This window comes from Typopeltis vanoorti, chromosome 22, assembly GCF_054136105.1.
Source record: "Typopeltis vanoorti isolate ZY-2024b chromosome 22, IOZ_Tvanoo_1.0, whole genome shotgun sequence".
Taxonomy (NCBI): domain Eukaryota; kingdom Metazoa; phylum Arthropoda; class Arachnida; order Uropygi; family Thelyphonidae; genus Typopeltis; species Typopeltis vanoorti.
The window spans coordinates 19,980,000-20,268,357 of NC_143570.1; the positions used below are offsets into that span (position 1 = coordinate 19,980,000).

General features: G+C 34.9%; 1 protein-coding gene across 2 annotated transcripts; it reads left to right on the forward strand.

Moving 5' to 3' along the window:
- The first annotated feature begins 11,431 nt into the window (after nt 1-11,431).
- On the forward strand, nt 11,432-226,706 carry LOC150094195 (dnaJ homolog subfamily C member 8). Of its 2 annotated transcripts, none has more exons than XM_090412443.1 (9): nt 11,432-11,525; nt 38,941-39,042; nt 50,054-50,110; nt 101,574-101,640; nt 158,492-158,586; nt 194,034-194,105; nt 197,838-197,929; nt 208,101-208,176; nt 226,430-226,706. In XM_090412443.1, the coding sequence occupies exons 1-9, from the start codon at nt 11,436-11,438 to the stop codon at nt 226,472-226,474; spliced, it is 696 nt and encodes a 231-aa protein (XP_090268569.1). In that variant the 5' UTR covers nt 11,432-11,435; the 3' UTR covers nt 226,475-226,706. The 2 variants fall into 2 exon arrangements, with proteins under 2 accessions (XP_090268569.1, XP_090268568.1); XM_090412442.1 differs by lacking the exon at nt 226,430-226,706 and adding an exon at nt 219,989-222,998.
- Nucleotides 226,707-288,358: the final 61,652 nt, after the last annotated feature.

Consider the following 288,358-nt stretch of genomic DNA (forward strand, 5'->3'; position numbering starts at 1 on the left):
TCAGAAAGATGAGACTGTAGAACATCAGATCAGTGCCTGCAGCAAAATAGCTCAAACTGACTATAAATACCGCCATGATCAAGTGGCCAAAATAGTTCAGTGGCATGTTTGCAAAAAATAAGGCTTTCCTACTTCTGATAACTGGTGGCAGCATAAAATAGAGACTGTATTGGAAACCGAAAATTCTCTGGGATTTTAGAATACAAACTGATCGTCATTTGGAACACAATAGACCTGACATTACAATTATCGAACATCGACAGGTTTGGATTATCGATATTGCAGCACCCAGTGATAACAACATCAACAACAAAGAACTGGAAAAAATTACTAAATGTCGAGATCTGGCAATCGAAGTTGGCCGACTGTGGCTTAAACACACCAAAGTCATTCCAATAGTTATCTGTGTATCAATTATGTGAATAAAATGATAATAATAATAATAATAAACAAGTCCTATCACACGAGCAAACAATAATCCTTTCATCAGAATAACCTCCATGATTAAGCATATTTCTCATAATGAAAAATGTATTGATAATTATCATCTTTTTATCAGACTACAATTCGATGTGAAAAGAATTTCTAATCAAATCAACCAACCCCTATTATTCCCATATAGGCATTAAGTGAGGACATTTAAGCCCTCGCGTTTTGGACTGAGGGGGGAGAGTTCAAACTCTACGTGTAGCCAATTAGAGATAGCTAGCACAAGACTATCACTAATTATACATGGATCAGTTTCTTAGGGCGATCTAGATATGTCACTTCCACTAAGCTACACTTGCGCTGCGTTATGATCTACTTTCTCTAACTCTCCATATTTTATCTCAACCTAATAAATAATTTCTATAGATGTTACTCTTGCGATACATTGCGAACAGACCTTGGGTTTTCCTAATCAGAAGGCAACGTTACTACGAAGGGCCTTGCACAAATAATTTCTTGTAAAATAAAGCATATAAATAAATAAATGAAATAAAAAAATAAAATCCTTTCAGAAAGTTTTATAAATTCAAGCTGAAAGAAGATATATTTAAATGAAGTTTGTGAAGCAGTTATAAAATATGTTTTGACCATTTTACTGACGTCCAAATTCTTTATTTTATTTTTTTATCTCCCCCCCCCTCGATTAGGGAACATGTCAGATTTCGACTCATTTTTATTTTGCTATTATATGTATTTATTTTACTGGCCACAGTTCTGCTACGAAAGCAGTCTAGTTTTTTCACTTCAAATCTCGAAAATAGTTTGTCTACTTGTTTAGTAGAAATTGTTTAAATTTTTACTGCTGATAATCATCTTTCCCCTAGAAACACTCGTAGGTTTCACAGTAATACAGGGTTATGTGCAACGTATGTATATCTATTCTTACCTTCTTCATGAGATGGATTTTAGGCAAGGTGGCCTGTTCCTGTCTCATGCCATCTCTTTCTTGGTATTCCGATTCTTCTTTTCCCACCTATTTTATATATGTATAATATTTTCGGTAGTCCGTTGTTGTCCATTCCATTTAAATGTTTTATCCATTGTTGTTTATGTTGTCTTATGTAGTAATTAATTGGTTTTATATTCAGAGATTGTAAAATGTTTTAATTTGTTCATGTTCCCACTTGGTATATTTAGATGTTTTTCCGAGAAAATGTTTGAATTCGTTTCACCTTTTCTTTTTATGGTCCATGTTTCGCTTCCGTATAGTAGAGTTGATTTTGACAAGACATTACATAATCTGATTCTAGTGTGCTTTTGTACTAGGGATGGCTTAAATATATTATTTATTATGCCATTTACTTTGACAAAGTTTGATATTTTAGTGTCTATGCCTTTTTCTTCTTTGTATGGTAAATCACATTATCTATCGCTGTTTCACTTGTTGGGTTTCTCCTTTAAATGCCATTATTTTTGGTTTTTTTTTTCTTTCTTTAGATATTGTCATATTATATTGTCTTGAGGTATCATTTAATGACCTTTGTAAATCATCTTCTGATGTAGCTAATACTATTTGATCATCTACATGGTATACAAATAACCAAATGGATTATACTGTTTCCAGATTGTTATAATTTTATTTATATATATATTGAAAAGCAGAGGTGAGAGGGTACATCCTTGAACCCTCTCGCCTCTTGCGTACTCCTCTTGTCGTACGCCCCTTGATATATCTTTCCATTCTGAGATGTGTTCTAGTTTAACTGCTATTTTATTTCTTGTATATATTTCTATAGCCGCCGTTGCGCAATTGGAAGAACAGAGGAACATTGCGCCCTTTTCTTTGAAAAGCCCTGAGTTCGATTCTCGTCGTGACGAGGGGAATACTTATATGGGCTTTTTCAGTTGAAGGTGAGTTAGCTGATCTCATATGGTGGTAGCAGGTTTTTTTCCTCCCAGAAAGCCGGGTTTTTCATCCCGCGTACAGACAAATCGACCTTCAGAATACACGCAATTTACAGAAAAAAATGCTGTTGTTGGTGATGATGGGCGATGATGGCGTTGATGGTAGTAGTGTCGTAGTTGGAGAAATAAGTAGTAGTGGATAGTATGAGATGTATTTGGCGAAGTAGAGTAGTGCGCCCGCCCAAGATGAGTCCCTGGACTCCCTGGAGGTGTCATGTAATAATAATGATAATAATAATATATTTCTTGAATAAATATTGTGTTAGGGTTAGGGACCACGAGATGGTGGCACTTGCTAGCCGCCTTCTTCACGGCGAACCGATCAATTAGTAATTAGTGATATTAATTACTTAGTGACAGCCTTGGGCCAGTCTCTGATTGGCTACCAGTGGAGATTGAACTGCCCACTCAGTCTCCAAAATTAGCTAGGACTAAAACGGTCTCGCCTACTCGCTATACGGATACAAAAAGGAGTTAGCTGATTTTTTTTTTTTTTTTTATTTCTTGAATGGATTGTAAAAGTTGGTTTGGTATATTTAAATCGGTTCATATTTTAAACAATTTTTGTCTACTAATTTTGTCAAAGGCTTTTCGGAAACTGTTTTGTTCTTCCTATGGTTTGTCCTCTACAATACTGTTTAGCTTCTCTTTTAATATTCCTGCATATACAGGTAACCCTAGTATAACGCGGTACTTATACAACGCGGTTTCGATATAAGACGATCTACAAATTGTAGTAATCCTTTATCTATATTTTTCAACGCGCTACTTAAAAATCAAATTTTATCTTAGTTAAATTTGCGCCTGTCCAATCGCGCATGTAGTTATAAGTAGCGAATTTATATTAGGGGAAATAGACTTTAGCACACATGTACGTCAATTGTTTGCCGTATAAAATATTTATTGTTGAAAATTGTCTTCGCTTTCTGCTAGGAAAGCGCATTAAAAATCATGAGTGTGTTAATCTCAAGCTGAGCACTTTATTTTTTGGTGAGTTACATACAATATGTAATGCTTTTTTTATGTAAAAAAAAATTATTATTATAGTAATGGCCACTTAGAGCGCTTTCGCGATATGATTGAAAACGAAATTAGTGAATTAATTGATAAAGAAATAGATTTAAATGAGGAGGAACTGGTACAATTAATATATGACGTCGAACCAAATGCAGGGACGGTTCTGCCAAAGATTCTGATTGCGATGAATCCGTTAAAGAATTCAGTTTAAAGAAATTAGCAGAAGGATTGAACTTGGCAAGAAATTTATTTTATGGATAATGATCTTTCAATGGAGCACTCCGGAAAATTCAGTGACAATTGGATATTTGTTTAGCACCGTATTATGAACTTAATAAAAATAAAAAGTGCCGCGTAGTGGTAAGAAAGGTCTTATTACTGACTTCTTGATAACTAAAGCAACCGAAGTATGCAATGAGAATTATACAAATGATGTCCAATAGATATCAAGTGATGACGACGTCCGGCCACTCGTAATATAAATTATATAAATCGCGTTATGTGAGACTCAGATCACATAAAAAAAGTAGGGTTAGGTTCCGAAATCCTTTTTTTTTTTAAGATTATATAAACAGTGACATATCCAACAAAAATATACATAATGTTAATTTTGAAGAGAGTGACGACTCTTAAAATATACACTTTATTTTATTTTGCCTAAAACATTTATGCATTCTGTGCAATGAAGTTTAGGTACAATTTATTATTTTTTATTTTATACTATGTATTTTGTTTCATAATTTATGTTTTCTTAATTTACATGAATTACTCGAAATTAAATAAAAATATTTTTTTGTTTGATATGTCACTGTTTATATAATCTTAAAAAAAAAAAAGCGATTTCGGAACCTAACCCTACTTTTTCTATGTGATCTGAGTCTCGCATAACGCGATTTCTATAATGCGCCATTTCTATGGAACCTAACATCCGTGTTATACGAGGGTTACCTGTATTTTATATCCTGTATTTAGAAGACTAATTTCCCCCATAGTTATTGCAATCGTTTTTATTTCCCTTTTTATAGATTGGGATAACCAGTGGTTTTTTTCAAGAGTTAGGAGTTTTTCCAGACATCCAAACCATGTTAAAAATTTTAGAAGTTTTTCATGAAATTTTTCACCTCCATTTTTGTATTGTTCTATATTTATATTGTCTTCTATTGGTGTTCTCGTATTTTTCATCTTCTTTATTGTATTTTTAAGTTCTAACATTGTGATATTTTCTCTTAGGTCATTCTCTGTTTCATAAAATTTTATTTCATTGTTCTCATCTATCTGTCCAGAGATTTTGGAAATAGCTAACCCATTTTTCTAAATTTATTGTTTGTATTTTTATGTTTTATTTTATTTCTTTATTCATGTAATTTATTACTTGATAGGTTTTGGATTGTGGCTTAAATATATCCTTTTCTAGTTCTGTTACGAAATTGTTCCATCTCTCTCTCTCTCTCTCTCTCTCTCTCTCTCTCTCTCTCTCGCTCGCTCGCTCGCTCGCTGTCTATGTTTTTTCCTTGCTTCGCATTTTGCAATTGCCCTGTTTTTATAATTTAGCCATTTCTGGTAACTGTCGTTTTTCTGTTTTTATTATATTTTCTATTTTTTTGTTCCAGTCTCGTAGTTCCTCTTTTTCTACCCCATTTGCGCTTTATTCCTAAGCTTTCTGTTGCTGCTTTTGTGAGCATTTGTTTCAAATTTTCCCATTCTTCTTCTATGTGATTTGATTCCTGTGTGGTTTCTGTTTTTAAGTTTGCGTATTTTTGATATTGTTGTCTAACCTCGGGATACTGTAATGAAGAAATTGTGTAACTCGGTTGATAAGAATTTTCAATTTTATGTATTTTAGCCACTTTGGTTTAAATCGAATTTTTGCTGATACTATATAACAATCAGAGTTTAATTCAAATCCTCGATATGCTCTTACGTGTAAAATTAACTCCACTATTTTAAAATTTGCGATAATGTAGTCAATTCCTGATTTGCATCCTCTGCTGACCAAGTATATTTATGCATTTCCTTGTGTTTAAACACTGAATTCATTATTCTGATATTATAAATGAAATCTCACAGTCTGTGACCGTTTTGATTATATGTATCTTCGCCAAATTTACCTATGTTTGTTTTGTATTTTTTTTGTTTCCTATTCTGGCATTTAAATCTCCTGCTAGTAGTCTTCCTACAGTCCGTTTTACATGAGTTGAGCAGTATTTTTCTTTTAATGTAACATAACTTTACTAACCATGGAATTCTGTATTATGAATTTAAGTTACCAGTCACATTTCTATTTCCATAAATCATGGTATATTATAACTATTTCAATGAAAGACTAATAGAAATTAGATTCAAGACATTGAGGCCACATATGATATACTGTGTATATATATATATATATATATATATATATATATATATATATATATATATATATATATATATATATATATATATATATATATATATATATATATAATTTCTATTAGTCTTTCATTGAAATAGTTATAATATACCAGTTATAATTTCAATGAAAGACTAATAGAAATTAGATTCAAGACATTGAGGCCACATATGATATACTGTGTATATATATATATATATATATATATATATATAATTTCTATTAGTCGTTCATTGAAATAGTTATAATATACCAGTGGCGCACCCAGAGGAGGGTCAAGGGGCCCTGGATCCACCAAAGAAAAAGGAGAAAAAAAAACGTAGAAAATTTTCCAAAAATCTTTTCCTAATTAAAATTTATTATTTTTTATTTATGTTGTGTCATGTCTTCTATTATTATACTACTTATGAATTAGCGATCATTGCAGATGCTCATAGACGTATGCTATGGAAACTGTGACCCTGAGCAAAAATAACATCAGCAGGATGGAGGTAGCAGAGATGAGAATGCGTAGGTGGATTGTGGTGTGACTAGAAAGGATCGTCTGAGAAATGACTCTGTGAGGGAAACAGTGAAAGTTACGAACTTAGGAGCGAAGATACAGGAGACAAGGTTGAGATGGTTTGGTCATATGATTAGGAGGGAGGACGAATATGTGGGAAGAAAGGTCATTCAGATGGATTTGCAAGGAAGGAGGAAGCGTTGGCGGCCAAAGAAGAGAGGGAGGGAGATGGTAGAAGAGGACTTGAGGATGAAGAACTTGGATGTGGTGACAGCTGAAGACAGGAGGAGATTCATCATTAACATATTTTATTAACACTAAAGCATCTATGTACAATCAAAATAAATATATATACAACTATTTACAATATATACATTTGTACATAGAATGCTTATTCTAATTGGCATTTTGATTTATATTTCTTGATATCTTAATAATATATATTATGTACAATTTATTTTTCCTTATTTTTAACATCATAATCTGCTTAGTGCCTGCTTCTTCCTACAGTCCGTTTTACGAGTTGAGCAGTATTTTTCTTTTAATGTAACATAACTTTACTATCCATGGAATTCTGTATTATGAATTTAAGTTACCAGTCACATTTCTATTTCCATAAATCATATTTACTTTTTATAACGAAATTCCTATATTTTTGTGGTATATTTCCAATTACATATGGGATTCGATCTACGTTATTATCTCTTGTGAGGTTTGTTTTAAAATATACAATAATGGATTTAATATTGTTAACTAATCTGACAATATTCATATATAAATATACATATTTATACATGTATGTACATTCACACACACACACACACACACACACACACACACACACACACACACACACACACACACACACACACACACACACACATATATATATATATATATATATATATATATATATATATATATATATATATATATATATATATATATATATATATATATATATATATATACATATATATACCTATTACTACTTTACATATAATACGTCTTCAATGCATATGACTATTTTACTTATAATACATATAATTATTCTTTCGGAGGCACTTCTTTATAGACCTTTGTTATGTTTGACTTGACAATTTTACATTTGGACTGTAAACATTTTGGATTGTACATTATACATTTACAGTGTAATGTACATTTTGGATTGTACATTATACATATACAGTTTGGATTATACAGATATAGTTTGGATTATACATTATTGACTTATCATGAAGTGTTAAGCGCTATTTACATATACCATATTTATACATACACATGTAGTTACTTTACATATCATAAATATTCTTAACATATAATTACTAAAACTTGTTTTTGCATATCATTACATGGTTTATTGCTTCATTATTATCACTTTCAGATTGCAACTGTCTATATACATATGTAGTGTTTGTTCTAACATAGAAGGAGAGGGTTACATTTTGGCAGAGATTTGAGTTACCCACCGGATCAGTAAAATGTCATCAAGTTCTTCCACTATATAAACTGTCATTGACATTTTTGATACATAAAATTAAACTACAGCCTCTATGGTTGACAAATATTATGCACAGAACTGCAACTAATTATAGCATAAAGCAATTAATGTACAAGTAATTATACAGCTTAATGAAAAAGTTTACAATATGCTTTTCTTTCGCTTATGTATATTTATTTTATCGTGTATATGTGTGTTTTATGGGTTTTTTTTTTTTTTTTTTAATTTATGGTGGGTCCTTTATTTCTATGATTTGCTGTTGGTTCTTCGAATTCTGAGATGAGACCTATTTGCCGCATTGGTGTTTTGTTATTTTGTTTCTGTTTATGGTATCTGTAATTGTTTCTTTTAACATGTTGTTTATTTTCTTGAGTATGACTGGTCCTGTTTCCCTTCCGTAAATTTTGTCGCATCTGTATGTCCAAATCGAGTACATGGTTGTTATAATAATGATTGCTTTAGTTGTGTTAATGTTACCTTCGTTTAACCAGTATAATGTGTGTTCTGTAAAGGGTTGTTTGTGTTTTATGAATGTTTGAACTGTGTTCCATATTCGGGAGGTGTGAGGACAGTACATCATTAAGTGGTAAAGTGTTTCTGGTTGGGGGAAAAAATGACATCTGGCGGGGCCTTGAAGAGGGATCCTTTCGCTGTGCACCATATTTTGGTGGGCAAACAAGCGTGGTGTACTTTGTAGTAGAATGTTTTTAATTTTGAGTTTATGGGCAGATTGAAAGCTTTTTTTAAGTGCATTTGATAGTCTTAATGTCCCTCTTTCAATCTCCCGGTGTTGTGGTGGTGGTATAACTGTGCGCGTGAGTTTGATGTGTGCTGCTTTAGGTCTCATCTTCAAGAATTCGTTTATTCCCATGTATTTGTTAATAAAGTTCTAACCTTCCGCAATCTCGTGGAACATTCTTGGTGTTTTGCCACTCGAATGCGAAAGGGAACATATTACTTTGTCGGGCATTATCTTCTGCATATAATATATTATATATGCGCTCCACGCTTTTTCCTCTGTGTAAGCTCTCTCTATGAGTTTTGCTCTCGCACGAACCCATCAGAAGATCCACAATATTCCATGACATTGAGGCGGGAGGTGTACGTTTATTAAGCCGAGTTCTCCCGCCTCAATGTCATGGAATATTGTGGATCTTCTGATGGGTTCGTATTTAGAACCCCAGATGAATTTTGCACACTCTCTATGTATTCTGTCTACTTCTTGTCCGTTGTAGTTGGTATTGTTCATGAGATACCATATCTTAGACAGTAAGTATTGATAGCATGTTTTAACTTTACTTGTTAGTGATAGTTGTCTGTGTCTCATCTGTGTAATTTTCTTGGTTATTTTTATATGTGCAAGCTCCCATTGTGTGTTGTGTTGGATTTGTTCCCCTATGACGATCCCCACAAGTGGAAGGTGTTTGTTTATTTTTATGTCGTTCGGCATAGTAGGCCTTTTTACCCACCTGCCAACGAATATCGCACGGCACTTGTGAAGGTTTACTTTGAATGCTGACGCTTTTTCGAATTTTTTGAGTATGCTGTATGAAGGACACGGCTGTAGTTACGGTTAGTGTTACATCATCGGCATAGGCGAGCACTTTTGTTTTTCTTTCGTCTCCTATGTGAGTGCCCGCTATGCCGGGATGCTTCGATATTTCTCGTATCACCGGCTCTAAGGCGAGACCAAAGAGGATCATAGAGAGACTGTCTCCCTGTCTGACTGAGCATTTAATTTTGACTGGTGCAGACAGTTTCTTGTTTATGATTAGGCGAGACTCTGCTGTGATGTAAATATTTGAAATCAGATTCTGAAATTTTTTCCCAAAACCTGCAGCTTTCATGACTTCATGTAGATAATGATGACTCACCGAGTCAAAGGCCTTTTCAATGTCGAGACCTACCAGTAGACATGGTTGTTGTGTTGCCTGGTAGTGCTCGTATATACATCGAATTTGAAGGATATTGTCCTCTATTTTTCGGCCTTTTATTCCGCAGGTTTGGGATTTGTATATGATCTGGTTTATGTGTCTCTGCACTCTTTCAGAAATAATTTTAGTTAAAATTTTTTGGTCTGTATTGAGGAGTGTAATTCCTCTCCATTGTGTCCTTTCGTTGTTTGCTGTGTCTTTCTTTCTTTTTCTTTCGAAATGTTCTGGGATGCTCTCCGAATTGTGTATTTCGGATAGCATTATCCCAAATAGTGTCTCAAACAGGGGGTAGTACGCTTTGTAAAACTCCGCAGTGAGGCCGTCTGGTCCTGGGGATTTGTGTAATGATAGGGATTTTATGATTTTCTTGCATTCTGTTGGCGTGATTGGTGAGTCTAGGTGTTCTGCTTCCTTGTCTGTGAGTCTTGGTAGTTGTGTCAAGAAGTTTTGTGTTTCTGTTTCGTCATTTTCTTTTTCAGAGAATGTATTCGTGTATTGTGAGTGGAAGAATCGGAGGAGATTTGCATCTCCCTCGATTTCTAACCCCTCGTGTTTTATTTTATTAAATTGCGCTTTCTGCTTTTTTTGCTCTTCAAAGAGCCACGCAGCTTTGGTCCTTCCTTCATCTTGTTCCATTGTTTTTATTTTAGCGCGAACCCAGGCCCCTTCAGCCTCTTTTATTTCAATTTGTTTTAGTTTTGCTTTGAGTGCATTTAATGGGTATTTTATTTTCTGGGAGTGTTCTGTTTATGTTGTACTTCTGCATTAGTTCTTTAATTATGTTTAGTTTTTCTTTGTTTGTGTTGTATTTTTTTTTTTGTTTCTCTATCTTTATGGCGGCTTTTTTTACTTGTATTTTAAATTTGTTCCATGTCTCCGTTACATTTGTTATTTTTTTAACATTGTCTAGTATTTGTTTAATTTTCGATGTAAATTGATCTGTGTTAATAATGCTGTTATTTAGTTTCCATAGCGGGTAGTTTCTGTTAGTATATGTGTTGCTGTCTAAGGTCTCAAGGGACAGTTTAGCCTTGACCAAGTGGTGGTCACTAAAAGTTAGTGGTGCATGGTAAACTTCCTTAACAGTGGACTTTAGATGCTGGCTTATGTATATTCTGTCTAGCCGTGAGGCATTGGTGGGGGAAAAATGTGTATACTCCCTCCGTGTAGGATATAGTATGCGGAGATTCATCATTAACAGCTACCCCACTAAGTGGGACAAGCTGCAGAAGAAGTGTGTATTCTCAAATCGTCTACTCAACTACTGTAATATGCAATATTGTTCTTTAGAGATTTATGTACCATGATCATTATACCTGCTTTTGCTTTTTCTTCTTTTTTTACCCCACTGTAGATTTGTATATAGTTGTTTGTTTCTTTTGTACCTTTTTGTTTTTTCTTTGTTTCTGTTACTACGAATATATACATGTTAGCTTGGTTTAATTGTTTATCAAGTTCCTCTTCTTTGTATGCGATGCTTCCCACATTCCATGTCGCAATCTTCATTATGTGTTCCTTTTTCCAATTTCGTTTACCTTTTCCTGAATTGTGATCTTTTAATCCGTCCGGCTTTTCTTTGGATGAGACTTGAACGTTCCCAAATCTAATAAAAGCAACTTAGCGTCTGCCCGATGTTTGAGATACTGGTGCCCTCTATGTGATATCTGGTTCCCTAAAATGCAAACAGAATTCAACATGGATCCTTTAAATATTCCGTTACCTAGCGGTTCGTGTAATAATACTGGCGATTCATCAGATTCCCTTTTTCAGAATTTTTATGTGGAGGTAACAAATTTATGTGTATATATAATTAAGCATGTTGCACACACTGAAATTATAAGTAGATCATTTGTTTGTGGACTATTAAAATTTTTTGTCATGTTCTTCCATGGCTTTGTGTCAACATTTTAGAACTGTAAGCTTGGTCAAAAATTGCAAAGTGAATTTCTTGTTATTCGGAAAAATTTTTATATTTTTTTTGTACTACCCAAAGCACATATAAATGCATGTAGTTTGTTACGCCAGCCAATTTTTAATATTCTAATGGATATTAAGACCAAAATTTCTTTATATATGAGATTACATACCTAACCACACAGTCATCATTGTTATATGCAGCGGATATCTATCCAACGGCTAGCTAGCCGTTGGATAGATATCAGAGAGTTGAGTATGGAAAAGTAATGTCAGTGGTCAGGAAAGTTTTCATACAGTTCAGGCTCTCAGGCAAATGTATTCCAGTCTTTCACCACTCAATGCAAAAAATCTTCTTCTCACTCCTTTGCTCACACTCTTTTTATACTGCTTCCAGGGATGATCTCTTGCTTCACCATTCTGTTAAAACCCTCGTCAGTGTTAATCAGATAAGAACTCTGTAAATTGTATCTTCTCAACCTCTCATCATTGCAGAGACCAGAAACTACCTTAGTCAATTGCCCATCCAACACCTCTTCATCCTTTTGAAAAACCAGATGACTAAATCTCTGTACAGTAGTCCATGTGACTTAATCAAGGCCTTGTACAATTTAACCAGTATCTCTTTACTTCTGCAACTCAATGTCTTCTATGTCATTGGCATAATTCATTATACTGTCCTCTAAATTTTAGATCCCCATCCACCATCACCTTCGAATCTCTTATTTCCTCCACCTCCTCCAAAATGTCTCCATCAAGTGTATACTCTACATCCCATCTTTGTTTTCTGACTTTTGAAGTTTTATGGTTTGCAACATTGACTAGCTGCCTCGGTGCTATCTTCAGATCCTCTTGTAAAGCCACATCTGCAGTAGTCTTCATAGTTTTTCCTGACTTTGTATTATCTACAATAAACAGAATATCCCCATTCCAACCTTCCCCAGTATCATTAACATACAGGTTCAACAGAAAAAGCCCTAAAATATATCCCTGTGACACACCATTAGTGGGATATTGTCTCCCCCCCCTCCTTTACCCCCATACACAACTTGCTGATACCTATCAGATAGCCAATTTCTTATCCAGTGGACTAATCTAATATCTAGCCCAATCTATTTCAGTTAACTATCAACTGATCATGTAGCAATCAATCAAAAACTTTTTAAATGTAGGTATACTACTTTTTATCAATCTGCTTTGTCAATTGTACCTGTCACCTTATTGTAATAAATAAGCAGATTTCTAAAACTAGGAAATCTGCCCTGTCCATCAAAGATAATACCATTGTTGTTAACTGAATTGTGGATCCTGGTTCTCATTAACCTCTCCAACACTTGAACCTCAATTCCTGACATACTGATGTTTTCTGTTTGATGTTAATTTTAAATTTTGCTCATGTATCCCAATCCCAGCCAGCACATGTCTGCGTCTTAGCTTCTTTCCACTCCTCTGGAACTTGATCCAATGTAAGATTCATTAAACAGATATGCCAAGGCAAATGTCAGCTCCTTAGCACATGCTTTCAAAACACATGGTGATATATCAAGTCACACAGCCTTATTAACATCGTTTACTCAGTCTTCCCCCATATATCTCTTATTCACTCAGCCAGTCTCTTCTCTTCTTCCATTGCTTGCAAACATCCTCAAGATGAATTTTCACAAGGATGAAATAACTATCAGCTGCTCATGCAGTATCTCAGTCTCTGTTATTCTTCCATAATCATTTATTTATTTATTTATTTTTTAATGCCTACATAAAGAAATTCCTAGGTTTTTTTTTCATCAGCTGACTGCTGTTTATACTGCACTTTTGCTACCCTTATTAAATGAGTCACCATCCTTGCCTCTTTGCACTCCTCATTTAACTGATTATTACCACTCAGCTTATGTTGCCTCTATAATGCTTCTTCCTCTGTATTGCATGGCTTAATCTCTTCATTCTTCCATTTCACACCTACGTTATCTAACTTGGCAAGCCTGGTTGGCCGAATGATTAGTGTGCTCGCTCTCCAACCAATAGGTTACGAGTTCTAATGCTGCCATGGTTATGGATGTTTGTGATTGTTCTGCTAATTGTGACTGTTCTAGATATCATCGTCTTGCTTATCGGAGGCTGGAAGTGGCTCGAAAAAATTCCATTTGGTCTCTAGAACAGGGGTTCTGGATTGTGTAAAAATATATAAAATTTATTTAAAAAAATGACAAAAAATCCTTAGCCCACCTATCGTATTATTATAAACCTATTATAATAGGTTTATAATAATCTTGTGGGTGTGAACCATACTTTAAAAAAAAAAAAAAAAAAAAAAAAAAACTTTTGCAGGGCTGCTGCTGATAGCCCATGTGTTCCTTTTTGTGCTAATTAGAAAAAGGAGCTCCGAGTATGATTTTTAAATATACCACTCATTCCTTAATAATAAGAATTTAACAACCATAAAGTCATTCTGTATATATACAGTATAGTCTATATATTATAAAGTACTTCATTTTTGTTAATAAACAAACACAATCATCGAAAACATGGTTTTATTTTCATCTTCATTTCACCCCCTTCTGGGGGGGGATAGTGGATACGGATCTGAAATTTAGGGGATACATTGCCAAAATTGTGAAGACAACACAAAGGCTTCTAGGAATGATGCAGAGCACACTGACTTATAGAAGTAGGGAAATTCTTATTCCACTGTATAAGGCTTTGATTAGGCCACACATGGACTATTGTACCCAGATTTTTTATACAGAGTCCATTATCTTGGAATTTTTTTTTTTTTTCCCACTTGGTTAGACTATAATAAATAGTTTAATCCTTTATCCAAGTAAGCAAACAAAGTTTGCACCTGAAGTATCTTTGGGACTGAGGCAACTTGTGGTAAATGGACCAAGCTCTCATCACTCCTTGTCTCAGTATCTCCCATAATGCAAAGCAGATCTCCTTGCAGACATGTATAATGCTACGAGTTGCCTCGGTCCTGAAGATACTTCAGGCGCAAACTTTGTTTGCTTACACTTGGATAAAGGATTAAACTAAATTTATTATAGTTCATTATCTCTACTGACCTCTTTGGAGGCACCACAATTCCAGATTTGTTATTCAATGGTTGGATGGATTTGTGATTTGTATAAAGTTAGGAGCCGTTTGGAGTTAAAGTAATGCTTTGATTGAGCAAGAAAACTTAATCTTTTGGAGGCAGAGCAGGCAATATTTGTCATATGCTTGTGCCAAGAGGAATTTGAGGTTAGTGTTATCCCAAGAAGATAAATTGCATCATGCATGAAGATTTGGATTTTGTCAGAAGTAAGGCTAGAAGAGAAGGGCTCTTTTTTCTGTGTGATATAAGACAGGATTGTGTTTTGCTTGCATTGAAATTGACAAAATTATCCAAATCCCACTGGTGAATGTTTTGGAGATCTGTATCTAAAGTGGTAGTGGTTAGGGCTCTAGAGATTGTGGTGATTTGTGCATTTCTGGGTTTGTCAAATAAAAGAAAGGATTCTGGTGTGTTGTCATCAGCAAAACTATGTATTGGATTGGTAGTCTGCTGGAATAGTCATTGATATATAGAAGTAATAGGGTTGGGTGAGAGAACACTCTTTTTAAACTCCTGCATTGGTTGTATACTCAGAAAATAAGTAACCATCCACCATCATCCAAAGTGAACGTCCAGTCAGAAAGCTGGCAGCCCAAGTGCAGAGGTGAGCAGGTAGACCAAATGATGGGAGTTTGCTTAACTCCCATAAATCATTAATGACTTCCAGCTTTTCCTCTAACATAATTACTTTTCTTCTCCTTTTATTACTGCTGCTTTCTTTATCAGTCTTCCTCTTTTCCATATCATGGGTTGAATATAATAAAGCCTTATGGGTATCTAAATTAAAGCAAAAGAACAGAGTTTGCACATGGGATGATAGCTTTGAGTCAAGTGCCGAGTGTCACCAGCCACCGCCTACTCTTGCTGCAGATTGATGACAAAAAATTTTGTGTAATGTAAAATTTTGCATAACAAAAAAAATGCATTAACTGATTAATCACTTGCTTAAAGCAGGAATTAGTATCATTTCACTCAATCACACATATTGAATTTGCATTATGCTAGGTTTTCCTGTATTATTTCCTGTTACTTCATTTTCTGAAAATAGTATTGACTATTTAAGAACTCTATTATAAGCAATATAATAAAGGAGTTTGTGGCATGCAGTACTTGCAGTATGTGTGCGTCTCGAGAATTGGATATCTGACTTGTGAGAGGTGGGGGGGGGTACGTGTGTGCATAAAGTGTAGGCAGTGGGAGGAAATAAATGCAGTAGATATCTCAATAACCGACCTTGTTGCTCCAGGAACGGGAAATGAATACCGGAAGATGAGTAGTGTGATAGGAGAGAATGAAGAAAAAAAAAAAATGAATGAGAAAATAATAGTTGATAGTGTAGAAGGCATGAGTGACTGAAAGTTTAGGAGATGGTTTTGTTTGGGAGAGTGAATTTTGATTAAGAGTGACTGACCTGCACAGGGAGATTGAGGAGATGGAATATCTTGGGAGAAGTATGAAAGATGAGATTAGGAAAATGGAAGGGATAAATGCAAGGCAAATCAGAGTGGGGGTGGGTGGGAGAGAGTTTTGGGAATGAGAGGAGAGAATGGAATTGGATGTGGAAATGGAGAGAATGGTAACAGTAGGAGAGAGAGATGGGAGTGCTAGAAGAGGAGAGAATGGAAACAGTAGGAAAGAGAGAGAGCGGTATGAGAGTGCTAGAAGAGGAGAGAATGGAAACAGTAGAAGAGAGAGGTATGGGAATGCTAGAAGAGGAGAGAATGGAAACAATAGGAGAGATGGAATGAGAGAGGGGTGTGGGAGTGCTAGAAGAGGAAAGAATGGAAACAGTAGGAGAGACGGAATGAGAGGGGGGTGGGTATGGGAGTGCTAGAAGAGGAGAAAATGGAAACGGTAGGAGAGAGGGAATGAGAGAGAGGTCTGGGAATGAAAGAAGAGGAGAAAATGGAAACAATAGGAGAGAGGGAATGGTAAGAGGTATAATGTATGGGGACTCAATGATCCATGGTATTCAAGATAGGATGCGAGGAGTGTTTGCCAGGAGGAATGACAGAAAGTGTGGCTTTGGCAGTTAAGAGAGGTGAAAGGGTGGATGAGATGATTGTGATGGTGGGAACAAATGACTTGAGTGGTGGTGTAAATAGGGCAGCGAGAGATATGAGATTCTTGCTTGAGGTGGTACAAAAGAAGACACAGAGAGGAAAGATGGTATGTGTGTGTTGCCTAGGTATGATAATGACGAGCTGAGCAGAAGAGTGGTAATATTGAATGACATAATAGCTAGAATGTGTGACGAGAGGACTGGAATATGTGGATACTTGGAGTGCGTTTGAGGACAGAGAAGAATTGTATGTGAGAGACTGTTTACATTTGAATGAGGAAGGATGTAGGCATCTGGAGAAATTGCTGTTCTGAAAAAGTCAGTGTGTCCCAGGGAGGATAGTAATAGGGGTGGCCTCTTGTGGGAATGGGTACTTGGGAGAAGGGGAACGACATCAGCTAACACTGAGCCCAGTGGAGTCTTGAGGGGATAATGCTTGGCATAGAAACAACGGCATTTATATGCTTTATACTAATGCCAGGAGTATCCGGAATAAAGGAGAGGAATTGGTGGTGCAGATAGCATCAGCCTGGCCAAAAATTATTGGGATCACTGAGACGTGGTTGACAGAAGAGGATATAATGACAGGAATAGAAGTCGCTGGGTACAGCATTTTTCGGCAGGATAGGAAGGGAAAGCGTGGTGGTGGAGTACTGCGTATGATAAGTGACGACCTATGTCCTCTAAGAGTGGAATGCAGTGGCACTAATTATTTTGAAAGCATATGGTGTGAGGTAGAGGTGGGCAAGACAGGATATGTAGTGGGGTGTTGCTATAGACCCAGGAGCACAGAGGGTGGGGATCAGGAAATGTTTAGACAGTTGAGTTTGGCAAGTGCAAGAAGAATGATTGTTATGGGAGATTTTAACTACAGTAGTATAAACTGGGGAGAGGAAGATGCATGTAGCAATAAGGGAATGGAATTTCTAGAAGTCTTGAGGGACAAATGTCTTAGGCAACATGTAATAGAGGGAATAAGAGTTTTGAATTTGGTTATAGTATCAGAAGAGTTGATAATAACTGATAATAGTTGATAATCTCTCCCACCAGTTGGAGAGAGTGACCATATGGTTTTGACTTGGAAAATGAATATACATGCAGGAGTATCAAAGGGAAGGGAACGTATGTGGAATTATAAGACAGGTGATTATAATAGTCTAAGACGTCAACTTCAGGAAGTTTCATGGAGGGAGGAATTGGAAGGCCTGGATATCATTAGTGCATGGGAAATTATGAAAGAATATTTGTTAGCAGCAATGGTAAGTTGTATACCACGAGTGAAGAAGAGGACACAATTTGGAGTAAAGTGGATGACAAACAATATTAAACAGGAATTGCATGCGAAAAAGAGGCTATGAAAGAGATATAAGGAGACAGGTGATGAGAAGATGCATGAAGAGTATAAGACACAGACCAGAACAATGACTAGTATGGTAAGGAAGACGAAACTGGAATATGAGAGGAGATTGGCCCTAAGATCCAAAGAAAATCCTAGGGAATTTTTTAGATATGTGGCCAGTAGGAGGAGAAATGACTGTGGAAGAATGATATTGTGGGATAAAAATGGGAATAGAGTGACTGATGCAGAGGACATAGTGGAATTGTTCAATGAACACTTTACTGGATTATTTCATCCTTTGACCTGGCTTTTCAATGAAAGTCTGACTACGGGAAAGGTGCCCATGGAATGGAAGGAAGGTAAGATAGTGCCATATGGCGGTAGCAGACTGGAAGTGTCTAATTATAGGCCAGTTTGTGTGTCATCGGTAGTTAGTAAGATCTTGGAGAAAGTAGTGAAGGACCGTATACAGCATTGGGCAGATGAGAGTAATGTTATCTGTTAGAGTCAACATGGATTTGTGAAGGGGCACTCTTGTTTTAGCAGTATGCTAGTCTTTTATAATCAAGTTACAAGAGCATTAGATGAGGGACAGGCATATACTGCCATTTTCTTACACTTAGCGAAGGCATTTGACAGGGTGCCACATGATAAGCTGATATTCGAGTTGCAGAACATGGGTCTGGATGTCAGATTGGTCAACTGGATTCAGGATTGGCTGTCCGATAGGTATCAGAGAGTTGTGTATGGTGGGGCAATTTCAAGGAAGCAGAGGGTTAGAAATGGGGTCCCACAGGGCTCAGTACTGGGATCTATATTGTTTAACCTTTATATCAATGATATTGTCAGTGGATTGCAAAGGGATGTTCAGTTGTTTGCGGATGATGCGAAGCTGGGAAGGATTTTTAGTAATAGTGCAGATGTGATGTGGCAGCCCTGCAAGAGGATTTGAATAAGCTAGATAGATGAGCAAATGAATGGGGGGTGTCGGTTTAATGCAGCAAAATTTAAGGTCTTGAGGTTTGGGAAACATCGATGGAACACTGCATACTTTATGGGAGGAGTTATACTGGAGGAAGTAGGGGAGACAAGAGATCTGGGGTTGATGATTGATAGAAACCTGAAATTTACAGGACATATTGCAAAGGTGGTGAAGGTAACACAGAGGATTGCTGCAATAATGAGAAGGATGCTGACCTGCAGAGAGACCACATTTAGAAGACTATTGTTCTCAGATTTGGTCCCCAGGATTTGAAGGGGATAAATTAACTGTGGAAAGGGTACAAAGGCAAATAACAAAGATGGTTTCAGGACTGTACAATGATAGTTATGAGGATCAGCTGAGGGAATGTGGACTGCAGAGTTTGGCGGATAGGAGGAGGAGAGGTGATATGATTGAGACTTTTAAACTGTTGAGAGGTGGTTACAGGGTTGATACTGGGGAGTTCTTTTGCTTGGTTGAACAGCAGGAAGGAGTGATGACAAGAGGCCATCCCTGGAAGTTACAAAAAGAATCTGTGAGCAAGAGGGTGAGGAGTAGTTTCTTTGCATGGAGGGTGGTTGAACCATGGAATGCATTGCTGATGGAGTGGTGAGAGAGAGAGAACGGTCAATGAGTTTAAGGAGTGGTATGATAGACTTTGTGTTTCTTAGGGGGAACTTCCCCTCGATGAGTCTTTTGACTCCATGGCATTTGCTTTTGTCAATCTTTGCATTATATCCCTGTCAGTTAACATCTACATTTGCTCCCAAGTATTTAAAATTCTTAATTTCTTCTACTCCATGTTGATTGGATTTTAATTTTAGTTACTATTTTAAGACCAACCATTTTAGCTGTTTCATAGAAATCTTCTGATTTTACTTGTATATAATTGATATCAAGGCTATGTCATTTGCATAGGTTAAATATAAAGGAAGTAAAATTTTTACATTACATATTACATCAGCCATATACCAGTCCTTATCTTAAACCATTCAGATGTTTGCTGCAAAATAACTTTACTTCCTTTATACATTTCTTTGATAATTCTCACATATTTGTCAGGAATCCCATAGCTTCTAATAATTAACCATAATTTTTCTCTATCAATACTGTCAGAATGTTCTGGCAAAATCTATAAAATTGAGGTATAATGAGCTTTTAAGTTCTATGCTTTATTCAATGATCTTCCTTTAGGTAAAAATGTGATACACTATACTCCCACCTCTTCTAAAACCAACTTGTTAATGCCTTAATATTTTTATTTCACTTTTAATCCCATTTATCAAATGTGGAGTAAAGTGACCATGAAATGTATAAGGAAATTAGCAAGCAAATTAGAAACAGACGATTTTAATTATGGAAATATAGATTGAGATTTCTAGATAACAACTGGAAGTAAAGAAAATTAATTTCTCTAGATTTTGAAGGACAACTACCTTAGTTAAATGATAACATATGAAAGGATCAAGTGTGTTGGATTTGATCATCTCAGAGGATGTTATTATAAATGAGGAATCAAACTCTTCTCCAGCTAGTGAGAGTGATTACCTGGGTTGTTGCCAGCTATGTGATGACTTCTGTGAGCAGTGCTGTGCCGTGGGTAGGAGGCACCCTTGTGCAAAGCTTTTTTCAGCATCTCCATAAAATAAGTTTACATGAAAAATTTTTGCGAAAAATTTTACTTTGTTAAAAGTAAAAAAACAGTTTATATGCATACATAAAAATAAATTTTATTTAACAATAGTAGAACATTGTAATCAATGTTCCCTCTAAGCTGTGTGATGTGTGCGCACACATTTTACAACTAGCGCACAAAGCAAAAAATACGCGAGCACTAGATTTTCAAGATGAAATTAAAATTGATTAATTAAAGAAGTTCCACCTAAACATTAACCTATAAAATCAGATCAATATTAAAAATACATATAAAATATTTATGTTAGCTCTGTGATTGATGTCACACAACTTACTTGGTGATGGTAATAATACACACACTTAGAATCCTATCTAGTATAGTCGGTGTCGTGTTGGCCTCGTATGCACAAAGTCCCTGGATCGAGTCCTGCCCAAGGTTTGTGAATCATGATTTCCGAGTGTTTACTGGGGAGGCTACTGCCGTGTGTGGGAACATGGTGGGGAGTTGGGGTGACCTGGCTGACGTCCCATTAACACCAGAAGGTAAAGAGTGAACTAAAATCTTTTAACGTTTTTGCTTAAATGATCAGTATGGTGACTCGTATGGGTGCGCACACACTTTTCAAAAGAATGCAAATTTTGCACACGCAGATTTCTGCACACACTCACAGCAAAAAAATTAGTGGGAACATCGATTGTAATCACTGAAATTCATTAATAAGGAATTTTTAATAATAAAAATTTTCAAAAATGTTTATTCGTTAATATATAAATACAACAGAATATATATATAAACAAAAATTACTTTTATTTTAATATAAAAAGAAATATTACATAAAGATAATTTAAAGATATGCTTTTAACTATATAACAATTAGGATAAATGTAGATTTATTTTACACATTTATCCGTCTTGTTTTAGTCACCACAAAATTTTTAATAATATCTTTAATGTCTAATGAATCCATAATATTATTTTCAGTTGATATAATTGATAAATCTATTAGACGCTCTCCAGACATTGTTGACCGCATATGATTTTTTTATTAGTTTCAGTTTTGAAAAACTTCTTTCCCCTGATGCTACGGATATTGGTAATGTTAAATAAATACGCCTTACAATCGCAGTACAGTGGAACCTCGGATGTCGAACATAATTTGTTCTTAAAGGCTGTTCGGAAACCGATTTGTTTGAAAACTGAAATAATTTTTCCATAAGAATTAATGTAAAATGGAATAATCTGTTCCCGAACCTAAGATGATTGTTTATTTAAACCTTTACAACAGTACTTCATGCATAAAATCGTATACAAAAATAATGAAAATGCATAAAATCTTACAGAAAAAGAATAAACACAATAAATTGATAAAATATAGATGAAAAAGGGTGATCTCTTTCCACAAAACTTTGCACCTCACCCCATTTCACACACATTTCTTTGATGTGTGTGAAATGGGGTGAGGTGCAAACACTAGGAATCCTACCTTCCTTCCTCTGAATCAGAAAACATTTCTTCAACCACCATCTCTTGCTGCTCCTTCTGAAGGTGTTCCAGATCTTCCATGGTGAGCTCATTCCTGTGGTCCTGCACATCAGCATTGCCAACTTCCAAGCCCATGCTTTTGCCCAGAGACAGCATCATCGACAACAGCAACATACCCAGCCTCAAAGCCCTCAATGTCTATGTGTGTGCTACACAGTCTGGCCACAATTTCCTCCAGGCCAAGTTTATGGTCCTGTAAGTCACTTGCACCCAGGTTTCTCGTTTATCCAAATCAGCAACAATTTTTTCACTTCTTCAATCGTCTGAGATCTTTGTTTAGTAAGACCTTTCACTCCTTTTACAACATCAGCTCCCTTGATCGTCTCTTTATTTTTGAGTATTGTACAGATCATTGATATCGCCGTACCGACTGCATAGCAAGAACCGAGACATGAACGTCATTTTCATGTTTGGATGAGATTTCTTTTTTCATCCCTAGCGTGGTTCTAACAACATTTCTTTTTGCTTTGCTGCTATCACTATCCTTCTTTGGTCCCATGGTGACTTATTTAATAATAATTTATAAAAAAAAAAAAAAAAAAACGGCAAAACACAAAGAAAATCAAGAAAAGACACTGCAAATTTGAGCAGGTGTCTGGATTGGGAGGTGGCTCTGGCATAAGTGACGCTCTCCCGCTGTGCATCTCAGCCCGAGGAGCACGTAGTTGCCGGTTTGCCTGATCGGGAACCGAGATTCTGTTTGGAAACTGATACGTTTTTGGTTCAGAAAATATGTTCGGGAACCGATTTGTTCAAAATGAAAGCCGTTCGACAACCGAGGTTCCACTGTATTCGGAAACGTGTCGGTTAATTTATTTTCGTATATATAATTTAAAACATCCTGAGGAGCCGACTCTTTTTTAATAAAACATTGTAAAGTTTTTAATTCCTCAAATAAAGTCATACCATCAATATCGCGATTGTCGGATTCTTGATTGTCACTCAGTTTTAAGTACAAATCTTTACAATGTTTCATTAAATCTTCATCGCTCCAATCTTTTAATTTGCTAATGTCTCTTATAACTTTAAAGTCCTTGCGATGTTTTTTTAAGAGTATGAATCTTTCCGTGACTGAAGTTATTGTCCTGTCTAAAATCACGAAGAAAAAATTTATTTTAAAATTTTGTTTAGGATCATGCATTGTCTCATCTGATGCTTCGTAACCAAACATATTTTTTTTTGTTCTTTTGCGAATGTCTGGAAAAATAGGATCAATATTAAGATCATTTGCTATTTCTTTTGCAGCTCTAATAATATTTTCAAAATATAGGTCTGTTCGGCAAGTATTTATTCTTGTATAACATAATCAAGATTTTCTGTAATTTTTCCTATATCAAATGTCGAATTCTGCATTATTTTGCTTGTAACATTTATGAGACTTAAGATTTCGTACCAAACACGAACAGAGCAAATAAATTTAAACGAATAGATCTTTGAAATTAAGTTGTCTGCCTGAACTCTAGAATTGATAACTTTAGTTTCATCTTCCGTAATATCAAAAAGAGCCTGGTAAATTTCTTGATATTATTTTTAATCTTGGCTTTATTGCTTCTACTCTACTTTCCCACCTAGTAGCAGAAAGTGGTTTCAAATTTAAAACACATGAATATGTTTTTTAATATAGCCCAACGCTTCACTGATATTGAAAAATAATTATTTAATTCCTGTATTACCCCAAAAAAATTTAGTTTCATAGGATATCTTAGCTGCATCATTAACTACCAAATTTAATGAATGAGCAGCACTCGGAATAAAAGCCCTTGAATTTATTTCAAGGAATTTTTTCTGCAGTCCATTATGTTTGCCTCACATATTTGAACTGTTATCATAAGCTTGGCCACGTAAATATTAATATTCATTAATTTTAAATAATTTTTTTATAAATTGAAACAGTCCTTGCCCAGCAGTATCTTCTACAGATTGAAAACCCCAAAAATGTTCATCAATTTCTGCTATATTTGTATCTTTATTTTGATTAACAAATCTAATAACAATAGATAATTGTTCTGTGTGACTTATATCTGGAGTAGTGTCAAGAATTAATGAATAATATTTCACCTCTTTAACCATTTCTAAAATTTTTTGTTTTATAGCTTCAGAAATTATACGGATGACTTCATTTTGTATTTTATCATCTAATGGATGCGGTGCAAGTGTTCTGCCATTATCGAATCAAATTTAGCGACGGTTTCTACTGGCTTTAAAAAATTGACGTTATCATTTTCAAAAAGTTTTGGGAAGAACCTCTAAAAGCTATACACTGTCTTGATAGTGTTATTATTGTATTATGTAGATTAACCATTCTATAACAAATTGCCAATATTTTTTCTCAGTTTCCTATAATCTTTGTTGTGTGCAATCAATAATGCATTTCTTAATCAACGACATTTTCAGTTCGCTGTATTTTGACCAGTTTTTAATGTGCATGGAACTTGTCTCGTGTATTTTTAGTATATGACTCAGATGTTGCCAGTTGTTACAATATTCGTTAGTAAGTTGGGAATTTTGACTACCAAATATTTTTCAATAATAACGAAAAACCAAATTTCGCGATTATGAATAAACTAAATAACTTCGTAAAAGTTTTTCTCCATTTGCTAAAGTTCGATAATAGTATGAATCGGAAAACTTGCGGCAAGATTCAGCTTTGAAAAATTCTTTATTAACTACTTGATGTGGGCAATGCTCAACTAAACAATCTCTAACTTTGGTAGTTTTGGCCAAGTACCTGGATCATTAACATTAAAATTTAAAGTAAAATTTGAATTTTCGTGTTTCGCTGAATCGGAATCCAATATTTCTTCTGCTGCAACTTCTGTGGACAGTCCAGTCAGGCCCGTTTCATTTTCGCATGTAACATTTGTTTCTTCATAGTTATCATGTGTCTTCTCATTTTCTATAGTAGAGCTACACGGAGTACTTGCTTTGTCAGAACTTTCTGTTCTTCGATTTTTATGTGGTCCTGAAGTTAAAAATTTATTCAGTGATCCAGCCAATTTATGTTCCAGTTGTACTCGTTGCAATTGTCTTTTCCTGTTTTGTGCTCCAGATAACTTCTTTGGCTTTTTTCCCAACATCTAGGGGTTAACACTTGGTTAGACTTTAAAATAAGATGAGCGTTAAAAGTTGTCCACCAAAATAAATAATAATTTCTGAAATTTTCCCTTAAACTTATTTTTAACCCCTTAACCGACTATTATTTTTATGGTGAATGGCCCAAAACTGACTATTTTTTTTTTTGTACTACAGAATTTGATTTTTCAGATGTTTTGAATAATAAATATGCTTACATTTTAGGTATTGTTTTGAAAATTAACATGTAGAGATATTAGCCACTGATTGATTTCTCAGTGATATTTATTTATTATTTTTTATATTCTAGTAATTGTTTAATAATTAAGAAATTTCTAGAATATCATAATTATTTATTAAAGAAATTAGTAAAAGGACCCCAACTCTAATATCTTCCAACCAGAACAAGAACAAATATATAAATAAATTTCTTATTGAAAATTATTTATTTTCTAGACGTCTACCTAACATAAGATAAAAATCTGTTGTTTTCAAAATAAGATAATTAACTAAAATGAAACAATTTAACTGATTTTCAAACTTAGCAAAAATATAATAGACGTACTTACTTAACGTGAATAATAATCCAAATTCACAAAAAATTTACTAAACAACAATAAATATATTTTATAAAGCAAAAGGCACACAGTAACACTGTAATGCACAAAATGAAATGATGCAAAAATTCACCAAAAAAGTATCAAGAAAGGGCCAATTGCAGTATGTGTAAACAAACCTAGATCATCTAAAGAGTTTTATAGCTCATAAATAACCTATGTTCATTAATTTAAGTCTACCTGCATCAGCCTGATGTGTCTATAGTCTACCCCGCATATATACCGTATTTTTAGCTGTGGTCCCTCAGCTGATTAATATGTTTATAATTTATAGACTATTATCTTTAAAATTTTATTTGTCTTATCAAAAATCCAAAAATAAGTACACAATTAAAATCAAAGTCAAAAATTGTCCAAAGTCACTTAAACACAGAATACACAATACACTCAATATGTTTCACATTCAAAATTGAAATGATGCTGGAAAAAAAGTAATTAGTGCATATCATGCTATTTCGTCTATCCAAATTCGAAGCGTAATTTAAGAAAACAAACAGCGTAATATACACCTATGTTTCTGACTAAATATTTGGATAGATCAGTGTTTCTGAAACTTCGTATATCTGTGTACCCGCTCTTTAATTTTCATTATTACCAAGTACCTTATCAAAATAATAATAAATAAAAATATATTTCATTGTAAATGTCTGTTTTATTTGAATTTAGATGTAGATTTAAACAAAAAAAATGATTTATTTTTAATAGAACAAAATTTATAAGGATACTATACATTTTTACTTAATATAAATAATTTATCATCAATGAGAGAAGTGAAATTGCTTATTTCTAAGAATTTGAAAGCTAAAAAATTTATCGTATTTACTCAAATATAACTCACACTTTTTTCCTAAAATTAAAGCTAAAAAATCGATATGAGGAAACCAAAGTTTTCAGGGAAAAAAACTGAAAATTAGTGTGATTTACCAAGAAGCTTCTATTCTCCATCACTTCTTCTGTCCTTGAGAGCAACTTCCTTGGCAACGTCAAAGTTATCTATCCAAAAAGAGTCATTTTCTTTCCTATTATATCAAACAAAAATTACCAGTAATTTAAGATTTGAGATACGTAATGAACAATCCTTGACAAATTACTAATGAGATGTGAAAGATATGCACAATTGTAGGCCAGTAGAGAAAGAGCAGCTATTAAGAAGTACATATGTTGTGCGACCCAAACAAAAAGCAAGCTGACAGTTGGATGGAAATGCTAATTCTCTTAAGCCTATTTCCATAATATCTGAAATACATTCACTATATATTTCTTAGTTTTAACACGTTCATGACGGGATAGTGTTAAGCAAAACCATATGTTGCACCGGCTACATGTGGTTTTGCTCGAGTCTATACAGCAGTTTCTGTTGGAGGAGAGATGCGATTCATTAGTTAGTGTTTATATTCCCAGTTGTCTCTAATTGCACTATTTGTTGAGAAATATATTACACAGTCTGCAAATGTCTGTGAACCTTATTCAGTGACATGATAAAACTAATTTTTTTTCGTGTTTCTGTAGTATATATAGTTGCTGTTGTGGAGGACGTATTGTTTACTGCAGAGAGCGAGTTATCACTCCAATGTGAAAGTCGGGGCGATAGTGACTCGCAATTTGAGTAGGAGGATTCATGCATAATATAATTTAATATTTATGTATGTATAGACTATAAAAGTTTATGAAATTCACATTGTATGATACTTTATGGGTTGTTTCCTTAACACGTTCGCTGCCACGCTACTTCGGCATAGTCGGTTCCCGTATGCCGAGCAATTTCACTTCTTCAAGGTCAGTACGGTAATCTCGTTGCCGGCGGTAAGCGTCATACGAGTATACTCGTAGTTGGCTTGTGCAGAGCATATACCATCTATGAGAATACACAGTTTGAATGCTAGCTCCACAAGCCAAGCATTTTCACTTCTTCAAGATCAGTACAGTAATCTCGTTGCTGGCAGTAAGCGTCATATGAGTATACTCGTAGCTGGCTTGTATGGCTGGTTTACCAACTACGAGTATACTCGTAGTTGGCAGCAAACGTGTTAAGTATCTAATAAGTGGGTTCTAAAATGTTTAGTTTTAGCATGTATGACTATATTTTTTATTAATAAAATATAATAAGCACAAATTTAACTGTCAATGGGAAATGGTGCTTTTTTTTATTTAGTAAACTAAATGCTGTATTTTTGTAAAATATCTTGTTGTCGTAATATGGCTGAATGGGCGCCCTTATTAAGCAGCACCATGAGGTAGGCTGCCTCTATGCTACACCCTGTTGACAGTACTGGCAAAGCACAGGCGTAAGAATTCACGGTCTGTCTTAAACTAACAATTTCCACTAAAAATATAAACAATTGAGAATATTTATACAATTTTCGCTGAGTCGATGCTTGCTCTGTGAAATAAAATCTGTGGTAATATTGCTAACGTTTCACTTCAAACAAATTATAAAAAAACTGGTGATGTATTAAGTTAAAAATGTTGTTAGATTATTAAGAATTCATAATAATTTGACTGATTTAAAATTTCATTTTTATTGCATTAACTATAATTTGTAATTGTGTAATTTATATCATCATCATCATCACAAACCATGGGCTCACTGCCCATTGATGTCTGATGCCTGCTTCACTATCTTCTTCCACCTTTCTTTGTCCAGTGCACAGTGTTGCAGTTTTTGTATACCCATTCCACACCAGTCTTATATTGTCTATCCATTCTCTGTATGGTCTACCTCTTCTGTTTAAACCATCCAAAATACCAAACATAAATGTCTTTATCTTCCGGTCCTCACTCATTCTACAAATGTGTCCAAATAATTGCAGCTTCCATTTTATAATCTTCTGCATTAGATTCTGTTTTGGTTGTATCTTCTGATAGAGCTCTTCATTGGTAATTTTCTGTACCCATCCTATTCTTAGAATCTTCCTGTTACAAGTTTTTTCAAATGCCAAAATTCTTTTTCTTGTTACCTTATTTATTACCCACGTTTCATACAGTACACTGCTGAAGATGCATGTTTCCAGTACTCTTAGTTTTGTTTGCAAAGATTGCAAGATTGCAAAGGGAAGAACAAATCTGAAGGCCACGGATAACATCTGGAAAACAGATTTGTTCTTCCCTTTGCAATCTTGATCTTTATTTCTTTTTTACAGTCAGCATATGTCAGTTTACTTCCCAAATATGTGAATTATTCTACATTTTCTATATCAGTTCCATCCACTTGTATCTTTTGTTTCATGTTCTTCTCACCAAATACCATTGTCTTTGTTTTTTCCAAGTTCATAACAAGCCCAAATCTCTTCCCTTCCTCATTTAACAGTTTGTGTTTTTTGTAGTTCTCTTTCGTCTTCTTCAATAATAACAATGTCATCTGCAAATCTCAGATTGTTAATTCTCATTCCGTGTACAGATATTTCTTTGGCATCTTCCTTCAGTTTGTCCATTGCTCTTTCTAAATGTGCGATGAAAATGCTTAGTGATATTGGGTCTCCCTGTCTAGTACCTCTGCTTGTTTTAAACCATTTTCCCAAATCATCACTTATTCTAACTGCTGTAACTGCATTCTGATAAACATCTTTTAATATAGCTATTAGTTTTTTATCAATTCCATAGGATTCCAGAACTGTTAATGTCACTTTCTGGTCAATACTGTCAAATGCTTTCTGAAAATCAACAAAGCAAGTATATATGTTTTTGTTTTTTTTCTCCTAGCTTTCTCTGCTATTAACCTCATTGTCAAAATCTGTTGAATTATAGAACAGTTGCCTTGATAAGTCACCTATTCTATAATTTTTACATTCTAGCTTATATCCTTTCTTGTATAATGTTACTAATATTGATTTCACCCACTCCTCTGGCATTTTCCCTTCTTTCCATATCATATTACATAGTTGGTGCATTTCTGTAATTTATATAGTATGATATAATTCAAGAATAAGAAAATTTATATATATATATATATATATATATATATATATATATATATATGTATATTTTTATTTTTTTTATTTTTATTTTTTTTTGTTATTTCCTGTGGTGAAATGGTGCCCCTCACTTCAAGCGCTCTTGTGCAGGGCACAATTTGCACAACTGCATGGCGCAGCCCTGTCTGTGAGGAAAAGATGTGTGGAATGTCAAGGCCAGAGCAATTATGAGAAGCAAACAGTCTCTGGCTATAAGATGATGCGAGTGGAAAGGAGGTCAATGCTGCTTAGGTACTATTCAACAAGTTTAGTAAAAACAATGTCTAAATGTATTCCAAGGATCAGAGCCACTTACTGGTGTTCAGGTTGTGCACAGAACAAAAAAACACCACATCCAAGGTGCCATTCATACTGTAGATATTTTTATAATTTTGAAATATTTACTTATTATTATTATTTTTCACCTCCAGGGAGTCCAAAGACTCATCGAGGGAGGGCATCTACTCTACAGTTCTGCTTTCACCACTCACAATCCATCAGTTGACTGCAACTACACCAACGCCATCTACTGCTGACCACCAACACTAGTATTTCCACAGACAATCACAAACATCCATGCCCACGGTGGGGTTCAAATCTGCAGCCTCTTGACTGGAGAGCTGACACGCTAACCACTCGGCCAGCCAGGCTGGGCAACTTTGTTGGCTCCAATTATGCGCAATTTGCAAATTTATTACGATTTTCCGAATGATGGGCATAAAGTATCCTGTTCTATCAGGGTTGATATATACCACTTCACTTCTACTTACAAAGAAGGAACAAATTCAATAATCGTACTGTAATTTTCTGACTGTGTACTGAATAGTATCTTAAAAGGAAAAAAGGGGAAAAAAATCCCTTACTGGTATTATTGCACTGATTAAATTTGACATATCATACGTGTCATGAGAATTTCATCAGTACAAAAATTAACTGATGTTAAATTTTAGCCATTGTTACATATCATTAAAAATATGAAATATAAGATAACACACTCTAAAATATATTATTTCTTCCCCAATGTCAGAAAGAAAATAAAAAAACATGAAATAATAATCATGATCAGAAAGCAAAAAAAGCCATTAGAGAAAGAAAGAATTATTTGGATCCTTGAATAAATTTTTGGAGTACAGATACGGTTACAGAGCGCTGATGCAAATACAGGTATCCCTTGCTTAACGCGATTTTGCTTAACGTGGGATTTGATTAACGCGGTGAAATTAATTGCGTCAATCCCTTGATATACGGCGAGAGTTTTGATTTACGTGCCTTTAACCCTGTGGAGTTCTCAGCTGATCTGACAGATACATGCAAAATGTTTATTATAAATATTCTTACACAGTTCAGCGTATAGCTTGGAGGTCATGCGTAGCTGTGCATTCATATGTTAAGATGGATATTCCAAACTGTTTTTTGCTGTCAGTTTGGTTTAACACATGTTATGTAAAGGTTTGTGATATTTGACAGTAAATTGTATCTGAGAGATACCACGACTTCCAATGTCAGTATAGTATGGCTTAGTTGTTGTTGTTATTATTTTTTTATATCAATAATTTCTAGATTTTAACTGAAAATAAATAAACCATCATGTATTACTCTAGGAGATATGCTTTACATTATGGAAAATACTAAGGAAAGTGTCTGGAGCTTACTCCACCTTTACTACGAGTTGCCCATAAGGTGGCTTATGCACTGAAACTTTTAGTTTCTATATATTTGGCACAAAACTCTTGTAGTTTCTATATATTCAGCACGAAACTCTTGTAGTTTCTATATTCGGCTATGAAATAATGTTGGATTCAATATCCACTTAATTTGTACCATCATGTATTATATTTGCAGTGTTTTTCCTTTGTTTTCTTTATTTCTTTATTTTTTTTTCTCAAAAAATCATGTTTATTTGTAAACTTCCTATAATAGTACAATATGTTGAACAATCATATGTGTAACCTAAGAGCAACAGCTCATCCAGGTTACGATATGTATAAAGTTACAAAAATTTATGTAATGCATTTTCATTATATACACATGCACATTCATATAATGTACATATTACATATTGTTATAATATAATGTACACGCGGTTAGCCTAGTGGCTTTGCACTTCGCAACCATATGCCTTGGGGAAGGAGTGTCCTGGGTTCGATTCCCGTCGACAACGTGAGGAGCTTAAGGATCTTCCTCAGCCATAGCTAAGTTAGCCGGTCTTGGGTGTGGACAGCAAGGTTTTCCCCCCAGTTTATCTGGGGTTTTTCATCCCGCAAGGCAAACCGGCCCCGTGAACACACACGGATCTACAGCCATAAATACTTAACCCCCCCATGAGGAGGCTCAACTCGCCCCCAATAGGGACGGGGAAGAAAAGAGAGGAAACTCCATATGAATAAATAATATAATTACATAATATAATCACAAATAAAATAAAATTTCATCATACAGAGAAAGTTGCATAACAATTATTAGGAACAAAATAAAACAAAGCAGTTAAATTAGCATTTACATTTTATACATAAGACTGGATCTTTGAATACAAATATGCTAAAAACCAATAATTTATACATTATTTTGAACAGAGCTTCCTCATTTCTGTGGGAAAATAAATACTCTTCGATTAGAGTTTTGTATTTGTTTGGTTTAGTTTCATTTCTTATTGTTAAAGGTAGTGTGTTGAATACTTTTGGCGCTAAATAAGTATAATGTTTGTGTATTGCTTCTTTATTTGCTTTTGAAATTAAATATTTTAGGCCCTTATGTCTACTAAGGAAAGTATCTTGTTTGATATTTATGTATTCGTTGTCGTTTTTTATGAATAATATTGCTTGTTGGCTGCGGTCTGGAGAGTCATTGTGCTTGTTATTGTAGAATTTATGTCGATAAGAAAAAAACTAAAACTGTTCAAACACTTCTTGGTAACTTATTTTGATAAAAAAATTTGGCAGTAAATAATGAAGTATTTATTAAACATTTATTTTTTTATCTTTCCTAAAAGAGTACCATATAAAACAAATGATTAATACAGTAATCGATCATGGACGAATTGTAATTTTTACCATTGATTATTAGATTTGAATAACGCGATTTTGATATACGTGGTAACATTGAGGGATTAATTAACCTTGTTAATTGAGATACCTGTATATCTTTTATCTCCATGTTAACCGTAACTAGCAAATTTCAAGAAAGACTAGAAGATAACCTGTAGAATCCATTAATCTGATTGTACTTAAAAGTGTGCATATGATGATGAAGAAGAAGATAAGGAGTGTGAACAAGAAGAAAATGTTATAACTAAGAAGCCAACTGCAAAAGAACTTAGCTAGTTTTCAATCACATTGAGTATGCTAAGGAAATTTTGTTTGATACTCATCCTGATATGGAACAAAGCTTCAAAGTCCACCAAAATCTTTATAAAGCAATCGCCAGCTATTTCAAATTGCATGACAAGATGAAAAAGTTGAGCACTATTCAAACATCTTTACTTAATTTTTTTTGCACAAAAAGTAGCCCAATCTAATATTTAGACATTAAATAAAAATTGATGCAATTGATTTTTATTAACTTTGATAATTTTATCCTCTAATATAACTTACATTTTTTTTCTTTTCTTTTTTTTTTTAAATTTATGCTAACTGATAGATGAATTATAATTATTCCTATTGTTTATTGTATTCGCTTAATACAATTTTGCTTAGTATGCATTAATTGATGGATTAATTAATCACGTTAATCCTAGTTTTCCTGTATATGGAAATCATCCACATATCATAATAAAACCAAAATAAAGTTCTTTACTGAAAAGTAACGGTTGAGAAGGATTATGGTAGAAGCTTGGTGAAGAACAAGGATTCAGGCCAAATAGAGGCTGGTAGGATCAGATTTTTGCTTTACGACAAATAGTTGAGAAATCATGGGAGTATAACAAAGATCTGTATTTAAGTTTTGTAAATCTGGAAAAGGCATATGACAAGATGCCAAGAGAAGCTATTCAAAATGCTACAGTTGTATGGCATCAGTCGGGTATTATATCAAGCAATATCTTGTCTTTATTTGAGTTTGTAAGTCAGCAGGTAGAATTGAACGAAGTACAAGAAGATGGTTTAATGTTAAATCTAGTGTGAGACAAGAATGTACATTATCCTCTCTGCTATTCATTATCTATATGGATCACATTATGAAGGAAAGTGGTATTAAATCTGATATCAAATTGAATGGGGGGACCTCACCCCTACCAAGCACGTCCCTCAAGTGGCGGATGAGAGAAGCCCAAGCTTCTCTTATCTGCAACTATGAATAACGAATAAGGAGCCATGGACCAAAGCCGCACTTCAGAACCGTAGTCAGGAGAAGTGCCGTAGACACTGTAAAGATGCCAGCAAGTAGAAGAAAAAGGCCCCCAGTCCAGCGTGACTCAGGACTTAGAGGAGAAATGTGGCTTAATGGGATTAAAGGTATATTGGTAAAAAGTGAAGTCAGGTTAAAGTTTACCATAATGTCAGAATCAGTCAGGATTAGATTTTTTATTAATATTTTAAAGTGAAGAGAATTCTTAACATGTGAGGAAGAGTTTTCCTGCATTGAGAGAAAGTGATATGGAAAAATGTTTAGTTGCTTTGTAGGTTGTGCTTTCTATGCTGTCAACTATTGGATGAAGGGGGGGGGGTATTAGGTTTGTGAATTTTGGGGATCCCATATATTTTGTGTGTTTTAACGACATAAAGTCTTAAGCTTTTGATGATTTCTTTGGGCAAAGATGTAACTTTTTTGAAATAATTAATTTATACCCTTTTTTTCCCTTTTTGAGATTTGATAGAATCCCACTGTAATCTGATATGTAGAAGAGTCCTTTAAAAGATTACTTATTTTCTGTTATCTGTTTTATCCATATTAATGATAATTGCATTTCCTTTGTCTGCTTTGAGTATAATTTAGCACTAATATTTCCTTAAGTGGAATGTTACTTTTGGAAGGTTTGGGTTTTGTCAGAATACTAACCACATCTAAACAATTGTTAGTCACTGTGGATGATAAATCACAAAAACCTGTTTCACTCTGATTTGTTATTTCCAAAACCAGTACTTTTTTTTTGAAAGTGATGACAAAATGATAATCCTGACTGAGTACATTGATTGAGTTGTCTGAGAGTGGTTACAGTGAGATTCAGTACTATGCATTCTTACAATTGTGGTCAGGAAGCACTTCACTGTTGAAGCTTTGTTTTTTTTTTTTTTTTTTTTTTTTTTTTTCCCCAAATGGGGTTCTTCACTTTTGCAAATTCTTTACTCACAGTATTTACAGAGATGGTATAGAAAATAGACCATATTTTTTGGATTTAGGAGTTCCAAAAGCTCTTCCTGTAATGCAGTGATGGCAGTGTTGTTTTTAGCCCATTTGATGCAAATGCTGTCAGTCTGTTCTTAGATTAATGCTCAGCTCACCAATGTGTAAACATATTTGGAATTTTGCTAAATGGAACTCCTGTCTGAATCTTAGTTAGAAATAATGTTAGGTATATCTCTTTAGGAAGACAATTTTAAGTTATCATGAAAATTTGCCAGAGATCTGGAAGTTGGTCATTCAGAAACCAAATAACCTGCCTTCTCCAAATGAACTTTATGGTTATGACCTTTTTTAGATCAGTGTATTTTTCTTCTTCAGTCATTCTGAAAAAATAGATAGGCTCCTGAGGGGGAGAGGGAGGAAATAGCTCTTGAAATTTTGCAATTTGTTTACCCTTATTTGTATTAAAGGCATTTAGGAAGTTCAGCTTTGTCATCTGGTGTGTCGCATTCAATATAAGTCTTAAAGCTTCAGCATTGTATCTGTCTGGTCTAGTCTGTTGCTGAAGCCTCCTGTCACATAATAAGGTTGACCTGAGTAGTGTAAGCTATGCTTTTTGCAAACTATTCCAAAAATAACATTTTTAGAATAGTTTGAAAATGGGCACAAGGTAAATATTTTCCTGTTACTAGGTCTTGGATTTGTCTATCCCTGCCCATTGTAACCTAATGACATTATTCATTTCAAATGGTAAAAGAAATGGGAAAGAAAACAGTTACTTTTCTTCTGAAGTTAAAACATGGTTTTGGCCAAGAAATGAAATTCATCTATCATTAATTGGTGCTTGTCATGTACATAAGCTCACACCTAAAACTGTTTCCTGAAGTGTGAAGTCTGCTGGGTTTGCAACAACCATCTTCAGCATACAGTTTTATGTTTTTGTGTTATATCCCTTAGCAAACGTATCAGATTGTTATTCTGAAGGTACAGAGACATACTTAGGGCTACCAATTGACCTAATATAAGGGCGTATGCAGAAGATTCAGTAACAAAACCTGACTGCACTTAACTGAAATTTAGCATGCATCCAGCTTGAGGTGACCTGAATAGCAGGTTTAATAGCATTTTAAACTTCCTAAGATTTAGCCCATTAGGTGCTGCAAGTTTTATATTCTGCTATAAAATTTGCTCATTGGATTGGGGGGGGGAGGATTTCCTTCAGCAGATTAGCTGGTAAAAGAGAAGCTAAACTTGTAAAGAATATTTACTCTGTAATTATTATGGCTAATTAGTAGATCGATGCAAATTTGGGAAGAGCAAAAAATTTTCCCATTTGCTCATCGCATACATTTTGAAGTATAAAACCTTCATGATGGTGTGGAATTTTGTAAGTTGAGCCTTTTTCTGCTGTTGTTGACATCTCTCTCAATAACATATTAATTATACACTATTATGGAAATTGTACTTTTATTGCATATTAACCCTCATAAATCTTAAAGCTGAAGATCATCTTAAGTGTGTTTTTCATTTCTCCAAAAATACAGTAAGGTTTCTCAATGAGGCAATTTGTTTTCTAGAAATTATCCATCATTCTTAAAATTTTGCATATCAACATACCTCCATAAATAGGTTAACGCCATATGAAGTAATGTAAAAGGTAAATGTTATTGCACTTTACAAAAACTTTTTGATTTGTCTTTGTTGTACATGCCAGATCAAATCATCTTTTTCTACACCCTTCATATCCAATTGTTTTATATTCCACCCTTTGATTGGAAAAGGCCTAAGTTTGATTCTCGTCGTGACAGGAATGTATGGAATTTTTCAATTGAAGGTGAGTTAGCAGATCTCATATGGAGGTAGCAGGATTTTTCTCCCTGAAACTTGGGTTTTTCATCCCACATACAGACAAATTGGACTTTAGGACACCTGTAATTTACAGACAAAAAATACTGGTGGTGAGCAGTAGATGATGGAGACGGAGAGCTGTAGAGTAGGTACCCTTCCTCGATGAGTCTTTGAATTCCTTGGAGGTGTTACAAACTAATAATCATAAAATAAAATAATAATGTTCAGCTCATGCTTAATGATGCTTTTCATCCATTTAATTCTTTACACAATTTTTCATCCTGACCTTGTATGCAGTCTGCTTCCTACTTGGCCATTACTAGCATTCTTTCTTTGCAGGTTTTTATGCCCTTGCATTGCTCCAGGCAACCTTCTAAGTTTGTCATAATCACCAGCTCTGCCATTCTACATTTATCCATTCTTAACCGAAAATTCCATGTTTAGCAATATCTCATGTTAAGGTTGCATGATTACTCTGGTAGAGTAATCATGCAACCTTAACATGATATTGTGGAGATATTGTGGCTAGTTTAGTTATGGATACATGTGGGATGCTGTTACCGAATTCACTACTTTTGAACCCCTATCTCTGTCATATTTACACTGTTTCAAATATTTATCTCTTATTAGTAGCTGTATGAATTCCATTTGTTCTTTCTAGTCAATAACCATATAAAATAGCCTATAAATTGTTCTTTCTAGTCAGTAACCATGTGTTCTTTCTAGTCAATAACCACATTACACTATCAACAAGTTAAAATTATGCATACTATATTACCTTCCATTCCTACATAATCTCCATAAGTTTCATTTACAAATGCTTTTTGTTTTAGCTGTGAATGGTTTGAAATCTAGTACATGAGCACTGTGGGTGGGCTAAGATATCTTTTGTAATTTTATTCATTTATTTTATATTTTTGTATATCTTTACATAATCCAGAAATCCTGCTCTAAAGATCAACTCTGGAGCTTCTTCAAGCCAATTCATGCCTCTAGTAATTGGAGAAACTAGTCTTCTGCTGAGAAATGAAATTCACCTTGCATCTGAGGACATTCAAAGCATGATTACTCATAGCAGATTCCAACAAGCATTCTTTTGGTTGGAAAAAAGTAACTACTCAGCAACTAGACTGGCATAGGCTGACATTGTCATAAAATTTTATTTCAACATACTGCTTATGTAGACAGAAATTATGTAAGCAGAATATCAGCTTTTTTGATATTATAAATGATTGGAATAAGTCATTAGTTAGATATTAGTTTGCTAGCCTGGTTGGCTGAGTGGTAAGTGTATCTGCTCTATAACCAACAGGCTGCAGGTTCAAATCCCACAGTGGGCATGGATGTTTGTGATTGTCTTTAGGTGGAAGATGAATTTCGTTGCTCAGTGAGAGACCATTACCCTGATGTTCTTGCTATTCCTAAAGTATGGGAAATTGTCATAAAAATTGTGTAAAATAATCTCTTTATATATGTTATTTTATTTTATTTTTTTCCAGTTATATTTTAATTTAATTCTATAACATGCTACTGCACACATCTTGTGTGCATGCATGATACTTGGGATGAAATATTTACGTATTAAAACTTATCATCATGGTTTGTATACATGTTTTTTAGTGATGAATTCACCACAGGTTTCATTGTATAAAAAAAAAAAATCGCCCTACTTATCCGATGCCTAAAGTGGCTTTAAATGTTCCATGTTTGGTCTCTAGAGCAGGATTTCTGGATTTTTTAAAAAGTAAATAAAAATATTAAAAAAAAGTGCATTAAAAATGTAATTAAGACTGAGTTTTTAAAATATTTTTGATCCTATTTTCACTACCACTTTGAGAATGCCACTAATTAAGATCTTTTTATTTTATAGGTTAAAGAAATTGAGAAAAGAGATTCTGTTTTGACCCCTAAGCAACAGATAGATAGATTACTTCGTCCAGGATCAACATATTTCAATTTAAATCCTTTTGAGGTATGATAAACAGTTATTTGCCTTGAAATATATTAAAATGCATGTGTAGCTTATGTTAAATATGTATATATTAAATTTGTATTTATTTAGATGCTCTGTGCTTTCCTAATGAAATATTAGAATATATTCAAATTTCACTTTACACTTTCTGACATGAGATGCAAATCTACTCAGGTTTTATCTGTTCATATATATATACATACATATATAAAGACAAGAATAATTAAAATTTGAATATTCTACATATGGAAACACGTTCAGTTTTATGCAGCAGTAAGAATTAGTTGTTTCAGCATACATTATTCCCAGATTTTAAATGGGAGACAGATCATCAATCTTGAAGTGCATTATTATCAGCTTTCTATCAACAATTTGAAAGAAAATTCATCCATTATTTGTCAGGACTTCAATATTTGCTACATTTAAGTTGTTGATCTTCTATGACAGTAACATGCATTTATTCATGTAGATCTTGGTTATTACTCCGGATATCATTAGAGTGGTTCACCAGACATAACAGTGACTTCCATGTATTGAATTCACTGGAGTTCAATCCCATAGAACATTTTTGAGATTACATGGAAAGAGCTGCAGCATTTGAATCCTCAACTATGAATGTTTTTCGATCTATGGGGAAGCAATCCTGACAGTTTAGTACAGCATACCTCCAACATTTAAAGGTCTATCTAGTAGCAATTCTGGAAATATTAGGATGATGGTCATAATACTTTAACTAGTGTGTATTGCATTATCCCACCAGCCATGCATTTGTGAGCAGAAATTTTGAAATAACCCTTTTATTTGATCTCATCATTATTAAAGAATATACTCCTTCCATTTTTAAAAGGGATTATTAGCTGTACCAAGCTTAACAATTCGACTTTTAATTTTTTTGACATAAATCAGCATTCCGTATTAGTAGATTAGCCTAATAATATAGGATTAAACAAATTCCTTAGACTTGTCTGTTATTTGTCAGGACTTCAGCACTGTAATCTTAAATTTTCACTCTAAGACAACTTAGATCACATCATTCTGACTAGATCTTGGTCTAGTTCAATTTCCTGGAAACATCAAACACAAGATAAAATTGGTTTGAACACTTGTTTAGTGTTATGACTGATTGCCCTTTCTCTCTCTCTCTCTCTCTTATACTTTATTCAACTGACTCGCATCAACTTTGTGCTTTGTGCTGGAGTATATGTTGCATGTCATATACTCCAGCTGCATTTTCTACTTTTCAGGTTTTATAAATTTTTCTTCGTGAAATATTGATATGTACTCCTAATTACATCATTCTTGAACATTTCTCCCACTTTCCTCGTTTCATTTAAAGTCTTAAAGTAATTGTTCTCAGACATACAGAATATTTTTAGTTTTGATGTCACTTTTTTCATCTGATTCTATTTATATTACTACTCTTTCCTCCATTTCTAAGCTTTTTCATTAACCTCCAAAACATTTTGTCACCCTTCCTAGTTTCATTATTTTTAGCAGTCTTCTCATGATTTGTGTTTAGCTACTTTCACACATGATCCAAGTTTCTTATATTTTTCTCTATATTCTTTCAAAGCACATGTGGAACTTACTAAAAACTTTTGATATGCTTTCTTCTTTTCCAGGATACCCCTTTAACTTCATTAGTCCACTATGAAGTTCAGATTTTTCTGTCCTCATAAGTCATCTCACCACACATCTTCCTGGCTGAATCTTTTTTTTTTCCCTTCCCTACACTCTGTCACTTAGTCTCCAAAGTTTGGTGTTTGCTTTCAAACTCATTTTTGTGTTGAATAATGTTGTATGTTTGAGTCTGTTTTACCTTTGAAAGCTGCTAGACTTTTTCTTCTCTATATGATATTCAGTTTCATCCTACTCAAAACTAAATGATGATCATTTTCTTTTTTATGTCCACTAATATTGTTGTGTTCCAAACAAACAATAAGATATTAGTTAACAATAATGTAGTCAGTGAAACATATCTTGTTGTCTTCTCTCCTTTTGTGGAAACATGTTATTTGTAATGACAACTCCATGTCCTCGATAAAAATTCAGCATGTACTTTCGATTATTATTCGGTTGTTCTTTTCTTCAAATTTTCCCAGAACATTTCCAATTTATCTGATATTCATTTCTTGCTTTGCTTTTTAGATCTACAGTAAGGACCAGTGAGTGTTTTTGTCTGCTCCCTTATCTATTGTTTTGAAAACTTCACATCTTCATTAGAAGAACCTTCTGTGAGACTACATGCATAATTAAGTGTCATTGATCAATTGCTCTCTCTGATCTTTATTCTTATTGCTGTGTTTGAAATTAGCAGCTATTCAAGAAGAGTGTTTTTGAATACTATTCCTTCTATTCCTTCCTTTCCCTGATCACTATTGCCTTAATGTAACATCTAATTAATATTTATAGTAAAGAATTTATGGAGACAGAAACGCACGTTGGAGTAATTATGTATAATTAAGAAAATAACGCTCGACGTTTCAACCTCTGTATTGAGGTCATCATCAGGAAAACACATATGCCAGGACACAAGCTACATGACACACACAAGTAAGATAAATATAAATGCTTTGTTAATCATTTACCATAGCCTTACCTCTGGTGGAAAAAAAAAAATTATAATAATACTAAATAAAATATATACAAAAATAAATTAATTAGCAAAATAAAACAGATATTTTATAGATAACAGTATTGTAATATACAGGTGAAAAAAAAACCCCTCTAAATAAATAGTTTTACAGTGGAACTGCATTAAACAATTTCTATAGTTTATATTAAGGTTTTCTTGTGTTGGGGTTGTTCTGGATACTATATGGGTTGAAGATGATTCCTCCAGATTCTTGGAATTATTAATCCATCATTCTTGTTTAGATTCAGATGATGTTTCAGCATCTCAGAGGCTTTGAACTTTCTTTCAAACCAGGTTTTGACACAGTGTGGAGACTTGGTGCCTTTCCAATTGATTCTGTGACATGTTTGAAGTGAACAGTCCTATACTCTGCATCCCATCTTGGATTCCCAAATTTTAAAACCTTCCACTTTGTAACATTAAACTGACATCCCCCACAGACTCACCCATTCAGATAGTCTATTTATGTCCTCTTGCAAAGCTACAACATCTGCTCTACTTCTCATAACTCTCCCCTAACTTTGCATCATCTACAAACAACTGTATATCATCATTTAAATATTTTCCAATGCTGTTTACATACGTTGCTGCTTACTTTCTTGCAGTATACCTTGTAAGTATATTAGTAAGTATACTGCAAGCTATTACAAAAGAATCACTGGTAATAGCAATGATAATAAAAATGAAAGATAAAAATATGATGGTTGTATTGGGATGGTAGCCTAGGTAAACCAGATACAAAAATATCCAGTAATACACTCGTTTATGGGTATCATCATTAAGCAAAAATATGAAATACTGAATGCAGTTTGGAGTAGATGGTATTCAAAAGACGTTAAATATGGGATACTAAAAATTTTTACTGTCTCACTCATGAAAGGTTATTTGACACCATCCTGTGTTAGTACTATGAGTGGGTCATGGGTTAAGTAATCTGGAAATGGCTTGCTCTACATGCAAAGCATGGAACTATTTTAAGATGCTTCAGGCCTCTAGTAATCAGAACAGCAGTCTCATGTAGTCAGTGAAAATCGTTTCTCCTAAATACATTTACAGATATCCATTGCAATTTAAACTGGCAGTATTGGTTGAAGAGAAGCACTTGATCAGTCAAGCAATTAATAGTTGGCAGTTGTTGATTGATGATAATCCACAGACATATTTGGTTTCACTTTCCTTATTCATTATGGTTCAGTTAGTTCAGCGACTGAATAGTATTTCACTGATGCTGACCACGGGAAGCATTATGTTTCCCATGGTCAGTATCATTATATTTTTTGCCATTAATGAAAATTGTGAGAAATTTTGATAAGAGGCATTTCAGATAGCTTGTGTCTGTTATCAGAGGATCATGCCTGTTTTGACTTTTAGTAAACCATACATTCTAAATAAGAGGATGGCAAGATTTAAGTTGTTTCTTTAAACTGTCAGATTAGCTAAGCACGTTGTTGATAGATCATTTGTCTTACTGCGAATGGACCAAATAAGATTGCTGTTTGTTTCTGGGTATAGAGGGACCTTACAAAAGAGCAGCAGTTTTGGCCTTATTCAGTCCTATTGGTGACCTTTCCTTTTTTCTTTAAATTCTGTTAGTTATTTTTAAGTATCCTGGTATCTTATTCTTTAAGAAAAATATTTCTTGTCTCCCCATTTGATTTTATTCAGGTCTTTTTATGTTAGAATTTGGTGTTAGTGATAAATAGTCTATCCTGAAAATAATTTATTTCAAGTCTCCTCTAATGGCTCAAATAATTCTTCCCTACTGGTGCTCTCAATGGGGCCATAGATGCAAGTAAGTTATTTTCTAATTTCCCATTTCAAAATATGTTCATATCATTCTACTAAATTACTTTCAACTCAAGTTTATGTTCAGTTAAATACTATAGCTGCTCCTTTACTGAATCACTACTACCTGAATAAAGATAATTGTTTGGAAATATTTTATTCATTTTTTTTTCTTCTTTGTTCGTAGTACCAGTTATGTTAAACATTTCTGTAATTATTTGGCTTGTCTACCATGTTTCCATTATGCTAATTATGTTAAACCACTTAACAAATTTGCCCAAATATATTCAGGTATGCTCATAAGACCAAAACATAATTTTCTCAAGTTGTGTCTTGTATTTTCTCCTAATTATAAAAATTTAAATGAAATACTCATGGCTGTTTCCATTTATTTTGTGTTTTGGATGTGGCTTAAGATTGAATTTAGATTCTTATCAGTAGGATGGTGTGTGGTTGGCATGATGTGTAGCAGATGCATGGTGGGGTCATAGGTGTGAGGCTATTCAGTATTTCTTTTGTCATGTAGTGGCTATAGTTCCATGACCGGTACCAGCTCACCAGTGGAGTACCACAGTTGGCTGATACATTGCAGTCATCTGTTCAATCTCGGATCTGATCAGTTTAATAAATTTTGTTAATGCTATGGGTCTTACCTGTATAACAACCAGTGTTGCAATTTCTTAAATTTTGGGTAAGTGATAAATTCCATTGCCTGATGTAAGACCACTCTCCTGATTATTGGGGGCCTGAAGTGGTTTGAAAAAATATTCCATGTTTGGTAGCTTTTATAGGTTTCCAGATTATATAAAAAATAAGATTAAAAAAAAAAACTTGGCTCATCCACATTACAGACTGTAAATGTAACATTAACTATTTGATCAATATTAATAACAACTATTAATAATAAATAATAATAAATATTCATGCCATTTTCACACATTTTCATTTCTAACACAACATGCCTTGAATCACTCTTTCATGAAAAATCAATTTTTTTGTTTGCCACTCCCAACAAATTTCAGATCCAAACATTTAAAATCATTATAAAAATTTCATAAAACATAACCATTAGGGCTATACATGCATTAGTAGGTTTTTTTGGATTTAGAATGATTCCAAAATATTGACTGATGCAGTGGCAACTGAGAAAATAATTGAAAAATATCTTAGTTATATTTTTCGAAACATTTTAAAATTATATTTTCATTCTATTTCATTTCATACTACATTACATGCTGGCTGGGGCATCACCCGGTTAAACAATATCCCCGTTGTTTTCACCAGGCAACTAGGGCAAACAGTGAAAAGTCAGCTACTGGAACAAATACTGAAACACATCCTTCATATAATGGGGCATTATATGAAGCAGTACTTAGAGTTTATTGGAGTTGTAAGTCAGTAGTTAGAATTGAAGGAAGTATAGGAAGATGGTTTGATGTTAAATCTGGTGTGAGACAAGGATGTACGTTATCCCCTCTGTTATTCATTATCTATATGGATCACATTATGATGGAAAGTGGTATTAAACCTGATATCCGAATCGAAGATGTAAATCTCAGCTCTTTACTTTATGCAGATGATATGATACAAAGACAATGATAATAGGCAGAAGCATTGAAAATATTAATTGCATTATGAATGGAAAACCTATAGAACAAGTAAAACATTTCAGCTACTTAGGCACAATTTTTAGTGAAGATGGTAAATTAAATATGGAATTAGACAACAGATTCAACAAAGCCAGTATGGTAGGTAGTCAACTGAATAAATTTATATGGAATAAGAGAGAAATTAGTTAAAACACTAAATTAGCTGTATACAATATGGTGTTCAAACAAATTTTAACTAATGGATCTGAGAACTGGGTTAGAAATAAAACACTTGACCAAAGATTAGAGTTTAGAGAATAAAATTAAAAGATTATAGACCACAGATATGAGAGTCCTGAAAAAAATTAGTGGCATGAACACATGGCATCAATGGCAATATCATATTTAAAATGAGGATATTTGGAAAGAACATGACATTGTTAGCATCCAGAAATGTGTTATCAGATCTAATCTCAGGTGGTATGGTCACTTAAACAGATTGGGAGCAAAATAAGTGTTTTCTGCCAGGTTGGCAGGAATAAGACCCAGAGGAAGACCAAGATATAGGTTGATTGATACAGTAAAAAGTGCCTTAGAAGACAGAAATATAAGATCTGATAATGTTGATGGATAGCAGAATGATTTGGTGAAAAGTTGTTGATAGGAAGTTAGTAATGATATAAGTTTTTTATGTGGTACTATCATAATATTCTGTGCACCCCTTGAGGGTACATGTTAGGAATTTGATGATGATATAAAATTATGTACTTTGCAAAAATAAAAACGGTGTCATAATTCTTTCTCAACTTTCTGAGCGTTTGAAATTTCTTCATATTCTGTCATTGGGTATGGAAGTAAGCTAATTGCAACGTCTGCAATTAGTACATGTATTTCAGTTATTATGGTTAAGTTATTCACGGTAGTTGAGTTCTCTCTAAAGATGAAATGATGCTTTTATAATCTATCCTCTTATCAGTCATATTCCATTATATCAAAATTAGCGATAATGAATAAATTTAAATTAGTAAGTAAGGTGTGTGTGTGTGTGTGTGTGTGCGTGAATAATTGTTTACAATATAAAACGACATAGAATCAGTATTTCATAAATAAAGCTGATGATTATACTGAATTTTTTTTTTTTTTTTTTTTTTTTTTTTTTTTTATCAACCTAAAATCTTCACTCATCACAGAGAAGCACCTTTTTAAGGCTTGTCTATGGTTAGTTATATGGTTATTTCCTTGTGATTTGATTTGAAAAGATAAATGCATTGTGATTACTTTCAACAGTTCGTTCATCTCAAATGAAAGCATGTCAACAATAGGACAGTGCTGTTCATTCCTTCTCCCCCACCCTACCCTCCTTCAATGGACACACATTGTAGATGATTATTGCAAGAAAATATTTCTCCATCTTTTGGAGGTAGCTGTACATAATTTGTACATTCTCTACAGAAAATCAGGCCAGACCAATAAAAGAAGCCTTTTGATTTCAGAATAGAACTTATTTGAGGGGTACCTGAAAAGTTCTGATATAACCACAAAACATATCTGATGTTTTAAGACAGAACATATCTTAAAACCCTTTAACTTCCATGTTTCATCAGATTGTAATAATTTGTTATTTTACTTTTAGGAATATCCTAAAAGTAAAATATTGAACACATAAAATTAATTAATTTTTGTTCTAGGTGTTTATCAGAAATTTCAAGTCCCCACCTTGCAGACCTTGTTGGAAAATGCAAATAATTTTTGAATACTTGTGGTTGTCCTGGAACCAATCTAACTCTTTTTAGGCTTACTGCCAGTCATTTTTAAGATTCTATTCCTCCTACAAAAAAGAAAACCAATCTAACAAGAATATGTACTGCATATGCATAGAAAAGATATAAAAGGGAAAACAAATGTCTCAACTTGCCATGAACTTCACTTCTAAAATAAAAAGAAAATTGGATTTTATTTCTGTACTCTCAAGATAACTTAAGCAAATTTATTATAGAAATAGTATTCATTTATAAATATATTTAAAAAATAATAAAATCAACTAACAGCGAAATGTTTTTGTAAACAATCATCATTTAGGCATAATAAAAATTTTTATAGGTAAATTTGGCGAAGATACATGTAATCAAAATGGTCGCAGGTTGCGCGATTTTGTCATTTATAATAATATGAGAATAATGAATTCAATGTTTAAACACAAGGAAATACATAAATATACTTGGTCAGCCAGAGGATACAAATCAGTAATTGACTACGTTATCACAAATTTTAAATTAGCGGAGTTAATTTTAGACGTAAGAGCATATCGAGGCTTTGAATTAAACTCTGATCATTATATGGTATCAGCAAAAATTCGTTTTAAACCAAAGTGGCTAAAAACACATAGAATTGAAAATTCTTACCAGCCAAGCTACAAAATTTCTTCATTACAGGATCCTCAAGTTAGACTACAATATCAAAAATGCACAAACTTAAAAACAGAAACCATACATGAATCAAGTGACATAGAAGATGAATGGGAAAATATGAAACAAATTCTCACAAAAGCAGCAACAGAAACCTTAGGAATAAAGCACAAATGGATTAAAAAAAGAGGACTACGAGACTGGAACAAAGAAATAGAAAATATAATAAAAACCAAAAAGGACAGTTATCAGAAATGGCTAAATTCCAAAACAATAGAAGCAGAAATAGAGTATAAAAGAAATAGTGCAATTGCAAAACGAGAAGTAAGGAAAAAACATAGAGAAAGATGGAACAATTTCGTAACAGAACTAGAAAAGGATTTATTTAAGCCAACCCAAAACCTATAATAAAATACATGAATAAAGAAATAAAAGAAAAGATAAAAATACAAACAATAGATTTAGAAAAATGGGTGACCTATTTCCAAAATCTCTGGACAGATGAGACCAATGAATTAAAATTTTATAAGACAAAGAATGACCTAATAGAAAATATCACAATGTTAGAACTGAAAAATATAATAAAGAAGATGAAAAATAGGAAAACGCCAGGAGAAGACAATATAAATATAGAACTATACAAAAATGCAGGTGAAAAATTTAATGAAAGACTTTTGAAATTTTTTAATATGGTTTGGATGTCCGGAAAAACCCCTAACTCTTGGAAAAAAGCACTGGTCATCCCAATCTATAAAAAAGGAAATAAAGACAATTGCAATAATTATAGGGGAATTAGCCTGCTGAATACAGGATATAAAATATATGCAGGAATATTAAAAGAGAAACTAAGCAGCATTGTAGAAAACAAATTACTAGAAGAACAAAATGGCTTCCGAAAAGGCCGATCCTGCATAGATCCAATTTTTACTTTAAAATTATTAATAGAAAAGAGAAGAGAATTTCAAAAAGAAACACATGTGGCGTTTATTGATTATGAAAAAGCTTTTGACAAAATTAGTAGACAAAAATTGTTTAAAATATTAACCAATTTAAACATACCAAACCAACTTTTACAATCTATTCAAGAAATATATACAGGAAATAAAATAGCAGTTAAATTAGAACACACCTCAGAATGGAAAGATATATCAAGAGGAGTACGACAAGGATGTACCCTCTCACCTCTGCTTTTCAATATATATATAAATGAAATATTAACAATCTGGAAACAGCATAACTCATTTGGTATACAAATGACCCTGCAAATGAAGATAGATACACTACTATTTGCAGATGATCAAATAGTATTAGCTACATCAGAAGATGACTTACAAAGATCATTAAAATCATTAAATGATATCTCAAAGCAATATAATATGACAATATCCAAAGAAAAAACAAAAATAATGGCATTCAAAGGAGAAAACCCAATAAGAAGTAAAATAGTAATAGATAATAAAATACTAGAACAAGTAAACACTTTCAGATACTTGGGATGTGATCTATCATACGAAGAAGAAAAAGATATAGACACTAAAATATCAAACTTTGTCAAAGTAAATGGCATAATAAATAATATATTTAAGCCATCCCTGGTACAAAAACACACTAAAATCAGACTATATAATGTCTTGTCAAAACCAACTCTACTATATGGAAGCGAAACATGGACCATGAAAAGGAAAGATGAAAAACGAATTCAAACAGCAGAAATGAAGTTCCTCAGAAAAACAGCTGGATATACCAAGTGAGACCACAAAACAAATGAAGAAATCTTACAATCCCTAAAAATAAAACCAATTAATTACTACATAAGACAGTATAAACAAAAATTTCTAGAACATTTAAATCGAATGGGCAACAACAGACTACCAAAAATATTATACAGATACAAAATAAGTGGAAAAAGAAGAATCGGAAGACCAAGAAAGAGATGGCATGAGACTGGAACAGGCCACATGGCCTATATTCCATGTTAGGAAGAAGAAGAAAAATTTTTTTAAAAAATTAGGAAGTTTTTGTTTAACTTTCACTCATAAAATTAGTTGAGGTTTAATGGTGGCTATTTTCAGTTCTGTTGAGTTTGAGGCAATTCCATTAGCTGAACAACCTGTATTATCCATAGTACTTTCGTAAAAAATGGCAGATGCCTTGGTTAACTGGCTGTTGGTTTGAATCCCACTGTGGGCTTGAGCATTTGTCTTTAGGTTGGAGATGAATTTCATCACTCACTGTGACTCCACCCATCTATTTGGAGTCTTGAAATGGCTTGGAAAAATATCATGTATGGTGTTTAGAACAGGGTTTTCAGAATATGTAAAAAAAAAAAAAAAAAAATATATATATATATATATATATAAAATTAGAAAAGAAAAAAAAACTCACCCATGGTACTAATTTATTATAGGTTTACAATCTTTTGTGAATGGAAGCAACATAAAGGAAAAACAAACTGGGTAGTGCCCTTATTGCAATTGCACTTAATCATGTCGTATTAAATTTTTTGTTTTGTATGCTACTTTTTTGCATTTAAAAATTAGTACTTTCTTAATTAAAAACCTGTATTCTGATACATAATACTGTAATGTATTTTTTAGGTCTTGCAGATTGAACCTGAAACACCGATGGATGATGTTAAAAAGCAATACAGAAAGGTGTGTTTCTAAATATTTTTAAATTTTTATAGATCAACCATAGAAACTGAGAAAGAGGTATCTTACGATAAATGACTCCAGCTTTTTGTGTTTTGGAGAAGATAAAAGTAGTCTGATTTGGTTGTACTTGGAAAAACACAACAACAACTAGATGTCTTCCTACAGACAATTAGTGACATGCATCACAGAATCAATTAACCTAGAAAAAATCTAATGAAATCTAAAAGTTCTTGCTGAACAAGAGTCAGATAACTATATAACCATTTCTTTATCATCAAATCATGGCTACTATGGAGAATCCATATTGTCTAACCTTTAGAAACATCTCTTCAGCAAGAAATCTCTGTTTTTAACAAAACCTCCTCCTCAACTATTACAATTCAAAAGTCACAGACAAAATAATCTAAGTATTTCTACTAATTCTATGAGAAGAGATTTCTCCAATAGAATATGAATTCCATATATTAAAAGCACATCTAAAAGTATTTCTCAAGTCCTTAAAAAAATTTCAACTTGCAGTCATGTACAAACCTATCAACCAAATCAGACTACTTTCATCTTCTCCAAATGTGACTTGAATCTAGATTTTGGATTATTTTAATTCCTAAAAAATTTAAAAAGTATATAAATTTTAAAACAATGTGAAAGCAAAGTCAGATATTGAGAAAGAAATATGCTGATGGTGCAATTCAGAATCCAAGCTATTTGAATTGTATTATTTCTGTTAGACAAAATAGTGGAGTTGTTGCTGTTAGCCGAGTGGCTATGCACTTTGCAACCATATGCCTGGGAAAGGAGTCTCCTGGGTTCCATTCCCTTCGATGACATGAGGAACTTAGGATCTTTCTTCAGACATAGCCAAGTTAGCTGGTCTTGGGCATGAACTGCAGGATTTTTCTCCCTAGTTTATCTGGAGTTTTTCATCCTGCAAGCAGACAAACCGGCCTTGAGAACTCAACGCTTCTACAGACATAGGACACACCGGGAGGCATAGGGCTAACCACCTTATCCTTGTGTACAGTTGTGGTTAATTAACTAGAAAGCCCTGGACACCTTTTTCCTTCTTTTACGAGACAAGGTAAAAGAAGGAAAAAGGAAATGTTGTTGCTCCTGTTATTATGTTGCTGGAATTTCACAGGGAAATTTACATTGTCGGAAAATAACACTGTGGCTAGCTTCATACTCTCTCGGTATTTCTCATTTTAGGTTCATTTTACAAAATGTCATATGAGTTGTTCGGTCAGTATCTGCCCAAACAGTGCAACTTATTCTGGAATTTTGACTGAACTGATTTGGTATTTACAATCTTTCAGAATTTTGTTGAGCCATTCTTATTCATTTTGACCATTTGCAGGATAATAGAGATAAAACATCCTGTTTCTATATGTATTTAGATAGTACAGAAAAGATGTCCATGTAATTCAGTTTTGGTTGCAGTTTTATTATTTAATGGCAAAACTTGGTGGAAGGATTAAAGCTGATAATCAAATTTCATGAGAGTGCTTAAGGGTCAAAGCTGTATAACTGAGAGGAGACCTCCACGTAGCCATTAAAGGAATGCGGAGAACCAACTAGGGCTAATGACTTAATGTTCACTCCTCACCTTCTCGTGGCGCACCCTGTTGGGTATCTACCTGGATATTGAATGAACATGGATGGGCTGGCAATTTGGGATTTAGCCGACCAAGTTGTATTCTTATTGGCATAAACCAAAATACAAAATGATGATACAACATGACAAAATTTCATGCCAGCTGGGCCGTCGCCCTGTTAAACAAGGGCCCCCTATTGTTTCTGCCAGGGAACCAGGGCGAACAGCAAAAAGTCAGCTACTGCAACTAATCTGAAAACACACCCCAACTCAACATCACCAGATTTAAAGATTGGTACCATCAACATAAGAAACCTGAATGGCAAAGAAATGGAGCTAGCTGAGGAATTAGATAAGTATCAGATTGACATAATAGGGGTGACTGAAACAAAAAAGACCAAAACTGGTGAGATCTTTCTGAGCAATAAATACAAAATGTTATATTCAGGCAATGACAATCAAGGAAAAGAAGGAGTAGCCATAGTATTCAACACAAAATATAAGGCTAATCTTGAATAGCAGGCAGTCTTAAGTAGAGTAATGTGGGCTATGAGAATGGGGAACTGGACAATGATACTTATTTGTGCCTATGGTCCCACGGAAGGTTCTACTAAGGTAGAAGTGGAGGAATTTTTTGAGGCTTTAGAGAAAGCAACTGACACAATGAAAAAGGAAAGTTGGTCCTTGTTTGGAATCTAAATAGCAGAGTAGGAAATGATTGTGAGACCTACAAAAATATATTGGGAAAATTTGGAGAAAAGAGCAAAGCTAATAATAATGGCAAATACCTGTTGGATTTCTGCTCAGGACATGGACTGGTTATTACTAACACCATGTTCCAACATAAAAATGTGCAGAAATTCACATGGAGAGAAGAGGCAAGGAATAAGAAAAGTCTCCTTGACTATGTTATTGTTGATAGTGATGTTATCTTGGTGGGGCATGACACCAGAGTGTATACAGGATTTGAAATTGGAAGTGATCACCATAGGATAAAATTGAATTTCAGACTGAAAATAAGAACATATAAGAAAGTTTTAAAGCAAATAAAAGTTGAGCAGCTCTCAAATGTGAATTGTAGACAAAAATACACAAACATTATTCTAGAAAAAAATGAAAGCGTTTGAGAACAGGTACCAAACCTTGGAGGTTCAGTGGCAAATCCTGAAGTAAACTGATTGATTCAGCCAGAGAGGTATGTGGTGCAGTTGTCTGCAAGGATAGAAAAATTAAAACTCCATGATGGATACAGGAAGTTAAAGAGGCAGTGAAGGAAAAGAAGAAAGCATATCAAAAGTTCCTGGCAAATAAGCCAGCTTGTGCTCTTAGAGAATACAGAGACAAATGAAAAAAAGCTAAACACTGTGTAAAACTAGTTAAACAAAAGTCATGGAAAGACTACAGTAACAACATAGAACATAAATATCAGGAAAGTGACAAAATATTCTGTAGAAAAAGCTCAGAAATGAAGGAAAGAGTGCTGTAAAAGGAATTAGAGATGACGAAGGTGACATGAAAACTGGAGAAAAAGACATCCTCGAAGTATGGAGTAATTACTTTGAAAAACTGCTAAACGAAACAAGCAGTGATGACAGCACAGTGATAAAAAACACTCAACAGGCATACAATCAGGAATACATATCCATACTTGAAGTAGAAAAAGCCATCAAAGGGTTGAAATGTGGAAAGGCAGCAGGAGTAGATGATATTCGACCAGAAATGCTGAAATTTGGTATAAAAGTCTTACAGTGGCTGCACAGCATAGTTCAGAAAGCCTGGACAGAGGGACGAATTCCCGATGATTGGAGTAGAGCTCTAATAGTACCCATATATAAAAAAAGGGAAATGAAACTGAATGTGAGAATTAAAGAGGTATTTCCCTACTGGGTGTTCCTTGCAAGATCTATGCAAGCATACTTGAGAAATGGTTGAGAAGAATTGTGGAAGAAAAGCTTGGTGAAGAACAAGCTGGATTCAGGCCAAATAGAGGCTATCAGGATCAGATCTTCACTTTACAACAAATACTTGAGAAAGCATGGGAATATAACAAAGATCTGTATTTAAGTTTTGTCGATCTGGAAAAGGCATATGACAAGGTCCCAAGAGAGAAGCTATTCAATACGCTGCAGTTATATGGTGTCAATTGGGCATTATATCAAGCAATACTTAGTCTGTATTTGAGTTATAAGTCAGCAGTTAAAATTGAAGGAAGTACAGGAAGATGGTTTAATGTTAAATCTGGTGTGAGACAAGGATGTACATTATCCCCTCTGTTATTCATTAACTATATTAATCACATTATGAAGGAAAGTGGTATTAAACATGATATCAGAATTGGAGATGTTAATGTCAGCTCTTTGCTTTATGCGGACGATGTTATACTTCTGAATAAATCCGGTACAAGTTTGCAAGATTCCCTGACTAAATTGAATAACTGTTGTAATAGATATGGTATGAAGGTCAGTAATAAAAAGACAAAGACAATGAAAATAGGCAGAATCATTGAAAATGTCAACTGTGTTGTGAATGGAGAACCTGTGAAACAAGTAAAACATTTCAGCTACTTAGGCGTGATTTTTACTGAAGATGGTAAATTAAATATGGAAATAGACAACAGAATCAACAAAGCTGGTATGGTAGGAAGTCAATGGAATAAATTCATATGGAATAAGAGAGAAATTAGTTGGAATACTAAATTAGCTGTATACAAGACAGTGTTCAAACCAATTTTAACTTATGGATCTGAGAGCTGGGTCAGAAGTAAAACACTTGACCAAAAACTAGAGACTGCAGATATGAAAGTCCTGAGAAAGATTATAGGCGTGAACAGATGGCATCAATGGCAAAATCATATTAAAAACGAGGATATTAGGAAAGAACTTGACATTGTTGGCATCCAGGAATGCATTAGCAGAGCAAATCTCAGGTGGTATGGTCACTTAAACAGAATGGGCGAGGAAAGATTAGCAAACCAAGTGTTCTCTGCAAGGTTGGCAGGAAAAAGACCCAGAAGAAGACCAAGATATAGGTGGATTGATACAGTACAATGTGCCTTAGACGATAGAAATATAAGATCTGATAATGATAATAGTGGAGTCTTGACAAGTAATAGACTGATTTGGAGGAAATTTGTAGATAGGAAGTTAGTAATGATGTAAATTTTTCATGTAGTATCATATCCTGTACACCGCTAGGGTACATGTCAGGATTTTGATGATGATGACATAAACAATATTTAAAAATATTCAGAATTTTAAATTATGATTATTTTTATAATACCCATATATAAAAAGGGAAATAAAACTGAATGTGAGAATTACTGAGGTATTTACCTACTGAATGTTCCTGGTAAGATTTATGCAAGTATAGTTGAGAAGAATTGCGGAAGAAAAGCTTGGTGAAGAACAAGCTGGATTCAAGCCAAATAGAGGCTGTCAGGATCAGATCTTCACTTTACAACAAATGGTTGAGAAATCATGGGAATATAACAAATATCTGTATTTAAGTTTTGTTGATCTGGAAAAGGCATATGACAAGGTGCCAAGAGAAAAGCTATTCAATACGCTACAGTTATATGGTGTCAATGGGGCATTATATCAAGTAATACTTAATCTTTATTTGAATTGTAAATCAGCAGTTAGAATTGAAGGAAGTACAGGAAGATGGTTTAATCTTAAATCTGGTGTGAGACAGAATGTACATTATCCCCTCTGTTATTCATTATCTATATGGATCATATTATGAAGGAAAGTGGTATTAAACATGATATTAAAATTGGAGATGTTAATGTCAGCTCTTAGCTTTATGCAGACGATGTTATACTTCTAAATAAATCCGCTATAAGTCTGCAAGATTACCTGACTAAAAAATAGGCAGAATCGTTGAAAATGTCAACTGCGTTGTGAACGGAGAATCTGTGGTACAAGTAAAACATTTCAGCTACTTAGGCACGATTTTTATTGAAGATGGCAAATTGAATATGGAAATAGATAACAGAATCAACAAAGCTGGTATGATAGGAAGTCAATTGAATAAATTAATATGTAATAAGATCGAAATTAGTCGGAACACTAAATTAGCTGTATACAAGACAGTGTTCAAACCAGTTTTAACTTATGGATCTGAGAGCTGGATCAGAAGTAAAACACTTGACCAAAGACTAGAGACCACCGATATGAGAGAGTCCTGAGAAAGATTAGAGGCATGAACAGATGGGATCAATGACAATATCATATTAAAAACGAGGATATTAGGAAAGAACTTGACATTGTCAGCATCCAGGAATGCGTTAGCAGAGCTAATCTCAGGTTGTATGGATTCTTAAACAGAATTGGCGAGGAAAGATTAGCAAAACAAGTGTTCTCTGCCAGGTTGGCAGGAAAACGACCCTGAGGAAGGCCAAGATATATATGGATTGATACAGTACAAAGTGCCTTAGACCTGTGTTTCTCAAAGTGTGGTATGTGTACCTGCGGGGGGTACACGAAAGATCTTCAGGGGGTACGTGGCAATTTTCGGCAATGCATCATTAACGCATGGAATCATTATTATTATTAATAAGAAAAATATCATTATTCTCGTAGAAAGGCTTATACTTTGGTTATACATGATTATTATTTAACTTCAGGAATTCACAACGTACACTAGAATATAAATTAAATTAAACTTTAATATATATATTTCCAATATTTTGGCAACGTCACGTAGCCATCGTCAAAGTAACTTAAAATAAAGTCATGTGCATGCAGGCTCTACACACAGTAAATGAGGATGAAGCAAGGAAGTTATTGTTTCTACTAAAAGTGCTAATGGTTCCCCCTAGTGGGCTCTGTAGGTATTCTTGGCTGAAGGGCTCCTGATGTCCGTCTCCCAAATTTGGGGAAATCTCATGCAACCGAATTTGTTGAGGTTTTGCATGTTTCTTAGTGATGAGGCTGATTCCATGAAAAGTCTTTCAAATTTGAACTTGCTACGGTGTATTATTGTGGCTTTCTTCCACTGTATTCTGTGGCGTGTATCCAGAGCATGGTCTGCAAGACCAGAGTGGCTTTACTGGTGAAAACGGATGTAGTCCTTGTGTTCTGAAATTCTGATATTCGCCGTCCTGCCTGTTTGGCCAAAGTAGGACAGCTTACAGCTGCAAGCGACCTGGTATACACCAGGTAGGTCTAGGGAAGTGGTTGGTCTTGAGTGAAGCCGATAAGGGTTGCCAATTTTCGATATGGTCTGTAACAAGAGGTCAAGTCATGTTTTTTTAAGAGTTTGGTAATTTTTTCCGAGTTATCTCGGATGTAGGGAATATGGATTTAGAGTAATCCTTGTTGTGAAGGGGGGGGGAGGTTGTGGTTTACTGGTTTCAATATTTTTTGGATTTTTTTGAGTGGGGGGGAGCCATTGGCTGAGAAAGTGTTGAGGATGTGATTTAGTTCAGTGGGTGTACAGGATATGATAGTAATAGATGAAAAATGTACATCATTACTAACTTCCTATCTACAATTTTCCTCCAAATCAGTCTGTCACTTCAACAGATTGATTTGGAGGAAAATTTCAACATTATCAAGACTCCAACATTATCAGATCTTATATTTCTATCGTCTAAGGCAGTGTTTCTCAAACTTCAGATAGCTGCGTACCCTTCTTAAATTTTCATTATTACCAAGTACCCCCTTATTAAAATAATCAATAAATAAAGTATATTTCATTGCAAATGTCTATTTTATTTCAATTTATTTGTTCAAGTAAACAAAAAATATGATTTATTTTTAATAGAACAAAATTTGGAACAGGTTCCTCTTCATTATCTGTCCTTGAAAATCCGTATTTCAAGTAATTCATATCATACTTATGAAGATTTTTCATCTTCTTAGTTGAAGTCAGACAACACACCCTCATCAATTTCATTTTATCCGGATACAATATCAATGTTTTCTTGTTGCTACTGATATCTGCTATATTGTTCTCTTTTGTGCATTTTATATATCCAGTCTTTAACTTAAGATCCATACTTAAGAATTTGAAAGCTAAAAAAATTACCTTATTTACTCGAATATAACTCTCACTTTTTTTCCCAAAATTAAAGCTAAAAAAATCGTGGTGCAAGATATATGTGGGGATTTTCGGAAACTAAATTTTCAGAAAAAAACTGAAAACGGTGCGACTTACCAAGAAGCTCCTATTCGCTAGCTGATGATCTACTTTTGGCATCGAGAACAGTTTCCTTGTGTACTCGTCAAAGTCATCTACCAAAATAGCTTCATCTTCTTTCCCATTATTTCAAGCAATAATTACCAGTAATTAACAAGACTTGAGGTACGTAATGAACAATCCTTCACAAATGACTAATGAGAAGTAAAAGCAGAGCGCAAAACAGACAGCAATGGTATAAAGCTATAAAGAAGTGCATATGATTGGTGCAGTATTAACAAAAGATCGCACGAATCAAAGACAAAGGCACGCCAACAGTTGTAATTAAGATGTTCATGATGGGGTGGTGTCAAGCAAAACCACATGTTGCACCGGCAACATGTGGTTTTGCTCGAGTCTGTATAGCAGTTTCTGTTGGAGGGGAGATGTGATTCATTAGTTAGTGTCGTTTTTATCCCAGTTGTCTCTAATTGCACTATTTGTGGAGAAATATATTATACAGACTGCAAATGTCTCTGTACCTTATTCAGTGATACAATAAAACTACTTGTTTTTTTTTGCGTCTTCGGTATAGTTATGCTGTTGGGGAAGGCGTGTTGTTTACAGCAGAGAGTGAGTTACTATCGCCAGGACGTGAACATTGTGGCAATAGTAACTCGCAATTTGAGTAGGAGAATTCATACATAATATATAATTTATTGAGAAATATATACATTTAAAATAATTCTTTATTTCTTAATAATGATATTTGATTATCAATTAGCTTAAGGAATTCACAACGTACACTACAATATGAATTAAATTAAACTTTAATATATATTTCCAATATTTCACAACATCATGTTGCCATCTTCAAAGGAACTTAAAATAAAGACGTGCATGCAGTTTAAAATAAAGAGGGTACATGGCAGGAATTTGATGATGATCAAATTGCATACCAGTTGAGTGTAATTTGATGAAATTTGTTATTTATGACATGAAGGGGTTCCAGATAACCTGTTCAAAATTCTCCATTTAATAGCTGGTCAGAATAGGAGAGAATAGCATTGCTGTTCCCTCTACCACAGGGATTCTCAACCTATGGTACGCATACCACTGGTGGTACGTGAGCCACTGCCTTACTGGTACATCTAATATCTTCAATTGAATATAGTTGTACGCCACTGGAAAAGGTTGAGGACCCCTGTTCTACTGTATTTGTAAAGTATTCTGATAAGACATTAGTAGTGAAATAAAAATTTTCTATGATCAGAAGGAAAATCTTTCTGTAATACTTTCGGTGTATCTCTTAGCAGAGTGTAATGAAAAGGGAAACTACTTGCACACTGATTACAGGGTCAGTGGTTGATTAAAAAAGAAAATAAAAAATGTAGATCTCGTTTTTGAAGTATTCAATTATCATCACTTTCCTGATGTCCTCCCATGTGTGTTCAGGTTACTATGACAGCACTACATGATTCAGTTTACATTATTATTAATCTCTTATCAACAGTTTTCCTACAAATCAGTCTACTACTTGCGAGAACTCCAATATTGTCATATATAACATTTCGTGCATATAAGGTACTTCTGAGTCAGTCTAGACCTTGGTCTTCATCAGGGTTTCTTTCCTGCCATCTTGGCATCAAACACCTGTTTTGCTAACCTTTCCTCACCCATTCTATTTAAGTGACCATACCACCTTAGATTAGCTCTGCTGACACATTCTTGAATGCCAATAATGTCAAGTTCCTTTCTAATATGTTAATTTTTAATGTGATTTTGCCATTGATGCCTGATTTATTCATCTAATCTTTCTCGGAATCATCTTATCTGTGGTCTCTAGGCTCTGATCACTTGCTTTATTTCTAATTCAACTCTGAGATCTATAACTTAAAACTGTGTAAACGTATTGTCTGTTGCACCGTTGTAATATTACGCTATTATTTACTTTTTATGTAATATTACGCTATTATGTTCTCTTTACTCTATTATTACGCTTTTACTCTTTGCCTTAGATTACTACAGGTTATCTAATTTCTAATACCTTGAGAACCTTGGAAAATTTATTTAATGTTATGACTGCACCACCAAGATTCCTCTTGATGGATATTAAATATAATTAAGATTACCTGCAGAATCACTCCAGATCTATCTCAAGCTTTATTGACAGTCGTGGCTACTTTTACCTTCACTCACAGGTTCGTATTTATTTAGAAACAATGCATTCAGTGAATACACATTCTTTAACATAACAAACATTTATTAAACTATGATGTAATTATACAGTATCTTAAATGAATTGGCTCTTTCTTAAAATTAAAAGCTAAGAATTTTAATATCTCAATAATTGTACATACATTAAAACATGCAGCAATACTATCATTCAAAAATCTATGATCTAATCCCAGTACTAATTTGTTCATGCAATATATATATATATACTTCAATTAACAAGTTTCTCATATCTAAATTATACAAATCAATCTTTAGCTTCTTAGTCTGGAACAAACAATCACAATTAAACTTAATAAGTGTCCTGTGGACTATCAGTCTATTGTCCTGTGGACTATCCGTAATGTTAAACCAAAACAATAAAATGTTACTCACAGTTCTTCTCTGGCACATGTATCTTAACTAGGCCTCAGCATTCGTGCAGGCATCTTTCCTTTAGCGCCATTGCATCGTGGAGGACACCCAGGCATATTACACCGATGCTTTCTAAGTCAGCCGACTGCTTTTGGCATCCGATGCACATGACAGATAATCTTACTGGCAAGGCATGCTGGTACTACGTCTCTTTTCCTTCAATATCTCCTGGTGCCCACAGCTTCTTTCCAGACTTCTAAAGGACCCGCGTCCTCGATGCTGGGTTGAGACACTACAAGAGGAGACTGCCCTTTTTGCATTTCTGCATACCTGCACTCACTGGAGTTTTTCCTGATCCTTTCTTATACTTCTCCTCAGGTCCCTGGATTAAGGGTTGAGAACCCCTAATATTCCCGTGCAAAAGGGGATATAACCTTCAGAGTTGCCGATTACTTCTGTTTCCCACAGAACAAACAAAAATAATCTTATTTACCAAACGTGGGACATCGTTAGATGTTCGCCGCCTTTTGTTGCACTGTCCTTGAGACTTGCATTTGGTTAAGCTCGAACACAAAAACACTTGAAAGCACTTTACATTGTATAAACAAAGCTTCTAAGCTATTTCTTTTAAATTGAAACCACATTGGAATGCCGGGCCACTTTCTAAGGCATTGCCCTTGAAATATACAGTTTAACATTCATACAGTTTCAACATATACTTGAATGGTTTTTCATAAATCACAAAATTATTACAACTACAGAGTTAACATATACCTTATATACAAAATTCGTAACAAAAATTTACAGTCAGTGTTAAAATACAATATCCTTCTTTATACAATATTCGTGACCTCTGTAAAAGTCGATGCAAAATTAAGAAAAAAAATTTCTACTGCATCGAATTTTACAATTGGTTTGAACACTGCCAAATGTTCAAAGTATGCAAGCAGTATGAACAATTAGCCAAACTAGTTTGCATACTGCTAGTTTGGCTAATTTCTCTCTTATTCCATATCAATTTATTCAGCTGGCTACCCACTATAACAGCTTTGTTTTTTTTCTGTAGTCTGTTTCTTTATTTAATCTGTCATATTCAGTAAGAACTGTGCCTAAATAACTGAAATATTTTACCTATTTGATAGGATCTCCATTCAGAATGCAGCTGTGTTTGTGTGTTTCTGCCTATTTTCATAGTTTTGATCTTTTTATTACTGATTTTCATGCCAAATTTGTTACAGCTGTTTGTTATTCAATTTAGTTAGAGAATCCTGGAAGCTTGCACTGGATGTGTTTAGGAGTACATCATCATCATCATCTGCAGAGAGCTAAGTTTGACATGTCCATTTCTAATATCAGGCCTAATGCCACTTTCTTTCATAATGTGATCTATGTCGATGATGAATAAGAGTGGAGATAATGTACATCTTTGTCTTACCCCTGAGTTTACATCAAACCATCTTCCTGTATTTCCTTCAATTCTAACTGTCGACTGACATCTTAATTGTCTGGACACTTTTTAGCAATTTACAATTGATACCAGCTGACGAACCCTAATATCAACCATGTCTACCTTTTGGCTTTGATCACCTCCTGCATCCTTCGAGGGAGGATCTCCACCAATGTGTGGCAGACATCAGGTGGAATTTATCTCCATTCCACCATTAAAGCAATACTGAGTTCAGCAACAGATTGAGAATGTGCTGCTCTGGTCCTGAATCGCCGCTCCAATTCATCCCACGGGTATTCAATGGGGGTCGAGGTCAGGACTCTGTGTATGCCAGGGCAGTCATTTAACACTCATCTCTTAATACCATTCCATAACAGCTGCTACTTTGTGGCATGGGGCATTGTCATCTTTATAGTAACATAGGTCCATTCCATAAAAACTCCACAGTGTAGGCAGCACCTGATTATTCAAAATATCAAGGTACTGAGATGCCGTCATGGAACCACAGAAAACAACCAGTGGTCCCATTCTAAATCAGTTGAATTCACCCCACACTGTTACTTCTCCACCATCAAACTTTACTGTGGGTACAACACACGTAGACACATAGTAACAGGAGTTCGCTAGGCTGCCTTCATGCTCACACCCTGCCATCAGACTGGAAACAGGCGAACCTTGATTTATTGTTCCAGAGTACCATTTTCCATTGGTCAATTGTCCACTTCGCATGCTCTTTGCACCAGGCCAGATGAACTGACTTGTTCATTGTTGTGATGTTCTGCTTGTGTGTGACTGCTCTTCCTTGGAAACCCAGTAAATGGAGTTCTTATCTTACAGTATTAGTGCTCACCATGTCACTGGCACTCTGGAACTTGTCACAATTGCCACATACCATCTGTGACGAGTTCCAGAATGCCAGGAAAACACCCAGACAGCTGCCCTATGTATTTTCCTGCATTAGTGGTGCAGAACATTGCTGTTTGTTGATCACATTACCAACCGTTGATTTTGGATGCTCCAGTTGAGTGGCAGTGACACATATGGACATGATACCAATATGAAAACCCACAATGACTTCTCTCAAAGTCACTGAGTTCACATTGTGTTGCCATACCACCATACCACCTACGATGAAATACTTCTTCCTACTATCTGTACACCAGTTTTTACATTATTAATAAACCTGGAATGTTCCATAACTTGGTAGATAGTGTAGACCAGGGTTTCCCAAACTGTGTTCCGCGGAAGGTGAATAAGTGTTCCCCTGAGAAGTTCTGGAATTTGTCATTTTAGTTTTCTAAGCATTTTTCATGAATAAATATTTTATAGTGGAAATACACAAAAAACAATTCTATCATCAATCTATCGCCCCACAACCTCACACTCAACAAACTCATCATCCTGAACAAAGGACTAAACTTTGGCATATCCCCAAAATACATACAAAACAGAGACATCATTACCGAAATTAGAGTATGACCCTAACAAAGTAACAATATTCCACAAAATTAACATCATAAACAGTAAAATAATAATAAAACCAAACATTGCCCCCAACTTACAAAAAGCCCTATTATCCCTAAAAAGGAACCCGAACATTATTATCAACAAAGGGAGATACTGTAGTCATCACAAACCTAACCGATTACCACAACAAAATAACAGCCATCTTAACCGACCAACACACCTACCAAAAAATCCAAACTGACCCCACCCCCGACCTCATTAAACAAATTAACGGTATCCTACACACCCTAAGAAATGAAGACAAAATATGCAAGTATACTTGAGAAACGGTTGAGAAGAATTGTGGAAGAAAAGCTTGGTGAAGAACAAGCTAGATTCAGGCCAAATAGAGGCTGTCAGGATCAGATCTTCACTTTACGACAAATAGTCGAGAAAGCATGGGAATATAACAAAGATCTGTATTTAAGTTTTGTCGATTTGGAAAAGGCATATGACAAGGTGCCAAGAGAGAAGCTATTCAATACGCTGCAGTTATATGGTGTCAATGGGGCATTATATCAAGCAATACTTAGTCTTTATTTGAGTTGTGAGTCAGCAGTTAGAATTGAAGGAAGTACAGGAAGATGGTTTAATGTTAAATCTGGTGTGAGACAAGGATGTACATTATCCCCTCTGTTATTCATTATCTATATGGATCACATTATGAAGGAATGTGGTATTAAACCTGATATCAAAATTGGAGATGTTAATGTCAGCTCTTTGCTTTATGTGGATGATGTTATACTTCTAAATAAATCCGCTACAAGTCTGCAAGATTCTCTGACTAAATTGAATAGCTGTTGTAATAGATATGGTATGAAGGTCAGCAATAAAAAGACAAAGACAATGAAAATAGGCAGAATCATTGAAAATGTCAACTGTGTTGTGAATGGAGAACCTGTGGAACAAGTAAAACATTTCAGCTACTTAGGCACAATTTTTACTGAAGATGGTAAACTAAATATAGAAATAGACAACAGAATCAGCAAAGCTGGTATCGTGGGAAGTCAATTGAATAAATTCATATGGAATAAGAAAGAAATTAGTCGGAACACTAAATTAGCTGTATACAAGACTGGGTTCAAACCAATTTTAACTTATGGATCTGAGAGCTGGGTCAGAAGTAAAACACTTGACCAAAGACTAGAGACCGCAGATATGAGAGTCCTGAGAAAGATTAGAGGCGTGAACAGATGGCATCAGTGGCAATATCATATTAAAAATGAGGATATTAGGAAAGAACTTGACATTGTCAGCATCCAGGAATGCGTTAGCAGAGCTAATCTCAGATGGTATGGTCACTTAAATAGAATGGGAGAGGAAAGATTAGCAAAACAAGTGTTCTCTGCCAGATTGGCAGGAAAACGACCCAGAGGAAGACCAAGATATAGGTGGATTGATACGGTACAAAGTGCCTTAGACGATAGAAATATAAGATCTGATAATGTTGGAGTCTTGACAAGTAACAGACTGATTTGGAGGAAAATTGTAGATAGGAAGTTAGTAATGATGTAATTTTTTCATGTAGTACTGTCATATCCTGTACACCCCTTGAGGGTACATGGCAGGAATTTGATGATGATGATGATGATGAATAGACAAAACCACAATGAAAAACACAACCCCCAAAATACATACAAAACAGAGACATCATTACCAAAATCCAAGCGAAATTAGAGTATGACCCTAACAAAGAAACAATATTCCACAAAATTAACATCATATAAACAGTAAAATAATAATAAAACCAAACATTGCCCCCAACTTACAAAAAGCCCTATTATCCCTAAAAAGGAACCCGAACATTATTATCAACAAAGGGAGATACTGTAGTCATCACAAACCTAACCGATTACCACAACAAAATAACAGCCATCTTAACCGACCAACACACCTACCAAAAAATCCAAACTGACCCCACCCCTGACCTCATTAAACAAATTAACGGTATCCTACACACCCTAAGAAATGAAGACAAAATAGACAAAACCACAATGAAAAACACAACCCCGCACCACACGCACCCCTCGTATGTTCGGACAAATAAAAACCCACAAAGAGGGGACCTGATGAGGCCAATTGTCTCCTACAAAAACACCACTACAGCTCCTTTATTGAAATTCATAGCAAAACTTCTCAAACCATTAATTACAGCATCTAACTTCATGATAAAAAACTCGGATGACCTTTTCATGAAAATAAAAAACCTATCCCAAGATGACATCCTCACTTCGTTGGATGCGGCCTCTTTATACACTAACGTGGACGTCCCCAGAACTTTAGACATCGTACACACACTACTCACAGAAGACCACACCCTACACTCTCATACTAAACTAACGCCCATTGACATTATTAACTTAATAAAACTAATAATCTCGGCAAACTTCTTCAAGTTCAACAACAACATGTACATTCAAATCTTCGGACTCCTCATGGGCCAAAACATCAGTGGACAACTAGCGGAATTATTCCTAGCACATATAGAATCACTCCTACTCCACCCTTCCCCCACCCCCGGCATCACCTTTTATGGCAGATACGTGGACGATATTCTGTGCATTGGAAATCCTACACACATCACCACCTTAAAAGCGTCCCCAAACAGTTACAGCAACAGACTAAAATTCACCATAGAAACTGAACAGAACAAATCCATCAATTTCTTAAACTTGACACTAACCAGAACACACAACAAAATAGGCATGAAAATATGCCACAAGCCCTCACATATCGGAAACTACCTCCATTTCCACTCATACCATCTATATTCCATTAAAAAATCTGTCATCTTATCACAATTCATAAATGCATACAAATTTTCAACCAATCAGAGTTATCTAAACGCAGAAATAAAAAAACTAACACAGATCTTCGAAAATCGCAACTATCCTACACAACTAATAAATTACGCAAACAAGACTGCCAAAAACCGCCAAAACAACCTAAGTATCAAAATAAACTTACCTACACAAAAAATTATCAAACTACCATACACCCAAAAACATACAAAGCCTACAAATACATCTTCAAACATACTGACTACAAACTGGTATTCACTACAAACCAAAAATTGGCAAATCTCCTAAAACCCACTAAATCTCAGACACAAAAAGAAATATTTGATCACCACAACGTAGTCTATGAATTTCCATGCCAAAAAGACTGTTATATCACCTACACAGGTTCCACCATCAGGTCTTTATGGGCAAGACTACAAGAACACGTCTGCGATTGTAACATCCCTATCCCAGAACATTTAAATACTAAAAAAACGCAACATCAAAAAGAAAAATCGAATACAAAGCACAGGAAAAACAGAAATAGCTGTCCACGCCCTTGAACAAAAAATACCCCGCAGATCGACAAGGCGATCATAATAGACAGACAAGACAATGAAACAATGCTTAGAATATCGGAAACAATAGCCATAAAGTGTGACGCGAACTCTATCAACGTACGCAGGCCCTACATAATCTCCGAGGTTTGGATGCTACACAATATAAAATTGAGGTCACAACCCCGACCAATAGGCAATAACACAAACACTTCAAAAGCAGATGCACCTACCTCACCTGACATAGCATCCACTTCCTCCATGTGTTCAGACAACGACCACGAATAGTCGAAACGGACTGCACCCTGTCAACCCCCCCCCCCTCCAAAAATCAGTTGCTGTTTTCAACCCCTTTCACCCTTTCCCACTTCATATAAATATATAAAAAACGCTCCGCCCATCCCTTATAATATATATTTATATATATGTAATTCTTCAAAAAAACCCGGGTTCTTTCCATTTATTTCAATTCTCCCCCTCCCCCCCACACACACAGTAGTTTGGACAATGCAAAAGAAGAAGAGCCACAACACCCAGTAAAAGGTATGTGCAAATTTCTTGTCCTCTATGCAACATATATTTATTGATAAATATACATCTACAATGTCCTAAGAATCTGTGAGAAAAGAGCCAATGGCATTTAAACTGGGGCACTCCTAAACAGAAGCAGGCAAATAGCCATAAATATAATAGTGGAAATATTCTGAGGAGAATAATATTCGTGAATATGTCGAAAAGCTCCTACCCAGAACGCCTAATAACATCTGTGTAGCAAATGTCAGTGACCAAGTGGTATATTTTTAAACATGGAAATATTCATGAATTATTATTAATTTTCACACGTCGAAATCTTTCAACAATCGGGAAAGAGAATACCACTGTTTATGACCGATCATAAAAATTGCCTGCAAGCCGATTACAACAATGGGCGGCGTATCCTCTGTTCTCAAAACTGAAAGAAATAACATCTGTGTTGCAAATGTTAGTGACCAATCAGCAAGGAAGTATAAAGAAAATTTTTCTGCTAAAATTGAAGATCAAGGTAGTCTGTATCCGGTTCTGAAATCTAGTAATGCTGAATACTTTCTTCGCAAGTTCGTATTGTAGGGTGAAAGTTTCGAAACTGTAGTGCCATGGTTTTTTAAAAGTAACAGGCCTGCAGATTTAAATTTTAATATGAATAACAGACAAGGGACTTTGTTTAATTTTGGTATTAAGAAATCTCTTATTGAAGGTGTTTTGTGATGCAACAAATAGTGAGTCATCCACCACCAGCCTACAAAGTGATCTCCAGGATGGACGAAAGGAGGAGAAAACTATCAGCACACAGAAGAAAAAGTCTGCATTCACTCGTAAGTGCTTATAATAATATTATAAATTTTAGTGATCAGAATGGGATATGTCAATGAAAATCAGCACAAATTAATTTAATGATGTTTATGTTTAATTAATTATTAATTAATAAATAACTATCAGTTATTAATTAATAAATAACAATTAGTTATTAATTAATAATAAAAATCAGCTAAATTAACAAGTAATTAATAATTAACACATTACAAAATAACCAAGGTGTTCCATGAAAATTTCCGGATTTGTGAAGTGTTCCATCCTAAGAAAAGTTTGGGAAACGCTGGTGTAGACTATGTATTGCTCTGTATAATCTTCCATTCACTCCATATAATTGAAATGTTTTGCAAAACTTTTCTCTGGGCACCTTGTCTTATCATTTTTCCAGATTCTTAAAAGTTAAGTACAAACCCTTGTCATATTCCCACAAATTCTCAACTATTTGTCTTAAAGTGAAAATCTGATCGTGACAACCTCTGTTTGGTCTGAACCCAGCTTGTTATTCTCCAAGTTTCTCTTCCACAATCCTCAACCTCTTTTCAAGCACACTTGCATAAATCTTACCTGGAACACTCAGCAGAGAAATTCCTCTCTAATTTTCATATTCAGCTATTTTTTTTAATAGATGGGCAGTATGAGAGCTAGAGCTCTTCTCCAATCATTGAGAATTCAACCTTCTGACCAGATCCTCTGAGTTATGCAGTGTAGCCACTACAAACTTTTATACCTCCATATTTGAGCATTTCTGGTTGAATATAAACTATTCCATCTGCCTTTCCACGTTTCAAGTTTTTCACAGCTTTTTCTTCCTAAGTATTGATATGTACTTCTGTCTGCATTCCACTTAAAAATTTTATGCTAGGGTTCTGTCACTGCCTGTTTCATTTAAGTCTTTCAAAATAATTACTCCAGACATCCAGGATATTCATGTCGTCAGTTTTCATGTCACCTTTATCATCTCTGATTCCTTTAACAGTACTCATTTCTCTATTTCTAAGCTTTTTCAGTAGTCTTCAAAACATTTGCCACCTTCCTGATATATTTATTTTCCATACTCTTACCAAGTCTTCCCATGACTTTTGTTTAGCTACTTCTACACATAGCTTAGCTCTCTTACATTTTTCTCTGTATTCTTTCAGGCATTTGTCGACTTATAAGCATACCAAAAGTTACTCTAGGAACTTTTGGTATGCTTCTTTTCCAGGACTCCTTGTTTAACTTATGTCCACTATGATGTTCTCATTTTTCTATCCTTGCAGACGACTTCACCACATACCTCTCTTACTAAATTAGTTAATGTCTTCTTCAGAGTTTGCCACTGAAACTCCAAGGATTGGTTCTTGTTTTCAGTTTGTTTCAATGTACATTATTGTAGACTCATACTTACTACTGTAAGTACTACTCCTACTTATTCGTACTGATTATTGTACAATGTAGACTCGACTATACAATAATGTTTGTATAGTCGCATCTACAATTTACCTGTAAAAGATGCTCAACTTTAATTATTTTTAAAACTAACTTACTGTTCTTTTCATTGTGATACCCATTTTTATCCTACATAGTACTAAGTAATGGTAATTTCCAATTTCAAATCATTTGTACACTCTGGTATCCTGAACCAGCATGTTGATATCAACAATGACGTAGTCGATGAGGCTTTCTTATTTCTGGTGTCTTCTCTCTTTTTGAAATTATTCACATCTTCGTGTTGAAAGATGGTGTTAGTAATAACTATTCTGTGTCCTGAGCAGAGGTTCAGCAAATACTTACCATTATTATTTGCTTTGCCCTTTTCTCCCAATTTTCCCAAAATGTTCCTATATGTCTGGTGGGATTAATTTTGTACCATGCTGTTCAGATATCCAACAAGGATCAGTTTTTCCATTTTCTTTGTCAGCTGCCTGTTCTAATGACTCAAAAAAAAATTCCTCCACTTCTTCCTTAGAAGAACCTTCTGTGGGACCGTAGACACAAATAAGTTTCATTGTCCATCTCCCAATTTTGAAGTCTGTCCATACAACTCTACTTGAAACTGCTTTCCACTCAAGAAATTTATCTTCATGTTTGGTTTTGAAAGCTATCAGTACTCTTTCCTTTCTTTGATCATAATTGCCTGAAAATAACATCCTATATTTATTATTTAGTAAGATCTCACCTGTTTTTGTGTTCTTCCTTTTTTCCCCCTCTTTTACCTTGTGGTGTCGAGGGTTTTCTATTTATTTAACCGCAACTAAACACACAGATAAGGTGGTTAGCCCTATGCCTCCCGGTGTATCCAATGTCTGTAGAGGCGTTGAGTTCTCAAGGCCGGTTTGCCTGCTCGTGGGATGAAAAACCCCAGATAAACTGGGGAGAAAAACCCTACAGTTCACGCCCAAGATGGCTTACTATGTCTGAGAAAGATCCTAAGCTCCTCATGTCATCGATGGGAATGGAACTCAGGACCCTTTCCCAGGCATATGGTTGCGAAGCACATAGCCACTCGACTAACCGCACCTACCTTCTTTGTCTCAGTAATGCCAGTTATGTCAATGTGGTACTTTTCCATTTCTTCTGCAAATTTGATTTCCTTTCCATTAATACTCCGTATATTGATGGTTCCTATCTTCATTTCTTCTTCTGATGTTGGGTTTATTCTTCTTATTCTAGATGTTTAGTTGGAGCTTGTTTTTCAGTAACTGACTTTTCACTGTTTGTCTTGGTTCTCTGATGAAAACAGCGGTGGCTATGTTTGACTGGACAACACCCCAGCCATCATGAAATCTCATCATGTTGTACCATCATATGCTTTTGTGATTTAATCCAATAGAGTACAGTTTGATCAGCTAAGTCCCAAATTGCAACTCATCCTCATTCGTTCAATACTCAGTAGATACCTACTACAACACTGTTAGCACACTGTTAGCAAATACCTACTAATGGGGGGTCTCGGTTTGCTTCTAAGCACATAACAACATGAGCAGTTGCTAGTGTCAACATTGATGCATGTTCAGCTTCCAGCTTATCAAGTCAGCTTCATCTTCTTTCATTCTGACTACTTAGGATATTTGGAGCTGCCTTCATCAAATAGTTTCCCCCATAGACTACAGGTATCATCTCTTCACAAAGCACAGCAGCAGGTTTTTTCTCCTTAATGACTTGACCACACATATGTGGCTTGTGTGTGTAAAATTAATGAAACAATACTATCATTTTTGTAATGTTCAAAATTTAATCTTGTCCACCACAGTGAAGTGTAAAAGCTGGAAAAAAAAAAGTAATCATTAAAGGTCTATTCTCTTTATTTTGGAATAGAATGTTTTGCTGTGTCAAGTTTGTTGCATAAAGAATAAAACAATCATTAAAATTTATCATTATCATCAATTTCCTGTTTTTCTGTATCAATTTTAATAATAGTTTCCTTTCTTATGTACCCTCAAGTAGTATACAGGATACTGTGACAGTACTATGTGATTATCATCTTCACAAAATTCCTGACATGTATCTCAAGGGGGTGTACAGAATATTATGATAGTACTACATGAAAAACTTGCATCATTACTAACTTCCTATCAACAATTTTGCTCCAAATCAATGTTATATGTCAAAACTCCAACATTATCAGATCTTATATTTCTTTCTTCTAAGACATTTTTAACTGTATCAATCCACCTATATCTCGGTCCTCCTCTGGGTCTTTTTTTTTTTGCCAACCTGGCAGACAACCTGCATTTTGCTAATCTTTCATCTCCCATTCTGTTTAAATGATCATACCACCTAAGATTAGTTCTGCTACACGTTACTGGATGTTAACAATATCAAGTTCTTTCTTGATATCCTCATTTTTAATACGATATTGGCATTGATGCCATCTGTTCACATCCCTAATCTTTCTCAGGACTCTCATATTTGTGGTCTCTACTCTTTGATCAAGTGTTTTATTTCTAACGCAGCTATCAGATCCATAAGTTAAAAGTAGTGTGAGCATGGTCTTGTTTAAAACTAATTTAGTGTTTTGACTAATTTTCCTCTTATTCCATTAAAATTTATTCATTTTACTTCCTGCTGTACTGGCTTTGTTCATTCTGTTGTCTATTTCCATATTTAATTTACCATCTTTACTAAAAATTGTGCATAGGTAGCTGAAATGGTTTACTTGTTCTATAGGTTCTCCATTCACAATGCAATTAATATTTTCAATGCTCCTGCCTATTATCTTTCTCTTGTTATTGCTGATCTTCATACCATATATGTTATAACAGTTATTCAATTTAGCCAGGGAATCTTGCAGACTTGTACTGGATTTATTTAAAAGTATAACATCATCTTCATAAAATAAAGCGCTACCTCCACCACCACATAGATAATGAATAACAGAGGGGATAATGTACATCGTTGTCTCACACCAAATTTAACATCAAACCATCTTCCTATATTTCCTTCAATTCTAACTGCTGACTTACAACTTAAAGACTAAGTTATTGCTCGATATAATGCCCCATTGACACCATGTAAGTGCAGCATTTTGAATAGCTTCTCTTGGCACCTTGTTGCATGCCTTTGCAGGTCTACAAAAGTAAAGTACAGATTATTTTAATGGCTAATATAGTCTACTTTCATTTCGGAGTGCCCCTTTCTTTAAAATGTCATTGGCTCTTCACCCAAAATTCTAGAGCATTATTACTGAAGTATTATAAAACTAATATTATTATTATTTGACACCTCCAGGGAGTCCAATGACTCATCGAAGGAGGTCACCTACTCTACAACTCTCCGTCTCCACCACTCAAACTCATCCCTCCGTCATCCACCAACTGCATCATCTATACCAGCATTTCTCAACCTTTCTAAGCCAAGGACCAGTAAAATGCCTAAAACAATTCTACGGACCACTAAGTTTTTTTTTTTTCAATAATTTTTACTTATTCAATTTTAATTTGTTTTCTTTGGATAATTAAAAAATATATATTTATTTAGTTAATTTAAGTCTGACTGCAGACCACCTGTCCCATCGTCGCGGACCACTGGTTGAGAAACACTGATCTACACCATTGCCATCTATTATCCCCCACCACCACTAGTATTTTCACAGACAATCACAAACATCTGTGCCCACAGTAGAATTCGAACTTGCAGCCTTTTGGCTGGAGAGCGGATATGCTAACCACTTGGCCAACCAGGCCAGCATATACGAACAATTTTTCTTCTTCATATATTAGTTTTATAACACTTCAGTAATGCCCTAAAGAGCCAATGGCATTTTGTGTAAAGAGCCAATGACATTGTAAGAAAAGGGGCACTCCTAAATGAAAGTAGGCTATATTAGCCATTAAAATAATAGTTTATTTTAGAGGAGTAACCTATGAATTTTCCCAGAAATAATACCCATAAAGTACAATTATTTGTTATATTCCCACAATTTCTCAACTATTTGTTGTAATAATGAAAATGTTGTAAAATGTTGAAAATCTGATCCTGACAGCCTCTCTTTGGCCAAAATTCGTCCTTCTGTCCAGGCTTTCTGAACTATGCAGTGCAGCCACTGTAAGACTTTTATACCACCATAATTCATTATTTTTCTGGTCGAATATCATCTACTCCTGCTGCCTTTCCACATTTCAACCCTTTGATGGCTTTTTCTACTTCAAGTATGGATATATATTCCTGATTGTATGCTTGTTGAGTGTTTTTTATCACTGTGCTGTCATCACTGCTCATTTCATTTAGCAGTTTTTCAAAGTAATTACTCCATACTTCAAGGATGTCTTTTTCTCCAGTTTTCATGTCACCTTCGTCATCTTTAATTCCTTTTACAGCACTCTTTCCTTCATTTCTGAGCTTTTTCTACAGAATATTTTGTCACCTTCCTGATATTTATGTTCTATGTTGTTACTGTAGTCTTTCCATGACTTTTGTTTAACTAGTTTTACATAGTTTTTAGCTTATTTTCATTTGTCTCTGTATTCTCTAAGAGCACAAGCTGGCTTATTTGCTAGGAACTTTTGGTATGCTTTCTTCTTTTCCTTCACTGCCTCTTTAACTTCCTGTATTCACCATGAAGTTTTGATTTTTCTATCCTTGCAGACAACTGCACCACATGCCACTCTGGCTGAATCAATCAGTTTTCTTCAGGATTTGCCACTGAACCTCCAAGGTTTTGTACTTGTTCTCAAACTCTTTCATTTTTGTTTCAATAATCTTTGTGTATTTTAGTCTACAGTTCACATCTGAGAGCTGCTCAACTTTTATTCGCTTTAAAACTTTCTTACATGTTCTTCTTTTTCAGTCTGAAATTCAATTTTATCTTGTTCAGGACTAAATAGTGATCACTTCCAATTTCAAATCCTTTGTACACTCCAGTATTCTGCACCAGTGAGAAAACATCCCTATCAATAACATAGTCATTGAGACTTTTCTTATTTCTTGCCTCTTCTCACCATGTGAATTTGTTCACATTTTAATGTCAGAACATTGTGTTAGTAACAACCAGTCTGTCCTGAGCAGAAATCCAACAGGTATTTGCCATTATTATTAGCTTTGCTCTTTTCTCCAAATTTTCCCAAAATATTTCTGTATATCTGACAATAATTTCCTGCTGTGCTATTTAGATCTCCAACAAGGGCCAACTTTTCCCTTTTCATTGTGTCAGTTGCTTTCTCTAAATCCTCAAAAAATTCCTTCACTTCTTCCTTAGGAGAACTTTCTGTGAGACCATAGGGACAAATTGTCCAGTTTGTCCTACTGTACCATAGTGTCCTATGCCACTGTACCATACAATGGTATGGTACAGTGGCATAGCTAGAGCTTTTGCCGGTCGGCGCAGTCCTTGAGTTTGCCACCCTTCTCAAGACACACCGCAAATACTACAAAAAAGTCAAAAAGACATAGCATTTCGGACAATCTGCGGCTTAGTCACCATCACCGCTGGTAATAAGACTGACTGCCGTTTTCACTGTAAACTCCCAAACGTGCAGCAGTATGATACATTTGTTTAAATCTAGACTCTAGACCAGGGGTGGGCAACTTGTGCATTTCTCACGTACCAACCGAAATTTAGGAGAACATATTATTATTTGGTGTCTTAAGTATTGAGAAGACCCTTTCAAATAATCAAAAATTACCCTAGAATGGTAAAATCAAAGAATATTTTAAGGGTGATTATTGTAAAGATTGAATGAATGTAAAATTTCGTGACAGAATTTTTACTTAAAAGTCCTATCCTGTTGATAGCATGAATATTTTTTTATATGCACTTAAGAGTAATTCTAGCTGCTTGTAAAGCCACACAATTTAAAGACACAATTTTTAACATCAGCAAAAGAGTCAACAGTAATTCTGATTTTTTTTTTTATTTTTTTTATTTTTTTTTATATATATATATATATAGAGAGAGAGAGAGAGAGACTTAAGTTTTTTCAAGTTTTTCCAGTATATTGCAGTGCACAATCTCATAATCGTTTTACTTGACTAAAGCACAATAAAAGAAAATAAAATTAAAGATATAATTGTATTACTTCTTAATCCCTTACAAGTAATACATAAAAATTACAAACAAAATATATTGTTATTTTACCTACATAACATATTAAACGGAAGTTAGTCTTTACCATTTTTAGAAGAAAACATCAAATCAAAACTAGAGAAAGAAAAATAGTGGACATTTTATTTATTTAGCATCAATGAAACTTCTGCTGCATCACTAATGACAATTAATTTATATCAGGTTTATATTTTGTAGCCTTTAGAAATATGCATGCACTACTAGTTTCATATGTAAGGCTACTCCTCTTACAAGACTTAACAAAGTTCATCACTGAGAACATTGATTCACAAGAATATGTAAATGCAAAAATTGATATTAATGCTGTTGCAAGGATGTTTAAACATGCAAAAGTTTCGGGAATAGCATTCCAAGTTCTTAGTATCCCTTTTCCCGCACTTCTCTCTCTGTTACTCCCGTCTCTAATCGATCCTTTTCAATATTTTCCTAGTCAACTTTGAAAACAAATTTCTGCCTCCAAATTGAGCTACTTTGAAAATCAATCAACTACATTTCAAAATCTTCCATATTTATCCACGAAAACATCTGCAAGTTTATTTGAAGATGATTTCGTGTCCTGTAGTTTGAGGTTCAAGTCATTTATATGTTCGCAAAAATCTGTAATAAACATCAGTTCACAAACCCACATGATGTCATACATTTCTTTATAAGACATTTGTTGATCAGTCAAAAATAGATTTATCTCATCCAGGCACTCAACAAATCGTTTCTGAACAAGACCTTGACTAAGCCAACAGACATTATTGTACATTATTAGTCCATTGTACACCGAATCCACTTTGTTCGATAGATTCTGAAATTGTCTTTTATTCAAAGCAAGTGCAGAAATGTAATTAACAACCTTGGTTACTGTTTGTGTCACTTCTTGAAGTTCCTTTAAGCTAGCGTTTGCACATAAATTCTCCTCATGTAGGATGCAACCTATTAGTGGATGATCAACATGTTTTGCAAACAGATTTACAAATTCTACTTCCCTACCAATCATGCTCAGTGCACCATCAAGGATACCACTTGAAATATCAATTTGCTGAATAGATAATTCGTTCCTAACTGCTTTACATATTTCAACCCCACATACACTCAGGTAGTGTTACAAGGTTAATCGTCTCTTTGCATAATTCATCATCTCTGCAAAATCGAGCAAAGATTGCCAGCCTAGCTGTCTTTGCTCTCATCATCTCATCAACATCCACAGAAAAGAACTTACATGAAGCCAAATCTTTTGTTAATTACTCTGCTGTATTCCTTTCCAACTTACGTGTTCTATCCTTAATTGTTTTTCTACTCAAACAATTCTTTAATGCGCTGAATAATTTTTACCTTTTTCTGAAAGATTGTCAAAAAGGAATGGAGCACATTCTAACCATGCTTCCCTAATATACTCCCCATCACTGAGTGGTTTTCCACGTTGGGCAGTAACTTTTGAAACCTCAAAACTAGCAGCAACTAAATTGGAAATAGGCCTACCTGAAATAAATTTCATCAAAATATCGGACTTTTGATGAAATTTCTCTTTGTTCTTGATTATTTGATTAACTCTCTTTGTTCTTGGCTCACTTTTGTTACTTAATTTCTTATGAACAGTTTCAAAATGTCTCTTTACAGAAGAAGTATTACAAACAACTGATTTGAAACATAAAAAGCATAATGCTTTATTATCTTTCTTAATCATGCCACATTTTTTTCAGTCCAGTATTCTTTAAATTGTCTAATATCCTTTTCATTTGAATGTCTACATTTCTTTGCTGGTCGTTGTGACATTCTGCTCAATCTGTAAAGAGCAGGAAGCAAATAAATAAATATAAGGAAGCAATTAAATAATTGCTTTATTTATACAGCTTTTAACTTTAATGAAAATCGATTATGGGGTGTAAAAATGTGTACAGAGACATATAGACACTGACAAAAATTATCATTTGGACTCGATCTCATCATAATCACTCTCTGCATATACCAACTAAGTTTAAACAAACCAAAAATTAGTACAATTATAAGCGACTTACACACACACACACACACACACACACACACACATGCAAATGACAGAGAAGGGTACGCATGCAATCTAATCATGTGCAGACAGCACTTCATAATCCTGAATATTGATAATACATTTCACATAGCTTTAAAAATAACTTACCGTATTTACTGGAATATAACTGGCCCTCGCATATAACTCGCACTCCTGATTTTACTTTGCGAAAAAAGAAATTGAAAAGTTTCGCGTATACCTCGCACAGAAAAAAAAAAGTTTAATCATGTTCACGTCAGGGCGATAGTGACTACTTCCCGTGGCAAACCATGCGTCCTCCCTACTAGCCAATATGTCTGCAGATGCAAGTAAAAGCAAGTCATTTTATTGCATCACTGAATAAAGTACAAACATTTGCAGTCCGTGTAATATATTTCTCAACAAATAGTGCAATTAGAAACAGCTGGGATAAAAATGGCACTAACTAATGAATTACATGTCCCCTACTCACAGAAACTATGCTACTTAGCCTCAAGCAAAACCATATGCTGCACTGGCAAACACTAAAAACTAGATGTGTGGGAGTCTGTCTCCCCAGCTTAAATGCAGAGCAACAATAAAAATCAACATAAGTGTTACAATTCATAAACGTGTTAAAGCTAAGAAATATATAGTGAATATTGTTATGGTACTTTCAGATATTGAATTTGGTTGAAGAGAATTAGCATTTCAATTCAAAAATTGTCTGCTGACTTTTATCTTTGACTCGCACGATCTTTTGTTAATACCGCACCAATCATATGCACATATCTTTACTTGCCTAGTACCATAGCTGTCTGTTCATTAGTCATTCGTGAAGGATTGTCCATTAAGTATCTCAAGGCTTGTAAATTACTGCTAATTTTTGCTTGAAATAATGGGAAAGCAGATGGTGCTATTTGGGTAGGATGCACACAAGGAAACTGCTCTCTAGGCAGGAAATAGCAATTGCAATATATGCAGGGGTTTTACGAAAAAAATAGAAAACTTTAGTTTCCGAAAATCCCCACATATATCTCGCACCACGATTTTTAGCTTTAATTTTTGGGAAAAAAAGTGTGAATTATATTCGAGTAAATATGGTATGTTTATGTCAATATAAAGGAAATTTGTTTTATATTTAATAAGTTAAACATATTAATTCACAATAAATACTTCCAATCCATATTTTAATGACTTATGATTTAATAAAATCCAAATCCAAATACACTTTAGAAAACGCATACGTTCTTTATGAAACATGAAAAGATATATCAAATGATGGTTAAGGAGTCACGGCACGTCTGGATGCCTGACGAATAACGCAACAACTGAACTGGACAAAACTTGTACATCAGTATATCGCGGAGATATAGATGGCTTGGAAATAAGATGTTTGTTTCTAATTTTCTTAATACTTATTATTACTGAAGCAGTTGGTAGGGTTTAATTATTTGTTGCATTTTTATTTAATATCGCTGTACTTAATAAAATTGTATTATATTAAGTTAAAATATGTGTCAGCGAAGATGTTTGAGATGTATTTTTTTATTTAATTATTTTTTAAGATGAGCCCTTGGTTGCATGCCAGAAAAAAAGTCGTCGGCGTGCCACTTTGGCAGGCATGTTAAGGGTTAGCCACCCCTGCTCTGAACTAACCATACATAAAGAATATAATAAATATTTTTTCAATGGTTTTGATAACGATCCAAATGATATAAATGTGCAACAGATTAGAAAAAACTAATGATAAATCAGGCATTTTAGCATTTTTAGGGTAAAAACAAAATCATGTTTGTTAATTTTTATACACTGCATAAACACATCAAAAAGGTTAAGCAAAAACCCTGATATAACAGAGAAACACAGAGATATTATTATTACCAGGGGGGCCCTAAAATCCTGTCGATGGGCTTAGTTATAAGCAAAATTAGAAGAAGGAAAAAAATAAAAAATACGTTTCAGCAAATGTGTACCGAATGTGCTGTGCCTGCTGCTGAGAAGCAGCCACCACAGTTTTGGCAATAAAGCAATTGCCTTGCCATGCATTTTATTTTTAAGAATTTGAATTATAGTATGATAGGGAAATGTAACAGTTTTGTTATATTTATATTTTATATATTTTAGTAGTAGTTAAAAACTAATTATTAATTAAGTAATAAAAATTGCTAAGTTAACATAAATAAAAGAATCGTTGACAAATAAAATTGTGTCTCAGGTGAGACCCAAAAAAGTGCCACCCTGGGCGGACCCCCCCCTCTTGCTACGCCACTGGTATATTAGGAAGTCAATTGAATAAATTCATATGGAATAAGAGAGAAATTAGTCAGAACACTAAATTAGTGTATACAAGACAGTGTTCAAACCAGTTTTAACTTATGGATCTGAGAGCTGGGTCAGAAGTAAAACACTTGACCAAAGACTAGAGACCGCAGATATGAGAGTCCTGAGAAAGATTAGGGGCGTGAACAGATGGCATCAATGGCAGTATCATATTAAAAACGATATTAGGAAAGAACTTGACATTGTCAGCATCTAGGAATGCGTTAGCAGAGCTAATCTCAGGTGGTATGGTCACTTAAACAGACTGGGCGAGGAAAGATTAGCAAAATAAGTGTTCTCTGCCAGGTTGGCAGGAAAACGACCCAGAGGAAGACCAAGATATAAGTGGATTGTAATATAATAAATTTAGTTTAATCCTTTATCCAAGTGTGAGCAAACAAAGTTTGCGCCTGTACCACCTTACCCCAGTCCTGAAAGTATCTTCAGGACTGGGGTAAGGTGGTACAACACCAGGGCGACTCCTTGCAAAGGTGGAGCAAGCTACCAACATTCCTATCTCAGTATCTCCCATAATGCAAAACACATCTCCTTGCGGATATGTCTAATGTTATGCATTAAGGGAAGGGCCACTACCCAGACTAGTTTCGACCTTTATTGAGGTCTCTTCGGTGGGAGCCAGGCCCAAGTGGAGATACCAGTCAGAAGCATTAGCAAGGTCATCTCCACCTATAGTAGTTGCCAATTGGTGTGCCACCTTTTATTATTATTTTTATTATTATTATACACCTCCAGGGAGTCCAAAGACTCATCGAGGGAGAGTGTGCCAACAGCATCGAACGATTGGTCCCCTTCTAACTACTAACCGCGCTCAAACTTACTTAACTGAGCCATTAGTAGCAGAGGCTCTACCAATCGACCAACCTTTGCCGGCTTTTTTTAATAAATTACTCTGGATTTGGAGGAAGATGTTGAAAGTTTATTTTTCACTTGGTTAGAATATAATAAATTTAGTTTAATCCTTTATCCAAGTGCGAGCAAACAAAGTTTGCGCCTGAAAGTGTATTCAAGACTGCGGTAAGGTGGTGCAACACCAGGGCGACTCCTTGCAAAGGTGGAGCAAGCAACCAACACTCGTATCTCAGTATCTCCCATAATGCAAAACACATCTCCTTGCGGATATATCTAATGTTATGCATTAAGTGAAGGGCCACTACCCAGACTAGTTTCGACCTTTATTGAGGTCTCTTCAGTGGGAGCCAGGCCCAAGTGGAGATACCAGTCAGAAGCATTAGCAAGGTCATCTCCACCTATAGGAGTTGCCAATTGGTGTGCCACCTTTTTTAATAAATTACTCTGGATTTAGAGGAAGATGTTGAAAATTTATTTTTCACTTGGTTAGAATATAATAAATTTAGTTTAATCCTTTATCCAAGTGTGAGCAAACAAAGTTTGCACCTGAAAGTATCTTCATGACTGGGGTAAGGTGGTACAACACCAGGGCGACTCCTTGCCCTGGTGTTGTACGTCATAGGTGGATTGATACAGTACAAAGTGCCTTAGATGATAGAAATATAAGATCTGATAATGTTGGAGTTTTGACAAGTAACAGGTTGATTTGGAGGAAAATTGTAGGTAGGAAGTTAGTAATAATGTAAATTTTTCATGTAGTACTATTATATCCTGTACACCCCCTTGAGAGTACATGGCAGGAATTTGATGATGATGATGATAGAACAAAGAAAACATTTCGGTTACTTATGCATGATTTTTTTTTAGTGAAGATGCAAATTAAATATGGAAGTAGACAACAAAATCAGCAAAGCTAGTATGATAGGAATTCAACCGAATAAATTTATATGGAATAAGAGAGGAAATTAGTCAAAACACTAAATTAGCTGTATACAAGACAGTTTTAATTTATGGATCTGAGAATTGGGTGAGAGATAAAACACTTGAACAAATACTAGAGAGCACAGATATGAGAGTTGAGAAAGATCAGGGGTGGGAACAGATGGCATCAATGGCAGTAACATATTAAAAATGAGGATATTAGAAAAAAACTTGATATTGTTAGCATCCTGGAATGTGTTAGCAGAGCTAATCTCAGGTGGTATGGTCACTTAAACAGAATGGGGAAGGTAAGCTTAGCAGAACAATTGTTCTGTGCCAGGTTGGCAGGAAAAAGACCAGAGGAAGACCAAGATGTAGGTGGATTGATATGGTAAAAAAGTGCCTTAGAAGACAAAAATAATATCTGATAATGTTAGTCTTAACAGGTAATAGATTGATTTGGAACAAAATTGTAGATGGGAAGTTACTGGTGATGCAAGTTTTTCGTGTAGTACTATCATATCCTGTACACCCATTTACATGTCAGGAATATGATAAATAATCAATTTATTCATTATATGATTGCATTTTGTTTAAATCAAAACTCTTGAAACATTTGTGCATATGATTCACATGAACAGATTTTATTATGGCACAGGAACTTCCACAGCGTCGGAACACTTCTTGTAGAAGACCACACATTATCCATACTTCTAAAAATACCTTGACAAAAAAACTGAAAACAGCCTCTGGCAACTCATGCCACTCATTCATTCTGCAAGCAAAAAATCTGGCATCACACTCTTACTAACTACAGTCTTATTATCCAGAGTTTCACCCCTTTCTTTGTTCTCCCAAGCAAAGTGCTAAAATATTTTCTCTGCATCAATTCTATAAAACCCTGTTGGCAACTTAAATGTTTCTGTCATATCTCCTGTTGACTCCCTATCAACCAATTTTTTGAAACTCACAAATCTTCAGTCATCATAATGAATATTTTGCACACCACCTGCCGTCTTGGTTACTCACCATATCCTCTTCACCACTTCCTTATCTCCAAGAATCCTAGGCCTGATCTGAGTATAGTAATCCAGATGGGGCTGTATCAGACTCTCTTATAAAAGGAATATGAAAGTTGTTTGAAAAGTTTGGTAAATTTCAAATAGAAGGGGACACAATTCATTCATTCATACCAGTATCAGCACATATCTTTTTCATGACCCCTGGCAAAAGTTTAGCCACATGCAACACGTAGTTCTAGTTTGGCAAACATTTAAAATGACCGTGTTCATATTTTTCATAAAAATAGAGAAAAAAGAGTTTCGTGCAAGAGTTTTGATACACTTTGACCATTTCTCATGTCATCCCTCTCTTTCAGATTCCTAAGCCATGGCAATGTTTCAAGCTGCATGTTATACTTATCATGATCACCTGTCCTGTAGTTCTAGACATATTACCTTTTAAATAGAAATTCCACCATTTGGCTGACTTTCTGCCTCCCAAGTCAAGACCACGTGGTCACTCTCCCCAATCAAAAGCAATGTGGTATTGGTTATGGACAAATTTTCTGATCCTATGACCTGATCTAGCACTCTCAGACTCTTAAGTCCCTTCCATCATGTGCCGTTTCAACTAATTATCACTTAGTAGTGAATATATTCCATTTCCTTCCTGCTATGTGATCTTTCCTACTTGCAGTCTGTCTTTCCAAAGTTAAAGTATCCCATGTAATTACTCAGCCTACACTCACTCATTGTTCTGATTTGTTGATGCATATCTTTAACAACATCCTTGAATCTCCTCTATAGTATCAGCCAATTGTACATTTTGTCCTTTTAGCCTGTGTCTCACATCAGATTGTCTCAAATGAACTGCCATCTGCACTGCCATTCATCAAATGAACTATCATCAGCAATACCCTTCTCCCTCATCCTATTTATTCTGTCCTCCCTGAGAGTACTATACCCCCTCCTTCCACATTCTATCCCTGTAATCTCATCATCTGCTGTCATTTAAGTCTCACTAATGTAACTTTTTTGTGAGGTCACCAACCAATGCCAAAACTTCCCTCTTATTTCTGATATGTTTAACATTAATATATATGAATTGTAACATTCCCTTAGGCCTCTAAGGGAATGATGAAAGTGATAAGGATACTAAGGCAATTGATGTGAAATCATTAGCTTCTATCTACAATAGCCCAGTTGTGAAGATACTTCACATGCAAACTTTGTTTGCCTATACTTGGATAAAGGATGAAACCAAGCATACAATTTCTTGACATCTTTAACTTATAGTATAACCGAGTGAAAAAAGTAAACTTTCAACATCTGCCCTTTAGACCTCCAGTGACCTTTACACCTAGTATAGACTATTCCCATTCAATTGAGAGATTAGGTTCATTCTGCTTTTTTTTATTTTTTTTATCATTCTTGTGCTTGCAAGCATCTGCACACATTCGCTCTCACACACACTCTCACTTTTGTTTTGAACAAAAAAATGCACATGAGTATTTTTTAACATGTTAAAAATACCCCAGAGTTTATTTCACACATTCACACTGGGCTATTTTGCTTGTGACACATCTGGCAGTGACTTGCCTGACTTTGTAACGTGTCCCTTCTGGCAAGCAGGCACATCAGTCACTTATTTTTTGCTAAACATACAAACTGTTCTCCCCCTGAATCAAAGTCTCATAAATTCTCAAATGAGTAGCTAGAGTTTATAGGATGATAAATAATTTGTTGTCCACTAGAGTGGACAACAAATTATAACTCTTTGCTTCATCGACAATACCACAACTATAAATTATTAAGTATGACTAACAAATCTATTTACATTATGGACTATTCTTTCCCTCAGATTGAATGTGATTATATTTGATTTCTCAATTTAGAAATTTAAAAAACAAACAATTATAGAATTGTAATTATTTGTGGATTATATAACTTTGGTTTCTCTAAAGAGTTCATAATAATAATACCCTACATGCTCAAGAAATGGCAAAGCAAATGTGCAATGATTTGTCACATTATGCCAATGGTCAAGTGCTGAATGATACATTTGTACAGTTCCCAGCATGAATGTGTTAAAATATTGAAAAAGATTAAAAAAAAAAATGTGTGATGATACCTCACCTAACAACCACATCAACATGCAAAAATAAAATTTCTCTCCTTTTTCTCTCTTTCGCTGAATGTATTCAAGGCCTCCAGTAAATGTTAGTGGTACAAATGCTAGTAGTCATCTTCCAGGTATGTACAAAATTTGCATAAAAAAATTAGCTGACAAACTTATGCATCAGGAAATGTGTTTATTATCATCATCATCAAATTCCTGACATTTACCCTCAAGGAGTGTACAGGATATGATAGTACTACATGAAAAATTTACATCATTACTAACTTCCTATCTACAATTTTCCTCGAAATCAATCTATTACCTGTCAGGGCTTCACCATTGTTCAGATCTTATGTTTCTATCTTCTAAGACACTTTTTACCATATTAATCCACCTATATCTTGGTCTTCCTCAGGGTCTTCTTTCCTGCCAACCTGGCAGAGAACACTTGTTTTGCTGCTCTTTCCTCTCCCATTCTGTTTAAGTTACCATACCACCTTAGATTTGCTCTGCTAACACATTTCTAGATGCTAACAATGTCAAGTTCATTCCTAATATCCTCATTTCTAATATAATATTGCCATTGATGCCATCTGTTCACGCCCCTAATCTTTCTCAGGACTCTCATATCTGTGGTCTCTAGTCTTTGGTCAAGTGTTTTACTTCTAACCCAGCTCTCAGATCCATAAGTTAAAACTGGTTTGAACATTGTCTTGTATACAGCTAATTTAGTGTTTTGAATAATTTCCTCTATTATTCCATATAAATTTATTCAGTTGAATTTCTGTCATACCAGCCTTGTTGATTCTGTTGTCTACTTCCATATTTAATTTGCTATCTTCACTAAAAATTGTGCCTAAGTAGCTGAAATGTTTTACTTGTTCTATAGGTTCTCCATTCACAATGCACTTGATATTTTCAGTGCTTCTGCCTGTTTTCATTGTCTTTGTCTTGTTATTGCTGACCTTCATACCATATCTATTACAACAGTTATTCAGTTTAGTCAGGGAATATTGCAAACTTGTAGCAGATTTATTTAGCAGTATAACATCCACATAAAGCAAAGAGCTGACATTAACAGCTCCAATTTTGATATCAGATTTAATATCACTTTCCTTCATAATGTGATCCATATAGATAATGTACATCCTTGTCTGACACCAGATTTAACATTAAACCATCTTCTTGTACTTCTTTCAATTCTAACTGCTGACTTACAACTCAAATAAAGACTGAGTATTGCTTCATATAATCCCACTGACACCATATAACGTAGCGTATTGAATAGCTTTTCTCTTGGCACCTTGTCATATACCTTTTGCAGATTAACAAAACTTAAATACAGATCTTTGTTATATTCCCATGATTTCTCAACTATTTGTCATAAAGTGAAAATGTGATCCTGACACCCTCTAGTTGGCCTGAATCCAGCTTGTTCTTCACTAAGCTTTCTTCCACAATCCCTCTGAACCATTTCTCAAGTATACTGGCATAAATCTTATCAGGAACATTGATGCCATCTGTTCATAGGTATTTCTCACATTCAGTTTTATTTCCCTTTTTATATATAGGTACCATGAGAGCTGTACTCTAGTAGTCTGGAATTCGTTCCTCTATCCAGGCCCTCTGAACTATTGAGCATTTCTGGTCGAATATCATCTGCTCCAGTTGCCTTTCCCCATTTCAGACTTTTGATGGCTTTTTCTACTTCAAGTATGGATATGTATTCCTGATTGCATGCCTGTTGAGTGTTTTTTATCACTGTGCTGTCATCACTGCTAATTTTATTTAGCAATTTTTCAAAGTAATTACTCCATACTTCAAAGGATATCTTTTTCTCCCATTTTCATGTCATCTTTATCATCTCTAATAGCACTCTTTCCTCCATTTCTAAGCTTCTTCAACAACCTCCAGAATATTTTGCCACCTTCTTGATATTTATTTTCTATGTTCTTGCCAAAGTCCTCCCATGACTTTTGTTTAGCTAGTTTTACAAAGTGTTTAGTTTTCTTACATTTGTCTCTGTATTCTCTAAGAGCACAAGCTGACTTATTTGTCAGGAACTTTTTGATATGCTTTCTTCTTTTCCTTCACTGCCTGTTTAACTTCCTGTGTCCACCAAGAGTTCTGATTTTTCTATCCTTGCTTCAGAGCTTGCCAATGAATCTCCAAGGTTTGATTCCTGTTCTCAAACTCTTTCATTTTTTCTTGAATAATGTTTGTATATTTCAGTCTACAGTTCACATCTGAGAGCTGCTCAACTTTTTTTAGCTTTAAAACTTTCTTACATGTTTTTCTTTTCAGTATGACATTCAATTTTATTCTGCTCAAGACCAAATGGTGATCACTTGCAATTTCAAATCCTCAGTATACTGTAGTGTCCTGCACCAGATAGAGAAAACATCACTATCAACAATAACATAGTCAATGAGACTTTTCTTATTCCTTGTGTCTTCTCTCCATGTGAATTTGTGTATTTGTGTGCATTACTAACACTATATTGGATCATGGTGTTAGTAATAACCAGTCCATGTCCTAAGCAGAAATCCAACAAGCACCTGCCACCATTATTAACCTTGTTCTTTTTTCCAAATTTTCCCAAAATATTGTATCTTTGTATGTCTGACAATCATTAATTCCTACTCTGCTATCCAGATCCCCAACGAGGACCAACTTTTCATTTTTCATTGTGTCAGTTGTTTTCTCTAACTTCTTAATTTTTGAATTCTGAAATTCAAAAGTAATTTTTTGGTGCCACTTTGAGTTGAATTTCTTTTATGATCAAAAAAAAAAACTTTGTTATTAGAGTACAGAGGCTTAAAAGGCTTCACTGTGGCAAGTTAAATTATAAATCTGACTGATACTATGAATCCATTACTGTTATACGCAGATAGAACAAACTAATCTTTCTTGTGTATTAATTTGTTTGGTAAAGTATGCAGTACGAGATACACCACCTATTTTTTCATCAAGTATACCATATGCAATTGTGAAAATAATGTTCCTGCAAGTGAAAATGTTCCATCTAATTACCAGAGTTTGCTTTCTTTTAAAGAACACATTTCAAAAAATTTGTGTTTTTCTGTGGTCCTCACCTCATCAATTTCCTTATAAGTATCCTGAATATCTCTTGAGAGTGATTATTTACGTTATTACTAATTTGTCATCCAGTGGTCGACACTTTAAACCCAGGATTTAAACCCAGGATTTAATTTTTTGGGGGGGGGGGGCCAAGTTGAACAGATAAAAATATTTTTAATACAATGAATTTAAATTAAAAATATTTTTATCCATTCAACTAAAATTTGTTAAATTTCATTCATTCAATAAAATTTATTAGGTGATTATAAAAATTTATTTAACAGTTTATTTTATTTTTACAAAGCTCTTGAATTATTTCAGTCATGGTTACATTAATCTGTGTGTATATATATAGCAAAGCCAGTCCGTTCAATTGTGATTGTGTCATGGTAGATCTTAAATAGGTTTTTAAAAGGCGTAAGTTAGAAAATGACCTTTCACTGACGCATGTTGTTATAAGAGTTGCAAATATTTTTAATTAGTTATAGATGTTAGGATATATCATTTTGTCACACTTTGAAACTGCACCAACGGCATTTTTGCATGGAGCTATTGCAAACGGTTTTTCAAATTTCTTATACCACAACTTGAATTCGGCATTCAAAATTGCTGGATTTGTATAAGGCAAATCACCTGCATAAAATTCACATAATTGATGAAAATCTTCCATTGCACTTGCTGTTGGAACATCTTTTCCATTTGGTAGAAGAGAAAAAAAATATATTTCAAAATGTTGCGGTGCTGAGTGAAATGTTCATGAAGTTGAGTCAATATTTGGTCAATAAATGGAATGAAATAGTTCTCCTGAAATACACTTCTACAGAATCGGCTGGAACATTGGACCTTAATGTTTGTTTTGATGAAGTGACTGAAGTCCTTGGCTTTTTAATGTCAATATTAAAATTATTGGCTTTTATAAATGCTTCATCGTAAATATCTTTAAATGAAGAATCTGGCGTTTCATGAACGGTATTTAATTGAGCCACAACATCATCAACAAAATTTATGGCAATTAAGAGGTCACTGTCAGATTTTTGCATTATTTTAGACAATGGTAAGGTGTACGCAAATATTTTTTGCAAGCTAAATGAAGATATTATAAATCTTAAAAGATAAAAAAATCAGCTAACGCCTTTTTATTCCCGTATACGGGGAGTAGGCGAGGCCATTTAGCCCTATCTAACTTTTGGAGACTGAGTGGGCAGTTCAATCTCCACTGGTACCAATCAGAGATAGATGGCCCAAGGCTATCACTAATTAAGTGGTACTCAGTGGAGAGAGACGGCTCAAATGTGCCGCCATCTCGTGGTCCCTAACCCTAACACAATATATTTAATGTCTGAAATAATGTGGGTTCTATGGTCGATTTTCTTGAGTTTACAGGACGAAAAACCTGAGTTTCCGGGAGGAAAAACCTGCTTGCCCGTGCCAGAGATCGACTAACTCGGGAACCGGTCGGAAAAAGGCTTAGAAAAATTTCCTCTAGTCACCGACTAGACTCGAAACCAAGTCTTCCTTCGTGCGGCCAAGCGCCGCACGAAGGAAGACTTGGTAAGATAATATTAATATCTTAAAAGATATTAATATTATAATATTATAAACAACAAGGACATCCTGTCTTTTAGGGTATTAAAGAAATTGTGTACCTTTTCAATTATGCCAATGCAATTTCTTATTTGTCACAGATATAGCATTTCCAAGTGCCAAATTCAAACTATGTGATGCACAATGAACATATAAAACTTGTCGGTATCATTATTACATAATACCTCCAGGTAGTCCAAAGACATATCGAGAAAGGGTACCTACTCTACAACTCTTCCTTCTTCACCAACCGTAACTACAATCATCATCATCATCTACACCAACGCTGTCTACCTCCAACCACTACCACTAGTATTTTCACAGACAATCACAAACATCGATGCCCACTGTGGGATTAGAACTCGCAACCTTTTGGCTGGAGAGTCGGCCAACCAGGCCGAATATATAGATAAAAAATTAAATTTTGTGGATAAAAATTAAAACAAAGTTTTAATTTTTATTAAACAAATAAATAATATGATATAATTATGTCACTGTTTACTTTTAATGAGATGGTTCAGCTTTTCGGCCTCTGCAGAGTTGCTGGATATCTGGCTCAATATTGGTCAACTTCAGTCGAAGATCAGCACACACACACTAAGATGAATTCTGTATTTTGTTTTTATTTGAAGGAGTGGGGGGGGGGACCTTGGCTCCCTCCCTGGATGCGCCACTGCTGTCATCCAATTTTCCTCCAAATTTTCTATCACTTGTCAGAACTCCAGTTGTCATATTTTATCTCTAAGACTCTGACTAAATACACCTATAACTTTGTCTTCCTTTTGGGTCTTTTTCTTTACACCTTGTTATCAAAAATTGCTAACCTTTCCTCTTCCATTCTCTTTAACTGACTGTACCTTAGATTAGCTATGCTCATGCATTCTTTAACGCTCAGTGTCAAGTTCTTTCCTAATATCTTCGGTTTTAATGATCCCGGTATTGATGCCGTCTGTTCAGTCTCCTAATTTTTCTCAGAATTCATATCTATGATCCGTTTTTATTCTTTTGTTCAGCTGCTTTATTTCTGACCCAGATCTCAGATCCATAAATTTAAGTCCATGACTGGAAGGGAAAGAGCGGTGGCAGACATGATGAGGAAGAGGAAGTTGGACATTTTATGTGTACAGGAGACAAGGTGGAAGGGGGGAAAGGCAAAGGAACCGGGAGAAGGATATAAATTGTTCTACTCTGGAGTGAATAACGAGGAAAGAAATGGTGTAGGAATTGTGGTGTGTGGCAGAATGAAGGGCGAAGTACTGGAAGTGGGTAGAAGGAATGACAGGATCATGCGAATGAAATTGGGTCTTGGAGAAGAGCGGGTGGTTGTATTATGTGTATATGTCCCACAAGTTAGCTGTACAGCAGAGGAGAAAGATGAGTTCTGGAACGTGTTAGATGAAGAAATGAGGGAACTGGAAGAAAACGAGATGGTGATTGTCGGAGGAGACTTGAACGGACACATACATAGGGAAACAGAATAGAGACCGTCAAAGAGTGCATGGTGGCCATGGAGTGGAAATGATGAACCAGGAAGGAGAGAGGGTTGTGGACTTTGCAGTAGCGTTTGATCTGGCAATTGTGAACTCATTTTTCTACCAGAGGGAAGAACATTTGATAGCATTTAGGAGTGGTAACAACAGTTCACAAATTGACTACATTTTGACTAGAAGAAAACATCTTAAGGTTGTGACAAATTGTAAAGTAATTCCAATAGATCACATGGCACAGCAACACCAACTGCTTTGCACGACTTTAAAATAAGATCGAAGATAAGAACCTCTGGAAGCCATGGGATGAAGACAATTAAGTAGTTTCGCTTAAAAGAAGAGAGTGTGAGGAATCGTTTTAGGGAGAGGGTGTTAGAGAGGATTTTGGATGGATTGGAAAGTGTACAAGATTGGTGGAAACATAATTCAAAAGTAATCCTGAGCTGTGCAATCAAGGTGCTTGGTGAGACATCTGGAAAGATTAGAGAGCAGAAGGAGGGTTGGTGGTGGAATAATAATGTACAAGTGGCAGTGACAGCTAAGAGGAAGGCAAAGCAGAAGTGGGATGAGTCGAGTGGAAGAGGACAGAGAGAGAAAGCAAGAAGTCAAGAGAGTTGTGGCACAGGCGAAGGCCATGGCATATCAAGATCTGTATGATCAATTAGAAACAAAGGAAGGGCAGAGAAACATTTACCAACTAGCAAAATGTAGAAATAAAGCAGCAAAGGACATCTTGCATGTGAGGCAGATCAAAGATGCTGAAGGAAGAGTATTATGGAGGGATGTGGACATAAGAAACAGATGGAGAATAATATACTTTAAGGGACTTTTGAATGAGGAAAATGCAAGAACTCACAGAGAAGATCGCAGCCTTCTGAGGGGATGGTGCAGAACATCAGTAGAGTGGAAGTGACGGAGGCCATGAAGAGGATGAGGAATGGAAAATCGGTGGGCCCCGACAGGATTCCAGTGGAGGCATGGAAGGCACTGGGGGAAGTGGGAATTAACCTGCTGTGGGACCTGTTCATGAAAGTTTGCTAACAGGAAAATATACCCAAGGAATGGAGGGAGAGTACTCTTGTCCCCATCTACAAGGGTAAAGGGGATGCACAAGACTGTAAAAATTACAGAGGAATAAAGTTGATGTCCCACACAATGAAAATCCTAGAAAGGGTTCTTGATGGTAGATTGAGGAAGGAGGTGGAGATTGCAAAGGAACAATTTGGCTTCATGCCTGGTAGATCAACAACAGATGCTATCTTTGGGTTACGGCAGATGATGGAAAAGTTTCAAGAGAAACAATGGGAGCTACATCTGGCATTTATTGATCTGGAGAAAGCATACGATAGAGTGCCAAGGCAAGTGGTCTGGAGGTGTCTGAGGGAGAAGAAGGTTCCGGAGAAATATGTCAGGTTGGTGCAGGAGATGTACAGAAATGTGAAGACAAGTGTTTGGACCTGTCTGGGACAGACAGAAAGTTTTCAAGTAACAGTTGGCTTGCATCAAGGGTCAGCATTAAGTCCGTTTCTGTTTACCATTGTGATGGAGGTGGTAACAGAGGAGGTGAGAGAAGATGCACCTTGGATAATGCTGTGTGCAGATTCAAGAGAAGAAGCGGGAACTAAACTGGAAAGATGGAGATAAGTACTGGAAGAGAGAGGTATGAGACTGAGCAGAAGTAAGACAGAGTATATGTGTTGCACAGTGGGTGGCGGCCAGGATACAGATCTGGAGCTGGAAGGAAATATCATCAGGAAGGTGAAGGACTTTAGATATTTAGGTTCAACAGTGGAAGAAGAAGAAGTGGAAGAAGAATACCCGGGGCAGAGCTGACTACTACCGGGTGCATCCCCAGGTGGCGGATCGGGGAACAGCCTTCAGATATGGAGGTTAGCTGCGATATAAGCAGAGCAATCTGGTGAATAAGTAGCCGTGGACCAACAGCGACTGAGCAATAAGGCGTGGGGGAGCAGAAGTGGCAACTCTGTCTCACTTAAAACCTCACAAAGCCCAATGACAACTCGGTGACATGGCGAGTAGTGCCGCCATTAAATAAGTACCTGCTGGGGTCACTGCCCCTGACATTGGGAAGCAGCATTGTCAGTACTGACACAAGGTTGAAGTCAAATGATGACGGAAAAGCTTGTGATCAGAGATTTGCAAATGGCAATATGATTATATTGTGTACGTCTGTAATACTGCGGAGCAGAAAGCAAATGGAGAAACTACTGCTCTACCTTATCTCCAGAACAACCACCATGGCGAGCAAACCCTTACAATTGGCCCCCAAGTTCCCGGCGTCCCTTAAATGGGACAGGGGTGCGAAGAATCTCCGGGCTCAAAATGGTGTCCACTTTTAAAATTGCAACTTGGAATGTCAGAACTCTGTATGAAGCTGGCAAATTAAGAATTGCCACAAGAGAAATGAAGAGGCTGGGCATCCGGATTTTGGGAATTTGCGAGACAAGATGGCCAGGATCTGGAAAGTGTCAACAAGATAATATGACAATGTATTACTCTGGGAATGATGAGAACAAACATCGACATGGTGTAGCTGTAATAGTAGATGAAGAAATCAATAAATCAGTAATAAATTGGATTCCATTTTCTGAAAGGATAATGCTGTTACAACTTAAGGGAAACCCCGTTAACATAAATATCATCCAAGCTTATGCACCCACAGCTGACAAAAGTGAAGAAGACGTTGAAGAGTTTTATGAACACCTAAAAGAGATTAAAAACCTAACAAAGAAACATGATATAAACATAGTGATGGGTGACTTCAATGCAAAAGTGGGAAGAGGGGGTGATGGAGAAATTGTTGGCGAACATGGCTTAGGCACCAGAAATGACAGAGGAGATCGCCTAGTCCAATTCTGTCAGGAAGAAGATCTAACAATAGCAAATACCTGGTTTAAACTTCCACCCAGAAGACTGTACACTTGGAAATCGCCTCAAGATAACCAACATAATATTGTCAGAAATCAAATTGATTATATACTGATAAATAAAAGATTCCACAGTAGTATAAAGAGTGCAAAGACTTATCCTGGAGCAGATATCTCATCAGACCACAATCCCATAGTTGCAGAAGTACGTCTTAGATTAAAATCAGCTAAAAAATCACAAAAGAAGAAAAAGAAAATTGATGTAGAAAAACTGAAAGACCTGAAAATAAATAAAAGTGCCAAGACACAGCTTAACCTGCGATTACAACAGATTAACATAGAAGAAAATAAAAGTGTGGAATCTCTTTGGAATAGCTTAAAGAATGCCATCGTAACAACAAGTATTGAAGAAGTAGGTTATGTGAATAATATAAAACAACAGGAATGGATGACAGATGAGATTCTTTCTCTTATTGATACAAGAAGAATGTATAAAAACAAAGACCTAGCCAGGTATACAGAAACACATAACATCATCAAGAAAAAAATAAAAGAAGCCAAGGAAAATTGGATGAAAAATTTATGTACTGAAATTGAACTGCTTCAGAAACAACATGATAATTTCAATCTGTATAAGAAAATCAACGAAATTTCCGGAAAACTGAGAAAAAAGCAAATAGTGTCTCTAAGAGATGAAAATGGAAAAATAGTTCTAGAAGAAGAGAATAAAGCACAGATTTGGATAAAATATGTAACAGAACTTTTCAATGATACTAGACAGAAGCCTATAAATATAAAAGATAACATTCAAGGACCAGCAATCATGAAATGCGAAATAGAGAATGCTATACAAACAAGTAAAACAGGAAAAGCCAGTGGACCAGATGGTGTGCAAACAGAATTTTTAAAATTAATCGAACCAGATAACATCAAACTTCTTGAAAAACTATTTAATAAAATATATGAAAGTGATGAATTTCCATCAGATTGGCTCAAATCTACATTTATCACTATCCCAAAGAAACCCAAAGTGAATTCCTGTGGTGACTTCAGACTTATTAGTCTAATGAGCCAAACATTAAAAATATTTTTGAAAGTAATTCAGAATCGCATTTATAGAAAAAGTGAAGAAACTCTAAGTGAAACACAATTCGGCTTTCGGAATGGTTTTGGTACTAGAGAGGCCCTTTTCTGTACCCAAATATTGATACAAAAATGCATAGAAAAACAGAAATCTGTCTTTATGTGTTTCATAGATTTTGAAAAAGCATTCGACAAAGTCAGACACACCAACTTAATAGAAATCCTTCAACAAATAAGGCTAGACGAACAAGACATAAGACTAATAACAAATCTGTATTGGAATCAGTCAGCTACCGTTCAATTAGACAACATTACCACCAGTGATATTAACATCAAAGGAGGAGTGAGACAAGGATGTGTGCTCTCACCACTCCTGTTCAACATATATGCAGAGGTAATCTTTAAAAAAGCATTGGAAGAATGTCCAGAGGGAATCACAATAAATGGAAAGATTGTTAACAACCTACGATATGCAGATGACACCGTGCTAATTGCAGATAACATTATGGATCTCCAAAAACTCATTGACAGAGTATACATAGAAAGCCAAAGAATGGGAATAAATATAAACATCAACAAGACAAAATACATGATTATCAGCAAACATCCAGCCTCATCAATGAAACCGACACTCAATGGGAAAAATATTGATCAAGTGTCAAGATATAAATATCTTGGTTGCTGGCTTAATGAACTGTGGGATCCAGAAATAGATATAAAGACAAGGATTGAAGTTGCACGGCAGTCCTTCATGAAAATGAGAACACTATTCTGCAATAAAGACCTAAACATGGAAGTCAGATGCCGAATGCTGAAATGCTACGTGTGGTCTATTCTGCTCTATGGAGTTGAAACATGGACATTGAAGGGGACAACCATCAAGAAAATCGAAGCCTTTGAGATGTGGCTATACAGAAGAATGCTAAAGATATCATGGACAGAAAAAATTACCAATGAAGATGTCTTAAAATCCATTGGCAAAGCTAAACATCTTGTACAAATAATCAAGAAACGAAAAACATCATATCTTGGACACATCATGAGAAACAGCAAATACCAACTTCTACAAACTATTTTGGTAGGAAGAATTGATGGCAAAGGAACTAGAGGAAGAAAAAGAATATCATGGTTTGACAACATCAAGACGTGGACAGGAAAGAGCAGTGCACAACTGCTCAGATTAGCACAAGAGCACGGTTTGTTCGCCAAGATGGTCGCTGACCTTCGATAGAAGATAGCACAATAAGAAGAAGTGGAAGAAGATGGAGGAGCTGAGAAGGAAGTGGGATGCAGGATACAAGTGGGTTGGAGGAACTGGAGGGAGATGGCCGGAGTGTTATGCGATAAGAGGGTGCCGATCAATCTGAAAGGCAAAATCTATAGGACAGGAGTGAGGCCAGCTATGAAGTATGCTATAGAAACTGTGGCCCTGAGGAAAAATAACATCAGCAGGATGGAAGTAGCAGAGATGAGAATGCTTAGGCGGATATGCGGTGTAGAAAGGATCGTCTGAGAAATGACTATGTGAGGGGAACAGTGAAAGTTACGAACTTAGGAGCGAAGATACGGGAGGCAAGGTTGAGATGGTTTGGTCATGTGATGAGGAGGGAGGAGGGATATGTGGGAAGAAGGGTCATGCAGATGAATGTGCAAGGAAGGAGGAAGCGTGAGCAGCCAAAGAAGAGATGGAGGGAGCTGGTAGAAGAGGACTTGAGGATGAAGAAATTGGATGTGGTGACAGCCCAAGACAGGAGGATGTGGAGGAGACTCATCATCAACAGTGACCCCACTTAAGTGGGAGAAGCTGCAGAAGAAAGAGAAGATTCTGTTTTTACCCTAAAAAATATTAAAATGCCAGATTCATCATTAGCTTTTTTTAATCTGTTACACATTTATATCCATTGGGTTGTTATCGAAACGATTGAAAAAATATTTATTGTATTGTTTATGTATATAGAGTCTAGATTTAAACAGATCTTTCATACTGTTGTGCATTTGCAGCGTTTACTGGGATTAGGGAGTTGCGGCAAAAATGCCCGCCAGTCTGATAAGTGGTGACAGTGACTAAGCCTCAGATTGTTATAATTTGATCTCGTTAAGTGCGTGTAATATCTTTGTGATTTTACATTGTTCTCTTTGATTTTCTGAGGTGAGTTATTAGAGTATCACAGTTTTTAGGCATGCAGACTACACAAACTAACATTTAAACTAATTATTAGTTATGAATATCTTTCTTTTTCTTATTATTCTTTCAGTCTTACTTAAGATGAAGTGAATAAAAGAAAGTGGTGTAGCCTTTAGAATAAAGAAAAATCCTAGGGAGGAAGAATTAAAAAAAAATGAAGGTGCACTACTGAAATACCTCAGTTGTGAAACTACTACTATACTACTGTTGCTGAAGCAATTTCCAACTCAAACTATCTTAAAAATCAAGTGATTCTTAAACTTCACTAAGCAATAAGGAGTGTAACGAACAAAAAAAATTCCACCTGTTGACTTAAAAGATATTTGTCTTTGGCCAAGTAAGATAACAATGATACACTCATTTTACTAGTAAATCAAAGTGCATCTCTGGTTCAACAGCTAGATTTTGATTTTAGTGAAGTGATTCATGAGGGTGTATCAATCAAAGTACGAAACTACATGCGAGTGGGTTTTTGAACTCTGCCAAATAATGAAAAAAATGTTGAGGTCGTGGTTGGTGTATTCTCCTTCCAGTAAAGCTCTTTAAAGCTTTTATTGAGAGCTATTTGCAGACAGAAGTCATTCAGATTTTGATTCTGTGGATAGATTTAACATGTGGTGGAAACTTAATCCTAAAATATTTGACCATAAATCTAGCATGGCCCATGTTCGATTTTTCACACAATGGAAGGAGTTGGAAATTAGGATCTAATGTGGAGCAACAATTGATAAAATGGAACAAGAACAAGTGGAAAACAAAGTGAAGAAGTGGAGGGAGATACTTTCAAGATTGTTGGATATCATTAGATTCCTAGCTAAACAGAATTTGGCTTTACCAGGTCACTGAGAAAGAATCATTACGAGACTGATGATGAACCTGAATCAACGGGAAATAGAGGAAATTTTTTAGAATTAATTCATTTGTTGGCGAAATACGATCCAGTGCTACATGAACATATTCTAAGAATCAAGGTGGGAAAAAAGTTTGCTAAATTTTATATATCGCCTACTATTCAGACGTTTATAGAAAGACGTTTATACACACGTTTATAGAAATTTTGGGATAGAAAGTAAGAAGAAAAGTTAACACGCAAGTAAAAGAAGCAAAGTATTTTTCTATGATATTTGACAGCATCCCTGATATTTCTCATAAGGATCAAATGAGCCAATTACGCTATGTTATGATCGATAGAAATAAAATGAAGGTTGTGGAATCATCTGTTGATTTTATTGAAACAAAAGGTAAAACTGCTGAGAATGTTTCAACTATGATTTTGCAAAAATTAGAAAACGATTTGAATTATAAATCCTCTTCAATTTGAATTGATATTCAAATTGTAGAGGACAAGCATATGATAATGCTGCTATGATGGCTGGTCAATATACTGGCATTCAGAGATGCATCAAGGAAATTAATGGAAAAGCAGGATTTGTCACATGTACAAATCACTCGCTGAATTTTGCGGGTGTACGTGCAGCTTCTGTTGCTGTGAATTCTGTTACCATTTTTGGAACTGTGGAGTGTTTGTCCATTTTTTTGTTCCTCAACCCATTGCTTGGATATTCTGACTTGAGTCACTGGTCAAAGTATCAAGCATATAGTAGAAACTCGGAGTGCATGGGTGAGATGCCGTGAGTGTTGTAAAAAAAAATTACTAGAAAATCTTAAGCTGTAGAACATTTAACTGGTGAAGAAGAAAATAGTTACCAGGTCAGATGCTGGCTTGTTGCGTTGCAGTCATTTTCCTTCCTGTGCTTTCTTGGCCTGTGGAAATTTGTCCTTCTAGAAATTAACGACACACAGGTCTACCTCCAAACTAAAGGATTGAATATACAACAATGCGACATAAAACTCAAGGCTTTAAAAGCATTTTTAACTGAAAATATGAATGAATTATTTAACAATTCAGTAGGTTATGCCAAAGAAATTTGTGATGATCTGGGGAAAGTCATGAATCATCGGTGTAGAAAGAAGAAACTGATGGCAGGTGAAGAATCAAGAGATGCTGAATTGTCATACGAAATTGACTTGAGGAGAGAAACGTTTTTTCACCGGACAGAGTGATCCAAGAAATCACCACGTCATTTCAACAGCTTCATGTTCTTGCTGAAAAATATGCCTTCCTTCTCCATTGAATCATTTCAATGATAAATAGAATGTCAACTAAATCATGATCATGATAACATTAATAAGGAAGAGTTCCTCGTTGAGAGAAAAAGACTTCATAATTTTATTTCTGTTGCTGCAATGCAAGACGAAACAGAGACATGGAAGGACAGTCCCCTTGAACTTTTGCAGTTTATTCTAAAATACAGTCTCGAGAATTCAATTCCAAATATTGTAATACTACTGCGAATTTTCCTCACAGTTGCTGTAAGTGTTGCTAGTTATGAGAGGAGTTTTTCTAAATTAAAATTAATTAAGAATTACCTAAGATCTACAATGAGTACTTTGCGTTTAAGAAATCTTTCCATACTGTCTATAGAACAGTATGGAAAGATTTGTGTGATGTGATGAAATAGACATCAACAATGTCATCAATTTTGCTAATAGAAAAGCAAGAAAAATAACATTTAGAATGTTGGAATTAAAGTTTTACTTCAAAAATAAACATAGTGTTTTAATTTATTTCCCTATATGTCGTTTTGACTTTTTGTAGTATTTTTGGCGTTATTGAGAGGGGCGGCAAACTCAGGGATCGCCCTGGGCAGCAAAAGGTCTAGCTGCACCACTGATTAGATGCAATAATTTTTTTACATATGGATCAACTCTACAAATATGAAATGGTAGATATTGCAATGATAAATGCAACAGCTATCATTTTAGGATTACTCAAGGAAATTGTGTTCTCGTGTTTCAAATTTGAAATATCTTCACATGGTATATTCCGGTAATTGGACCACATTTTTTTTAATAAGCTATATAAAACACAATGAATTAATAAAAGACCCGACAAGTTTCGTAAGTCGTTTGACTTGCATCTTCAGGGGTAAAAGGTAACTGAAAGTTAAAACAACAAAAAAGAGATTAACAGTTCATACTGTACAGTTGTAGCTGTCTGACTATTCATAAAATTAAAAATCAGAATGCAGATTCAAAGCAGTGCTAAGTCTAAACAATGTTGGATGATGCCACGTTCTGGTGTTCACGTTCATAATGTCCGAGGTCTGACTGAGGTATATTTTTTATTAAAGCTGACCAAACTTGGTGGAGAATTAATCTTTGATTTTTATTGCATTGTGTTGGTATTTTAAGCATGTTTGCAGCTTCTTTAAATTTCTTTATGTAACAGTTTTTTTTCTATGTACGACATGTTTGTATTCTGCCATAGTACATTGTGGCTGCTGGAAGTGGTATGGAAAGCTATACCTGATTTTTGTTCTCTTCTGTTTTGTACATCCTTTTAGTGTTCGTTCATGCGAATTTCCCCAGATCTTCCTGTCTGTCCTACGTAGCAGATGCTGCAAGAACAATACATTTTGAAAACACCTGGTTTTTTTAAAGGATGATGAGGTTTCGGGGGATGTAGAAATCTCGAAATTTTTTCCAGGCAGAAAGGCTACTTTGATGTTATATTTGTTATGTAATTTAGCCATCTTGTCTGTAACATTTTTGATATATGGAAGCGTGATAGCATTTTTGAAATCTTGTTTCTGAGAGACGCTTGTAGGAGGTGTGTGGAGGATTTTTTTGATAGTCTTGGTTTCATAACCATTCTTTTGAAAGTTGTAGAATAGAAATTGTAGTTGTAAAATAGAAAAAAACTGTCATATAAGGAAATTTAAAGAAGCTGCAAACATGCTTAAAATACTAACACAATGCATTAAAAATCAAGGATTAATTCTCCACCAAGTTTGGTCAGCTTTAATAAAAAATATATCTCAGTCAGACCTCGGACATTATTAACATGAACAACAGAACGTGGCATCATCCAGCTTTGTTTAAACCCAGCACTGCTTTGAATCTGCATTCTGATTTTTATTTTTATGAATAGTCAGATGGCTACAACTGTATAGTATGAACTGTTAATCTCTTTTTTGTTGTTTTAACTTTCAGTTACCTTTTACTCCTGAAGATGTAAGTCAAATGACTTACAAAACTTGTCGGGTCTTTTATTAATTCATTGTGTTTTATATAGCTTATTAAAAAAAATGTGGTCCAATTACCGGAATATACCATGTGAACTTCTAAACCACAGAAACCACCACTTACAACTGAAATATCTTGTTTAATTATAGTTCCACTATTAGCTTATTTATTGTATCTCATACATGAAAGCAAGGGAGTTGCTACAATTTATTTTTTGTACATTTATAACAGATTCTATATTAGTTGAGTTTTTATTATTGCTACTAAACCAAGTAATTTATTATTTGCAAAAGCTTGCTTTAAAGATTAAAAAAAAAAAAAAAGATTTACAATCTTTATTTCTTTTTCCCTATTTAGCTCTCAATTTTAGTACATCCAGATAAAAATCCAGATGATAGAGATAGAGCACAAAAATCTTTTGACAGTATGTATATTAGATTTCACTTTTTAAAATTGATAACAGTTTTCATTAATTGTTGTTCAGGTTTTATTATGTTGTGAAGAACTAGTAGTCTAATTCTAAAGAATATTTTAATAAATCCTCTGAATCTCAGGATTTATGAATCTTTTGAAAGGGAAGTTGTAAATGATAGTTTATAGTTATTTCTGACAGTTTTTTTGCTTTCAATTTTTGCATATTTTCATACAAATCAGTCTTTTGATAAAAACATTGGGATTAAGTCAAGTAAAGATAATTTTTTTTAAAAAATCTGACAAATAATATATTCCTCAATATGTCACAAATGCAGAACATATTAAACATGTTGAAAAAAAAAATTGACACATCTGTAATATGAAATAACTGTAACTCAAGAGTTAAAGCATTGCTTAGAAAATGGAGACATGCATGATATTTGAATTAAACAACTATCAAAGTATGTTCATATCTTGTCTTGATTATATTAAAGATATTGGAGATAGAAAACACCATAATAGTATCACTACTATAAAAAATTAAAAGTTCTAGCCTATGCACTCATATCAACAGTGCTATAAAACTATAAATTTGTTCCTTTAGTCTATGTTAAAGCTAATAAAATTTCCCTGCAATCATTGTTCTATGTGTGTTTTATATTACCTGCCTGGTTGGCCGAGTGGTTAGCGTATTCACTCTCCAGCCAAAAGGCTGTGGGTTCGAATCCTGCTGTCGGCCTGGATGTTTGTGATTATCTGTGAACATACTAGTAGTGGTCATGGGTGGTAGATGGCATTGGTGTAGTTGGTGGATTGAGTGAGTATTGGAGGCAGAGTTGTAGAGTAGATACCCCTCCCTTGATGAGTCTTTGGACTCTCTGGAGGTGTCACGTAATAATAATAATACTAATATTTATTGTAATATATAATTTTAATTATATATCTGTACTTAGGATTACATAAGGATGTTAAAGCTAGATAATTCTGAAGAAAACTCCACATAGTCATAAGAAATGTGCAGAACTGATTAGGGTCCTGACCCATTGCACAATCTTCACCTTATAGTGTTCCCTTTTAGTAGGTATCCACCTGGATACTAAATGAAGGAGGATGGGATTGGCAGTTTATGGACTCAGCTGCCAAGTTGTATTCTGTATTAACTTAAACTACAAACAAAATGGAGGTGCAACATTATTAAATATAATACCAGCCTCAGTATTGTCCAGTTAAACAAGATCCTCACTGTTTTCATCAGAATCATGGTGAACACTGAGAAGTCAGCTGCCACCAGAACATACTTTAGCCTTTAGTAGAATTTTAAAGAAGCAGAACTTGTGGAAGAATTCAAAAAGTGCCATACGGATGTGATTGGTGTTACCAAAACAGGTGAGATAATGTTAAATAATAACCACAAAATATTATTATGGGCTACTCCATAGAACCTTGGGCTCATTGAGGGAGGCCCTAAACATCATTCCAAACACTATTCAACATCTGCTCAGTATCTATCATACTGATAGATACTGAGCATATGTTGCTCATATCATATCATATCATATCTAGAACTCATTAATAGTCATGGCACCCACAACAGACTGGCACCTTTTCCACTCATTCACCATTCTCCCCTAGTTCTCCCACTGCCAGACCTGTTCTGGCAGTGGGAGATTTCATTGTATTTACAGCATTGTTATTGCAGCTTTCACCACTATCATTGATATTGCTGTCTTTCAATTTTTTGACAGGAAATACTTAACTTGCACTTCATCTTGCCATGATAAGTGTTGAAAGACCAGCCAATACTTCCTAATTTTTTCATAACTGCAGCACTACTGCTAGTAGTTGCAATTGCATCTGTTTCAAAACAAATCATTTGATTTGTTTTGAAACAGATATACAGAAATATACAGCAAGATGTCTGTATATTTACTGGTTCTCAATATAATTGAGAACCAATCTTTCTTTAACTAAACAATAGGCCTTAGCTGCAGAATAAGTACCATAAATTCTTATTACCAATAATGGTAACTGGAGTCTGTATGTATGCCTCTTTTAGAAAAACTTTTTATGTAATAAAATCACTCTTTACAATAGCACCGATCGAAATTCCATATACTGGAAATTTCATACTTTCCAGCACATACTTTTAGTATGTACTGTGTGACAAATGGAAACATTAGTCTTTTTTAGTGGATGGCATTTTGCATATTGTCTTCACTGCGTTTCTTTGTTTGCATGCATTAATATATTTGATATAACAGAGAAGTCCACTTTTTGATATGCTTTACACTTCAATGTTTAGGAACACATTTTATTCCTCATACTTTTTACTCATTGTTAAGGATATATACTACTAGAAATTAGAGTTTATTCAGAAATAGTTATTAATGATTAAATATTTATAATTATTTTGCTGACCTTAGTTTCTTGCTGTATATGTATAGCACACACATGAACTGGTATTATAGTGAACTCAAGGAATGCCCCAATTATTTTATTTGTAATACAGCAAAAATGGGGAATTTCATATCAGAATAGATTTTTTAAAAAATCTCTTAAGAAATATTTCTACTATTCGTATCTGTTGGGAATTTTAAAATAAAAGATATTAATTTTCCAGAATTCTTGAAAATAAACCCTTAGCCACTGTTTTTGTTCTGATGGTTTTAGTGTTACACTAGAGAGGTATTAGTTGAATCTTTAATAGTTTTCATAGTCAACTCATTCAGTTTTGACAGTGCCCTTTGGTTTGAAAGCGGATTTGAATCCCATCTATGACACAGAACGTATATCAGTGCTTTCATTTGAAGATGAGTTAGCCAGTCTCATGCAGAGATAGCTAAGATTTTCTTCCTAGAAACAGTTTTTTTTTCATCCTGAAAAACAAAACCAGCCAAAAGAATGCACACAGTTGAGACCTGATTAATACTCTGATACAACAGTTAATACTATGCAGATTGACTTTGTTTTATTGACCCTTGCACATGAGAGGTTACAAAACCTATAATGCAGCAGTGCCATGTGTGGGTAAGTGGTTAAGGAATAAGAAGTAATTTACTAACAAGCTTCTTCTGTAACAATCAAGAATTGCTAGGGAAGTTTTTGGTGGGCAAATGAATAAAGGGACAAAGTCACCTATGGTGAAATAGAGCTGCTTATTAGTGTTTGACTTTGACTCTGTCAAGATTTAATGATTCAGTAGAATGCATTTTCTCTGAATTTATTATGTACTGATGAGAAAAATCAACTTAAATTGGACTATCAAAGCTATATATTTAGTTTAATCCTCCTTTATCCAAGTGTAAGTAAACAAAGTTTGCACTTGAAGTATCTTCAGAACTGGGGCAACTCGTAGCAAAGATGGACTGAGTTCTCATCACTTTCCTTAGTATCCCATAATTCAAACACATCTCCTTGCAGATGTACAATTTTATTATTATTATTATTATTGTTCCGGGAAACTCCAAGGAGTCAACAGACTCATCGAGGGAGGCCCTAACATCATGTCAAGAACAACTATTCAACATTCACACAGTATCTATTATACCTTGTCTTGAACTCATTCACGGTCGTAGCACCCACAACAGACTCTGGAAGCTTATTCCACTCATTTACCACTCTCCAAGTAAAGAACCTAGCTCTAACACCCTTGTCAACCACGCTCTTGCCCAGCTTCCATGCATGGCCCCTAGTCCTCCCACCACCAGTCATATTTTCAAAAATATCTTCTGGATCAATCTTATAAAAACCCTTCAGTAATTTGAATGTCTCAATGATATCACCCCTCCTTCGCCTGTCGTCCAATTTCTGCAACCCCAAATCTTCAACCTATTCTCAGAAGGTTCATTCCACAGACCTGCTATCATCTTGGTCACTCGTCTCTGGACCCTCTCCACTTCCTCCCCATCACGAAGAAACCCTGGTGCCCATAACTGGGCACAGAAGTCCAGATGGGGTCTTATCAAGGCTCGATACAGAGGAACAACAACTTGTTCGTCTCTGCATGTTAAAGTATTTTTCAGAAGCCAAGTGATTTGGTGAGCTGTTTTAGTTACTTTTGCAATGTGCCCCCTAAACTTCAACTCCCTATCCACCAACACTCCCAAATCCCTGGCCTCATCAATCTCCTGGAGTATGGTTCCACCAATGCGATATACTGCTGCTATTCTTTTCACCCCAAAGTGCATAACCTTACACTTTGCCACATTAAATTGACATCCATTTTTCCTAGCCCAGTCCTCCAAACTATCCAAATCATCCTGTAAAATTTTGACATCCTGTGCACTCACAATTGCTCTACCCAACTTTGCATCATCAGCAAACAAGTGAACACTTCCTCTCAGATCCTTTCCAATATCATTGATGAACAAATTGAAAAGCAGTGGTCCAAGAACAGAGCCCTGTGGCACTCCACTAGTCACAAGACGTCTTTTAGACTCCACTCCTGAATAAACCACTCTTTGATATCTCTCCTTCAACCACCCTCCTATCCATCTCACCAACCCTATATCTATACCCATCTGCTCCAGTTTACTGATTAGGGTTCCATGTGGTATCCTATCAAAGGCCTTGGCAAGGTCCAGTAGTATCACTGTAAACCCATTACCCCTATCCAGTTCAGCCGTCACTGTGTTATAAAACGTGAGCAAGTTACTGAGGCATGATCTACCCTTCACAAAACCATGTTGTCCCCCATACAAGTGAACACTTCCTCTCAGATCCTTTCCAATATCATTGATGAACAAATTGAAAAGCAGTGGTCCAAGAACAGAGCCCTGTGGCACTCCACTAGTCACAAGACGTCTTTTAGACTCCACTCCTGAATAAACCACTCTTTGATATCTCTCCTTCAACCACCCTCCTATCCATCTCACCACCCATTTTCATCTATCCAATCCTGTATTCTTTTCTTGACTAATTTCTCTAAGACCTTGACAATGATTCCTGATATGCTAATCGGTCGGTAATTTACAACAGCAGTCTTGGAACCACCTTTATGCAGTGGAACTATTTTCCCCTCTTTCCACCCGCTCGGGACTAACCCAGACCCGAGACTCAAATTAAGCAAAATGGTCAAGGGTACTGACAATTCTTTAGCTGCTTCTCGCACAACACGAGCTGGTATACCATCCAATCCCACAGATGTATTGACATTGAGGTTATGCAATAGACTACTCACCTCCACTTCATTAACCACAATTCCCGTCTAATCTACTGGTTTATTCGTTTCTGCAATGTCACCACCTGGATGATATACTTGCAAAGTGCTCACTCAGTAACTCAACTATCTCAACTGATTCAGTTACCTCCCTACCATCGGCATTCTTTAAAATCAATCTGCCATGTACATTTTTCCTTTTACTTGCTACATATCTAAAAAACTGTTTAGGATTCTCTTTAGCCTGCATGGCCAATGTTCTTTCGTAATCCTTTTTTGCTTTTCTTACCACACTCGTCACCCTTCTGGCCTGCGCTTTATACCGTTCATGTGCCTGCCGGTCACCCTTCTCCTTAAATTCCCTCCATAGTTGTTTCTTTTTTTGCAGCTCAAGCTTAATGGTGTTATTCATTCATTTAACCAATACTTGATTTATTATTCGGACTCTAGGTATACAGTCAGCCATGTCATCCTATACAACCCTAGATATACAGTCATCCTATAATGCTATGCATTATAGGAAGGGTCACTACCCAGACCGGTTTCGACCTTTATTGAGGTCTCTTCAGTGGGAGCCAGACCCAGAGGTGATACCAAGGTTGAAGCAATGCAGAAGTCATATTTCCATATGCCAGTTGCCAAAAGGTGTCACACCTTATTATTAAATTAATCTGGATTAGAGAAAGATGTTGGAGATATCACCTCTGGGTCTGGCTCCCACTGAAGAGACCTCAATAAAGGTCGAAACCGGTCTGGGAAGTAGTGAGCCTTCCCATAATGCATAGTATTATACATGTCTGCAAGGAGATGTGCTTTGCATTATGGGATACTGAGGAAAGTGATCAGAACTCAGTCTACCTTTGCCACAAGTTGCCCCAGTCCTGAAGATATACTTCAGGTGCAAACTTTGTTTGCTTACACTTGGATAAAGGATTAAACTAAATATATAATTTATAGTCTAACCAAGTGAAAAAAACTTCTAACATCTTTTTCTAATCCAGAGTGATTTAATAATAAGGTGTGACACCTTTTGGTAACTGGCATATGGAAATATGACTTCTGCATTGCTATCCCACTGAAGAGACCTCAATAAAGATCGAAACCGGTCTTGGTAGTGCCCCTTCTCATAATGCATAGCATTATACATGTCTGCAAGGAGATGTACTTTGCATTATGGGAGACTAAGGAAAGTGATCAGAACTCAGTCCACCTTGGCCACGAGTTGCCCCAGTCCCGAAGATACTTCTGGCACAAACTTTGCTTGCTTGCACTTGGATAAAGGATTAAACTAAATACAGGTAACCCTCGTATATCGCGGATGTTAGGTTCCATAGAAATGCCGCATTATATAAATCACGTTATACGAGACTTAGATCACATAGAAAAAGTAGGGTTAGGTTCCGAAATCGTTTTTTTTTTTTTTTTAAATTATATAAACAACAATGACATAACCAACAAAAACGATATTTTTATTTAATTCAGGTAATTCATGTAAGTTAAGAAAACATAAACTATGAGACAAATTAAGCTGCTCCATAGCGCAATTGGAAGAATGACGGTACATTGTGCCCTTCGATTGGAAAGGGCCCAAGTTCGATTCTCGTCGTGACAGGAGGAATCTTTATGTGGACTTTTTTTCAATCGAAGGCGAGTTAGCCGATCTCATATGGAGGTAGCAGGGTTTTTCTCCCTGAAACTCGGGTTTTTCATCCCGCATACAGACAAATCGGCACTTCAGAATGCACGCAATTTACAGACAAAAAAAAAATACTAGTTGTGGTGGCGGTGGTGGGCGGTAGATGGCGTTGATGGAGATGATTGGTAGAGGTTCTGTGTAGGGTGGAAACAGTTGTATAGTAGATGTCCTCCCGCGATAAGTCTTCGGCGGACTCCTTGGAGGTGTCATGAATAATAATAATACGTAGTATAAAATTATAAAAATTACAAGTTATACATAAATTTCATTGCATATAATGCATAAATGTTTTAGACACAATAAAATAAAGCGCATATTTTAATCATCATCACTGTCTTCAGAAATAACATTTCGATTTTGTAGATGTTCTTTAAGTGACCGGAGGTCGTCACCACTTGAAATCTCTTGGACATCATTTGTATAATTCTCATTGCATATTTCGGCTGGTTTAGTCATCAAGAAGTCAGTAATAAGACTTTGCTTTCCACTATGCTGCAATTTTTTAAGTTCATAATATGGCGCTAAACAAATATCCAATTGTCTCGTGAAATTTCCCGAGCGCTCCATTGAGGGATGATTATCTGTAAAATAACTTCCTAACTTTCTTGCCAAGTTTAATCCTCCTGCTAATTTCTTTAAACTGAATTCTTTAACGGATTCATCACAATCAGAATCTTTGGCAGAACTGTCCCTGCATTTGGTTCAACGTCATCTATTAATTGTACCAGTTCCTCCTCATTTAAATCTGTTTCTTAATCAATTAATTCACTAATTTCGTTTTCAACCATATCGCAAAAGCCTTCTCGACCAAAAATGTGTGTGACGTTTATTATACGACGTAGCTCGGCATCCACTGGAGGTACGAAATTTTGTTCCAGAATGGCTTCAGGCCATATTTTTTTCCAGCAAGCATTCAGCGTAGAGGGTTGTAATTCCTTAATGGACAGAGAAATAATTTTTACACGATTCAATATTGAAAACTCTTTCCACGCTTGAGGCAATGTCGTGTTTGGATTAGATTCTATTTTTTTCCAAAATTAATTGAAATGTTTGCCGAATATAATATGATTTAAATGTTGATATTATTCCTTGGTCGAGTAGTTGAATACGTGAAGTAGTATTAAGTGGCAAAAAAGTTATTTTAATATTCAGATGGCTTAAATTTGTTGGGTGGCCTGGTGCGTTATCCAAAATTAGTAGAATTTTGAAGTCCATATTCTTTTTCTTTGTCTAACTTTCTACATCGGGTACAAAACACTTGAAAAACCAATTTTCAAACATGCTAGATGTAACCCATGCCTTTTTGTTGGCCTGCCAATAAACAGGTAGGGTGGACTTGTCAAGCCCTTTCATCGCACGAGGATTTGCAGATCGGTTAATGAACATTGGTTTTGTCATGTAATCACCTGATGCATTACTACAAAACAGTAGAGTAATTCTATCTTTGGAAACTTTGAATCCAGGAGCTGATCTTTCATTTTTCAAAATATAGGTGTGTTTTGGCATGTTTTTTCCAATATAACCCAGATTCATCCACATTGAACACCTGGTCTGCACTGTAACCACCTTCTTTAATGAATTTTTAAAAGTTCTGCGGTATTTCAGGGCAGTTTCAACGTCTGCTGATGCTGATATTCCCTTATTTTTAAGATAATGCAAAGAAAACTGCTTTTTAAAGTCTTCAATCAACCCTTACTGGCACAAAATCCATGCTGAGAGATTTCTTCTGAAGAATCTTGATCGAGTTCTTTTTAAATATTTATAAACTTTTTGAGAGCTTTTTGCTTAATAAGGTGTTCATTCAAAGGAATTTTCTTTTGAGTGCAATCTTCTATCCAAATCATTAGAGATTTCTCCAGTTTTTCTATTAGAATATCACGAACATGAGCAACGCGCTTTGCACTTACCATTGACCCAGCAATAACACTTTCTTGGATTTTATGTTCATTTTGTTTGATTGTTCGAATTGTTGATTCATTTAAATTCAGAGTCCTTGCAACAACCCCTGGTTTTTCTCCAATTTTCATCTGATCCAAGATTTTAATTTTTTCTCCGAGAGAAATGAATTTCCTCTTCAATGTTGGTTTTTTCCCTTTTGTTGCAGTTTTAGTGGCCATTACAATAAAAATAAACTTTTACATAAAAAAAAAAGCATTACATATATATTATTATTATTATTATTCCGGGCAACTCCAAGGAGTTTACAGACTCATCGAGGGAGGCCCCAACATCATGGCAAGAACAACTATTCGACATTCACACAGTATCTATCATACCTCGCCTTGAACTCGTTCACGGTCGTAGCACCCACAACAGACTCTGGCAGCTTATTCCACTCATTCACCACTCTCCAAGTAAAAAACCTAGCTCTAACACCCCTGCTAACCACATTCTTGCCCAGCTTCCATGTATGGCCCCTAGTCCTCCCACCACCAGTCCTATTCTCAAAAATATCTTCTGGATCAATCTTATAGAAACCCTTCAGTAATTTGAATGTCTCAATCATATCACCCCTTTTCCACCTATCGACCAATTTTTGCAACCCACAAATCTTCAACCTATTCTCATAAGGTTCATTCCACAGACCTGCTATCATCTTGGTCACTCGTCTCTCGATCCTCTCCACCTCCTCCCCATCAAGAAGAAACCCTGGCCCCCATATCTGGGCATAGTAGTATAGATGTGGTCTTATCAAGGCTCGCTACAGAGGAACAATTACTTGTTTGTCTCTGCTTGTTAAAGTATTTTTCAGAAGCCAAGTGATTTGATGAGCTGATTTAGCCACTTTTGCAATGTGCCCCCTAAACTTCAATTCCCTATCCACCAACACTCCCAAATCCCTGGCCTCATCAATCTCCTGGAGTACGGTTCCACCAATGTGATATACTGCTGCTATTCTTTTCACCCCAAAATGCATAACCTTACACTTTGCCACATTAAATTGACATCCATTTTCCTTAGACCAGTCCTCCAAACTATTCAAATCATCCTGTAAAATTTTGACATCCTGTGCACTCACAATTGCTCTATCCAACTTTGCATCATCAGCAAACAAGTGAACACTTCCTCTCAGATCCTTTCCTATTTCATTGATGAACAAATTGAAAAGTAGTGGTCCACGAACAGAGCCCTGCGGCACACCACTAGTCACAAGCCATCTTTTGGACTCAACTCCTGAATAAACCACTCTCTGGTATCTCTCCATCAACCACCCTCCTATCCATCTCACCAACCCTATATCCATCCCCATCTTCTCCAGTTTACTGATTAGAGTTCCATGTGGTATCCTGTCAAAGGCCTTTGCAAGGTCCAGTAGAATCACTGTAAACCCATTACCCTTATTCAGTTCAGTCGTCACTGTGTTATAAAACGTGAGCAAATTACTGAGGCATGATCTACCCTTCCCAAAACCATGTTGTCCCCCATACAATATCCCATTTTCATCTATCCAGTCCTGTCTTTTTCTCTTGACTAATTTCTCCAAGACCTTGACAATGATTCCTGATATGCTAATTGGTCGGTAATTTACAACAGCAGTCTTGGAACCTCCTTTATGCAGTGGAACTATTTTCCCCTCTTTCCACCCCCTCAGGACTAACCCAGACCCGAGACTCAAATTAAACAAAATGGTCAAGGGAACTGACAATTCTTTAGCCGCTTCACGTATGACACGAGCTGGTATACCATCCAATCCCACAGATGTATTGACATTGAGGTTATGCAATAGACTACTCACCTCCACTTCATTCACCACAATTCCCGTATAGTCTAATGGTGCATTCATTTCTGCAATGCACCACCTGGATGATATATTCTTGCAAAGTGCTTACTCAGTAACTCAACTATATCAACTGATTCAGTTAGCTCCCCACCATCGGCATTCTTTAAAATCATTCTGACATATACATTTTTTCTTTTACTTGCAACATATCGAAAAAACTGTTTAGGATTCTCTTTAGCCTGCATGGCCAATGTTCTTTCATAATCCTTTTTTGCTTTTCTTACCACACTTGTTACCCTTCTGGCCTGCGCTTTATACAGTTCATGTGCCTGCCGGTCACCTTTCTTCTTAAATTCCCTCCATAGTTGTTTCTTTTTTTGCAGCTCAAGCTTAACGGTGTTATTCATCCATTTAACCCCTACTTGATTTATTATTCGGACTCTAGTTACACAGTCAGCCATCTTCATACAAACACTTCTTAACTGCCTCCCATGCACTATCAACTTCTAGCCCTTGCAGTTGTACATGCCATGGCACTGAACCAATCAAACTCCTAAGCTTGTCATACTTACCAGCCCGATAATTCCACATGTACCCTGTCTTAATTGTAAATTCCACACCTTTAGCCATCTCCCAAGTCAAGACCCTACGATCACTCTCACCAATTGGTGGCAATGTGGTCATATTTGTTACAGCCAAATCCTCAGATGCAATTATACTAGGTCAAGCATTCTCTGACCCCTAGTATTTTCCATTACATGCTGTCACAGATAGTTATCCCTTAATAACCGCATAAAATCCAATTCCTTCCTCCCATGTGTCCTCTCCTCACTCCAATCAATGCGACCATAGGTGAAATCTCCCATAATAATTACCCTCCTTCCACTTATTTCTTCTATTTGCTTGTGCATACTATCTCCACCATCTTTTCCATCACCTGGTCTATAGCAGCACCCAATTGTATATTTTGTTCTGCTAGCCACAATCTTCACAGCAAATGGCCTCAAATGTGCTCTTTTCTCTATCCGCAATTCAACTTCTATTCTCCTTGGCTGCATCTCATCAGCTATCATCAACAATACTCCTCCCCCTATTTTATTCTCCCTGTCATTCCTGAAAACACTATACCTATCACATTCAATCCCACTAGCTATATCATCTACAGTCAGCCATGATTCACTAATACCAATAACCTGTGATCTGGAAGTGCCACCCATGGCCAAAAACTCTTCCTTCTTGTTCCTAATACTCCTAGCATTAGTGTACATGAATTTCAGACCCCCATTAGCCACACCCTACCTTGATGCCTTATACTAACTATCCCATTCTGATTTGTTGTCCTTATTTGCTCAGGCATATTATACTCATTCATACACTCAACTGCCTCCGTAAGGTTTGCATATATACTCCCCCCCCCCCTAATAAATCTAGTTTCCCTGATTCTGCACATCCACTTCATTCAACAACACTTTTTCAACTGTCCTTACACCGAATCCATTCAAATGCAAGCCATCCATCTTATATAGATCCTTTCGTCCATCGAACTCACTCCACACGTCCACAAATTCCACACCATGCGTCATACATAACCCACGCATAAAGTCATTTGCAATTATGGCCCTCCTTTTAAACACTTCACTGTCATACTGCGGCAAAAGACTAATCATCTTAACTCTCTAACTCTTTTCTTTTGCTACCTCAAACAATTCATTCAGGTCCTCTATCATTTCCATTTTATCTCCTTTCAAATCATTCGTACCTGCCACAACAATCATTTCTTTCACCCTTTCCTTTTGCTCTCTAATAGACTCAGTTATGTCCTTGATGGTCGCACCAGGTTGGTACGATTTTGTCAAATCCTCTACTAACACGCCTCGTAGTAACGAATCTCCATTCAGCACTCTCTCCTTCATTTTGTTTAAGTTCTCACTATGTAACTCACGAGAAAATAAACTACTCAGCTTGAGAATAACACACTTATGATTTTAAATGCGCTTTCCAGGCAGAAAACAAAGACAATTTTCAACAATAAACACTTTATACAGTAAACGATGGCGAACCTATGGTGCTCGTGCCAGAGGCGGGACGTCTGAGAATTTTGCAGGCATGCCAACGATTTACAGGTGATATCCTTTTATCATCATCAAATTCCTGCCATGTACCTTCAAGGGGTGTACAGGATACGATAGCACTACACGAAAAATTTACATTATTACTAACTTCCTATCTACAATTTTCCTCCAAATCAGTCTGTTACTTGTCAAGACTCCAACATCATCAGATCTTATATTTCTATCGTCTAAGGCACTTTATACCATATCAATCCACCTATGTCTTGGTCTTCCTCTGGGTCGTTTTGCTGCAAACCTGGCAGAGAACACTTGTTTGGCTAATCTTTCTTCGCCCATTCTGTTTGTGATCATACCACCTGAGATTAGCTTTGCTAACACATTCCTGGATGCTGACAATGTCAAGTTCTTTCCTAATGTCCTCGTTTTTATATGATATTGCCATTGATGCCATCTGTTCATGCCTATAATCTTTCTCAGGACTCTCATATCTGCGGTTTCTAGTCTTTGGTCAAGTGTTTTACTTCTGACCCAGCTCTCAGATCCATAAGTTAAAACTGGTTTGAACACTGTCTTGTATACAGCTAATTTAGTGTTCTGACTAATTTCTCTCTTATTCCATATGAATTTATTCAATTTATCTTGGTCTTCCTCTGGGTCGTTTTCCTGCCAACCTGGCAGAGAACATTTGTTTTGCTAATCTTTCCTCGCCCATTCTGTTTAAATATGCTTTTATACACTTATAAATTATTCAAGTTTTTTTTTTTTAATTGTTACAATACGTACAAGCTGAATTTTGTTTTACACAAGACAGCAGCTATAAAGACATGCATATGATTGATGCGGTATTAACAAAAGATCGCACGCCCCAAAGACAAAAGCAACAGACAAGTGTTGAGTTGAAATGCTAATTCTCTTCAATCGAATTCCATATCATCTGAAACTGTCATAACAGCATTAACTATTAGTTTTAACACATTTACAACAGGGTGTCATTTATCATTCCGATGGAGTTTCTCATTACTGACTGGGTCAACTCACACAAACGTTTCAACCCTTGGTTGAATTTTATGGCTTTTTGGCAGGCGAACTCACACATTCATTATATGGCATGTTTCAATTTTTGATAGTCTTTTATTTTAAGTTAGCCTTTGTGATCTGTCATAGTGACATCGAGAATTTCAAATGCAATAAAACAAACACTTATTTCATAATTGAAAACTTGGATAATAGTTTTTAGTTAGATACTGTGTCTCGGTGCAACATATGGTTTTGCTTAAGTCTATACAGCATAGTTTCTGTGAGAGGAGACGTGATTTATTAGTTAGCGCCGTTTTTATTCCAGCTGTCTATAATTGCACTATTTGTTGAGAATGACACAGACTGCAAAAGCCTTTGTACAGTACCTTATTCAGTGATACAATAAAACTAAATTTGATACTTATAACTACTGGCGCGATACGGCCGATTAAAAATTAACGAAGATAAAATTTGATTTTTAAGTCCCACGGTGAAAAATATGAAAATATAAATAAATAAAGGGTTACTAGAAATTGTAGACCGCGTTGAACAAGGGATACTACAATTTGTAGACCGGGTTATATTGAAACCGCATTGTATAAGTACCGCGTTATACGAGGGTTACCTGTATATAATTTATGGACTATCAGAGTTCAGTTTTAAAGAAGTTAAGTTACTAGGCTGTTATACGCCACTGAGCCCAACACTTAACAAAAAATGGAGAAATAGGAATAATTGATTATAAATTTCTAGAAATAGTGGATATTATAAGTAAATCCTTATTTCATAGTTGAATCCATAGAAACTTTTGAAAATAGACCAGAAAATGTATGAGAATTCAACCCTTCATTGAAGTTTTGGGTTACACTATCTAAGACATGAGCTCTGCTCAGGAGTCTGTATGTGTGCATTTTATTAGTACTCTTAGGTTTCACTGGCCTGATAGCTGTTTCACGCTGCTGGAAACAGTCTGAAACAGCTGTGAGGTGCTTCAAAATAGATGCTTCTATTGCCGATCTAATGATATGCCCTGGAAATGTCAAGAGTAGGGCTCAACAAATATGCTTGCCTACTCACCCATGGCAAATAAATATTGCCAGATGGCAAGTAGGCACACTGGACAAAATACAGATACCAGTACTGAATTAGAAATCTTTATGCAGATGTACATATACAAATGTCACTTACTCAAGTGTATATGCAAAATACTTGGACACATGCATTGCTACATGTTCTAGACAACTATTTAAGAATGCTACTGGTCAGTAATTGTCAAAAGTGTTGAACACAGTGGAAAAAACAAAGGATCTTTCAGTTTGATAAAAAGCTTATTGTTGGTGCCCATCTGGTTGGAGCCGTGGTTTTGAAAACAGCAGAGCTGACTGGTTCTCAAAAAAGTGAGATAACCTGGTTTAATCAGCGGAGAAATAATCCATATTGCTCGTCTAAGAGGCATAACTGTGTTCCTAAAATAGGAACGAGATTGCTGTCACCTGAGAAGGCTTGTATAGAAAAACACAACTTCCTGTGTGCAGCAATTGACTGAAACATTTAATGAAGACTGTTCCCAACCCATATCTCACCAAACTATATGCCAGAGAATTAAAGGGGATTGGTTGGCAGTCATATGCTTGTACATAAAATAAAAGTTTCAAATTCAGTGACCGGTATGTGTAATAGTTTTATTTAATAAAAAATGACTTTCTAAACAATCTTAACTTTCAGAAAACAAAAATGAATATGCATAAAATAAAGGACCATTCAAATAACAAAAATTAATGTAACAATGTAATCAATGTAACACTCCCCCCATGGCAAGTAGGATTTTAGTTGAGCTCCAGTTGTGAGTGACCACTGAATTCTCTAAACCTTTTCTTGCCTAATATGATCTAATGAATTCATTTCACAACTAGTGCAGTGGATGAATTGGCTGAAGTCCAGTATCTCTGGAGTATCTATGACAATCATATTCTTGTTCAAATAACCTAGACGCAGTCTGAACTTATTTGAGAAATTGATGAGAATCCTTGAATCTAGACCGGAACATCAACTCTTACTGTTGCATAGAAGGCATTCAGTTTCCAGTAATAATGTTGCTCATAGTGTCTCACTCAGTCTTTTTGTTAATTGTATTTTAATTAAAGAATTTTGGTAGGATGCCTGTTGGGTTTGAGATTCCTTTACAATGCAAAATCTAATGAAAATTTAATAAAAGGTTTACATAACATAATCTAGAAATTATGAATGTTGAATTTCTGAAGTAACTTCACGGTTCATAAGCTGTATGCACTTTATGTCAAGGAAAAATGGAGAAATGAAAATAATTAATTATAAATTTCTAGAAATAGTGGATATTATAAATACATTCTTATTTCATAGTTGAATCCATAGAAATTTGAAAATAGACCAGAATATGTATGATAATACAACCCTTCATTGGAGTTATGGCTTGCACTATCTAAGACATGAGCTCTACCTTTGGTTCAAGAAACTGATTCCCCTCACCCCATTAGCTAAGTACTTGTATACAAACTAATTACTAACTTCTACTGTATACTAACTTCTTAATGGACAAAATCCCATCTTATGTTAACAACACTCAAGACTTTATAAAGAGAAATTGTAATGTTGCTCTTAAAGATTTTATCAATTATCTTTTGAAACAGTTTCACATTTTCTACAAATACCCCTCTAGCACACTGATTTCTAGGCTCTATGGTAATATTGAGGGAATGGGGGGGGGGGAAATCCATCCAAGTAATGTCTAAGTAACAATTCAGTTGTGTAGGACAGTATCTTGCTAAAAGCTATATCAGTAAAGTCACAAATCAAAAACAATGAGATGAATGATTTGGCTTTGTGTTGGAAACCTGATAATTCATTACACTAAATGTTAATATTTTTTTAATGATATAAATTCCAAATGTTGATTATAGTTATTCAAACAATGGCACACTATCTGATCAAAAATATCTGGACATCTCTTCGTAGTAGTGAATATGACTATGTACATTACCACCATGGCTAATATACAGGTATAAGAGGAAGGACACCATCTTGCAATCTTCATAGGCATGCCTTTTGTCAAAGTATTAGAAGAATGCAGTGCTTTAAAAATCCTCCTTAGCCCCAAAATGTGTTAGCAATCTAAGTGTTTTTCTTTTATTACATAATTTCACTCAGTAATTAATTTTCTACATTTTTCCCCTCTTTCCATTGTAACCTCCATGGAAAGTGTGTGGGGAGGGGATATCATATTTGTTAGACTTGTTGCATAACTACCTTATCTTTGTATATATTTCCTCACTGTAGATGCATTCAGTGACACCTGTCTGAAAGCTCGGGCTTAATTATGTTAATAATTTTTCACCTATACATGTAGTGAATTCCATGGTTTCATAATCTTGTATATTACACCATATCCCATTTTGTTGAATGCAGTAAATGTTCCCTAAAAATCTTCTTCTATATCAAGAGTTCTAATCAAAATAAATGCTTAAAAATATGATTTAATTTCATAATTACTGTATTTTATGAATACAGCACATGATATTAAATTCCTCTGATCATATGGAGCAGCAATCACTGAAGTGATTTGTGAACATATTTTCATTATTGTTTGGATTATCAGTATGTTTGCTGTTTTGGGTACTTAATATAAGACACTTTCCCTCTCTCTTCTTTATTTGCTTTATATGGGCCTGAAGAGTGAAGAACTTTTTTGCTGTTTTGGAGATATGAGATGCATTAATTCATTTATTTTCCATTGTATTTTACTCTGCATATTGTGCCTGGTACCATGTGATATCAAAGAAACCCAGTTTTAGTGCAGTGTGAAGTTTATTCCAGAATTACTATACCCCCCCCCCCCCCAACACACACATTTTCTTTTTTTTGCTTATTCAGGCAAGAAATCTTAGAGACATAGAAAGAATTTGAATCGACTTTTCAATTGAACTAAGAATAGGGTTATTTTGCCATCCTGTCCTGTATTCTGCACAATTTAAAATTCTGGACTCCATGGAAAAATACATTGGAAAGAAGTGAGCTTTCATATCTCACATTCAAACAAACAAACAAAAAAAAAATATATATATATATATATATAGAAGTGGAAATTTTCTACCTTGGTTGGGTTCACTTGAAAAGCCACTGTTTGTTTATTGCAGAGGCTCTGGGATTAGATCCTACGTGAAACACTGTAAATATCAACTCTGGACAAAGTAAAAGTTGCATCTTGAGTTTATAGCATAATTTAAAAAATGCTTTTCACTTGTTCGTAATAGTCATAGAAAACATTAAAACACTTTGAGATGGGGGGGGTGAAGGTTTCATTTTAGCAACAAACTTATCTTTATGTGAACTCATTTTCTTTACACTTCTGTTATTTTGAGTGTATTAAATTGTTTAAAATTTACATCATGGTCTTCTTGCTTAAAAAAAAAAAAAAGTCATTTAGTAGGCGCAATAACTTTGGCAGATAGTATTTATCACTTATCAAACTTGTTTGATAAGTGATAAATACTAAAAAAAAAGTGTATGTATTAGATTCTGCATCAGTTGGCTGAAAAATGAAAGAAGCAAGACTAGAAATTTCTTGCTGCTTGCTTCCATTACCAAAGGGGAAGGCATTACTTTTCCTTACCAAATTATGACTAGAGGCAAAAGTTGTAAATTATTGACTACAAAATGAAATTCAGCCTATGGAGCATATCCACCCTACCTCACTGAAGGGCAAATAATTCAAAACCAACATCTGCAGGAAAGTGAATGCTATATTTTGGGAATGAATGATAGCAACAGTATCATTCATCAGGATGTATTGTGAAAGGGATGATCATAAATTTTCAAGGCATATGAGGACCTTCAGAAAGTTTAGAAAATGAATTGTGTTTGCTTGAAAAGCCATTGCTTTTGCAACATGAGGCCACACACAAGCATGTTTGCTTCAATAGTTATCAACAAAATCAGTTTGGAAGTTGTAGAACATCCTCTCTACAGTTTACTTTTCTCTATCACATTCTTGGTCATTTCATAAATTAAAGGTATCTTAACAATATCCATTTTGGACAGGTCAAAACAACAATGTGAGAATGATTCCCAAAACAACCAAGGAGTTCTTACTGTGTTGCCTTTTGAAAAACTTGTTAAATGGTGGAGGAAATGTATTGAGAGATATAGTGTATGAAAATAATGTAGACTTCAAGCCGTTGTTTATTTCAATGGTATATCTTTGGGATTGAGAGCTCTTAGAATCGAGATAGTACTCTTGGACTGTTCCTCATAAATAACAGCATATTGATTGAATTTTCTAGGATATGGCTGTGTAAAGTTTTGCATCTCGAAATGAAAATTGGAGATTTTATTTTTGTTTCACAACAAAGCACCTATTATATTTATCTTTGTGCCAGTTATTTAAGGATTTTCTAAGAGTAAAATTGTTAGTATTTACCGATATCATCATTCTGAGTCAGGATTTCTGCTAAGAGGTGATCACCATTTAGTTTTGAGCAGGATGAGTGTCAGAGTGAGAAGAAAAATATTAAAAAAAAAGTCACTTCACAGCTTTCAGATGTGAACTATATACTTAAATAATGCAAATATTATTGGATATATTATCACGAAGTTATCAAAAACAAAATCCAAACCTTAGAGACCCATTGGCCAGAGAGGCATGTGGAGAAATTATCTCATAGAAAAATCAGAACTTCATGATGGAGTCAAGAAGTTAGAGCCAGTTCTGGAAAAGAAATCATTCCAAAAGTTCCTGACAAGTAAGTCAGCAGGTGCACTGAAACTACAAGGAAAAATGTAAGCTAAACTGTGTGTAAAAGTAGTTAAACTAAGTCATGGTAAGATTCATAAGAAAGAATACAGGTGATAAATATCATTTAGGTGGCAAGATTTTCTGGAGCTCATTGAACAAGTTTAAAAATGGAGGAAAGAATACTATAAAATGAATCAGAGATGAACCATAATAACTGAAGATAATTATTCTGGATGTCTGGAGTAATTATTTTGTAATATTAAAAAAATTGCAACAGAACTGTTGTAGAAAATGACAGTGAGGAATGCTATCAGAAGTACAGACCAGTATTTGAGATAGGAGAAAGTCACAAGAAAACTGAAATGTCGAAAGGCAGATAATATTTCTGGTAGATAATATTCTACCAGATATGATCTAGTATGGAGGTTTTAAGTTTTACAGACTACATTGCATAATTCAGAAGGTCGGATTACTGGACTTAAAGCTATCATAATACTCAGCATTAAAAAATAATAAAATAATAATAAAAAAAAATTAATGGAGGGAGAGAATAAAAGGAAATGTGAGAATTGAAAAAAAAAGTTTCCTTCTAATTGTTCAGGTAAGATTTGTGCAAGCATTATCAAGAAGCTATTAAAAAAACTTGGAGAAGACCGAACAGGGGTTTTCGTTATCAGTTTTTTTATTTTAAAACAACTAGTCAAGAAATCATGGGCAAATAAAAAGGATCAGTATTCAAGGTTTGTAGTTCTGGAAAAAAGCATATGGTAAGATGCCATTGAGAAATTCATTTCAATAAAATTATGAAGACTACAACCGTGATAGGAATAATTACTATATTTATTATTATTAATAATTATTATTATTAGGATCTTACCTCTAATATAATAACACTTATGTTAAATTACGGATTAGGCCACCACTTTTGCTGTATTAAAACTGTCTAAATGAATTTGTTCTCTGATGATATTATAAATAGAATATAGCTTTGATGTTTTGTTTTCACTAGAGATCAGGCCAGTAGAATAGCGGTTGATCAAATCATTGTCACTTTAGCATACTGTTTGAAATGTAATATTGTGTGTGTGTGTGTGCGTACGTGTGTACGCATGCACTCCAGATGACCTTAATATGAAGGTCGAAATGTCGGGAAATTAAAGTAATTATTCCTAACACAGTTGTAGTCTCCATAATTTTATTGAAATGAATACTGATTACCATGTAACACTAAAGGAAAGAATGCCATTGAGAAAACGTCTTCAAATTCTGTGTAAGTAGGACATTATACAAAACAGTAAGTCTATCTTAAGTTGTAAGTCAGCTGTTAGAATGACAGTACTAGAAGGTGATTTGATATAAAACCAAACCACTTTCCTCTACATCATTGCATTCTAACAGCTAGGTGTAAAGGAATGGTGTGTATTTTCTCCACTGTTATTCATCTTCTATATAGATCACGTTATGAAAGAAAGAGTGGTGTTAAACCTGGCACTTGATTCTCGAATGGGTGGCACATGTAGGTGTTATTAACTTTGCGTTCCTAATAGTCACAATATACCTCCAGAAATTATCCGTTTTTAAAATCATTCATCGAATAGCATTTTAAAAGTTTAAATAAAATTATCATTGTTTTTGAATAATCTTTTATTAATGAAGCTCAAAGTTCAATCCCTATGATTACACCATAATTAATTCTTTATATTGTCACGTTAAGCAAGAACAGAGACCCCTACTCGTGACAATGATGATAATTTATTTACAGTGATAAGAAGATACTGGGATAAGAAGATATGCATACAAGGGCCTACAGCCAGATTACAAGTGCAGACGTCAAACTTGTAAGTGAATAACCTAAGGTTCCGGACATCAAAATAAGCATACAAAGTTTTAACTCAGTATAAGAACAGCAGTGTTCTAATAACTAAAGTTCACACACTACTCTTGACAATCTATAATAAGCTATTAGCTTTATGCGTGCCTCATAAAAAAAATAATAATAAATAAATAAAAACCTTGTAGACATGCATTTAAATTGCAGCATTCTTCTGTTCTAAAAGTTGATACTCTGTACCAACAACTAAAATACCTTGCAATTTACAAATAAATAAATAAATAAACTTTTCATCGTCCAAATTGAATTTATCTGTTAATTCTCTTACATAATTGGACATCTTCATTAAGATCATTTCCCAGCATCTTAAATTTAACCTAGCTTGATTTTTCTTGAAGCTGTATTCTAAAAATAATTATTCTGTTCTTCTGCTTTGTAATTAGGGACTTACAAGGAACTCGGACTTGTTGCTCATTACTTCCTTCTATTTAATTTTCTTCTCGTAACTTGTAGCTTAGTGAGGAAGCTAACCATACAAGGTTCCATCATTTTCATAACTTAATATTGAATAACTTCTGTACTGAACTGAAATATTGTGTTATCAGTGTCACATCAATTCTCTTCTTTGCTGTATACCTATAATTCCATCAATGAATTATTATTATTACGTGACACTTCCAAGGAGTCCAAAGACTCGGAGAGAGAGAGGGCACCTACTCCACCACTCAATCCCCAACTACAGCGAACTGCAACTACCATCATCATCTATGCCATCTACTGCCCACAATCACCACTAGTATTTTCACAGACAATCGCTAGCATTCATGCCCGCGGTGGGTTCGAACCTGCAGCCTTTTGGCTGGAGCTTGGATAGACTAACCGCTTGGCCAACCAGGCTGGCTTTAAATTATACCTTCAGATCATTACAGAATGACAAAGACATCTTCAAGTTTAATGTCCCCTACAAACCATTGACTTTCAATTCTTGATCATAAAGATTTTGAAGCATAAGAAAATAGCCTTCAAGAGAACTGCAAGTGAACAACAACATAAAAAAAGAGAACTTTGAGCTTCACAAAAGTGTGTGTCTATAACATAAATCTTCTGCTTAGAAGAGTTTCGTTTACACTTGTTTCATTGGTTTTACTTCTATTCACCACCTTGCCAAAATTGTTGAAGATCTCAAACATTAGTAAGCTGTATGGAGGGGAAGAAGAAGAAACATGTTAATATTAGATCTGAATATAGCTAAGCTTTTTGATATTAAAATTCACAGAACTAACTTCATCTCCCTGTCAAAGGAAGAAAAGCTAGATCCCTCTCTTCTCTCATTCCAACTTGTTCTGCGGTTTATATTCTCCATTTATTAAGGAGAAAACCTTTCCTCTGATTCTTAGGAAGCTATGATATGTTTATGCAAGGAATGATTAGGGATGGAAGTTATTCCAAGATGAGAAATTCCTAGATATTGAGTGCTGTTTCACTAGCTCCTCACTAGAGAATATTCTAGAGATAACTATTTGAAGAACACACACACTTTAAAGCATTGTATTTAAGACTTGCAATAAACATACTATGTTTATTTTATAGTATCATGGCTAAGACTGGATTTTATATCAATTGCCGTACTATCCCATATTGCATAGCACATATCCTTTCAGATGTGTAGAATACTATGCATTATGAGAAGGATCACTACTCAAACCAGGATAGTGATTCTTGTTTAATTCTTTATCCACTGAACTTGGATAAAGAATTAAACAAGAATATAATTTCTTGACAGGTTTATTTTAATTTATAATCAAGCAAAAACAAACTTTCATCTATCTCTAATCAAGAGAATTTTAATAAAAGACGATACACCTTTTTACTACTTTTTCTTATTTTCAAGGATTTGGAATTTGCCTGTTGTGGCTTCACTGGTCTTTCCATCTTGCAGATGGTGCATCAATTTTCCTTCTCCCTCCCTCCCTACCCCTTTGGTCTATGTTTATCTACCTCTTTTTGGTAACTGATATCTTTCCATTTCTCTATATATTTCTTGATCTTTTTATTTACATTATTATATATCTAGCTCTCTTCTGATGTCATCATTTTGTATATCATCCAAAAGCTCTGTATTTTATTGATTGTAGAAAATCAACCGGATTAGAACGCATAATGCAGTTGATTTTCTAATTTTTTGATACATTTATTGCTTCTTTTAGTTCTTCCAATCTAATTGGTTCTATATCAGTACTGATTTCTTCATTATTGTTTTCTGTTATTAAATTTGGGTCATACCATAAATTCATATAATGATTGTTGCTCTTGTATTATGTTGATTTGTGCTATATCTCTTCATTGTTTAATTATCTTAATATTTTCTAGATTGTTTTGTCTTCCATGTCTTCTTCTGTTTTATTAATAAATCTGTCCTAAGAATCTTGGTGAGCTTTCTGTACTGTGGTTTATATATATATATATATATATATCTTAGTTTTCCATTTTTCTTCTATATCTTCATTGATTTTGGTTGTTTCTTTTAGATAATCTGTTAATCGTGACTGATATAGCATTCTAATGCTCTTCTTACAATAGGTATACTTTGTATATTTGTTCTATTTCTTGTTTTTTCTTATTTATTTCCTTTAATTTGTTAGTATTTCTCTTTTAGAAACTGCTAAGTAATTATCTAAAAAAAAAGTTTCATTTCCTCACTAAACATGTGCATCTCCTACAGGCAGAGCTTATTTCTGATTAGTAATGATATAATGAATTATAGAACTTATTCCTCTGCCTTTCCTAGTATATTTACACCCAATTCTTTTTTTACAAGATTTTGAAATAACACTGTTTAGAAAACAAAAGCAATTCTATTTTTACACTGTATATTTTGATTTAACACGGTTCAACTGGCGCTTATTTTTAAAATTTCTGTTTGAATTGAGTTCTGTCAAAAAGGGTATTTCCATTATTTCCATATAATTATCATTTCCTAGTAAGGTACATATGTACTTAAACTTGAATTTTGGGGACCCCCCCCTCGATGTTTTAAATATCAGGAATTACTCTATGCAACAGAATGTAGACAAATGCCAAATAGAACTTATATAGCGAAATCACAAAAAGTGTTGGTGGCTTTAAAGTAGCTAAGGATCGCATGACTTTATTATTTTGCAGCAGTGCTTCAGAAGATCGTATATGAGTATTAAAACCATTACTCGTCATTCGATCCCTAAGACCACGGGCATGAAAGGTGTGGATTTTAACACGTTACCAGTGCACTGGAAGGCAAATAAAAAAAAAAGGTTCGGTTACAAAAGAAATTTTTAATGAATGGTTCCATCAATGTTTTGTTCCAGAAATTAAACGCTGTTTTATGGAAAAAAATCTGGACTTTAAAGTTTTATTGATTGTAGACAATGTGCCTGTCCATCCTGTTTTAGAACACCCGAATGTGGAATTTTGTTTTCTGCAACCTAATACAACATCCTTAATACAATCACTAGATCAGGGTGTGATCACTACCTTCAAAACTTACTACATAAGAAGAACATTCTAATACATTTTGGATAAACTAGATAAGGATAATTCACTGACAGTTATTGATGTGAGGAAGAAATTTTCTATTTTGGGTTGCATCGAACTTGCTAAGTTGGCATTATCAGAATTGCAATCATCAACTTTAAATGCATGCTGGAAAGCTACCTGGCCAGAATGTGTGAAAAAGAAAAACCCTGTACCTTTGCATACAACTGAATATCCCAGTATTATCAGATTAGCACATGCAGTTGGCAGAGAAGGATTTGATGATTTTTCGTCTGCAGATATTGAAGAATTGATAGTTGACAAGGCTGTTAGTGATGACGAAATAATAGAAGCTGTCCTTGAGAATCTCGATGAAAAAGTGATGATGAAGAGATTCCACTCACTGCAGGATTAATTAAAGAAGTGCTTCAAATGGCTAGTAAAATTGCAAAGTTATTTGCTTACACGATCCAAATACTGAATGCGCTGAGCAGTTGATTGAATGTGAATTGAAGTCACGTATGGTGCAATATGAAGAATTATACAAAGATCTAGTCAAAACAGAATTTCAATGATTAATTACAGTTCATGGTAAAAAAAAATCAACTTTCAGAATTATTGGATTTAGTTCCTTTTACTGAAGAAAATGTTTTGCCATTGCAGTATGAACAGGACGGCCAAAGTGTTTCGAGCAATGGAAGTGATTTAATTCCAGTCTCACACAAAAGAATGCAGCTACTGTCAGAAAGTGACAGTGAATAAAATTAAACTAATAACCATATGCACGAGCGTATTTGGACCTTTTCAAATTTCTGCTTTATTAGCGGCACATTATTTTCTTTAAGAGATGCATATATATATATATATGTTTTGTTTGAAAATAACTTATTGTTTGTATCGGGTTTTCACGTCTGGAGCCATTCTTCTATTTTTTCATATGCATTGTATCCTGTATCCTACATGGTTTTCATTTACATGATTTTTTCTGGAACCAATCTACCATATAAATGGAGAATTGGGTGTATTTATATTTTTCGGAAAAAAAGTATTAGTTATTTTAAAATTATTGAAAATACAGTAGGCTAATAGTTCTTGATTATTATTGTTCATGCATTTTTTTTCTATATTTGCCTAAAACATTTGAGATAGGATTATTTCCAACTCTAGTATTAAGATCTCCTGCTATTAATATATAGTCATTTTTATTTACTTGTAACTGTTTTTGTAGTTCCTCATAAAATTGTTCCTAGTCTTCTTTTATACCTTCTTCAGGGGCTCAAAATATCATACTCCTATGATATTTAAGTAGCTTTTACAGTATTTGTTTTTAATTTAACTGTTATAATTTGATCTTTTACAAAAATTATACTTCCATATTCCATTTTTCCATTTATTATTGATTAACATGGCCACTCGACTATATCAAGTAGTAAAACCATCTATATCTTTTGTTCCCTTTAATTTCTTTTTTTATTTCTGTTATCACAGCTATATTATTGGATGAAATATGTATTAGTTGTAATTTAAGCTTGTTTTTGTTCTTTAAGCTGTTTTGTATAGAATTATCTTGCCCAGACAAAGCCACCAGTCAGGTGGTGAAAAAAGTTGGCTAACATTCTGTATCAAAAATCTCCGACCTATTAAACCTTGTTTTTATCATCTTATAATATAGTGTGGTCAAAAAAAAAAAGCATTCATCAAGGTTAAAACTGGTCTTAGGTAGTGACCCTTTCCATAATGCATAGCAATACACACTTCTGAAAGGATGTGTGCTTTGCATTATGAGATACTAATGCAATTGATAAGATAATTTATGCAAACTTTGTTTGCTTATACTTGAATAAAGGATTAAACAAGAATATAATTTCCTGGGAAGTTTATCTTAATTTATAACTAAGTGAAAAAACAAAGAATTTTAATAATAAGATGATGATACACCTTTTCAGTACTTGACCGTAAATGAGAAATATGACTTATGAATACCATATAATTCAACCCTGGTACCTCTTCTGGGTCTGGCTTCCACTAATGAGATCTCAATAAAAATTAACCAGTTTGTGCAGCAATCCTTCTGATAATGCATAGCATTATAGATGTCTGAAAGGAAGTGTACTTTGCATTATGGAAAACTAAAGCAATTTATGCGAAATCATTAATAGTCTCTATATACAAGTAACCTGGTCGTGAAGATACATCATTCACAAACTTTTGTTTGCTTACACTAGGATAAAGGATTAAACAAGAATATAATTTCTTGGCAAATTCATTTTAATTTATAACCAAGGGTAAAAACTCTACTGCCAGTTATTCCCTTTTGGAAAATTTCAGTACACATTTTGGAACACATACCAATCCTATATTACCTTCAAGAAATGCAAAAACAGGTCTAGCAGAACATGAGATCACTAATACTAACCACAGGATCCTTTGGAATGATGCAAAATTATGACACAGATGTTTCCATAAATATGAGTGCCCCTTTAAAGAAAGTTTCAAAGTCCTCATCCTTAATGATGGACTTTTCTTGCCAAAAATCTGGGAAATTATTAAGAACTATAAGGTTTAATGTCATTTTTTTTTTAAAAAATCGCAATCACACACTTCATCTGATTCTCTTAGTATAGATTTTCTCTTGGGGTCACAACTGTATACAAGGGGAGTTACATTCTTATACTATTGTTTACTTTTTAATTTCCAACTGTAATACATTGGTGATGGTTCACATTACTTGAAAATTGAATATCTGTACTTTTATCAGTCTTAATTAAATACTTTTTTTCAGCTGTGTCTATGTGTTACATTAGTATAATATTTCAAATCTAAACAGTTATATATGTATCTTTTGTCTATGTTTGTATGAGAGGAGTGCTTGAGACGAGTGATGAAATCTTACCTCCCAGTAGCCAAGATTAAAGATGTTAATGATGCCATAAACATAAAGATGCAGAAGATGTTTATTTTGGTATGAATGATTTAGCAGGTGACAAATATGATATGTGAGAAGATATGAAAGCATTGCTGGTACAAGTGAATAAGAAGAGTGAGAAAATAAAATTTGTCTGCTGTCATTGTATAATAACAGCAAGCCAAGACAAAGTTGTGAATGTTCACAAATGAGTCAGTGTGCAGATTGTGGTGGAGGAAAGGTGTGGTGTTAGCAGATGTGTGTAGCAAGTGTGATGGAAAGATTTATATAAGGCGGATGATTTGTATTTAAATAGATTTGGGGTCGGCTGTCTTGAGAAAGTATTTTTCAGTGAAAGTTTGGATGTGCAGTCAGAGAGGCCAGAATGTTTAGGAGGGGTGCAGGAGATTGTGGGTTCAGGCAACCCAGAAATTAATAAGTAGAAGAGTGATCATATGATGCTGAATATACCCCCTTCCCAAAGGTTCTTAACTTTAGTGGGATAATCAACACAAGGTGAAGAGAGATTATGTGAAGGATGTAATGCAGTTTATGTATAGTATTGCTAGAAGTATTTGAAATAAGAGAGAGAGGAGTTTATGGCATTTTTCTCAGCCTGGCCAAAAGTTATAAGCATTAGTGAGATTTCGTTCGCTGAGGGTGATACTCATAGGGATAAAATGCAAAAGATATACTGTTTTCATGGGGTTAGGCACAAAAAAAAGCACATCACCATTTTTGAAGCCCAGAACACTTTCTGCAATTGTGTTTGAGTTAGGACAGTGATCACTGTCCTAAAAAGAAAGTGGAGTAGCTTTCATAGGTGAATAGACTCAGATACAGTGTGTGTGTGTGTGTGTCTATAAAGTCTTTGTGCATTTGCAGATTGTTTATCTTATAAGTGAAGTTATTAAAAATCCAAACTGCACAAGGACTTTAAAGAGACTCAGTATTTGAGTCTACAGTTCACCTCTGATAACTACTCCCTTTCTTTTTAAAACTCTTTTTTTTTTGGTATTTCTTTCTCTCCTTCTTAACCCGGCATTAGTAAGGTGGGGTGTCACAGACCCCAAAGATTTTAAATTGACTATAACTGTGACACCCCACCTTATTAACACTGAGTTAAAATTAAGTGGTGACACTTCTTATTCCATATTTGCCTGTATACTCTTGTAGCCTAAACCTGGGCAAGAATAGCACTCTCAATAACATAATCAGTATGCTCCTTGTGAATCTGTGCATGTTTTTAAATTTGAACATGTTGCTTGTAATGATTATTCCATATCAGAAATCTTGCAGGTATTTGGCAGTAATGATTATTAGCTTTGTCCTTTTCTCCAATTTTTTTCCCTAGAAAAAAACTAGAACAATTCCTCTACTTCTTCTTTAATAGAACCTTCTTTCAGACCATAAGTGCAAATAAATTTCATTGTCAACCTTCTAATTTTGAAATCTGTTGATATCACTCTACTTACAATTACCTCTCATTCAAGAAATTTATTTTTGTGTTTAGCATCGAATTTGGCAAAATCTCACCTGTTTTAGTTTATCACAGTAACACTAAGTACGTCAGTGGTATCTGCCAATTCCTTTTTTTTTTTTTTTTACCATCGATACTTATGTTGATGCTGCCATCAGTCTTCAAGATGTTGAATTTGAGTATTCTAGTAATCGACTTTTTACAGGATTGTGAAAAGTAGAAATCATTAGTAAAAAATCCACATTGATGCTGAACAAATAAAGATGGGTTGGTAGTTTGGGATCTAGCCAACCAAACACTGTATTAATTATAAGCTTAAAGCAATAAAATGATAGTACAACATAATGGAACATTCATGCAAGCATTTGTATTGTCATTTAAACTATCATCCACAGTTTTCATCTGGGAAGTGTGCATAGTTTAACTGGACTATTTCCCTTACTGGCTTGACATTTCCATAAATATTTCCATGGTAAATGTTCATCATAACTGATATCAGTAATTCCCCCTCTTTACAAAATCCATTGAATCATGTGCTGTTGCCACTCAACTCTCCTTCATAGTCCAACTCCATACTCATAGAACAAGTTTCTCTTCGTTCCTGCTATTGGTGCACTCTGGAACAGTCTCCCCTCCCATGTGTTTCCCAAGGAATATGATGCGCAGGCTTTCAAATCTAACATAAACAAGTTCTTCCTTTCTCACAGCTCTTCCCATTCACAGTACTAATGTACTTAATGCACTATAGATTGACCATCCAACCTCTTGTGTATGGGTCAAAAAAAATTAAATCAATGACATGCCATCATGTTGTGTCATCATTTTGCTTTTAAGCTTTTATACAGAATGCAATTTCTTTGGCTGAATCCAAACTGCCATTCCATACTTGTTTGTGTAACATTTAGGTGGTTTCTATTAATGAGATGGGAGTTGGGCATTTTACAAGTTGGTGAGGATTGGACATTAGGTTAGAAGTCTTGCTCTGTAGTCCTTAAAGGCTACATGGAGGTTCTCCTCCTAGTTATTCAGTTTTGACTGTTCTTGAAGTGCTCACCATTCTTAAGCAGCTCCCTTTAAACTGAATGGCAATCCACATAGCAATATATCAACTTCTTATCAACATTGATTTCTTATCTACCACTTGTCTGTTCATTCATTACTCCTGTACTTTTTCTTCCTCACTGAAACTTTGCATGACATTACACTATAGTGAAATACTTTGAATTACTCATTAAATACTTAAATTATATCCTCTTCTTTGATTACTGTCCACTGCCATCAGTTAATATCATCCAACCATAAGTGTTCTTTCTTCTGCTGACTAGATCTTTCTTATCTACTGTGTCACCTTCCCAGTTTGCTCTTTATACTCTTCATGTAAATGATTATTGTCTTCAACCTTATACTCTCTCAGTAATTCCTTATTTCAAATTGCTTGCATAATCTTACTGTTTATCCATTTTACACTTGAAAGAAATATATTGTTTCTTTTCAGTATTTCTTGAACTATCTTCCCACCTAATTCTTCTTATGCTTTCTCCTAAGATTTCTGAATTGCGGTCTCAAGAAATTTATTTCATCTGGTCTTTATTTCCATAATTAAGATCACTTGTTATGATAATCATCTTCTTATTTATTGAACAGATTTGTCTGAATTCATCATACTTGCCTCCATTTTGTATCATATTGCTTCTACTGTCACTATTTTTCTTCAATATCTGTAGACACAATTCCTCTGTCATCATCAACAGTACTTCCCTTTCTTACTCATCTTAACAGAAAAATACCATAACTCTACCATTTGTAGATTTTGCAAATATTAATATTTAGTTAGAATGTCAGAATCAAGGAAAAGAAAAGCAATTTCTTTAGAAACTAAATTACATATCATACAATGTGTTGAAAATCCTGGATTACCAAGGAGTTATTTACCGATTGGTTTGTTAACCATTTTTGACCAGAAGTGAAGCGGTATTGCCAAAGGAATAATTTTGAAGAAAAAGCTCTTTTGTTGTTGGACGATGCTCTGGGACATCCTACTGATCTTAATAATACGTTAGAAACATGCATTCCTGTCAAAGTCTGCTTTCTTCCAACAAACACAACTTCCCTGATTCGACGATGGATCAGGGAGTAATAGCAACATTTAAAGCTTATTATCTGCATGGTACATTAAGCAAGTTAATTGAACTAGAAGATAAACCAAATATCAATTAAAACGTTTTGGAAAAACTACACCATTAAAGATGCAATTGAAAACATTAATAGCTCTTGGAAAGAAGTCACTCAGAAATGCTTAAATGTAGTTTGGAGCAAATTATGGCCAGAAGTTATACTAGAAGAAGAAGAAAATAACATTCAAGAGATTAGAAATGAAGTTATCCAGATGGTTCAATCAATAGGTTTCGAAAATGTCGATGAAGAGGACGTAAGAAATTTATTAAATGCAAAAGATGATGGTTTTTCAGTGGAAGATTTAGAAAAACTTTTTAGCAACAAAGCCAAAGAAAATAATGACAAAATTAATGAAGTTCCTACCGAAAAAGTGTTAGCAACCAAAGATTTAAAGAGGTGCTTGAATGACATTGAAAATTATTTCAATTTTTTCAGTGAAAATGATCCTGATTTACGAAAAAGTGTTAATGTTAAGTGATCAGTGTTAAATGCAATAAATCCATATAGGCAATTGTTAAATGAAAGAGAAAAAAAAAAGCATAAACAATCAACTTTAGATTCGTATTTTAAAATGTCACGATTTTATCTTTGTTAGGTGCGTAATATTGACTTTTTATTTAATAAAGCTTTTCTTTTTTCAAAAAATGTCTTTCATTTTCTTTACATATGAACATATCCCTATTATGGCCATAGTATTTTTTACCTCTGAGAACGAAGTTTCGCTTAACAAAGTAATTTCGTGGAACGCATCCTCTTTGTCAATCGAGGTATGACTATATATTAAGTTTTATTATTATATGACACCTTCAAGGACTCATTGTGGGAGGACACACTACTCCACTACAACTCACTCTCTCCCTTACTTAATCCTCCAAACTACATGACACTGCTACCATCAACACACAGTGTCATCTACCACCACTAGTATACAGTGTCTGTAAATTGTGTGTGTTCTCATGGCTGATTTGCCTACATATGTGGGATGAACAACCTGAATTTACTGGAGGAAAAACCCTGCTACTTTCATATGAGATTGGCTAACTCACTTTCATACCGAAAAAGCCCATATAAAGATTCCTCTCCTCATGACGAGAATCAAATTCGGTTCTTTTCCAGTCGAAGGGCACAATGTATTGTCATTCTTCCAGTTGCACCATGGCATTTAATTATCCAAATCATTCATTCTTAATGACAAACTTTGTATACAGTAACAGAACGACACTGACGTTAGGAAAAATATTTATTGTAGAATTTTTGGCTAGGTTTCCTAGCCATTGTCAATGCAGTTGAAAAGAGATGAACACAACATGCTTAAAAGTGGAAGCATGTGACAATATATGCTATCAACTACAAGAGGATAACTCCATCTATAACTATCAGTCAGAGAAATAAATTTAAATAATTACAATATTAAGAAATAGGAATAAGAAGTGTTGTTTAGGAAGACCTCCCAAACTTGGGTAAGTTTAAAGCAGTTGTTTTTGTTGACATTGGGACTGTGAATGTGGAGCTTCACAGCTTTCTTTATATAATCTTTTTAAGATGAAAATAACTTTTATGTAGGACTTGAATTTTGTTCCAGTGAATTCTATGCCTAGTAGAACCAGACTTATCTCTTTTGTAAAATTTTGTAAAATATACTCTTGATGTTCTTCTAGATGAATCTGAGCAGAATGAATCGTGTACCCATAATAACAAAGAACTGCATAAACAAAGGATCATGTAAACTCCAGGATAAAAGAAAGAGAGAGAGAGGGATTGGGAAGGATATTTGTCTATTGGAGAGAATAGGAAAGAATTTAGCTTATGAACCATACGAAAAGAAACTTTTAAGTCAATCTGTCGAAGAAGTCTTGAAATTTTCTCAGATACTCCTTTAACATATGGCATTGAAATTCTAGAAACTTCTTGGGGAGAATTATGAAGGCCATAATTATTATTTTAGCAATTATTTTGTATTATAACCACAAGAAATGAAATTAGTTCTGATAAATGACAATTCATTATGCTAATCCTCAAAATTTCTCTCTCTCTGTGTCATTGCTCTGAATAGAATCATTTTTTTAGTGCTACTCTTGAATCATTCTCTTTCTCCTAGATATCTTCCATTTGATTACACCCCTTATATTTCTATGTACCAATCATCTACAGTAATATATTATTTCATCATTATCAAAAATTAGCACGGATATGAGAGCAAAAATTAGCACGGAAAAATCATGAGAAGAATGAACAAGTAGCTTCAATCATAAACCATATTTTAAAAGAAAAAGAAAAAAAGAAGCTGAATACGTCTTTACTTTTCAAGCGCAAGCCGACCTGGTTGACCAAATGGTTAGTATATCCACTCTCTAACCAACATTGTGGACATGGATGTTAGTGATTGTCTTAGGTGGAAGATTAATTTCATTTTCCAGTGTAAGACCACCACCTGGCTTGTTGGAGGCCTCTAGAGCAGGATCTTTAGAAAATGTAAAAAATAAAAATATATACAAATATATATAAAATTGGGGAGAAAAAAAATCCTTATCCTGCCTACAGTATGAATGTACCATAGGTTTACAAATAAACCTTTTGTGGGTGGGAGCCACATATTTAAAAAAAAAAAAACGATATTAAAATATGAGAAATAAGACTAGCTGAGCATTTATTTGAAACAAGATTGGCAGAAAAATACCATTTGTACAGGTGTATTTAGGAATGCTATAGAAGATAAATGTAAAATCTTATATTGATAAGTAAGAAACTAATTAGGTCTGTTAGTCCATTTATTGCTTTCCAATATTATTTATTTATTTTTTAATTATCCCATGGTGTTATTATACCAGATCATAGAGGTCAAATCCCAGAAAAGGTGGGTTGTTATAAAGTTCACATTTGGAAATATTCATACAATTTAGTAAATGCATTGGCGATGCTTCCTTGATGTTACAGATTTTGCAGATGGGGAAGACTTTTATGCCATTACTAAACTTGATTGGCTTGTGTGGCCAGTCTTGAGGTGAGAGATCATGGTAGTGGCACAATGATTAAACTTGGAGTTGATGCTTGCTCCTGATTTTTCTGCTGAATACCAGTGGTGAGTCATGTCCTGGAGAGTCATTCTTTTTATGTTTTCTTTTTGAGTAGTTTTAAAAAGATTGAAATCTGTGGTATCACTGGATGTTGCAGCCATTTTTGTTACTTCATCTGCAGTTTCATTTCACTTTAATCCCACATGGGATGGGATCCACTGAAAAATTATTTCGGAATTCTTGTGTAGTTTGTTTATGTTTTTTGCTATGTCTCTAAGTATTTCTTGATGACTAGTGTAGCAGTTCTTAATAGCTTGAAGGGCTGCTAAGGAATCTGTGAAAAATATAAACTCTTTTGGGTTTTGTTTATCCAAACGTTGCAGTGTAATTAATAACTATTAATAGTTAATAGCTATTAATTCTGCATGATATGAGTTGCATCCAATACTGTTAGTTGTTTTTTAGTTCTATATTTTGAGAGCCATAGATGAGTACACCACTCCCAGAATTGCCATTTGGATTTTTGGAGCCATCTGTGTAGATCTTTATTGAGTCAGGTCCACATTCCGTTATGTTTGAAAGCGCTAATGATCTCAAGATTTCGAGGTTTTCTAGTCTTTTTTTCTCATGTTTCCCTATTTCAAAGTTGATAACTATATTTTTCCTGTCTTGATTTGGAGGAGATGCTGGGTAGTTCGCTATTTTATTTGGACAATCCAAGGGAATTTTATTTTTCATGATTTTGTGCATTGTTGATTTTTTCTTTATTCTGTTTGTTGGTTGCCAATTTTTAAAACGTTCACTTGTTCTATGATGTGTAAGGTTGGCTCTTTTTTCTATAAATTTGGTAAGATTTTCTTGCCACCTGATTTTTAGAGGAACAAAGTTGGATTTGAATTCTGCTATTTTTCCAGGAGTTGTATTCCTTAGTCCACATATGATTCTAGCTGCATTTTTCTGAATTTTTATAAGCTTGTCTAAACTGGTTTGTGTAGTTTGCATCCAGATAGGCACAGCATATTCCATTATGGGACAGATAATAGAGGTACATGTGACTTTTAAGGTTTTAGCATCGGCTCCCCACTCTTTACCTGAGATACTTTTCATGATATTTTGTCTTCTTTGCTCTGACTGCAACATTGTTGATATGTTTATTGAAGCTTAGTGATGGATCCAGAGTAACTCCAAGGTATTTGGGGTTTTCATTAAAGGTAATTAGTTGACTGTTTAGCTTAATCTTTGGTCTCCACTTTCTGAGGTGTTTATTAATGGTAGATACACAAATTTCTGATTTAGTAGGGTTAATTTTAATTTTTTGGTTTTCACACTATGTAGATAAACTTTCAATGGCTTTGTTTAAAGTGATCTGCTGTTTCTAGGTTGTGAGCTGAGAATAGGACCAAATCATCAGCAAACATAGCTATCTTTGTTTCTTTATTTATATTTTTATCTAAGTCATTTAAGGTAGATGAAAAAAAGGAGTAGGCTCAAAATGCTGTCTTGAGGGAGTCCCCGTCTTATTTTCACTTTCTTGGAAAAGGTATTATTTATTCTAACTCGAATTGTTCTGTTTCTTAAAAAGTCATAAATCCAGTTTAGAACTTTCCCTTCTATTCCAATATGACAAAGTTTGGAAAAGAGTTTCTGCCTCCACACCTTGTCAAAGGCATTGCTAAAATCTATAAAAGCTGCAATGGTGGATTTGGTAGGTTTGGTCTGGAAGTTATCTTGAATTGTCTGGGTTAAGTAGAAAAGTTGATCAGTTGTTGAAAATGTGGTAGTATACTATTTTTGTTTAGATAGTAATTCAAACATTGGAGTATCATATTTTCCATTAATTTGCCTGGAATTGAAGTCAGTGAAATTGATCTATAACTTCCTGGTTGGGCTTGAGGTTTTTTAGGCTTTAAGATTGGTATGATTGTGGCTGCCAGTCTTTTGGAGCTTTTCCTTGTTTTAAGCTATTGTTGTATAGGTGAAGTAGCCAATCTAGGACTAGGGAAGGCAGATGTTTGATCATAATTCCTTGCATGTTATCTGGTCTACATGATTTATTTATATCTAGTTTCTCCAAGGCATCTCTCAATTTAGAGATTGTAAATGGATCCCAGAATAATTTGTTTTTATATTTTGGGGAATTTGCAGCATTTTTCTGCTGTCGAGCCTGTTTTGATATTTGATGGTCTTTCCTAGTATTCATCTCTAGTTTGCTTATATTTTGAAAATGAAAGGCCAATGTATTTGCGATCTTCCTGTCTCCTATTTTGATATTTCCACCTGGATCTTTTAGCGTGTTAGCCTCACTTGCCTTTGGTAGGTCTCTTTGTAAATTAGCAGTCAGTTTCCAAAGTTTGGTATCTGAAGTGTTTGGATTTAAGCTGTGGCAAAATTCTTGCCACCTGGTTCTTTGTAATATATTATATTTTTGTTTAATTTCAGCATTTATCTTGTTGTACTCGATCCTGGTTTCTGGAGAGCTTCCAATTTTTAAGATGTTAAATTCATTTAGTTTAGTTATTTTACTGGCAAGTTCCTGGTGAACTTTTGTGTAGTTTGAAATAACTTTTCTCCTGTAGCCCTTTGGGATACTTTTCTTTGCAGCATTTAGGGTAGTATTCTTCCAAGTTATGTAGTCTTTGTCTAAGTCATCATGGTAAGTGTGATCTTTTACTTACTTCATTCTTGTATTTCTCCCAATTTGCCTTCTGGAAGTTCCAACGATATTTCTTTTTTGGGTGGGTCTAGTCATTTTTGGGTTCAGATTGATTAATACTGGGGTATGGTCGCTTCCTACTGGTTCCAAAACAGATCAAATAGCTTTGTTGTGAAGATCTGGAGACACCGCAGTAATATCTAGTACATCTTTTGTACCATAAGAATGAGATAGGTAAGTGGGTTCTCCACTGTTGAGAGTTGTCCTCTTTCATTTAAGAAATTACTCAGGTTTTCTCCTCTTGGGTTTATTTCCTCAGAACCCCCATAACAGGTGTTTGCTATTCATGTCTCCTGAGATAATGGAGTTTTCTTCAATGAGATGGGATAGGCTGGAAAGATTTGGTCTAGGTTTGTCAGGAGGATGATAACAATTGAATATGTTTAATGGCTTTTTACTTGGTTCCAGTATTTGGATTCCTTGTATTTCAGTCCCTTCTGCTACTGTGTCTAGCTCAACAACTTTATATGACAAGCTTCAGATTAGTGTCAGAAGCCCTCCTCCATTTTGGTCAGTAGACCTATCTTGTCATATTATATTATAGTTTTTAATGTTTAGTCTGCTAGTTTGTCGAAGTTTGGTTCTTGGATGCAGATAATATCAGCATCATATTTGTCAGCTAGTAGTAATAGTTCGTTTAGTTTTTCCTTGCTTGCTGGAGTAATGATACCATTTAAATTAGATCGGATGATATTAATATTTTTTGTAATGGGTGGAATGATTTGCTCATTTCTTAACTCTGACATCAGAGTTAAGAAAAACTTCCAAATCAAGAGTCGCGTCGGCTGCCCTGTACGCAGTAGCATAGGTATAATCACTGAAATTTGTCTCCATGATGGAAAAAAAAAAAGAAATGCTACTGTCTTTAGATCATCCAGAGGGCACCACGAGGAGGTGACAGTCAGACTTTGCCCTCCAATATTAATTGTAATGTGATCAATTCATTACTTTCCTATCAATCATTTTTTTTCCAAGTATGATAGAAAAAAATTGATAGGAGGGCAATAAACCTTTAATTGTGCTAGAGTAGCATAGTAATTCTTCCCCCCCCCCCCCCAGAAGATACATGACAGGAAATGATGAAATGCTAATGACAGCAAAATGAGCATTTCAAAATAAAGAATCGTAACTCAGACGATGATATAGTCTGAGTGTTAGCGAGAGGAGATTTAACATTAGTACATATTCCCCCTTGGAATGGCTTTTTTTTTTTTGAAGGGGGTATAGGAAAATAGAATGTATGTATGTCATTCTGGAAGGTTAATTAGTTTGCTTTGGTTATTATGGTGGAGAAGATAAGCGAGCAAGATAACATCATGATTTTGAAATGCTACCTAGAAGGATAGACTGTGGGAATATTAATCACCGAATTTGATTCAAGTTTGACATAGCAGGAAGAAAGAGAATGGTAGGTGAACTCTGAAAATTATAGATTTTTTGTATATTGTGGAAATTTAAAGTATCCTTACTTGTTTCCAAAATTAAAGTGTTTATAAATGGAGCTGATTAATTTTAGAGAATAACAGTGTTGTATGAACCTGATCATTATTTCATTTTCTGAGAAATTTGAGTGCAAATTATCCTCAGCATTTACTGTTTCTTTTCTGAAAGAAATGGAAAATTCCAAATATATTTTTTAGCACCTGTCATTTAATATAATTGATAATAGGTTATAGATCTTAGTACAATATTTTTATGGCTGCTACATAGTATTTTTCATTGCTTAATATGTTAAGTAAATAAAAAGTGGAACTTTCATTCTCACTAATATTAATAATGCAACAGGAGCAATTGCTCTTACTTGGATTTTTGCAGTGTTAAAAGTTTGTGCAATTTAACATGACAGATACATAGTTCATTTCATATCATTTATTATGTTATCATACAGTTGTCAACATTTTTCAGATAATTTATGAAAAATAAAAATATGTCCTGAAATAAATTTAAAAAAAAAAAAAAAAGAGGAAAAACATGGAACTTATTTTGGATATAAAATAAGGAATGAAGAAAAACAGACCCACATGCTTTTTTTTTTCCCCTGCATAAATCTTAATTGATTAAACATTAAAGAAATTCCAACTGAGTTGGAATGTTTCTAAGAGGGGGGAAAAATGATAATCATACATACACAGTGGGTATAAAAAGTCTGCAAAATAGTCTTTTTATAATTTCATTGTTATACCAAGTATTTCATATAATTAGTTACATTTATAATATACCTTCTGACTACAAAAAAAATAATAAAAAAATTAAAATAATGAAGTATTTTTGGATGGAAAACAAGGAATCAGAATAAAAAGAGGATTTCCTCCCCCCATACACAGGGTGATTCTAAATTATTGTTGGGGTTTCCTTAACCTATAATTTTCAACTGTAAACAATAAAATAAAACTGCTTACAGAATATGAAAGTGTAACTCAAAAGGTTTTATTTGCCAATGCTGTACTTGCTGCATTGATGCCTGGGAAATAATATGATGTCATACTTCAAAATAATGACTGTTCAAAAGAAAATAATGTGTGTACTTTGGTTTTTCAAAACAAATTCTGTTATCACAACTGTAATAATAATAAATTATACCTGAAGAAAGAAATTGGATCTGAATGTCTGGGGATATTGATTAGCAATACCATCCACTTAGAAATCAAAATTGCCAGATCTTTTAAAGGTACTATGTATTAAACTGCCTTATTGTCTGATTGTACTTTTTTTATGCCTGATTTTTATATTTCTCAAAATGTCTGAATGCTATAAATATTAAGGTCATTTTTTAGTTCAGTATTTAAAACACCAGTTCATATAGAACACATTTCTGTAGAAAAGAAAATCAGTTTTTAAATTTGTTTTCCCCAGAATTTGTGAAGGAAAACATTTTTTTGTCAATATATGAATGGTACTGAATCCATTCAGTACCATTCATATATTCTTTAGAAGTGTCTTCTGATACTTCTAAAGATATACAGTGGTTGTAATGTGTCTTGTGGTAAATTATAGAAATGGGTCACTGTTTTTAATACTTCTAGACATAATTGATAATGTGAATACCCTCTTGGTGCATAAGACATTGCTCAACATATCTGGACTAGTTATTTCATGCATTTTATTTAATGAATATATCATACAATTCATAAATCTAATAAATGCTTCTTTTAAACATTGAAAAATTGCTGAAAAAAAAAAAAAAGGTACCAAAGGAGTCAATCACTACTGACAATACTTCAGTGGAAATTTTCAGAGTGCATAGAGCAGATCCAGTACAGATTGGATACAGTGATTTTATATAGATTTGTTTGTACTTTTTCCCAGCTAAAGAAACCCCCCCTCTTCTCTCTCTCTCTCTCTCTCTCTTTAACATTGCACCTCTATGGAGTCTGAACTTATCACGGGCGACCCAATCTATCATACCTCTCCTTGACCCATTGAATCCATACATGGACAAAGCACTCACAACTGACTCTGGAAACCCATTCCACTCATTCACAATTCTCCGAGCAAAAAATATAGCCCTCACCCCCTACTAACCACACCTTTATTCAACTTCCAGGGATGATCCCATTTTCTTGTCCCTCTAGCCAAGTGCTGAAACATTTCCCCTGCATCAATCCTATGAAACACTTTCAGCAACTTAAATGTTTCTCTCATATCCCTTCTTTTATTATTATTATTACCCAAGACCCCATGGAGTCAAAGACTCATCTGGATTTCTATCAACTAACTTCTGCAATCCACACACCCTCAATCTGTCTTCATAGGGAACATTCCACAGACCATTCAACATCTTGGTCACTTGTCTCTGAATCCTCTCCACTGCTTCCTCACCCCCAAGAAAAATGTATTTTTCAAATGATTCTTTTTTTTTTTTTTTTTTTTTTTTTTCAAATGTTTCAAATGTATTTTTATTTACTGTATATGCAACAGAACAATGCAAACATTCACAGTACTAGTTACATATCAGTCATCTAAAATGTCTTAATTGTTATATTGTCATTAATCAACATACTTTAACAATAGTCAAATGATTAATATACAATTCATAATCATTTATCATTATGGTAATTAAAGAGCATTCTGTCCACTTGGTCTTCAAGCTAGCTCATCATTAGATGAGCTAGTAGCTTGAAGCATTAAATGGTTAAAATTAATTAAAATTGTTGATCACTGATTGTTAATTGAACAGTTATTTACTGTTCAATTAACAATTAGATTGATAAATGCAGTTATTTACTGTATATTTTATTATCATTAAATAATTAATGATCAGTGATCACATGAGTTTTTAAATATGATATGGTATTTCAGTTTGTCAAATAACAATAAGCTCTATAAAAATTAGATATCAGAATAAATACATATAATAAATTTTCATCAACTAAGAGAAGAAGCAGGTTTCAGAATATCATTCTCAACCTTTGGTTATTCACAAATCCTAAATCAATGGGGAAAAATACAGGGTGTTCGGGATAAATTTGACATATTTATAATTCATTATATTTTTCCGTAAGTTACATGTATTAACACACACTTCTCTTCATTTAAAAGTTTGGACCCTTCTTCATTCATATACAAGATGTCAGAAAGGATGGATAGCTGGAACCCACCTGAATCATGGAAGAGAATAACTTGTATCATGATGATTCGTGCCCGCCATCAAAATAAGGATATTACGACTGCTGCCCAATGCTCCCTGAATACAGTAAAAACAATCAGGCATGAACTAGAGACTTGCAATGGTGACTACGAGGATGTAGCAAGAAGAAAGATCCCTAGCAGACGATCTGATTGCGTTCGTACAGCAGAATTCCTCGCAAATCTGCAGGAACAGGTGTTGAAGAACCCTGGCATTGGAATTCGGGCTTTGTTCGTGGAGTTGCTAACTGTAGTCAAGCCCTGGATAACAAGGGTAGCCAATGGTAGGCCGTATGTATGGCAGCAGGATTCGGCCCCTTGCCACACCTCTGGGAAAAGTCAAAAATGGTTGTCTGAAAATTTCTACGACTTCACCAGTCCAAATGTTTGGCCTCCAAACTCCCCAGACCTTAACCCCATGGATTATTTTGTATGGGGCGCAGTTGAAAAAGACACCAATCGCACTTCCAGTAATACAAAAGCCCAGTTAATGGATAAAATTAAAACAGTTTTTGCGGCCCTTCCCAGGGAGATTGTAGCATCAGCTTGTTCGAGGTTCCGAAGCAGAATTGAAGCTGTGATCGATGCTAATGGTGGTTATTTTGAGTAAATCTTGTTGATAGCATTGTAATTAACTCTGCCTGTAATGTTTTTTTGTCAATTCATTAAATTTAATAGATACAAAGAAGATTTTCTTTTTCCTTACGAAACTGTCAAATTTATCCCGAACACCCTGTATAGATCTATTTCCATGGCTTTCATATAGATTTCTATATAGGTTCTAAAGTAGTCTACTATCATAATACATATACAAGAAAGAATCATCATAAATACTGGTGAGGGGGGGGGGGGAGAGATTTGGTTTTATTGTTGCAAAGTATGCACTTTACACTGAAATGAGCCCAAACATGGAGACTGTATTTAACCAAAACATTTGGAACATTCCTTGACTACAACAAAACTAAACCAAAAGGAAAAGAGATTAAATATAGATGCAGAATACCTGAGTAAGATACCAGAATACCTGATGATATACTTAATAGCACCATCACCAAAAGAACACCCATAATTACAGAATGGAATAAAGTAAACTTAGAGAAATAAGGACAAATCAGAAATGTGTAGTGGAAAATACTTTGTAAGCAAACAGATAAGATACGAATTGGTATGTGAGACAGTTGCTGATTGCAAATTTATTACAGAAATATCTGTCAGAATAGCAACAAAAAGATGGCTTTTAAACTAATCTAGATCTCTTTAAAGGAAATTTATCAAACTATTAAAAAAAAAAAAAAAAGAAGAAGAAGTGGTGTATGATAGTGAAACTTGTATCCTCGCTCCACTTGGAGAGGACTGAAAAAAAAACAAAAAAACAATGAAATGGAAAGCGCGATTCTAGGAAGAATATCATAGTTTGTTAGAAAAACAACATTATTGTTGTTTTTTCAACAACTATTATAATGAAAAATGAGAGATTAAATGGTGCTGGACAGAACATGTGATGATAATGTCTTGGTTTGTACTTTTTCATCTGAACAGGTGGACAATAAGAGCATTGGAACAGAGACTAAGAACTGAACAACGAATAGACAACATTAAAATGGAATGAAGATGAGAAAAAGTTATGACCATTTATGGAGTAGTTGCATAAGATCAGCTAAAATGGAAAACATGAAACATTTTTAGAAAGTTTGCTGAGGAATATTGATGAATAACTAATAACCATGCCCATATATTGAGTGCTAATGTATTAATCATCTAACTAATCAGATATCATTCCAAATTTACAGTAGACAGTTGTAACAATAATGCGTAATAATATTAATGTATTCACTGGTATGATTACTTAAGTTAACTAGCATTTATTACTAGGAATATACTAAATCTCTGATTTAATATATTTATAATAAATTACACATCAATATCTCCTAATATTAACAACATTAAATTTTAATTGCACAAACTAATCAACTTTGCAGCAGTATTAAGTGATGCGTTTGATATCAACTGATAACTGACTCTATCCATAGCATTTATATACATTATATGTATTACTCCTCCCCACCCATTGTAGGCCATTTCCACATGTATCCAACCTAAACCAAAATATAATAAAATAAAAACCGTGTATTTGTTCAGACTTTCATTAACATTCCGATATATTCTTGGAATTAATTTATAAACTTTACTGGTCAGATAATCGTCTTCTTTTCTCATACTAGTAAGTTCAACTTCTTTTCAGCTTCACATATTAGGCAATAGTTTGCCTGTAACATTTTCAAGAGTTCAGAAACCCTTCTGCCCATCTCCTCCTGGGTCTTCCTCTTGATCGGTGTCCCTTTGGTTTATATTTCCAAGCAACGTTTGGCCATCTGTCCTCATTCATTCTTTCTATATGGTTTTTCCAGTTCTTTCTATAGTTTGTGATGTCTTCTGTTATGTTAATTATGGATAACTGTTTTCTTCATTTCTTATCTTGTCTATTCTTTTATAGCCTGCGAGTGGTCTTTGGAACTTCTTTTCTGCAGCTTCCACTTGTCTTTTATCTCATTCTCCCCAAGTTCATGTGTGTCACTACCATATTTCAGAACTGGTTTGGCTATTATTTTATATAGTTAATTTATTTGGGTTGTTCTAGATATCTATTTACTGAAGTGTCTGTTCAAAGTTCCAATGCTGCTAGGAATTTTTGCTTTATGTCGATTTCTCCATTGGGGCTTATGTAATTTCCTAGATATTTAAATTTGTTCACTTGTTCTATTACTTTGTTGTGGATGACTAGTTTGCATCTTTTAATTTCTTTATCTTGAAATGCTATTGATTTTGTTTTATTTATTGATATTTTCATGTCATACTGTTCTATTGTTTTGTTCAATACGTGTAATTTTTCTGTAATTGGTCTTCATTTTCAGCAAAAATAAGTTCAACAAATGAGTTTTTAAAAAAAAAAAATTGGTCTCATAATATAATCCCTCAACAAACTTGCTGAATCTTCTACGAATGATTTTTGACTAGAGATTTATATAAGGATATAACTTCCTTCATATAAATGAAACTTCTTTTAATTAAACCACAGTCTTCTGCGCTTTACTTTGTTGATTATCTGTATTCATTTCAGTAAAATTATGGAGACTACAATCATGTTAGGAATAATTACTTTAATTTCCTGACATCATCTGGAATGCAAGCACACACACACGTGCATGCGCGCGTGACAGTGATTTGATGAACCATTATTCTACAGCCCTGACCTAAACAGAATACTACAGAAATACAACCTTAATTCCACCTTTAAACCTCTTTCAAAATTAAAGAACTTATTTAACTCATCTAAGGATTCACTTCCTCCTCCACTGACCCACCCTGGAGTTATACCATATTCATTGCACCTTAATTTTCCCTATATAGGTGAAACAGAATGCACAATTCCTATCTGAAAATAGGAACATAAACAGGACATCAAATTTAACAACTATGGTAAATCTGACCTTTCTGATCATGCCCTGAATACTCTATATAAAATTGACTGGAAAGGCACCTGTTGTTTACATCACACCAAAACATGATGGGAGCATAAATTTAAGAAGGCCTGTGAAATTCTTATCAACCACCCTAATCTTAACAATAATGGTGGTCTAAAAATCCCAAGAATATGGATGGTACATATTCTACCCACATAATCATTTGGTCTAAGTTATAATTAGGACTGTAAGTAATCTAAAATCTGAACTCTAATTTAATAATACTCGTGTTAAATTATAGATTAGGCCACCATTTTTGCTGTATTAAAACTATCTATATGAATTTTTTCTCTGATGATGATGTTATGAATAGAATATAGCTTTAATGTAGTTTTTTTTTTTTCACTAGAGGTCTGGCCAGTAGAATATTGGTTGATCAAATCATTGTCACTTGGGCATACTTACTGTGAAATTTGAAATGTAATATAGCTTGTCTTTGTGTGTGTGTGTGTGTGTGTGTGTGTGTGTGTGTGTGTGTGTGTGTGTGTGTGTGTGTGTGTGTGTGTGTGTGTGTGTGTGTGTGTGTGTGTACTCCAAATGACGACCTTAATATGAAGATCGAAACACTGGGAAATTAAAGTACAGTCAGGTCTCTTTTTATGCGGTAGATACATTCCACAGAAAATCGCATATAAAAAATCGCGCAAAAAAGACCTAACTTATGTTGAAAAATTAGGGATACATTCCATAATTTTCTAAAACCACATAAAACCGAAGCAATGAGTTAAAATAAACTTAAAATCACATAAAAAAGCTTATAAAAATTCAAGAAATAAGAATGCCTAAGTTTGTTTTAAAGCTTTATTCATTTAATTTTAATGAAAAGTAACAATTTTTTTTACATTTTTTTCATCAGAATTATCATTGCTATTGGACAATATTTGGCAACGTTTGCGAACTGGTGCGAAATCACTTTCGTCACTAGAAGAGAGAGTCAGTGCATCAGATCTGTATGGTAAAGGCAATGGTTCTTCACAAACAGAATTAGCTTCACCCTCGTTCTGTGCTGATTTTTTTTCTTCTGACAATGTAATCAGTGATTAAACTTTGCGATGATGATTTTACTAATTTTTTATACAGCTTGCAATATCCAGACATACAGTTCTTCAGCTCACATTGGAATTTAAAGGCTCATTTAGAATTTGTGTCATTAGCAAGAAAATGATTTTCCAATTTATTTCACAGTTCAAGATCTTCTAGAATTATATTTGCAGTGAGGGGGGACAGGTTTTCTTCTGCTTCACTATCGTTTGCTAGATCTTCGACAATATCTAAAGTTAATTGATATCCAATAATATCATCGTCACTTAAGTCGTTATCCACAAGCAGTTCATCTACATCATTCTAGCTAAATGTATCAAAACCTTCTCCACCAATTTCATGTGCCAAAGTAATGATTTCTGCTGATAATGTAGATGTTTGAATGGTTGCACTGTTTGCAACACATCCAGGTCAAGCTGCTTTCCAGCAGGCATTTAAAGTTTGTGGTCTTATTTCAGCGATAGCAGATGCAACACGATTTAAACAGTCCAAAATAGAAAAATTTTTCCAAACGTCAGTTACTATTAATGATTAATTTTCTAATTTATCCAATATAAATTTGAAACTGTGCTTAACATAATATTTTTTAAAAGTACCAATTATGCCTTGATCTAATGGCTGAATAATGCTTGTTGTATTGTATGGAAAAAACACTACCTGCACATTTGGATGTTCTAAATGTGGATGACTTGGTGCATTGTCAACAATCGAGAGCTTTTTGCTTCATATATTTGTACCCACTTCTGGTACAAAGCAATTATATAACCATTCAGTAAATACGCAGTAGGCCTTTGTATTAGCCATCGTGGTCTTAGAGATCAGTTTACTAGGAGGGGTTTCAACATTTGATCCCCTGATGCATTGCTACAAAGTAACAACTTACTCGATCTTTGCTTGCTTTAAACTCACTTGTTTTTTTCTCAGACTTTGTGATGTAAGTTTGACTAGGCATTTTCTTCCAAAATAATCCTGTTTCATCAGCATTAAACACTTGATTCGGACAATATCCACCATCTTTAATAATTTTGGCTAAACTTCTCTTGAAAATTTTTGGCAGCTGCTTCACATGCTGCTGCAACCTCGCCTGTAATCTTCATGTTATGAAGTGCTTCCTTTTTAAAAACCCGGTTAGCCATCCTTTGCTAGCCGAAAATTCTTTATCAGCCTGGGAAACAGAAGTAGATGGCTCCAATTGCTTCATCTGTTCATAAAACCGAAGAGTTTTTTGTTTAATTAAATAACCACTTATAGGAATTCTTCTTCTTTGAGTTAATTCTTCAGTCCAAATTATGAGCGCTCATTCCGTTTTTTTTCTAATAAAGCATCTCTTGAGTACAATGATAATTTGGCACTAAGTTTTGTGCCAGAAATGACATTTTTCTTATTGTAACATCATTCTTTTTAATTGCTCTTATAGTAGATTCACCTAAATTATAATGTTTACCAATTGCTGTAGATCCCTTTCCTTTTGCTAAGCGATCTAAAATTGCGATTTTCATTTCCAAAGAAATTGCTTTTCTTTGGTGCTTTTTTTTTTTCCCATTGAGCCAAATTAAATCTTTCAAATAAAAATTAGCAAAATTTAGACTCACGATAATGAAAAGACACTTACTCACATGCAAAATTAAACTTCACGGACACTCACTGCTTACACGTTACTCATGTTACGCCAGAATGTGCTGTCGCATAAAAAGAAGCCTGAGTGTAATTATTCCTAACACATTTGTAGTCTCCATAATTTTACTGAAATGAATATTGATCACCATGTAACACTAAAGGAAATGATTATCAGTATGATTCATGAAGTTAGGGGTCCCTGTTTGTGTAGAGAATCTCCTGGAGACTAGACATTTTTCATCTGTTTCTATTCTTTGCTTCCCATATTCTTCACCTCTGCTTTTCTGGGTCTGTTTTTGTTCATGTATATCCCCTGGACAACCATTATTGGGATACTGTATCCTGCCACTATGTTTACTATGCATTGGTGCTGTCCATGAATATCCCAAAATGGGGATTTTTGTATTGAATGACCACCTCGTACAGCATGATAGCTAATCCTTGATGACCCATCGAGAATTAATTAGCTAGTGGGCTTGCCTGCAAGGGTCAGTGATATTACAGTTAAGACTCCTTCCCCATTGTCTTGTGCAGGGATCCAGCATAGTCCTGCCTTTCCACTTTGGTATGTAGCCATTGCTTGCCAGGTGTGTTTTTGTGGTGGATGGAAGAGCTCTGGCACTGAATCCTCTTTCTTTTGAGTAATTCTTCAAGTATATCAAGGATCCTCAACAATGCTAAACCAAATCCAGAAATTTTATGACACACTTTCTATAATATTCCATCTTTCCTTATTATACATTCAACAGGTAAACATTCTATAAGAAAAATGTGATCCTTCTTTATCCAGAGTTCTCCAAAATCTATTAAAACTCTGTTCAGAAGATATTTTAGTCTAAACATCTGGCTAGAAACATTTATAGCAACTCATGTATTCAAAATCACTTGGTAGTGGTTACCCCCCCCCCCCCCCAGCACCTTTACATATGGGGATATTACCAATCACAGTAACTCTCACACACAAAACTTATTACTCCTCAGATTTAGCATGGGACCTCCTTGTTTCTGATGAAGTGATTTGTTCTGAATTAAAAGGTTAAGTAAGACATAAGAATTCTTCATATGTATGGATAATAGTGACTTTATACCAACCAGTAATGTGTGTATGAATGTTGAAAGTTTTGGTACCCCCAAACCTTTAACATCAGTGAAAAGAGGGTATCTCAACTACCCTTTCGGACTCTACAGACAGGGAAGTTGAGATATCCTGTTTTACTCTTCATCTTGACCACTTTACATGCATCAATTGCCAAAAATAGTCATTCTCAGATTGCTTGTGGCTCTGCCCATCATCTCTGCCTGTTTCATAAAATAGCAGTGCCAACCAAATGTACCAAAAAAAAAAAAAAATTCAAATGTGCTAATTGCAAGGGAGAACCCAGCATGCCAAAGGTAGAAGACTATGATACAGAAGTTCTGCACATGATACAGAGCAGAATATTCTGCTTTGTATTAGGAACAGAATACTTCATATCAGGAAACAAAAAAAAAAAGAGTATATCACAACTTTACCTAATGGACAACTTTTACACTGAGAGGGTAACAGTAAAGAAAAGTAAGGAGATATTAACGTGCACATCTAAGGTGTGTGTGTGATTTACCCTAAATCTCACTAGAGTGAATCAAAGAAAAAAAATGAATATGGCCTTACTTCTGAAAACATACCAGAAATGATTTATTGACAATCTCATGAGATCATTTCTCATGAAAATCCTATAGTAAGAAAAGTAATGGAAAGAGCTAAAAGAATCAAGGAACTGCCTCCAAATCACGTAATAGATATCTCTGTGCCTACTGTGGAAAATATAACTTAAAACACCCAGTATTCTGGACAGAGTTAAATTGGGTATTATGTTGGGTATAAAGAAATTATGAATGCGACTATTTTAGTCACATTCATAATCTATCTGAGCACTGTGCACCACACATACACATACCTCAAGCAGATTTCATCAGATTCAAGTGTTCTCCCCCCCCCCCCCCGACACACACAGAGTATACATTAACATGGAGTATTAATGTATATCATCTTATCTAAATTATGTTCATATTAGTTTGATTTAGTATATACAGGTACACCATAGATTTTTCAGCACTCTTGATCCCAGAGCCTTGCCAGAATAGCCATTTTACTGGACTAATAGAGGGCATGTAATAATAATTCATCAGTATGTCTTTCACCCACCAATTATATCTCTCTCCCATGTCTCTAATGCACCATGGATGGCTAGAAACTTAAATGCTAAATGTAAGTTAAACATATATTAAGTGATTAAATGAAATGCATTAATATAAATGATAATGTCATCATTTGTAAGGTCCAGTGGTGGTGGTGATGGTGTAAAGCTTATGCACAAGTCCAATCCATTTACACTGTCTGGGGCTACCCAGTTACCTAGTCAAGTAGTAACAGGAATTTCAAGTGTGCTTTCATAATTTTGTCAGGAATAAAGGCAGTGCTGGACCATCTGTTGCCAAAAATCAGTGGTGTGCCTGTATAAGATTTTAATACCTGGTTTTTATGTATTTTTCTGCACTTATTTTCTATTCTGTTTGTTTTTATCCACCTTTTGCATTTGTTTTTATACCTGTTTACTGCTTTTTTATTACTTTGTGTAATGGCACAGTATGACCATAGCTGTCCTTGCTCCATTAAACCTAAAACAAACAAACAACCAGTTGTACTTATTGAGTTAATTTTTAGTTAATTACTTCATACAGATTCTAACTTCAAAAATAGTTCAGTTCTGTAGTTTTCTTTCATTTAATCCTCTGAAGGAATGTCCAAAGCATGTCTCACATTGTCTTGTCTTGATATCTCATAATGATCGTAGCATTTCTTATGTTTTAAAAGGCGATTGTTGAAGCTCTTCTTATCTATCTATTGTAGGCACAAACTAATTTATACACCCTGGTTGTGTCAAAGAATAGAGGTTGTCCTTAGGAGAATAGATTTTATGAGTTCTGTTCAGGCTGAATGATGGTGTCACTTAATGAGCCTTCCAGCACATGCACCTGTTTGCTTCCTATAAACAGAAAATAATGAACACGGTGACATTCAAACCTTTATGGGATGGCTGCACTACATCAATGATGCCATTATCTATTTGTTCCTATGGCCCAGATACATAAGATATATTTTTATTGCATCTGAAACAGGTAGCATTCAAAAAATACTTCATTATAGAAATTATAATCAAATAACTGTTTTTTCCAGGTATGTTAGTCACATACTAGTCACTTGAAAAAAAGCCAATATTTTTTCTATTTATAAAAAATTGTTACACTTTAAGATAATACTCACATTAACAATCACTCTGTCACCTAGCATGGCAGTACAGTATCCTCAAAATGCAGACATAGGACTAGTCCTGTTTGTTGCAGTGATGCAGCTCTTGCCACAAAACTCGGTTATCTATACCGCACGTTTGTTTTCATTGGCTGTGGAAAACTCAGTGAAACTCCTGTAATATAAAATGCTATATTCCCTGTATTAAGGATATGCTTGAAAAGATTGTTAAAGTAGTAATTAATATGAATAATATAAGCATGTAAACACAAGAAAGATATTAATTAACCAAATATTTCAGTCTGGAAATAGCAGACCATCTTCAGTGGCACTACAAGAACAGTTTTTAAAAAAATACAAGGTGGAATACTAACAATAGATCATTTAAAAATAGAACAAGCCGCATGATGTTATATCACTAAGTATTAAAGGGAATATTTTTAGTTTAGTAAAAAATTTAGTTTGTATGTACCTGTATTGTTGAGGATTCTGATTTAATAAAATTGCATAGTTCAGTACATAAATTAATTGCGTAAAAATATCACTTTCTTGTACGCAACACAAAAAAAAAGTTTCACAAAATAACACAAAACAAAGTTTTTGGTTAATTAAACATCTTTCTTGTGTTTACGTGCTTATATTATTCAGTCTTTATGTCATAAGTATCCTTAAAACATCAAATAGTAATTAATATAATCTTCACATCAAAACAGCAGCTCTTATCTATTCTAAAGGCAAATTTTGACACGTATAGGAGTGTATAAAAGTGCTTTGAAGTGCCTACCATAAAATAAACTGTTGATATCATCCATTTTAAAAACTAACTACCATCATTATGACACATTATGAGTGGAAGATATGTGATGTAGACACATCTTCACATAATATTAAATGAAAGAAAGTCCATCATAACACGAAAATCTGTTAAGACAGTAATTTTTGAGTCAACATCTGCAAGGAAGCACTCCATAAATCTTGGCATTCTTAGCTACATTAATTTAACAAAAAATTGATAATGGTCATTGTAAGACCATTTTCAGTCCTACAGTTGTGAAGTATTTTAAATCCATTTCTAGATGGTATCACAAAAATATCGAACATAACTTTTGTCCATTAGTTTTTTTTTTTAACATTAGTTTGGAATTGTTTTCATAATTAATTGATTATATTATCTTTTATTCTTTGATAAGTATTTTTTGTTGTGCGTGAAGGAGGCCAGTTCAAAATTCAGTCAAATATCAGCAGTTTAATATTTTATAATATTGTTTTGTTCTTATATGTATGGTGTCGATTTAATACCATAAAATGTTAATGCAAATTCAGGTACCTGACAAATAATAGCCCAAGTAAATTATACTTGACAAGAAATTATATTCTTGTTTAATCCTCCCTCTGCATGTTAAGTCATGAAGATACTTAACATGCAGAGAGAAGATTAAACAAGAATATAATTTCTTGTCAAGTATAATTTACTTGGACTATTATTTGTCAGGTACCTGAATTTGCATTAATTTTATGGTATTAAATCGACACCATACATATAAGAACAAAACAATATTATGAAATATTAAACTGCTGATATTTGGCTGAATTTTGAACTGGCCTCCTTTGTGCACAACAAAAAATACTTATCATAGAATAAAAGATAATATAATCAATTAATTATGAAAACAATTCCAAACTAATGTTAAAAAAGAAAAAAAAAACTAATGGACAAAAGTTATGTTCGATATTTTTGTGATACCAGTACATACTATTATCACAAAATAGACGTGTAATATGCTAAGCATTATGGGACAGTTTCAATCTTTTTTGAGGTTGAATCAGTGCTGACATATTTTCCATATACAAGTAGTAAAATGATGTATCAACATTATTTTTAAAATACTTTGAATCAGAGATGTAGAAACTTTTTTATACATTTGATTACAAAGAAAATTAGACTTAACAATTGTTGTCTAATTTTGGGATAAAGGATTATTGTTTAATCCTTTATCCCAGTGTTGTTCATAGAAGTTTGCATGTGAAGTATCTTCATGACTAGGCTACTTGTATTATAAAGGCTCAAGACTTTACATCAATTGCTTCAGTATTCTAATGTTGAGGCCCCAAATGTTGAAACTGGTTAGGATATGATCCTTTTTCATAATGCATTGCAGTATACACATCTGAAAGGGACTACTGTGCATTATGGGATATCGAGGCAATTGATGTGAAGTTAATAAACTCTGCATACAAGTAATCTAGTTTAAGCTTTACATGCAACACTTGGATAAAAGAACACTTGCTTGCACTTGGATAAAAGATTAAAGAAAAAAATAATATTTTGTCAAATCTAATTTACTTTGTAACTTAGAGAACTGTCTACAAATAAATAATATAGCAATTTGGAATAGGGTTGGTGATCAGAAATCATTTAAAATTCTCATGAGTGCCTCTCTTGAAGGCAGAAAAGATGCTGATGATAGCACTAAAATATTTAGCACTGCTAATTACTTATCAAATCTCTTACCAGTTAAAAATATTATTAATCAATAGGACTATTAATAATACAGTACAAAACTCTGCCAGCATGTTCATTAATGCCAGTTGCATATTAATTACTACTCTTTTTAATATTTCATTAACTTTAACAATAATAGTAACATATTCAGTGGTAATTAGTTATTTTAATATGAACTGGAATTTAAATATTTAACCATGGCAGTAAATCAGCAGTATGTATGATCCTTATATTTAGTATATTGATAAATGTACTGATAAAATACTAATATTAAAAAATACTACTAATAATAAAATACTAATAAAAAAAGGTGGAACAACCTTTTTTTTTATTATTCACTATCATTTTGTTATTATTATTATTATTTCCTCACCCCTCCCAATAGAAACCAGCCATGTTAAAATAATCTGAATTTGCAAACTTCTTTTTAGTCTTCATGCCTTTTGCTAGTTTATGGTCTTTTTCAATATGAATGAAGCATACCACTTACAGATTTCTAAACTCGCCTTTTATTTTTAAATTTTAAGGAAACATAATGTGACATCTTACTAAAGGAAATGACAGTCAACGTTTGAAAAACTGTAAAAAACGATTTTTTGCCTCCTACATTTCAACCTTGTTACTAGGACATCATCAGGGGGAATTGAAAAGGAAATAGTAAAACAACATTCAAACTGACAAGTTCATATAGTATGTATTTACTACTTCAGTCACAGCTGTGTAAGTAAAAGGAAAACACTATTAGAGTTCAAAGGAAACAAATGATAGTAACGTTAATTTAATACTTAAGTTCTACATATATCACTTAAAAAAAGTATGGACAATTGATCATGATTACTTTTCAGAACTTAGATACAGGCATATGATCAGAGTAAGTGAGAATTGAGCAACGTCGTAAAGTTTTACATTCATCCAGGAAGAGAATGAATTTAAATATACTCTAGTGGAGTGGGAAGGAAAATGTAACAAAAAAAAAAAAAAAATTGAACAAGCAAGGCCAGATTCATCTGGCCTTGCTTGTTCAATTTTATGTAACCAGTGTATTAACACAACTGTTCATTGTTTCTTTTGAAGTCTAATAGTATGGTAAAAACAGCATAAACAGCTGTGAACCAAGGCTTACAGTAGTAAACGTGCTATGTAGGATTTGCCAGTTTGAATGCTGTTTTACTATTTCCTTTTTTATCCTCTCTAATTATGTCCTTGTAGCAAGGATAAAATACAGAAGACAGTAAATCAACAGAACACTGGTAGCCTTATCCCTTGCTGTGTGCCTTAATGTTCCAGACTACTCTGTGGATTCTTTCCACTACTTTCAGATGTGCATTAGTCAGATCTGACATTTCTCCCATCAGAAGCAAGACCTTCAATACCTCTCTAGACAGTCTGTTTCTCAAAAATTTCTTACTCTTATTCACTTGCTGCCTGATAACCACTCTGACTTTCATTTTTTTATCTTTGAAGGTTGATTTCCAGCAGCTTAAATACCCAAAAAACAATGAGTTTGTATCCTTCAGTGTGCACAACTTAAACATGGCTTCCCTATCCCAATTCTTCTGATCTAGCTGGAATAGATGCTGAAATCTTTGCCATCAGCAATTATCCTCTGCAAATTGTCCATCAACAACAATTAGTGATAATCCTTTCTACTCTCAATACTGTTTTTTTTTTCTTAACCAATTCTTTCTTCAAATATACTGTGAATGTCAGTTTCCTCTTGTTAACTAGAACCATAACCCACTTCATTTTCTGTGGAATATCCTCCATCCATCCATTCTGATTGAAATTTGGTACAACATGAGTTCTGCATAAGTTGATCTCTACAAATAATGGTTTCTCAGAGTTCCTATATGTTTGCACCAGACAAACTTACTCAAAGCACATTCTTGTGATTGTCTCCTTGATATCATTCCCATGCTATCAAATCTCTATGAACTGTGATTCTCTTCAATAGAGAATGTGTTCTCTCTATGGACCTGTTCCTTACCTGATTCATCTCCTTGAAATCTGTTTAAATAATTTGAACAAAATGTTAGTAAAATTAACTTCCCCAAACTATGGAGAATTTACTCCCATTACCCCCCCCCCCTACACACACACACTCCTTCATAGGATACATTTCATTAGTTTGGTATAAATCCTCATTGGTCATGATCTTTTTAGATGTTCTGCTTTAAATATTTTCTTCATACATGGTAGCAAATCTGATTTCAGAGTAGTGCATCTAATGTCACTTTATTTAATACAGTTAGAACATAAAGGAATGAAATATTTATGTTGACAGTTCATTTAGACTTAGAATTTAATGGAACATTTCTTAATGCATTTCTGTTCTTAAACAGTATAAACCTAGGAACTTTTTTTGGAAAAAACACCCCAATAATTTATTTGCAAGAAATATCTATGATAGTATGTGATTTAATAAATTATTTTATAAAAATATAAAGATAGGAATATAAAAAGCTGAAAGATCATTGGTAAGTGAGGAGATGCAGACGGTTTTCCATCAACTTGCACCTCTTCCATCCCATCTAAACCCTTTCAAACATGTTTCTTTCTTGATTACATTTTCATTTAATCATTCAGTGTACCAGCTACACTGAATGATTAAATGAATGAATAAAGAGACTGAGGCATTATACAAGCAATGCCTCAGTCTCTTCATATAGCATTTCAACAGTTACAATAGATGAAACAATGTGAGTAAAGTTGTTTCATCTATTGCAACTTTTGAAATACTGTATAAAGAGACTTGAGGACATTGCTCAAGGCTTATGCACAAAATAGTTAAATGAAAATATAACAGGGATGAAAATACTAAGTTTGAAAGGCTAAAGAAGTCTTTGTGTCTTATCTTTTGATCCCTCCAACTTATATTTTCCAGTCTTTATATTTTTATTAATAATTTATTCTATCTATTTATTGGGAGACTAATTTATGAATTAGTCTCAAATTTTTTAATGCACTTTTAAGCTCTCATTCCTTTATGAGTTTAAACAAAGTGAATGGACAGGCCACACGGAAGTGTGAAGCTTAAATCCCATGCTAAAAATTCTCACTCGTTGGCCTTTATTGGATTTTTTTTTATATAATGCATATATTACAAAATTAAAAGATTACCTTGACATAAGTAAAAGAAATCAAAGTTGAAAGTTAAGAAAAAGCTTTTCATAAAGTTCTATTGATCACTTTTTGTATTTTGCAGTAATTAACAAGGCTTATAAAACATTGGAAAATGAGGAACTGCGTAAGAAAGCATTAGAAATAGTTGAAGAAGCAAAAGGAAGGACAGATATGATGGTAAAATATAGATTTTCTTGAATTCCCAAAAGGAAGCAGTTCATTTTGATATGAGTTTAAAAAAAAAAAAAAAAATGAAGAACTGTAATATATGGAAATTCAGATCACTTCATCTCTTTAAAAGATAGCTGTAGAGGGGGGGGGAGAATATAAATCCATTTGTATTACAGTAGGATTTTTATAGAATCTAATAAATGATATACAACGCTTGATGTGTATATCATTTGTTTTCATATCACACACATACAGTATATTATAGTTGTCAAAATTAAACTTGTGCAGTTCTATCCTTAAACTGTATAATCCTAGGTGCTTTTTGTGGGAAATAACATCCATAATAGCAAATTAGTTTCAATGTAAGTAAAGCTGTTTCATCTATTGATGATTAACTTTTGATAGTACTTATAATATTTTATTTTCATTTTTTGTGATGAATCTGTGATTGAAAGATGCAGAATTTCTAGGTAACTTGTAATCAAAATATTCAAACTAAGGTTTTTTTTTTTTTTTATTAATAACTAAAGAAAATCAAACACCTAGGTTTAGTGAGTTACCTAAGTAATTTAGCTAAGGAAGAAATATTAATTGGAAGAAATTAATATGTCAAATAACAGATTAAGCTTGCATTTCAGTAAGGATCTGACTGCAGCAGTCCACTTAGTGTTGGTCATTTTCCTTTGGGTCTTTTCCTTTTCTTCTTAGCATCATACTTCTTGAACTAATCTTTTCTCTCACATTCTTAAGTGTTAATACTATTGGTTCCTTACTAATATCCCTGTTTCTAACATGATTCTGTCATTGATCTTGTCACTACTTCTTAAATTTATTCAGAACTTTATTTGTGGTCTTTAATCTTCAAGCAGTTATGTCTAACCTGTCATTCATATCCATAAATTAAAATCAGTTTGAACACCATTTTCGGCATTGGTGGTTTTGTGTTTTGGCCAATTTCTCCTGTACTCCATATAATTTTGACATCTCTTTCTCTTTGGCTCTCCTATGCCAGCATTTTGTCTTGAACCTACAAAGGTTTGTAGGTTCACCATTGAGGATTCAGTTAGTTTGCTCTAGTCTTGCATATTCACTTTCTTTTATTGCTGATTTTCATATTATGTTACAGCATTTTAGCCGAAGTGCTTTCCTGAAGGCTTGTAGTGGATATATTTAATCATAAAACATTTTCATGAAGCAAAGAACTTATTTTGATACTTGATTTTGATATCTGTTTAATGCTCCTTTTCTTCTTGTGATCTCTAGAGAGGATAAATGACAGAAATAGCCTACAATTCTCCCTTGAACTGACTTAACATCAAAACCTTATCCTTAATTCTAACTGCTGACTTAAGACCACATAATGATTAGCATTTTGAACAGCTTTTCTCTTAGCATCTTCTCTTCCTTTCTCAGTTACAGACTCTTCTTATATTCCCATGATATATTGACTGTTGTCATAATGTAAACATTTTGTCTTAATAACTGCTATTTGATCAAAATCCATGTTGTTCTTCTCCAAGTTTCTCCTTATGCTTATATATGTCTTACCTGGAACGTTATAATTTTCACATTCAGTTTTATCTCCCTTTTTTATATAAATTTTATCTCCCTTTTTTATATTATAAGAGCTTTACTCTGGCCATTTAGAATTCAAATTTTGTCTGAACCTCCTGAATTATGCAGTGTTGCTGCTGCAAAAATTTTTTACTTCCATATTTCAGTATTTTTGATAACCTTTTCTACAATACAGACATGCATTGCATTCCTCTTGGGCATTTTTTTCACCATTGTATTTGCTGCTTATTTTAATTTTTCAGAATAATCACTCTAGGCATTCAAAATTTCTTACCTTCAGTTTTTATGTTAGCTTTCTAATCTGATTGAAGGAAACAGTTACCCACCTGTTTCCTTCTATTTCTAAATTGTTGTTTTTCTTCAATAACCTGAATGATTTGATGCCTGTATGATTTATACTTGCATTGTTATACAGAGCTTTTTTTCATTTTTGTCTGTATTTTCTTGGGGCATGCTGGCTGCCTTATTGAGAATTTTTGCTATGATTTTTTGTTTTTTTTGACTTTTGACTGCCTCTAATGTCTTGAGTCCTTTGTGAATTTATGATTTTTCTTTCTTGCAAATATCTTCACCCCCTATGGCTATTACTGAATTATCACTCAGCATTTTCATTAGATTTTACCACCTTATCTCTGAAGTTTGGTTATTGTTTTCAAAGTTTCATTTTTTTCCTCCATAATATTTCTATATTTGAGTCTACAGTTTACTTCTGAAAGCTCTTCAGCTTTTACAGGTAAACTATACATATTTCTCTTTTCAGGGTGATTGATGTGACCTCAATAAAAGGTGAAATTGATCTAGATAGTAATCCTTCCCATAAAGTTTTTGCATTATGAGATACTGAGGCAATTATGTGAAGTCAGCGACTTCGATACACAAGTAGACTATTGAAGATAGTATCACAAACTTTGCTTGCACTTGGATAAAGAAGTAGACAAGAACATAATATTGTAATGAATAGTGCTCATTCCAAGTTGAAATCTAGCAGGTGTTTGCAATTTTTTAATTAGTCCTGATCTTTTCTCCATATTTTCCTAAACTTTCTGTATGCCTGAGCATGGTAAGGAAGGAAAATCAGATTATGAGAAGAAATTAGTCAAGCAAGCCAATATTGTGGAATCCGAAAGAATTATTTCCCTATACAAAAAAGTAAAAAGGAAGAATGAGTATGAAAGGATAACTTTAATAAACACTGATGGTAGGGAGTTGACCAAAGCAGAAGATACAGTTGAAATACTGAGTGATCACTTTGCTAATCATATCAACCAGGTAGAGATTATACAGTTATCAATAGATACCCCCAGTAAAGGTATATTGATTGAAGATGTTTAAGATATTAAGAAATCTCACTGGGAATACACCCACAGGATTGGATGAGATATCTGCTCATGTTTTACAGGAAAGTGCAAGATGAATGGCAGTGCACCTAACTCAGCTGTTTATCTCAGTATTATCAGAGTCCTTAAGGAATGGAATGAAGGTAAGATAGTTCCATTATATAAAGGAAGCTCCAATAGCAGATGATAGACTGATACCTCAGGATGTGGTTAAGTTATTAAAAGCTGATTTAAAGACAGGATTCAGGTATGGGTGGATAAGAGGACCAGCACAGCTTTGTGAAGAGTAGGGCTTAGTACTTTATTCACTTTCTACAATAAAGTGACAGTTGAGCTACATAAGGGACATGGCTACATTTCAATATTGGTGGACTTTACACAGGTATTTGACATGATACCACACGAAACCCTATGACAGGTTGAACAAACAGAGCTGGACTTGAAGTTTGTGACATGAGTAAAAAGGGTAACTGATGGACAGATATCAGAGAGTAGTATATGATGGAGTTCTATACAAGGAAAAGCAGATGACTAGTGTATGCCACAGTACTGTACATGAGCTGCTGCTGTTTATTTTGTATATTAATGTTGGGAATGATTTGAATATCCAGTTATTTGCTGATGATGTTAAACTGGGCAGAGCAGTGGTGATGTAGAGATCCTGCAGGTTGATCTAAAAACTGGTAGTTTGGGCAAAGATAACAGCTGCTATTTCAGTGTGCCACAGTATAAAGTTATGCACTTTGAGATAAACAGTATGGCTGTGTGTTACATAAATTGAACTGCACTGATAGAAATTGATGAGGGTCAGGATTTAGGAGGAATGTTGGATTGAGCTGAATGTCAGAGGATGTAACACAAAAGTGGATGATATAGATCAAAGGATGACTTGGATATTAAGAAGCACTCTGAGTTCAGAGATAAGGAAGTTATTGTCCCTCTTTATAAAGCCTTAATACAATTAATTACCATCTGTACTCTTGTGCACGGATTTGGTCACTTGACTTTCTTGGAGATGTGAAAGTGGTGGAGAGGATTCAAAGACAAACCAGAATGGTTACTGGTTTGTTGAATAATTTGTTGAGTGACTGATTTGTTGACTTTTCTAAATATTAGCTAAACTTAGCTAATATTCAGAAAAGTGGGATATGATAGAAACATATGTTTCAGTATATGACTGGATGAGACAGAACAAGGGATTACTCTTGAATATTGTGTAAGAGTGGGATCAGCAAGGATGTATAAGGACTCTTTTTGTTTAATGTGTGGTAAATGAGTGGAACGATTGCCTTGAGTTACCTGTACCTTGTCAAAGGAGGTATGATAAAGTATGTCAATAACAGTTGTTATTGGCCTTTCATAATGAGTATTCAGACTTCATGTATGAATTAAATTATATCCACCTGTGAACTCCTATATATATGAATTGCCAGAAATTCCTAAAAATAATATCATTCTGACCCATATTGAATAATATAGATAGCCCTATGTATAAATCATCAGCAGATTTATTTATGTATAATTCAGTCAAATATTTAGCACAACACTGATGGTCTGCCTAAACACACTGCATCACATGTTAAAAACTCAGTCCGTTTCAAATCATTAATTGGGAAACTGAAATTGCAACTGACTGCTGTGCTTTGACTATGTTTTGCTAGTAATATATATTCTGCCAGAAGAAACATGAATAACTGTAATAAAAAAAAAAAATAATAAATTTCCACCTTACATCACTGCTTAAATAGTAACATATTATTTTTTTATGGCCTAACAAAATCTGCCTCCAAATTGTAGGCCTAGCCAGAGACTCACTACTTTCACCCCTCTAACTTTTTTAATGGAGTTGTTTTAGGAAAAAAAAGTACTAATAAGCTAGGGAATCACTACTTTCACCTCTCTAACTTTTTTTAATGGAGTTGTTTTAGGAAAAAAGCAATAATCACCCTGTCTACATCCTTTTGGTTGCATTATTTAGCTAATGTTTACTATTAGCCACACAGTTGGGATATTAGATATATTTTTATATGTTACAGTTAAACATCCTAAACTCTAAAATAAAATATCTGGTAAAAATAGAAAGCAATCACTATTAAGTAGTTAGTGATTAAGTAGATTTACATCTTCTTTGAACCTCTGTAGCTAAGTTGGTATGATGTCTTTTGGTTGGAAAAAACCTGGGTTTGAATCCAGTATAGGACACAGAGAACCTTTACTATAAGGACTTTTCACTGAAGGTGAGTAAGTTCAAAAAACCCTGCTACTTCCATAGCAGGGTTTTTTTCTCCCAGAAACTCCAGTTTTTCATCCTACAAAACAGGCAAACCAACCAAGAAACACAAGCAACTAACAGACATCAGCACACTGACCTCATAGTCCTAGTTTATTTACCCATAATCTCAAATAACATAATTTCATCTTCATCTAATAAATTCATCTTCACAAACAAAGACTTTAATGATCACTGGCCATGAATTGTCATCATGCCCGAGATGTATGAGGATTTGGCAGTTTGAGTATTTTTCATGTGCATGTGCATAGTAATTTGTTTACGTAATGATATATTAATAAATTTATAGCAGAAATAAATTTTTCGTATCTTTTCCTTTATTGGAAAAAAAAAAATACAAGTAGAGTACTTCACAGTAACTATAAGTAAACCCATCAAAACAAAGTTTTTGCTTAGCAGTTTTGCACATTACAACACAAGGAGTAGCCTTGTTACAATATATACACTTATGTAACATAGGGATATACTGTATTTACTCAAATATAACTCGCACTTGTTTTCCCAAAATTAAAGTTACAAAATCATGGTGCAAGATATATGCAGGGATTTTTGGAAACTAAAGTATTCAGGAAAAAACTGAAAATGAGTATGACTTACCAAGAATCTCCTATTCACTATCACTACCTCTGGCCTCGAGCAGTTTCCTTGTGTGCATTGTCAAAGTTATCTATGCAAAAATAGCGTCATCTTCTCTCCCATTTGAGGGCATTAGAGATGCCAGTTTTTCAAAAAAAAACTCTTGGCAAGTATTCTGGTGAAATCATTTCCCAAGCTTTCAAAAATCCAGTTGCACAACAGTTCCAATGATGGTCTCTTAATCTTCCTTGCCAGAGTCAGATCACAGCCTCTTGCTGCCATCCACTTTGTATAGAATTTTTGTACATAATCCTTGAATGGTTTGTTTACCAATACATTCAAGGGCTGTAGACAAGGTGTAAGACTACCAGGAATAATGACCACATTGGTCATCATATCCAAAAGTTGTTTTATTATTATTAATGAACAATCCTTCATGAATGACTAATGAGAAGAGGAAGCAGAGTATGAAACGGACAGCAATGATAAGCCAGTAGAGATAGAGCAGCTATGAAGACGTGCATATGATTGGTGCAGTATTAAAAAAAGATCATGCAACTCAATGACAAAGGCAAGCCAACAGTTGTTGAGTTGAATTGATTCTCTATATTTTTTACTTTTAACATCATGTTCACAGCAGGGTGGTGTTTCACCTGTTTATCGTTCCAATGGGACTTCTCATTACCATTTGTGTACTGCATCGTGCTGGCTGGCTCAACTGACACAAAGTTTCAACCTTTCGGTTGAATTTTATTGCTGCTTGTTTGCATGCCTCTTCCACGTCAGGCTGGCAGGCAGACTCACACACAATACAGCATGTTAGTTTCAATTTGAAAATTTCAAATGCAGTCGAACAAACACTTATTTCATGTAATTGAAAATTTGGACAATAGTTTTTAGTTAGATACTGTGTTTGGTGGTATAACATGCAATTTTGCTCTAGTCTATACAGCATAGTGATTCATGTGATTCATTAGTTAGTGCTGTTTTTATCCCAGTTGTCTCTAATTGCACTATTTGTTGACAAATATATTACACTGACTGCAAATGTCTCTGTACCTTATTCAGTGATACAATAAGACTACTTGTTTTTCTTGCATCTGCAGCATAGTCGCTGTTGGGAAGGGCATGCTGTTTACTGTGGTGATCAAGTTACTTTCTCCCCAACGTGAATGTGTTTAAACTTTTCTTTGTGTGCGAGATATATGCAAAACTTTTAATTTCTTTTTTCGTAAACTAAAATCAGGGGTGAGAGTTATATTATAGTAAATGTTGTATATGTAGTATTTTCTCTGTAGGAGAAACTATTTTCAAGGGCCAGCAAACTGGAAACCATTAACTAATGATTGTTGTGTTTGAATTATACTTGATAAACAACATTCATTATTGTAATGTTTTTATTTAAAATAGCTATTTAATTAACCATTACAAAATGTGTTAGAAAATACAAAGTTTGATTCATCTTAGATATGCTAAAGTGTTATGTGAATAAGCGTTATGCAGTTATCAGACAGATTTGTAATAGAAATAAGAAAAAGTTTGCATTTATCAGACAAGCATTATATAATTAACTGTTACAGTGTACCTAAATATCCACACAAAAATATAGCATAAAAACATTAGCACATAGAGCTAGAGCCATTTGCTTTCATACTATAAAAAATTCATTCCATCTTAAACATAGTGTAATTGTTGGCCTGGTTGGCCGTATGGATATTGTATTCACTCACCAACTTACAAACTGTTGATTTGAATCCTACTATGAGTGTGGGTGTTTAGGTGATAGAGGGCTGTCATTACCCAGTGTCTGAGATGACCTCCACCTGCTTATTGGAGGCTTTAAGTAGTTTGTGCAAGTTCCATGTTTAGTCTCTAGAGCAGAATTTTCATATTGCGTTACCTTTAGCCTGCCTACTGTATTAAGCTAATGTACTATGAGCTTTACAATCACTCATAGTGGAATTCACATTAAAAAAAAGTTTCACAAATAATAGAATCCTACCAAAATTAAACCTTCTTTCCTGACAACCTAATCTATTAGAAACATGCAAACCACTAGTAGTTTGATACATTAGGAGTACTTCTGAAAGAATGAAAATAATACTTTACAAATTTCATGTAAATTACTTGTAAATCTCTATTCAAACTAGCTATTCTTATTGGCTTCCCTATAGATGAAATCCCTCTGGCAACTAGTAGCAGTAGTGTACAGGATATGCTGCAAACATAAATTTGCTTATTCTGTATAGTCTAGCAAATATTCATCTAAAAAAACACTACAAATATGTTTCACTTGATATTTAAAATAATAATAATAATAAAAAAAGCACTACATTAAAATTATCTTGCTTCAGGAGAGAATGCTTATCCTGGAAATCTTTTAATGTAATTCCCACCTGCAAAAGGTTGCATACTTAGTTATCTTTCCTTTTCAGTTTTTACTTTATATACATTTTTTTAAATGTGATCTTGGAAACCCTCTAGGGATCAGACATGGCACTTTCCCAAACTACTTCAGGTCTCTAATAAATGAGTAGTTTCACATCAGGTGATGAAATTCATCTTTTATCTAACACATTCACAAACATCCATGCACATTGTGAGATTCGACCCCTCAGCCATTCAGGCTGATGATATGCTGATTATTAGTGTTATTATTCTACAGACCATTCTTGATTTAAATAATGGATGCAAAGAAATTGCTAAAAATGTGAGAGAATGACATCCTCTGCCAGAAAATGATGAAACCAGCCAATCTTGACTGGAACCATAAGGGTGCAGTCAGGATATGAGCTTGAATACTTTGTGTTCTTCATCAGTTCAGCATTGTATTCCTTTATTTTTCACATTGGGATTGCTCTAACCTTGAAACTGCCTCAATAACTGGAGGCAAAATATTAGCATTGTACAGAACCTCCATGCAGTCCAAAGATTCCTCATGGGAGACCAACACTGTTGCTTACACAGTACCTATCAAATCTCACCTTAAATTCATTTACTGAACTGACAAAGCAATACTTGCAGAAAGAGATAGACTGCCTCTGGCAATCCTTACAAAGATCGCTCAGTAAATCGCCTGTTTTATTTCTGTTACCTCATTACCACTAGTATTTATTAGTTATCCTACTGTAATCATTTTCCTTTTGCTTACCAAAGGATCCTTTTGTCATTTCTGTTGGCCTGCTAGTTTACTCTTATAAACTGATTTTCCCTTTCTTATTATGCTGATGACTACTTATCAATGCTGCTCATGCATTTAATTCCCACCTAATTTATCTTCCTGACCCTTGGTATGCATTCTGATACTGCTCTTGCATCCTTTTCTTCCAGGTTCTTTTGCTATGGCATTGATCCAAGCTGTCTTCTCATGTTTGCCCACTTCTCTGGACTACACAATTGCTCTGCCAAGTCAGTGGTAATGTACTTATTTTAGTTATGGATAAAGTCAGCAGTTAGAATTGAAGGAGGTACAGCAAAATGTTTGATGTTAAATCAGGTATGAAATAAGGGTGTACATTACATTGTCTTCACTGTTATTTGTCATCTGTATGGATTATGCATTATGAAGTAAAGTGGTATTAAACCTGATATCAGAATTGAAGATATTAATCTCAGCTCTTTACTTTATGCAGATATTATATATCTAAATAAATTCAGTACCAGTCTGCCAGATTCCTTTACTAAATTGAATAACTGCTGTAATAAATTTGGTATGAAAATCAGTAAAAAATAAAGAAAACAGTGAAAATAGGAATGTTGAAAACGTTAACTGCATCCTGAATGGGGAGAACCTATAGAACAAGTAAATCATTTCAGCTATCAAAAATCAAAATCAGCTAACACTTTTTATTCTCTCATAGGAAGTAGACAATGCCATTTTAGCCCAATCTAACTTAGAGACTGCAGAGGCAGTTCAATCTCTGCCAGTAGCCAATCAGATGTAGCTGGCCTGGGACTATCACTAATTATACACTGTGTTTGGTGAAGAGAGAGAGAGGCATCTGACAAGTGCAGCCATCTCATGGTCCCTAATCCCAAATTGACTAACTTAGGAAATTAGTCAAAACTCTAAACTAGCTATATACAAGACAGTGTTCAAACCAATTTTAACTTAGAGATCTGAGAACTGGGTAAAAAATACAATCCTTGATCAAAGTCTACAGATATGAGAGTTCTTAGAAATATTAGTGGAGTCAATAGATAACATCAATGGCAGTATCATATTGAAAAACTTTAGGATATTAGGAAACAACTTGACATTGTTAGCATTCAAGAATGCGTTAGCTGATCTAATATCAGATGGTATGGCCACTTAAACAGAATGCTAGAGAAAAGATTAGCAAAGCAATTGTTCTTTGCCTGGATGGCAGGAAAAAGACCTGGAGGAAAATCAAGATCTAGTTGGATTGATGCAGTAAAAAGTGCCTTAGAAGACAGAATCATAACATCTTATTATATTGGAGTCTTAACAGATAACATCAATTTGAAGAAAAACTGGATAGGAAATTAGTAATGATGTAGCTTTTCATTTAGTGCTATCAATGATATCCTGACACGTATCCCTTGAGGATACATATCAGGAATTTGATGATGATTAGTAATTCGGTATATTTAATAACAGACCTTTAGAACATTTATATGTATCAAGGTTTGTGGTAAGTCCAGATACCTAGAGCAACTCACTGCATGTCTTCTCTAGTCTTTTCCAGAAAGACATCAGAAGAATCCTACATAGCTTTGATACCAGCAAATCTTGTGGCTCTGTGTATTTGTATTGTTTTCAATACTCCAGAATTAGCAGCCATTCTGTATTTTTCTCTAGCCTTTCAGACTTTTGTGGCATTTACCTTACATCATGGCAGCAACCCTATTTTCAGCTCATCCCAGAAACAGATAAATTGTTCATTAGTGGGTCTCCAATCATCAACCTTCTGTTTTTGTTATCTGGAAACTCACTGATTAAAGATCACCAGTATGGATTCCACCACCATCTTGCAAGCACTTCTTTTGGAGAAAGTCATGTGGTCATTCTTGACCTTTCCAGGCATTTGATCAAGTCTGGCATAAAGGCCTGCTTACCACATTTTCCATCTTATGTCTGACTTTCAGCCTTTGCAAGTCAGTTCTCCTTGTCACAAAAGAAATTGTATTGCCAGTGACAATCCTCTTTCTTTGGAAAACCTAGGTTAGAATCCTATTAAGTATAATAGAACCTTCATAAAATCTTTCCATCCGAAAGCGAATGAGCTGCTCTCGTACAGAAGCAGTACAGGAGTTTTTCATCATACAAAACAGGCAGTCTTGCTAGAACACACAATTAACACACCTGATACATTGGCCTCATAGACTTAGTTACTTTTCTATAATTCAGAACTGACCGACCAAACTTACCTGGTTGTTGATTGTGTCATTGTGGATGGTATCCTCTCTCACAGGTTCACTTGAGTCATTTATCATAGACAATTTTGTGGTTATTTTCATTTTTTGGGTGGGGGACAGGATGCAAGGCTGCTTCAACTTAAAAAAAAAAAAAAAAAACGGCTTCTCTGTGGAAAATTTCAGTTTCTGGTCCCATGAAAATTATATAAACATTTTGATCTGTGCTAGTCACTTATTAAATCAGATAATTTCTCAATTATCTGACCCTTGGTTAACCATTCCTTTAATGGATTATTGTGTCACCTGTATACATTCAGTTAACTATATGCATAGTTAACCAGCCAGTTGATCGCTTAGTGTGATTTGATAATTAATGGATTACTGTATGCCAACATATCACACACCACAACACTGACATACAGCAATCCATTAGTTATCCAATTATCTTGAACTACATAAAAGGATTTGTGTTGTTTGAAATTACAGCTAAAGTAACCAAAATTGTGAGGCCAATAAATTGTTAATAGCATGCTTTCCTCTGTCTGCTTAGCCTGTTTTTGAGGATGAAAAACAAGTTTCTTGCAGGAAAAACTCCTGCAATTCATGTGAGACTGGCTAACTTACCTTTGTTCAAAAGCTCTTATAGAGGTTCCTTGTATTTTAGATGGTCTTCAAAACCCATATCTTTCCAACAAAAAGGGCATCATTCCTTATCTGAATTGTAGAGGCTCTATGACATAGGAGCTAATGTGCATTACTTGCTACAGCATATATATATTGAGAAAAAAAAATGTTTTTCTTGAATAGTTGGAGGTTGGTAGTTCTTTGGAAATACTAGTTGAAAAAACTATGCTAGAGAATAAAGCTTAATAAAGAGCAACCTAAATGCTTACTCCTGTCTAATTTTGTGTGCAAGTTTCCAGTCTCAGTGTGCATTTGCCTATGCTTACAATAGGGAAAGTCACGAGCAGGGATTGTGACTCAAATATCCAAAGAATGAATCTTTTTTGATCCTCAGACAATTATTATGGAGTGAAATGATATATTTGTAAATATATTTCTATGCTACAAACAATTGATGCTTAGGTTCTAAGATATGTCTTTGAGAATTTAATCCAGAGGAGCAATTTTTTTTAAAAAATTGTTCCAGTTCAAAGAAAAAAATTTCACTTGAAAATAATACTTCATCTGAAAAATGTGCACGTGTGTACATACAGTGTGTGTGTGAGAGAGAGCATTATTTTCTGAGAGTGAAACTTTTTACTCTGACCCAGAAATATATCTTTAGAGGAACACATAAATTGTTCCAATCGAGATAGATAAAAAATTCACAATAATAAAAAAAAAATGTCTATCCAGGATTATTAATTTGGGCAAAGAAAATGAAAATGAGCAAAAGAAAAACAGAAGATGATAGTAAGTGTGAATTCAGTGAACAGTAGGAAAATGACTTTTTATTTATAGTGAATCCATGAGGAAATCTATTGTGCATTGTTTGTGAAAACACTTTCTCACATAATAAAAGATATCATCTTAATAGACACTGTAAGCATAACTTCAGACTGAAATAGAAGGAAAACTGAAGCTAGTGCTTGGGTCTGAGTTAAGGAGAGAATGTGTGATTAAGAAAAAGGAAATCAAAAGAATATGAATTATGTTTATTAAAAGAAGTTATGAAAGTTTGGCGGCAATCACAGAAGGATCCTATGAAATTACTTTGGTATTGGCCAAAAATGGAAGCCTTTCTCTGATGGAGAAGAAATTATTAAGAAGAAATTAAGCTTGTCTCAAATATTTGCAAGATCTCTTAGTGATAACAGTATCGAAAGAAAAGTACACAGAACTGCTCTATCAAAGCAAACAGTTAAGAGATGCACCAAAGAACTCTCATGATGTATCTGTCATGTGATTTGTAAATATATCATGTCTATATTAAATATGTATATATTAACATATTTTTACAGGGAGTTTTTAAGGGTACAAGAGTTGTATGGTGCATCTGAACTCATACATGAAAAAATTGGTTTATGGACCTTAAAAGGTTGGCCACTCCTGGTCTAGACAGTAGACATTAAACAAGTATGCCTCTGCAATTTGCTGATGTCAGCTTCAGCTCATTCACATTGCACAGACTAAAAGTAACTTTATTTATTCATATGGGGCTCTCCCAATTCCTCCATCATCTCTTAGGACTGGTTGAGTCCTTCCTAATGAGGGATTAAGTATGTATTTTATGACTGTAGATCTGTGTGTGTGTGTGTGTGTGTTCACTTGCCAGTTTGCCTATTCTGAGGGATTAAAAACCTGAGTTTCTGGTGAAACCCCCCCCCCCTCTATCTCCGTATGAGACTGGCTAACTCACCTTTAGTCGAAAGAGACCAGATAAAGGTTCCTCACGTTAATGTACAGGAATCGAACCCAGATTTTCCGACCAAAGGGCTTCGTCTATACCAATTGAGCTACTCATTCTAATTAATATACTTTAATTAGTTACTTAGAAGTAACTAATTAAAGTATATTAATTAGAATGAGTTTGAGTAATTTGGGAATGGAGAAATTGCTGAATAGAATAAGTGACAAGTATGATTTATCACAATTTTTTTTTATAGTACATTCCAAAAGTATATTACACTCCTTTTAGAATTTCTAATTACTGCAAATTAGAAATTCTAAAAGGAAAAAATTTTGTACGTGCAGTTATTTAACATGCATGCTCCTCTTTTTTTTTTATCAGTGTATGTGTGTACACACCTGCATAGCTTAGAGGGAACATTGCCTGAGAGTGATTAGCTAAATGTACTTTAAGCTAATCACTTTAGGTTGCTTTAGCTCCCTGCAAAGCAGCCTTGCTGAGATTTCTTTGAACCTCAGTCGTCTGTCATTGAGCAATTCCTCCTCAGCAAGAGAGATATTTTCCTTGGTCATCACTTCCATAGGTCAACCATCACAAGGATCATCTTCGATGCTCTCTCTCTTCCTAGGCGAAATTCTATGGTGAAAAACTTTTATCACAGTGCATATACTCAATTTTTAACATTACAGCCACTTATCATGCCACATGTTAGTCAAATGAGTGCCTCCAACTGAATGACACAGGTAAAGAGTTGAAACTGGCACACTACACTCCTCCATAGATGGTGCTATCTGTCACACATGGCGTTTTAAAATTACTGCAAATTTTGTATATCAGATCAGAAACTTTTGGCACCTACCTTGTATATCACTTTTTGGTATCTGTCCATCAACCACCTTTTATTCATATTACCAGTTTTCATATCCATCCCCTTTTGTTGCAATTTGCATCACAGAGTTCCATGCGTTCTTGTCAAATGTGCCTTTGCAAAATCTAGCAGTATCATCTTGTAGCCATTCCCTTTATCCATCTCAGCTGTGACTATTACAAAAAAAAGTTCAGTAGATTACTAAGGCATGATTGACCTTTTGCAAAGCCATGCTTCCCCTCATAATTATCATATTCTTATTCATCCATTCCTGAATTTACTTTTTGACCAACTTTTTTCAGCATTTTTACCATCATTCCTGAGATATGATTGGTCTATGATTTGCTACTAGACTTAGATTCTCCTTTATGCAAATGAATTATTTTGTCTTTCCATTCTCTTGGGGCTGCATAGCTGAGACTTAAACAGCTTGCTCAAAGGTATTGCCATTTCCCCTGCACATTCTCTTAAAACACGAGCTGATATGCCATCCAATCCCACAACTTTATTTGCATTCAAATTCTACAATATCTTAATACCTCGAATTCTTCAACTTCTGTTCTCACATCAGTCTTTGTCACCTCTGTCATAACTATATCTTCACTTGGATGAATATACTCTTGCAAAATGGTTACTCAGTAGCTCAACAATTTTATCTGCCTCTGTCACATGTCCACCATCTGCACTCATTAAAGTTATCCTTCCATAGTCATTCTTTCTCTTACTTGCCACATAATGAAAAAATTTTGGGATTTCCTTTCATCTGTTCAGCTAATTTCTTCTCATAATTCATGGAATCAGTCTCAGCCCTAAGAAACATGCCAAACCTCAACAAATTTGGTTGCATGAGACTGTCCCAAATTTGGGAGGCTTACATCAGGAGACCTTCAGGCCAATGTTTAGTGCCTGCGTGCACATGTCTTGATTGTAAGTTCCTTTGAAGATGGCAACGTGACTTTGCCGAAATATTGGAAATATATTAAAGTTTAATTTAATGTATATTCTATTGTACATTGTAATTTCCGTAAGTTATTTAGTAAGCATGTACAACCAATGTTTAAGCCTGTCTACAAGAATTACAATATCCTAAGTACCTCCAATTCTTCAACTTCTGTTCTCACATCAGTCTTTATCACCTGTGTTATAACTATGTCTTCACTTGGATGAATATACTCTTGCAAAATGGTCACTCAGTAGCTCAACAATTTTATCTGCTTCTGTCACATGTCTACCATCTGCACTCATTAAAGTTATCCTTCAATAGTCATGCTTTCTCTTACTTGCCACATAACGAAAAAATTTTGGGATTTCCTTTCACCTGTTCAGCTAATTTCTTCTCATAATCTGATTTTGCCTTCCTTATCATGCTGGTCACCTTTCTTGTCCGATCTTTGTGCTGTTCATGAATTAGCTGCTCACCTTTCTCCTTATATACCCTCTCTAACATTTTCTTTTTTTGCAGCTCATGCTAAATGACACTACTCATCCATCTAACTCCTACCTGATTTACTCTCCTGACCTTGGATATAAAGTGTGATATTGCTTCCTTCAGATATCCCTTGATTTATGCAAAAATAAAAATGTTACTATATAGAGCTTGAAATAGAAGTTGAATGTAGTTTTTTCTAAACTAAGGGGTCTCTTTATTCAATTTTCCCTGTAGAATAACAAGGCATTCTTGACTGTTGCTAAGACCATGCCCCATTCAAAATTTGAATAATCACTTTCAGATTTTTTTTTTTTTTAGACTGGAGTCTGTTTCAGTAGCATCTGTAATGTAAAGGTAGGATTAGGTTTTCGATTTCTTCTTCAGTGTTAGGTCCCATTTTTCATGTGAGTTCAAAAATTCATTTACTTCATCTGCAGTCATTGCCTTTTCCAAAGAAGCTTAAAAAGAACTTCATTTCTTCAGTTAATTGTATGTAGTTTCCTTCAGGTAGTAGAAAGTTTTTTCACTTGCTTACAAAATAAATTATATTTGCCAGAAAATTATAATCTTGTTTAATCCTTTACTCAAGCATAAGCAGGCAAAGTTTGTATCTTCACAACTGAACTACTCATATATAGAGACTGTTGACTTCCCATCAATTGCCTTAGTATCCCATAATGCACAGCACACTTCCTTTCAGATGTATATGTTACTTTCATTATTGGGAAGGAGTCACTGATCAGACTGGTTTTGACCTTTATTGAGGTCTTGTAGTGGGTGCCAGACCTAGAAAGATACTAAAGTTAATTGTTCTGTCATTATGGGTTGATTGTACACATCCCTTATCTCTATTTTGGATCTGCAAAGGAATTTGCTGAATTAAAGGTGATTCAATATTGAGCACTTGGCTTGCCCAAGATTAAAAAAAAACTACCTGTTTGAGTCATTTAGGTTTGGGACAATTCTGCGAAGATATTTGTTTGTTGATAATGGACTTGAGATATTCTTGAGCCTTTTTCCTCACCAATTTAGGTCATCTGGCAATGAGTTTAAAAAGGTTATGTTCAGTATGGTTGTAGGTATTTGTGTTCTGCAGGGTCATGCTCAGTATAGTCTACTGCTTGGTGGATCAATTAATAGGTTTAGGAAGTGGATGGTAGCATTTGCAAAGAATTTTGCAGTCCTTTTGTATAGAAAAGTTTTGATCTTAGCGATACCAGCTTCTTGGTGAAGCTACAGATTGTGGCGTGTTGAGTGCTATTCATAAACATTTGTTTTGGATTATCTGTAGTTCAAAATGTGAATCCACTATGCAACTCCTGTCCAGAGTTGCATAGTGCTTCATTATAAAATTTTAATTTCTTGTAATTAAATTCATGTCTTCATGTTCTAAAAACTGTCATAAAACTTTTTATTAATTAAATCATTTTGTAAGATTTAAAGTTTCTTGTTCAAAACAATCTTTGTAACTTAAGTTTGTTGTGAAGTATCGCAAAAGTTACCAGTGTTTCATAGGTATAATTTGCAGCAACTCCTAATGCAAGGAGATGACAGTTTCAAATTTCAAGAAATGCACATTTTGGTCAGCAGATGTCAAGAACTTGTTACCTGCTTTAATAGACTGAAAATATAATAGAGCTATTTTTCTTACATCAGAGTTTATTTTACGTTTGCCCTACCTGTGCTAGGAGAACTGTATTATATTTATCCAGTAATTTGAAGCAAATGTATATCAGCCTTCAAAGATGCAGCACAACAGCTGTGAAAACATGAGAAATATGGAGATCAAAATGAAATATTTTTTTTTAGAGCAGAATTTTAAGAATAGGAAATAGACCAACAGATATATGAAGGAGTTTCTTAAAGTGGCATGCCTCTAAATAGTACTTTAATGGTTTAAAATATTCATGGATTTAATGCGGGGAAAGGGGGGGGGTCTTCTTTTCTCTCATGATAAGTTTGCTTGAGAGAGAATTGGCAGTATCCCATTGAACTAGAGCAGCGGAATGCTATCATTGATGTTATCGCCCTTGCCATCCAAAAGGAGGTAACTTGCCTCTGTTCCTACAATCCTACACTTCTCTCTCTGCAATCAGAGAAAAACTGCTGTTCTCCAATTGCTATGAAATGTTCTAGCCAATAACTCAAATTGAAGATAGAACATAATTGTTTTATGAAAGAAATTTATACATTCTTCTGTGTTCTTCATGCGATATGTCTCTGTGCAATTTAAGATTCTGTATGTTATGTATACTTGCAATTTTATAACCGCATGATACTCAATTTTATCCATTCCATTTCAAGGGATACAGTCAACACTTTGTTTTCCGACAGCTATATAAAAAAAAAAACTTGATAGAATGACTTGCAATTTCAAATGGATGCTTTTGACAGATGTACCAACTTAGAAAAAATAAAATCTTCTCGATAGTGTTGCCATTTATGGTCGAGGCCGAGAACTTTTCAGATCACCCATGTACAAATTCACATGAATCAGCTTGTGGCAATTTGTATAACTGACGATTTCCAGTAGAATGCAGATACACAGTCAGATCTTCAAATCGCATGCAAAAGGGTCATGTGTAGCACTCAACAGATAAAAGGCTGCACTGAGCAAATTGTGTTTGAAGGAATAAAGTCGCAAACTTGGATGTCTTGTAATGTCTCAAAGATATCACCTAGATGATTTCATGAGGGGGAAGAATTATTGGAAAACCCAAAGAAGACCGCAGAATTACTGATATTGTCAAAATATTTGAATCTTACATTGCGTTGTATCCAGGTTCTGGACAATGTTTCAAACCAATGGAATGTGTTCCAGATGTCTGCTAAGAGGTTGCCCTTGCTCTACCATGGAGCATGAAGACAGATTTTTGGTTTTAACAGTAAAACGTAATCAACCACCACGGCAGGTCAGCTTGCAAAGTTGGCTCCATTCAAGCACATGTACACAGTCACAACAAACTCTGGCAAGACGTCTGGAGCAAGTAGGCCTATTAGTCTGCATCCCTTTATCCACAGCTTACCATAGAGCACATTTTCAGTGGTGTTGTATCCATAGAAAGACACCAGTGAGCTATAATTACTCTTTACAGATGAAGTCGTTTTAGTCTTCCTTCGATTCTAGACAACACTTGATCTGGTGTGAAAGTGGTACTGCTTACCATTGCAAGAAGGTTCTTGAAAGGGATATATGCAGGTGCTGAGTTTCTGGTGTGTGAAGGCATTATGTTTAATGGACACACCGAGCCACAAGTGCTGAAAAAAAAGGGACTATGGTGAATGATATTGCAATGAAGTTCATCGACATCAAGCTCAATTGTTCCTTAGTGCTGTAGGAAAAGAATTCATTTTTATGGATGACAGTGCCACACCACATCATAAACGAGCAGTGAAAATACTTCTGGAGACTGAGGTTATTAATCTAATTGAGTGACCAGCACACTCCCTAGATCTCAACCCCATAGAACACGTTTGGGAACACAATAGGGAAATGCATTGCTGCTCGAAATTCCCCTCCAGAAAACAAACAAGGCCTTATTCTGAAGATGGAGTGGGCCAGTCTGCCTGAAGAACTTTTGGATCACTTTGGTGCTAAGCATGGTACAGCATTGTGAGAGCTGCATCACAGTCCAAGGTGGGCATATTGCATACTAAAATGTCTATGCATAGTTTTCTGAGCACTGTCTATTAATTCCTTAACTACATCCTTAGGAAATTTGTATTGCAATTTAATTTGTACAAAATTTATAACACATTTTTCGTGTAATATAATTTATTAGTATGCTGGCAATAAACTCATATCTACATTTGGCTCTAGTCATGAAAATTTATTCACATACAGGAAATACGTAGCTTGTCCTTAGCTTTTGGATACCAGTCCGAAAGTTGTAAAAGAAGGTTTAACACCAAAAGAAATTCATTTGAAGTTCATAAAAGTTTATGGGCACTCTTCTCCTTCATTTTCGACAATTAAGAAATGGGCTGCCAAGTTTAAACTCGGTCTTACCAGCCTTGAAGATGATCCACGTGAAGGACGTCCAAAAAGTGTAACAACACCAGAAATCATTGATCAGTGCACGATATGGTACTGGATGACCGGCAAATTGAAGTGCTTGAAATTGCTGAGACTATAGGCATTTTAAAAGAACGTATAGGATATATTTTGCATGAAGAATTGCAAATGAAAAAGCTTTGAGCAAGATGGGTGCCGTGCTGATCAAAAACGCACTTGCATGAAAATCTCTGAATAGTGCTTGAAGCGTTTTAACAAGAATAAAACTGATTTTGTGCATCGATTTATTATTATGGATGAGACTTGGATTCACCAGTATACACCAGAACCCAAGCAGCAGTCAAAACAGTGGACAGAAGCTGGTTGTTCAGCACCAAAGAAGACAAGGTCATGGCATCGGTGTTTTGGGATGCTTACGGCATTTTGTTTATTATCTTGAAAAGGGTAAAACAATAATCGAGGAATATTATTCAGATCTTTTAACCAGACTAGATGAAAAAATTCGTGAGAAAAGACCCGGTTTGCAGAAGAAAAAAATCATCTTTCATCAGGACAATGCACCTTCTCACAAAGGTGTTTTGGCAATGGGAAAATTAAGGGTGTCTGCGCTATAAGTTATTGGAACATCCACCCGTGTTCCCCAGATTTGGCTCCCTCTGGCTTCTCTCTCTTCCCAAAACTAAAACTCATCCCCGCTGGTCAGCATTTTTCTTTTGCAGATCTTACTGAGAACCACTACAGGGACAGGATAATGGCGCTGGAGCATCGCTGGAATAAATGTATTAGTCTTAAGGGATATTATGTTGAAAAATAAAAATAATTTTGAAATTATAAGTGGGATAAGCAAGTGGGATGATCTACACAACTTAGATCGATTGCTGCTTCCAGCCAAAACTTGGGTGCTGGGATGATCTACACAACTTGGATCAATTGCTGCTTCCAGCCAAAATTAGGTGCTGAATATATCACCGAAATAATTCTTATTGGCTTGGAAACATTTATTCCTCACTCCACTGTAAGTTCCTGTCCCTTATCTAAGCCTTGGGATCACTCACAGGCGTGCCAAAGCTGTACAAGAGAAGAATTGAGCATTCTGTAACTGGCTTGCATCCAAAAGTCCAACCACTCATATCAAAGTCAAGAATGAGTTAAAAGCAGGAAACTTGCATCCTGCCCACATGGCAGCCATGTATTCTGGTCTCTACCCAAAGCCATTTGTCACACCTTCTGCCCAATATTGCTTCCACCACTGTTTCATCCTGATTGCTGTGTTATATCATCACCCACAGAAAAAGACTTCCTACTCCTCCAGTTCTTGTACTGGAGGAGTAGGAAGTTTTTGGTCACTATCCACCATCCATCCCACACACACTCTGTGCCCAGTGTGTTCTTTTGTCAAAAAGAGATCTGGAGAATTTTGTTCAAATTGGTTACCAAAAAGTCTCTTGCCCAATTGTAATAAAGGTCTGTGCTCCAGAGTTGATTCCCATTCTGCGTTGTCTTTTTACACTCTTATTCCACTGGTATCTACCCTGCAGTATGGAAATTAGCTCATATTCAGCCTATTCCTAAAAAGGGAGACAAATCAATACCCTCAGACTACAATCCAATTTCTCTTATGCCAGTTCTTTCCAAAGTAACAGAAAGAACTATCTACATCTAACTGCTGTGCTATCTCAAAGACTCTCAGCTAATCAATGACCACAATATGGCTTCTGCCACTGTCAGTCAACAGGTGATCTACTCGCTTATATCATCCACATTTGGACAAATACCATGGACAAGTTTGGCAAGACCCAAGTAGTCACCCTTGATATCTATGAAGTCTTTAACCAGGTCTGGCACAAAGGACAGTAAGACAAACTCCTTCATTTGGTCTACCCTCTGAATTCTGCACTTGCACTGCCAGATTTCTGACTGGATGCTCACTCTGGGTTATGGTGGATGGTTACTTATTATATAGATAGTATACAACCAGTGGAGGGGCTCCACAAGACTGTTCTCTCACCCACCCTATTCCTTCTATATATAAATGACTTACTCCATAGACTACCAACTCATTACATGGCTGCTGATGCCAGCACATTGCATTTCTCCCTTATATCACACAGAAAAAAAGACCCCCTTCTCTTCCAGCCTTACTTCTGACAACACCCAAATCCCGTGCATGATGAGATTATTTATCTTCTTAGGATAACACTAACCTCAAATTTCTCTTGGCACAAGCATATTACAAATATTGGCTCTTCTGCTTCCAAGCAATTAGGTTTTCTTGTTCACTCAAAGTATTACTTTAACTCCGAACAACTTCTAACTTTATACAAATCACAAATCTGTCCAGCTATTGAATATTGCTCCTATATCTTGGGGTGAAGCTCCCTAAAGATACCGAACTCTGTACAGAAAAGGGCAGTCAGACTCAGTGGTACACCTAGGGAAGGGGCCCTGGCCCCTCCCAAAAGAAAAAGGAAATAAACACTAGAAAATTTTCCAAAAATCTTTTCCTAATTAAAATTCATTTTTTTATTTATGTTGTGTCTTCTATTTCTATACTACTTATCATGTATTGACGATCACTGCAGATGCTCAGTCATAGGTCGTATGCAATGCGTAGTGTGTATTCGTAAATGTCTACTACCCCCCCCCCCCCCCCCCCAAGATTAAATCCTGAGTGTGCCACTGGTCAGACTGATCAATGATCCCAAACTCCCTGATACAGTTCACTCACCTTCACACAGGTGCTCAGTTTCCACTGCTTGTATCTTCTACAAGTACTTCTACAGTAGCTGTTCATCAGAATTAGCATCAAAATACCTTATCCCTCCCCCTATTTCTTTCAAATCAGTTCAAATGCATGCAGTAACTAACCAGCAGTCCCTCACAGTGTATCTCCAAACTCACAGAACAAATTTATCCTCCTCTTTGTTCATCCCTTCCACTGCTGCCCTCTGGAACACTGCCATCTTATGTGTTTCCCATTCATTCTGTGTGGGAAATTTCTTGTTCTTCTTGCTCATCCATGGTACTAGTACTAGTGTACTATAGGTTTACCGACCTCTCATGGATGGGTTCCCCCATTAAAAAAAAGGATTCAAATGAGAAGTTAAGTGACTGGGTCGGGGGCACAAAGAATACTTAGCTATGTATTTGAACCATGCTTACACAATGCAAGCCTTGTGATAAGAGTGCTGTCTTGCAGAAAAAAGTCCAGATCCATCAGGCCACATTTTAGCCATGTAAAGCATACCTGGTCTGAAGCAATCCCCGGGTCGGTTAAGATTTAAGTCAGTGGGGGGATGAGAGGACCCAGTGATGTCTATTAGAACAATCCCTATGCCAAGATACCATTACCACCAACCTGTTTCTGGCCAACCATGCAGTCTGGGTGGTCATAATGTTTTGACTCTTGTGTGTACTGCCATCATAGTTGGTCGAGTGGTTAGCTCTCCAACCAGTGGGTCGTGAGTTCAAATCCTGCTGTGGGCATGGATGTTTGTGATTGTCTTTAGTTGGGAGATGAATTTCATCGCCTGGTGTGAGACCATCACTCTGCTTACTGGAGACCTGAAGTGGCTTGAAAACATTGCATGCTTGGTCTCTGAACAATGTTTTCCCACTAAAATGGTTTTTGTATGTAGAAAAGTAGCCCATAATGAATCCCCCCAAATTCTGAGTGTATTTACACTCAGGATTCGCAATAAAATCAAAACATTCAAATACAAAAGTACAATAAAAAAAAAGCATAAAATGTGAAGATATGTACAGATACTATGTAATGTTTCTGTGTGCATATAATTATCCTAAAACATGAGATAATCTTGCTTGCTGATTTCAGTGTCCACAGTTCAGACTGACTTCCCTTTTCCAACTTCAAAGGATAAGCTGAGTCAAATTGTTTGCTATGCAGAAATTGTTCACCAACCCACCAGAAATTCAGATAATCCTCATTATTCTCTTAACAGTCTGGACCTTTTCTTAACCAGCTGTTTCTCCAAATTGATGTTTGTTCTCCTCCTAGCAAGTCTGACCTTAACTTTCTCCATGTATCCTTTTCTACAGATTGTCCTTCAGTCGTTCTCAGCATCATATCCTGTGGCACTAAAACATCATATGATCTTATCATTGCTCCCACTCTTCTCATCTTTGAACTTGTCTGATTTAATAACATAAATTGCTCTTGCTATGATGAATGCTCCTCTCTACTCAAAACCCTTAACCCCACTGTTTGTGCCGATGTTTGCCACAAACAGTTGTTTCAAAGCAGTCCAAGCCAAATATTTATCATATGTTCATTGGTGCTCGAGTCAAAAATTTCAGCCTCACTCAGCTTTTTTGCAACTTGTAACTACTGCAAAAAAGAAAATTCAAAGACATTTTAAAGGACAAATGCACTTTGCATCTCATCTCATGTTTGAATGGCAGTCAACCCTTCTGGTCCCTCACCAAGGTGATGAAAACTTCTGCCCTTGCATGTTTCTGTCCCTCTCACACCATCCTGATAGTACAATGGTAAGGCGGACCCTCTTGGCATCAGTTTTTTTCTTCCAACTCTAGTACAGATGACCAAGACAATCTCCTTCCACTATTCCACAAACTATCCATACTATGCTTCTGAAATTTCACCAGAAGTATATCACAAAAATACTCAGTAGATTTAATACTGCTGAGTCTCTTGGTCCTGATGGCATTCTTTCATCTGCACTAAAAGCTTGTGCTCCAGAACTAATGTCCACCTTCTATTGTCTCTTTAAGCTGTCATACACATCTATCCAATAGCTTGGAAGCAAGCTTTTATTCAGCCTCTCTCTAAAAAAGAGAGAAGAGTCAACCAACAAACTATCACTCTATTGTGATCTGCCTTCAGTACTCTCAAAAAATGGAGAAGGGTCATCAGCAGCCAATGTCTTTGCTATTTGGAGACTCATCTTAACATACTGGTATCACTTAGTAGACTGAGAATGGTAGAATGGATTCTACCATTCTCAGTCTACAGCAGATCTACTAGCCAACCTTGTCCACCTTTGGTCAAAAGCAATGAAAAAGCTTGGAGAAACTTCAAGTGTCTTTCTTGTTATTTCCAAGGCATTGAGTCTGGCATCATGGTCTTCTTACCAAATTTCTGTCTTATGGTATTCTTCCTTCCTATTGTGTATGAATTGCCATCTTTCTCTTCAGTCATTAATTTTCAGGCCAATGGCAATTAGTTTCCTTTCATCAGATTTTTCAGCAATTGCTAATGTTCTTCAGGGATCTGTGATTTCACCTATATCCTCTTATACATCAATGATCTCCCTCTCTCTCTGATATCCAGTCCTTTTCATAGCTTTTTTTTTTTTTAGTCACAATCCTCACCATTCTTTTTCATTACCTTGCTAAGTAATTCATGCTTCAACATCTTCTTTAACTAATGCCTTAAACGCTGATCTACTTACCATTTTTAAGTGTGGTGTGGATAACCTAGTGAATTTTAATGCCACCAAAATGCAATCCTATTTCATTTCCGGAAGAAAGAACCATGCCTCACTTTGACTATGTTCTGCTCATCATCCAGGATCAGTTTTGTCTTCTTCGCTTGTTTCACATCTTGCCTATCTTGGCAAAAGCACATCAGGTCCACGGCCTTCATCCTTTAAAATGCTTGATATACTTTTTTATTCTAAACAGTATTTCTCTCCTGCTCAACTATAACTTTTATAAAGCCCAAATCTGCTCTACATTGTTTTAACCCTAATGATTACATACCAGAGGTTCACGTTTGTAATCATTGGGGTTACACCAACAAATTCCTTTCTTCTTCCTAATCACTTTCCCACACATGTCACTGATGTCATAGGTCTTTGGATCTCTCATGTGTAGGGCCGATATAAAAAATTAAAACTGATATACTTAAAGAATATCTAAAAGGATCTTTATAAAATAATACAAATTTGAGTGAATGTACAATTACTTTTCCCTTTTTTGTTCTTGCATGTTTACTTTCATGATATCTCCCACATCCTCAGCTCAGTTCCCCTCACAAGTCAGCATTTCTTCCTTTCTTTCAGATCAGAGAAAGGCTTGCCCAAGCCCTGTATGCTTTTTTAATGTTTTAATCTTGCTTAAGTTCTTCCTTATCCATTCAGTTGTTTCCAAGTTTAAGCATGCACTTCTAAAAAAACATGTGATGGGAATAGTACTATTAAGTGAAAAATCAGACTACAAATAAAACCATGTTACTGTTCATTGGTAGCAGCAAACAAATATGTACCTTAATTGCCCACCCACCCACCCACTCAAAGACAAGGCATAGTACAAACTTAATTTAGCACATTAGGCAAAATTAAACTTTTATTGATGCGTATTATCACTAATAATTTTGATTGCATTTCAGCCATTTCATTGTAGGAAATGGGGAGGTAATAGCTCAACTACTACAAGTCTACTTTTTTCCATCCCTAATTAAAAATGGTAGAATAGTGTTTTACAATGCAAAATAAATAAAAACAAATTGTGTTAAAAAGTGAATAGTGTATTTAGCTTGGATAAGAAGATGGCATACTGACATATCAGAAAGTGGTGTATTATATGGGGTGGGGGTTGCACGATTTTTAAGATGACCAGTGATGTACACCAGTCCTTGGTCCATCGTTATTCAGTATTTACATTGATGATGTTGGGATGTATTTGACAAGAGACATAGCTATGCACTGATGATTTAAGGTAGGCAGGGTAATCTGGAATGCAGTTGACATGCAGCACTTAGAGAATGATTTTGAATAGGCTAGAATTATGGGCATATAAAAATGGTTGTCATTTCAGTGTTAGTAAATGTAAATTTATGCACATGGGTATGATGATGAGATTAAAAGGGCTTATTATATTGGCGAGTTGTAGTTGAGAGACTATATATAGCAAAGATTGCAAATATGTCTCAGAGAATAATTGCAATGCCGAAACATTGACATGTATTTTCTTATTTTGTTTCTTTACAAGGCCTTGATATGACATCCCTTGGACTATTGTGCATGGACTTGTTTCTGAGGTAATGTAGGTATGGTGGAAAGAGGCGTGTTAAAGATAATATTTGGAGTGTAGAATGTTGATTATGAGGAGAGATTGAGAATTTATGGACTGTAGACAGGAGAAAGAGGGGGGGGGTATGATAAAGGCCCATAAACTTCTGAAAGGGTCATATATGATACTGATAGATGGATTTTCATTTTATAGAGGATGGGGAGAGAATGAAAGAGCATCCATGGAAGTTGAGAATGATTGCAGTCAAGAAAGGGATGAGTTAGATTTCTCTCATGAGAGGAATGCTTACTTTTGGAGGTGATGAACGCAGATAGTGAATAAATTAAAAAAAAAAGGTATGAGATATAGTGTAGGTGATCTGTGATCTCCTTCAATGAACCCTTACTCCTGGAGCTGTCTGGTCATAATAATTGTAATAATGATATTCACTTTTTTTTTTTAATAATTTTCATTGATTCAGTTACTTTTTGAGCCAGACAAAGTAAATTGTGATTAAAGGATGAAGGACTAGAAGGTCTGTCGATAGATTGGATGTTGCCAAATTCATGATCATAGGAAAACTTAATCTATCACATCAAGCTTAAATGGTTTGATGTGACAAATTGTACACACCTGAAAGTTCAAAGTATGAAATCTTAAATATTTTACTAGGAGATCTCTATAGACAGTATTTTTTAAACATAAAAAGTGTGGAAAGTAACATTTATTTGTAAACAGTAACAAAAAACGTGGAATAGTTGTAATGTATTAATTATCCTCTTTGGAGGGAAGTCACTGAAAGTTATCCAGATATCAAATTGCTTAATGGCAATACATGTTAATGTGAAAATTATTCATTGGAATTACTTGAGAACACAAGATACAGCAACTTATGTGCTTTATTAATTTAGTAGAGAATATGGATTCTGGATTAAAAAGCAGGAAAGTGGAGTTTAGTCTTCACACTCAGATAAAGAAAATAATTGTGCTGTTGTTAAAATTTAATATTGCAATTGATGAAATAAAGAGCCAAGAGCCTACTCACTGATGAGACCTCAATAAAGGTTGAAACCGGTCTGGGTAGTGACCTATCTCCCTTAATGTAAAACAACATACATCTCCTAGGGCAGGGGTGTTCAACCCATCAATTGCAGAGCAATTTTTGGTCGATCTCTGTATATTCCTCCTTACTTACAAATTTAATTAAAACTGAAAACATAATATTTTATTTATCATTATTTTGTATTATTTTTAATTCGCTTTAAGTATATTGCTATTGTTTATTTTTCGTTGAAATTGTCAAATCAGTAATTTTCATATAAGTCCGGGTAAATGAATTAATTTGGATCAGTGGAAGTCGAACAGCGAGCCGAGTGAATACGATTATAAGCAAAGTGTAAAAACTCGATTGTAGCTTAAATATTAAATATTCCAAAGCACATTACATCGACTTTTTACTTAGGTTAAGTCCCATGTGAATATTGTAAAAAAATAAACTTTGTTTGTCTCGGTATAGTTTGTATTAGATGTTTTTGTAAATAACTCTTTTGAAGCTAACTGTATATACTGCTTTAATAATAATATGTTAGAGTGTTAAAAACAAAGGCAATGTTTTTGTCACCGAAGCTGTACATGACAGCATTAGAAAGATTGTTATTGAAACTTGTATGTATGAGAAAGGCTTGCAGGCTCTAAGTGTAAACATCTCCAAAGTCAGTCAGAAAGAGTTCAAACAACTTTCCGATGGCCAGCAACTTACAATCAAAAGAAAGCGGAGGAGAACAAAAGGTGTGCCGAACTTGAAACTTAAGATGAAAGACTCATACCGATTCTTTGCGGGTTGCCAAACTTCATGCGAGGTCTCAGAGGAGGCCTAATAAAAAGGGACTGAAGCAAGCAGAAGGGGTCCCACTTCCAGAATTGCTGTCAGAGAGGAGGCCGTCCGGTCCAGAGTCGCCATCAGAGAGACTGCTCGGATCCACGTTGCTTGAGAGAGGAGTTTCCCATTTCCAGAAAGGAGCTTCTCGATTCAAGACTTCGCTAGAGAGAGAGAGAGAGAGACTACTTCTAGGCCGCAGACAAGGTTTCCAATTGCTGAAAGGAAGAGTTCCAATTTCCAGAGAAAAGTTTCCAGGGCAGGTTAATGTCAGACATTCACCAGTGTGTTGCATTTTCATTACAATTTGATGAATCAAACGACTTCACTGATATTGCTCAGTTAATGGTATTTATTCGCATGGTATTTCAAGATTATTCAAGTAAAGAACTTTTGAAAATTATACCATTATTAGGAAGGACTAGGGGAGAAGACATTTTTTCAGCATTTGATGAATTTGTGAAACAACACCAACTTCCACTTTTTAAACTTGTGTCTATTACTACTGATGATGCTCCTACAATAATAAGTAATAAATCAGGCTTCATTTCATTATATAAAAACGATGACAAATATCCAGATTTTTTAACATACCACTGTATTATTCACCAACAAGTGCTATGTAGTAAAAGATTAGACACAAAAGATGTTTTGGATATTACATTTAAATTCTGTTCCAGGAAAAGCACTGCAATGGTGGTTATTTAAATTACAGGCAGATGATGATAGGGAACTTATGTTGTACAAAAATGTTTGCTGGCTCAGCAGAAGTCATTTTTAGAAAGATTTCTTGTATTAATTAACGATATAAAAAATTTTCTTGATGAAAAAGGAGATATTTATTTACAATTGAATGATAAAAGATGGTTGTTACAATTATCATTTTTAGTAGATTTCTGTATGAAATTAAGCAACTTAAATTTAGAGTTACAAGGTAGAGATAAAAATTTAATTGACATGTTAAGTTCAATAAAAACTTTCCAACAATATTTACTTTTATTAAAGAAAAATATAAATGACTGCAAATTTAGACATCTCCCATATTTATTAAAATTTTTTGAACAAAATCAAGAAATGCTTTGCTATGATTTAAAAGAATTTATTTGTGAAATAGAATTAGTTGAGGAAGAAATAAATTCAAGATTTAAAGATTTCAATAAAACTGAAATGATTGTATCTTTTATCAATAATCCATTTCAAGAAAACTTGAACATCACAGAAATTTCAAATAAAATTAGTGGGCTGTTTGATATAAACCAAGCTGAAGTAGAACTTGAGATAATAAACATTCAGAATAGTTTACATTTAAAATCAATAAACAATGAAGTCATTTGGAAGTATGCACATGAAAAATTCCTAATATTAGCTGATATTGTGCGAAAAATTCTGTCGTGTTTCGGATCGACATACTTGTCAGAATCCACTTTTTCAAATATGACCGTCATAAAAAATCAATTAAGAAACCAAATTACAAACAATCATTTGGATGATTGTTTGTGATTGGCCACTTCTTCATATCAACTTGACTATGAAAATATTGCCAAATTTCACAATGGCAATTTTCACATTAACTTTTTTTTTCACACTAACCAAACAATGCCAAATTTCACATTAACTTTTTTTTTTTAATCAACCAGCATTTCCTGTAACTTGTGAGTTTGTAATCAATGTGTTGTTTTTTTCTAACTTTGGTTTTCCAAAATAGAGAAATATTTTATTCCAATATATATATATATATATATATATACACAGGGTGTTCGGGATAAATTTGACAGTTTCGTAAGGAAAAAGAAAATCTTCTTTGTATCTATTAAATTTAATGAATTGACAAAAAACATTACAGGCAGAGTTAATTACAATACTATCAACAAGATTTACTCAAAATAACCACCATTAGCATCGATCACAGCTTCAATCCTGCTTCGGAACCTCGAACAAGCTGATGCTACAGTCTCCCTGGGAAGGGCCGCAAAAACTGTTTTAATTTTATCCATTAACTGGGCTTTTGTATTACTGGAAGTGCGATTGGTGTCTTTTTCAACTGCGCCCCATACAAAATAATCCATGGGGTTAAGGTCTGGGGAGTTTGGAGGCCAAACATTTGGACTGGTGAAGTCGTAGAAATTTTCAGACAACCATTTTTGACTTTTCCCAGAGGTGTGGCAAGGGGCCGAATCCTGCTGCCATACATACGGCCTACCATTGGCTACCCTTGTTATCCAGGGCTTGACTACAGTGTTTAGCAACTCCACGTAGCCATCTGAAGTCAACCTGAGGCCCTCTTGGAAAAAATGCGGAGGCATCACATTGCCTTCAGAGGATACACATCCGAAAACCATCACAGTTTGGGGAAATTTAGTCTGCATTACACGAGGAATGTCCTTTGTACTGTATGCAAGCCATCTGTTATTCTGCGTGTTGTGTTTTTGATCCTGGCAAAAGTTTTTCTCATCGGAAAAGAACCAGATTGTTTGTGGTTCCGCAGGATGTTTCACTCTGCTTAGAAGTTTCTTCGCGTTTATCAAACGTTTTTCACGGGCCTTTTCTGTAAGCAGCTGACCTTTGCGGCGCTTGTATGAGTAGTAGCGGAGGTCTTCATTGAGTGCAAGCTTCATAGTAGAGGCTGCAACATTCATTTCACGTGACAAAGCCCGAATTCCAATGCCAGGGTTCTTCAACACCTGTTCCTGCAGATTTGCGAGGAATTCTGCTGTACGAACGCAATCAGATCGTCTGCTAGGGATCTTTCTTCTTGCTACATCCTCGTAGTCACCATTGCAAGTCTCTAGTTCATGCCTGATTGTTTTTACTGTATTCAGGGAGCATTGGGCAGCAGTCGAAATATCCTTATTTTGATGGCCGGCACGAATCATCATGATACAAGTTATTCTCTTCCATGATTCAGGTGGGTTCCAGCTATCCATCCTTTCTGACATCTTGTATATGAATGAAGAAGGGTCCAAACTTTTAAATGAAGAGAAGTGTGTGTTAATACATGTAACTTACGGAAAAATATAATTAATTATAAATATGTCAAATTTATCCCGAACACCCTGTATATATATATATATATATATTTTTTTTTTTTGTTGTTGTTGTATTAAAATAATTAGAAGTGATAAATAAATTTTTAAATACACAAATAAAGTTTTTAGTTGTCTATTTTTTTTAGTTGTTTATTTGTGCATAATCAGATATCAGGTTGGGAGAACGTGATCTATATAAGAGAGTAGATCGCCGAAAAACTTTTTATAGAAAAGTAGCTCGTGTAGTAAAAAAGGTTGAACACCACTGTCCTAGGGTTTTACATTAGGGCAAATACTAAGAATAGCGATCCTAGCTTTATCCACCTTTACAACGAATTCCCAGTATTGTACCACCCAGGTGTTTGCTCACGCTTGGACTCGCCGAACTTTTATAGTTTGCTATATTCGGCATGAAACTCTTTGATTTCTATCTTAAGAGTTTTTTTATTCGGCTTTGAAATAATGTGGGATTAAAATATCCCCTTAATTTAAATAATTTTAATCGCCTAAGTGAAGCCTTATGGCTCTTTATTTCATTAATTTATCTGTGCACCTTTTTTTACAACTATAATCGTGGTATTATTTGTTCTACCTACTCACTGATGAGACCTCAATATAAAAGTTGAAACCGGTCTGGGTAGTGACCCATCTCCCTTAATGTTAAACAACATACATCTCCTAGGGGATGAGTTTTACATTAGGGCAAATACTAAGAATAGCGATCCTAGCTTTATCCACCTTTACAACGAGTTGCCCGCCGGTATTGTACCACCCAGGTGTTTGCTCACGCTTTGACTCGCCGAACTTTTATAGTTTGCTATATTCGGCATGAAACTCTTTGATTTCTATCTTAGAGTTTTCTTATTCAGCTTTGAAATAATGTGGCATTAAATATCCCCTTAATTTAAATAATTTTAATATTGCAGTTATCAACAAATGATTTAGAATTGAGGTTAATTGAATGATGAGAATAAAATTTTTTTCACTCATATTAGCTGTTATATCAGAGTTAAAAGATTACTTAGCGACTCTGTTTGACAGTGAAGAATACATGGTTAGAGCAATAACAGCTAATTGAATTTTGAGCAGGCTGTATGCACTGTGCATGTTGGTTTTTAAAAAATTTAGAAACAGAACCCAAGGAACTTTGTGACATTTAGATGGAAGTCGGAGTGAAGGGTATTTCACTTAATGGGAACGAAGTTTGAATGAGAAATTTTGACATTCGGATGTATTTTGAATGGTATCACGTTTTTGTACACAATGAACAGTGGTTGAAGAAATAATTTCTTGAGATTTAAATTATTAAGTGGGGAAAGTAAGCCACATATTGTGGGGATATTAGAATCATGGCTTAAGCCCTTGATGTTGAATTACAGTATGAGAATTATGTTGTCAAAAAAAGAGAGCAAATTATTACTCATTGGTATTCTACAGGGTTCAAGTCTGGGTTGCTGTTTAATTTATATTGGCGATGTTGTTCACAATCTGTGTGGTGATACTCAATTGTTTTAAAAAGATGCTAAACTGGGGAGGGAATTGCTGAAACTTGATTGTGACATTACAAGAGAATATGAATAAGCTGCTGATGTGGGAGACAGTATGAGACATTTCATATTAAGTGTAAGGTTTAATTAGAGGAATTATGTTGTCAAAAAGAGAGCAAATTATTGTTCATTGGTATTCTAGTGAGGTGTATTATATTGTGGAAATTTTCTCTGGAAGGTTAGGGAAAGAGATTGCAGGATGATAGTGAATAGAGAATTAAAGTTCAGGGGCTACACAGAATATGTCCTGAAGGTTTTGCCTTATCTTGATACAAATAAAGCATAACCTTCATATGGCATGTGGTCTACAGTAAACTTGATAGGGTATATAGATTTGATTATTATCTGAATGATAAAAAAAAGTTAGGTAATATGGAAGCAAATGAGCAAAACTGTCAGGACTGTGGAAACCATATCTTCTGTGTAAGAGAGTGAAAAGTAATTTTTTTGAATGAGATAGGTGAGGGAGCAGAAGGCTTTGCTGAGCATTTGGGTGGCTGATGAATGCAGTGATATATTGAAATCTAGATATAACAGCTATTATAATCAGTAAAGTAAGCACCTCTATTAAGTAAGCAGGCCTGATTTGCTGAATGGTTAGCATGTTTGAATACAGGCGTGAGCGTGTGTGATTGTCTTTAAGTGGGAGATGAATTTTGTCAGCTGGTATGAAATTACCACCCCACTTACTGGAGGCCTGAAGTGGCTTGAAAAAGTTCAATGTTTAGTCTCCAGAGCATAGTTTCTGGACTATGTAAAAAAATAAAACCAAATATATATATATATATATATATATATATATATATATATTTAAAATATTTATATATTAAAAAAATTGTTTTCCTAATTAGAAAATTAGGGGAAAAAAAATCCACCCACAGCTTATCCACTATGCAAAATGGACTGTAAGTTTGGAAATTACTTTTCATGGATGAGAGCAGCTTTGCACTTGTTACTGCAGTTTGCATGTTACTACATACACTTCCTAATATTCATTTTGCTTTTGGATTTGTAACTGTACTACAAATTACATTATGTACGTACATACAATTTTCTGTTATCTTTACCTTGATAAAATCTTCAGCAGTATCGATAATGAAATATTGGAACTATTATTATGTTACGCCTCCAGGGAGTCCAAACACTCAAGGGAGGGCACCTTCTCTACAACACCACTCCACTAACTATACCAATGCCATCTACTGCCTAATATCACCACTAGTATTTTCAGAGACAATCACAAATATCCATGCCCATGGCGGGATTCGGACCCACAGCCTTCTGGCTGGAAAGCGGATATGCTAATAACTTGACCAACCAGACAGCAAGAACTATATTCTAGTAAAAGGAAAATTTATACTAGAAATCTGAATTATAAATGCTAGAGAAGTCTGAAACAACAAAGAAAAAAAAAAAAAAAGAAACTTTCTTGATAATTTTACATTACCATAGACATCTAATTGATTAAAGTTTAGTACCTGCATTTTGTCTACTGATAAATGATTTTGAAATAAAAATATTTAATTTACATATTTTATAAATGATTAGTTCATTCTTTACTGAGATCATATCACTTGTTGTGACGAAAAATCTAGATTTGAATATCACTACCACAATCAGACTTTGGGGGGGGGGGGGGCAATTTTTGACTCTGCCAATCTAGTGTCAACCCATTGTGAAAACTTGCTTTCCATTATGTTGAGCAGATAAAACTGACCTTCGGAACACCCATAATTATATCTTGACATGAATCTAAAACAACTAGCACATTTTTTTGTTTGTTTATTTGATTTAGTTAAATAATTGTATTTATATTTGTAAGAAGTATGGGCATTTAAAAAAAATAATATATATTATTTTTTTTTTATAAAATATATATTTTTTTAAATTTTACATATTATTTTATTACATCTTATTTTATTATTATCTTATTACATATTTTTTGCAAAATTTTACATATTATATAATTTTTAAATATTATTTTAAACATATTAAAATGTTTAAATATTTTTTTTACAAAAAATACATATTTAAAATATATATACAATTTTGTTATGTTAATGATTATTTTATCAGTGACTGAATTTTTCTATGTAGTTTTAAGTAAACTCCTTGCACTAGGATTTTATTTTTGCAGTATTTTATATTTTAGTTAATCCAAAATAAGGTTTCATTATTTATATTTCTAGATAGAGGAAAAAAGGAAAAAACAGAAAAAAATAGGAAAAGATACACAAGTAGAAGAAGATGACCCTGCCAAAGTTAGTTACTACTCTATAATATAAAATGATAAGCCTTTTTATGTAACGTCTTTGTGTCACGTTTTTTGTCAAGTTATTTGAAATGCTTTGAAACTCAGGGCTACCCTGAATGTCGAGTCTTCGAAATTCGAGTCATCAGAATTCAAGGAGAACCAGCCTACCAGTCTGGAAATCTGGGGGGTTGGGCACAGGGGGACGGAACCCCCTTTCGAGTCTTCAAAATTCGAGTAATCGGAATTCAAGGAGAACCGGCCTACAAGTCCGGAACTCGGGGGGGGATTCCATACTTGATCCAGCCACAGTTGTACACCTTCTTCATCCATCCAACCTTTCTGATTGCTGCAAACAATTACACCTGGTGGAAATTTCATATGCTTCGGAATTTTCTTCCTTTTAAATATCACTGTCGGCTTTAATTTGGTTCTGTCTGCCATGCATGCCAGAACAATGGTAAAATGTGTTTTTTCATGTCCCGTTGTTTTTATGAAGACACTCTTTTCACCAACTGAATTTACTGTTCGATTCCCAGGCATATCAAAGTACATGGGCATCTCATCCATATTGCCAATTTGGGAAAGTTAATATCCGTGACACTTCTGTAATTTTATGATAAATTTATGGAAGGACTGCACTTTTTCTTCAAGCTGCTTTGGTAACTTCTGTGCAATTTTTGTTCGGTGTCATAATGTTAATGCTTTGCGTTCCATAAATCTGTTGATTTATGGAAGCATTAATGTCAGCTTATGTCAAGCTTGATGTCAGCTTGAATAAGCCGTTTAAAGTTCACTTATGTGAAAAATGGAGAGAATGGATGTCATCTGGTTTGATGAAAATGACAAAGGGTGGGAATTTTCAGAAGCCTGAGATCACCCTAGTCACCAGCTGGGTTAAAGAAGCATGGGATTCGATACCATCTGAAATGATTCAACGCTCATTTCTTAAATGTTGAATAAGTAATTCAATGGATGGATCCAAAGATCACATCATATACGAAAGCGAGGATGACGCACAAGAGCATGAAGACGATGACGACAACTGCTGATGCAATCCCTACAGATGAATTTATAAATGAAATGTTTGATGACTCAAAAGATGAAGAAGAATTTAAAGGATTTTGACATTTTGTTTTAAAATAAATATTTCTTTCGTTAATTCGTATTGTATTAGTTATAATGTTATGGAACAAGATTAACAGATTGCATTATAAATGGACATGGCATTTTAGGGCTATTTTTCAAACAAAATTTCTAGTTTGCATTATATATGGATCGTATTCTACCCGAAAATATACGGTATATATTGTTCAGTATGATGTCTCATTTATACCATAGGACTGTAGTGTTTTGGACAGCTTTTCTCTTGTTGTATGTTTTTTCCAGAACTACAAAGCTTATCTTTGTTATTTTCCCATGATTTCTCAAGTATTTGTCTTAAAGTGAAAATCTGATCATAACAGCCTTGATTTGGCCTGAACCCAGTTTGTTCTCCAATCTTCCCTACCACAATTTTTCTTAGATTTTTCTGCATTGCACTTACATAAATCTTACCAGGAACACTCAGTAAGGAAATTCCTTTATAATTCTAGCATTGTTTTATTTCCCTTTTTATAGATTGGTACTATGTGAGCTCTACTCCAATCACCTGGAATTCAACCCTCTGACCAGGTCTTCTGAATTATGCAGTGTAGCCACTGTAAAACATCTGCCCTTCCACATTTCATGTTTTTGACTGCTTTTTTTCAAGTATTGATATGTATTCCTGATTGCATTCGTCTTGTAATGTTTTCTATCATTGTGCTGTTACTGCTAGTTTCATTTAGCAGTCTTTGAAAGTAATTACTCCAGACATCTAGAATATCTTTTTTCTTTGGTTTTCATGTCGCCTTTATAATATCTGATTCCTTTTTGTCTCTTTCCTTTATTTCTGAGCTTTTCAATAGCTTCCAGAATATTTTGCTACCTTCCTGATATTTATTTTGTATTTTCTTACCAAAATCTTCGTACTTTTTATTTTAGCTAGTTTTGCACAGTGCTTCACTTTCTTACATTTTTCCCTGTTCTATGAGCACAAGCCAACTTACTTGCCAGGAACTTTCAGTGCACTCCTTTTCCTTCAATGCCTCTGTGGCTGAGCCACTGAATCTCCAAGGTTTGGTTCTTGTTTTCAAACTAAATTTTTCTTGAATAATGTTTGTATATGTGAATGAATCCACAGTTCACCTCTGAAAGGTGCCCATCTTTGATTCATTATGATAATTCTTAATTTCATACTTGAACTATTTTGTTCTACCTGTGAAAATGTTCACTTAAACATAATATAACCACTTTATGAGAAATTTTAACAGGAATCATGAGGAAAGAAAAGTAGACAATTAACAGTCATGATCCAGAGGCTCTTTTGCTATAACTAATTTGGAATGAAATTCAGCAGTAAAATGACAAAAATTCTGAAAATAGGAAGAAGCGAAGAAAAAAATTAACTACCTCCTGAATGCAGAGCCTAAAATATTTTAGCTGTTTAAGCACAAGTTTTAATGAACATAGCAAATTAAATTTAATAATAGTAATAGAATAAGCAAACCTAATGTTGGGGAGCCAGTTGAATAAATTTACATGGAATAAGAGAAAAATTAGTGAAAACACTAAATTATCACAAAACTTATCAGTATTACTTAAGGAAATTAACTGTATGCTATATATTAATTAGAAAAAACTTAATTATTAATTAGCAATTGGACTTTGCCAAAATATTCCATCTTCAGGGATGGAATATTTTGTGCATGTGGGCTCTACATAGGATAAATGTGACTGAAGCAGAAACACAAAGATAAGTCTGAAGTCTTAAAATGGTGCTCCTTAGTTTGCTGAGATTGGTGTTCATGAGTGTTGGGCTGAAATTCTTAGGATAAGTGCTTCCCAGATTTGTGGCACTTTTATACAACCACATTTATTGAGGTTCAGTAGTTCATTAAGTCTAAGGCAGATTCTAGGAAAAGGCTTTCATATTTGAGTTTGCTTCTGTGGAGTAGGGTGGTCCTTTTCCATAGTATCTTGTGGCAAGTGTCCAATGCATGGTCAGCAAGTCCTAAGGGACTGTGGTGATGAATTGGATGTAATCTTGGTGTTTGAATATTCTAATGTTTTCTCTCCTGCCTGTTTGGCCATAATAGAACAACTTACAACTGCATGGAACCTGGAAGATCTAGGGACTGTGACTGGTCTTTAGGAGAGTGAATAAGGAATACCAATTTCTTATAGTCTAAGTGGTTATAAGATCATATCTTAGAAATTTTGTCAGTTTTTTAGATGTGCCTCAGATATATATTGAATGACAATAGATTTGGTGAAATCTTTGGTCTGGAGGGGATGAGGAGGAGTGTGGTTTGGGGTTTTAAAATTCTTTGGATTTGGTGGATATTATGGCCATTGGCTAAAAAGGTGTTATGGATGTGTTCAAGTTCAGTGGTAAGTGCATTATTATCAGAGCTAATTAGTTTTGCTCTGTTTACAGGGTTTTAACGATCCCGTGCTGTTGGGGAATATATCTGACTCTGTGAATGGATTTTCTGCTTTTTCTAGTTGTATACCACCGGAACATTATTAGTGATGTTTCATTGTTTTAATTCTTAATTTGCTAGTACTGTATTCCAGTTTGTTTTGTTTTTTTAAATCATATAGAGTAGGAAAGAAAGAGAGAAGGTAAACTGATTTCTTTTTTTTTTCCCCTCTCCAGTACAAACATGCAGTTTATGTAATGACAATGAAATTATTTGCTGATCTTGAACGCAAAAGGAGGCAACAAGAAGAACGAGATATGGAAGAAAGGTAAGATATCTATCTATCTATCTTTCTATATATATAATAAGTTTACTATTCAACACACAAGGATAACCTTCTTGAATGGCACAGGAAATTTCAAGTTGTGTAATGTGGGCAGACATCAAAATGAGAAATTGAACAGTGTGACTTATTTGTGACCATGGTTCTACTGAAGAAGAGGAGGAATTTTTCGAGTATCTTTGGAGAACTCGCAGCAGAGTAGGAAATGAATACAAGACATACAGAAATGTTTTGGGAAAATCTGAAGTAAAGAACAAAACTAATAATAATGATAAGCTGAGTTTCTGTTCAAGACATGGGTTGATCACCACAATGATCTAATATAAAGATGTTCACAGATTTACTGGGAGAGGAGACACAAGAAATAAGAAAAGTCTTATTAACTATGTTATTGTTGTTAGCAATATCTTGATGCTAATTTAGAAGTAAATAGGGGATTTGAAATAGGAAGTGATCACTATTTAGTTTTGATCAGAATAAAATTGAAAATAAAAAGGTGCAAGAGTTGTAAAAATAATCAAAGTTGGCCAGCTTTCAGAGGTAAACGATGAACTCAAATATAGAAATATTTTTTTTGGAGAAAAAAAAAAGAAGTTTGAAAACAATAATTAGACCTTAGAGACTCACTGGCAGACTGTGATAAACTGATTAAATTTTCATCAGTTTTCAAAGATAGAAAAAAATCAGTACTCATTAGTGGACTCAGGAAATTAGAATGGCAGTCATGGAAAATAAGAGAGCATGTGAAAAGTTCCTAGCAAATAATTTAGCATATGCTCTGAGAGAATACAAAGAAAGATGTAAGAAGATGCATTGTGTAAAAATATTTAAACAAATATCATGGGAAGACTGGTAAGAATATAGAAAATAAATATCAGAAAGATGACAAATGTTCTGGAAGCTATTTTAGAAATTGAGGAAAGAGTAAGTGCTGTAAAAAGAATCAATGATAAAGGTAACATGAAAATTAAGATAAAGATATTCTAGATGTTTATTTTAATAATTTTGAGATTGTTAAATGAAATATGAAGTGACAGAAATTCAAGAGGAATACAATCAGAAGTACATATCAATTCTTGATGTAGAAACCTGAAATGTGGAAAGGAAGCTGGAGTAAATGAAATTCGAAAGGTCAAATTCCAGATGATTAGAGTAGAGCTGCCACTGTATTCATCTATATCAAGGTAAATAAAATTACGAGAGGAATTTCCCTACTGAGTGTTCCAGGTAATAATATATACGCAAACATATCTTGAGAAGAGACTGAGAAAAAAAATTGCAGAAGAGAAAAAACTTGGAGAACAAGCTATGTTCTAGTCAAATGTCAGGATCAAATTTTCATTTTAAGATAACCAGTCATTTCTCCTATAACATGGTATATGTGTTCCTAAAATCACCATGTTACATGGAATTTCATGCAGTAAGAATAAAGCTTATAGGAAAAATAGGGTTAGGAGATCAGAACCTGTACAATCTCATAATACACTAAAAAAATAATAATAAATAAATAAAATAAAACAACGTGAACCAGAATTCGGGAAATTCTAAATAATAATAAAAAAAACTATTTCAAAAAATGAGAACATGCAAAGAAAATAAGTTTACAAGCAAAAAAAAAAAAAATTAATAAAAATACCTCTGATGTCAAACCTTTTGAAATTGGTTCTACATTGAACATTAAAGTTCTTGAAGCAAAAAAAGGTGGTGCTTGTTCTTGTCTTAGATATATTACTACTTAGAAAAAAACTCAGGATGTTTTTTATAAATTGGGCACAAGGAATGCAAATATAAATATCATTTCATAATACTTATCTCAGAAGAAATTCCATGATGTTTTGTGTGGAATGATATTATATGTAACTTTTTCCTCTATAACTAACACAAAACTGAAGGAAATTAGCAGTTTCCATTGCTATTTTTGCTATTAAATTATATCCACGTGAATAAATACTTCTTTTTATATATATGCTATGTATGAGATATCTCACCATGAGTCATCTGATATATCAGTTCCTGTAGAAAAAGTGGTTACAGGAAGTTACCATAAGTGACTTATGGTAACTTCCTGTTGATGTTAGTGTGATATTGATGCCACTTCTAATGAGGTGCATCCCTTCCCTCATGGGTCTTGAAACTTTGAACTAGTAATTATAAATAGACAAATTCAAAAACACGCTAGCACAACTCCAGCATAGCAATTCTTGTATTTATTTTACAAAACTATTGTTACTTCTCTGATTTCTTCCCTTGTAAAAAAAAAAAAAAAAAAAAAAAGTATTCTGCCTAAAGTTCATTATGACAGATACAATATGAGAACTTGTTGGTGCCTGATCTAAACAGCCAACTATGGATTATCTCATGGTCGACAATCAACATGTTAAGTGGGGGGAGGAGAAGGTAAGGAGGTTAAGAAGAAAAAATCATTGAAAAACAAGCAAGGTTGCATCCAAAATTGATTTTTACTTTATAACAGGGTTGCAAGATTATTGGGGCCTAACAAAGATAACTTTTGTTGATAGTGAAAAGAAAAATCAACGATTCGAACTGATAAACATATAGGAAGACAGTTTGATACTAACCAGTGCTTAAAATAAAAACCTTTATTTTAACCACTGGAAAATTTTAGTTTTTAGGTTTCATTTATTAAACAGCGTTTCAGGTTTCTATTAATTTATATTGCCTTTTTATATAATTATATGGTTGGTTTAATTTTTGAGTGTGTTTGCTTCCATTCCTAATTATATAGTTTATCAAATTTTCACTTATCTATATTACACAAGATAATTTTACAGTCAATTCATTTTCATACTAAAAAAAAAAAAAGACTGATCATGTCATTCAACTTTGAACTTCTAAAAGTAGTTTTTCTTTAAAATTTTTCAAAAAAAAAAAGCATCAGCTAAAATGAAATAGATATAAATGTCTTCATTTCATTTTAGTTTATTTTGGCCTTAAATTTATTGCAATCATTCCTAATTATGTATTAAGTAGTAACCAAAAAAAAGTAGGCTATGTAGGATGCTCCATTTAATAGAAAGCTTGCTATGATATTTACATTAATACTTCTAAGAAGCAAAAAAGCAACTTGAACCAGAATTTGGGAAATTCTAAATAATAAAAAAAAACCTATTTCAAAAAATGAGAACATAGCAAAGAAAATAAGTTTACAAGCAAAAAAAAAAAAAAAATTAAATAAAAATACCTCTGATGTCAAACCTCTTGTAATTGGTTCTACATTGAACATTAAAGTTCTTGAAGCAAAAAATGGTGGTACTTGTTCTTGTCTTAGATATTTTACTTAGAAAAAACTGAGGATGTTTTTTATAACTTGGGCACAAGGAATGCAATAATAACAGTTGTAATCACAGCCATAATTTGACAATTTTGGAGAAAAACTTATTTCTTCTGAAAAAGTGCCACCAGAAAAAGCACAAGGTATTTACAACACATTCAACTAGTATGGGAAGGTTTTGTGAAAGATGTGTGTAAGCAAAGATGTCAAACTATAAAATGTTCAAGTTGCTGACGTGCTCTTGGGAGGGAGGCAGGCAGGCGGAGGTACTGGTTCTTATGATAGTACTACATGAAAAAGCTGCATCATTACTAACTTCCTATCAACAATTTTCCTCCAAATTAATCTGTTATCTGTCAAGACACCAATATTATCATATCTTATATTTCTGTCTTCTAGGCACTTCTTACTGTATCAATCCAGCTATATCTTGATCTTCCGCTGTTTTTTTTTCCCTACCATCCTAGCAAAGACCACTTGTTTTGCTAACCTTCCCTCTCCCATTCTATACAAGTAACCTTAATATCTGAGATTAGTTCAGCTAACACATTCCTCAATACTAATAATTTGAGGTTCTTTTCTAATATCCTCAATTTTAATATGATATCATTGATGCCATCTCTTCATTCACTAGATATTTCTCAAAACTCTCATATCTGTAGTCTAATCTTTCACCAAGTGCTTTATTTCCAATCCAGCTCTCAAATCCATAAGTTAAAATTGATTTAAACACTGTCCTGTATACATCTAGTATATAAACTTCCTGCCACAACAACTTTACTAATTCTTTTGTCCACTTCCATATTTAATTTTCCACCATCATTAAAAATTGAGACTGAAATCGTTTACTTCTATAAGTTTTCCATTCAAGTTGCAGTTGGTGTTTTCAGTGTTTCTGCCTGTTTATATTCTCTTTGTCTTCTTTCATGAACTTTATCAAATTTATTACAGCAGTTATTAAGTAGTCTTGTAATTCTGCAGACATGTACTGGATTTATTTAGAAGTATAACATATAGTATATCTATATCTCATATAGTATATCTTTTTACTATATCTCCATATAGTAAAAAGCTGAAATTAACATCTCAAATTTTGATATCAGGTTTAATATTGCTTTCCTTCATAATGTGATCGATATAGGTGAATAACAGTGGAGATAATGTCTACTCTTGTCTCACACCTCATATAACATGAATCTATCTTCCTGTACCTCCTTCAATTCTAACTGCTGACTTGCAATTCGAATGTAGACTATGTATTGCTGAATAAAATATCCCTTTTCTACCATAGAACTGAAGCATTTTGAACAGCTTTCCTCTCAGCACATTGTCATGTATGCCTTTTCCAGATCTTCTTCCTCAGCTGCTCCCATTTCTATATGGAGGTCACTGTTTCTGATGAGTCTTCTCCATTGGTTTGTATTGTAGACTGCGTCTTTGTTCCGGTCCTTCAGATGTTCCTCTACATCAGGGGTTCTCAACCTTTTCCAGTGGTGTACCACTATATTTAAGGATCCTGTAGATTTGTACTTGATTTATTTAGAAGTATTATATCATCTGCATAAAGTTGAGCTGAGATTAACATTTCCAGTTTTGATGTCAGGTTTAATGCTTCTTTCTTTCTTTTTTTCATAATGTAATCCATAAAGTTGACAAATAATAGTGGCAATAAAGTGCAATCTTTTCTGGATCTGATTTTACATCAAACTATCTTTCTGTAACAACATCCTTTCTAACTGCTGACTTCCAACTTAAATACAGACTATCTATTGTGCAACATAGCATCTTGTTTACCACCATATAAATGTAATGTTTTGAACAGTTTCTCACTTGGCATCTTATGTCTTTTTCATATCTACAAAACTTAAAAATTCTTGTTATATTCCCATGATTTCTCAACTATAGTCTTTTCTGTCATAACACATCGGTAATGCATGAATTTGGGGAATTCATGCATTACATAAATAGGGGAATAAAATCTCCAAAACATGATTAAACATGTTAGCTCATATGTGATTTTTTGAGAGGTGACAATGCTTTATGCTCCTACGTAGCATCAGGTGGATGTAAAAAAAAAAAACACAACACACACACACGCGCACACACACACACACACACACACACACACACACACACACACACACACCTTCTCCCTCTCTTACCCTTAGTATACCCATGTGCATTGTCAAATCAACTGTTGATTTGATTTTTGCTATAAGGGAAGTGGAGAGACACTAGGAATTTGGAAAAAGCCTTTGATTGGTTCAATGAGAAAAAGCATGGGAAAGATTGGAAAAGGTAAGCATAGAAAAAGTAGAAATGTAGTCATGATCTAGAATACGTATGTTAAATCAAAGAGCTCATGAAGAATAAATTTGATGATTTGGGTTGGTTTACCCCTAATAGTGGACTGCAACAAAGAAGTGCCTTATCTCCATTGCTTTTCATTGTGGTGTTGAAAAGAAGGCAAACAGCTGTGTTTGCAGATGATGTAGTGATTTGGGCACATAAGAAGAGCTAGAAGAGACTGAACATAAGGAACAGTATGATACAGAACTATGTTTAAAAATATATTAGTAGCAAGAAGGAAGAAAGAAGAACTCATCAAGACTTGCCTGTTGAGTCTAACCATTAACGTTGACATTTTCTTAGTGATGAGTAGTGAAAACTTCAGTATCTGGAAGTATACTTCCCAGTGACAGAAGTTTAGATCAAGAGATAATGAGGATTTCACTGGGCTAAACTTTTTTTTTAATAGTGTAAATAGCATACTTTGGCACAGTGAGATTCACAGAAGTTACTTTTTGCCCAGTCTGTTTTATGCAGCAGAGACATGGAGACAAAGTAAAATAGAAGCAGTGGAAATGTAGGTTTCAAGGACAGTATTAACAAAGATTAGGAGAGATAAAATAAGAAATGTAGACATTATTATTATGTGACACCTCCAGGGAGTCCAAAGACTCATTGAAGGAGGACACCTACTCTACAACTGTCTATATTACTCACCAACTACAACGAACTGCAACTTATTGTTAATTTTCACACATCAAACCCCTTTCGAAATTTGGGAAAGGGAATACCGCTGTTTATGATCGGTCATAAAAATTGCCTGCAAGCGGATTATAACAATGGGCGGTGTATCCTCTGTTCTCAAAACTGAAAGAAATGACATCTGTAGCAAATGTCAATGACCAAGCGGCATATTTTTAAACATGGAAATATTCATGAATTATCGTTAATTTTCACTCATCGAAATCTTTCAGCAATTGGGAAAGAGAATACCGCTGTTTATGATCGATTGTAAAAATTGCCTGCAAGCTGATTACAATAACGGGTAGCGTATCCTCTGTTCTCAAAACTGAAAAAAATAACATCTGTGTTGCAAATGTTAGTGACCAATCAGCAAAGAAGTATAAAGAAAATTTTTCCACTAAAATTGAAGATCAAGATAGTCTGTATCCGGTTCTCAAATCTGGTAACACTGATTACAGTCATACCTCGACTTACGCTGCCCTGACTTACGTGAATCTGGAGTTATGCGGTTTCTTATATGTGCGTATTCCCGTCCCGCTTCACGCCTCACCACTAGTCGTATCTTTCATGCACCGGCTGCATTTGCCACTGTCGCACATGCTGTGAACAAGTGCTGACGTGTTTCGCACGATCTCCATTCATACACGATTTTTATAGTCTACAAACCTTGCGATTGTTTAATGTTATGTTCTTAATAAAATTTTTATCACATAACAAATAATAATGTCATCCAAAAGAAGCAAGTCTGATTCTTCTACAGCTAGCAAGAAAAGAAAAACACTTTGGAAACAAAACTCAACATTATTAAGGATTTTGAAGGTGGAATGAAAATTTGTGACCTAGCAAAGAAGTTCGATCTACAGGAATCCACAGTAAGAACAATCATAAAAGAAAGGTTTACAGATTTTGGAGGACATAGATTCTAACGAGGAACGAATTGTAGCCACATAGGCAAGGAATAAAAAAATCATTAGCTTACTATGAAGAAATTTTGCGTGACAAGAAAAAGACATTATGCCGTCAGACGAATCTATTAGATTTTATGAAACCATTGACATCGAAATAACTTTCTTTTTTTTATGTACGAAAAACTACAATTATGATTATATTTCTTAAAAAATATAGGGTTATATTTCTTAAAAACATACGATTTGGTCCCAATTGTATGTTTGTATATATAAATTACATGCAAAATTATACCCCGAGTTACGCACTTTTTGTTGGTCCCACCTACCGCGTAATTTCGAGGTTTTACTGTACTTTCTTCGCAAGTTCGTATTGTAGGGTGAAAGTTTTAAAACCGTGGTGCCGTGATTTTTTAAAAGTAATAGGCCTGCAGATTTAAATTTTAATATGAGTAAGAGACCAGGGACTATGTTTAATTTTGGTATTAAGAAATCTCTTATTGAAGATGTTCGTGACAACAGATAGGGAGTCATACACCACCAGTCTACAAAGCAATCTCCAGGATCTACAAAAGGAGGGGGAAAACTACCAGCACACAAGGAGAAAAAGTCTACATTCACTCATAAGTATTTATAATATTATAAATTTTTGGTGAACAGAATGGGATATATCAATGAAAATCAGCACAAAAGAATTTAATAATGTTGGCCTGAGGAAACTACAATATGCTACAAGATTTCATTAGTCCAGTGATAGATAACTGATTTAAATGTAATTTTATATTTGTCACATGTCACACCGTATACATAAGTGTACTAATGCTCTTTATGATTATGCCATAATTAATTATTAATATTTGTGTTAATAATTTATTAATTATTAATTAATACATTACAAAATAACCAAGGTGTTCCATTAAAATTTCAGGATTTGTGAAGTGTTCCGTCGTAGGAAAAGTTTGGGAAACGCTGAGTTATAGAATGGTAGTGCTTCTTTAAAAAAAATTAAAAATAAAAATAAAAAAATCTCACAAGTATGTCTGGTTTATGATACTTTGACCCAGTTTTAGTTTATGTACTTGTATGCATATAGTTTTGTTTCTGCCTGATTTTGTCAACACAAGTGGTCCAAATGAGGGGGGGGGGTTCAATTGATTCAACAAACTTTGTGTCCTAAATGTCAAATTTCATCCAGACAGCATAGAATTATTACTATCAGTTCAGATAATTTTGCTAATAAAAATCATCCACTCAGAGGCGTAGCTAGGGAGGGGCAGAGGGGACGGACTGCCCCGGGCAGCACTTTGAACCTTTTTGCAGTTAATTCTAAAATACAGTCTCGAGAACTCATTTCCAAATATTGTAATACTACTGCGAATTTTCCTCACAATTGCTGTAAGTGTTGCTAGTTGTGAGAGGAGTTTTTCTAAATAAAACTGATTAAGAATTACCTACATTACTATGAAATAGACTTTGCAAATGCCATCAACGATTTTGTTAACAGAAAAGCAAGACAAATAGCATTTTAGAATTTGAAATTAAAGTTTTACTTCAAAAATAAACAATGTTTTAATTTATTTCCCTATACATCGTTTTGACTTTTTGTATTATTTTTGGTGTGTATTGAGAGGGGTGGCAAAATCAGGGACTGCCCCGAGTGGCAAAAGCTCTAGCTACACCACTGCATCCAATCAAAACCAAAACTGAACCACATGGAAGTGTTTCAGTGTATAGTTAAACCACAAATGAGAGAACCCTCAACATGCCTGTGCATGGCAGAAGGTGAATCCATTCCAGTAATAGAATAATCAGTCCATTTCGTGGGATGAGTGTTTGTTATTACTCATTGGAAAATTAGCTTTTCTTTTATGAACATTGTAGTCTTTAAAGTGGTAACTATTTTGCTTGTATAACAGTTGGAAAATTTTACGTATAAAGCACATGATTTCACATGTTGGTAATGAATTCGTACATCCCTTATTCTTTTCTCCCCTTCAACATGAATTGACTCTTCTTTGCACTCTGCCAGCTACGGTTCTCTCAACTGTGGGCAGACTGTATGTACAGAGTGGAGTTATTACTATGCAGCATATTGAAATGTTTTGTTCCTCCAAATGATCTCATTGTTCATTTTTGGAGATGGATGGATGAAATGTTTTAAGTACTTTATTCCTTTAATTTCATAATATTTGATCATTTTCATTACTTTTTGAGCGTATTTTTCTTCTTGGCATGTTCAAAAGTGAATTCACACAATTTTTTGTTATTATTTTTATTATTATACAGGCTTATCCATGTAGTTCAAGTGCTCATTGAGGGAAGGACCTTTTCCAGGTCAACATTGCCTACTTATTTTTTACTGAACGCATCTACTGGAGATGTACTCTCTCCAGAACTACGTTCTCTCCTACCTATCTACCATGATTGTAAAATTTAACTTGTGTCTCACTTACTATAAGATTCCCCATAACTTTGATGGGGAATCTTAGTAGTATGGGGAACATACTTAGCAGTATGTTCTCTAAACTTGAACTCTCTCTCCATCGTCACCTCCACATCTCTGTCCATTATTATTTGTCCACTGAGATGAGATAATGAATGTCATTTCAGATTTGACTTTAACAAAACAGCCAGAAAACACACAATTGACAACAGTGCTGACAATCTAGGTGATTGACTATCCTATTGTAGCATAATTAATAACTAGTAATTAAACAGCTATGTTGTTTGAGCTATTCAATCATTATTTGAATAACATTTAAAGTTGCTTTTTCGTCATGAGAATTTCCTATTAGTGCACTATACATTTGCATTTCTAGTGTTTGATATGAATGTATTTTTTTGTGTTATATATATATAATATATATATATATATACACACACACACACACACACAGTATTTCCAAAATTACTCTATTATTTACAGAAAGAGGAAAAGGGAAAAAGAAATTGAAGAAGAAGAAAGAAAGAAAGTTGAACAAGAGTGGCAAAAAAATTATGAGGTGAGATTTTTATGTAGAATTAACTTTGAAGTGGATACATTCAAACACATTTATCCACTATTAATTTATATATTCTTAAGTTGGAATGTGTGTGCATATGTAAAATGTATGTATGTAAACATATATACACGTAACAGCCTGGTTAGCTGAGTGGTAAGTATGTCCACTCTTCAACCAACAGGCTGTGGGTTCAAATCCTGCCATGGACATGAACGTATGCAATTGTCTTTAGGTGGAAGAGGAATTGCATCATCCAATGCATCACCATCCCACTTAATTATAGGCCTGAAGTGGCTTGGGGGTGGGGGTACATTTGGTCTCTAGAGCAGGGTTTTCAGACCAGGTTAAAATTAATAAAAAAAAAATGCAAAAAAAAAAATTATAAAAGTTAATAAAAATAGAAAATATTCTTAGCCCATCCTTGATACTAATGTACTATAGGTTTACAACCTTTTGTATGTGGAAGTCACAAAAAAATAATAAAAAGTATATTTTATACTTCTCAAAATCTCATTCCATTCTCTCAAATTTATTGCTGTCTATATTACTCTTAGCTATGCAAATTGACCTGAGATGTTTTACTTAGACATAATAATCAGTTTGGTTTATTTAGATTTACAGCCAAACAACTTCGGCTATGAGGCCAGCGTGTTATGTATGTTAACTGTGTGTGTGTGTGTGTGTGTGTTCTGATGGCCAGTTTGCCTGTTCTGAGGGATGAAAAACCTGAGTTCCAGGGAATAAAAACCCTCTACATCCATATGAGATGAACAAAGTTACCTATAGAAAGGCTCTGATAAAGGTTCTTCACATCCTAGACGGGATTCAAACCCAGGTCTTTCCAACCAAAGGGCATTGTCAAAACCATCTGAGCTGGAGGCTCTCTATTAATCAGTGCATTCATAGAAATGAACTGCTTTTTTATAACTTTAATTCTTAAACATCAAATTTAAAAGGAATAATTTTAAAAAAGAAGGGAATTATTTATAAATTATATAATGGCTTCGGGGGAGATTACAGCCATGTAGTATGCTAGGAGTCAATTATCATATCATACTTAGAATATTTTTGTATGGCAAGAAGTCTGGAAATGAAATAGCATTATATAGCTGATTGATAAGTCCTCATTGTACTGTGTTTATTGATTATCATTATGAAATTTTCTCCTTCCATTTTTCATATAAAACTGCATATATTTGCACTTGACATTGACATTTTCTTTTCAGATGGGGGGAAAAAAAATCCTAACTCCAAATAAACATACTCCAGTTAATTTAAATGTCTTATTCAAGCATGCCAATTATTGAAATATATGTTTAATTTAATACTTAACAAAAATAAAAGTAGATACCTAGTGGCTTCTCCATGGATTAGCCACCCTTATTTCTAACATTACATTTCTAATATTAATCCACAAATTCTAACACTTGCTTTGTTTACAAAATGTGCCTTATATTCATTTTCAGAAAATATTAACTACTACTACTAAACTGACTACTAATCTGCTTGTTGAATTCATTAAGAAAACGCTAACTGCTTATCTGACAATGTATTTTTCAATGCATCACATTTTAATTTGCAATTTTGTTGAACACCTGATTCTCACTGTAGCAAACTGTTAAAACCATAGTCCTTGCAAGTTCATTATAGTAAGAGTCGACTGTAATGTGCTCAGTGTAGAGGTACAATAAAACACTAGTTGCTCTTTGCAACTTAACAGTGGACTGCTGTAAAAATCCTGTCCATCAGCATGTGAAGTGGCTGCTGGTGCATTCTGCACATTCAGAGGCTGTATATCAAATTGGGTAAGCCTGCTCTTATTTCAATAGGGGAAGTTGTAACTTGGCTATACTCTGCTAGTGTGATCTTTGTCTAGACATTCTCTGCAGACTGTTGTTTTTTCCTTATGTTGGAAGATTCATTGTTGTGCAGCAAAGGTTGGTTGATTGGTATAGCCTCTGCTACTAATGGCTCATGCAAAAAGTTAAGCAAGTTTGAGCGTGGTTAGTGGTTGGAAGAGATCAATTGTTCATTGCTGTTGGCCCACTCTCCCTCGATGAGTCTTTGGACTCCCCCGGAGGTCTCACATAATAATAATAATATCAGACACTATTTGCCTTTTTTTGGTATGCATGTGAAGGAGATTGTTCAGTTTCTTGGCATTGATATGGACAGCATTATCTGTAGTAAACATAATGTTCTCCTCCGTTGGAGATTTTTGCTCTGTCATGCTACTTCTTCTCACTATGTCAGGTAGGAAAATCACTTCCTCTGATTAATTTGCCTGCAGTTGTCTAATGTATACAGAGTGAACTGCTCCAATTTTTTGTCTGTCTGTGTCAGTAGTTCAGGATATACAGCCTCTGTTTGGATGTGCTGTTACTTTTCTGGACTGTATTGTCTCAAATTAAATTTCACTTGAATTTGGATACCAGAAACATTTCTGTTACCAATTTTATGTGTAAAACTGGTACCAGAAATGTGCAGTTTATACAGATTGAGTTATTTACATGCCATTTCTTCTCTTATGAAAGTTTAATGGGAAAAAACATCTGAAGATAATAATTATTGATTAAATTTATTTAGTATAATAAGTTACTATGCCACCAGAAGAGTGTCAGTCCTCTGACACGCTCTCTCTTCTGGTGCAGTGATGGAAACTCACCATAGGTCTCAAAATAAAGGGAGGTTTTTTTCCATTGGATATAATGATTTATATCCATTACATGGTCTGTTGCTCCAAAACAGCTGTATTATAGGTAATAGGGAGTACAGTTTCTATATTCCTCCAGACAGATATTGGATTTCTTCCTGTTTGTCCAAAATAGGAAAGTTAGCAGGAGAAAGGAATGCTGTAGACTCCAAAAAGGTCTAGCTATTGTAAAAAGCATTTGTGCTTAAAAAATTCAATTTTCTGAACTTTATGATAGGGGTGGCAGAAATTGGTCTCTGCTGCCACAGATGCTTTGTGGATATGATCATGCATAGAGCTTGAGCTATATATCAAATTGAAATGCTATCAAAGATGCTGGGCTGTTATGGTGCATCGGGGCATCCCCTCAGTGGTGGATGAGAGGGATGGTTGGTGGCACTACTTTGTAGGCCTCCTGGCTAGGTCCAAGGACCATTTGGGAGTCGGATGGTTCTGGCAGCCAATTCTGTAAAAACTACCCCCGTGCAAAGCATTATGTCTCAACAGAAGAGAAATAAAGCCTGGGTGGTCTCACTATGCTCAGAACAGTAGTGTCTGGTGATGTAGAAGGCCTTGCATCATCACTCACTGACTGCTATAAAGAAGCTCAACACAGAAATTGCTTGAAGATTGCTACTTGGAATGTAAGAGGTTTGAATAAACCCGGAAAGTTGGCTAATGTGATGAGAGAAATGGAGAGACTGAATATTGGTATATTGAGAATAAGTGAAACCTTTTGGAAGAGTTTGTCAGACTTTGAGTCGAAACTTTCAAATGATAAGACACAAATTATATTCTTCAGGTGGAGATATATCAAGGGGAGGTGTATTATTCATTGTGGAGAAGAAAATTAGTAACAAAATCACTTATGTAATTAAAAAAATCAGATAAGTAATAGCAATTCTAGTGAATGCCAAGCCCAGAGATATGCTTATCATTCAGATATATGTTCCTACAGAATAGAGTGAAGATGTAGATGCTGATAACATATATGATGGTGTATAAAGGTAGCTGGAGGCAAGAAAAATTGAGTTATTTGTGTTATGGGCAACTGGAATGCAAAAATTGGATCAGAGAGAGAGAACATATACATATATGGGACCATTTCGACTTGGAATTCGGAATGAGAGAGGACAAAAATTAAAAAGAAACAAACCCACAAATGTGATATACAGATGCTACAAAATGCAACAGTAAAATCAAAATTTAATGAAAATGTTTCAGAACTACTGACTGCACAGTTACAAAATGAAAGTGAACCTTTCCAATGGAAAATGGGAAAACAAAATGTAAAGCATCCATAATGTTGAGAAAGAGGTGTTAGGCCAGACAACAGGAAGTATTAAGGTGGACAAGGAAACATGGTAGTGGAACAGTGAGGTACAAAATTGTATTAGGCATGAAAAGAAAATGGCCAAACAGAAGTGGAACAGAGTAGGTGATGAGAATAGTAGAATAGAATATACAGAAGCAAAGAAAATGGCAGAAGTAGCATGATCTAAAATTAAAGTCTGTGCTAACCTTAACCTGTATGAAATTCTGGATAATGAAGGTGTCTCAGGATAGCCAGACAAAAGGAGTGGAAAAGTAAAGATACATATGTAACCAGGATGATCAATGTGGAGGATAGTACTGTACTCTATGAAGAAATGGGTATGCTAAATAGATGGAAAGAGTATTTTGAAAAATTAATGAATGTATTAAATAGGAGTATACAAAAGGATGAAGGAAATCCAGTAATCGAGCCAATTCCTAACATAACAAGAATGGAAGCGGAAGAAGCACTGAGAAAGATGAAAAACAGGAAGGCAGTTAGACCTTATAACTATTAATGACTATTAATAGATGCCTTTAACAGAATCATTGAAACTGAGAACGTTCCAATATATAACAACAGGGGTGATATCCAGTCTGCTAATAACTACAGAGGAATTAAACTCATTAGTCACACTATGAAGATATGGGAAAGGGTAACTGAGAAGAGATTGCGAGATTTGGTGTCACTTAGAAAAGAGCAATTTGGGTTAAATCCCAGTTCGTGAACAACTGATGCTATCTTCACTCATAGAGAGACAGCTCATAGAAAGGTACCATGAGTAACAAAGAACTTTTTCTGGTCTTCATTGATTTGGAAAAGGCCTTTCCAAATATCTCCATATCTCTTTTCCCCAGAAAAGAGACATGGAGAAACATGAGGAAATATTAAGGAAAAAAATGATCCCAGAAAAGTATGTACATCTTGTGCAAGACATTTTTGATGGTAGTAAAACAAGAGTGAGATGTGGAGCAGTAATCACTCATGCATTCCCAGTAAAATTGGTGGTTCATCAAGGTCAGCCTTGAACCCCTTCTTATTTGTAATACCCTTGGCCATGTTGATAGAAATGGATAAGAACTGAATCACCGTGGACCTGATATATGATTTGCACAAAGTCTAAGCAAAAAGCAGAAGACTTGAACAGTGGAGGAAATCTTTGGAAGATAATCGCTTGAGGATCAGTAAAAATAAGAGTACATGTCTTGTTATGAAGCAGCAGGGAGTATAACATTACAGGGCACAGGCATTCCATAAGCCTCTAGGTTCACATTTCAGGTGTCTAGAGTGATGGATACCTGATCCTAGGAACCAGCACCGATGCATAATAATGAAGCCTTGCAGATAACCAAGAGATGGGAGAAGGAAATGGATATAGTGAAATTAGAATGCTGAGACTTGCAAGTGGTATAACAACATCAAAAACTCACTGATCCAGTTGACAAGGAAAGTAACTTATCTGAGTTTAGGGAGTCAAGGCTGAGATAGTTTGGTCATGTATGCAGCAAGACAAATGCTATGTGGAGATGAAACCACCAGGCAAAAGAAGTAGGGAGGGGGGGCATAAACAACAATGGTTGGACAGCTTGAGAGGGCACATCCAAGACCTCAGACTAGAAAATATGGCCTTAGACAGAACTGAATGGAGAAGGTTGATCTTCTGCAACTACCCTACTTGAGATGGAATGAAGCTGAAAAAAGAAGATTGAATTTGAAATAAATACATTTTATTTTTTTAATATGTAATCAATACCACATATGAGAAGTCACAAAACTCATAATATAGCAAATTAAAGATACCAAGAAATTATATACTTGGTTTAATCCTTTATCCAAGTGTTAGCAAATAAAGTTTGCACCTGAAATATAATCAGGACTGGGGCAACTCGTATATAGAAGGTAATGACTTCACACACTTGCCTTAGTATCCCATAATGCAAAGTACATATCTTTATGGGTATGTATAATGATGTGCATTATGGGAAGGGTCACTACCTAAACCAGTTTCGACCTTTATTGAGGTCTCATTAATGGGAGCCAGACCCAGAGTTGATACTAAGGTTGAAGTAATGCCGAAGAATTTATAGTATAACCAAATGGAAAAACTTCCAGCAATCATAATACAGCAGTCGCATGTGTAGGCAAGTTTATTATATACTTATTACCTGTTTATTTTTAAAGATGGGTATGATGCATGATAATCATATTGACTGATGATTAAACACAAAAGCAAACGAGCAACATTTCCCCCCCCCCCCCAAAAAAAGTTTCCACTATAGCATAAACTATCATGGATATGGCTGCTAATGCTGCATCTCTAAAATATATATTCTACTACAAATAGTCCAAATGAACCTGTATAAACTTGTTTCAGAATGGCTTGGCTCAAAAATGATATCAGAATTCTCCTCACCATAAAAAAAAAAAAAAAAAAAAAAAAAAAAAAAAAAAAAAAATCCTCTACTCTGTCATCTTTCTGTTTGAAAGATGACTTCAAAACAGCTGTTTCCTTGTTAAACCTCAGAAGGTGTATCATCTTCACTTTTTATCTTTTCCTTTTTGTTTATGCCACCACTCTTTCACACTTTTCCTCAGGTGTTCATGTCCATCTCTCCACATCTTCACTGTCTGTGTGACCTCTCCCTCTCTGTTATAGGTCATTCCCTGTATCTTATATTGTTTTTCCAGTAATCAAACTTCAGAAACAAATATTACATATTACATTCAGCATGTATGAACAGTAGTGTGCTTTAAGTTTGCTGCTTGTTCATTAGCATGAATTGCCAGGTTGGAGGGGTGGGGGGGGAATTACAGGACTAGAACCATTGCCATTTGTGAATTATGATGGAAAATATAGCAACACAGTAATCTTGAAAGAAATACCAAAAATAAAAATATTAATGCAGTTACATATTATAATGATTTTAAATTCTTTTAACATTTATGAACACTGAATTACTTTCATGGAATGCAGCAGCAACAGAAACGTTGAACTTACTTCAGAAATTTTATAGATAAGTAGCCATGTTGCAGAGCCTATATAGTTCAGTTGGTATAGATGAGTCCTTTGGTTGGAAAGACCCTGTTCCATTCCTGTCTAATGTGAAGAATCTTGATCAGATCTTTTCAATCTAATGGTGAGTTAGCTGATCTTATTATGGATCTGGTGGGTTTTCCTCCTGGACATATAGGTCTTTTATCACTCAAAACAGGCAAATCACTCTATGAACACACAGATCTATGTGCATAAATACTTGTGGTATGCCGGCTGCATTAATTTACCATGACCCCTAATGAGGAGGCTCTACCCATAAAGGATGAATGGGTTGAAGAAGAAGAAGCCATGGTATATTTATTCATGTTTTTATGTACCACACACACACACACACACACACCACAATATATATAATTTCATATCGTTGAATACATTTTTATGAACTTCTACACATGAAACATTGTAAACCAAAGCACATTTCAGTAGTAATGGATGGGTTAAGTGTTAGATAATCTGGAAAGTCAAGAGAGACCAAGACCAAACATGGTACTTTCAGGACTTCACTGAGCAGCCATTGAAATGACTGTTATGTAAAAAGACATTCACAGGCATCCATGTCATAGAGGAATACAAAGTAACAACCTGTTTTTTTGGAAAGTAGGAAAGCTGTCCACTTGACAAAAAAAAAAAAAAAAAAAAAAAAAAAAAGTAAATAAGTGAATAATAATAAGCTGTAAACAAGATTTTACTTTATAGGCTAAAATAAGTTAAAGATCTTATATGAAGTTTAGAAATTCTTTAATAGAAATGAAACCAGATTAAAAGTTATTTATTTGCAATCAGATTTCTTAGTTTGCCTGAAAAGAGTACACTTCCCATAAGATGTATTTTCTTATACAACCTGTTACTGCTGTGGCCTCTACATCAAAGGATCATTTAAAGTATATGTAAATATGCTAGAAAACAAATTACTGTGTATATGTTTTAAGGATGTTGAAATATTTATATATAACATTCAGGGATTGTTCAGAATTATGGAGAGAATAACTAAAGCCAAGGTTTTATGTCTGTTTGTTTTTTTTCTATCGTCAAAAAGTTTATGGACTGATTTTTTATTATAACGTGAATCTCATCAGCTAAAGAGTAAGGAGTAAACGCTTTAGTTCTAACTTTGGAAGACTAGTGAGCAGCCTGAATTAACAATGATCAAGGCTTTTGGGGGGAGGAGGGGGGGGAGTGAGTGAGTATGCAGACAACTGCTGCCATCCCATAACCCTAAATTCTAATATTCGTATTGTCTGTAATATAGTTTTCTCAACCTTCTTTCATGTGTGCCCCATTTTTTAATATTAGATTGTTTTTATACATGGTATAAAAACAATCTTTTCTAGTGTAGAAAAATGGATAAATTTTTAATTGGACATGAGTAGGCTTTTAACGACTGTGGAGTGTCGACATCAACAAATTCGGGTTCACAGAATATCACTCCGAAAGTAAAATCAAGGAAGTATGCCACAGAATATTTAGATTTCGGTTTTACAAAGACTTAAGTAAATGAAGAAGAAAGACCACTGTATGTTATTTGTTCAAAAATTTTGGCAGTTGATAGCCTGAAATCGAATAAACTTAAAAGACATTTGGAAACACTTCATAAGGAGTATGTTAACAAACCTCGAGCAGTCTTTGCTGCCAAACTGAAATTTTTTGAAAAGCAAAAATCTAGCATTAAAAAGCTTTGTCTGTAAATGAAAAAGTTTTACTAACTTCTTACAAAGTTGCATATAAAATAGCTAAGTGGGGGGAAAAAAAAAAAAAACATTATCAGAGAAGACCTAATTTTGCCAGTTGCGATTGTTATTGTGGAAACTATGCTTGGAGAAAGTTTTACTAAACAACTGCAGTGCATACCTCTATCAAATGATTCTGTTGCTTGGTGAATTAGTGATATATGTGAAGATATGCAGCAACAACTTTTGTCGAAACCTTGTGGCCAATTATTCTCAATTCAGCTTGACGAGGCAACAGATAGCTACAAGGATTGTCATTTAATTGCTTATGTTTGATTTTGCAATGGATTATCAACAATTGAAGAGTTATTGTTTTGTAAACCAATAGAAAGAAGAGCCACAGCACCTGAATTGTTCAAAATATTGGTCAATTTTATATCAAGGAAAACATACAGCGGAAAAACTGCATTGGAATTTGCACTGATGATACTCGAGTTATGTCTGGAAGGTTTAAAAGTTTCCAAGCCCTTGTGAGGGAAAAATCTCCACAATGTATTTGGACACACTGCATGATTCATAGAGAAGCTCTTGCTGCAAAGGAAACGAGTCTTTGTCTAAACATTGTGTTAACAACAGTTATAACCGTGGTGAATTATATAAAAATGAGACCCTTAAAATCAAGACTGTTTTCTGAACTTTGCAAAGACATAGCTGGAATGGAACATTCAGTATTACTGTTTTACCGCAAGACGATGTTTATCACAGGGAAAATGTTTGCAACGTGTTTACGAATTAAGAGACAAAATAGCAATCTTCTTGGAAGAGGAAAAGAAGCAGAGAAGTTTAGAGACCACTTATTTGTGATGAAATTGAGCTACTTGATGGACATATTTGAGAAACTAAATATATTAAACCTGCAACTCCAAGGAAAAAATACACATATCTTAGAGATGAGTGACAAAATTAATGCTTTTTGTAGAAAGCTAGAGTTATGGAACAAAAAGGTAAAACAACAAAAATTAGAAATGTTTGCAAATATGGATGAATTGTTCAAAACCTACAAGGCAGAAGAGCAACACATCAAAGTTTTATTTGCAGCTATTGAAAATCATTCAACAATGTTGATTTTAGAAACTATTTTATAACAGACAACAACATAATGGCAATGTACGAGTGGGTTAGAAACCCATTTCGAATTACCCGTGAAGGTTTCTCAATTGAAGAAGAGGAACAATTTATAGACTTTGAGTCAAGTGATGAAATCAAAAGACATTTTGCATCTAAATTGCTGTTTGAATTATGGGCCAGTGTTGATGATGAATTTTCTGCACTAAAGTCAGGAGCTTTTCATGCACTTTTGCGATTTCGAACATCTTATCTTTGTGAAATTGGGTTTTCTGCAGCAGCTGCCTTAAAAACAAAATATAGATCTCAGTTAAATATAGAAAGAGAGCTAAGAATGTCAATTTCTAATGTATTGCCATCATATGACAAGCTTTGCTCTGCAACACAGGCCCATGGAAGCCATTAATTTTTAGATTCATTGTTATTGTTTAGTTTTAATTAGTTGCTCGGTATATTTTGCAATATTGATATCTTCCCATAAGCATAACTATTTTATTCAGTACAGTGGATTTTATACATTTTATTATTTTATTTTCAGAGTATATTTTATGTTTTTTGTTTTTATATTGTTTTTGTGTCAATAAATAGTTCCGTTAAATGCTTTTGTTTCAATGAGTAGTTTTTCAGTTTTCCTTTTATTTCCACTTCTTTCTTTGTGCCCCCAAAGGGGTTACGCCCCATAGGTTGAGAATCACTGCTGTATAGTATAAGTTTTACAGTCAATTTTCTTAGTTCAGGGCTGAAAGCTCTAATTTCTGGGAGCATAACTCTACTTTTCCCATTCCAGAGATTAAGTAAAGTGGGAACTGGTCACAGAAAGGCTTAGAAAAAGTTTATTTACTCAGCGACTAGAATTGAACTTACAAGTCTTTCTTTAGACTGCTTAACACTATAAATGCAAATGTCATTCTACAGGACTATACAGGCATCTACGAACAAAAGGTGTAAACTTATTGTACCAGCAGTAAAAATGGGCTAATAATAGATTAATCTTTCTCCCCCCAACCAAGACACACACACACACACACACACACACACACACACACACACACACACACACACACCACACACACACTGCTCTAATGATCCCTACTTTGAGCCATCAGTAAGATGATTAGGAGTGGTAGTCTCAAACCGTTCTACCACCTAAGAATATTCTTCAGAAACATTCATTTCTGTAGCAAGATTCAAAACTACAGTCTTTGGTTGAGAGTGGTGGTGGTAGTATCCACCTGATCAGTTAAACCAGCAGTGATGTTTAGTCTTCACTAAGTAGTATTGGTGTTGGATAATGGTGTTGTTTCAGCTTAGACAAGTATCCATGTGACGATGAAATTCAAGCCAAATAGGCTAGGGCTTTGAATTGGTAACTCAAGCTGGTACCACACTTAATTTCACAAAATTGGCGTTTATGTATAAAAATTAATTCACATCATAAAATAATGCAGAAAATTAGATGAATCGAAAATTTAACTAAAAATAAGTATATAGATTGCTTCAGTTTTTGTACAATATACTATTTTTATGGAATAGAAAGGAAAACTCATTCTATTAATATTAGTTAATATTTCTTTCCTTATTTGTTTATTGACAATTGTTCTTTGAGCAATGAAACAAAAACATATTTTATGTCAAGTTTTGCAGTGACCTGCTGGATGCATGAATATTAACTACACTAAAAATATATTATATATATGAAATTTGACTGATATTAAATTCATGGTAATTGATATAGCATTAATCAACTTTTAATATATTGTCTTTTATATTTGCATCAGCATATTAGAATAGTAGTTATCAGAATTTCTGTATCAGAAAAAAAAAAGTTTTATTACTAGTTTTTCATCACCATAAGCAAGACATTTCTGAAAGAAATTCTGAACATAATTTCTGTGAATTTTTTTTTTAATCGATTTCTTGTGCTTAAATTAATAATTTCAGTATTTTGGCATCTTTAGGAAAGCAGAGAAAGTAGAGTTAACAGCTGGAAAGCCTTCAAAGCAGGAGCTAAAAGTAAGAAGCTGAAAGAGTTTCGGCCTCCTAAACACAAAGCAGAGTCAAGATGAAATTATCCTTGTCATCAGTAACTTTGCTGTATGTATAAGCTTTAGGACTGAGTTTCAGAATATGTGAAGATTGTCTTCACTAATAATATTTGTATTAGGAAACAGTTCTTGCACCGATGGATCTTTTTGATGCTGCTAACTACTTCAGGAACTAAAGTATGGGCAAAGTAACTGCCCACATTTATCATTAGGTGATAAATGCTGTGAGAAAGAAAGAAAATCAGTTGATCTGCTGTATTTTTAAAGTTTCTAATATGTTTAATGTAATAAAGAATTTATTCAATATGACAAGCACCTTGATTTAGGACTTAATATATACAGCATAAAAACGATAGTACTTCAGTATGCATTATGATTTTTGACCATTTTAAATGATACATTTAACTACTTGTACTGTTTTACAGGTTATTTCATTGTTTGTCAGGAAAGTACATTTTTTTAGTTTATATAAAACATCGTGTATGAAGCTTCCTAATTATTCTAATGAATGTTTTATTTCTAAAAGATTTTCCAAAAGTGATAGGTAAAATATAACTTCATGCAACATGATTTTTTAAATTAAGTTAATTGTTCTAAATCCATTTCTACTCTAGTTTAGAAGTCTAAGTTTCTTCTTCAGATCTGCAAGAACTTGTTTTCTGTACATACAAAAGGAAATGTTTGATTTTATGACAAATAAAAGACTGTGCGATCTTGGTTTATTTTTATTTTGAATTGTAGTTATAATTAAACAGATATCTAAAACTGAACACTTTCCAGTTAAATCTTTAAAAAAAATCGAAATGATAGATTTTTCACTTACTTTACTGGCTTCTTGCAAGATACTTTTTTGCATATGACAGTGCTGACTTCTTTTTTTTTTATTGTACTGTGATCCTCATTATTTCTGATGTACATTTGGATATATATATACACGACTTGAAAAATTCTGTTCTGGTTAACCAGTTGGCCAAAAATCTCACTTGTCAGGTGTTAACCTGGGTATATTCTATCATAGCTGCTTACTGTATTATAGTCATATATTTATTCCTGGATCTGGTGAATTTATAAGCTATTGTTAATGCTATAGCTAATTTATAAGCCCTGTATAACTACCAGTGGCAAGGTAAACATGTTAACAATTTAATGTGTTTATCAGCTGTGAAGAAAACATATATTTAATGTGTGATACAGGTCTTTTTTTTTTTTATTAATGATACTATTTTTGCTACATTTTCACTTCTAACAATCACTTTTGTGGAAAAAAATCAACTTCTCTCTGCCGCTATAAACAAATGTTGAAACCACATGGTTTCATAAAGCTCTTCTCTATTGAAAATCCTTAATCTTATATATAACAACATTAGTTCACTTCTGAATTCTGATTGGCCTCTAAAACTTTGCCAGAATATATATAGGTCTCAACTCAGAATATATATGTCTGTTAAGCCAGTCGGTTGGCTGAGTGGTTAGCATATCTGCTCTCCAGCCAAGAGGCTGCGGGTTCAAATCCCACGTAGGCGGCATGGATGTTTGTGATTGTCCACTCTCTCAATATGGACTGGGTCACCACGGAAGTAGTAGACTCAAATCTCCTGCAATGGGAGAGGCCTTCACCCTGCAGTGGGTAGAAATATAGGCTGAAAATTTAAATCTGTTAATGCCCTTTGCCTTTTATTTTCCAAGGGAAGTTGTTGATGCCATTTAGCTCTAACTATTTGAACTAATGAGCAACTATCTTCTGCCCTTATTCATGGGCCAGCTGTTCTGTGATTGGCTATCAGTGATCTTAATTGACCCAGGGAGGAGAGTATGGCACACAACTGCCACCATCTTTTGGTCCATAGCCCTGAACATTATTATCTGAAATGGTGTTTGGGTTTACAGGATGAAAAACCTGAGTTTCAGGGAGAAAAACCCTGCTTGCCCATGCATGAGAGGGGAAAAGGTTTAAAAAAAGGTTCATCTGGTTGGTGACTAGAATTAAACTTGGAACACCCTTTCTTTAGTGCAGACAAGCACTTTGGATGCATTCACACTTCTACAGGACAAATATGTCATAGGCACATGTTAATTCCTATATCTGGTCAGTTTATAAACTTTTGTTTATGCTGTGGCTAATTTTAATCGTGTGTAACTACCAGTGTTGAAGCAAACATGTTAACTACTTATATTAGTGTGGCAACAGAAAACAATCAAAAAAACGTCTAGGTTAGAATCATAATAAAGAAATATTTTAGGAAAATAAATGCTCTTTCTCAAATTTTCAAAATCCACTGTTAACAGTCAAATCCTGCATATTCCATCACTGGGTAAGAAATTAGCTAATTAATGCTGTACACTGGGTATCTATTTGATGTTTCCATTTTGCAATCAAGTTTCATGGCACAACTGAGCTCTCTAAAGATAAAACTGGTGCATGCATATCCTGTCATCTCATTTGTCATATTCCATTATGACAAAATGTCATAATGGTTTATCACCAGAATACCAAGTGGTTATTCCAGTGATAATCAACAACAGGCATTTCTAATGATCAACATTTCCCAATAAATGCAAGTAGGGTTAAGCATTCAAAAAACTGACATAAAACAGAATCAGCATTACTTAAATAAAACTGACAATTAAACTGAAACTCTTCTGATATTTTTACTCGTGAACTAAAACTTTTCATTTATCACAGACAAGCAGATGAGGTCATTTTTCGAGTCTTGTATGTTTCATTTCTTTTCTGCTTTGCTGACAAAATGGTAATTTTTTTGTTTCTTTTAAGCTATCTATAGAGTTATGCTGTGAACAACTGTAAACCAGCTATTCTGTGATTGAGCAATGCCAGCAACAATAATGTAGAGATTCTTTAAGAGACCGTGATCATCAATATGCGTATAAAAAAAATGATTTAATAAAATAATTTGATCCTCTTCTTTTGTGTCATGTATGCTTTGTAAAAGAGGGAGAAAAAAAAACATAGACAAAGAAAAACCAAATAATCAGATATTAGTTGTTACTTTGTGTATAATTTTTGTATTTTAATTTCCTCTTCTCCGACTTAACTTTATTTGGTATCTCTGCCATCAAACAGTCTTATTTGAGTATATTTTAATATGTAGCTTTTCTCATTGACGGTGTGTATGACACTAAAAAAACATCATTTTTTGTGCTTCTAGTTTCCAACTAGAAGAACTTTTTTCCTGTCCTACAACTGGAATGTCCATAGAACTCTTAATATTTTAGACAACACAAGTCAGGTGTCATTAAGATTACTAGACTACTCCTCTGGGATAAGACATAAGATTTATTTTTTTTTTTGTGTGTGTGTGTGGGGGGGGTAATTTTTATCTAACAAAAAAAAATACATCATAATACTTTACACATGACTGTAACAGTGTTAGATGATTTGCATATAATCATAAATTAGAGATGCCAAGAAATTATTATTCTTGGTTTCATCCTTTAAGTGTAAGCAAACAAAGTTTTCACCCGGAGTAACTTCACGACTGGGCTACTCGTATATGGAAGCCAATGACTTAACATCACTTGCCTGAATATAATTTCTTGGCATCTTTAATTTATAGTATAACCAAGTGGAAAAACTTTCAACATGTAACTCTAATCCAGTGTATTTTAGTAATAAGGTATGACTTCTGCATTACTTTAACTTTGATATCATTTCTGGATCTGGCTTGCATTGATGAGAACTCATTAAAAAGTCTGGGTTGTGGCCCTTCCCATAATCCTTCCTTGTCTGTAAGGATATGTGTTGCAATTTGGGATACTAAGGCAACTGATGTGAAGTCATTAGCTTCTATATACAAGTAGCCCAATTGTGAAGTTACTTCATGTGCAAACTTTGTTTGCTTACAGTTTGATGAAACCAAGAATATAATTTCTTGGCATTTTTCATTTATAGTATAATCTAGTGAAAAAACTTTCAACATGCATTTAACATACATGCAACATCTTATTTTGTTATAGATCCTTTCTCCCTCAGAAATTTTATAATTATTGTTTAGATTGGATTGGATTGAATTGAATTATTGTATCGGTTTAAGTGCTGTGAATTTAATTTTTTATTTGTGGTTAAAATTTTGTTGATATAAGTTTCAAAAGTTGATAAATTGTTGGATGTCATTTGATTGACGGAATAAAAACAAGTAGGTTTTACAATATTGGTAAGTTAGAAATTTTTAAGCAAACTTTTTTTTTCACTACTGTCATTAGTTACTTTTTAAGCAGTATTAAGATAACATATTTCATGGAACATTTATTCCATGATGAAACATCTCATTTGTGTTAAAAAAAAAAAATAAAATTATAAATTTTGCATATTTAATTATTACACATGTTGTACATACTTGCCAGCTTTTCTAGTTTGTACTTTTTTTTTTTCCCCTTTTTGAAGGCTTTGAGGTCTTACTATTAAATAAGTATCAGTAAATCTTGCTTCTTTTATTAAAATTGCAGAACAATTTCAGTTAAATATGAAGGAATATGATGCAATGCTTTGTCACAGATAAATAAGGGTTGGCAAGTAATTCTATCACTACGTGATGCACTCGGGAAATAAGATTCTGAGGAACGTAAAGGTTAATAGGTGACTAAGAAAGTTATTCACCATGACAGTTTATGCTAGCAATAGACTGACTTTTCTTCCTCAGAAATTTTGATTATTATTTAGATTGGATTAGATCGAATTATTGTATCAGTTTGACTTCCATAGAAATATGGAAGGCAAACCAATACAGTAACATAACTATACCCCCCCCCCCCCCAAAAAAAAATAGTAATTGTTGCATCAGATGTAATGTTAGTTATTTTGTGAATTTATAATCTCATGTTTAACAGTGTTGTGAATTTCATTTTTTATTTGTGGTTAAAATTTTGTTGATATAAGATTTAAAAGTTGATATATTGTTGGATGTCATTTGGACTGATGGAATAAAAACAAGTAGGTTTTACAATATTGGTAAGCTTCGAAATTTTTAAGCAAACTTTTTTTTTCACTACTGTCCATAGTTACTTTTTAAGCAGTATTAAGATAACATATTTCTTGGAACATTTATTCCATAATAAAACATCTCATTTGTGTTATATAAATTTTGCATATTTAATTATTACACATATTGTACATACTTGCCAGCTCTCCTAGTTTTTACCTTTTTTTTCCCCCTTTTTAAAGGCTTTGAGGTCTTACTATTAATTCTCAGTAAAACTTGCTTCTTTTAAGTAAAATTGCAGAACAGTTGGTTCACCATGACAGTTTATGCTAGCAATGGGCTGGCTTTTCTGGTCCATAGGCCAGATATTATGTTCAAAGGTGGCCCCTGTTCAGATTATTTTATTTTTCATATAAACTAGTTGCATATGTGCATGTCAAACTAGAGAATAATTCTATAAACTTGTACAGAATTGCATTCTAGTTTCACATAGTAGGATATATTATTTGCAGAAATGCATAAAACTTATTTTTGTTACAAACACAACTGTACTTGTGTGTCCACTTAGCTGATTGTATGTGACATGCTTTCACACTACCTATTCTCATCATGCTTCAAGCTTCTCTAGCTTAATGCGATGAGTATAAGAATATTAATTATTTTTATGTAAAAACACATCTATTGTAATAATATAATGTTAATGCCCATATACATAAATATGCTTTTCTGCCAATTTTTATGGTTTAAAAAAAATCAAAATAATAGAATGTTCTTTACAGCTCTCTTCATGCTCCACTCAGAGCTCTTGGGCACTGGGTTGTCCATGACTAGTTTATGGAAACACTTTATTCCTCCCTTTGCATATTGAAAGTTTCATAATCTGGCTGATGTCTATATAGATTTAAAAAAAAAAAATGCAGTTCTTGCATTAATTAGAAGTAAACACAAAACATGATTTTAATATATTAATATACTGCTACTTTATTTGCAAAATGAATGAAGATGGTTCCATTCATTAGTGCATTCACAGATTAATGTTTGAAAAATTAAAGTATATAACTTTTACATTACTGCTAATTCATGATTATACAAACTAATTATGTTTTCATCTATTCATAATATTGCTTGGAAGTGGAACATAGTATGCTGTTACCATATGTCTTGCTCAGCAGCAAACAGTGGCAACAGATATCATAAACATGGGTTACTTATATCATTTGAATACATTTTTCTGGATTGATGCCAGATTTGGTTAGTGAAATTTTACTCTTATCGTACTGATCATCTGCATAAGGTGGATTGAGGTCACCACGAACGATAGCTTTCCAGTGTAATCTATTAACAGCCAAATTATTTAAATTTTTGTGAGAGTTAAGACTACTTATACTCGATGCTTTCTACTCATTTTTCCTTCTAGGTGCTGCCAAAAGCCATAACCTGCAAGTCAACCAGAGGATATTAATAGTCTGAAGCGGTCTAGAATCCATCCAAAGAAAACATTAGCTAGTAAACTCTGTTTAGAAATACTGACTTAATTTTAGTTAGATCATTAAGTTCAGTAAGGATTTGACTAAAAAAAAAATTACCTTGAAAGTTTGGAAGTTATACTGTAACAGATGAGTGATTGTAAAATTTTGGAATAAGTGTTACATTTCTCATTCAAGTTTATAAAAGTATTCACCTTTACTGTTGAATTATCAATGATAATTTTGTCATTTAGCATTTAAATGTTAGTTATGGGTATCCGGGCAACAATTTCTTCAATTAAATTCAGATTGAAATTTTAAGAACATTCGTACAGTTCCAGGTACTGTTATAACATGAAGGCTGAAGATATTTATCAAAATTAATTCATAATGTAAATAAATCATTATACATTAATATACACTGGTATCCAACAGCCAAGGATGAATTACATTTTACCTGTATATGAAAAATTTTCAACTACAGCCAAATGCGGACATAAAATTTATTGCCAGCACACTAATGAATTTTATCATCATCATCAAATTCCTGCCATGTACCCTCAAGGGGTGTACAGGATATGATAGTACTACATGAAAAATCTACATCATTACCAACCTCCTATTTACAACTTTCCTCCAAATCAGTCTGTTACTTGTCAAGACTCCAACATTATCAGATCTTATATTTCTATCATCTTCTAAGGCACTTTGTACCATATCAATGCAGCTATATCTTGGTCTTCCTCTGGGTCGTTTTCCTGCCAACCTGGCTGAGGACACTTGTTTTGCTAATCTTTCCTTGCCCATTCTGTTTAAGTTACCATACCACCTGAGCTCTGCTAACGCATTCCTGGATGCTGACAATGTCAAGTTCTTTCCTAATATCCTCGTTTTGAATATGATATTGCCATTGATGCCATCTACTCACGCCTATAATCTTTCTCAGGACTCTCATATCTGCCATCTCTAGTCTTCAGTTAAGTGCTTTACTTCTGACCCAGCTCTCAGATCCAGTTAAAACTGGTTTGAACACAGTCTTGTATACAGCTAATTTAGTGTTCTGACTAATTTCTCTTTTATTCCATATGAATTTATTAAATTGACTTCCTGCCATACCACTTTGTTGATTCTGTTGTCTATTTCCATATTTAATCTACCATCCTCACTAAAAATCGTGCCTAAGTAGCTGAAATGTTTTACTTGTTTGTTCCACAGGTTCTCCATTCACAATCCAGTTGAAATTTTCAACGATTCTGCCTATTTTCATTGTCTTGGTCTTTTTAATGCTGACCTTCATACCATATCTATTACAACAGTTATTCAATTTAGTCAGGGAATCTTGCAAACTTGTAGCTGATTTATTTAGAAGTATAACATCGTCTGCATAAAACAAAGAGCTGACATTAATATCTCCAATTCTGATATCATGTGTAATACCACTTTCCTTCATAATGTGATCCATATAGATAATGAATAACAGAGGGGATAATATACATCGTTGTCTCACACCAGATTTAACATTAAACCATCTTCCTGTACTTCCTTCAATTCTAACTGCTGACTTATAACTCAAATACAGACTAAGTATTGCTTGATATAATGCCCCATTGACACCATATAACTGTAGCATATTGAATAGCTTCTCTCTTTGGACCTTGTCATATGCCTTTTCCAGATTGACAAAACTTAAATACAGATCTTTGTTATATTCCCATCATTTCCCGACTATATGTCGTAAAGTGAAGATCTGATCTTGACAGCCTGTATTTGGCCTGAATCCAGCTTGTTCTTCACCAAGCGTTTCTTCCACAATTCTTCTGAACTGTTTCTCAAGTATATTGGCATAAATCTTACTACGAACACTCAGTAGGGAAATACCTCTGTAATTGTCACGTTCAGTTTTATTTCCCTTTTTATATATGGGTACCATGAGAGCTCTATTCCGATCATCGGGAATTCGTCCCTCTGTCCACGCCTTCTGAACTATTGCAGTGCAGCCACTGTAAGACTTTTATACCACCATACTTCAGCATTTCTGGTCGAATATCATCTACTCCTGCTGCCTTTCCACATTTCATGCCTTCGATGGCTTTTTCTACTTCAAGGTACGGATATGTATTCCTGACTGTATGCCCGTTGAGTGTTTTTTTACCACTGTGCTATCACTGCTTGTTTCATTTAGTAATTTTTCGAAGTAATTACTCCATACTTGAAGGATATCTTTTTCTCCTGTTTTCATGTGACCTTTATCATCTCTAATTCCTTTTACAATACTCTTTCCTGCATTTCTCAGCTGCTTCAACAACCTCCAGAATATTTTGCCACCTTCTTGATATTTAATTTCTATATTCTTGCCAAAGTCTTCCCATGACTTTTATTTAGCTAATTTTACGCAGTGTTTAGCTTTCTTACATTTGTCTCTGTATACTCTAAGAGCACAAACTGACTTATTTACTGGAACTTTTGATATGCTTTCTTCTTTTCCTTCACTGCCTCTTTTACTTCCTATGTCCACCATGGAGTTCTGATTTTTCTATCCTTACACACACAACCTCATCACATGCCTCTCTGGCTGAATCGATCAGGATTTTCTTCAAGATTTGCCACTGAATCTCCAAAGTTTGGTTCCTGTTCTCAAATGCTTTCATTTTTTTTTTCAATAATCTGTGTATTTTAGTCTACAGTTCACATCTGAGAGCTGCTCAACTTTTATTCGCTTTAAAACTTTCTTACGTTATTCTTTTCAATATAAAATTCAATTTTATCGTGCTCAATACTAAATAGTGATCGCTTCCAATTTCAAATCCTCTGTACACTCTGGTGTCCTGCACCAGGGAGAAAACATCACTATCAACAATAACATAATCAATGAGACTTTTCTTATTCCTTGCCTCTTCTCTCCATGTGAATTTGTGCACATTTTTATGTTGGAACATGGTTAGTAATAATCAGTCCATGTCCTGAGCAGAAATCCAACAGATATTTGCCATTATTATTAGCTTTGCTCTTTTCTCCAAATTTTGGAGAATTAAGATTTAAATGTTAGATCTTTAATATCAATTGTGCTATGTAATTTTTGTCACCGAAATGAAGCTGTATGTTCTTTATTAATTTTATAAATAAAATTATTCTCTGAAGTTTTTTAAAATCTTGGAAACGGCTATCTGCAATAAGGTTCCTAATTTCTTGGATGTATTTAATTCTGTCGAAATAGGCATTAGTACAACTATTTATTTATGCTACCATGTTTGGAAAAGAAGACAAATTTCGACACAATTTAATTCATTTAGTTTGGTTAACATGTCAAAAATGCTAAATCTAATAACCAAATATTACCTTCCAACCACTTGTAATCGCCACCCTTTACAACAAAAATTACTTTACTTAATATCACAAATTGGCCTCCACTAAACCACCTGACATCAGCATGCACAAGCAACTCGAAATGTCCTTCGTTATCACTTTCTTCGACTTGCAGCCTGAAAAGCCTCTTTGCACTTTTGTTGAAACTGAATTTGAATCTTCAAAGCTATACCATAATTTCTTTCATGTTTAATATTTTAGTATGAAAATGGTGTATAATATAATAATCACATAAAAAGTAGCAGTCTTTATTGCTTTTACTCAGCACACAAAAAAGAAAAAAGTGCGACAATGTATCACAGCCAGTGATTAATTGGTAATTACTAATCTTCTAAATAAGTAACTGAAGTACTTTAATAAAGGTTTTAAAACTGCCATATAAATCTTTAACTTCTTGTTCTTCCTATCAACAGAATTATCTTAATTCTTCCTTAACATAAACTCTTCAAAAAAACATTCTAATAAAATATCAGTCAGGATACACCAACTCCGTCAGTAGATTAACCAACTGATTTGAAAATAGCTGGCAATCCTTGATGTCTTGCAATAATTGCTTTTTTAAATTAAAAGCCATTTCGTCCCGCTATTGTACTGCGAGATAACTATGTTGTTGATGGTAGAAACTATTTCTAACTTATGTTTAATGTAGCAAAACCAGAATCAGCCACTTCTGAAAATGCTTTTTTGAAAATTGCATCATCACTAAACAGTTCTTATTTTTAGTAAGAACATGACATACTCGGAAGAAAGCAACTATATTCCCCTTTGACTTGGATGTTTCTTGAATAAAAACTGATTGTTGAGCAGAAAGGTTTTGTTTCAGTTCTTTAGCTTTCTGCAAATCACTGTTTAGTGGACAGTTAATTTCTTACGTGTAGTTCCAGATTTTGTTTCTTTGGTAACGCAATACTAAAACTACAAATTAAACATTTACTTTTATAATAATAAAAAAAAATTGCAGTAATCTTGCTCCATTATCCATGATAGTGATATGTTTTTTTTTTGTGAGGCTATGAAGATCAGATCTTCACTTTAAGACAAATAGTCGGGAAATGATAGGAATATAACAAAGATCTGTATTTAAGTTTTGTCGATCTGCAAAAGGCATATGACAAGGTGCCAAGAGAGAAGCTATTCAATACGCTACAGTTATATGGAGTCAATGGGGCATTATATCAAGCAATACGTAGTCTTTATTTGAGTTGCAAGTCAGCAGTTAGAATTGAAGGAAGTACAGGAAGATGGTTTAATGTTAAATCTGGTGTGAGACAACGATGTACATTATCCCCTCTGTTATTCATTATCTATATGGATCACATTATGATGGAAAGTGGTATTAAACACGATATCAGAATTAGAGATGTTAATGTCAGCTCTTTGCTTTATGCAGACAATGTTATACTTCTAAAAAAATCAGCTGCAAGTTTGCAAGATTCTCTGACTATATTGAATAACTTGTAATAGATATGGTATGAAGGTCATCATTAAAAAGACAATGAAAATAGGTAGAACTGTTGAAAATGTCAACTGTGTTGTAAATGGGGAACCTGTGGAACAAGTAAAACATTTCAGCTACTTAGGCTCGATTTTTACTGAAGATGGTAAATTAAATATGGAAATAGACAACAGAATCAACAAAGCTGGTATGGTAGGAAGTGAATTGAATAAATTCATATGGAATAAGAGAGAAATTAGTCGGAACACTAAATTAGCTGTATACAAGACAGTGTTCAAACCAGTTTTAACTTATGGATTTGAGAGCTGGGTCAGAAGTAAAACACTTGACTAAAGACTAGAGACCATAGATATGAGAGTCCTGAGAAAGATTATAGGCATGAACAGATGGCATCAATGGCAATATCATATAAAAACGAGGATATTAGGAAAGAACTTGATATTGTCAGCATCCAGGAATGCGTTAGCAGAGCTAATCTCAGGTGGTATGGTCACTTAAATAGATTGGGCGAGGAAAGATTAGCAAAACAAGTGTTCTCTGCCAGGTTGGCAGGAAAACTACCTAGAGGAAGACCAAGATATAGTGGATGGATACGGTACAAGATCTGATAAAGTTGGAGTCTTGAGAAGTAACAGACTGATTTGGAGGAAAATTGTAGATGTAGATAGGAAGTTAGTAATGATGTAAATTTTTCATGTAGTTGTATCATATCCTGTACACTCCTTGAGGGTACATGTCAGGAATTTGATAATGATGATGAACATCCAACATTAATTCAAAGGTGAATGTTGTAAAAATTATGAAAGTTTTGTAGATTTGACCAAATAACTTACGAGAATGCAATTCTTGGCATAGGAGTTGACTTAGCTTGTACTACTTAAAAGAACATGACAGGTAACCAAGCATTCACATATTAACCTTTTAATAGTGCAATTGATAAGATTTCGGTAGCCTGACAGCTGTTTCGAACTGGAAAAGCTCTGGTCAAATCAAATTTACGAGACTCGTAGTTCCTATATATATTCGGATTGAAATAATGTTTGATCTTTAATAGTTACTATTTCTATGTAATTTACATCTCCCGAAGTGAAGTCGTACGGTCCTTTATTAATTATTTTTACGCACTGACTGAGAATTCACTTAGGAAAAATGCATTTGTCTCACATTGGCTTTCTTTAGTACTGAACGAGAGTTTTTTGCTTTCTTAAGGTTTGTTCCTGGTCTCTGAAGAGAACCAGTTATCAACACCAGTGGCGGCTCGTGGCTTGAAATCGTGGGGGTACTGCAACTTTCGAAATATACATGCACACTGTAAGTACAGTGTATACGTGTTTGGATAAAATATCAAAATTATGGTAAAAATTAAACATGAAAAAATTTTTTATTATCGATAAAATATACAGTTTGGTATAATTCAAAATTACTTAAAAATTCTGAGGTCAATAACCCTAATAATGTTTTAAAATAAAAACTATAACAAATGTTGTGTCTTTAATTGTAATGTTTAATATTTAAAGAGACTGAGTAAACACGATAAGCACTACGAACACTCTACTACTGGCGCAAACTGCATATAAACAACAGTGGAACTGCGCGACAGACAGTGCCGCATTACGCTGATAGCACGCATCTCACTATGACGTGCATTATGCTTGTGCTCGTAGCAATATGACACTGGTAAACAGTGCTGCTAGCGTCTTTCGCCCTCCTAAGTGCTACAAGATGGATTTTTATTATTTTTTATACAAAATAGGAGAATTGTATAGGATTGTTGATGATAAAATTAAATATTACAAGCATATATTAATAAATACATATGAAGAAAAATTGGGGGTGCTGCAGTTCCGCAGTGCCTATGCACGAGCCTCCCATCAACACTCCAAGAGAGTAAAACCGTCGCCTGTGCGGATTATTTAATCTGCATCTTCAGAGATAATAGTTCTGTCAGCACATTCTTTAATATACTCCATTAGTTCGGAGAAAGTAGCGAACTTGAGGCCAATCGTAATAAAAACCAAAGGACATCATCGGACTATGGATAACTGCCAGCTTACCATTGGGTTTAATCCTAAGGACATCCCATAAATATCCTAGGAGTGCCATTACTTGAAGCCGTTTGACAACAAAAGACCGTCAGTGTTGCCCGGTCTTCAAAAAGAGCGGTTTGTCTTGACGAGCAAAGGTTTGGCTCGGTAGCAGTACTTGCTTCTGGTTGTTCTAGGCTGAGGTTCGGGTCGTTGATCGCGCAGAAATTCTTAAGAGACCCAGTTTTGGAGCTACTTGAGAGATGACATTTTATGTCACTGACGAGTTTTTGGAATCGGCAATTTGAACAAATTGAATTGTCTGAATGCTTTTCCCTGGGATATGAGCTATACTGTGCTGTAGTAGAGTGAGCCTGTCACTGAGTAGTGAGTTAAATGACCCTTTGGGTCACTCATTGAGTTTAGAATGACCTGGGGATCGTCATTTTTTCGAGAACACCCTTTACTTATGCATTTGTGTCTGATGAGAGCTAACCAGTTCGAAACAGCTGTGAACGGTGCAATTTTCTTTCCTGGCCATAGGCGCCAAAATTCCTCACGACGTCTCTGGTGACCCATGTTCCAGCGACTACAGTCAGTCCTCCATATTTATTTACCTTTCTTCTTCTAGTAACATTTCCTTAAAATTCAAAGTTGTTGCTTTACAGCTTCAGCCAATTTTTCTTTCCTAACCAGGGGCAGCTCATGCATAGGAACTGCAACACCACCAATTTTTCTCTCTATATATAAATATATTTATTAATTTATTTATATTTGCTTGTAATATTTAATTTTATCAACAATCCTATAAAATTCTCTTATTTTCTAAAAAAAAAAAGTAATAAAAATCCATCTTGTAGCACTTAGGAGGGCGCTAGCAGCACTGTGTTTACCACAGTGTCATATTGCTACGCTCGCAAGCATATGCACATCATAGTGACATTCGAGCTATTAGCGTAATGTGGCACTGTCTGTCGCGCAGTTCCGCTATTGTTTATATGCAGTTTGCGCCAGTAGTAGAGTGTTCGTAGTGTATCGTGTTTACTCAATCTCTTTAAATATTTGGACATTACAATTAAAGACAACATTTATATTTTATTTTAGAACATTATTGGGTTATTGACAATTATGACCTCAGAATTTTAAGTAATTTTGAATTATACTAAACTATAATTTTATCGGTGATAAACAATATTTTTTCATGTTCATTTTTTTAAAAAAATTTTTACCATAATTTTGATATTTTATCCAAACACGTATACACTGTACTTACAGTGTGTATGTAGATTTCGAAAGTTGCAGCATCCCTACGATTTCAAGCTACGAGCCGCCACTCTTCCTAACTATACCAGTCATCTTCCTAGCTTGCTCCTTGTCCCCCTTCATGCTGCTCAGGGATACCCTCATCCATGGCATCTCTCTCAGAAGCTTCTGTATAATTCCATTATTCATGTTTCACTCCTACTTTATTTGTCCTAACGTCAGGAATACAATCTGACATTACTATAAGCGATTCTGCACCACGTCCTATGCTATGCGGAATTCTCTCCCCTTCAACTGATTAAACTACTGTATATTACCAATTTGTTTTCTAAATATATCAGTCCCGTGCTGTGTAATTCCATTGTTGCATGAAGCTTGTATCTGCCTAGCGCCTCCATATCAAAACCACACGAACACTCTCCACCTAGTGGCATCAGAAAAGTGCAACATATCTCCGTATTTGACTTACTAGTTATCGGAATATAATTGTACTCTATTGCAGATTGTATAACCCCATCGAAATGGCGTTTGCATCTGTAGTGCTAAGCTACCTGAAGAAAAACTTTTCTAAGTTCAATTCAAGTCAACTAGAGGAACTTTTTCTAAGCCTTTTCTTCGACTGGTTCCCGAGTTCGTCGCTCTCGTGCATGGGGAAGCAGGTTTTTCTTTGAAATTCGTCATCCTGTAAACTCAAGAAAATGGACTGTAGAACCCACACTATTTCACACGTTAATATACTGCTTTGGGGTTAGTGACTACAAGATGATGGCACATGTCTACCATCTTTTCGTCTAATGCCATTTATAATTAGTGATAATCTTGAACTGCTATTTCTAAGTGGCTAAAAAATTTTAGCCAGTTATTTTATTGATGTTACATGAAAAAATTTCATCTTGGAAAGCGGATATTGAAAAACGGTATAAATTGATGTTCCAAAAGCATGTCTGTGGACCAGAATAGTTTTGGGAAAAAACAGGATGGATGGGCACCCTAATAATGAGCAAATTTTTGAGTGTGTGCAAGATTATTTTTACGCCCTTCGGCCAAAAAAAATATTTTTTTTCCCGACCTTCGGTTTCATGTTTATAGGCCTGCATAGCTCAGTAGAGGTGGCGTTTGAACTCTACAGCGCTTGACCGTACGACGAAAGGCGTTCGAATCTAGTCGCCGACTAGATGAACTTTTTTCTAAGTCTTTTCCCGACCGGTTCCAGAGTTAGTCGATCTCTGGCACGGACTAGCGGGTTTTTCGTCCCATAAACTCAAGAAAATCGGCCGTCGAACTCACTATTTTCAGACATTAAAAATATTGTGTTACGGACCACCAGATGGTGGCACTTGCTAGCCGCCGCCTTCACTGCGTACCGATTAATTAGTGATATCCTTGGGCCAGCTATCTCTGATTGGCTACCAGTGGAGATTGAACTGCCCACTCAGTCTCCAAATGTTAGACGGCTAAAAACGCCTCGTGTACTCCCTATACGGGAACAAAAAAGGCGTTAGCTGATTATTTTTTATTTATTAATATATAAATTTTTTATATTAAAATATTAAATTACTAAATAAAAATTTCCGATTAATTTTGTTTTTTTAAATAAAAATTTATAAGAATCAAATTTTCTCAATGAAATTGGATCTAAATGTTTCTGCCCCAGGGATTATCAAAATAAAAATTATTTGGAACTTATATAATTAGAATAAAATATAATTATCTTCATATATATATATATGTATAAATTTAATATTTTTGAAATATATGAATATCCAATTTAATTAATTTTTTAATTTTTTCTGCCACAGTATAATTGTAACAAACCTTTGTAAGTTTTCTGCCCTTTTACTGTGTAGCTCAGTGGATGCGGCGTTTGCACACCACCGCGCTTGGCCGCACGAAGGAAGACTTGGTTTCGAGTCTAGTCGGCGACTAGAGGAAATTTTTCTAAGCCTTTTTTCGACCGGTTCCTGAGTTAGTCGATCTCTGGCACGGGCAAGCAGGTTTTTCCTCCCGGAAACTCGGGTTTTTCGTCCTGTAAACTCAAGAAAATCGACCGTTGAACCCACATTATTTCAGACATTAAATATATTGTGTTAGGGATCACGAGATGGCGGCACATTTGAGCCGTCTCTCTTCACTGCGTACCGCTTAATTAGTGATAGCTTTGGGCCATCTGTCTCTGATTGGGTACCAGTGGAGATTGAACTGCCCACTCAGTCTCCAAAAGTTAGATAGGGCTAAATGGCCTCGCCTACTACTCCCGTATACGGGAATAAAAAGGCGTTAGCTGATTTTTTTTTTTTTTTACTTTTCTGCCTGCGGCATTCGCCCATTCTGCCCCTGCCTTGAGCCAGGCCTGTAAATTATGAGTATCCAGTACAGCTTGATCTACCATTCAATAAGTGTATACACACAATGCATATTACACATGCCTATAAAAAGAATGGTAGAAACCCAATAAAATAAAAAATAAATAAGCTAATGCCTTTTATTCCCTTATTGGGAGTAGGCGAGGCCTTTATACCCTATCTAGCTCTTGGGGACTGAGTGGGCAGGTCAATCTCCACTGGTAGCCAATCAGAGATAGTTGGCCCATGTCTATCACTAATTATAGCAGCCACCGATGAAGTGGCTGGCAAACAAGTGCTGCCATCTCTTGGTACTTAACAAGATATGTTACTGTCTGAAATGATGCGGGTACTACGGTCGAGTTTCTGGGAGGAAAATCCGCTTGTCTGTGCTAGAGATCGACTAACTCAAGAACCGGTTGTAGAAAGGCTTAGATAAAGTTCCTCCAGTCAGTGACTAGACCTGTACTTAAGTCTAACATCGAGCGACCAAGTGCAGAGGATGCAGCCGCCTCTTCCACTGAGCTACACAGGCCTTCTGTTGGGACCATATCACTTTATTTCCTTTGGCTTGCTCATTAAGTCAGTGGGTGTTGCATAAGTCGTTGGTAAACGTTATTTTCTGTGTTGCAGGTTTTGTTTTCTTACTACATTGTTACTGATATTTATTTAATTTTTTACTAACCTAGTTTTTGTGCAATATATTACTAACTATTCTAACGCTGGTAGTAAAAGTAAATTCCACTCTTGCGGGATATTAGTTTTTTTTTTTGTTTGTTTTGGTTGTAGCATTTCACGCTATGGAATTTTATTTAAGTATTCAGACTTAAAGACTCCTCTCACTTTAAACGCAAATATTAAGATCATGAGTACAAAGAAAATATTGTCCCTATCTCTTCTTACAGTGAAGACACTTGGAATACAACTACCAGGATATAATGATCTCTGATCCATCATGAATATGTTTAAAGAGACGATAGTAACAGACAAGATCTATCTTCCCTTCTCATACTATGGCGGAAGTAAGTATCTTGTCATAGTTAAAGACAGATTGAAAAGAAACCGTTAGAGGGTTTCTCCTTCAGAATGAACTATATATATATATAGCCCACAACATCATGGTAGGGAGCCAAGTGAGAACTGTTAAAATAGGGAGGTTCCCCATGGAGTATCCAGGAATCGGCGGAAATCTCCTAATCCAGGCATTTTCAAAGTGGAGGAAAATGAGAAACTATCTCCAAGGAAGACATGTCCTGGTGCTCTGGCAAAGGAACTTTCACAGTTTGCATGCAAACACCAGTTTCATAACTAGGCAGGTGCAATGGGTGCACAGGCACAGGACCCAGGAAGAAGGGAACCTGAAATAGGGTATCAAAAATAATCATTATTATATTTATATTTTCAAATTTTAAATTTTGCACCCGTGGGGGCAGATTCATAAACATATATTATGATATTTATAAACAAAATTTCTATCGTATTTATTTCATTTATTTTTTTTTTCCAAAAAAGGGAGGCCAAAAATAAGAACTTGTACAGGATCCATGAAAAGCTAGTTACATCACTGCTCGCAATCATTGGACCATCTGGAGTGATGTGAACAATCCCGAAGTTCAGACACAGCGAATGCGTTGTGGCTCGATTGAATATCTAGGTAACTATTCCCGAGCTAAGTGTTTCAACTTTGTCCGCATCGGACACATTTCCAATAAGGTCCAATTCCTGCCAAACGTTTAACAGCATGGAACATAAAAGCACTTCCTGTATGTTAAATGCCTTTCTTGAACGATCAGAGAGTTCATTAGAACCAATGAAGATACAGCCTATCATAATCAGTGGTGACTTTGCTGCAAATTACCCGTTTGTCAGAATTCCGACTCCCTTTTCGTATTCGAACGATCTGTTTCGGTTAAAATAACTGCATTATTAGTAGTATTTTCATTGTTTGGAATGAGATGGTAAATCCAAATACATGTTTCCTTGAACTGAGATTTCCGAGTTTGGAGGATCACTATGTGATTCATTATTCTGCATTTCATAAAAACAGTTACTTGCCATCTTTATTTTACACATAAATTTCATTTTCTTTAGAAAACAATGTACTTTTACAATTAATATGATGTTTTTGGTTTAGCACTTCACAAGTAACGTAAAAATGTGTTCAGTTCAATCACAAATCTCAAAAACTGCAAGCAAATTTCACATTGCACTTCGATTATGAACAACTGTGGACAGCAAATTAGTGTTAATCGAATCGGCTTCTGATATTAATTATTCAGAAGCCATTCATGGTTCTGCCATCTCCTAGTAATAAATGTAGGTTTATGAAAAGTTTATGGCAGGTTTAGGTACATTTGGTTTATGAAAATTTAAGGACGAATCACGTGTTAAAATTGAGAATTTTACAGAAAGTGAAAATGATCAGTTTGGCTTCCGATAAATGATAGATGACGTGTTGAAAAATGCGGATGAACGTTTATCTGGTAATTTAGATTATCGTGGTAATGGTTTTATCAGTGTAAGTTTGTTTATATTTGTTACTTGTGACTATTATAAGCATTGTGATGAGATCTGAGTACTTTTAAATAAATTTGGTGAAATTTCTTAATTGGCCAAAGCGACTCATTAAGATTGGTAACAAACTGTGAATCGCTTTGCTAAGCCTAAAATATCAACGTTTCGGTATATGTTGAAGTTACAACCTCGATTGTTTGCATTAATGATTTTATTACCGGTGTGACAAAAATTCCTGAGGAATTAATTATTGAATATGCTTGTCCGATTAGACTTCAGTGATGCTTTATAAATATGTGTTAGATATTAAATAGTTACAAGTGTTTTGAGTAAGTTGACTAGTTTGTAGTGCGATTGGGGTTTAATAGTATTCTAAAAAATGGAAACCGGGCAAATTTGTTTTAAATGGAACAATTACCAGACCAATATACAGTATTTGCCACTTTTATGGTTACTTTCAAGTAGATGCGATATTAACATGTGAGGGATTGAGTTTAAAGGCTCACAAAATGGTGCTATCGGCAGGTAGTCCTTTCCTGCAGAGCTTATTTATGGAATATTCTTGTAAACATTCTACGGTTATCCTCAATGACATGAAATACACTGATTTGAAAACATTTGTAGACTTCATGTACAGTGTTCAGGTGAAGATTTCACAGGACCAGCTTCCTGAACTGAAAGCAGCTAAGTCTCTGAGGTTGAAAGGTTTAGAAAACATGACAGGTGAAAAACGAGATGATTCTGATATTTTAAAAGAGGAAGTAATTCAGAAGACCAGTTTTTCAAGTTTTGCTTCCTAATGGAGTGCATAAACAAGTTATCAGCACCAGACTTGGTGTCTATACCAGTGACAATATAAAATGCGCCTATCTTCTTCTTCTTCTTCTTCTTCTGCAGCTTCTCCCACTTAAGTGGGGTTACTGTTTGTTATGAGTCTCCTCCACACCTTCCTGTCTTGGGCTGTCACCACATCCAAGTTCTTCATCTTCAAGTCCTCTTCTACCAGCTCCCTCCATCTCTTCTTTGGCCGCCCACGCTTCCGCCTTCCTTGCACATCCATCTGCATGACCCTTCTTCCCACATATTCGTCCTCCCTCCTCATCACATGACCAAACCATCTCAACCTTGCCTCCTGTATTTTCGCTCCTAAGTTCGTAACTTTCACTGTTCCCCTGACATAGTCATTTCTCAGATGATCCTTTCTGGTCACACCGCACATCCACCTATGCATTCTCATCTCTGCTACTTCCATCCTGCTGATGTTATTTTTCCTCAGGGCCACAGTTTCTATAGCATATGTCATAGCTGGCCTCACTACTGTCCTATAAATTTTGCCTTTCAGATTGATCGGCACCCTCTTATCACATAACACTCCAGCCATCTCCCTCCAGTTCCTCCAACCTGCTTGTATCCTGCATCCCACTTCCTTCTCACCTCCTCCATCTTTTTCCACTGTCGAACCTAAGTATCTAAAGTCTCTCACCTTCCTGATGACATTTCCTTCCAGCTCCAGGTCTGTCTCCTGGCCACCGCCCACTGCGCAACACATATACTCTGTCTTACTTCTGCTCAGTCTCATACCTCTCTCTTCCAGTACTTTTCTCCATCTTTCCAGTTTAGTTTCCGCTTCTTCTCTTGTATCTACACACAGCAAGATGTCATCTGCATACAACATTGTCCAACGTGCATCTTCTCTCACCTCCTCTGTTACCACCTCCATCACAATATTAAACAGAAACGGACTTAATGCTGACCCTTGATGCAAGCCAACTGTTACTTGAAAACTTTCTGTCTGTCCCAAACAGGTCCGAACACTTGTCTTCACATTTCTGTACATTTCCTGCACCAACCTGACATATTTCTCCGGCACCTTCTTCTCCCTCAGACACCTCCAGACTTCTTGCCTTGGCACTCTATCGTATGCTTTCTCCAGATCAATAAATACCAGATGTAGCTCCCTTTGTTTCTCTCGATATTTTTCCATCATCTGTCGTAACCCAAAGATAGCAACTGTTGTTGATCTACCAGGCATGAAGCCAAATTGTTCCTTTGCAATCTCCACCTCCTCCCTCAATCTACCATCAAGAACCCTTTCTAGGATCTTCATTGTGTGGGACATCAACTTTATTCCTCTGTAATTTTTACAGTCTTGTGCATCCCCTTTACCCTTGTAGATGGGAACAAGAGTACTCTCCCTCCATTCCTCGGGTATATTTTCCTGTTGGCAAACTTTCATGAACAGGTCCCACAGCAGGTCAATTCCCTCTTCCCCCAGTGCCTTCCATGCCTCCACTGAAATTCTGTCGGGGCCCACCGCTTTTCCATTCCTCATCCTCTTCATGGCCTCCGTCACTTCCATTCTACTGATATTCTGCACCATCCCCTCAGAAGGCTGCCCATCTCCTCTGTGAGTCCTTGCATTTTCCTCATTCAGAAGTCCCTCAAAGTATATTTTCCATCTGTTTCTTATGTCCACATCCCTCCATAATACTCTTCCTTCAGCATCTTTGATCTGCCTCACATGTAAGATGTCCTTAGCTGCTTTATTTCTACATTTCGCTAGTTGGTAAATTTTTCTCTGTCCTTCCTTTGTTTCTAATTGATCATACAGATCTTGATATGCCATGGCCTTCGCCTGTGCCACAACTCTCTTGGCTTCTTGCTTTCTCTCTCTGTACACCTCTCTGTCCTCTTCCACTCTTGACTCATCCCACTTCTGCTTTGCCTATATATATAGATATTCCGATAATCCTACTCACTGTCATATGTTTCCTCCAGTTATATACCACTCACCCACTCCTCCTCCTACTGTTGAGTTGTTAGATGCTCATTCTCACCATAGTGCATCAGGGGCTTGTGCAGATAGTTTGATAATCAGACAGGTTATCAAATCAGATGCCCTGATATCATTTGAAGGACCTCCCATATCACCTGCCGCTAGTTCTTCCCATCAAATTACAAATAACATTCCTAGACTTGCCAGTGCTAGATCGATCGACACTCGCTATAATCTTCAAGTGAAATGTGATCCTTGCCTCTTACTCGAATATAATAAAAACAACTTGGTGCAGAGTTACCACCGTTAAGAAGATAAAATAGGAAGGCTTTTGAAGAAATTTCCTCGCGACTTAAAAAGAGGTGAAGGTTAGACCCATAGACCCGACCACATCAGGGATGTGCTCCAGGATATTAATGAGGAGGCAGTGCCGATTACAGGAGAAGTAAGATCATTAACTCAACTTTCCCTCCCTCATTCATATGTAAACAGTGGTGTGACTCAGACATCATTTTTGTATATTCACTGTTTTACTTCCATTATCAGAGATTATATATCTTCTACCTTGATATCATTTGGACATCCTCCTATATCGTCTGTTTGTTTTTCACGTGACGATAGTCGCTCTTCGGTAAATGAGTAGCCTGTGGTTTTAAGGAAACTTAATTTTTTTAATTCTTGAGGTACAGATGTCTTAAACAGCATGTGTTGGAGGGGAATGCGAGGATCAAGAGTTTTGGATTTGATTATAACGTCAGAGGATTTGGTGACCGAAATGTCACCATCAAATTTGTCTCTGCTCGGTGAAAGTGACCATGTGGTATTGATCTGGGGGTGCATACACATGCAAAAGTCTTAAAGAGAAAGGAAATTATGTGGAATTATAAGATAAGCAATTTTAATAGTCTTAGAAATCAACTTGGGGCAGTGCCATGGATGGAGGAATTAGCGGGCAAAGAGGTTAGTGATGCATGGAACCTAGTTAAGGACCATTTGTTAACAGCAGTAACAAAGTATACCACCCGTAAAATAAAATTAAAAAATTTAGATTAAAGTGGATGACTACTGAGATTAAGTAAGAATTGCAGATAAAAAAGAAGTTATGGAAAATTATAGAATGAGAGGCGTGAACAGTTGCATGAGAAATACAGAGTTCAAGCAAGAAAGGTGACTAGTATAATCGGGAAGGGAAAATTAGAATATGAGAGGAAACTGGCATTACGTTCAAGGGACAACCCCTGTTTAATGATTACTTTATTAGTGTTTCATCCTGGGGATGTGAGTCTTATGCCAAAGAGGATGAACAGAGTTGACGGATAAGAAGTAAGTGGAATGGATGTATTTACAATAATAAGTACTGGATTGGGACTGGTTTAAATTTCGCCACGAGTCTTAAGAGAGTGCGCTAAAGAACTAACAGCTGCCTTGAGGCTGTTTAATGAAAGCTTTGCAATTAGAAAAGTCCTGGGGAATGGAAGGAGGGTAAGATAGTGCCACTGCATAAGGGCGTTGGAGGAATGGAGGCATCAAATTATAGACCAATTTGTGTTACTTCTGTGGTTGTTAAGGTAATAGAAAAATTGATGAGCTTGTATGCAAAACTAGGGAGATGAAAATAATATTTGTGAAGGTCAGCACGAATTTGTCAAGGGACGTTGTTAATCAGTAATCCCGTTAACTTTTAGAATAAAGTAACCATAGTGGTTGATGAGAGAAATGCATACACCCTATTTTTTTATTTTTATTATTATTATTATTATTTTAGATTTTGAAAAGGCATTTGATAGGGTACATGATAAACTGATATTTAATCTACAATGCATGAGTTTGGATATATTAAGTTGGTGGAGAGGATTGGCAATTGGTTGTTTTATAGATATCAAACGGTTGTGTATGGAGAGGCAATAACTTACCTTTTCTCCGATACTCTGATAGTGGGGTTCCATAGGGTTCTGTGCTGGGATCACTACTTTTCAACCTTTATATCAATGATATTGTCACTGAAAAACAATGAGATATCCAGTTTGCAGATGATGTGAAGCTGGGGAAGGTTATGGAGAGTATCGCCGATGTAGTGGCTCTTCAGGAGGATCTGAATAAGCTGGAAATGTGGGCATCAGAAGAATTGGGATATCAGTTTAATGTTGCTAAATGTAAGGTTTTGAATTTTGGGAACTGCAGATGGGATATTGCATACTCTATATGTGGAAGTATAATGGAGATCTTTGAGGAAGCACGGGATCTTGGGGTTATGGTGAATCGAAATTTGGAATTTAAGGGACATGTTGCAAAGGTGATTAAGACAACTCAGAGGATTGCTGCAGTATTAAGACAAACAGTCAGCGGAGATAAAATGATGGTTATTCCACTGTTTAAGGCCCTGATCATACCACATCTGGACTTTTGTTCTCAGATCTGGTCACCGGGGTTCAGAGTGGATGAAGATACTTTGGAAAAGGTGCAGAGGCGGGTGAAAAGATTATTTCAGGACTGTGGAATGTTAATTGTAAGGATAAATTGAAGTCATGTAATCTAGAGTGTTTGGCTGATAGAAGGCGAAGGGGTGGTATGGTTGAGACCTGAGAGGTGTTGACCGGATGGATACGAGAAAGGTTTTTCGGATAGTGGAAAATAATGAAGGGTTGAGAACTAGACGCCATCGCTGGAAATTGTGCAAGGAAGTGATAAGAGGGTGAGGATTTTTTTTCTTTTTTTGACGTGAAGATTATGAATGAGTTTAAGCTTCGGTATATCTATCATACTTCATCTCATTCACCCTGAACTCCGGTGACCAGATTTGAGAACAAAAGTCCAGATGTGGCCTGATTCAGGGCCAAGATTCACAGATTTTTCGTAAGTCTGTGAACTTTTTTAATATATATATACTTATTTCACATTGTAATGTAACATAATGTAATTGTTAATGGAGTAAACGTCTCTCTCTCTCTCTTTTATTACATCAACTCTTTTGGAGTCTTTGACTCCAAAAGAGTTGATGTAATAATAATAATCGTTTCTTATTATTAAAATATTAATTACTTCCATACTACTAAGTATTACATTAGTTAGTTAAAATTTTAAATCACATAATCAGAATCGATATTTATTAAATCGTATGGTTAATGCTCAGTAAAATTTGAAATTATTTAAACACAAAGTTTGGGGAATTAGGTCAGTGCTCGAATTTGTAATAATCAGCAGGAAGTTATTTGTGATGAATAAATAAGGTAAGATGATTGGCCTTCTTGTACTTTGTAAATGGACTATCTGTTGTGTTTGTTGAAACTTTTCTTTAATTTCAGATTTAAATATAAACTAATCTAAGGTTGCTTTCTTTCTGCTAACAATATTGATTACTACACGAATTCATTTGGAAATAAGATTTATTTATGATTACGAGTTTATCATTACAGAACAGATGCAATGTAATTATTTGAAATTATTATTCATAATTACAGTGAATGTTTATATATGGTATTCCTAAACAGGAGAGATTATTCAGCCTATGGGACACTAATAAATACTTACTATGGACGAATAGGATTTGAGTAATGAAAAACTTTTAGTGTTTAAATTGGCGATCTACCACTTAAGAAAATAAATAATAGAGATTATTCCAAATGACAGGCAGTATAGAGGCAATGTATTTATGAAGTGCTTTTTAATATAATAATTAATAAAATGAATAACATAAAAAATTATTTACAGGACAACTGGGCGACGGAATAAAAGCTCAAATATGCAATTCTATTCTGTTGATCTATTACCAGGTAAATTTAAATAATATTTTTTTGAGAAATGAATTAAAAGAACGGTATAAACATAAAATTTGAAAAATCTCACTTATAATTAAGTTTATTTTTATTGTGTAGAATTACGAATTGTATAGTTATATTGAAATTTCCCATACAAAAAATGAGTCAGCCAGTTAATAAACATTTATATTATATATTTTCGTTTATATCATATATCAAAATTTGCAGGATCGTTTAAGAAAGAGATGGTTAAAAAGAGTGGTCCGAAAATGATTTAAAAATGAAAAGGTATAATTGCACAGTATTAAAATAAAGAAAAAATATAGTTTTGTTTTAATTCATTTATTAATATTATTTTGTAATTAACAAAGATATTTACAAATGTTACATATATACAATGAAACAAAAAAAGTATATGAAATTCAAGACAGTTTTTTGAATTTATTAATTCATATTATAGTTATATGCAATACCACGTAAATATTCTATTATATTTTCCCTCTCGTAATAACTTTTTTCAAAATTCTTTGGTCAGCTTCATCGTAACGTCTACGTTTGTGCTCATGTTGAAAACCTGCTACTGCTCTTTCATAATCAACATCATATGTTTTTTGAATTTTTTGTAGTCCATTTATAAAAATCCATAAATTTGGATGACTTTCGCTGCTGCCAAAGCTCAATTGCAGTTTTCGATGACAGGCTTCCGCAAAATTATTTGTCCTATTGCTTCCAGTTATTGTTCTTTGGTACACAGAACTGTACACAGAACCAGGGCATCACCGATTTATCCCCCAAACGTTTGAGGGAAAAATCGGTGATGTCCTGGTTCTGTTATTCCTTAGACGACCTATGTATGTGTACCATTCGTAAACCATTCTAAAGTTGGTTCAAATTCATTGGATAAATGATTCTCAAGTTCAGAAATAGCGTAAATAATATCTTGTTCTGGAACGAAAGTAAGTGAAATGATCATTTTTGAATTTAAAGCGAATTGCACATCAGAATTATATCTGGTTAAAAGACTGCATGAAGCTAAATGCTTACGAAGATTTTGTACGAGATGAAAAAAAGCAACCATTTATGTTAGCTTGTGTAAATACTATACGTAACGCTTGATGAATGGCAATTTCAAAATCGACATTTATATTTTCGGGATCCAGTAATGGCCACATTTCATGTATCATATAAAATAATTTTGTGTATCTTTCAAGAGTCTTATTAGGTTATAAACAACGGGGAAAACAGGACCTCAATCCTTTCTAGCCAAAATTACAAAAATTTGAGCAAAAAGAGGGGGAGAAAGTAAAAATATGCAATCCATAAATAATTTATTCATGCTTTGGCTCCACACTGAATGGCTTTCACGACCAAAAATTAATATTCTCATGGAGTCGACCTGTTCTGATCCAGAATCAGCCAATGAAAAACGTTCAAATTGTGATGGACTGAATTCATAATTTAAGTATTCTTCAGGAATAATTATTGTTTCCCTAGAATCAGGATTAATTGGGGCTTTTAAATTTTTTGATCTTCTTTGAATATTTCTGCACAGACTGCTATGATTTGGAAGCATTCCCTCTACCGCAGAAGAAACATTTTGTAGAACTTGAGTTCTGATTTGTGATGGGTTGCTCATTGTCGTATCCGCTAATTTTTTGGCTGTTGTACAAACTTCTTGCGTTATTACTCTGGCCGCATTTCCAGAACTGCTACATGTGTGTTTCTGTTTTTCAGAAATTAGTGATCCATCACTGACACTTGTCCAGATTCTACCTTTGCATCCTTTGTTTTTATTTTCACATCGCCAAAATTGAATTGAACCTTTCTTATCAATCTTGTCTTTAACATAAAGATACACATTCTAAGCATATTTTTCCTTGTCTCTTTGATTTAATATTCTTGAATTATCCATTTCTGAAGAATAGAAACAAGAAATAAAATATAAAAATAAAATTTAAAAAAAGTTTTCACTATTGATATAATTAAGAATTTTTTCAGTACTATTTGAAAAATAGTACTGAAAAAATTCTTAATTATATCAATAGTGAAATATTTCTATACTTCTATATAATTGTACTTAGCAATTTATTTCATTTGAGAGATAAAAGAGTTTGAAATTTATTTAAATTAATTTAGATGTCACGTATACAATTTAGTATACGATTAAGATTATAAATTTTGAATACATACCTTTTATTTACTGAAACTTGTTCTTTGCACGTGGTAACTGTAACGTAGACACAAATCGGAAACGATGTAATAAACAAACAAACAACTGTTTAATAGAAGTCAAAATATCTTGCGAATGCGTATTAAACTAAATAACCGCACAGAAAACGCCCAAATGATAAGGTAATAGATCAGCAGAATACAATTGCATATTTCATATTTTATTCCGTCGCCCATTTGACCGTCGTCGTCATCCAGTTGTCCATCGCCCAGTTGTCCCAAAAAATTCATGTAATCTTCCTTAGTATACATCGTTAATGGGGAGAGCGTCTGGATTTTCCTGCTAAATCACTGATTATACATATACATCAAACATTTGTTGTGATTACTACAATATTTCCATACATTGCACAATATTAGTTATTTTAATATACAATCTTTTCATTCACATTCATGAAAACTTACAATTTATTTTTGTATTAATACTGAATTTTCATATAAGCTGTTGATGAAGTCTGGGGTCCAGTAGCTGATAGTTGTAGAGTATGTGGTCAACAGTCTGTTGAAGGTGTGGACTGCAGATTCCAGGATATGGAATCTGTGTAAGTAGTGTCTTAGTTTTCCATGTCCCGTTAGTAGCGTGGTTAAACCTGGAGAAATAACGTGTTTTTTCAGCCGCAGTCTGCTTCTGATGCTTGGCAAGAATTCTTTTGTTATTGATTCGTTTTTTTATGTTTTCCATTCTTCTTCTCACATGTCTAGACTTTTCTCTTTTGCAAGTGTTTTTATAGCAGATTACGAGTACTTTTCTTTCTTTCTAACTTGTCTCTAGCCGTTCGTTTCTAGCTGCTTCTTTAGCCAGCTGATCCGCTCTCTCGTTTCCTGCTACCCCAGTATTCGCGTTCCCTCAGCAGAACTTTTGTGTGTGTGTGTGTGTGTGTGTGTGTGTGTGTGTGTGTGTGTGTGTGTGTGTGTGTGTGTGTGTGTGTGTGTGTGTGTGTGTGTGTGTGTGTGTGTGTGTGTGTGTGTGTGTGTGTGTGTGTGTGTGTGTGTGTGTGTGTGTGTGTGTGTGTGTGTGTGTGTGTGTGTGCGCGTGCGTGCATGCGTGCGTGCGTGCTCGCGCACACGCACACACGCAAAATTTTAGAAGGGAGTGGTTACAAATGGGAATGTTTAGTAAATGGTTGTGTGAAGTTCCTGGTGACACTACAAAAGGCCACTGTAAGTTTTGCAGATGTGATATAGCTGCTAAATATTGTCAACTTGTGAAGCATAGCGAAACTAAGAAACATCTTGTTGCAGTTCCATATAAAGCTGTTCCTATTACAAATATGCTTGTGAAAATGTCTGATGAGACCGCGAACTTTGAAGGTAGGTTGGCATTATTTCTTTGTTGTCACTCATCAATCAACAGTTGCGATCATCTAGTAGATCTTTGCACAAATATCATCCCAGACAGTCAAATTATTCCAAAGGTAAAAACTAAGTGCTCTGCAATTTTGTAAAGAATATTCTAAGTGAGCATTTTGAAGAAGATCTAATTGCGGACATTGGAGATGAAAATTTCAGCTTGCTAATAGACGAATCGAATGATATCACAGTCAATAAGATTTTAGGAATGGCCATCATTTATTATAGCAGGAAATTCAATAAAATTATGCATACATTTCTGAGCATGGTGGTTCTTGAAAAGTGTGACGCTAGTGGTATTGTGGCTGCACTGATAAAAGAGCTCTTGACCAAGAAACTGGACATTAAAAATCTTATTGCAATCGGTACAGACAATGCCAGTGTTATGATTGGTGTCACCAATGGCGTTTATGAATAACTGAAGGCATATATTCCCTCCTCCTTAATTTTAATTAGATGTGTATGCCATTCATTACAACTGGCAATGTCTCACACTTGTGCAGAATCTCTCCCAAGAAAATTAGAATTTTTAGTTGCCGAAATATAAGTGGTTTTCACATTCTTCTTCAAGACAAGCAGCATACAAAGAGCTGTATCAAACTATCAACGAAGATGATGCTCCTCTGAAAAGTGTAAGCAATTGTGCAACAAGGTGGCTCTCCATTGAACCGGCAGTAGACAGAATTCTCAGCCAGTGGTTGAAATTAAAAACTCAATTCGAAGTCGTGAGGGTGACTGAGAAAAGCTCAAATTTTGTGGGAGATGTACAAAGATGAAAGGAATCTAATGTATATTTTATTTTTGCATCCTGTTCTAGTTCAAGTTCAGCAAGTTAACAAAATTTTCGCATCTCACAGTGCAGATAAGATGATATTATTTGATGACGTTTCTCTTTTGATTCGCTCTATTGCTAATAGGTTAGTGCGACTATCATCCACATTCGACCCTTTAGAGTCAGAGATTGATGACTATTTGGATCCCAGTCCAAATCTTAGTTATAGATTTGAAAGAAAAATTTCAGAGTTGATGATACAAAAGAAAATAACGCAAAATGATGAGCGAAATCTTAGAAGTAGAGCAAGACCGTTTCTTATTGGTCTCTTCAAACAGCTTAAGCAAAGGTTGCCTGAAAACTTGAATATTTTAAGAATGATGTATTTCTTTTTTCTGTTTGACAATATCTTAAAACATATAAAAGAACCTGCTACTCCCATCTTAGAAATAATGCTGTAAACAGAAAAAGATATTGCTGTTGCTGAATATCAGTACAATACTATCCACTTAAATAAATGGACAAATATAGAAAACACTGATCTATTCTGGACTGAAGTACGAGAATATAAAGATGCATCTGGAATGAATCCATTTAAAGGAATTGCTCAGTGTGCAATAAATTTATTAATACTGCCAAATTCTAATGCGGAAATTGAACGAATTTTTAGTTCCATGAATGTAGTTAAAACTAAATTAAGAAACAAGATAGAATTGCCAATGCTCACAGCTATTTTGTCAGTCAAGTATGGCACCAGGCTTAACAACAAGTGCTGTACAGACTATCATTTACCAGCATCTACACTGAGTAATATTGGAACGATGGCCACATATAATAAAGCTGAAAATCTAAGTGAAAACGTGGATAAATTAAGCGCAAAAGATCACATGGAAGATGTATTTAGCCACTTACATGCAAGTACCACTTCAACTTGAACACAGTAAGTAACTTGAAAGTATTAACTACTACTTTTAAAGTTTAGCTTCAAATTTTTATTTTTAACTCCTTTTTAGCTCATTTTTTTAAAGATTTAGCTGTTTTTCGTAATTTTCATTTCGCAACACTAGTGTGTGTGCGTGCGTGCTTGTGTGTTGTTAGGATTATCAAATGGAATAATATCTCAGGCATACCAAGAATGGTGTGGTGTAAATAAACAGAAAACATTCAACATCAGGTATGTGATCAAAAGAAGATGATCAGTGCGAGTGGTATACAAATGACCATAATGTCTAAAATTGGCGAGATTCACAAGTATCAGCCTCTGTTCGGAATGAAATATTAGACAGCAGTAGACAACTATAGTGTACCAGATCCATCCATGAAAAACAAGCAGCTATAGCTTGGACATCTTAGAAGAAAGATAGTATTGAGCGATGAATCCCAGTTCCTCTTATGTCATACGGGCGGAAAGATTTTCATCCCGCAGAACAGCTCAGAACAACACACAAAATTAATACTTAATGCAATAAATAGCCTTGGTTGCTTTGGCTTCATTTCCAAATAAAAGCAACGACCTGACTTTCCTTACCCACCCATCCACCCCTTTCTAATAACTGTAGTAAAGTGTGAATTGAACATAACTGACGACTAAGTGGTACACTTATTTACCTGCATTGACACTTCTATTTGATTAATACTGGACATATCTCATCCTGCAACTGGAACCTATCATCCAGGAATAGTTACAGAAACGTGATAGTAACTCTACCTTAATAGCTTACTCTTTCACTCAGCTTATCTTAATCCTATTGAACACTTTTTTTTTTTTTTTTTTTTTTGTAGGACGCGATCGATTTCATATGATAGCCATTTAAAAAATGTTGAAACCAATGCTTTTTTTAATCCACCTTATTCATTCCAATACCAATTTTTACACCCATTTTAAAACCTGTGGTGAATCTGCATGTTTGTAATTATATAGTTTAGTGTAGTGGTAACAATAGGTTCTTAAACGTCTTCAGGTATAATTGACTAATGTATCAGAACTACAGTAAGAGCACGTTTGTAATTACTTGCATCGAAATATATAAGACCAAAACATAAAATCACTTTGCGAGGAACCTTTGGATTCGAAAAAGTCCCTACTTGGGGTTACTCTGATAGTCAAGAGAATGTTTTGACTTTCATTTGACCATATATATATGTGTGTGTGTGTGTGTGTGTGTGTGTGTGTGTGTGTGTGTGTGTGTGTGTGTGTGTGTGTGTGTGTGTGTGCGTGCGTGCGTGTGTGTGTGCGTGTGCGTGTGTGTGTGTGTGTGTGTGTGTGTGTGTGTGTGTGTGTGTGTGTGTGTGTGTGTGTGTGTGTGTGTGTGTGTGTGTGTGTGTGTGTGCGTGCATGATGGCATAGATTGTAAACAAATTTCATCGTGGTGGTGATACCCTGGCATGAGATCATCATCACCACGGTGCTAATTGGAGGTCAGAAGTGATAAAATAGAGCAGGATCTCTAGAAGAGGCGTTCCAGATTACGTATCACTTACTCTAGCTGTACTAATACTAATGAACTGCAAATTGACCTAATCTTTCTGTCGTTGGAGAGTTTCACATTATAAAAAATAATGTGTAATACGGATAGGCTTTTAAATGCCATAAGACAAAATTAAGAAAATTGTTATGATCTTTACTGCTTTCTAAATTTTTAAAATCTGGCAATATTAGCATATCTTTTTTAATTATCCATCATGAGATTTGCAATTTAGATTATTTTATAAACTGAAATTTGTTAATATTAAACTGTGCTACTGTTTCCGTTCTTCTTTCTTCTTCTTCTCTTCCTCCTATCTGAAAGTAGCCATCGAAAATGCTATCGAATATTACAGTAATAATAATAATAAATTCTCATATTTTTCGTTCTAGCATACAACAGCTATTTTCGTATGAAGCTACTAGGGTTAAGAATTTCTTTCTTTCCATGGATGTCCTTTGCGAACATATTAGCATTGCAACAGGCTGATGGTCACGCTTCCTCTCATTTACTTTAGCACGCCAAGGTCATAACTACGTGGATCTTTGTGTAGCATATGGCAAGTGTCCCAATAATTTCTCAGAATGAATGACTGTTCGTTTTCTTACATAACAAATATCGCGTGTAAGCACCCATCAAAATAACTGTAGGTTGTTTACTTAGTTTTATTTAAAAAAAAAAAAACCGCAGATATCTTGAATTCCACAAAATACATATAATGACTTGGACCGAATGAGATGTAGCTTTCGACTGCTTAAAGTTTCCCAACTCAAAAATTCCCACTTTATTTTTAAGAAAATCTTTTTGTGGACTTCCAAGCTTTTTTTTTTATATCCCATCCAGATATGTGTATAGCTTTATCGTGAATTATGGGATAACATCGAATATCAATCTCGGAATCATATCACCCCTTTACCGTACACCTTTAGGTATATGATGTGCGATCTCGTATGATATATTATGAAATAAAATTACCCACACTATCTCTGCTGGTCAATGTTCTTTTTAGTAATCCTCTTTTTTTCTGCAATCCTCTGATTTGTCTTCCTCACTTTTGCAATATATCCATTGAATTTTAAATTCTCTCCACCATCCCCCACCCAAGATGCCATGCTCCCTACACCTCATCCAGTAGAAGAATTCCACATGTAGATTATGCAACCTCTCATTTGTGGATCCTAAAATTCAAAACCTTAATGTCACTATTGATACTATATTAACAATATAGTATCAATAGTGACCTGCAGCCCAATGGAACGGTAATTGTCTCAGTAATGAGTCCTGTGTGGAGTCTCACTTGAACCAAGAACCAAACAGAAAGATGAAGAAACGTATTTGAAACTAGAAAAATCAGCAAAATCAGTTAATTAATACAAGTGTGAAAATTGAACTCGAAATGGAACCTTGAAATCGAAAAAGTGGAACAATTTAGTAGTAATGATCACTAGTCAACCAAATGAGATAGTGGAAGTGAGAATCGATAAAAAGAGGCAATAAGGCTTTCTATTCTCTTTCTCTTATGTGTACTTAGTCCCAGAGATATTCATTGGAAAACTAAAATAAAAAATATCATTATCAACAGTTTTCTTCAGTCTACTGTTAGATGAATGTCTTTCCATGCTTCTTCCATTTTAGCCAAACTTGTGCATCTTTCCACCTTAACCACTCGGCCAGCCTGGTTGGTCGAGTGGTTAGCGTATCTGCTCTCCAGCCAAAAGGATGCGGGTTCGAATCCCGCCGTGGGCACGGATATTTGTGATTGTCTGTGAAAATACTAGTGGTGGTGGTGGTGGACAATAGATGGCGTTGGTGTAGATTATGAGGTTGAGTTGTGGAGAAGAGTTGTAGAGTAGGTGCCCTTCCTCGATGAGTCTTTGGACTCCCTGGAGGTGTCAGGTAATAATAATAAAAAAATGTCCGTAACATCTTACCACTGCTCTACCTGGTTTCCGATAACCAGTTCTTGGTATCCATTCTGTTGTTCTCTTTGTCTATCTGTTGTCAGACATTCTTCTCATATCTCCTACTTAGCGCCATTTGTTGCCTTTTATTACTAAAGCAATGTCCACTACCTTTGTTTGCTTCCTTATCCAAGTATTATTCTTTTTATCTAACCAGGTTATTCCCAAAATGGCCTTTTCCATGTTTCTTTGTGTGGTTTTCAGATTCTCTAGGTGTTTTTTAGTCACTGCCATAGGAAGTGACTAAAAAATTATTGAGAGCACACATTGGTTGTAAATGTTTCTTTTTTTTTAGGCAGTTTGGTAAATTGCTTTTAAATATCTCTATAATAATTAAAAACTTTCCATTCTGCTGTTATTCGCTGAAATTTCATTACCAAGTTTATGGTTGTTTGTCATGATTTCTCCTAGATATTCGTATGAATTCACTATTTAATCCGTCCAATTTATTTCAATGTTTTCGTTCTGAAGTATTTTCACTATACGTTATTTCTGATTTATCCATATTTATTTTAGGCCTATATCCAGACGTACTTCATTTAATTCAATAATCACGTGTTCGATAATTCGTAGTTGTTACCTATGGATGTGAAACTTGGATATTTATGGCAATAGTGGAGAATTTGATTTCGACTTTTTGAAAGAAAAATACTTAAAATAATATTTGGACCCGTGAATTATCGATAATGGTCTCTGCAGAATCAGATCCGACCATGAGTTATATCAACTTTATAAAGAACCCGTAATATCCAGTGCAATTAAGTTCAGAAAAAGTTGCAGTGAGAAGAACATGTTTTTCGTGTGGAAAATGGCAGTATTCTTCATGAAGACAATCAATAGTAAAGTTATTGGTAAAAGAAAAGGAAGACCTAGAATAAGATGGATAGATACCATTAGTCAAGATAGCAACTTCATACTACAGTGTCCAAACTGGAGAAGTAAAGTTATGGATAGACTGGGTTGGATGCAAGAAATCCAGCAGGCCAGGGCTCGATTTGGGATAGCGGGTTGTGATCGATTCTAATCCTAACCTAGTTTTTTCCCCTAAGCATTTTTAACATTTCTGAATTAGTGTATATCTGGTGTGGGCAAGTAGGTTTTCTTTTTTTCTTTGTATTGTCTCCTGAAAGAAGCTCGGGTTTCTATTCCTGACTCAGAAAAATTGACTGCCAATCCACCCACCCACCTACCCACACACACACATAGATCGTACACAACTAAATATTAGAATTATAAATGCCTTCTCATATCTAGTACACTGTGAGCTTTGCACTCGACCTTGGCGATATTGCCAGATGGTGACCGCCTATCCACCGATTTCCATAAAGAGGCAGCCCTCTTTCTCTCTCTCTCTCTCTCTCTCTCTGGAAAATGAAAAGCGTTAAAGGATTTTGTTGCTTGTTGGTTTTAATGATTTCATATCGTGAACATGCCGTACATTAAATAAATTACACATTCTGCAAGGTGATACTATTTTTAAATTTAGCAAATTTAGCAATGCATACCCCAATTGTAGTTACTCTAACTTCTCCGTACAGTCTGGCGTGACACTACGGCATATGGTTTCCAGCAATTCGTCTGACTTTGAAAATAATAAGAATCCAAATTAACCAAAAATGATGCGGCTCGACAATCCCGAATACCAAATTTCATCAAGCCCCATCCAGTTAGTACAGAGTTGTTATATACGTACTGACGAAGTGAAAAAGCGAAATTAATATGTACTTACGCAAACGGTGATGGATCCGGATACTTTTTCGGCAGGAAAACGTAAAATATCTAGATCAAGAATTTATTTAGTCTTACCTTCTTCTTGCAAAGTTCTGCTCCACATATATTTTATTTAATAAGTAGGTAGTGTTATTTTTCTTATATTACTATATTATGCAAATATTATGATTTTTGATTGCTTATTATTTTAGACTTGCGAATTAACTATGTAAAATTTTAATTAAACAATAATACAAATACTTGAAAGATTGCTTGAAAATGTTTATTGTCTTCTCTAAGAGAAAATATCGCAAATTATATAACCCTTATGGCATCCACAATACCTAATGTGCTATAGGTTTACAAACATTCATGAGTAGAATTAACACAAAAAAATAAATAAAATAATAAATAGCAAAAGTAGCATTGACGAAATAGACAAAAATACTAAACAGAATAATAATAATAATAATAATAATAATAATAATAATATGCTATATTATAATATATAATAATAATATAACATAATAATATATATATTTAATTTATTTGAGAGTTTATTATCTCTCAAATAAATTAAATACATATACTGTAAAATTTAGGCAATAATACTATATTGTAAGTGGCTCAGTACCAATTATAATTAATATTTAATTAGTTATAATTTAATTAATTAGACAAATCATAAATAATTAGGCAAATAATTAATAATTAATTACTTGCATAATTAATGCACTTAATATAAACCTTTAATTCATGTATTATTATTACCGATAATAATCATTTTATAATTTACTGTTAGAGTTCGTAGTTACAAAAAGTGAATAATATTATTATATGCTACAGTTTACATAATTTTTTTTTATAAATATAAAATTTTTACAAAATTCATTATCATGCATATATATATATATATATATATATATATAGAGAGAGAGAGAGAGAGAGAGAGAGAGAGAGAGAGAGAGAGAGATTTTTTTTCCTTGGGTATAATATATGTTAAAGATACCAAACTATTTTAAACCTGGTTTTACTCCATTTCCCAAATAAGCAAACAGACAAATAAGTCAAGTCTGATCACTATTCTTAATATTTACCCTTAATGCAAAGCCCATCTCCTTGAGGAGCTGTATGATGCTATGTATTAAAGGCAAGGGGCCACTACCCAGACCCGTTTCGACCTTTATTGAGGTCTCATCAGTGGGAGCCAGGCTTAGAAATACCAAGGTTAAGTAATACAGAGCTTATAAGTATTTTGCCAAAACAAGTTACCAAAAGGTGCTTTGACCTTATTAAATAAAAATCTCAGTATACTTGGGAAATGGAGTAAAACCAATGGTTTAAAATAGCTTGGTATCTTTAACATATATTATACCCAAGGTAAAAGACTCTCTCATCCTGAGATTTTTATTTAATAAGGTCAAAGCACCTTTTGATAAAATACTTATAAGCTCCGTATACTAAATCTCTTTTTTTTTTCCCGGAAATCATCTCCCCATGACTTCAAAAGTCTCAATATAAAATTTGGTCTCATTCCGTTTATTGGTTTTAGCTACAGATGCCTCCAAAGAGGGAAAGTTAGTTTATGGCCACCCGGTACTATTTATTATAGGAAGGGTCATTCACCAGACCGGTTTCGACCTTTACTGAAGTCTCGTCAATAGGAGCCAGACCGTTGGCAACTCGTATAGGTAAAATGTAAGTTCTGCATTACTTCAACCTTGGTATCGCAATCTCTGGGTCTGGCAACCACTGACGAGACCTTAATAAAGGTCGAAACCGGTCTGGTGATTGACCTTTCCCATAATACACAGCAATATACATGTCCATATATATATATATATATATATAATATCGATATTGATCCTATACGTGAGAGGCTGAAGAACCTATAAACACATCAGTACTTTGGGGTGAGGGAGGCAGTGTGGGTAAAGATCGAGAAAGAAGAAGTTTATTGACATTTTTCTTGAAAAGTTGAGGTTGTAGTAGGAAAAGTACTTCACGAAGAAAACTATTCCAGAGGTAGTTGGAATAAAATAGAAGCAGATTCGGTGTGTTTGCAGATGCACTGTAAAGGGATGTTGCTCAATTCAGCTGTTGCTCTTGTTATAACAGGTCCAAGTGGAGAAAGTATGGTTGCCAGTTCAGTGGAACAGTTACTATGGAAGTACCTTAGAGAAGGTAAAGCAGCATAAGTGCATCTATGCGACATAGATTGAAGTGAATCTGGAAGGGAGGGATCATCTGCGAACGGAATTGTTCTCCTTTGTGCGGAATCGAGAATTTTTGAGAAGGTTGTTCGGTGCACCGTCCCAAACACATGAGAAGTATTCTAAGGCAGATTTGGAATTTGTATAAAGTTAGTAACTGGGTAAGTGAAAAATAGCACCTTGAGCGGAAGAAAATATCTAGATGTTTTTTTTTTTTTTTTTTTTTTTAATTCTGAGGAAGAGATTGATGTGATGTATTTATACCAGGAGAAGCTGGGAGTAAATGTTAGTCCAAGCTGAGAGATCTGATTCTTCTTGTGTATTACAGAGGCTAAGCGTAGGAGAGCTGCGATCCCTTTTGACAGAAAATAGGGAAGACTGCGTTTTGTTGGCAGGTGTGAAATTAAAACATTACATTTTTTGTTCACTTCAATGATTCAGTATACAAAACGTTAAGTACATTCATTATTTTGATAAGTATAAATAATAATAACAACAGCAACTGATTAGTAATAATAATAATAATTTTTTTTCCAAATATTTATTCTCTTTCAAAGAAATTACATGTACTCAAAAGTAGTGAAACAGAGATTAACACTATGTACAAAAGTTGTTATAGTAAGTAGATTTAATATGTATACATAGTGTGTAGTGGATTTCCAAGCAACTTGAAATGATTCTTGCGTGCAGCGTTTGTAATTTCGAACAGGTGACTATTTGCTTCAGTGTTCGCGTAGTGTTATGTCGATGTATCTTAGTAATGTTTCACAGCTGACATAAATTCTTTTCCGTGTTGGCTGGTATAATATCTTATACTCAGAACGTTTTAGCTCCAATTTATTTATTCGTATGGAGTTTCCTCCCTTTTTCTCCTCCGTACCTATTGGGGCGAATTGATCCCCCTCATGGGGGGGTTAAGTATTTATGGCTGTAGATCCGTGTGTCTTCACGGGGCCGGTTTGCCTGCTTGCGGGATGAAAAACCCCAGAACAACTGGCGGAAAAAACCCTACTTCCGCGCCCAAGACCGGCTAACTTGGCTATGGCTGAGGAAGATCCTCAAATTCCTCACGTCTTCGACGGGAATCGAACCTGGGACATTCCTTCCCCAGTCATATGGTTGCGAAACGCACAGCCACTAGGCTAACCGCGCGGACTTTAATTTAGCTCCAATAATACTGAAGGTATCCAATATGTTTGGTCCATTAACGTGGAATCTCATATAAAGGCCCAGGTATTTAGCATGTGTTACGGGTCTAGTTTCAATACAACAGCAGTTGGCATTGTTGATGATGCAATTCAGGGCGCGCAGTTTTTGAGTTTTGAGTAGAATTTAGGTTTTGGTATTGTTGATTATGACTGGGGATTATTATAAAAATATGTCGTCAATACATTCAAGTTCTGTTGTGCTTTGGAGAGGGCGATGTTGATATCTTTGCGAATTATTAGTATTGCAGTGTCGGCTGCGTACTAATATATCTGACTTTATGTGTGTGTGTGTGTGTGTGTGTGTGTGTGTGTGTGTGTGTGTGTGTGTGTGTGTGTGTGTGTGTGTGTGTGTGTGTGTGTGTGTGTGTGTGTGTGTGTGTGACTGTAATGACAAGCTTAAATGAAATATAATTAACGATATTTCGCAGAATTTGACAAAAGCATTCCAGTGAAAAGAAGCAATATCAAAATAATTTCATAGAATTTCGAACATCACGTTTTTTTTTTTATTTCAACCATTATATTATTTATTAAGCAGAATGTACGAACAAAGTTTTATAGATTTATCTTCTATTGCCATTCATGTATTTTAAGTTATATATCATATTCAAATACGGTTTAATTTTGAACGTGTTTGATCTATCCAAATACTACTTCAAATAACCAAAATGAATGATGATCAGTTTAGCCTAGATTACCTTCTATTGAAAGTTTAATCATATCGCACCACTTACATCGATAGGGATGAGTTACTTAATTAGAACTGCGCACATTGATATGTAATCTAACCAAGAATGGAATGCGAAAAACGCTATGCCCCCTAGCGGCATACTCCGTGTTGTCAGGAGTTATTTCTCCATGTGCTTTTATCGAGGAGCAGTTGGTTGCTACTGGTTACCGTTCACGATCAATGCATACTTTTGAGACTACATTTACTTCCTAACCAGAGGAGAGCGGACAGTTCTCGGCAAAATGGTATCCTATGCGGAGGTGAAAACGTACTTATCAAAACGTGAAATTCCACAGCTTTTTGAAAGTCTTATGGCAGGATTGATGTACCACCGACCTGACGACCATATCAAGTATTTGCAAGCTTGCCTAGACGAAGTGAAAGCCGGCAATGTTGCTTCTTTTCACTGGAATGCTTTTGTCAACGGCAAGAAACGAAAAACTCGAGAATTACCACCACTACCGAAGGTGTTATCGCGGGAGTCATCCGGATGGGTTAAGGACAGTTCCCGACAAAATACTCCACTCCCACCGATCAGTGGTAAGAAGAGACGAGAGCGATGGCGAGATGGAGATAAACGCTCCCCAATCAGAAGTAGTTATATTCTGTACCACAATCCTCCTCCACTTCTTACACCCCCTGTGGTTCCAGTAATTTTCTTTCTTGGAGGTCTAGGAACGAGAATCGATACCCTTTGTGAAGATGTCGTCTGTCGTGTTCCAGAAGTGATTCATATTTCAACGTGCTCTATGATGAAACCTCGTATGACGGTAGAAGGGTTTAATCGCCTGGGAACAGTGCCGGCGTGTGCCGTAGTGGATTCGGTGCTCCAAGCAATGTCTGTTGCTGAGGGCGCAAAAGGAGTTCTCGTCACAGGTTTCCCTCGAAATCAAGCAGACATTGAAGAATATCGCGGTAGAAAGGTGAGACTTGATGGCGTTTTATTAGTTGATTTCGAAGAAGAAGTACTGAAAGGGTTCTTACAGGTAGAGGTAAATTCCGGTTTGCTACAATCTAGTGAGGTAGACAGCGAACTCGAGAGATATAAACAAGATTTAATATCCGTAGCGGACTATTACGACGACCGAGATTTGCTTGCTGTAGTGATGGGTGACCAGGAAGAAGAAGAAATATTGACAGAACTCGTTGAAATAGTAGAAACGGTGATTGAAACGCGGAAAAATCTTCTTCCAGAAGATGCTCAAGATACGGAAGTATGCGATTTCAAAAAGCCACGTGACATGAGTGCATTAATGCGAGCTAGAAGCGGGGCACCTGCAGAAAAAAGGCGAACTGCAATCAAAAACCACGAGTTGCTTCCTCTAGAGTCGATTGATATCACGCCTCTTAGAGAGAGCACGTTGCCAATTTTCTTCGTCATAGGAGGACCCGGAGTTGGGAAAAATACTCAATGTACAAAACTTGTGGAGACTTTTCATTTCATTCGCTTATCTCCTGAAGAGTTAGTGCATCAAGAAGCGCGCTCTGGTACTCAGAGAGGAAAGCTTGTCAAAGCAAGGCTGGATAGCGGAATTGCAGTACCTTTTCAGTTTATTCTTCACTTGATGAAAGAAGCTATGCTGTCTGATCTTGAAAACTGCCGAGGATTTGTAATATTGGGATTCCCAAAGAGTGTTGAAGAAGGTAGAAAATTTGAGAAGGAAATTAAGGAGAGCACAATGATATTATACTTAAAAGGAGATGAAGACACATTGATAGAGAGAATGCAAGAAAAACGGAAAGAAAAGGGACTTTCCGAAGAAAGTGAAAGAATTCTCCGCGAAAGAGTGGCAAAATATGAAAAAGATAATAAATCAGTTTTGACGTTATACAGTGATAAAATTCATACTATATCTGCACAGGACAGTGCGAATCAAGTATTCCAAAATATAGTTTCATTAATTGAAAATACGGTTGGTTTGGCACCCTTAGAACTAAGCAGAGATGATCCAACACAGTTAGAACATCAAAGTACAATTGATAACGAAGGATCAGAGGTGGAACTACTGGAGCCCGCAGAAATTTCTGAACATCAAAAACTTGAAAAAATGATTTCCGATGATGAAGTTTTTGAGGAAGATGTTAAAAGTAGCCAAGTTCATGAAGTTCCTGACAATAATGAACCGAGCGATAGCGCACATCCATCAGAAGGAACTGAAGGAACTCAAGAGATAGAAGTTAGCACAGAACCAGAAGAAGAGGCCACAGAACTAGACCATAGTGCAAAACTATCAGATGACCAAGGACCAGAACCCGAGGAAAAACCAGCAGAAGATTCTAAAGAAATAGAACCTATGGCAGAATCAGCAGATGACCAAGGACCTGAGCCTAATACAGAACCAGCAGAAGATTCCAAAGAAATAGAATCTACTGCAGAACCAGCAAAAGATGATGAACTAGAGCCTGAGGTAGAGCCAATAGATGTTAAAGAAATTGAACCTACTGCAGAAGACGCTAAAAAAACAGAACCTAGTGCAGAACTAGTAGAAGCTACTGAAGAAACAGAACCTAGTGCAGAACCAGTAGAAGCTACTGAAGAAACAGAACCTAGTGCGGAACCAGTAGAAGCTACTGAAGAAACAGAACCTAGTGCAGAACCAGTAGAAGCTACTGAAGAAACAGAACCTAGTGCAGAACCAGTAGAAACTACTGAAGAAACAGAACCTAGTGCAGAACCAGATGAAGCTACTGAAGAAGCAGAACCTAGTGCAGAACCAGATGAAGCTACTGAAGAAGCAGAACCTAGTGCAGAACCAGATGAAGCTACTGAAGAAGCAGAACCTAGTGCAGAACCAGATGAAGCTACTGCAGAATCAGAAGAAGCTACTGAAGAAACAGAACCAGAAGAAGCTACTAAAGAAACAGAAGCAGAACCTAGTACAGAACCAGACGAAGCTACTGCAGAACCAGAAGAAGCTACTAAAGAAACACAACCAGAAGAAGCTACTGAAGAAGCAGAACCTAGTGCAGAACCAGACGAAGCTAGTGCAGAACTAGAAGAAGCTACTAAAGAACCAGAAGAAGCAGAACCTAGTGCAGAACCAGACAAAGCTACTGCAGAACTAGAAGAAGCCACTAAAGAACCAGAAGAAGCAGAACCAGATGAAGCTACTGCAGAACCAGAAGAAGCTACTAAAGAACCAGAACCAGAAGAAGCAGAACCTAGTGCAGAACCAGATGAAGCTACTGCAGAACCAGAAGAAGCTACTAAAGAACCAGAAGCAGAATCTAGTGCAGAACCAGATGAAGCTACTGCAGAACCAGAAGAAGCTACTAAAGAACCAGAACCTAGTGCAGAACCAGAAGAAGCTACTAAAGAACCAGAACCAGAAGAAGCAGAACCTAGTGCAGAACCAGAAGAAGCTACTAAAGAACCAGAACCAGAAGAAGCTACTGAAGAAGCAGAACCTAGTGCAGAACCATACGAAGCTACTGCAGAAACAGAAGAAGCTACTAAAGAATCAGAACCAGAAGAAGCTACTGGAGAAACAGAACCTACTGCAGAACCAGAAGAAACCACTGAAGAAACAGAAGCTAGTGCAGAACCAGACGAAGCTATGGGAGAAGCAGAACCTACTGTAGAACCAGAAGAAGCTACTGAAGAAATAGAACCCACTGCAGAACTAGAAGAAGCTACTGAAGAAACAGAACCTAGTACAGAACCAGAAGAAGCTACTAAAGAAACAAAACCAGAAGAAGCTACTAAGGAAACAGAACCAGAAGAAGCTACTAAAGAAACAGAACCAGAAGAAGCCACTGGAGAAACAGAACCTACTGCAGAACCAGAAGAAGCCACTAAAGAAACAGAACCTACTGCAGAACCAGAAGAAGCCACTAAAGAAACAGAACCTACTGCAGAACCAGAAGAAGCTACTGAAGAAACAGAACCTATTGCAGAACCAGACGAAGCTACTGGAGAAACAGAACCTACTGCAGAACCAGAACCTACTGCAGAACCAGACGAAGCTACTGGAGAAACAGAACCTACTGCAGAACCAGAAGAAGCTACTAAAGAAACAGAACCTATTGCAGAACCAGAAGAAGCTACTGAAGAAGCAGAACCAGAAGAGGCTACTAAAGAAACAGAACCTACTGCAGAACCAAAAGAAGCTGCTAAAGAAACAGAAGTTCCTTCAGAACCAGAAGAAATTGAATCTACTGCAGAAACAGCAGAAGACTCTAAAGAAACAGAATCTACTGCAGAACCAGGAGAAAGCGCTAAAGAAACAGAACCTACCGAGGAACCCGCCATACAATCAACAGGAGAGGCAGAGGAAACTACTACACAACCAACCGAAGAAGCCAAGGAAACTGCTACAGAACCAGCTGAAGAGGCCGAGGAAACCGCTGCGGAACCTACAGAAGATGCCCAGAAACCCATAACAGAAGAACAAAAGGCACAGGAATCAGAAACTAGTGCAGATCCACCAGAAGAGACCCAAGAATTACAGTCGAATGTACAGCCTCCAGAAGCAGCACAAGAACTAGAAGTTGGTGATAAAGATGACAACCAGAACGTGCAAGCGACTATAAAGCCGTCAGACGATCCTAAAGAGCCAGATACTAGTGCAGAATTACCAGAAGATCCGAACAAATCAAAAGCTAGTACAGAACAGATAGACCCCCAAGAAACAAGTGCAGATGACACTCAAGATCCTGAAGCTAGTATAGAACCACAGAAGATCCAAGGACTAGAATCTAGTGCAAGAATTTTACAAGAGCTTGAAACCGGGACAAAACAGGAAGAAGAGACCAAAGAAACAGAAATTAGTTTAGAACCACAAGAAGAAACCAAAGGAGAAACTTCTTCAGATCCAACAGAAGATGAGGTCAAAGAAACGGAAAGTTGTGCGAAACCACAAGAAGAGATTCCAGAACATGAAGATGCAAATACAGAACAGACACCGGAACCTGAAACCAGTGGAGAAGGAATCCCCGAAACAGAGGATGGTAGAGAACCAAAGGTGACTGAAAAACCAGATATCACAGAACGGGATGAGACTGAAGAATCAGAGGCTGGGAAGAAACTGACAGATGGTAGTACAGAATCAAGAGAAGAAATTCACGAACCAGAAACTGAAGAACTCACAGAAAATATAAACGAAGCCCATGAGCGAGAACCTGGTATATCAGAACATTCTGAAGAATCAGATGTTAATACGGAACAGACAGAAGCGCATGATGCAGAAACTACTACTGAGCAGACAGAGGAAACAGAAACTCATCACTCAACAGACCAGACAGGAGAAACAGAAGCTGCAACAGTTCAAGAAACTACCAGCAGAGGTGTTCTCAGCGACTCAAAAGAAGAATCACAGAAGCCAGACGCTGTTATAGAAGATACAGAGAATGTTCTGAAAATAGAAGCTAAGGAAACAACAAGTCACACTGAAGAGAATGGAAAATGCGAATCCTCCGAACACTCAGATGCAGCCCACGATTCCATAGATCCTGATGAAAGAACAGAAACTCAAGACTCCTCAACTGCTCGTGAAGAGTCCACAGAGGACGGAGTAGAATCGTTAGTTACTCAAGAACATACGAACGACCAAACAAATAATCAAGAAAACACTTCAAATGAACAGGAGCTTACCACTCCAGAAGAATCAGAAGTAACCGAAAATGTTTAATTATACTGCTGACAACACGATATTCTAAATGACGACAATGACCACTCATTGAATGAAAAATATTAAATTTCAAATGAAATTGCTGTAATGAAGTTTGAGAAAATTGGACGCAGAATACATCCGGGAGAAACATAAGCTTCGGCAGACGATAATTAAAGCGAAGGCTTGCTCGATTTGTAAGTGTAGCCATTAAAGTTTAGGAACAAAATCAGAAAACAAATTGGGCAGATATTGCAAAATACTAAAGATGAGATAATGGTATGGTAAAAACTTGTAAAGATATGTTTTATATATAATATACAAGAAATATCTGCAAGTTTTCAGTATAATATAGAGAAAAGAAAGGAAATAGACTACTTAAAAGTAAAGAAAAATAAACGGTTATTTTTAACTGCGTAAATAAGCATCGGAAGATCATATCGACAAACGCGCGAAAAGAAAAGAGCTAACCAATGAATTTCACGAAGAGAAAAGAGAATACAAATAAGATTATTTTGCTTTTGAGATTTAAAAAGCACTCTGAATGGGAATAGAAAATTCATGAAATACTAATGATGGGGATTTGTGCTTGGACTTATTTTACGGGAAAAGAAAATTTTTTTTTTTCAATATCATATTTATTTACGAGAATGTCAAAATATTGAAGAACAAAACGGGCTTATTTTTAAATACGAAAATAATACTAAAGTTGGAACTGAGCCAAGTAGGTAAGAAGTCGCCGGCACGCTGAAAGGAATGACCTTTAAAATGCCGATTAAATTTGAAGTTATTTGTCTCTTCTGAAATAACAGTGCAAAAAAGTGAGTTATGGTCAATGTGTTATTTCATCTACAATCGCGACTTTGTGTATATCTATGTTCCAGTGACTAAGTAACTAACTTGAGGAATGGAAGTGCCAAGCAAAAATGAACCACTAAGTGTCCAGTATTGTGCCTTATTTTATGTTTAGCGTGTCGTGGTGTGATGTAGAAGAGGCTAAAGCCCTGTAGTTTTTAGTGAAGTTCCTAGTGGTATGTTCTGTGATAAGGTAGCCGATGACACTACTATCTGTTTGTTGCCTGTTATAATGCTTTACCGGGAATTCTATTATTATGAAAATGCAAATTTTTGCACTGTGATATTAAAGTAATTTTGTTGCGCATCGATTTTTAAATAGCATTTCGCACCGTTTAAAAGAATATTATTAAAAAGCTTAATACATTAAATAAGCAAGATTCAAGTTAAATAAAAATGTTTTTGTTACGAGAAAAAAAAAAGAGTTGACTTTTATCGATGTATGAATTTCCAGTTCTAGTTTTTAAGTTTTCAATTTTGTTCGTTGGAAAGACTGTAAGTAAGGAAAAGATAGTAAGGGTGTGACTATTCGTAAGTACCATCGAGAACAAAATATTCAATGAGGGAGATTTGCTCAAAGTTTAGGAATGCTGGGTAATTCTGCTCGCTGTTTCTTAATAATAATAATAAAGAACATCCTTTAAAACGATGAATAAAATTTTAATAAAGTTTTCGTTATTTGAATTTCATTTTGTGGCTGTTATATAATTTCGAAGTGATAATATAACATTACAGAAAGTTAAAAATAATATAGCATTGCTTAAATAATTCGCCTGTTATGGCAACACTACCTTGCTTACTGAGGCCTGAAATGATATTAAAAACCATGCTTGGCCTCCCGAGCAGTGTTTCAGCAACTCTGGTTCTTGGCCTACGGTAAATGAATAACACGTCATATATTCTCGATCTTTCAAAGTGAGATTGCCATAGAAAAAAATAAATAAAAATATGAAAGATCACACAAGCTTTCTCGCATGGCTACTTGCCGAAGTATGTACTTCCTGATTTGCCTTCTATCTGAATTACTGTCAGCTGCATCGTATAAATATGCAGTCACTTTGTAATGTTTTAGATAATGCGTTTAGATTTCAAATGCTTATGCTTCTTCCCCAGCATGAGCCTTTATTGTAAACCTAATTTAAAGTAAAGTAAATTTATTGTAAACCTAATTGGTTTACTTTATTGGAAATTTTTGTCTAGACTTTGAAATGTATTATTATTATTATTATTATTATTATTATTATTACATGACAGATATGACATTGTTTTAGCTCATATCATCAGTATTTATTTTGCTTTTGATCGCGTGAATGCGTTTTAATAATTTTATGATATTTTGAAATCGCTCATCATAGCTGAAGTGAAGAATTTATTTTTAAAACTTTACAGGCATCCCTACACGACTCATTAAGTTCCTGAACCACCATCCTATAGCAAATTTTGTCATCTAGCGAATCTGCTGTATTTATTTTATTTTATTTTATTTTTCACTTGTAGATGCATGGCTTAATAAATTTTATGCACTCACGTAATGTGCGTAAATGACCCGAATAAAGCATAAATTTACGCTAGTTGTACAAGCGAACAATTTAGAATAATTTTCGCAAATATAAAAGTTATTGTAAACAGCTTGACTTAAAGGAACACGCCAATCAGTTTGATTATTAATCTACACCATTAAAAGTTTTTTGATTTCAGGATTAAGATTGTCACGTTTACGGATAACTGTAGTATTTAAGTAGTGTAGCAGTTTTCACTTTATCTGTGTATTTAACAATAACAACAGTAGTTGCGAGGTAAGTTTAGCTGCGGTATGTCTCAGGGTTTGATACTCCATCGTTATTAAATGTAATATTTTAATCTTAGTATGTTATGTAATACTTGTACGATTCTTCCTTCTTTTCACTGGAACAACAGCAGTATCCTTACTTCGATTCTTATCTGCCATTATTAACAACAATAAAATACAATAATAAACAGTTTATCATTAACGAGCCGGCAACGATGTCGACGAAAACAGCGCATCTGTTAATTCATGTCGCTAAAATCATTGTATGAACAAATACACCGTCGTGTAAATTGGCATTAGTCATAACTGAAAGGGATCATGTTGAGCGGATCGTCGTAAAGCGGGACATTACTGTACAGGTTTTTTCTGTTTAGTATCGAGTGCTCTGTACAATGGAAGTAACTTATGTGCTATAATACAAATTACTTTTCTGATGTTGAGGTGTAATTTTCATATGTATTTTTGGTTGAAAATAAGTATATATAGTGTAATATGAAAACTTTCATTATATTATTTTTCATTGATGAGCCTGGTTGGCCGAGTGGTTAGCGTATCCGCTCTCCTGCCAAAAAGGGTTCGAATCCCGCCGTGGGCATGGATGCTTGTGATTGTGGAAATACCAGTGGTGGTGGTCGGTGGTAGATGGCGTTGGTGTAGTTGCGGTCAGTTGGTGGAGACAGAGTTGTAGAGCAGGTGCCCTCCCTCGATGAGTCTATGAACTCCGTAGAGGTGTCAAATAATAATAATAATATGCTTGTCTTCCACTTGCGACACAAAGAGCTGTCAGTTCTTTCTGCATCAAATTCGGATCACTGGCGTGCGCGCACGCCAGTGATCCGAATTATAATATCAGAATATGAATTCACATTTTAATTGTTTATTCGAGAAACTAAAATGTTGTATGGCATGCATTTCAAATATTAAAAAGTTTGCTAAGAAAGTGTTTTGATATCTTTGCGACATAACATTATTCTTTCTAAAATGTTGCATTTTTCCAAACCCCCCCCCCTCCCCTTCAAAAAGCTTATGACATAATGTATGGTTGATCTCTTTATTATTACCAGTAAAACATTATCCATCAGGATAATGTTCTACTGGTAATGTCAGTTAATCATGTGTAAATGTTTATCTTGCGTAGAAGACAGACTTTATTCACTCAAACTATATTTAAATTTTTCCCTGTGTAGTTTCTCAACGGTCTAAGACAGTGTTTCTCAACCTTTCAGTATCCGCGTACCCCCTTTCAAAATTCTAATAACACTGGTGTATTCCCTCTCAGGCAAAGGCAGTTTGGGAGGAAAAATAGCAGTAATATTTCAAACACGAATGATTGATTATAAAGGCATTTATTGTTTAACCTTTACGTTTTATAAATTACAAACGTGTGAAATAGTTTTCTTTAATTATTAAATACAGTTTTTAATTATGCATATCCAATATACATACAGTAGAAACAATGTGAAATTTTAAATTTTCAATAAAAAAAGTTTAATGATAACGAACGACCACGTAGTTTGAACTACTTGAATTAAACTTTTAATGTAAAACAGTTTAAGCCATGCAGTTGGAACGCGATCCTACAGTAAACCAGACGTAGTCTAGTCCTAACGGAGGTCAGTCGCTACATGCCAAGAGGAACAATTTGTTTAAAACTTCCTTTATATTTTTTTCGTTATTGAAAAATTAATTATAGAATAGACTTGCATTTATCTGTGACAATACGGCGACCGAATATATCGAAGTAAAAAGAAAAAGAGGAGGGAATAAAAAAAAATAAAGTGCCACACTTTGGGAAACATTGGTTTAAGATACAAATCGGATACTAAATTTAATACGAACGACAGATCCATAAAAATTAAATTGCATGTATTAGTTAGTAAGATATTTTCTTTCCTAAATTGTTTTCATATAGGCATGGTTCTAGGCGAGGAAAAAATGCCAATACTTCACTTTTTTTCTTTTAAGTAGAATAACCAGAAAAGTAGCAATTAAATCATAGCCCACTAGGTGCACCCATGGGGGATGACTACTGGAATCGAGCTCCTCCCTTTCTCCGAAGAAATATTCTTGGGTGTGCCAGATCACAGCAGCGTGATGTGATTGTTCTGATTTAATCCTGGTGAAAAATAAAAAATAGAAAAAAAAAATTCCGAAAAGCGTGTACAAGATTGTCCTCATTCTTATGTGACCCCATTCTCTAATACTGATGTACTGTATATTATGCTTAACTTGCAGATAAGATAACTTGGTATTTAAAATATATATATATTTCTGCTACCTTTCGATACATTTAAAACAGTCGCTGTTATTTTCATTGACAGCAGTTTTTGTTTTAAATTTTTTTTCTCTTCACCAGTAGATGTACACGATTCGCAGTGTTACTTAAGTACAATGCATTTTGCTTTCAACTTGGAGAAATAATGTTAAAGATTTGGCCCGTGTTGTACGGTTTCTTATTAAAATTGGTAGATCCAAAAGAAAAATGGAAAATAACTGAAGATTGCTTAGAAATAAATATCAAAATTTCTGATTCCGATATTCAGTTGTCATTTTGTATATTTGTATTTATTTTCCTTTATCCATTAACTGAAGACAAATAAATACAATCTACCTGATTAAATGGTTGAAATTGGATTAGAATTATTGCCGAGACACAGACTATAGGATGAATGCATTATAGGTGAGTTTGGGCGTGTTCTTTGAGGATTTGTTTGTTCTACGGGAGAAAAAAATCCTGCATTCCACACGAGACAATAACTTGCCTTCACTCTTAGAATTGTCCTTTGTGTCCCAGTCGTGATTCGAAGCAGTTTTTGTCAATTCCAAATTTTTTTCCTCTTCGTTCACGTCTGGTTCTTTCATCTGTTTCGAATTTTTAGATAAAACGTTGGGAAAGCTGACGCAAATAGGCTTGGGCACACTCCTGTATGAACCCACCTAAAGTTTGTTTAGGTGGGTTCATACAAGAGTGTGTTTGTTCATACTTAAACACAACAGCAACAAAACTTCCACTTAAAATCACGGCAGTTGTGGCCAGATCTGATAAGTAGTATTCGTTTTGGGTGTTAAAGTTTTCCTTTCATACTCTTGATTAACTAGGATTAAACAAGATATTTTAATATAGAAATAAAAATGCATTTTCATACGCACGTTTGTGTACAGTCACTTCCGATTTGTCTTTTTGCTTGTAAATAACAGCAGTAATGTTAGCCTTTGTTATGATAAAGTAGATGTGTTGTGAACAAAAAAAAAAAAAAAAAAAAAAGAATAAATAAATGCAGTTTCTAAATACAGTATACTATTGTGTCATAATTTTGTTATTATTCAAAATAAGTTAATCTTTTGTATGTCTCCTACCCATGAAAATTCCTTAGAACTCATTGTGCCGCTAAGGATTGTTTTAAAAAAATAAATAAAATAATTTATTTTTTCACTATTACAGAGACCAATCATGGAACTTTTTCAAGCCGCTTTCGGCTTCCAATAAGGGGCAATGGTCTCGCACCACATTACGAAGTTCATCTCCCATTTAAAAACAATCACAGAGACATCCACGGCGGGATTCAACCCTTAAGCGTGTTGGTGGGAGACGGAGTACATTAACCACTTGACCATTATTGAATGGATGATCTAATTATCCTTTGAATTGGCATGTTCTGAAATGTATTTTAAAAATAGGGAGAAAAGATGAAGAACCACATGAGTAGCATTTCACACAAAGTTAGAACACAAATAAACACACTTTTCATCAAAAAATAATAAGTAAATATATAAAAGTTGGATTTTTTTAAAGCTATTCTGAAATTAGTCAAACTCCTCCTAAAAATATACTGCAACTGATAACGATGCTTTTTATGATTATTTTTATACATGGCGGCTAAGGTCTTTGATCCCCCCCCCCCCCCCGAGTTCTTAAGGGTGTATGTGCCGAAAACTTGGATACCCAAGTAGCATACTGCGCATCGATTTATTACTACTATCATCTTGGCTGATTTTGATCATTCCATTGAACTGTTATGGTTTGACAACATTAATAATAATAATAATAATAATAATAATAAAACATAGGTGATCCTTAAAAAATCATATTCTCCAGAAGCGTCTAGAATTAGTTCATGAAAGTATGATATAATGTAAGGTGTATTTCCAACTCCACGGTATTTCCCTTGAAATGTATTGAAAAAAAAAAAAAAACTGGTAAATTATACAAACATTTACATTTTGTGTTCAACCTTCTACGATTATTACAAACTTCAAAAAACTTGGGCGGGTTTTGTTAGAGTAGCCCTTTTTGTTTTTGTAAAACAATAAATGCCGGGACGCATTCTTTGCTGGTAGGAAAATTCGAAAATTAAAAATGGTCCGCATCCGTACGCCACGTGTCATTGTTAATATCAGGGGCGAATGCTGGTCTTGAAATTCACGCTTGCTCTTGTTATCATTCAGGGAGTGAGAGGTGTGATTGAAGTCTGATTAGCGGAATAATGAATTACTGACCATTTAAAACTATACATTTAGAAATGTATGTACATTTAGTCATACAAATACAACATTTATTTTACAAATGATGTTCTATCTTTTTCAGTTTAGCTACTTGAATACAAATTCTACCCTTCGGTTCTTCTTTATGAACTGGTCAGTAACATCGTCATAAAAAGTTGGTTGTAACTTAATTTTCCTAAGCAACACGCACACTTGTAAAGGCTGCTTTACTGAAGCTCACTGGCTAGAGCTACTTGGACTGCGTATGGCCTGTGTTTAAGACGACGTGAAGGGAGAGGAAATGGCTATGTGCGCGCACGAAATCACAGTACTGCAGCGAGGACCTGGAAGCTCACAAAACCGTGCAAGCCAAGGTAGCTTTGACAAGACGAGCAAGCATCGGCCTTCGGTACACAACGCAAAGCTCAATTGCAAGCTTAAGACGTTTTCTGTCTGCAAAAATAAAAGCCTAAACGGAATGCTTATAAATGCATGCATTTATTAAGAAATAAATAGTACTTCTTTCTCAATTAATGGGCTTGCACAGCAAGCATGAAGAATTCGCCCCTGGTTAATATAGGTGCCTGTACATCTTACTGTTGCATGTCTTCCTGAAAAAAAAAACTGTGTTGGAGTATATTCCTCCCCTAAATGCAAGAAAATATATAAAATTAAGCAAAAAAAAATTAGGTATTTTCATAGTTGAGATACTATTTTATCGCCATCCAAACTTGCACTCTACATTGCCTTAGTTGTTCAGCGGATTACGACGGCCCTGCGCACGCACGCACGCACACACACACACGATTAACACGATTCTGTTAATAATTTTCAGTTAAAGAGCTCAGATTGATCTTGAATAGAATCCAACAACGGTCCTGTTATAAGCGCACGTAGGTTGGCGACATTCATCTGACGAAGAAGCTTCTTCCAATTAATCAATACCTAACTTGAGTGATGGTAATTATTCCACTTTCCCATGCAAAGTACGGCTACAGCGTGCTCACGGAGACGAAGTTACATTCTTATGAAATGAGACACGAAGAATTTGTATTCATCTGTTGCATCAAATTGAAGACAACGGCGTAGTACTAAATAAAAGAGTGCGGCGCGCTACGAACTTTTATTCAACTTTTTATCCCGCTTCTAAATTCCTCTCCAAGGACTCCGTTGACTACGGATAGGGATTTAGAGGACATCATGTGTGTGTCCGCGCGGTTAGCCTAATGACTATGCGCTTCGCAACCATATGCTTGGGAAAGGAGTGTCATGGGTTCGATTCCCGTCACCGACGTGAGGAGCTTAAGGATCTTTCTCAGCCATAGCCAAGTTAGTTGGTCTTGAGCGTGGACTGCAGGGTTTTTCATCCCGCAAGCAGGCAAACCGGCCCCGTGAGCACACAAGCTACAGTCAAAAATACCCCCCTCCCCCGCGGCGACAGGCCGGTTGGGGGTTTTACTAACAAAAAAAGTCGCATCAATGTAACACGCGACCCCTGCATTGGAAGCAGGATAAACGCGCAGAGGAAGAAGAACATGCATTGTGTGTGTGTGTGTATTAGTAATATATATTACTGTTAATATTTTGAAATGTACTTATTATTGCTAAAGAAAATCCAAATATTAATTTTAAAAATAATGTTTGAAAAAAAGTTCAACTGCGCTCTGGTCCTACTACATCACTATCATCAAATGGAGTCATAAAAAGAAAAATCTACGCAAATAAGATACTCACCTATCTATACTGCCCACTATAGATAAGTGAATGCAAAATACGTATAGATTTGCCTGTCAATCCCTGTCAGTTAACAACTCCGCCTTCTCATCGGTGCAGCTGTTTCTTCAAGATTCTTTTAAAAGCGTATTGCAGTCTTACAGAGCAATTCCGTAGCCGAAGAAATACACTTGTTTTTCTTAGCTAAGGGTTAATAACCTTTCCAATAAAGAGTTGTTTTTTTTTCTTTTTTAAACCAAATATATTTTAAGATCGGTACAATGTATGATCAAGAATACAGGAACGTATAAGTATATATTATATGCTGCTTATACGTTCGCATACACATAAATATATATTATATTTATATTATATTAGTGATAGGTCTCTGTCACTAATTAATACATCTTTTGTTGCTCAGTTACGTTTTTGCTTGTCTTCAGAGTTTCCCATACTGTATACACAATAATAACCTAATCAAGCTAAGTCTTGCTTCCATTCATAAAATAATAATGTCCTGCAGTGCGCATGCTCCTACTGTTGCTCCAGAGAAAACAAAAGTGTGCAGCATGCGTGTTGGACTGAAGTTAAAAATAAAAGGAAATGCTCTCATGAAATATTTACTACCCAAGTTACGTGGAGGAAAAGCTAATGAAGCATGATAGTGAAATAGACCTTAAGATATGGGGGAAATATATATATTCAAAAATGGCATTTCCAGTTTTTTGGTTCTGTTCATAGCACTAAAAATATGTACGTATAGCAGAACCTATTTCTTTTATTATTCCAACCCTCTCTTCCATTTCTAAGAGAAGGAAAACTTTCGCCTTTCAATCATAAGCGAATGTGCAAACAAGGTGAAGGTTTGGATAACGATATCTCTCAGCCACTGTATTTTCTGTGTGTACGTGTGTGTGTGCACTGCATGTTCAGCAAATGTTTGCATGCTTTGCGTGCTTCGGTTTCCCTCTTCCTCTTTTCTGCTAGCGATAGCTATTTAGTGCAGAGGTGTGCAACCCCACGTCTCTTTATGTGCTCCTTGCTGTTGTGCGATTTTGTCGTACAACTTGTAGCAAATGTTTTGTTTATCTGTTTTAGTACGATTACTGTTCTTGTTGTTTTTTTCTTCCCTAATTTGCAATAGCAACATCACATCTGCACCATGAACTGAATACGATATATATTTAACTGATATGTATATTTAACTAGACGGTCACTCACTGATTCTACACATACAGTATTATAAATACATACTGCTATTGATATTTAAGAGTTACATGGCACGAGCCTTGTACCTCTTAATAACAACAACAACAATAATATATTTTTGTCACCGTCGTAATATATAACTGTGTGTGTGTGTGTGTGTTCGTGAGCATAATTTTAGACTGTCAAAGAAATTGATTTCACAGTTTCAATAACAACTATTTTTATTGCAGTTTGGATTGTGATCTTTGTTCTTAGTAATAAAACAATAGACAAAAAAAATCAACACTTTTAGCTACGCCACTTTTCTTGAGAAAATACAATATCACTCGTTATTAAAAAAAAAAAAAAAAAAACGGCTCTGGTTTATCGACTCGCTGAAATTATTTCCAGTTGCAAAATATAGAATTAGCCTTCGGGATTTCATTTACTCCAGCATAAGCATGATAAATCAGTGCAGAAGACTTTCAACAACTTTTAATAGAATGTATTTTTTTTTTTTTTAAATATGCTAATATAAACAAACAATGTCGTAGTCTCTAAAAATGATGTAGATATTACAGAATCAACAACTGAAGGGGGGAGGGGATGCACCGATTTGACAACAGAGAAAAACTTTGTGTTTTTCCCTGTCGAACAGAAGAACAGTTTTGCTAACATTTTTGCTTGACTGAGATAAAAACAATAAACATCGAATTTCACTTAACTGACGACCGATTATTATTATTTCAAATAAGCAAAATTCTTTGTATGCAAAAAAGAAAAAAAGAAAAAAAAGATAATGGAAATATACATTCCTCATATTAACAGATTCTTCTTGCTTCTACCAGGTTGCAGAGCAGTCATATTTTCTACTGTCAGCAGTACATTATCACCAATAAATGGTGTTCACTTGATTTAAAAAAGTTATTTAGTTTTTCTCAGCTCTAGTGTGAATAGAAAAACATAAATATCTCGAACAAAGGAAATAGATGAAATATACAGTTGACAAGCTGGTACAAGTATGGCCTCTGAGAGGAATTTTATCAGGGGGTACAACGCTTCTTTTGGGCCCCTTACCTTCTCCATTAGTCATTCTGTTTTATGGCTCCCAGGCCCAGGTAAGATGTACCCCCCTGCACCCTCTCTCAAACGCTCTGGGTACAAGGCATGATGTACAAGACATGCATCCGCAAATTAGGGCAATGAGTGCAGGTCGAGTGATTAATATGGGGAATTTTAACTAAGGAGATATCGATTAGAAAGATCACGTGGCAAAAAAGGAAATGGAATTCATACTTCTAAGAGATAATTACTTGAAACAGCATATAACTGAAGGGACTCGTGGTATGAGAGTGTTGGATTTGGTCATAGGTTCAGAAGATCGCAAGTAACGAGGAAATTACAAAGTAAGGTGTCCTCGTTACCTCCGATTGGTGAGAATGATCATGTAGTATTGACTTGGGAGGCTGCAAAATTTGTGGATTTCTCTCTTAAGAAGGGGTATATACGGAACTACGTTAAGTAATTATAACAGGTTTCGGAGGCTTACAGTGGTCCCAAGGCATAAAAAATTGCAGGGGAAAGATGTTAGCAGTGCATAGGATATAATCAGCGGGTATCTGAGGAAAGCAACATCGGAATGTATTCCCATGGTCAGGAGGATAAATAAGGTGGGCGTTAGATGGATGAGTAGTAGTAGTAGTATTAGGTGTGATCTGCAAAAAAAAAAGAAAATGTTATGGAGAATTTACAATGAGAAAGATGATCAGTGCACTCATGAGCAGTACAAAGGCTCAAACTAGAAAGGTTACCAACATAGTAAGGAAGGCTAAATCAGATTATGAGAAGACCTTAGCCAAGGAGATCAAGGATAATCCCCAAGAGTTCTTCCGCTATGTGGCAAGTAAAAGAAAGAATGACTTTGAAAGGATAATTTTAGTAGGCGCTGATGGTATCGAGTTGACTGAGTCAGATGTAATAGTAGGATTACTGAGTGACCACTTTTCAAAAATCTATCACCCCAGCGAGGATATTTCTGTGCCTTCTGTAGCAATAACTGATATGAGAATTGAAGTTGATGAATCAAAAGGTATTCAGGATATGGCAGAATTTAAATGCAAATACTCTTGTAGGTTTGGATGGGATATCAGCTTGGGTAGTATTACATGAATGTGAAAAGGAATTGTTAATGCCTTTTGCTTGACTATTTAAATTAAATTTGAGCACTGGTAAGGTCCCAAGGTAGTGAAAGGAAGATAAAATACTTCCTTTGCATAAAGAGGCTCTAAGACTGCGGTAGCAAATTACAAACCAATAACCATCTCGGGAGTAGTGGTAAAAGTATTGGAAAAGTTGGTTAAAGACAGAATTCTAGAATGGATGGATGAGAATATGATATTCTATGGGTAACAACATGGTTTTGTTAAAGGTCGGTCTTGCCCTAATAATTTATTAACGTTTCATAATAGAGTGACAGCTGAGTTGGACAAGGGGAAAAGCTACACAGTGATACTGATAGATTTTGCTATGGCTTTTGACAGGACCCCCCCCCATGGAATACTGTTACACAATTTAGAACAAATGGTGATGGATATTAAACTGGTGATGTCAATAAGAGAATGGCTCTTGGACAGATAAGTAGTTTATGAAGGAGCAGAATCCAGGATGAAGCAGGTGGCTAGTGGTGTGCCTCAGGGCTCTGTGCTTGGGCCGTTTTTGTCTAATTTGTAGATAAATGATATAGGAAATGGCTTGAAGGGAGATATTCAGTTGTTTGCTGATGATGCAAAGCTGGGTAGTGTAATTAAGCTAATGTAGAAAGCTTGCAGGATGATTTAAATAAGCTGGCAATATAGGCAAAAAATAATGGACATCAGGTCAATGTTGATAAGTGTAAAGTTATGCATTTTGAGATTAAAAGATTACAAGCTCCATACCACAGTGATGGAACAGTACTCCACGAGATCGATGAGGCTAGGGACTTGGGGGTGTTAGTGGATAGAGAGCTGAAGTTCAGAGGGCATATTGCTAAGGTGTCCAATATAACTCATGGGATTACTTGTTCCTCTGTATAAGACGTTGATATGTCCACATCTGAATTACTGTGCTCAGTTCTGGTTGTCTGGATTCCTTAGAGATGAGGAAGTGATAGAAAAGATTCAGAGGTGAGTGACCAAGTTGGTGAATGGTTTAAGGAATGCTTCCTACATTGATAGATTGAGAGTTTGTGGATTATAGAGGTTGGTTGATAGGCGAAGAAGAAGGGATATGATAGAAGCATTTAAGTTACTAAAAAGTTTTTATAAGATTGATGCAAGGAAATATTTCAGAAGCGGGACAGTGATGGAAGAACAAGAGATCATCCCTGGAAATTAGGTAAGAGTGTGGTTAACAAGGGTGCGAGGACTAGATTTTTCGCTTGGAGAGTGATGAATGAATGGAAGTATTGCCTGACTCAGCTGTGAGTGCTTCGTCTATCAATGAATTCAAAAAGAGGTATGATAGATATTGTGTGGATAGTTTGGGTCTCCCTCGATGAGTCTTCTGACACCATGGAGATGCGCGTATAATAATAATAAATAAAATAAGAATGCCATCTATGAGTCACTTGCTGAACCATCATTTTTTCTTTATTCAGGTAAAAGAAGGTGATTTAGAAGTGAACACTTTTTAAAAAATTATATAAACATTAAACAAAAAGACAACGGTCAACCCTCTCATTGGCATTCATTCATCATTTCATAACAACGTGTCCTAAATAACAATATTTTATTGTTTGAACATTAAATTTCATCTGTATGCATCATGCATTTTGTAGTGCTAGCCTCTAACGTGACCTCCAGCCGTGCGTCTCCCCCACAAACAGTTTTGTTATAAATGTTCCTGCCGAGTACAAAGGAAATTGAGTTAGCTTCTTGTCAAGTAAATGACATTATCGTTAGCGAGTGCGTTGCGGTAGCACTCGAGGAGACATTATCCGCTCAACCACTCATGCGCAAAATTCCACGGCTACTTTGATCTGCTCTTTATATTATTGCTTTATTGTACCGGAGAAAGTTGGTTTTTTTTTTCTTGAGTGAGGTGATTATGTAACTTCCGTAAGTGATAATCTTGTAATTGTTCTTTGGGTTTCAGGAAAAAAAAAACAAAAACAGATTCGATGTCTTTCACTATCATGTTGACGGGTTTAATCTCACAAGGTGCGGTAGGCATTCAACTTATCCAGATGGAGCTGAAATATAGTATCGAAGCAAGATTTCATACTCAATCTAGATTATACCTAATAAGAACAATAAAGTAACTATGAAAATGGAGGATATTATGTAGCCAGTTTGTACAAAGGTGATAAGGTTTTTATTTTTGTGGAAATTTGAGTTTTTCGTATTGCATAACATGCAAGCTGTCCAGAAGATGCACGCAATTTATACACTTAATAACCTTCGCGTCATTGCCTTAACTGTTTTAGCGTAATCTACACACCCAACCAGCCTTCTGGCTCATGGCCAGGAGAAGACGATAACCCTTAGTTTTCCTTCCATTATAGCTATGGCCCCTTGATTGCACGAATATTTGTCATTCGTTACCTGTTGGTTAGTATAATCCAGAATATCCCCTTTGGTCCAATAACAATATTAACAGAATCAAACTTGGAAATCTATGGAACTTTAGAAATACTTAAAAAACCGTATTGCGATCAACTAGCAAGCTGTTAATAATATCCAGCTGAACATTTATAATTCATTGCAAGAAAGGCAGTGCCATTTTGCTTTTGTTGCTAGACAGAACGCTTTCAAACGAAACACGCAAAGTTAATGGATGGCATTTTTTGTAGTTAGTTTGCATGCTAGTCTTCCAACACACACACACACACACACACACACACACACACACGCCTGGCTAATGACCTGGCATGGGTGTTACCATTGCAGACAACGCTTTTACTCACTCGAAAGACTGTTTAATAGTCATTATAATTTCAAGAAAGAAATATTAACGACGCTGACATTATCTTCTTCACCTCATCTCCCCCCCCACACACACACACAGTATCTTGAAAGTGCTATTGATCGGAAGCCTGCAAAAATACCCGACTAGTTATTCACCCACTCTCAATAAGGAACAAGGAAAACAACTCGGAAAATACCGAAGACAGTAAAGAATGGAAGCTTCTTTGAATAGAGCTGTGCGTGTCGAAGAAGAATTTATTGACACATCTCCTTGGCATGCATTTATGGGAATAGATTTCTGGAAACCATTAGAATCGACGTCATCTATCATTCATTTTGGTACAAGCGCAAATCACGTCTGTTACATCTGTTCTTTTTCAATATTTTCTGAACACAGTAACGTATAACGTACTTATAAGGATTACATTTGACCTTCACTTAAAAGATGAGCCACTTTCTCTGTGTTTTTGTTAATGATTCATTCATTGATAGACCTTAGAAAGTGTCACTGTCAGTTTTCGAAGAATCCAGGCCTGTATGAGATAATTCAAGCTAATTATTGTCCCTTTCACTATAGTATGTTAATTAAAGTGCCGCACTGACTTAAGAAGTACCGTTAAGTTTCTCGTGGCATAAATGTCATTATGCCCATTTCATGTCGTCTCAGCATCCCAAAAGCTGGGATTTCATTTCAGCTCCAGAAGCTAGTCCCACTAACAAACAGATAAGGTGATAAGGTTCGTGGCTTGAAATCGTGGGGGTGCTGCAACTTTCGAAATATACATACACACTGTAAGTACGGTGTATACGTGTTTGGATAAAATATCAAAATTATGGTAAAAATTAAAAAAAAAATTAAACATGAAAAAATATTGTTTATTATCGATAAAACTAAACAGTTTAGTATAGTTCAAAATTACTTAAAAATAAAATCCATTCCTTTAATTGTAATTAAAGGAATGGATTTACAATTTTTTTACATTACAATTAAATCCTTTAATTGTAATGCCCAAATATCTAAAGAGATGGGGTAAACACGATAAGCACTACGAACACCCTACTACTGGCGCAAACTGCATATAAACAACAGTGGAACTGCGCGACGGACAGTGCCCCATTATGCTAATAGCTCGTATCTCACTATGACGTGCATATGCTTGCGCGCGTAGCAATATGACACTGTGGTAAACACAGTGTTGCTAGCGCCCTCGTAAGTGCTACAAGATTGGTTTTTATTATTTTTTATACAAAATAAGAGAATTGTTTAGGATTGTTGATGATAAAATTAAATATTACAAGCAAATATAAATAAATTAATAAATATGTTTAATATCGAGAAAAATTGGGGGTGCTGCAGTTTCGTAGTACCTATGCATGAGCCGCCCCTATTCACCAAGCGAGTTTACTTTCCAGTTACTTTATCGAAACACAAAACCGAGCAGATCACATTTGGTAGAGCGTTAATTGCATTGTATGGTAGATATACAGTAGTAATCTGGAAATTTCGTAAGTTTATGTCATTGTTATCCTAAGTAAACATAAGTGTCCGTGTAGAAGGATTTTTTCTTTTTCTTTTTTTATAGTTCAATACAATATGCTGGGTAATTTATTTTTGATATTTTTAATAAATGTACATAATAATAGTAATTCCCCCCCCCCTTCTGTTGTACTGCATTTTTCGTTCTTTTTTTGTTCTGGTAACTTTTCTACTGACATCCTTGAAGGCCGTGGTGAGCTTGTCTGAGGTGTCCGTTTATTTAGTTTTGAAGTGTTTCAACACGTCCATTTTTTTTACTCCTCATTTGTTTACTCCACCGCACAAAAGATTTAGCGAACGTATTTTACTTTAAGTATTTTGTGTTCTGTCATTGCTGCATGAATGAAGTGTTCCTCTCATCCAGAAAATCAGTTTTATCTTTCTGTATTGCAATGATTGCAAATTGTTGCATTTGTAGTCTGCGCAGAACGCATACGTGGTTATTGTGTATCGTAAGATATTTTCATACAATGCCTTAAAAATGTGGGAGTTGTTTTAATCGACATAGTTTGTTTGCAATTATCCGAAGTTTGTTGTACAGATAGTTTATATGGCTATTCCAGTTTAGACCAGAATCGAAGTGAAATCCGATATATCGTGTTGTATTGATTTGACCTGGGTGATAGCTGTGATCTTAATAGAGTTTACGTTTCGTGTATAGGAGGATATCGGATCGTGCACACTTGGTTTCTATGGATTAGGTCTGTGGGATTTTGAATATCATTATTTTTTTTTCTTCAGCTGGTGAACAGATTAATGTCGTGTTGCATGATTATGTAGGCTATTGTAAGTGGAGGTTTCTGTGGTTTAGAAGTTCATAAGGCATATTCCGATAATTGGACCACATTTGTTTTTAATCTTAATTACATTTTTTTTTTTTTATTAAGCTAAAAGCACAATAAAGAAATAAAACCCGACAAGTTTCGTAAGTCGTTTGACTTACATCTTCAGGGGTAAAAGGTAACTGAAAGGTAAAACAACAAAAATGAGAAATTAATTGTTCATACTACTTTGAATAACACCCTATAGAATACTAGTTGTGGTGGTGGAGGAGGTGGGCGGTAGATGGAGACGATTCGTAGTAGAGATTCGGTGTAGTGGTTGAGACAGTTGTATCAGTTGAGATAGTTGTAGGTGTCCTCCCGCGATGAGTCTTCGGCGAACTCCTTGGAGGTGTCAGGAATAATAATAATAATAATAATAAGATAATAATACCCCCCCACACACATACACACAGTGTTGGGTATGCGTTGCCTTGATATTACTGCACTACGTAAAACACAGGCTATCCAGGACAGTAATTCGCATTTTATTAATTAATTAAGCGTTTCATTAGACTATTCTGAGTAGTTAGTTATCATGAAAGATCAGTAGAACACTTTCGGGATGCGGGGAATCAACAGGAAGTGTGCACTTTTTGGCTTTTCAGAAGCTACTCGCTAATGCAAATTGAATGTGAAACGACGAGTGGAAACGCTTCTACTGCAGGGAAAAGCAAAGTAACGTAGCCTTCATGAGTAGGGGGGGGGGGCAAACAATCAACGTACGTAATTAATTGGCACGGTCAGTCAATTCGTTAAATTAGTTTTTTATATCGATTTTTGGGATACTGAGGGTCGTGGTTACTGCCGCGATGTGAATGGTGTCGTATCGCTTTCCTTTCATCGGCAAATGAAGTCGGGGGGGGGGGGGAGAAAGAAGTCACAGGGTGCTAAATCAGGTGAATACGGCGAGTGATCCAACACACAAACTTGGTTTTTGCTCAAAAACCGTCTCAGAATGTTCGAACGATGAGATGTGCATTATCGTGCAAAAGTGACCAGCTGACTGCATCACGCTATTCATGCCGTACGTACGCGACGAATTCTCGCTATCAATCGCTTCAAAACTTCGAGATAAAACTCACTACTGACCGTTTGGCCAAGCGGAACGAATTCTTTGTGGATAATGCCCTTGGAATCGTAGAAACAAATCAGCGTTGTCTTTACTTTTGACTTCTCCAAGCGACTTTTTTTCGGATGCCCTCTTGTGGTGGTCTCCACTCAGCACTCTGGCGCTTTGTTTCGGGCTCATACTCAAAACACCCCATTTCGTCACCAGTAACGATTGTTTCAAGGAAGTTTGAGTCCTTACGAGCAGTTTTAATGAGGTCCTTGCAGTGTTCAATTCGATACATTTTTTGGTCATCGATCAACTTGTGGGGAACAAATCGCGAATTCAATTTACGAACGCCCAAACTCTCGGTCAAAAGGTTGCACAGCTGATTTTGGAATTCCCAATTCATCTTCAATCAATCTCATGGACGATTTTGGGTTTTATTTGATGAAATCACGCACTTTTTGGATGTTAACTTCGCTCAGTCCAGTTTTCTGACGGACGGACGGCTTTTCGTCGTCCTCAAGCGTTTCACGAGCACTTTGAAATCGCTTAAACACTCGTAAACTTGCTTACGGGATAAGCATTCACCACCATATGCTTTTTGAAGCATTTGATGCGTTTCGGTAAAACTTTTAACAACTTTAACACAAAAGTCAATCGCAGCTCTGTGATTGACTTTTGCTAAAACTCATTTTCCGACCGTTCGTCAAAACACACTGTCACTCTTGGCATCATAACTCCTAATGAAACAAATGACATAAACAGTTGACACAACACTAATGAAGGTTGCCGCTTATAAAATGTCAGCTTACTCTATAATAAATGATATATATATATATATATATATATATATATATATATATATATATATATATATATATATATATGGGAATAAATTTTTAACTTGGGTATATTGTATATTAGGATAACCAAGCAATTTTATATGCTTGGTTATTTTAGCTCCTAATCCCAAGTATGCAAACAATTAAGTTTGCGCCTGAAACAAAGTTCAAGTCTAAAGATGGTACAACACCAGGGCAGCTCATTGTAAAGGTGGTTAAAGCTTTGATCACTATTCTTAGTATTTTCCCATAATGTAAAGCACATCTCACTAGAAGATGTATACTGCAATGCATTATGGGTGGGGTCACTACCCAGACCGGTTTCGACCTTTTTTGAGGTCTCCTCAGTGAGTAGCTAGACCCTAAATACCAAGGTTTTAGTAATACAAAGCCTTATCAACTTTACCTATATAAGTTGCAACAAGGTGTATTAAGTTTTAATAAAAATCTCTGGAGGAGATATTGATGGGAATAAATTTTTAACTTGGGTATATTGTATATTAGGATAACCAAGCAATTTTATATGCTTGGTTATTTTAGCTCCTAATCCCAAGTATGCAAACAATTAAGTTTGCGCCTGAAACAAAGTTCAAGTCTAAAGATGGTACAACACCAGGGCAGCTCATTGTAAAGGTGGTTAAAGCTTTGATCACTATTCTTAGTATTTTCCCATAATGTAAAGCACATCTCACTAGAAGATGTATACTGCAATGCATTATGGGTGGGGTCACTACCCAGACCGGTTTCGACCTTTTTTGAGGTCTCAAAATTAGGAGCTAAAATAACCAAGCATATAAAATTGCTTGGTTATCCTAATATACAATATACCCAAGTTAAAAATTTATTCCCATCAATATCTCCTCCAGAGATTTTTATTAAAACTTAATACACCTTGTTGCAACTTATATAGGTAAAGTTGATAAGGCTTTGTATTACTAAAACCTTGGTATTTAGGGTCTAGCTACTCACTGAGGAGACCTCAAAAAAGGTCGAAACCGGTCTGGGTAGTGACCCCACCCATAATGCATTGCAGTATACATCTTCTAGTGAGATGTGCTTTACATTATGGAAAATACTAAGAATAGTGATCAAAGCTTTAACCACCTTTACAATGAGCTGCCCTGGTGTTGTACCATCTTTAGACTTGAACTTTGTTTCAGGCGCAAACTTAATTGTTTGCATACTTGGGATTAGGAGCTAAAATAACCAAGCATATAAAATTGCTTGGTTATCCTAATATATATATATATATATATATATATATGATGATTTGTTGTATTCACTCGGAATTGGGATATGTTCATACTTTTATATATTGACTGAGATCCCATAATTAGAACAAACAATTAAATTTATTAAATGCGCGACATGTTTCATCGGAGTGGTCGACTTCTTCAGGTGTGAGAGAACATAGAAAGCCAATAAAAAACACTGTAAAGAAACATTGAGTCACTATAAAACTATAAATTATAAAACTATAAATTCGACTATAAACCACAGTTAACTTCGAACTGGAGCTACAGTCCGTGTTAAAGTTCTATTGTTAGACACCTGTGCGCGTGTGGCTTCACGAGTGCGCCAATATCTGCCAGCAGAGCTGAATGAGTCCGGTAAATGGTAGCCGAGGTTACTGTTTTTATGAAGAGGGTCCATGACAATTTCTTTAGACTCGACTATGCGGCGTTCTACCTCGTCATGGCATATGTGAAGGTTTGAAGTTGTTGTCCAGTTTATCTCATGTTGGCGGCCTTCGTTATGTGTGTTTACTGAAAACAGGACATGACTTGAGAGGGCACTAGCTCTGGTTCTTTTGTAAGCAATGTCTCTTCGGTGTTCTTCGAGACATAAGAGGATGGATTTTTCCGTTTGTCCATAGTATGGTTTTCCGCAGTCACATGTGATTTTGAACACACCTGGGAATTGTAGATGGTTGTGAGCTTGTTTGTATTTGCTTAAACTTGATCTTAGTTTGGGAAGAGTAGAGAAGCACGTTTTTATGTTAAACTTTCCCAAAATTCTTCTTAGTTTCTTGGAGAGCGTGCTGATGTATAGCATTTATTACAGAGTAATAAATGCTATACATCAGTATAAAAGTATAAATGCTATTACTCTGTAATAAATGCTATATATTCCATTACATGCATTTTACCGTCTTCCCTACGATTATATAATTTTGTTTTATTTCAAATCATCGTATTCAATTTCGACACATTAAAAATTGTCCTTTTTAACCAAATCGATGTAGCTTCATAAATTTAAGTCAATTTTAATAAACATATTTAATAATAATTTCTTGAAATCAATAAATTTTGAGCGCATGAATTTTAGTAAAACTCGTATGTTATGTTTCATAAGGACAGACGGACAAAATGGATTTTCCAAAACACTCCTAACGAAGGAGTGAAGACGATAAACATGAAGCATATTTTAAATTAAACTGGCTAAATAAACTAAAGAAATAAACTTTCACTTAGTTAATAACATAAGTTAAATAGGAAAATAAATTTCCCTATTTCAAAAGGCTCTTTTAGTCTTTTCTAAAGGTTGAATGAATCATGGAATATTTAATACATTTCGAAGCAAGGAGATATGCGTAGATATAAATGAAAAATATAAATAAAACAACTCCTTCAATCCCTTTTTTTTATTCCTGAAAGAGATAGGAGGAACTCTTTAAGTCGTAAGTAACTTTCTGGAAGTTAGTAGATAGTCAGTCTCCTTCCATAAGCATCACCGATAGTTGAGTTCTTTGCTAGCGATGATTTTGAAGACTGTGGGAACAGAGAGAGAGAGAGAGAGCGATGGAGCGGGAGAGAGCTCCTGCTATTCCCTAACCATTATTATCTGAAGTAGTTCTATGGTTATCTGAGTTCTATGGTTGATTTTTTCCTGAAGAAAAAAAAAAAAAAA

What these genes read in the sequence shown, in the direction of transcription:
- LOC150094195 (XM_090412442.1), top strand. Translation starts at nt 11,436, where the DNA reads ATGGATCCTTTAAATATTCCGTTACCTAGCGGTTCGTGTAATAATACT. An exon ending in TTAAAAAGCAATACAGAAAG is followed by an intron (nt 50,111 to 101,573) that starts GTGTGTTTCTAA and finishes TTCCCTATTTAG; the next exon opens with CTCTCAATTTTAGTACATCC. An exon ending in AAGGAAGGACAGATATGATG is followed by an intron (nt 158,587 to 194,033) that starts GTAAAATATAGA and finishes TTATATTTCTAG; the next exon opens with ATAGAGGAAAAAAGGAAAAA.